At 34.3% G+C, this 204,171-nt stretch overlaps 17 protein-coding genes and 2 long non-coding RNA genes across 26 annotated transcripts in view; 9 read left to right on the top strand and 10 right to left on the bottom strand.

Annotated features, from left to right (window-relative positions):
* Positions 1-1,893, top strand: part of LOC122291577 (WD-40 repeat-containing protein MSI1) — a 3,327-nt gene extending 1,434 nt beyond the window's left edge. The window contains exons 3-6 of the mRNA XM_043099363.1: positions 1-116; positions 896-1,020; positions 1,176-1,271; positions 1,389-1,893. The exon at positions 1-116 is cut by the window's left edge and continues 37 nt beyond it. Of these exons, the coding sequence (XP_042955297.1) occupies positions 1-116; positions 896-1,020; positions 1,176-1,271; positions 1,389-1,614 (563 nt within the window). The 3' untranslated portion in view covers positions 1,615-1,893. The remainder of the gene's footprint in view (positions 117-895; positions 1,021-1,175; positions 1,272-1,388) is intronic.
* A 375-nt stretch (positions 1,894-2,268) lies between these two features.
* Positions 2,269-7,977, bottom strand: LOC122291578 (ent-kaurenoic acid oxidase 1-like). Its single transcript, XM_043099364.1, has 8 exons — positions 7,418-7,977; positions 3,905-4,382; positions 3,541-3,807; positions 3,295-3,384; positions 3,103-3,181; positions 2,858-2,964; positions 2,642-2,763; positions 2,269-2,521 (listed from the first exon to the last, which is right to left on the bottom strand). Exons 1-8 carry the CDS (start codon positions 7,648-7,650, stop codon positions 2,425-2,427), a joined length of 1,473 nt encoding a protein of 490 aa, XP_042955298.1. The 5' UTR covers positions 7,651-7,977; the 3' UTR covers positions 2,269-2,424.
* A 9,364-nt stretch (positions 7,978-17,341) lies between these two features.
* Positions 17,342-19,015, bottom strand: LOC122292985. Its single transcript, XR_006237083.1, has 3 exons — positions 18,167-19,015; positions 17,846-18,087; positions 17,342-17,693 (listed from the first exon to the last, which is right to left on the bottom strand). It is a non-coding gene; the product is annotated as an uncharacterized LOC122292985 (long non-coding RNA).
* Positions 19,016-20,600: 1,585 nt separating this feature from the next.
* LOC122292905 lies at positions 20,601-24,161 on the bottom strand. The gene is made up of 2 exons (XR_006237062.1): positions 23,971-24,161; positions 20,601-21,097 (listed from the first exon to the last, which is right to left on the bottom strand). It is a non-coding gene; the product is annotated as an uncharacterized LOC122292905 (long non-coding RNA).
* Positions 24,162-24,775: 614 nt separating this feature from the next.
* LOC122292860 (serine/threonine-protein kinase BSK2-like) lies at positions 24,776-32,772 on the bottom strand. The gene is made up of 10 exons (XM_043101405.1): positions 32,150-32,772; positions 31,825-32,048; positions 31,609-31,744; positions 29,463-29,596; positions 28,373-28,478; positions 27,600-27,685; positions 26,841-27,029; positions 26,556-26,714; positions 26,129-26,242; positions 24,776-25,252 (listed from the first exon to the last, which is right to left on the bottom strand). Exons 1-10 carry the CDS (start codon positions 32,229-32,231, stop codon positions 25,001-25,003), a joined length of 1,482 nt encoding a protein of 493 aa, XP_042957339.1. The 5' UTR covers positions 32,232-32,772; the 3' UTR covers positions 24,776-25,000.
* A 7,413-nt stretch (positions 32,773-40,185) lies between these two features.
* Positions 40,186-44,020, top strand: LOC122292967 (protein NRT1/ PTR FAMILY 7.3-like). The gene is made up of 5 exons (XM_043101555.1): positions 40,186-40,371; positions 41,107-41,233; positions 41,861-42,078; positions 42,273-42,835; positions 42,935-44,020. The coding sequence occupies exons 1-5, from the start codon at positions 40,342-40,344 to the stop codon at positions 43,809-43,811; spliced, it is 1,815 nt and encodes a 604-aa protein (XP_042957489.1). The 5' UTR covers positions 40,186-40,341; the 3' UTR covers positions 43,812-44,020.
* Positions 44,021-48,431: 4,411 nt separating this feature from the next.
* On the top strand, positions 48,432-53,682 carry LOC122291934 (protoheme IX farnesyltransferase, mitochondrial). The gene is made up of 7 exons (XM_043099996.1): positions 48,432-48,852; positions 50,556-50,685; positions 51,019-51,156; positions 51,273-51,406; positions 52,010-52,135; positions 52,621-52,724; positions 53,055-53,682. Exons 1-7 carry the CDS (start codon positions 48,518-48,520, stop codon positions 53,438-53,440), a joined length of 1,353 nt encoding a protein of 450 aa, XP_042955930.1. The 5' UTR covers positions 48,432-48,517; the 3' UTR covers positions 53,441-53,682.
* Positions 53,683-54,223: 541 nt separating this feature from the next.
* LOC122291935 (NADH dehydrogenase [ubiquinone] 1 alpha subcomplex assembly factor 3) lies at positions 54,224-57,028 on the top strand. 2 transcript variants are annotated; one of them, XM_043099997.1, is made up of 5 exons: positions 54,226-54,509; positions 54,723-54,839; positions 55,193-55,227; positions 55,657-55,757; positions 56,665-57,028. In XM_043099997.1, the coding sequence occupies exons 1-5, from the start codon at positions 54,331-54,333 to the stop codon at positions 56,749-56,751; spliced, it is 519 nt and encodes a 172-aa protein (XP_042955931.1). In that variant the 5' UTR covers positions 54,226-54,330; the 3' UTR covers positions 56,752-57,028. The 2 variants fall into 2 exon arrangements, with proteins under 2 accessions (XP_042955932.1, XP_042955931.1); XM_043099998.1 differs by lacking the exon at positions 55,657-55,757 and having other exon boundaries at positions 54,224-54,509.
* A 599-nt stretch (positions 57,029-57,627) lies between these two features.
* On the top strand, positions 57,628-69,293 carry LOC122292047 (ribose-phosphate pyrophosphokinase 1). Its single transcript, XM_043100222.1, has 9 exons — positions 57,628-58,017; positions 58,143-58,325; positions 64,268-64,516; positions 65,087-65,230; positions 65,770-65,937; positions 67,508-67,577; positions 68,218-68,299; positions 68,477-68,636; positions 68,951-69,293. Exons 1-9 carry the CDS (start codon positions 57,877-57,879, stop codon positions 68,987-68,989), a joined length of 1,236 nt encoding a protein of 411 aa, XP_042956156.1. The 5' UTR covers positions 57,628-57,876; the 3' UTR covers positions 68,990-69,293.
* A 621-nt stretch (positions 69,294-69,914) lies between these two features.
* LOC122292048 (protein PIN-LIKES 1-like) lies at positions 69,915-77,390 on the bottom strand. Of its 3 annotated transcripts, XR_006236838.1 has the most exons (5): positions 77,031-77,388; positions 71,199-71,298; positions 70,911-70,963; positions 70,710-70,764; positions 69,915-70,216 (listed from the first exon to the last, which is right to left on the bottom strand). XR_006236838.1 is itself a non-coding variant. In XM_043100224.1 (4 exons), exons 2-4 carry the CDS (start codon positions 71,264-71,266, stop codon positions 70,502-70,504), a joined length of 384 nt encoding a protein of 127 aa, XP_042956158.1. In that variant the 5' UTR covers positions 71,267-71,276; positions 77,031-77,390; the 3' UTR covers positions 69,915-70,501. The 3 variants fall into 3 exon arrangements, 2 of the variants coding, with proteins under 2 accessions (XP_042956158.1, XP_042956157.1); XM_043100224.1 differs by having other exon boundaries at positions 69,915-70,764; positions 71,199-71,276; positions 77,031-77,390; XM_043100223.1 differs by having other exon boundaries at positions 69,915-70,764; positions 77,031-77,390.
* Positions 77,391-77,739: 349 nt separating this feature from the next.
* Positions 77,740-80,369, bottom strand: LOC122291285 (sister chromatid cohesion protein DCC1). 2 transcript variants are annotated; one of them, XM_043098952.1, is made up of 4 exons: positions 80,161-80,369; positions 79,234-79,412; positions 78,244-79,170; positions 77,740-78,112 (listed from the first exon to the last, which is right to left on the bottom strand). In XM_043098952.1, the coding sequence occupies exons 2-4, from the start codon at positions 79,392-79,394 to the stop codon at positions 77,989-77,991; spliced, it is 1,212 nt and encodes a 403-aa protein (XP_042954886.1). In that variant the 5' UTR covers positions 79,395-79,412; positions 80,161-80,369; the 3' UTR covers positions 77,740-77,988. The 2 variants fall into 2 exon arrangements, with proteins under 2 accessions (XP_042954886.1, XP_042954887.1); XM_043098953.1 differs by having other exon boundaries at positions 77,740-78,141; positions 80,161-80,367.
* Positions 80,370-81,855: 1,486 nt separating this feature from the next.
* LOC122292440 (NAD-dependent malic enzyme 62 kDa isoform, mitochondrial) lies at positions 81,856-98,318 on the top strand. Its single transcript, XM_043100799.1, has 19 exons — positions 81,856-82,159; positions 82,507-82,603; positions 83,306-83,424; positions 84,208-84,375; positions 84,473-84,601; positions 85,649-85,709; positions 86,946-87,049; positions 87,174-87,257; positions 88,501-88,607; positions 93,092-93,203; positions 94,035-94,148; positions 94,611-94,676; positions 95,586-95,658; positions 95,770-95,856; positions 96,317-96,371; positions 96,450-96,521; positions 96,953-97,015; positions 97,122-97,236; positions 97,898-98,318. The coding sequence occupies exons 1-19, from the start codon at positions 81,974-81,976 to the stop codon at positions 97,970-97,972; spliced, it is 1,887 nt and encodes a 628-aa protein (XP_042956733.1). The 5' UTR covers positions 81,856-81,973; the 3' UTR covers positions 97,973-98,318.
* Positions 98,319-98,408: 90 nt separating this feature from the next.
* LOC122292441 (phragmoplastin DRP1E) lies at positions 98,409-105,317 on the top strand. Its single transcript, XM_043100800.1, has 16 exons — positions 98,409-98,548; positions 98,668-98,883; positions 99,178-99,241; positions 99,353-99,460; positions 100,394-100,495; positions 101,611-101,661; positions 101,737-101,798; positions 102,225-102,315; positions 102,408-102,472; positions 102,700-102,894; positions 103,026-103,145; positions 103,226-103,296; positions 103,768-103,993; positions 104,123-104,173; positions 104,295-104,663; positions 104,962-105,317. Exons 2-16 carry the CDS (start codon positions 98,740-98,742, stop codon positions 105,088-105,090), a joined length of 1,848 nt encoding a protein of 615 aa, XP_042956734.1. The 5' UTR covers positions 98,409-98,548; positions 98,668-98,739; the 3' UTR covers positions 105,091-105,317.
* Positions 105,318-106,239: 922 nt separating this feature from the next.
* On the bottom strand, positions 106,240-108,858 carry LOC122292442 (phosphatidylinositol N-acetylglucosaminyltransferase subunit P-like). Its single transcript, XM_043100801.1, has 5 exons — positions 108,564-108,858; positions 107,797-107,869; positions 107,243-107,361; positions 106,862-106,999; positions 106,240-106,441 (listed from the first exon to the last, which is right to left on the bottom strand). Exons 1-4 carry the CDS (start codon positions 108,748-108,750, stop codon positions 106,875-106,877), a joined length of 504 nt encoding a protein of 167 aa, XP_042956735.1. The 5' UTR covers positions 108,751-108,858; the 3' UTR covers positions 106,240-106,441; positions 106,862-106,874.
* Positions 108,859-114,046: 5,188 nt separating this feature from the next.
* On the top strand, positions 114,047-118,659 carry LOC122292443 (UMP-CMP kinase 3-like). 2 transcript variants are annotated; one of them, XM_043100803.1, is made up of 11 exons: positions 114,119-114,181; positions 114,943-114,982; positions 115,232-115,294; positions 115,560-115,611; positions 116,042-116,159; positions 116,821-116,977; positions 117,131-117,211; positions 117,346-117,453; positions 117,549-117,620; positions 117,708-117,756; positions 118,376-118,659. In XM_043100803.1, exons 3-10 carry the CDS (start codon positions 115,265-115,267, stop codon positions 117,714-117,716), a joined length of 627 nt encoding a protein of 208 aa, XP_042956737.1. In that variant the 5' UTR covers positions 114,119-114,181; positions 114,943-114,982; positions 115,232-115,264; the 3' UTR covers positions 117,717-117,756; positions 118,376-118,659. The 2 variants fall into 2 exon arrangements, with proteins under 2 accessions (XP_042956736.1, XP_042956737.1); XM_043100802.1 differs by lacking the exon at positions 114,943-114,982 and having other exon boundaries at positions 114,047-114,181.
* Positions 118,660-130,411: 11,752 nt separating this feature from the next.
* LOC122292154 lies at positions 130,412-132,547 on the bottom strand. Its single transcript, XM_043100378.1, has one exon. It carries the CDS (start codon positions 132,545-132,547, stop codon positions 130,412-130,414), a length of 2,136 nt encoding a protein of 711 aa, XP_042956312.1.
* Positions 132,548-137,012: 4,465 nt separating this feature from the next.
* LOC122291343 (auxin transporter-like protein 2) lies at positions 137,013-139,928 on the top strand. 3 transcript variants are annotated; one of them, XR_006236601.1, is made up of 5 exons: positions 137,013-137,160; positions 137,691-137,825; positions 138,373-138,868; positions 139,173-139,387; positions 139,482-139,928. XR_006236601.1 is itself a non-coding variant. In XM_043099030.1 (3 exons), the coding sequence occupies exons 2-3, from the start codon at positions 139,217-139,219 to the stop codon at positions 139,767-139,769; spliced, it is 459 nt and encodes a 152-aa protein (XP_042954964.1). In that variant the 5' UTR covers positions 137,044-137,825; positions 139,173-139,216; the 3' UTR covers positions 139,770-139,928. The 3 variants fall into 3 exon arrangements, 2 of the variants coding, with proteins under 2 accessions (XP_042954964.1, XP_042954965.1); XM_043099030.1 differs by lacking the exon at positions 138,373-138,868 and having other exon boundaries at positions 137,044-137,825; XM_043099031.1 differs by lacking the exons at positions 137,013-137,160; positions 137,691-137,825 and having other exon boundaries at positions 138,378-138,868.
* A 5,939-nt stretch (positions 139,929-145,867) lies between these two features.
* Positions 145,868-152,328, bottom strand: LOC122292858 (very-long-chain aldehyde decarbonylase CER1-like). Its single transcript, XM_043101402.1, has 10 exons — positions 152,172-152,328; positions 151,063-151,289; positions 150,759-150,994; positions 148,680-148,899; positions 148,034-148,409; positions 147,804-147,911; positions 147,246-147,446; positions 147,010-147,120; positions 146,720-146,893; positions 145,868-146,313 (listed from the first exon to the last, which is right to left on the bottom strand). Exons 1-10 carry the CDS (start codon positions 152,295-152,297, stop codon positions 146,131-146,133), a joined length of 1,962 nt encoding a protein of 653 aa, XP_042957336.1. The 5' UTR covers positions 152,298-152,328; the 3' UTR covers positions 145,868-146,130.
* A 19,831-nt stretch (positions 152,329-172,159) lies between these two features.
* On the bottom strand, positions 172,160-178,608 carry LOC122291387 (very-long-chain aldehyde decarbonylase CER1-like). The gene is made up of 11 exons (XM_043099080.1): positions 178,464-178,608; positions 176,796-176,900; positions 176,392-176,615; positions 175,293-175,525; positions 174,818-175,037; positions 174,300-174,681; positions 174,034-174,150; positions 173,537-173,737; positions 173,255-173,359; positions 172,896-173,072; positions 172,160-172,613 (listed from the first exon to the last, which is right to left on the bottom strand). The coding sequence occupies exons 2-11, from the start codon at positions 176,853-176,855 to the stop codon at positions 172,446-172,448; spliced, it is 1,887 nt and encodes a 628-aa protein (XP_042955014.1). The 5' UTR covers positions 176,856-176,900; positions 178,464-178,608; the 3' UTR covers positions 172,160-172,445.
* Positions 178,609-204,171: the final 25,563 nt, after the last annotated feature.

Consider the following 204,171-nt stretch of genomic DNA (forward strand, 5'->3'; position numbering starts at 1 on the left):
TGAGGCACGAATACTTATTTGGTTCCGTTGGTGATGATCAGCACCTGCTTATATGGGATCTCCGGACTCCATCGGTTAGCAAGCCTGTCCAATCCGTCATCGCTCATCAAAGTGAGGTAGGTGTTAATTCCATCTCTCTCTGGCACATGCATATGGGCAAATTGCTGTAGATGGTCTAAGTTTCTACACACTAGTTTACTATATTCCGGTGCTTCAAAGGCAAAACTGTGCCCCAGAAGATAGCAATATCAAAATGTCAGACATGGGTAGGTGACAAATGGGCGTATCATGTATGAGTAGGCTACATTAGGATTTTTTTTTTTTTTTATAAGTATATATATTTAGACATATATAAGCAGAAGCATGCATTGTTGATGTGATTAAGTCATTCTATGCGAAGGTCAAAACTTAAGTGTAGATCCATTACCTACCAGGCTACCTTACATAAATTTGAAGTATTCTTGGGACAACCATTTTTCCAGTCATCATTACTTGGATTTTATTTTTATTGCCCTTACTGTGCATAGAAATCCTGCCTGGTCAATGATATCTTTCTTGGTGCTGTGGATGATATGGAGAGTAGGAGAAGGTAATGCAAACTAGCGAGAGAAAACCTAATTCTCTTCATCCATGTCCTGCATTATTAATCTGTGTGATGGTGAAACTTTCTTTTATTTTTTTGGATGACATTGTTAATATTAGTTATTCCTCAATCCAGGTACACTTATCCCTCCTTTGTGCTTTTGATGCTTTCAGTGCTGAAAGACTGATATTTTGTCATGCTCAACTTATCCTTGGCTGTTGTCCAGAGAATATTTTTTGTTATCGATAAAAATATATATATTTTCTTTTTGGGTCTTTGAAAGTTTCTTCTTTTTTCATGTCATTGTGTCAGGTAAACTGCTTAGCTTTCAATCCCTCTAATGAATGGGTTGTTGCAACGGGGTCTACTGATAAAACCGTAAAGTTGTTTGATCTACGTAAGATCAGCACTGCGCTCCACACCTTTGATTGTCACAAGTAAGAATTCTCGTCTGGATTTGATAGAAATCTCTATATCATTTTTGCTTGAACTGTTTTTGATGTTTTTAGCACCTCTGGGTGTACTTGGTCATGTGTGGCTAATATCTCAAATCCGTTTTTTTTTTTTTTTTTTATGCTTTGATGTACAATAGGGAGGAAGTTTTCCAAGTTGGTTGGAATCCAAAAAATGAGACTATATTAGCTTCTTGTTGCCTTGGTAGGAGACTCATGGTGTGGGATCTTAGCAGGTATTTGCCAGACGAACTACCCAGTTTTTGTAAATAAGAACAAAGATATTGCCTATGAAATTGATCCTGTATAACCTACCCAATCTTTTCATTCTTCTTGGCATTCCTTTTTTGCAGGATTGATGAAGAACAAACGCCAGAGGACGCCGAAGATGGACCGCCAGAGTTACTCTTTATTCATGGTGGTCACACGAGTAAAATATCTGATTTTTCTTGGAACCCGTGTGAAGATTGGGTTATTGCTAGCGTAGCTGAGGATAACATACTTCAAATCTGGCAGATGGCAGAGAACATCTACCATGATGAAGATGATTTACCAGAAGAAACGACAAAGGCTGCTTAGTGTAATTTTATAGTGTTTTGGCATAGACAAGTAGCCGTAAAAAAGAATTATAGAAGGTGCAACTAGGTGTTTTCCATAGTTATTTGTATTTGTTTTCCAGTGTCCTCCTTGCGTCTCTGCAAGCTTTTGTGCTTGTGTTACTGACTCTTGTTACATTCACTCACGCACAGTTCCCATAATTATATCTGGAACTCTTTAGTTTATTTCAGATTTCACCAGTGGAGCTTCACACAGAATGTAGCCTCAAATCAGTGAATGTTAATCGAAGTTATCTGTAAATGTTTAAGGCTTTGTGGTTTATAGTTTCTTTAGTCTATGGGCACGTTTGAATGATTCTTTGCTAATAACGGCCTCAAAGCATGTTTGAATGATTCTTCCAGTTGATGTCAGACATTTTTCACACCCTGGCAGGAAGATTGCAGACAATATCTTGCTTTGCTCGAGAATTTGATAATTTCAAATGCTTGTGTTCGTATGGTAATGATATCATTTGATCTTACAAGAATCATTTGCTGTAGCCTAACAGCAATGCCATGAGAATGCTACGTACGTAGCCATGAAGTACGGTATGCATGGATGGGTTTTTTTCTTGATTCCCCTTCTGTCAAAGGAATTGGATGGAACCTAAGATCTGGTATCCAAAACACCACGATATAGCCTGTTAAAACTCTCATACCATTAGCATCAAGCTGGGACTTGAGGACAAAGATAGACTCGAAACAAAAATAAAATCTCTCTCGATTAAAATAACAAGAATATGCTGTTTTATTGTTGCTTCCACTTAAATCACTTTCTTTCTTCTTCTACAGATTAAGTGGAACACTTCTTGATTCTCGCCAAGCAATTATCAGTTGGCCTTGTGTGTGGTAAGTACCTCACTGGGCAGCCGGGGTTAAGCCGTTCCATCCTGTTGCACCAAGATTTGAACAAAAAAACAAAAATAGTACATATTAATTTGAAATGTTCTTGACATAGAAATCTCTGAGTAGCATAAAAGAAGAAGAAAAAAGGTTACAAGATAACTCACTGATAATGAAGGAGAAAATAGTGAAGGAAAATAGAGATCTCCAGCTTAGCAAGATCATTTCCAGGGCACAACCTGCTTCCTGCTCCAAAGGGAAGGAAGGTTCCTGCTTTGGGTGTAAAACCCTGCCCACAGGATAAAACAAATCGGCAAACTAATATCAGCAAAGACTTAAGCATATGTATCATGCAAGATGCAAAAGAAGTTGTTTTTACTCACATCCCATCTGGAAGGATTGAATTCCTTTGGATTCACGTAAATTTCAGGATCCAGGTGAACACTTCTGAACCAGACTAGGACTTTCCAACCTTTGGGAATGGTGTAACCTGAAAAGAACGAGTAGTTCTTGTTAAACATGTTTTTCCAGTTAAAACATCTAAATACGCATCTCTCTCTCTAAACCATCATAGCTTAGCCATATACGAGAAGTAAAAAGGAAGGAAAAATCCTGAGCATAGACTGACCTCCTATATTGACATCCATTTTCGCTTCTCGGAAAACCGTCAGCGAAAACGTTATCACACGAAGTGTTTCGTCGATCACCTACAATTATAAAATTATAAGGTGAAAAAGAGAGGAACAAAAAAAGTTATGCCAAATTGAGTTAGTGCAGGAAGCCGGCGAAGATGAATGTTAGCACATGGGTGTTAATGTACCTTTGACAGATACTCCATTTCTCGAAATTCTTTTAGCGTCAACCCTATCTGCGTTGGTGGCCTCTTTCTGACTATTTCCTCTTGCTCTGCCTGCAGTTGTTCGGAAACAGGATTCAATCACGTAAAGAACCACAAAAATTGAGACTCAACGAGTAAACGTGTGGCCAAGGTGGTCTGCATGTTCAAGGACTGACTTCAAGAACCAGATGTTAATGCTATTGATCAGCAATTGTTAAGTTTCAGTACCTTAGCTTTTTGAAGATATTCTGGGTGCTGTTCTAGGAAAATGGCAGCCCACATTGCAGTGTGTCCTGAAGACTCGTGACCTGCATTCAAGTACATCAACAGAACATCTATGATTTCTTCGTCGGTCAATTTCCTACCGTTTTCATCTTCCGCATCTAGCAAAGCATCCATCATATCTTTCTTCGCCGGCAAGACAACAGACTTCTTCCTTAGATTTCTTCTTTCATCAACGATAGATTGAAATGTAGCCACAAGATTCTTTCGAGCCTGAAATAATGATTATCAATTGTAATGTTTTTGGAGCCCTCGTGATCCTTTTTGGATTGATTTTCAACCCTTAAAAATGCAGCTATTACTCACTCACCTTGAGTGCTTTATGGTAAGCAAATCCTGGAAGATTAATTCCCATAGCTCTAACACCATAATTAAGTGTTGTATATTCCCTCTCCAAAGCCTCCATCACCGGCTCACTCTCTGAGCTAAGAAAAATGTGCATAATTATCCTAAAAGTAAGCTTCCGAAGCTCAGTTAGAAACTCAATTTCTCCCATTGTCGTCCACTTGTTCAAGGAAGATACGACATTTTCTTCGATATATTTAGCATACATGGACAATGCCTCGTTACCATTGACAGGAGCAGCTGTTAACCGCCGAAGACGCTTGTGTTCTTCGTAAGAAATCCCGATGAATGACTTCCTGCCAATGAGTTGCATGGTGGATCGAGGCCAGCCGGGCTTAAAGCAATCATCATCTGTCAAAACTCTTCTGCATGTTTCAGGTGCCGTAACTATGACACTTGGGCTCCCAAACATGAAGGCCTTGTATATCCCCGTGCGTCCAAATCTGCAGTTTTGTTACAAAAATACGTGGTTACTTATATCATGTACACCATTTATTTATTTTTGAACTTGAACATCTTAGGATGAACAAATAAAATGAGTCGAACAATATTCATTATTTATTTAATTTTATTCAAAATATTTATACGTACAATAATAAATAGTAATTTATGTACGTCTTTTGGATTAAGGTCCTATAAAATTCTTGTCCGAGCTTAATGTTGCACCTCAAACCTGTTCAAGAATCACATAAGACGATATAGAGATAATATTAAATGGTTCGGCAACTTGCCTACGTCCATTAGATCCAAATTCAATATGTTTGTATGAGATTAGAAACACTCAAAGTTTTCTCACATCTACTATCTCTGATTTTGCCCTCTGTTCTGGATTTCCCCAAAACCTATATTTCACCCACAGTCTTTTGCTTTGTTCGCTCACCTCAGTGAGGATCCCTTACGTTTTGCCTCTTCCTGATTGCTCACCTTAGTGAGCATGATTTTAATTTTCAACCAATGACCTCATTTTATAAGAGAAGCCATAGGGGACAAACACCCACAACTCTTGACCAAGAGGAAGATTCCAATAGTTTCTTTCGGTGCAGCAATTATGGTCAATGTTTGCTGCTAGAGAATTGGGGTGTCATAATATAGACAAGGGATTTTCGGTGGGTGGGTGACTACACATAAGGAGGTGATTGCATATAGGCATGCATACTTGGGGGGATTCCAACACTTAAGTGGATCTTCTAATTTAGTCCCTCCCTCCCACTTACTTGTACGATAATGATACACCTAATTACAATTACAAAGACCCAAGTTAAAGGGATTCAAATTTTGGTGCACAGTGTCCACAAGCATGCTGCTAAAAGGTGGGGCATAAAGAAATCTTCTAATCACATCTATCCATCTGAAACCCATAAAAAAAATATCAACCAATAATTCAAATTCAAATGGTTCCATTATGAGGGGCCAAATTCACCACCATCGGGCCTAAGTGCATGGCATCATCATCCAGGGTCCCATTAACATATCAAGAAGGATATAGATATAAATACAAAATAAGAGTAAAGTGAGGTTGAACTTTGAAGAAAGAAAATGAACCATTCTTTTTTCAGTTTACATGATATCCTTTTTCAGATCGTTTTAACTCTAGCTTGTTTAAGTGCTCAATTGACTCGTCCAATGCTCAATTGAGCACTAAAAACCAGTCAAGAGTGCAAAACTCTTTACTAGTTTGGCAGTAGTTGCTACTTATATATTGTTTTTATGTTGGGTTTACTTTTTCAATATGTCAATGATGCATTATATTTTCATATATCTTGTTGAATGGACAAACCATGATAGAAAAAGTCTCTTGACTTTATGATTCTATCAACTATATTATTTGTTTTTCCACTCTGAAATAGTATACCTGTTGACATTAAAAGAAAGGGAATCTTCTTTCTTTTCTTTTCTTTTCTTTCCTCTCTTATTTCTAGTGTTGCATGGAAAAAAAAAAAAAAGTTGTTTTGCTATTATTATTATTATTATTATTTTGTTTTATTTTATTTATTATTATTCAGAGAAAGTTAAGTTACCACACCCACCTAGAACTTCTGGCCAAAAACATCGAGAGCTTCCCCAATTGATGGGATATACGAATCAATTGAAGAGTTTATATCACTTCAAAAGAAATAATAATATTCTATGGAATCACATAGAGAAACCCCATTTTGCCACACAAGCAGTCAGAGAAAAAAACAAAATAAATAAATAAATAAATAAATAAAGCGGTAAGCAAATATAACAACAAATCACATGATTTTACAGATAGTAAAACAAAAAATAAATTAATTATCAAAGAATTAAATAAAGATAAAAGTAAAATGATTTTTCTTTTGGACAAGAAAGCAGTAAAGATTCTAACGGGGCAGAGGATGGATATTTCTAAAATTAATCTGATTCTCAACCACTAAATAAAAGCTAAAGAATGCTCTTCCCCAGTTTGTCCAAGCTCCCAAATTTCAATAAATATTATTCTAATAAAGGACGCATTGCAAGTGATGTATGAGAATATTGTAAGAAATTAGATCAAATCAATCATCGGAGTAAAATAATGCATAAATTATCAAAATTAAAAAAAATTAAAAAAAATCAAATATTATTAATAAATTATCCAAAATATATTTTTTTAAACATATATTTGAAGCTTATTTTGATGACATCAGCATTTAAAATGTGACAAATCTTAATTAATTGTATAAATATTTAATCTTATAAATATGATCATATTTTTTAAAAGAGTAATATTATTCTTCGTGAAAATATAGCATGAAAAACGTACTTTTGATCCTAAAATGTGTAGTTTTGAAGAAAATCTTTGGTTTATGTGAAAGGCCGCATTACAAGAAGAAGCTGTGCTCATCGGTGAGACAGAGCCACATGATGAAGCGGACCTCGGACGTCCTAAAGCTGATCGCTGCGAAAGGCAGCGGTTTTGATTTGACGGCCCAAAACCAAAACTTTGTCTTTTTGCATGCAAACGGACGGTGAAATTTGGAGCGTTTCGTCACGGATGATGGCTCTGCGCCGCATCATAGACTGATCCACGTCTTTAGAATTTGGAATTTATTTTTTTAATTTTAAAAGGGGAAAAAAAAAAAAAAAAAAACACCTGCGTTTAAGAGACAGTGAAAATGACAAAAATGGACCAGCTCTCCTCCACTCAGGGTGGGACGATTTGTTTTGGTGACTCCGTACGTACTCGCTCGCTACGCTACACACGAGACGACACGCAGTGCACACAGAAGGGGTAATTTGGTAAATAACTAGAAAATGCCAAACTAGTTACATCCGTTAAAATCACGAAAAGGCCCTTGTAAGTTTCCGGTTCTGAACACTTCTATGGATGTCACTGTAGCCTAGAGTTGGAACAATCCTTTGAACTCCCCATCGGCCTAAGCTTGCTCTGCTATCTTTAGCGCATACATACATACATACATATATATATATATGTAGAGAGAGAGAGAGAGAGAGAGAGAAGTGTTGGAAGAGTGACCTGGAAACAAAGGTGGAGATGAAGGAATCAGGATCGTTGGACTTGAAAGCTCGGAGGAAGGACCACATGTTGCCCAGAAAAGGCCAACCCAAATCACCTGGAGGAAGAGAGTACTGCTTTTCTCCCAATCGTCTTTCATGGAGCCACCAATTTGTGTTCTTGAGCAGCCATTTCAGAGCTACCCGAGCCCCCAATATGCACAACACCACGGTCCAGATGATACCCAACTCCATTAATATTAAGCGCAAGCAACCGCCCCCGTCTTTTGTTCTCGATTATATATCTCTCACAATATTACCGCAGATTTTCTGACCACTGTCATTCTATATCCCCCGCAACTTTATATGTATAATATATACTCTGCAACTAATTAATGTTAAGAGAGACAGACTAAAGAACCGAGTCTGTGAGAGAGAGAGAGAGAGAGAGAGAGAGGGTTAAGAAGTAAGAACATTAGTAGCTTAGGAGTAGAAAGGAGGGTTTGTGAATATGTCTTGGTATTTATAAGAGGGCTTGAATGGGGATAGAGAGAGAACTGGCCGGCATTTATCTGTGTTTTTTTGTCGCGTTGCAAATCGTTGTGAATCTCTAAAGCATATATATTGCAAGTCTCTCTGTTTTCTCTGTGCGCGCTAAGTGCTCATAATTTGATATATTTTTGTGCTGTCGTTATTCTAAAACCCATGTCCTCCTCACATACCAGGACAAACTGTTTTTTCAGACACGGCAAGGACACTTGCATTAACTAAAGCAAATATATCCATCTACTACTCTTTTTCCTGTCTCTGTTTTCTCACTCTGCCTTGCACCTATTTCATTGCAAACCATGAGAATTAGGTACCTCATCAGTTGCATCGAGGACCTCTCAATTTTGGTGAGTACTGGAAAATATTGTGTGCATCTGAAATAATATGTGACATCTGACAACCAAAAGGGATGCTTAATACTACCATGCCAACATAAACCAAGGTGCTCATGAGAAACTTCCAAAATAAAATAAAAAAATAAATCATTTTATTGAGAGATATCTTTACCCTCTTTCCTTTATTACAAATCAGGCCAAACTTGAACAATCATGCGATGGTAATGTTCTGTGTACTCAGGGGGTCATTAGCCATTCAAGGAAGAATTCTGCATAAAATTCACAACTTTGTGACCAAAATCTTTTGACTGTCCACACTGTTTAACAGGCATAAATTAGTCATGAAAATTCTTAAAGGAAAACTTTCTATATTAAGTAATAGATAAATGCTTTCCTTATAAAGAGATTCTATCAAAATAAACTCACAATCTAACATAATTTGATATAGTATATTAGGTTATAAAATTATTTATTATAAAATAAATATATTATATTATATAAATTCATATCAATTTATAAATTCTTTACTAATATGATAAGTCAAATCATATAAATGTCATCTCACCTTATAAAAAGATTATTCACTTTAATATCTAGGTATGACTAATATTTTACATTAATTGATCGAGTCAAATCATACCAGTTGAGATAGGATGGCAATGTGTCATGGCTATATGATTTACACGTAAAGGAACCATTTCTATATATGAAAAGGCTTTTGTATGGTGCCATCCTTGTCATTTACTGTTGTTGCAATACATTTTTACATTGAGTTCCATTAACTCAAATATCTTCCAAATGTTTCCCTTTGAGTAATGGACTTACTTAGCTTTTAGCTTTTGAGAGGTTTCAATGGTTTAGGAATTACAATGGGTGGAGCTAGCTAGGAATCTTTGGTTGGGCCAAGGGGACCGGAAGCTTTGTTTTGTTCAAAAATAACAAAAACTAAAAACAAAATTTTTTCAATTCACACAAGAATTGAAACTTTCTAAATAAATGCTCTCCAAATATCGAATAAAATTGATTAGAACGGCTGACAGATGATCAATAGTTAAACGACTGGCAGGTAATTATAGTTGAATCTGTAACAATTAATACTTTAAAACAAATGATTAAAACGACTGATAGATAATCAATAGTTGAATATGTAACAATTAATATTTTAAAACAAATGAATAATAAGAAGGAATAACAACAATATTAAGTCTATTACACTTTTGTTCGATCTAGATGAGATAATGAACAATCTCCAGCTGAGAAGTAGGGGTCGCAAGTCATCACACACGAGATTCTATAAACGTAAATCTGTTCCCCCAAAGTGACAACACAAAAATAGCATCATGGTAGTTCAGATCCTTCCCTGGATCATGTTTGTTCTGTTCCTGATGAGCTTGATTGACATGCTAGTTGATAGATTAGCCATAATTCAAGCTCTCCAATTACTTGATATATTGCCACAGAGAATATAGAAAGAGAATAATGATGCATGCATGACTATCTTTAGTCGCCACATGGCCAGATTGGCTTAATTTCTCGGTTTAAAATTCTGCAACGACCACTCGAAATTAGAAAATATTTTAACTATAAAAAAATTATATAAAAATAAATTTATAAATTAATATAATTTGATATAATATATCGTAAAATTATTTTTATTATAAAATAAACCTAATAAATTTCATAACATAACATCTATTATAAATTTATTATTATAAAAAAAATTTATATCTGTGACAATTTTCTTTAAAATTTAGTATTAATTAACTACTACTACTTCTACTTTGTGTACAGAACACTAGTCAAGAATTATTTTTTTAATTTTTATTCACTAAAAGTTAGTATCGGCTAATCTGTTAGAAAAATATTTAAGTTCAATTTGGCCTCTCAAATTTTTCATATCAAATTTAAAATTTTTATCTCATCATTATAATTTTTTTAAATTCTTATATAAAAAATAATAATTCAATTTTTTTTTAATTTTTTTTAATTTTAAAATAATAATAATATTTTACCCTAAAACTTAAAATTCTCGTCTTAAAAAAGTTAAGCGAGGCAGGTCAATCTTGCTCTTGATTTAGACGTAGTGCCCCCCACTAGACAGGATAACGAGGAATGTGATGGCTGGAAAAAGCAGATGATAATGTTATAGCTTAAAACAAAATCCACGTGTTTAGTTAATCAATGCTTGAAGACACTTTGAATTAAAAGCAAGCTAGCCAGGTGATTTGATTTTAGAGTAGCTCTACAGTCACACATGAGCGAACATGAGCGACCTATGGATTCTGACACGGTAAAACTCTTTTAATATTTTTAAATATTTAATCTTAAAAAGAATAACGTTATTCAAAAATATTTTTTTAATTATTAAATTAATAAATAATTCACTGTCAGGAGCCTCATGTAGGGGTTTAGCACTTCTCTTGATATTCTGGTATATCATGGATAATTCTTAATAATAATTTTTATAAATATTATAATTTTAATATTTATATAAAATTATATTAAATTTAATTAAGTCAAATAAATTAATTTTGAACATATTTAATTTACTTATATAAACAGTTTGAAACAGATCGTATTATGTCGTGTTAACTTATTTCATAATATTCACTAATGGGCCAAAACGGATTGACAAGACACGATCCGTTATGTTAATTGGTCGTGTTAGGATTTGAAATTTTGACATAATAGGGTTAATGGATCGGGTTAAGGTTGACGTATATAATATAATTTACATGTTTTAATACGACACGAACACGACCTATCAACACGATTTGACACTCCTATTTTACTGCCACACATGTGCGATCCTCTGGATTCTAACAGTGTAAAACTTTTTTAATATTTTTAAATTGTTGAACCCAAGGTTTCAAGTTTTGTGTAATTATATATCTACACATAGATTTTGATGATAACAAATGAATTCAAATAATAAAGGAGTTTCAAACTCAAGTTGTCTACACAATAGAGTCAAGCACATCAAGAAAACAAGCATGAATAAGAAGGGAATAAGTTCACATTAAAGTCATAGAGTAATGTTGTAAATCTCTTAAAAAATCGAAATTAGGATTAAGGCTCAAAATTAATATTTTATCATAAAGCATTAAAATACATTTTCCACATGTGCATGAATATTTTAAAAATTAAATTTGAAAATTTTGAAAGATGATTGATTGTCATCTTTCACATGTGCATACCTTGATTAAAGAGTTGAACTTTGAAAATATTAAAGATGATTGATTGTCATCTTTCACATGTGCATGTTTTATTTGAATAGTTTTTTTACTTATGCAAAAAGTAGATGATTTTGTTTGAAATTTTTGAAAAGTAAAGTGTGATCCTTTTGTCATATGCAAAAAGTAAAATATTAGGTTTGAATTTTTTGAAAAGTAAAGTGTGCTCCTTTTGTCATATGCCAAAAAGTAAAATATTAGGTTTGAAGTTTTTGAAAAATGAATGATGTTGTTTTTGACAATTGAAAAAGAAGAATCTTTTATTTGAATTTTTTGAAAAAGTGAATGATGTTGTCTTTGACATGTGGATCTTTTTAAATTTGAATATAAAGTCTCATATGCCTATAAATAGATCATTTGAGAGCTTCACATTCACAATATCCAGAGCATACAACATTCATTCAAAGCGTTCATTCTCTCTTTTCTAAGCATTAAGCCTTAATTCTTATTCATTTTAAGAGATATAGTTTGCATTGTATTATTCTTATTTCACTCATTGATGAGTGTTTTCTAATAACTTACCAACTATTAGCTCTTGTATCAGTAAAATGGTGTATAACCCGTATGCGTGTAGAAAGTGTTCTACATAGAGAATAGTTGAATCACCACGTGTAAGGTGATTGCAAGTGTAGAGGGTGTTCTAAACGGATCATTTGTAGTGGTGTTGTTCAAATGTGTAATAGGTTTCTATCTCTACCTGAAGGAGGTTGAATAGTGAATTTGGGGATCCTCAAGGGGTAGCTTGAGGCGAGGACGTGGGCAGTAGGGCCGAACCTCGTTAACATACTGAGTTTATTTCTCTCTTACCCTTATTCTTTATATTTATTACTGTTTCGTATTTTGTTTATATTTTATATTGTATATTTGATTTATAATTATTATTTTTTTAAATACAACTCAATTCACCTCCCTTTTTGTATTAGTCATCTGAGCAATATAAATATTTAATCTTTAAAAGAATTCACAACGTCATTAATTTTTTTAATTAATAAATAAATAAATAATCCACTGTCGGGAGCTTCATGTGTGGGTTTAACATTTCTATTGATTTTATGGTAAATCATGGATTATTCTTAATGATGGTAGAAATATATTTCTTAAAATCGAGAAAATGATATATATATATATATATATATATATATCTATATGTGCGCGCGCTGTAGATATTTGTGGACTTAATTATTTCTTCCATCGCAGCGAAATAATTGGCTTACATGAGATGTTAGGTAGCAAGGGATGGAGCAATACAAAGGTATTTCATCCCACAACTTGATTGGCCGGCAAGTTGCATCAATCGATCGTGTTGTTCAAGGGGCATCTACGTATCACATGTGCTTCATCATTGTGTTTCTTCCTTCAATCCTTAATTAATTAATTAAAGCTCGAATACCAAAACCAAAAGGTGTTCAAAAAACAGAATTACCAGAAAGTAAAAACTCTCCATCTCGTGTAATTTCATTAGAATTACATACTAATTGTAGAGTGGCTCGTCTTCCTTCTACGCTAGAAAACAATTGTTTTCTTTCCATGCGTGCCATGCTTTGCAATCAAATAGGCAAGCCCATAATCCTGGGTGTGAGAGACTCATTTGTCTACACAACTTGATGTTTGCCATGCTTTGTCCCCTTTGTGTCTACAAAACCCTATCCTTTGGTTATTATTACATTCTCTTGCAATGATAATTACATGGTCGCCAACGACACAGGCCAGAAAGTACACGTACATAATATGGTTTATGTATCGTACTCTTCACATATAGCTAGCAATGATGTGTAACTTTAAAGACATACTTTAACTATAAAAAAAGTTTAATAAGAATAAATTCACAAACTGATATGATTTTATATAATATGTTAGTATATAAAGTTATAAACTAAATCTAAAGTTTCAATTGAAATTATGTTAATTTATGAGTTTATTTTTATAAAATCTATTTGTGGATTTAATACTTCTTCATAACTTAATTTATAATGATGGGTTTTTACTGTCGCGTGAAGTTTAGTAATTCTTCATAATGAAATTAAGAAAAAAAATGAGAGAGAGATTTCCATTCAAGTTCCACTACATCTAATTTGCTAGGTAACGTGTAACATCTCAACAATAAGACACCTAAAAAGCATAGACAGTAATCAACCATAAACTTTGGGGAGGAAAAAAATAAAGTCTTGAAATTCCTAGAAGGGTGATGGGAGGTGAAAAGTAGAATGAAGGCAATTGGAAAGTATGTAACTGGCCATATCATATTATCTTCTTCCGATGCTTTGAACACATGATGACGAGATAGATTAACTAGTAGTGAAAATCCAACTCAGACAGTACTAGATATATATTAGAGATCAATATATATCATACCTTTGACATTTAGTTAGGCCTGTCACCATTTTCCACCTGCCCCATTAAAGAGAAGATTATGACATTTGTCCCCACAAATCCACCATTACTTATAATATACGTTGATGTTCTTACGCCATTGCTAGCTAGTCTTGTCTTAATGCTCAGAATCTTCTTATTTTCCTTTTGCTTTATTTTTTAGTAAGTTACAAATCCGGAATTGTTAAATAATATAAATAATTAAATCTATATCTTTTAAATTTTTAGAACAAGTGTTGATCATTTCACATGATATCAAAACAGAGATCTTGAACTCTATCCCATGTATTCATCTCTCGGCCTTGTTAGACTCTTTGAGTTTTCTAAAGCTGTAGTGATCGAATATCGACTTATGAATCTATCTTCAAACGCAGACAAGCCACATTAGACGAAAGTTGGATAAACCCAATGATGTTGTACTTCACAGAACATGTTCTAACATATTGGTCGCGTCTTATTGTCGAAAATCGACGTGATGAACAGTTGCATTAGTTTTTAGTTCTCATTTCCCAAAACCTTGGGGTGATTTTATCATTGAGATGGTTGCATTTGGATGGTCAAAATCAAAGAAATCGTATTTTATCGTGTTTTTTTTTTTTCACAACGCACGCGTAGGTTGCATCTATTTGTTTTTGTTGAAAGAAGAACTCCTCTGTATTTAACTCTTTCACATACTCTGCTTGCTTTACTCTGAGGCAAAGCCTCTCAATATATATACAAAGGTAAAACCGAATATTCTCTAGTAATATGACAGCTTTACAGCTAGAAATATTTGCTTGTTACAAAGGATGATTTGTACAAAGTAATCTGAGAGGCTCGTGCTGCTACTGTGTAAGTTGCATGTGACTTGTACTATCTATCGTTGAGTGCTATTACTCCTAATGCTGTTGTGTTTGCTGTATTGCCGTTGCATGCTGTTGTGCGTGTTGCTTGGAGTTATTTGCAACAGCTGCAGGTTGTGCATGGGTTGCATGTTGTTGTACGTAGCATGTATGGGATGCATGCTTTGTTCTAACAGCCCCGTTCAAGTTGAGCGGCAGTAAACGTAAGCGAAGACTTGAACACAGTGACTGAAACCTTGCAGCAGACAGCGGTTTGATTAAGGCATCTGCGAGTTGCTCTTTTCCTTAAATAAAAGCCATAGAAAGTGACTTATTAAGAACTCTATTTCGCATGAAGTGGAAGTCTATTTCCACATGCTTTGTTCGAGCGTAGAAGACAGATATGTTGCTCCCAAGTTATCACAGAATAAGGTTGGAGCAGTAGGAAGGTTTACTCCAAGATCACGGCATAAGTGTTGCACCCATATTATTTCTGCAGTGGTGTTGGCTATGGCTTTAAACTATGCTTCTGTGGAGGACCGGGCTAGTGTGGGCTGCTTTTTAGAGGACCATGAGATGAGATTAGCACCAGAAAAAATGCAATATGCACTATTGATTTCCTGTCATCAGGACACCCTGCCCAATCTGCATCCGAGAATGCAGCTATGTTCATGGAGGCGGATTTGCTTAAAAGTAGGCCAAGTTGAGAGGTATGCTTTAAATATCTAAGTATCATTTTTACTGCCTGCCAGTGAGGAACCCTTGGAGCGTGCATGTATTGGCATACCTTGCCTACTGCAAAAGTTAAATCTGGTCTTGTGAATGATAGGTACTGGAGAGAACCAACAGTGCTGCAATTTAATGTGGGATCTTCAAACAAATTTCCAGCATGAAGACTAAGCTTCTCAGATGTTGACATTGGTGTTTTAACAGGCTTAGTAGAGGCCATGTTGGTTCAAGCTAGCAAGTCTGCAATGTATTTGCTTTGTGTGAGAAGGAGTCCATCACTTGTGTAGTTTGCTTCAATGCCCAGAAAAAAATATATTTTGCCGAGGTCTTTGATGGAAATTCCAAACGTAATGCTTGAAGAAAAGTAGTGATAAGTGTCGTGCTTGAACCTGTGATTATTAAATCATCTACATAGACTAGAATATAAATGATAGCAGTTCCATCTATGTAAACAAATAAAGAGGAGTCGGCAGTGGATATTTTAAAACCGAGATCAACCAGTTTCTCACTCAATCAAGAGTACCAGGCCCTTGGTGACTGCTTAAGCCCATAAATAACCTTGTGTAGCTTGCACACATGAGTGGGGTACTGAGGGTGGATGAAGCCTTGAGGTTGTGACATGAAAACTGTTTCAGACAGGGGCCATGAAGAAACGCGTTTTGCACGTCATACTGTTGAACAGACCACCCTTTGTTCACGGCAAGGGCTAGAACAAATCGAATTGTTGTTGCTTTTACGATAGGGCTGAAGGTCTCATCATAGTCAAGACCTGGTTGTTGAAGAAATCCCTTAGCGACCAACCTTGCTTTCCATCGTTCGATGTTGCTGTCCGCAAGACGCTTAGTTCTGTAAACCCATTTGCATGAGATAATATTAACAACTTCAGAAGTAGGCACAAGAGTCCATGTATCATTTTCTAAGAGTGCGTTAAATTCATTTGACATGGCTTCTCTCCATTCTGAATATTTCTGGGCAACAGAGAAACAAGTAGGAGTTTCGGGAATGTAGGAAGCAAGAGATATGTGAGCATGTGGAGGTGGCCAACGAATGGTACCATCGGTAAACTGTCTGGGACCTGATGAACCACTTTGCGAGCAACTGACTACCGAACGAGTTTGTTGTAGAATACCAGGTTGCGTGGTCTGTGATGGAGGAAGATTTGGTGGAGAAGATGAAGTAGGAACTGGTCCTAGAATGGACTGAACTTGCTGAGATTGATCTGGAGCAGAGTGAAATAGAGGAAGAAATACGTATTTGGGTTCAGACCGTGAGTTGAGCTTGGAGATGTATGCAAAGGGAAAATTGTCTTCATCATGTTTTATATCCTTTGATATGTAAACACGCTTTGATGGAATGTGATAGCAAATGGACCCTCGATGAGCCGGGCTTAAGCCAAAATAAACACATTGTAAAGCCCTATAGTTGAATTTATGAGGATTAAATGGGCGAGTTAGAGGCCAACAAGCCGATCCAAATACTCATAGGGATGCAAAGTCAGGGTCAGTTTTGTAGAGAAGAAAAAAAGGAGATAAGTTGTTAAGAGAAGGGGATGGAAGCATGTTTATTAAGCGTATGGCATGTTGGAAAGCATAGGGCCAAAAAGTTAATGGAACAGAGGCATGAGCCAGTAAAGCTAGTCCTGAGTCTACAATGTGCCTATGCTTTCGTTCCACTATACCATTTTGGGTATGGGCATGAGGACACGAAACACGGTGAATTATTCCAGATTTAGAGAGTATTTCAGAAAAAGATCAAAATTCTCCTCCCAAGTCGGTTTGAAGTTGTTTAATCTTGGTATTGAATTGTAATTCAACATAAGCCTTAAATTTTGTAAAAATGGATAGCGCTTGAGACTTGTGTTGCATTGAAAACAACCATGTATGTATAGAATAATTGTCTACAAATGATATGTAAAAACGAAAACCCTCAACTGAAACATGGGGGGAAGGTCCCCATAAGTTACTAAAAACAAGATTAAATGGTTCAATAAACTTAGTGGTTCTGGTAGTAGCTGGTAGGCGATGATGTTTTGCCATAGCACAAGTATTAAAAAAATTTGTTGAAGACATTTCAGCAAAAGGAAGGTCATTGTTGCAGAGTATGGAGCGAACAATCTTGAGGGAGGGGTGGCCAAGACGTGAGTGCCAAAGTGGAACGGAAGAGAGAGAGCTGGAGTTAGCTTGAGGAAGCTGTGATGCGAAGGTATAAAGGTCGTTAGGTGCTGTTGTCCCTTGGAGCAATAAGGTTCCCGTTTTGCAATCCTTTACACAAAAATGGTCAAAGAAAAATTGAAAAAATACGTTATTATCTGAACAAAACTGTCGGACAGAGATAAGATTTTTGGTAAAAGAAGGAACACAAAGCATCTTGTTTAAAAGGAAATGAGATGAAGAGGAAGGAAAAAGAGCTGAACCAAAGTGCGAGATTGGTTGAGAAGAGCCATCACCGACATGAAGTTGGTCGAAACCATGGTATTCTGCAGACTGAAGGTTCAAGTTAGCAACGTCGCTCGTAATGTGATTTGTTGCCGCTGTATCAGGGTACCAAGCATCGTTTGAAGTGCAGTTAGATGAGCTGTAGTGAGCTGAGGCTGGAGCTACGGATGTGTAGGCTTGGTTGAATCGATAGACACACGTAAGAGCCATGTGGCCAATCCTGTTACACACTTAGCAAACTGGTTTAGAATCAGTTGTAAAGGAACCAATAGAGTGAGTACTTGTGAAACTAGAAGGACCTCAGCCACGGTTGCCTGAACGAGCTCCACGATTTCGACCATAGTTTTGACGGCTACGGCCACGACCTCGACTGAAGGCAAGGGAGAGAGTGGTAAAATTAGCTGATATTTCAGATGAGAAGTGTGAAATATTGGCAACGTGATGTTGTAGTCTAGCTTCGTGAGCTAGAAGAAGACTCAAGAGTGACTCTGTAGAAATAGGGTCAACTCGAGCTGATACAGATGAGACTAAGGCATCGTAGTCTAGTCCAAGTCCAGCTAAAAGGTAAGGTATAAAATCAGGGGAAGGTAAAGGGCGTCCAGCAGCTGCCATAGTGTCAACGAGAGATTTGGCTTTTTGAAAATAGGTTGATATTGAATCAGAACCTTTCTTAAGGGAAGCAAGCTGAAGTTGAGTTTGAATGAGACGGGCTTGGAAGGAAGAAGCATAAGCATATTCTAAGGATAGCCAAACCTCACAAGCAGAAACACAACCAACAACCTGAGGAATGATGGATTCGGAAAGAGAGGATATCAAAGCCGACATGACCAGCTAGTCTTGTTGAAACCATGTTTCATATTCTGGGTTTGATGAGGCATCGGGTAGTTGATGAGGTGGGGTTGGGCAAGAGCCATCAACATATTTAAAAAGGTGTTGGCCTCGTAGATAAGGTACAAGTTGAACTTTCCATAGTAGGAAGTTTTCAGGCGTAAGCTTCACTGAAAGAATGTGAGAGATGTTAGGTGAAGGTAAGGAAGGAAGGGAAGTGGGAGTGGAGAAAGAGGAGTGGGTGGTGAAGGAATCAGTCATAATGTAGTATGAAGAAGAGTTGGACGATGAGTCCTTAGGTATGCTCTGATACCATGTTGAAAGAAGAACTCATTTGTATTTAATTCTTTCACGTACTCTGCTTGCTTTACTCTGAGGCAAAGCCTCTCAATATATATAAAAAGGTAAAACCGAATATTCTCTAGTGCTAGGACAACTTTACAGCTAAGAAATGTTTGGTTGTTACAAAGGATGATTTGTACAAAGTAATCTGAGAGGCTCGTTCTGTTGCTATGTATGTTGCATGTGACTTGTACTATTTGTCGTTGATTGCTGCTGCTCCTGATGCTACTATGTTTGCTGTATTGTCGTTGCATGTTGTTGTGCATATTGTTTGGAGTTATTTGCAATAGCTGCAGTTTGCGCATGAGTTGCATGTTGTTGTACGTAGCATGTATGGGATGCATGCTTTGTTCTAACAGTTTTCAAATAATTTATCATTAAATTTTAAGGGGAATTCAAGGAGCAATAATTTTAGCTTCGGAAAACACTCCCACATGATATAAATTAAGAGGTTGTTTGAATAGTGAGGTGAGATAAGATGAGATGGTTTTAAATAAAATTCAAAAGTTGAATAAAATATTATTAGAATATTATTTTCTAATATTATTATTATTTTAAAAAATTGAATCGGGATTTAAAAAAAAATTAAATTATTTATTATATTTTATATAAAAATATAAAAAAAATTATAATAATAAAATAAGATAAATTAAAAATATTTCTCAATCTAAACACCCTCTATAATAAAAATCTAGTTGTAAATAATTATACGTATCAATACGTGCACTCATCTAATCTGATTGGTCAGAAAGTAAACTTAATTGAAAACAGTGCCAATCTAAATTTTGAATATGAAGTCATTAACATTAATACATAGATTAATACGCAATTTCACTTATACGTGACAAAACTTCCGTATAGTTTGCATCCTCACTTTCCCTGTATCTATGAAAAAGATTATCCGATGTAAACAGTCACGAATATCGTCGTGTATCGGTAATGGAGAAACTCATGATTCTTTTAGGAGGTTTAATAATGGAGAAACATTGAGGGAAGCACCACTTGCCGGCAAAACCGATAGTAAGTCAAGGGTAAATAGAATAACGTTGTTTAGAACAAAATTGAGTCGAGGTTGACTGGAAAAATGCTTTCTGCCTATTCTAGGTTGTGGATTGAAATCTTAGATCAATGCTTGCCGTCAACTAATTCAAAGATGTAGATCCATCCATCCACGTATAAACCATTTCCTTATCAATGCCATTTCCTTATCTCCACTTGTATAAACCATTGTTGTGCAAGTTTCTTTGCATACAATCTCGTCAAATGAACGACCTCATTGACCGAATGGACAGCCTCTGCTATTGACATCCCTCATTGCATCATTTCTCGTCCTTTATTTTTTTAACAAGATACAAAGCCAATCCCACTTGGGAGAGATAACTAATGTAATGCCCTGCTGCTGGCACCTGTCTTCTACAGCAGCAAATGACCCACAGCCTAGGGGGTGGAACTTGAAAGTACTCACCCCGAGAGGCATGAACACTAAAGGCCAAACATCAACACATATATTGCCACACACTCGATCAATTGGAAGAAGAAAAGTGTTAAAATGAAACAAGGAAATAGCAAGGAAGATGAGTACATGGTTTCACTATCATTTAGCCCAAATAAAGCTTCCTCACTCAAAACAGTGCAGAATTCTTTGAGAGGTTTATTTTGCAATAATGTCAACTTCCAGAAAGACATGTAAAGGCGCCTTGTATCCATTCACTTAATATTATGACAGTGCTACAGCACAACATAAAACAACTAGCCATAAAGATTGGACCTGCTGTCCAGGCTAGGCTAACCTTTGAGCTCGCTAGGCGTAACAGGTTGACTCCCAGAGTCGGGAGATTGTGTGTAGGAAATAGAAATCAGCTCAGACCTGTACTTTTCTTCTCTTTTGCTTTCAATCCCTCCAACAAGATTTTCACCATTCAATGTTTCAGACGGGAGTTTTGAATCAGGATCCTTGTCTGGAAGAGAATAAGAAATCGCAATAAGCGACTCTCGAGTCAGCTCCTCGGGAACCTCGTTGCCAGGTACCGTCTTATCCATAAAATGACAATCTGTTTGCTCTGCAGGCATTTGGTAACAATTAATGGACTATTAGAGAGATATCAGAGGAAAACATGCCATGAGAATAACATCGAGGGAACGAGATACTCAATTCAATCAGTAAAAATCCAATTTGGACCCGTACTGACCAACACCCCATCAGCTAAAGATAAGAGGACCCTTCATGCATCGAACTCCTTGAACTTCAACAGAATCTCTAAATACGCCCATTAACTAATTCAGCAAAGAAAAAAAGTTGATACTAAATATTGAATTATCCCTGTCTAGCATAACATAACACAGAAGTTGGAAAGAGACTAATAAGGAAAATAACTTCTACTATATATAATCAAAAGATTTGTATAATATTTTGCAAACCACTTGTCGCTGCATTCTACATTCTGCTACCATTCAACCAATATCATAAAAAACCAGTTCAAACATAATTTGTCCCATTTTTTAAAGGTAAAGTTTCACTAATCAGCTTTCATTGGCACTTTCTAGCAACCCATCCTTCCAGCATTTGTTTTCTAAACATATTGACCTAAATCTTTTTTGGTCTAACCATCCACAATGAAACACCATAATGCCAAGCGCCGTCACCCACACCAGTGCACCAACTGATCTTTGCGGATAAAGACTTGTGATACCCCATATGATAAGGATAAGGGTAGGTAGTGTATGAAATCCCACATTGCTTGGAAAGGAAAAGTTATTTCTCTTTGTAAGGTTCCAATGGGGCTCCAATTGTATCATTGACTATTTTTTTGGAGTATAGGCCATGTGATTTGGGCCTTTTATTGGGGTATTACAAATGATATCAGATCTATCTCAACCAGAAATGTGGGACTTGAATCATATCACCTATAGGCTACAATGGATTGGCCTGACGAGGATGTTAAGAATTTAAGAGGGTAGATTGTGATATCCCATATGATAAGGATAATGGTAGGTGATATATGGAATCTTATATTGCTTGGAAATGAGAAGTTCTTGCCCTTTATAATGTTCTAATGGGATTCCAATTGTATCATTGACTAGTCCTTTTAGAGTATAGGTCATGTGGTTTGGACCTTCCATTAGAATGTTACAAGGCTGAAGCATCATAACCAATTTTCTCCCAAATTGTTCCTCATCAAGGCCTACCCCAAACTTCTCATGAATGCATTAATTTCTATCCTTTGCTACTCATCCGTCCAAAGTTTCAGATTTTAACATGCTCATTTAACAGATATGTTGTCTCTTGGCAACCTAACAATATGCCCACGAAGTATCACGCAACATGATAAAGCACATATCTCATCCTTCATATTGTCAACTACACTCTAGAGCACACAAACCATGGAGAAATTTTCTCACTTGGATAATATTTAGCCTAGATAATGAATTTGACCATTCAAGGTCTCATGGTCATGAAAACCGAATGGAAGAAAGACGGTACTCTTTTTTTTTTTTTTTATAAGTATCATATTGGCCATAATAAAGAAAGACAGTACTCTCTTCCTCCAGATTATTTGGGTTGGCCTTTTCTGGGTAAAATGTGGTCCTTCCTCCAAGCTTTCAAGTCCAACAATCCTGATTCCTTCATCTCCAACTTTGTTTCCAGGTCACTCTTCCATCCCTTTTCTCTCTCTCTTAAATTTTGAGGTGAAAAGCGAGGCTGTAGATGTTCAGAACCTGAACTAGGAGTATACAATATAGACTGTGACTTCACAAAGTGAAACTTTAAAAGTTTCTGAATTCTTTGATACATTGACTTGGACTCTTGATCACTCAATATAGAATAAGCCCATCAGAAACTCCACCATAACTAACATAACAAAATATTGAGCATTATGCTGCACCAATATTATGAAGCAAAATCTAGTAGAAACGAGAAATCCATTCAAACATCAAGCAGCTGTGCAATCTACTGAGCTTCTTCCAACTCTCACCATTTTAACAAAATCTCTTGAGATGTGGAGGTGACTGCACGATAATTTTCTTGAATCTTTCCTTGTTTAAACCATCATTTCTAAATTAGTACCATAAAACGTCAATCTTTTTATTTTTATTTTCTTTTGATTGGTAACCAACTTACAAACTTACAGGAGCTAAGGGGCTTGAACCCATGAAAACAATCACCACCCTATGAAACTTTTCAGGGTTGGAGGTACCGTAAACCATGGGACCAAGCTAGTCTGCATCACCGACACAAAGATGACATTAAATCCATCACAGGCCTAGCTAGTTGTCCCTCCACTTTCAGTTCTACAAAGTAAATTAACTGTTGCTTCAAAGAGAAGCAGGAGATCCTCTCCCTTATAGCTCCTTAAACCTCCTCAAACTTCTACCACAACTGCCACTGATCTCTCCAATTTATCTGCCCAAGCCAAGGTCATTGGTCAATAATAAAAAGCCCAGAATCAGAGTCTTTACCTGATTAAGTAGCAAAAAACCTTAGATATTAGGAGATTATCCCTCGCCTATCCAACCGAAACAAAAAAAGAACCAAAACGAAACCTCTCCCCTTCTCACAGTTTAACATCGATTGTAAAAAAACCAGTCCTTGTTTCGAAAAGACCGCAAAAAACTTTGAGGAGCCATTAGATACCAATAATATACAATTAATTAGAATTTTCATACCTCAGCGTACAAGAGAGAGATTTCACGATTCAAACTAAACGAAGCATATAGCTTTAGTTTCATAAACATATTTAAAAGAAAGGACAAGGGCTTCCCTAGTCAATATCACCATAAGCGAATAAAATCGAACTCCTAGAAACGAGACTAAGAAGAGAAATCCTCGACAACCAAAGTTCAAGTTTCTCGAATCATCATATAGCAAGAAGATAATAAAAAAAACAAAACACCAAAAAAAAAGGAATTTCAAAGACGGAGAGAGAGAGATTACCGCGAGAGAAAGATGAGAAATGCGAAAATGAGCGTTGTTGTGGGTGTTTGTCCACGAATATTACTATATACTAGCTCGGGCTAAGGCTTTTTGCAGCGTGTTGCTTACTTCATTTTGTTAATTGGTCCTCTTTCCCTTTCAAAGCACAGAGTTGACAAACATAGAGCGGGGGGAAGATGTCTTCTGGAACCTGGATAGTGACGTGTATTTTAGTAAAAAGTTAAATAAAATATTATTTTTAATAATATTATTATTTTAATATTTAAAAAATTGATTTAAAATTTAAAAAAATTAAATTATTTTTTATATTTTGTGTAAAAAATTTAAAAAATTATAATAATAAAATGATAATATTTCTCAATCCAAACGACCTCCCACGAATACCATCCAGTAGCAAATATAATTAAATTCAATTAGACTCTAATGTTTTTCTCTTTTTTAGAAATATAAAAATAATGGTTCCAAAAGTAAGAATCCTGCAAACAAACTGGTTCTTTAATCCATTATTTATTCAAATTAAAAATACATCACATGAATCATATGTGCCTGGATATAATTTATTCAATGTGAAGAGTATGATTTCACTGTTACAGGTACCATAATAGAATAATGTATTGCTTAAAAATTATTGTCTAATTCTTTCAATAATACCTGCTTTTTTTTTAAACTAGAAATATTAAAAAAAAAAACTAGATATTTATAAAAACTAGATATTTATAAAAACTAGATATTTCTCTTTTTGTTGTTTGCTAAAAACTCTTAAAAAAAGAAGATATTTTCCAAGGTAGGTGATGTGGGATTTAAGTTCACTGCAAAGTCTCAAAATTACCTTGTATTATTGTTTTTAAAAAGCTTTATACATTTCTCTCTGTGAAACTAATCAAATGGAGGATGGTGGGTGTCAACTTAAAACAACTACTCTCACCATACATTAAAATTTGTTCTCACATGGATATGCTTGCCCAGCCGAATGCAAAATAATGGTATAAATGGGCAGATATATATGGACTTCCCCCACAACATGAAAATCCTAACTGCGCCAGCTGTTTTGCTTCTTTGCTTCGAAAGAGGCTCCATCATTAAGCATGTCCTGGGCATCGGTTTCCATTCCAAGCTTTGAGAGGGCAAGAGCTTGCATGTAGAAGGCAGTGGACCACTCGGGCAAGCACACCTGAGCTTGCATGGCATCTCTCAGGGCAAATTCTGGTTGGCCAATCATCAAGTACGAGACGGCTCGCCTCACAAAGACAGTTCCCGAAGGAACGGACATCATCGATACCAACTGCATATTTAAAATTATTAAGTTCTACAATATGCAATTGTGAGATAATGGAAGTCAGCTAAGAAGTATCTGAAACTCAAGATTCAAACACTACACTAGACTTGAAAATAATTTTTGGCAGACCAAGTAACGAGACAATATGCAATTACAGGGAAACTTCCCACATAACCAAATATAACAATCAACTTCAGGAAAGGCAATATATTCACGACTAACGCAAGATGCAAGCTGGTGAATATATTTCCAGTTAGTGTTGTGCCTAGTCAACTATCTATGGATCTCCTTATAGTGGTTTGGTTGTTTCATCAGATCCTTTTTTTTTTTTTTTTTCTTATGATCCATAGAGAAGAATTTTATTGATGAGTGAAGTAGGCATAGTCCAAACATACGGGACATCCTTCTATATTTATGAAATAAAGATAAGCTCATTGTCCCTGGAAAACAGAATCCCATCACTCATCTCATGTCATTAGTTATGCCCTAACCCGCGTGCTTGTTGCCATGAATACATCCAGGTAGCAACTCTCGGTAATATCATCCTGATGTACACTCTAGGGAGTTGAATCTCATAGCTAACAAGTTAGACCCTCCAAATTGAAACACTTTGCCATCTACTCAAGGGAGCATTTGTGGTACGACTGACCCTTGCAAAACTTAATGTAATCCACTCGGAACTGTTTCCATGCCATTAGAAAGTTGGAGGTTACTATGTCTATCCTCAACGATCCAATTCAAGGAAAATTGCTGAAAACTGGGTCATTCTTTTCTTAAGGTAGCTCAATCCTGAGAAAGTCAACTGTTTCTTCTTTCTAACTTTTTGTGAAGAGAATAAAACAAATGTTTTTTTGTATGGAAGTGAAAAATAAAACAAAATACCTTTGAATAATACTCAATAGCGTTTTTGAAATCTTTGTCTCTAAATGCAATATCCCCAAACTTCTTTGTGTTCAACATATCTTGCACTTGTTGTGTCCATTCTTGGAATGACAGCTGCACAAAGAGCATATGTAAAGAAAAACAGATCATTATGTAAGATCACTATTATCGCACACTGTAAACTAATAAGCAGAAGCATGACTTTAGACAAGTGGGTGTTCAAGGGTCTTTCGAGAGGATGTAGCAGCAAATAAAAAAGGTTACAGTAAGACATCAACGTTTTTTGACTTTCCTAAGAAGGGAAAAAAAATCTAATTTGATTATGCAAGGCTGCTATTAATTATTTTCTATAGTATCTTTTCTTTTCAAATCTGTCTTCCCCTATGTACAATTGTGGAGAGACGGTAAGGAAATGAAAGAAACTTACTTCATTTTCTGCTCCCTCTTCATCTTTATAACCTATTTTAAGCAAGATATCATGCACTGCAGTAATATCCATCCTGGCACAAGCCTTTCCAAGTGGGGAAAGCATGGTTGGCAGCACCACCGGCATTTTTGTTAGCCCCATCAGGACATGTGATGTAACCTAGGATTAGCACATAAAAAAGAAAACACGTCAGTGAGGATAAAGGATAATAAATAATCAAGCATTCTCGGAATGAGATAGCACACGAACTAACTCTTATGTCAATCTTCACACTCAGATTCTCACCTCTTTTTGCTTCAGTAGGGGCTCTACTGCCAAAAGAAGAAATTTGATATCAGGTCGATCTCTAGCCTCATATTGAAGACATTTTGAGGCTAGCTCAACCAACTCAGTTGCATCTTCTTGGGTGTATTGTCCTTCCAGGGATGAATCCAGCAATGACAACAAGTTTTTTCCTCTTATCAAATCCAATGCCTGGGAAAACAAATATAAAGTTGATGTGTTATTTAAACCTTGTTTCCATTGATATATTGTCCATTTAAGGATTAACCAAAGCTGCTTAACTTATTCAAAATTACAATCAGAGAGACTTAGAGATCACATGCATCATAATCATTAAAGGTAATGGTGTACCATTATGACCACAATGGACATCAAAGATTTGACAGTCATGTGCATGATCAATCTCTAAAAATAGAGTATATTAGAAAGATATTAGTGCAAACCACGGCAGAGAATCAAATTATATCTTTTGTCAGTACGTACTTAGAAAACAGAAACCAAGAAGTACGATATCCATCATTATTATTACTATGCTACTCCATTTTCATTTTCTTGAATTTTGGGCTTTTAGATTTTAGATATTAGCCTCTTACCAAATCCAGTTTAATAGTTCTTAAGAACAAGGTAGATACCATCACAAAGTACTCTTGATGAGGATCAATTACAATGCATATTAAGAGTAGATAATTGAACGACTGTCAAATAGCAGGCATGAAATGGAGGAGAACAGTCAAGATGATACATGTGACAAAATTCTCATACATGGTTTGGAGGGATATGCTTTCCACTCAAAAGGTCCAACAGAACAGTCCCATAACTGTAGATCACACTTTCTGGGATGACCCTGCCTGCAAAAAGTCAACATCATATATGCTTTCAACCATCAGCTTCAATTTGTAACTTATGACCACAAAGTGATGACTCCCAAACATCTGACACCAATCAACACTTTCGTACTTCGATCAAATCAATCAATCAATCCAGAGGCTCATCTCTTTCACTTGGGCCAATAACTAAGAGACAGTCCTCATTTTAGGATACTAACTAAACAGATGTGGTGAAGAGAAGAAGAAATCAAGGCATCCATGATACCCAATTTTTTTCCAAATCTTGGATTACAAAAAATTTTAACCACAAATTTGGTATGTTAAGGAGTAATATGGTCACTTTTTACAAATTATTTTCCCAACTGTCAAGAAATGCCAAAATGCATTTATCATTGCACAATGAATTAACCATCAGTGCCATTAAGTTTCCATTTGTAACAAATTCTCCAACAAAACATTAGTGAGTTTGTGGGACCTTCTGATCTTGTGGGTTCCACTAGAAAGGTTTCCAAATTGTCTCTAGTTGCAGCCTCCTTTAGATGACTTGACTGCTTTTTTGTGTTTGCTTTACTTTAATAAGAATTTCACATGGTTCCCTCTTTTTTCTGATTAGTAATTTTTCCCTAATTCAATGAAATAAATAAGTTAAAAAAGTCCTATAAGCAGACTTCAAATACCATAGAGGTGTGTAAAATCACATTGATGTACCTATCCGCAAAAACTCTGGTGGAGTATAAGCCAAGTTGGTGCTATAACTTTTTCCATCTCGGCTATTTTTCATAAGACCGAAGCTGGATAGTCTGGGGTCACCATCCTGACAAAAGAACAAAATTTGGTTTAAGGATAAGCTGGTAAGTTCACTTTTAACACCAAATACACAGCAAGTTTATGAAAACTCCAGCAAAAAAAAACCACAGAAAAAAAAAAAAAAACAATAACAAATCCGCCACAATATGAGAAAGGCAATCAATAATCTTTTGTATCAATAATGCAGATGTTTTTAATGTATCATGGCAATTCATCACTTTTTAAGTAGCTTATATTTTCACTTGCGTACAAGAGTATTTCCACTCTCTCCAACAATCATAATGAAAGTAAATATCAAAGATACTGAGAGATATGCACCATTTTTTTTCTGAGCAAACACTGTTTTGACTAGATATACAAAAGGGTCACCCTGTTTATCCCATTGGAGCTCTAAACAAGCCCCTAAAAGTGGTCAGTGCAGAAATCTTGTAACAATCAAAGCATCAAAGCAAATCCACCATCCTACATTTTTTTCTTCTTTCCAAAAATATTTAATCAACATCTCAATTTACATGAGAAATTCCTTACTTTTTACAATTGCTCCATCTCTATAATTTTCTGGAGGAATGAATCAAACTCCAACTTTGATGCATTATGAGTATATTGTTTGATAAAATTAGAAATATCAGGAATACAATAATTTCTTTTCTAAGTAGCATTCACTTCCGATACCGCCATCGTATAATAATTACAAGAAAAATAGATTTTTTTACCATATATTTGCTTCATTTTGATTATGTTAGCTGTTCCATCTTGCTAGAAAAACTACACAATTAACAGGCTTAGTTTACTCAAATGTAGTTTAAAAAACACACAAGTCGGATGCAGTTGTATTAAGCTAGGTATGTATTGATACAGTGCATATACCATCAAAGTGCCCAAGCGTCCACCAAACTCATGTATTTGTCATTAATTTCACAGCTATTGAAACCCTATTGTACTGTAGATGAGATCAATCTTCATTTTGAAATACTTGTTATCAAATGCTTACCTCATCAAAGAGAACTCTATATGCATTTAAGTCATGATAGATTTTTCGGTTTTCGGTATTGCAATGATCCAGTGCTTGTGCAATATGGTATGCAACTCTCACACGCATTTCCCAAGGCAATGGCTGTTTCTCCCCTACAGTAAAAAACAAATGTTTGGAAACTATCATAAGAAGAGGGAAAAGATAACACATGAAGCAATATATTAACCCCTAGAACAATCATCGATTATAAGGAAAGAGAACTTGAGCCTGCAGAAAGGACAGCAGTTGCCTACTTCAGACATGCAAACAAAATAAGCAAATGGCACACAAAAACTCTAGGCGTTCAGGTAAACGAAAATATGCACCCAGAAAATCATGCACATCATAATACTGAATAAATACATATATGCATCCGTGTATCATCTTACTGATAAAAAAGGAAATATGTATCAGTGTATCATCTTACAACAATTGTGGTATCTCATGCTGGTTTTTGCGTTAGATTTTAACATTTAGCCAGCCCCCTTAAAAAAGGCATTTCTATCATTGTTTTAAAAATCGTACCGTACCGGCCGGTACGGCCGGTATATTCCGTACCGGCCACCGGACCGGTACAGAAATTCTGTAATTTCGTACCGGTTCAAATACCGGCCGTACCGGCCGAGATTTCGGCCTGTACCGGCCCGTACCGGCCGGTATTTCGGTTTCGTTTTTTTTTTTTTTTTTTTTCATTTTTTCAAACTACAAATTTATTTTTTTACCCCCAATTTAGACTAAACTATTTATAATTTATATAGATATATGTATTTATGTATAATTTATTTATATATAAATTATTCTTTTGAAATATAATTAATATATATATATTTATATATATAATTTATTTATATATCGACTATCCCGAAACGGTACACGAAACGGTACCGGTACCGAAATATTTCGTTCCAGTGCCTTGACCGGTACGGCATCCGGTACGGTATTCAAAACATTGATTTCTATACCAAGTAAAAAATTAACAGAGCTAAAATTAGACCGTTCATGCATGCTTAGGCTTAAACCCACACAACATGCAGGGAAGCTACATCCATAAAAAAACATAACTTTTTATCTTTCATTAGTACAATCTACCATTAACTAAAAAAATTTACTTCCTCGGACCCCAGATTCTCATTTCTTAGCCTTTATAATGATTCAAATTGATTCTGATTCAGTTTTAAAACATAACTGTTATGGAATTGAATTTAGTGTGAAGTTGTTGGCACTAAATCTACATTTTTTTAACCCCTAGGGGTTGGCTCAAGTGGTAAGGAATCAGGATTGGGGGTATGCTCCCCCCAAGTCTAAGGTTCAAATCCCCTTGGGTGCAAACAATCTCTAGGGGCTATCGGAATGGAGGATTTTTTCCTTGAATTACCTAATGTGCAATTGCAGAAAACTCCTTGCCGAGGGCTTGTGCACCCCCAGGATTAGTTAAGACGCTGTTCCAGAACACCCGATACCAAAAAAAAAAAAAAACTACATTTTCTTTTGCTATAAGAGATAAGCATGCATGCAAATGGGAATGAGAAATGACCAAAATACCATAGGCTCCTAATAATACCCATGAACATACTGCCACGGAACTAAATGGCTTACATAATAGCTTACATAATTGGCACACGAAGCATGAATCCAGCAGATGCAAATGTTAAACACGGACCAACTGCATGCATTTGGCATACCAAGTTTAGGCCTAGTAATTGTTCTGCTAAAACATAAGGACTGCTAGCGTAAGCAAGCCACGCCACTCAACACATCAGTCGTGAAATAAATAGGGACTTTGAAGTAATGACTCATAGCAACATTCTACAGAAGTTGGAATTCTCAAACAATTCCCACACTATTTTTTACTGGGTGATATTGGAGGATCTCTTTATGGTTTTCTGAATATTATACTGGTTCTAGAACATTCTCTCTCTCAGTCGTAAATATTTGACGACTTACTTCCCATCAAAGATGCGAAAAGACTTTTGGTTTCATAAAATCTAATGTACTGTAGCAATTCTGAATTTGGTTTCATCCGTTTTTTCTTGAACTCGGGTTAATAGGTAACCAAAATACTTTTTTAACAGACAAAAAGATAGATACAAACTAAACACATATTCAAGTGAAGGATAATGCATACAGTGAAAGAGATGCTTGGAGAGAGTATCATTGGGCATGAACTCGGCCACCAATAGCCGCTCGTCTCCCTCAGCACAACATCCAATCAAATTTACCAGTCTCTTATGCCGAACCTTGCCAACCCCAGAAGCTTCTGCCTATAGCCAAAATTTTTAAACAAAAGTCGGAAACCCAAAGATAAATATCAGAGAGAAAACCCAGACACACGATTATCTACCACAAACTGGTGTGGGTCGGGCCAGGATAGCTTGGAGAAGCGCTTAATGGCGACCAGGCGGTTGTTACGAAGCTTCCCTCTGTAAACCACATTGGGAGCTTTCTCTCCGCTCTCCGAGACTATCAACTCGCTGCTGAACCCATTCGTCGCCGCTCGAAGCTCCGCCAGGCCGAACTCCTTGAATACCGGCACTGCGCCATCTTGCTCCATCTCCTCCCCATGACCTTAAACCCAGCAATAAGAAGAAGTGGTAAAAGGAGTAAATGGAAATGGGAATGTAAAAAGAAAAAGGAAAATTGTAAAAGCAAGAGAAGTGCAAAGTTACCTGGATCAGGGTTGGACTGAGGGAGGGGAGGGTCTTGCTCAGGGGAAGTGAGGATGGCGGTTTTGGACTGAAAGCAGCCCATGACTGTGCACTACATAGAGAAACGGAATCAAATGGAAGAGAATAAAGATGCAAGCATCCTTGTTAGGGAGTCTTTGGAAGAGCAAGACAAAAAAGACCAAAAACAGAGTATCTGATTCAAGTGGGAGTATGAAAGTTAGGGAGAAAAGTCAAGAGGGGGAAGGAAGTGGAGCGTAGTGGTGGGGTTGAGAATGTAGAAAGAGGGTAGACTTTCAGAGAAGTATGAGGAGGCGGCACATGATCAGCTGACGACCAGCACGTGAAAACAGCAAACCAGCGAGAGATTCAGAGATTCTGCATTGCATTTAAATTGAGCTTTTTGGCAATCTGCTTTCAGCTTCTTCTTCCCCTGAAAAGCTCTGGGCTGGTGTTTAATCAAAACTTGGAACAATGACAAAGCCAACAAAACAATGGCGATTGCCAAGCCTCGGATCGGATCACGGCCTGCAACAAACGATGAGATGTGATCTGAAAAATTGTCAGAAAATAGAAAAAGACAGGAGAGGGAAAAATACAGCAGAGGAAGTCTCTTTCATTCTATATTATATGCTAGAAAAATAAATAATTCTGAAAGTAGAATCGTACCGTGATATAATTTTAAAACATTCTAAAAAGACAATCCAATAATTTTGGTACTGACATTCACCCCAAGTAAATTTTTCTTTTAAGAATGGTTTCATTAAAAACTCAGTATAATCAAGTTAACTGTTTTAAAATACTCTTTTTTATTTAAAATTAAATTAAAATTATAATAACATATTTTTAAAATATCCTAAATTTTGAAAATAAGGACACGTTGACATGTTTAGATAATAAAACGAGATGAAATGAAAATTCTGTAAATAATAATAAAATAATTTATCAATAATAATAAAATTGTTTGAATTAAAATCTTATATTGAATTTTAAATAATGAGAGAGAGAAAATTAAAGAAAAATATTATAAAATTAAAACAATTTTTTCAGATAATTTTAATTTTAAAATCTTAAAAAGTTGTAATATTTTTTTGATTTTATTTTGGAGTTTGAAAAAGTTGTAATAATTAAGTAATTATTATATGAAAATTTTAAAAATTTAAAATAAATATTTACATTTGAGTATTATTTTAAAAAAATTATAAATTTTTTTTAAAAAAAATTCTAAAGTAAGATGAGATAAACATTTTTCAAAATAATCCTCGTATTTACCCTTATAAATCATTCTGAAAATACAGTAAAAATAAAATAGATGTGAATGAGGTAAGAGGGCCCAAGTTGAAACTATAAACCCAAATTTCATGAAGCCCTAAAGGTGGCGTGAGATTATAGTTGTGTGGCGCACCCCAATTAACTATGGGCCTAGACAGCAACCTATATGGGTCAACACTTATAATGTCCACTTAGGACAGTCAACACTAGTGAGTCCGATGCCAAAGGCCCAAAACCTACCGGCTCTATCCCATATTCCCAATAAACGTATACGCTTTGCTTTTGGAGGACAGTGTATAAGATGTTAATAATCAATCATCTTTTTGCATTGCCCATTTTTAACTGTAGTTTGTAAGAAATAGAGTGCGTAGCAAAAGTAGGATATGCATACTATCATATATATATTTGTCCGTGTGCATAGTAAATCATCACAGGTAGAGAGATTCATCTGAATTTTAAAAGAAATCTTTTTGAGTCGAAGGAGTGCACATGCTCTATTTAGATGCAGATTCATAATGGGCTAAGGAGGCTCTCATATTTATATTTTAAAAATTTTACACCACATACTATCCACGTAAAATAATTTGAATTTTAAAATTTAAATTTTATAAATACAATTATATCATGTGGATTGTGTGCGTTGCAAAAACTTTCAAATAGCAATACTCTTATTTATAATAGTAGTGTTAACACTCTTTTCGTAAAGGAATGTAACACTTAGGCTTGGTTTGGTTACCAAATACTAAACTATCTCATCTTATATAATCATGACAACTTTTCTAAATTTTCACATAAAATATACTATATAATTCAATTTTTTTAAATTTTAAAATAAAAATAATATTAAAAAATCATATTATAATAATATTTTATTTAATTTTAAACAAAACATCTCATCTCATATGAACTATGTAACTAAAGGAGGTCTAAGTATATTACATACTAAGTGACCTATCCTTTTATGAGTAGCGTCACCCATGATCAGGGTTGGCTCAATGGTAAGGCCATTTAGGCCATTGCCTAAGGCCTCCACCCTCGTAAGGCCTCCAAAATTAAAAATAATGTTTGTTTTCTTTTTGAAAAAAAAAAAAAAAACTATTTCATTAAATAAAATTTTAAATAACTTTAATATTTTTCAATGTGTATAAGGTCCCGTAATACTAAATTTAATATTTAATACAATGAATTATTTATATTTTAAATATTTTTTAAAATCTTGCTAAATTGAGGTATAAAATTTGAATTGAGATCTCATTTTAAGTTGTTGTATTAAATATAAATTCAAACAAACTTTATTTAAATATTTTAAATAAGATCTCATTTTATTGAAAATTTTGAAAATATTCCATTTAGTAATTTATATTTTATTGTATTATAATTATGAATAACTAATTTAAATTTTGCCTTAGATCTCAGACTCAGTTTGTATTGAGCCGCCTCTGCCCATGATAATCTTATATTAAATAAGTATCTTATAATATGTAGGCCACATTAATTGTTGATCTTTTTAAAGAGACATCTCCATGATTTCCATGATTAATTTGTTGCAGCAATTATTTTTCTTTTTTTCTTTTTTTTCTAGTCCACAAAATAGGCTCATCACCGCACGTACAATTTGTTTCTGCAATTGCTCTCTATCACTGATCGCTATAATCCCTCCTCCATGATATATACTAGCCGTGCTCCATTTTAGCATGTACGTGTAAATAGTATATATGTTACCTTTACTTAGACTAGTTGTATATTTCTATGTTTACTTCTCTGTACAGCTGTAATACGTAACTTACTCCTCTGTAATTGCTATTTAAGTGAAGTATCAGCCATTGCTTGATGCAAGGCTATTCATTCTAATTACACTTTTAATAGAAGAGATATTTCTTATATACTTAGGTACGTAACTATTTTTAATGGTATGGTATTCTCTAATACGTTAGTATAGTAACAATTACGTACCCATATAAATCTCGGAATTACTTAAAAACTAGCCTCTCAATTAAATGTTTGGTGCACAGATGATCGATCCCTTGTGGGGTTTCTAAAAACTAAACAGCCATAGTATATATATCCAACAACATTTTTCCCATGAAAACAAAATCTAGAGTTTTAGGGACGCAAGGTACTGTGAATACCATACTTTGCTATGCAAAATCTATTTAATTGGATAAAGAAAGAATTAGACGTTATAGTTTTCAAGAAAACAATGGATTTTCAAGAGTTTTGAGAGCTCACGGCTTCTTCAATTAAGATATTTGTTAACACAGTAATATAAGCAGCCTTGATGTTGATCGATCATTGCTTTGAAAAACAAACCCAATGCCAGATCAAAATTCAAAAGTCATACAGTGCTTATCTTTTTACACACCAAACACAACATGAAAAGTGTACGTGTCTGCAACTTGCACGGGCGACAGCAGGCCAGAAGATGATAAGCAAGGTTTTAAATAAGATAAATGTCTCTGCTTATTGAGTTTGTGCGTCACAGATCATCAGTATTGAAAGCGAAGTATAATAAGCAGCAATTGGACGTCAGCCGTGCGCAAATTGAATATGACCCATTGCATGCGTTTCACGTTTGATTGGCTCTTTTTTAGAAACGAACAAAAGAAAAAAGTAAATTTCGCCCCCTAAATAAGGTCTCTAGTCTTACCTACCTACAGCTTGGAACTTGGAAATTGGTAAAACAAAGTTTGACAGATTACACACAGCACGTTTTTCAACTCTAAACATCACGTACATTGACTATCTGCCCTCTTTAATTTGTCTCCTCCAAACAGGGAATCGACATGACTGATCGATCGTATCCAATTCAGTGTTTTTGTCATGGCCGGATATATATTTTAGGACTTTGTGTATACGATAGATCGGGATTACTACGACTTTTTTCAGGGCTTTTGTGTAAGGGACTAAGGGATTCTGGTGTATCTTTTAAAGCTTTATTAGTAACTTCTTATAATTATAAGAAGATCAGTGTTTACGTAATTATCGAAAGAGGAAAGAAAAAACAAAGTTGTGTGCATGTTTTGCATGCAGAGCGAGTTTGTTTGACATGCAAAGTTATATATGCATGCGGTGCCAAACCTAAGCAAGTTAAGCATCCAACGTCGCATCATGTCCAGCTTACACGTCAAGCAAATTATTAATTGATCATATATAGAAACTGAAAGCGGGAGTTTTTCTCCAACATAAGAAACCGATCCATCGACGCCCATCCCATTTTGTGGGCCAAGTAAGAGAGAGAGATCGCCCCTGTCATCATGTCTACAGTATCGTGCGTGCGTTAATGCCGTCAAGCAGGAAAATATAGAAGTCGACCGGTCAGAGAGGGTGCATAATCAATATATATAAATCAATTCCCAAATATTATATAGGCATTGGGTAATGATCAATCTCTTTGTGGCACGACAATTAGCAATAAAGTATGATCGTATATAGATCATTGAGTTTATATATATGACGCCAATAGTTATCTTCATGCGAATTGGTCAAGCTATCCGATTTGTTATATATCTACATGGACTCCGGCCAATGACTGGCCCGCTACAAGATGAGCAGTAGATACATCATGTACTTGAAAATTCAAGCTGCTAGATCTAAGAGTTTCCAAGACCAGCTTTCATTTCAGTCTTATGATGCGTAAATTTCACACGCTCCATTCAAAAATCCTGTTCTTATTAACCAAATCATTAATTCTAATCTAGTTTTGATCGTTAAAATGTGATCACATTATACTGATGGCCGGTGAGCTATATGTGTGTGTATATGTATATATATATATACATCACGGGAAATTTCAACTTGAAAAAACGCCTCTAGGATCAAGGAAAAAAGCATATCCATGGCCATGAGCTCCATGAAACTTAGGGTTCTTAATTAATATCCCCGGGCATTGAGATGCCCATTCATCATCTCTTAATTCGGTACTCGTGAATTACAAATAAACAAATTGGGTATTTTGTTTTCCACAAGACTTATCTTTCTAATTTCTTGTTTGTCTTTCTTAATAAGTGGCGAAAGCTATCACGCACCATTAATTCATATCATAATTTGAAACGTAAAACCATAAACTCCGTTTGTGATGCATGTTAATTCTGTGCGTTGACAAATGCAGATCTAGAATCTAGAGAGATATAGATCATCAGATCATATGGATGTTGATATATGCATAGTTCTTAATTAATTAATATGGATGTAGATATTTACCTAATTAATTGCCAATGGAATGGGACAGCTTGTGTTATTCGAATTAGTGCTTTCAGACTCAATTGTGTAAAGAAGTTGATTTTATTGGGCATGAATGCATAAGCCAAGAGATCATAAAATTAGGTTTGGTTTCGAAAGTTAATTAATCATCCATCATGTTCATCATGAACAATATATATAAATTTATTGGAGATAAGCGATCGAATTGAAAAGGTTGGTAAAATATTATTTGGAAAATAGCAATTTTAAAATTCGTAATGGCCGCATGGGTTTCTCATGGCTTATAGCAATAAAACAATTAAACACAAGAGTTTTGCTACATATAAGTACAGTTGCGCACTAATCTGTGTACCAATACTGATTTATTCATACTTAAAATTTAAATTAATACTGTTTTTAATAAAATCTATTTTTTGACCAATCACATCATATTGGTGTACAGATTAGTGCATAATTGTGCTTGCAATTATATTTTTCCTTAGATAAAGGAAACTGACCAGCTGACAGAGAAAGAGAAGTGATATACATCAATCATTATTTACTTTCACACCACATATTTATAGATTTTTTATAAAGTGTAGAATTATTTTTCATAAAATATATAAATATTTTTTATAAAATATATGGTGTATAGTGATTAATAGTGACTGATGAGAATAATTTTTAAGAAAAATGCTATTCCACTTGCCTGGAAATTGGACAAGAAATTAAAGAGACAATAGTGAAGGGACAAGTGGCTCTACTTGCTTTTGTATCTTTTGGTCCAAAGGGTGCATGGTGCAGTGTACTGACAAGTTTGACAGTTGAGTGTGCCCTCAATACAAATTTCACTCTTTTTTTTTTCTTCTTATTTTTATATATTTTTAACATATTTTCATATTTTTAAGAAATAAAAAAAATATATACTAATACACTAAAATCACTTCTTTAACTATTAAATAAAAAAATTAAATAATTAAAATGAAAAGACAAACTCACGTGTCATACTAACAACTAAACACAATATATATGCATAACGATTAGCAGATGGAAAGTTGTACAAAGACAGGCACCAAGAAGGAAGTAAAAGGACTTAGATAGAGGAAACTGACCAGCTGATAGAGAAAATGGCTATTCCACTTGCCCGCGAATTGGACAGGAAATTAAAGGACAATAGTGAAGGGTCAAGTGGATCTTCTTGGTTTTGCATCTTTTGGTCCAAAGGGTGCATGGTGCAGTGTACTGACCAGTTTGACAGTTGGGCGTGCCCTCGATACAAATTTCACTTTTTTATTTTATTATTATTTTTTTAATATATTTTTTTAACATTTTTTAACATTTTTAAGAAATAAAAAAAAATACATTAATATGCTAACAATCACCTCCTTAAGTATTAAATAAAAAAATAAAAAAATTAAATACTTAAGTAATCAAAATAAAAAGATAAACTCACGTGACATTCTAACATTTTCTTTAATCCAAATAGTAAATGTTCTAGATACAATGCATAGTCAGCTAAAGCATAATATCAAATTCGCTTAATGTCAATGTCGTTGATGCCTTTTCTTTTAAGCGATTTGAATTTATGCTTGCACTTATAAGCCTATGAGATAATATTGGAGATTGAAATGATATTTACAGATTCAAAAATGATATTTATAGTAAGTTTTGCGTATATTTTTTGAAAAAAAGTAAATAAATCTAAAACATATATAAAATAATAGATCCTATTTTTATAAAAATGAATATACAAAGATTATATATTCTATAACTGTATCTTGTATGGAAAATTATAGTATAACTACTCATATATATTTTTAATTATTTTTTCTTAACAGTTAAGGAAGTAAGTACTATTAATAAATTTATATATTTTTTATTTTTTTCTTAATGATTAATAATGTTTAAAAAATAATTAAAAATAAATAATAATAAAACTCATTTATACTAATCATGTATGTACATATTTAATAATCACCCTAGTATTCTTACTGCATTATCATAGATATTAGTAATCATAATTAATTCACATTTATCACGGGTAAGTTCCTAAGTTCAACTCTTAGGTCTGTCCAAACAATGATGATCGACGACTAGAATATTAATAATTCTTAGAAATTGATCATAACCTTTTACCTAGGCCATAAAGGGCTGCTGGCCACGACTAGATCTAGATATAGCTTCACCAAATAAAGCCAAAAAGAAATAAATTAAATAATGATAACATATGTTTTTATCAATATCCAAATGGATGCAATTACGTGACACCACTAAAGATACCTAAAAGAAAACAAAATAAATTGGAAAAAATCGCACAAATAAATAAAAAAAATGACAAAAAGTACGAGTAGTCCACCAAAGCGAAGACATTTCAAACATGTCAAAATCAAGACAGCTCAATCCCGACCAATCTGTTCAAGTGAAAAAGAGTAGTCCCCATTGTCACGACGATAGCTGCATGACTGTATACAACATCGTCACGTTTCTTTCTCACTGATCATTTTCTCCACTGAATATGGGCTAGGTACCTCGCATGAAATCCCTGCCGTCCGTTAAGTATTGCTTCTCTCTATATATACATATCTCACTCCCCACCTCTTTCCTCACACCCTTCCAACTTGATCAAAATCAATCTCTCCACTTTTCATTACCTCTATCCAGTTCTTTCTTTCTCATTCATTCTGATCTCTAGTTTTGCACTTTAATTTATATGAGTGATACTAGTACTTCGACAGAGTGCATCAATGGCTAATTGCTTCAATGCCTGCAAAAAGGTTAGTGGAATATAACATCATATAGACAATCTTCCATGAAAATGTATACGTAATGGTTTGCTTTGGGGATACTTTCCACGAAACATGCAGTATACCTTCCACGAAAATGTATACAAAGTTACACGCGCGAAACTGTTCATCTCTTTGTCCAATTCCATTAATCATTAATTTCTTGGATTAGCAAGCTTTTCATCAAATGGTATATATATATGTATGTATGTACGTACGCATCTATGTATGTATGTAGCAGAAACACTCAATGAGTTTTTTGGTTAAAAGTCTATTGTTTTGGCTAACTTTCTGATCATCATGATGATATTCACTGCTCATTCTTTGGGATTTACATCCAAGATTCCGTACATGTTGATGACATGATTATAGTTAGAAAAACAAGAAATTGTATTATTAAGCCAGGTATATATGCTGATGATCATTTTGGACGGGCTTGCACGTGGCATTAATACTCGAGTTGAGTAATTAATTAGCTTGCAAGAATATTAATAAATATAAACAAATATATTTCCTCGTTCCATTCTGGTAGCTAGGATGACATTCAATGCTCTAGCTTGCTTATCTTTGAGCGCGTTCAAGTTCATGTTTGTTCAAGATCATCATATTCGATCCTTGATCTTTGAATCTTTCTCTTTGTTTTGGTAGGAATGTTATTTGTGACTCAACATCATGATATATCACTAAAAGATGTTTTTTTTTTTTTTTTTCTGCTGGAACTTTCAGGGTGGCGGGGATAGAGAGGTGAAAAGGGGGCAAGAGATTTGTACACTTGATGGAACCGTTGATCGGCACGGCCGCCCAGCAGTCCGAAGGAGAACTGGTGCTTGGTTTGCTGGAATTTTGATCTTAGGTACGTAAATCTATTATACTAGAGCTAGAGCTAGAGCGCACTAACATATAATATTACATAGTTTTATTTGTGTATGGATAATGCATGACAAATTGGTAAAAGCAATGTTCAAACTTATCTGATTTCTTGTTAATCGGTGTCTTAACACGATATAATTGAAGTCTTTATGTTAAGGTTTATATTGATCACTTTGTAATTATTATTATTTTTTTAATTTGAAAAACGAAGCTTAAACGTGAGAAAATTCATTTCATCTAATCTTTCTTTTTCCCTCAATCAATTAATCATTAATTTTTATTAATAAAAAATACTCTAATATCACAAATTGATATGACTTGACGTAGATTGTCAAATTATAAAATTATTTTTATTATAAAATAAATAATGACTCACATAAAATCACGTTAATTTGAATAATTATTTTTGTGTAGTCCTTTCGTGGATATATCACTGCTCATAGCAGCATCACCATCGCATCCTTTGCCAAATAATTTTGCTTACCTGTTTAATCATTAACGGTAGGTATTTCTAACAACCGGTGAAAATTATAATATATAAATAAATATATATGTATATATATATATATCACTAATTGATATTTTGATTTATTGTTATAAAATGTCTCAGTGAATCAAGGGCTGGCTACGTTGGCATTCTTTGGGGTAGGAGTTAACTTGGTTCTGTTTTTGACGAGGGTGTTGGGTCAAGACAACGCTGAGGCAGCCAACAATGTTAGCAAATGGACAGGAACGGTTTACCTGTTCTCCCTTGTCGGTGCCTTCCTTAGTGACGCTTACTTGGGAAGGTACAAGAGTTGTGCCATCTTCCAATCCATCTTCGTCCTCGTAAGTTGCCACCATTTGATCATAAGCGATTTCTAAGAGAGTATAGATCTTCGAGCTGATTGGAATGAGAGTAAAGTGTAGAATTAAGATTTTAGCTCAAGATTTCTGCTTTGTTCTGAAAGTTCAGAGTTATGAGAATACTTAAATTAAATCATTTAATTATATTCTAAAGCTGGGTTCAAATTATATGGCAGGGCCTTGTATCACTGTCACTATCAACATACATATTCTTACTCGAGCCTAGAGGCTGTGGTAATGAACAATCTCCTTGTGGATCCCATTCAGGCTTCCATCTGGCTTTGTTCTACCTCTCCATATACCTAATTGCCCTCGGAAATGGAGGGTACCAACCTAACATAGCAACATTTGGGGCAGATCAGTTTGATGAAGAGGATCCTAATGAAGGGTACTCTAAAATATCCTTCTTTAGCTACTTCTACCTGGCTCTAAACCTGGGTTCTCTCTTTTCAAACACTGTTTTGGGCTATTTTGAGGATCAAGGAATGTGGGCACTTGGATTTTGGGCATCAGCTGCCTCTGCAGCTCTGGCACTGGTCTTGTTTCTATGTGGCACCCCAAGGTACAGGCATTTTAAACCTAAAGGCAATCCTCTCTCTAGGTGTTGCCAAGTGCTGGTCGCTGCCGCAAGAAAATGGAAAGTTGAGATGATGCCAAGTGGAGAAGGTTTGTTTGAGTTAGAAGTAAAGGAAGGCTCCCAGAACTGGGATAGAAAGATACTCCACACTCGAGGCTTCAAGTAAGTTCATATCCTTTCAAATTTTCCAGTGTTTCATCCTTGAATATCTTGAGCTTCGAGATAAAAATACTAAATGATATTTGTATTCATTCATATCAGATTCTTGGATAGAGCAGCAGTTATCACTTCAGAGGACTTCCACCAGATGGACAAGGAAGCTTACAATCCATGGTGTCTTTGCACTGTGACACAAGTTGAAGAGGTGAAATGCGTCTTAAGACTCCTCCCAATTTGGCTCTGCACGATTCTCTATTCGGTAGTTTTCACCCAAATGGCATCCCTATTTGTGGAACAAGGCGCTGCCATGAAAACCACCATTTCGAGCTTCCACGTTCCTCCAGCAAGCATGTCCAGCTTTGATATCCTCAGTGTAGCAGCTTTCATATTCATTTACAGGCGGGTTCTTGACCCTCTTTTTGCCGCCAGAAAGAACAATGCTAAAGGATTAACAGAGCTTCAGAGGATGGGAATTGGTCTTGTTATAGCCATTCTGGCAATGGTTGCAGCCGGGGTTGTAGAGTTGTTCAGGTTAAAGTATGCAAAAACAGACTGCACCAACTGTGAAGGCTCAAGTTCTTTGAGCATATTTTGGCAAATCCCTCAGTATGTACTTATAGGAGCATCTGAGGTTTTCATGTATGTTGGCCAGCTGGAATTCTTCAATGGTCAAGCTCCTGATGGATTAAAGAGCTTTGGAAGCGCTCTCTGCATGACATCCATATCACTAGGAAACTATGTGAGTAGTTTGCTTGTGACAGTTGTCATGAAAATCTCAACCAGAGATGATATGCCTGGTTGGATTCCTGGAAACCTTAACAAAGGACATGTAGACCTGTTCTTCTTCCTTTTAGCAGTTTTGACAACAGCTGATCTTGTGATCTACATTATATGCGCTAAGTGGTACAAGTACATCAAGTTTGAAGGAAAGAGTGGAGACAAGAATGCCAATGAGCAGGCTGAGTTTAGAGTGGTATAATTAAGCTATGGTAATTGCCAATGTTTTGGTGAATTCTGTGTAATAATCCAAGGAATAAAGTATTACTGTATATATAGGAGAGTGACTTTTGCGATGATACTAGAGAAATGCCTTGATTTTTCATTTCTCTTGGTTGAGCTCAGGGTGTTGTAAGAAGATGTAATATATTGTGCTCTTAAAAGAGAGATCTCTGTCCTTGCTTTTTTGCATTTTGGACTTCCCACTCTGTTTTCTGTCCTTATGGTAAAAACTTATTATATTATCAATCGAGAAATGATATTTGTAGTCGTGGTTGTGTAAGCGGCGTGCAGTCGCTTTGAAAAAAATGAATTAATATGGAACTCACATGAAAAAAAAAATTAACTTTTTAATCGTGGACTCTACTCTTTTTCAAAACGATTATGCGGCATTTACAATTTCACGACTGTATGCAGCATTGCTCTTATCAATCGGTAGATAGAGTGTACTATTCACATAATTTTAAATGATAAAATTTAAATTTTAAAATTTATCTTTCAAATTAAATAATGACATATAAATACTTTATTACGTATGCTTTAAGCATCGCTTGAGAATGGTTATTCCAAGTGCAAAAGTGTGTTGTATAATAATTAGGAATAAATTTCTAAATCGTCTCCTTAAGAAAAGTGTTTAAAAATCAAACTCGTGTAAAATGGTGGAAATATTTATAATGAGAAAATAAAAATTAAAAATAGTGGTATGTACAATGAATGAGATGAAGATTTTTAAAGTAACATAATACAACTAAAATGATAAGATAAAGAGATATGAAAAACGATTAAGGTTTTAAGGATCCATTTAATAATTTAGAATATTCTCTTCGATCAATCTACTTCAATTATACTAGAAAGTCAATTTTGTCTTAACTGAAAAATTTAACAATTAAGGCCAATAAAATTATTCACTAAAGATTAATCATGAACAATTGATGGTTAGAACATTCACAAATCCATTTAAATATCACAGAGATTTTTCAAGTATTCAATGTATTCAAAAATCACAATAAATCAAGATAAATATATAGATAATCAAAGTATCTAATAATAAAACTATTCAATCGATTAAACTCACAATATAAACTTTATTGTTGATTTAAAATAATGTCTAAATTATTAAACTTCACTTTTAATCTTAGTATAATATAAGAAAAGTAAATGATATCAAATTAAATAAGCATAAATTTAAATGCAATAAAAGTAATTAAAATCAAATTAAACATGTAAGAATTTAAATAAAATCTTAAAGTTATAAAAAAAAAATGACAACAAATTAAATAAAAGTTAAAATTAAAATAAACTAAAAAGAAAGGCTAAGGTGGAGGAGGAAGACTGAGTATCAACAGTTGGAAACTGCGCTGCCTAGCTCACTCTTTCTACCTGCATCCTCTCGAGAATTAAAAATAATAATATTAAAAATAAAGAAAAAAAATATCTCTAAAGAGCTGCAAAAAAATACTGATACTCAAAACTAAAAAAAAGAGTTTTACTATATATAAATACAGTCATATATTAATCTGTATATTAATACTGATTTATTCATACTTTAAATTTAAATTAACATTATTTTTAATAAAATTTATTTTTTAACTAATCACATCATATTAATACACAAATTAATATACAATAATTCTTGTAACTATATATTTTCCAAAAACAATCCTACTCTAGAGGTGTAACTCTTCTTTTTATAGTCATTTCGTGCACGGTGCACGCATCAGACCAAAAAGCAAGAAAATAAAAACACGGATCCTAGAGCTCCTGCAGGCGTGCTTTCCCCTGCAGTTTTGCTGTCTTTCCCGTTCCTGGGCTTGTCGTTTGCGTTGCTTTTCTTCCATCTGGCGCTCTGCAGTTGCAGCAAGTCCTTGGTAGCATTTAATCTCCTTCCGTAGCCTCCCCCTGCAGCAAGTTGTTGTTCTTGGCAACATGTCGTGCACTGCCTAGCTCTGCAACAAGGCGCCAACCGTTTGCTTCAGCATGAAGCCAAAACCACAAGTCAAAAAGTCTTTCATTCCTAATAGCTTAAACGATATTCATGCTTAGCCTTTGCCTTTGGTTTTTGGACTTTTTCCATTTTTATTTCACACGAGTTATAAATTTCAAAAGCTATTATGAAGTGGACCCGCATGCAATTAGCTTAAAAAGAAATAAAAAATACAAAATAAGATTAAAATATTAAAAATATATTATACATATAAAGAATTATTATCTAATTAAATTATAAGAAATAAAATTAAATATAAATCATAATATTAATCAATTTAAATTACAATTTAAATTTATGTCTATTAACTATTTTTTATCTAAAATTAATAATAAAATAATAAAAAAATTAAAAATATATTAATTTTTAAATATATCAAATATGTAATAATGCAGCTCAATCAAATGCCATATAAATACTTTATTATATATGCTTTAAGCACAGCTGAAAATTTCTATATCAAATATTGAATTTACATTCTTAGACAACATAATTAAAATTTTCTTGCACGTTTGAGCAATTATGAAGAGGAAAATAAAAGAAAGAGAGAGGGAAGGGAGCCTTGGCCAGCAAATTACCTACATTTTATGAAGTTGGATATTTTAGGCTAAAAAATTAACTAATTATGATGGAGATATCATCCAACTCTAAGTTGATGATTGAATATAGAGACTACAGAGATTGATTATTGACATAAAATTCATACCATTTAAAACTTTGATATTAAAAAGTTTTAAATCTTACGGATATATGACATAAATTTTGTGATATTTGCCGCTATTTACTACTTTTATTTGAATAATTTTATTAAAATTTTATTATATTATTTGTGCATATAACTCAGGATATGTGAGACAGTAACAAAAAGAGTAGTGTGTACATTCCACTTACAACCGTGTCAGGGAGAGTTTGTCACTATGTCAAGGGAATCCGACCTTTATCTTCTTTCTAAGTGTGGAGCGTGAACCACACGCGCCTCTATATCTAATGACGGTTCTTTGTCGGCAAATTAACGTTTCTACTTCTTTATGTTCATGCCTTTTCTAACCATGGATCAAGATAAAAATAGTTATAAAAATTCTATTCAGCCAGTCCAAATCAACAAAATACAGCACATAACAATTCATTACGATATGTAGTCATAATTTTATAATTTGTTTATTAGACTATACAAAAACCTCTTCAAACTGCTTTCTCTTGATAAGAAATTGGTAGGAGTCAAATTTTTTTTGCTCAAAATCCATCTTTTTTATTTCTCTTATGTTGCATGTGGACGTTTTGGAATGATTCTTAGATACTCTTACTCCATTAAATCTAGTATTTTATGACCATTTAATTTATTTATAAAATATTTGCTTAAAAAATGTATAATTTAATTTTAAAAAAATTTAAAATTTATTAGTTAAGCATACACTCTTTTTAGTACTTTTATTATGAATTATTCTATATACAACTGGCGCGCGAAACCTCTGTGAAACCGGATGCCACGTCAGTTGATATTTTATTTTATTTATTTAAAAAAGACAGAAAAATGGAGGGAAATAAAATAAAATAGATGACACAATGCTAAGCTGAGCGATTTGAAGGAGAGAGAAAACCAAAAACGCCCAGACCTCTGTTGGATCTCGTCTGGAGGTCGCCGGCGTGGAGAAAATTGGTTATTGTAGTCGCCTTTCCTTTTACTTGCTTTAGACATCTTGCGATTATAGCTACAAACTATAGCTTCTCAGCTATGGTGTAAACATCTTGCGATTTGGTTTCAACGCTAATAACAATAATAAATCAATAAGTTGCTCGACTGGTACAACCTCGAGTCAGCCACATAAATTTTCTCTGCTACCAAACACACTTGTATTGATTCAAAGCAGCTTTCTTTTCCTCTCCTACCGTTTTGTGTTCCTCTCCTTTTGTGCTGCAAGTATAAAAAGAAATGAGATGTGAAGCGGGACATTATTTTGTTCCTTTGTTCAAAGCTATCTAGATTTGGTTGAATTGTAGTTTAACTGAGACCAGGGAGGGAGGTAGGGAGATATTTCCAAAGAATGAATCATTATGGTTCTCAATTTGCGTGGATGAATAGTGAATTATTCAATTTTCTTTTACATCTAATATGGTTCCTTTTCATTTGGTCAGAGTAATTCCCTTAATGATTTCACCTCTTCACCGAACTCTACAAATATTTGCGCCTAGGTCCATTACGAGGCTCTTTGGCACGAGGCTAAAACATGGGTTTGTGGGTTCTTTCTTCAACTGGGAATGGTTTCGACTGGGATGGAAATCTACTTCTGACTTTCTGGGGAAGACGATGGGAATGAGGAAGATGGGAGGGTCTTGGAGGGAAAAGAAGGTAGAGAGTTTTCGAAACGCAGTAACACAATGACGAGGCAAGTTCGAATTTGAGTTAAAACAATGACAACGCCGTTTTGAAACGTGCCACGTAGGAGCCAGTTATGCGGGAGTTTCTCAGGTCGGTTATAAGTAGACTTTTTCTTATTCCATTAAATCTAGTATTTTATGACCATTTAATTTATTTATAAAATATTTGCTTAAAAAAATGTATAATTTAATTTTAAAAAAATTTAAAATTTATTAGTTAAGCATACACTCTTTTTAGTACTTTTATTATTAATCCTTGTTCTGGATCTCGAAGTCGCCGCCTCTCAGCAGCTCTCCCGAAAATTTGGTCTCTGCGACTTCCTACCACCATGTGGAGGAGCTCACGGAGCTTCTCATCCAAACTCCTCCTCCGCTCTTCCTCGCCAAATCCTCGCGATCCTGTCGCCTCATCTATCAATTCCACCTCATACGGGGTCGTTCGGACCCCGCACCTCTACTTATCCTCTATTCCCGCCTCCTCTTCTTCGGCCTCAGATTCCTTCAAACTAGGGTTTCCCCAACCCGATGGGGCCCGAGCCTTCTCGGCCTCGGCCGTAGATATCTCTTCTCTGGCCTCTGCACCGGGGTCTAGAGCCAGGCGAGTCGCCGGCCTAGCCAGCCATTACGCTCGCTGCTACTGGGAACTCTCCAAAGCTCGCCTCAGGTAACCATTTGAGACTCTACTTTTTTCCTGTTTCATATGATTTCACTGCGTTTGAATCTTCTTCTTGTCATGTATGTATTACTAGATTCATATTTTTAGGAGGAGGAAAAGGTAATTAGAGATAAGAGTATTCGAGCTTTATGGTGGTGTTTCTTCTTGGCTCTTCACGTGATAGTAATCTTGCTCTTAAAGTTTCATTTTTTGAAATTAGATGAAGATGAAGAGTCGGAATTGATGTAGTGGTTTCTAGGTGTTGAGGAGAGTTGATGTTAACGTGATTTCCCTATCCTCATTATGACTTCTTGGGAAATCTAGGTGTGATTATCTAAGCGTGAAGGATCTTTTGAAGAAGTCTAGCGCTTTATTTCTTGATGATCCTGCATCGAATTGGTATCAAAACCTGGGTTGTCTGGTTGTCTTGAGTGGTAAGAGCCTTGGTCTGGAGACATGCTTCCCTTAGGTTTAAGTTTGAATATAAACAATTTCTAGGAGCCACTTCCCCTCAGTGAAGAGCTGATGATTTACCTAAACGTGGGCACATTACACGGGTCTGGGGATTAACAGGGCAACAGACAATATTGCATTTGCAACTCCAAAACTCTTCATCATAAAAAGGAGGTATCAAAGCCCTCAATAACTCCGTCCTGCATCTTATCATTATGGTGCCCCGAATTCACAACTATTTCACAATTTACAGTCTGATTGGTGCATGGATTCTGAGAAGAAAATAAATTTGTCTATTTAGGAATACTAGCCAATATGGGGACTGGTAGTTAGGGCTTTGTAATAACTTTAATTTCACTTTAATTATGGTGCCCTGAATTCACAATTATTCCTTGATGTAGATTTTGATTGTATTGAATGATGTATGGTGTATACATGTGATACCCCATATGATAAGGATAAAAGTAGGTGATGAATGATATCCCACATTGCTTGGGAATGAGAAATTCTTGCTCTTTATAAGGTTCTAATAAGGCTCCAATTATATTATTGACTAGTCCTTTTGGAGTATAGGTCATGTGGTTTGGGCCTTCCATTGGAGCATTACAAATAGCATCAGAGCCTATCCTAACCAGAAATGTTGGACTTAAGCCATGCCACCTATAACGGACATGCTCGACGAAGACGTTGGAAATTTAAGAGGGGGAGATTGTGATATCCTATATAATAAGGATAAGGGTAGGTGGTGAAGGAGATCCCACATTACTTAGGAAGGAGATGTTTTTGCTCTTTATAACGTTCCAATGGAGTTCCAATTGTATTATTGACTGGTCCTTTTTGGAGTATAAGCCATGTGGTTTGGACCTTTCTTTGGGGCGTTACAATACATCCTAGTTGTTTCTCTTAAATCGCAATTTAATTTCACTTGTATACGTCCCATGTACTTGGGCTAGGCCTGTTCATTATCCATCAATACATTTTTTGTTTACTTAAAAAAAATTATAATTAAAGAATGCCACATTTGTAAGTCATGTAGTGGAAATGACACTGAATTAATGCTATGTTTTGGTTTTAAAATCTTTCCTTTTTATAATCTTGCTGGGCTTGTAGAAGCTGGCTACTAGGGCCCGACTCTACCCCCATGCCACAGATAGGTTCCAATATTTTTTTCTAGAACCAAGTAAGATCCCTACTAGACAGGCTTATAGGATTTCCTTATTTCATAGACTCTCGCTTGATATCTTCTATCTCCTTTCCAGCATGCTAGTGGTTGCGACTTCTGGGACTGGATTCGTTCTTGGGAGTGGAAGTGCCCTTGATTTTCTGGGACTTTGTTGGACTTGTGCTGGTACCATGATGGTTGCAGCATCTGCTAACTCCTTAAATCAGGTTCATTTTTACTTGCTTTTATTCTTTTTTAGCTAAAAGAAACTTTTTGGATCATGACATGGCACATTATAAAGCACAAACTTGCAAGTTTTTACATTTTTTGTAGTAGCCCTGATGGAATTATTTTCAACTAGTAGATCAGACATAAACCAATAGGTAATGTATCACCTTTTTAGTTGGTTGATAGTGTTTACGTTATTGATCTTGCATTGGTTAATCTTGTTATATTTGTTGACTGCTGAAAGCATATTCTAGTTTCAGTTTTCTTTTCACATACTGGCTAGTTTCAACTCTTTTTTCCCCCACTTATTTCAAATGAATTTATTGCCTTAGGTATTTGAAATAAACAATGATGCCAAAATGAAGAGAACAAGGCAAAGACCACTTCCTTCAGGGCGCATTACCATACCCCATGCCGTCACCTGGGCATCTTCCATCGGTGTAGCTGGCACTGCTTTATTGGCAGGCAAGGTGGGAATATCAATTCACTCATCCCCTTTCGTATGTGAAGTTTGGTATTTAAATTGTGAAATTTGTCTCTTTAACCTGTAATCTGAGGGACTGCTTCCATGACAAGGTTGTTGCAGGCTAATATGTTGGCAGCTGGGCTCGCAGCTTCAAATCTTGTCCTTTATGCATTTGTTTATACTCCCTTAAAGCAGATCCACCCAGTCAATACGTGGGTTGGGGCTGTTGTTGGTGCTATTCCACCACTTCTTGGGTAATAAGTCCCCTACATTTCTATGGGCTTTTATCTGCGCATTTTTCTAACTGAAAACAATAGTGAATTTTTTACTCTACACGATATGCATGAATGAACTCTAGCTTTATACGGTGAGTTGATATTAAACTTTTTATTTCTTACAAAATAATCATTTGCTTTGTCTTTACCCATCAAAAAAATTCCTTGCAAATTATGGAAATTTTTTTTTTTTGGATAAGTAGAATGAAATTTTATTGAACAAATGTAATAGGCAAAGCCTAAAAATTATGGAAATTCCTATGGTGATTATAATGATGGTGGATATTTGAAAGTGAGTTTAGATTTTATATATATGCAAATCATTAGTAAATTACTAGTCAGGAGGCTATTCTTGGACACCTGGTGCCAATAAAAAAAAAATAGTAAATTATCTCCTCTTATAAATAATTGTATGAGGTCAATTTGATTCAAATCAAGTGCTTTCATAGCCTGATCATGCTTAACGTGGCTGCTTACTTGAAGGTTTTCAATACAGTACTGAAAATTTTGCATGAAGGCCTACTTCAAAAGAAAAAAAAAGATGTGCATGCAGGCTTACGTGTTTGTGTGTTGGGTTCTCAGGTGGGTTGCAGCTTCTGGCCAGGTGTCATTGAATGGAATGATTCTTCCAGCTGCTCTCTACTTTTGGCAACTACCACATTTCATGGCCCTTGCTTACTTGTGCCGCAGTGATTATGCTGCTGGAGGGTATGTGCATTAAAGTTAACTCAACACTCATTCTGGTAGCTGGATCAATCCACCTTGTTACATTGAGAAATGGTTCTGTGTTGGAAGATACCTTTTTGTTCTTTGGCTATTTAATTGGTGGCTTAAGCCTCTTTCAGAGCATAGTACTATCTATTTATAATTGGGCTGAGTTGGATACATATATGAAGATTTGATGGGGTGACATTACCCAAAAAATTATATGCTAATTGTTGTCGATAATTTATCTCCAATACAAATTTTTTGGTTTATGAATGAAATACTTCACCCTAGTCGGGTGGGTGATTTCTCTCTATGTTGAGTTTGGGGTTGGGGTTTGGGTTTGGGGTGCCCATCTTGTTGATTGTCTATATATGTATGCGAAAAGTAGGTTCCTTGTGTACGAGACTACTCGTCTATGGGATTTCCATGCATTTCACTTGGCTTTTTACCGTGTAGTCATTATTTATCCTTGGATGCATATTCAGGTTTAGGATGTTCTCTCTTGCTGATGCTTCTGGTCGGAGAACTGCAGCGGTGGCTTTAAGGAACTCCCTATATCTGCTCCCTTTGGGTTACCTGGCATATGATTGTGAGTTCTAGTCTCCCAAAGTTTTTCTTTTTTCCTTTTACTAGGAATTCTTGCTTATCTTTTTAGTTGGGTTTAATGGTACGAACTTGATTGATTTATTTGCCCTTTAATTTTATTTTCTTCTTTCTATTTAGCTCTTTTAAATTTACTTTTTACCCCCCATTTTCATTCTTTTGGTGGGCAAAAAAGGAACCATGATGTTTTTTCACCTTAGTTTTGTCATCTCTTTGGGTTGAAGGTAATGCATTACTTGCAATTTTCCAATTACCAAGAAGCGATCTCTATCTTAAAGATCACACTTTCATTTACCTCACTGAATTTTCTCTGCAGTGGGCGTGACTTCTGGATGGTTTTGTCTTGAATCATCTATCCTCACTCTTGCAATAAGCTATGCGGCATTTTCATTCTACAGAGACCGTACTGCACAAAAAGCTAGGAGGATGTTTCATGCTAGCCTACTGTATCTTCCTGTATTCATGTCTGGACTCCTACTTCACCGTCTCCCCGATAACCAACAACTTGTCCAAGAAGACAATTCAATGGAGGTTGTTGAGCTTTCATCTTCCTTGGGAACTCTAGCAGAAGAAAGTGAAAATCTTGACCAGAGGAACCACGAGATGGGTTCCACCGGTGGCAAACAAGCACGCGCACCTGTAGCATATGCCTCTGTTGCACCGTTTCCTTTCTTGCCTGCTCCTTCGTACGCAGCTCCTTGATGTATTGTGCGTCTGGAATTTATTTTTCAATATGTAATAAGAAGGTTAGAAGGTTACCTGCTAAAATTGTCAGTTATATTTTTAAAAAATTTTCATTTTGGTAAATCCACAGTTCCAAATTGTTATGTTTTATACGTGCTTTGGTGTTGACACTTTCAACTTGGAAAGTTGAGCAAGAATTTTTTCCTGCTTGAAATAAAATCTAAAGAAAAATGCAGTGATTGACATTGCTTTTGTTTGAAGGATCTAACCTTCTATCTTTTCCTTTTTTTACCTTCTCGAGAGCTTGAGAGTTCAAATATTGATTGAGAATACCAAGGATTTTAGGGGCACAAAACACAATTACAATACAAGGAATGGTGTTAATGGTTTGTTATTTTTCCTTTGCTCTTATATCGCAACTCCTTTATAAACTTGTCCTAATGCTGCAATTGATTTGCAGGAAAGTGAGTTAAGGATATAAAGTTTATTTCCAAGAAAAATGAGACGTATAGAAGTGGAAAAGGAAAGTGGACCCAAGGTTAATAATACTTTATAGGGAAAGGTGCTTAAAAACTTTATTAAAAATATTTGAGAGGAAAACAGGTTAGTATAATCTTATTATAACGAGAAAAGTATTTTGTATGAAAAAATAATAAGAAAAATGCAGAAACGTCATTTAATGAATTTATTTTTATGAATTTTTTTTATGATTGTAACATCATATAAGATTTTCGGAATTTTTGAAAATTATTTTCTTCATTTATATTTTTCTTGGATTTAAATAGCCATGAGTTGGATAACTTCGGTTGGTTTGTTGGATCCGGGTCCTTACACTACGTCGAGTCGACCCGATATTGATATCAATCAAACCCGTCCAATCGTCGATCGAGACGATCAGAAACAGAGAGATGGTGGTCAGACAGAGAGCAGTGGTGGCAACACTCCCTAACCTCATTCGGAGCCTCCGAAAGGAATGTCCAAAGCCCACGAACCAAGCGGTGTTGCCGTCGTTGAGACGCGCTTTCTCTCTCTACGATCAGATCAATCTCATCGACAACGTCCCCGAAGACCAGCTTCGCTTTCAAAGGTACAACCTCCTTGGGCCTCCAAATTCTTCTCATCTCAATTCCACGTTTACATGGTTTCCATTAATTAAAAAAATTGATGTTGGATCGTTCCGTTGACGGTTTTTTCTTGTGAGAATACGATTTTTCCATTTGTTTTAGGAAGATTTTATTGCGATCTTTGGGTTCTGATTTGATTCGAAGGCATTAATTTGGATTATCTTGCTTAATCTTAGGTATACGGACACGGGTTTCACCGTAAATGGCGTGGATTATGAAGGCAGCTTGCTCTGTATTGGGAACTTGCTAATGTCTTGGGCCCCCAAGAAATTCTCAGAGATTACTCCAGATAGGTATGTCCTATAATTTTCCTCTTCTTTTAAAGTGAGTAGTTTTGCTCTATGTATTTTTTAGCTGCTTTGTAGTTTTATAGTTATTTATAGATGTTTTTGGGTGGCTGGAATGATATCTAAACTTCCACGATAATCTCGTGTAATATGTGCATGTCTGGTTACTTATCAAAAAAAAAAAAAATATATGTGCATGTCTGGTTCATTTTCTCTCATATTCTTTCAGTTCCCGCAAGTTTCCGCAAGTTTCTATCTGTATCAAGTCCTTACTTCAAATTTACTTTTAGCTAGAGGAAGAATACATAGGGTTGCTCGCTCCTATATCTGACATTTCATCTTTATATGCTGTGGTGCAGCTTATCTATCTTCCAAACTGTGCGGACTATACCCGGTGAGAATTGAAATTGCGGTATTGTCCTCTCATGTTGGCCCTTTATATTTAATACTCACTTGCACCTAACCCTGTGTAGTGACCCAATTGTTATTTGAGTCTTGGGCACCCTGGCAATGATCCATATTCTGCATGCTGAACGGTCATGTAATCTAGTGTCGTGAAGAATTGATTCATTGAATAATAATGAAATGGCAAAGTATAGGTATGTGTTATTGAAAAAAAGAATTCCAGACGTTCTTGTGGTAATGGCCAAAGATGGTCATCTCCCTGCATTTTTAATTTATGTCCGTAAGTATTTGAAAATAACCAGAATCACGATAGATAGATCATAGAGTAATTTCTGTTGTTTACAGGTACCTGTTGTTATTAGGTGCGAGCAATCTTCTGTTTATTTTTATTGACCGTCCACGTTATCACTTTTTCGAGAGATTTTGATACTTGGCTGTGGGAGGTACATTGAGCCTGTAGTTCCTGAACTTAGGAGCTTCATTCGGTCTACTGGCATGAAGTTGGAAGTCCTTGACTCGGTATATCAGTTTTTTTCAACTTATTTCTGGGCTTGGCTCCTTTCTCTCAGTTATACTTCTGTCTCACATGGTTGCTTCATATTGTCTGTAAATTCAGAAATGAATGGAGTGACAAATATAGGAAACTTTAGAGGCATAAACCAAGTTAAAAATTGTTGCCAGAATACTAGGCAATAAAACAGAGTAAGATCTGGAGTCTTGCAAAATTTTATCTTTTAAGGAACAACAGGGAAATTTTTCCTATTTGGGAAGCTTATAAATCGATTGATTACAAGTTGCTCGTGCTTTTACATGGCCCTGGCATTAGGGTCAAAGAGGGTGCTTCTGTACGTGCAACCCGTGACTAAGTTGAAGTTTTTAGCTTGTTAGGTAAATCTGAGAGGGCAAGCTTCTATATATAGTTGAAAAGGACATTTCAGGCCTTGTTCCTCACATTCACTGTCATTTGTGATAAAAGTAGTGGTTGCACAAGCACGTGTCACCGGGCCGTGATGTGAGCCCTTCAAGCTATGGTGTGCAAGGAATCAGCTACTTTAATAATGGACATCTGTAAATGCGTCAATTAGTAGGTATGGGAGAATTAATTTCAGATCCACAAGCAAAAATGACTGACACCCATTCATAGCAATTGAAGTGAAGGATTGTCTTTAACCGAATCTATCCTTTCTTGCCTTTTCACAGTAGCAAACATAATCGTCAAATGTGTTCTGTTTTTCTTGGATTAACAATTTTGTTTAAATATTACGTGGTTGAATGTTAAACTTGAACAGTAGTTCATGCCCTCCTTTTCCAGTTTTATTATCTATCCATTATGGTTGATCCTACCATTTCACGCTTAGAATTTTCAGCTGAAATCAACCAGTGGTATACATAGAATCTTTATGATCTTTATTGTCATTTGTTGCAGAGAAATGCTGCATCAACTTACAACATACTGAATGAGGAGGGTCGGATCGTGGCTGCTGCATTTCTCCCATATGGGGTTTCCTCTTGATGCCTAGATCCAGCTCGTGATGTTTGTTTTTTCATTTTCAGCTTATTTGGGATGCATTTGAGGGAAGATAACTTTTGTTTTATGTAAATGAGGTCGATTTGGAATGTTGATCTTTCTGCATCTCTTGAGTCATTTCCCCACTGGAAGTTTTGATTTTTGAAGGACTTCTGCTCAAGTTGGCCTCGAGCTTTAAACTTTAAAGCATTATCTTTGACATATTGTCTTGAATTTTCGGTGTAACTAATTGAATACACAACATTGGTTTATTTTTCTTGCAGACTGACTTTTCCATTATGTTGTATTTTGTAATCCAGACGTTAGGATTCAAATAGCATACGAGTTGGGCATACGTTTATTTTTGCTCCAAACAGACCTTCAAATGAATATTCTTTCCAGCAAATTTTGTTGTTTGTTTTTCTTTTAATCCATTATTGTACTAATTATCTCACAATTATCCATCCGGTCTCCAAAACGTATATACGTAAGTAGACCTAATTTTGATAATAGAATACATAAATTAGTAACTCAAGGATTTTGTTGTATTTATCGTTTATGGTATATTAATAACTAGTTCTAAAATATTCTCAATAAATTATAAATTATCCAAAAATATTTATTAATTTTAATTTTTATCTCAACTCATTATCTAAAATATATTTTACCAAAATAAAACTCGGCAAAATCGTGTTTTTTTCTAAGAAATTAGAAGATCTTGTAAATCTAGAAAATGATATGTGATAAATAATGGAAAACTCATAAATATCTGTAAGCTATTTGACAGAAAATAATGAGTTGGGTAAGAATGTAGTGAGTTAATTGGGAAAAAAAAAAACAAAACACCAAACCTATAATTATTATTTATTCCGGGGGTGGTTGTTCCCCGAGGCAGCACTTTAAATGGAAAAATATCACAAGAGAGTCGGAGGCAGAAAATGAATGGATGAGGCCCAACCTGAAATTCGTTAAACCCTGCTCTGCTCTGTTCTATTCTCGGAAATGAAGCAAATCATCTGAAGAAAATTTCAATTCTCGGAAATGAAGCAAGTTATCTGAAGAAAATTTCAAATTAACTAGCTTTTCTTTTGCTCTTTTTGAAGTTCGGAAGGATCGGAGAAAGGAAGAAACATGTCTTCCCTGTTTCAATCTGGCTCATCATCCATAGCTTCGTCGCTCACTTCTCGTTCTTCTCTACGCTCTCGGAGTTTGAGCTTGAATTTCTTCCCAAACAACTACAGCACTCGCATCCCAGCCTCCCAAAACTGCTTCGTAAGAATCGCTGCTTCTTTCTTGCTTTTCTCTAAATGCAGAGTCTTGGAATTGGTTTTTCTCATTTTCCTTTGTATTGGGAAATGATTTCCAGAGAATTGAGAATTCCCGTTATACTTTTTCAGAAGTGTAGTTTGGTGGAGCCTTTGAAGTATGAGAACGGGAGGCCCTGCATTCCAAGTCTTAGCAGTGAACTGCCAATTCCGAGTCGATTAGCTGCGAACACAGCCCGCTTGGAAGATGCGCCTGAAAAGAGTGAAACTCGGCTCCGGATATTCTCCGGCACGGCCAATCCCGCACTTTCTCAGGTCAACTTTGCGGTTCTGTAGCATAATCTCATTTCTTTTTGTAACATCATTGCAAGCGTTTTTTTTTTTCTTTTTAGTTTTTTCATCCTATCAGTAGGTGTATATATATACCTTCTTCCCAAAGCTGCATTGTGGGTTTTGCGTTACGATTCAATGTAGAATGGTTTAGGTTTAGGGCGATTGGGGATTGGTCCGTGAAAAATCAAAGGAAATAGATGCTGAACGAAAAACAGAGTAGCACGTTAAGTGCTCGACACAAGACTAGAGAGAATAACAGAATCTCTTTTCATTTCTCTTTCAGATATTTCCTTTCATTTCTTTACACAGTAATACCCATCCTTTTTATACACAATTTCTCATAACAGAATTTGATCATACAACTAATGGCACGGCTCATATTAATCAGCTTGTTACTATGGATTCTTCTAGAGCCTTGGACAGGTGGCCATCTTTTACTCGAGCTTTTTCCAAGTCTGATACTGGACTGCCTTCACAATTACTCTGTTTTGGTTTGCATAGCAGTGTAGTCTTATCACCCCCCCGCAAGTCAAGCGGCATTGGAGAAATGGTGAAGCTTGATCGAAGTAAGTTGAAGCGAGCTGTGGATAGTGGTTTAGTGAAGATATCGGCGAGCTGATCTTTGGTTGCAACAAAGGATACTTTCAAAGCTTTGGCAGCCACACGATCTTGCACAAAATGATAGTCAATCTCAACATGTTTAGTGCGTGAACGTAAAACAAGATTTACAGATAAGTAAGTGGCACCAAGATTATCACACCAAAGGGTTGGTGGATTGGGTAAGCAAATGCCAAGTTCACTAAGAAGTGATTGTAACCACAACAGTTCACAAGTTGTATTAGCGACTGCCTTATATTCGGCCTCAGTGGAGGACCGAGCTATGGTGGGTTGTTTCTTGAATCCCCAAGAAATGAGGTGAGAACCAAAGAAAATACAAAAGCCACCTATGGACTTGCGGTCATCAGGGCATCCGGCTCAGTCAGCATCAGAAAATGCACATAAAGAAAAGGTAGATGAGGCTGAAAAATGAAGGCCAAAATGTGAGGTGAGACGCAAATACCTCAAAATGCGTTTAACAGCTTGCGAATGGGTATGTCTTGGTTAGTGCATAAATTGACAAACCTTGTAAACTCAAATGAGATATTAGGACAACTGAATGAGAGGTACTGTAAACTTCCTACAACACTACGATAAAGATGGGGATCCTCAAAGAAGGTTCCATCCAACAATGTGAGCTTAGTGGAAGGGGACATGGGTGTGGAAACAGACTTAGAGTTATGCATATTGGTGTGCGCTTGAGCAAGTCTGAAACATACTTTGATTGAGACAAGAAAAGACCATTACTGTTACGATGAACCTCAATGCCCAAAAAATAATGAAGGGACCCCAAATCTTTTACTGGAAAATACGAACTCAAAACAGCAAGGAATTCTGAAATTAAGGATGAGCTAGAACCAGTTACTATAATATCATCGACATAAATTAAAACATATAGTGAAACAGGGGAATTATTGTAAATGAACAAAGATGAATCTAACTTAGAAGCATGAAAATCAAGAGAAAGTAATCTAGAACTTAATTTAGAGAACCAAGCCCTTGGAGCTTGTTTGAGTCCGTATATTGACTTACGCAGCTTGCAGACGTGGTTGGGAAAGTTGGGATTTACAAACCCTTGTGGTTGTTGCATGTATACAGCCTCCTCTAGGTCACCGTGTAGGAAGGCGTTTTGCACATCTAACTGATGTAGTGGCCAGCCGGAAGAAATGGCAATGGAAAGGAGTAGTCGGATTGTAATAGGTTTAACAACCGGACTGTAAGTTTCACTAAAATCAACACCAGCTTGCTGGTGAAATCCCTTGGCAACAAGGCGTGCCTTGCAACGCTCAAGGGACCCATCGGCTCGCCGTTTTGATTTTAGTACCCATTTGGAACCGAGAACGTTATGGGAAGAAGAAAATGGAACTAAGTCCTAGGTGTTGTTATGGAGAAGAGCTGCAAATTCAGAGGCAATGGCTGCATGCCACTCAGGATATTTTATGGCTTTAGTGAAGTTGGCGGGTTCCTCTAGAACTAGAAGAGGAACCGAACTGGTGAGATGGAGATAGGGTTTGGGTGGTGGATTTCGTGGCCAAGGAATGGTGCCATCTGTGTGGTGAATGAGTTTATGAATATTATGTTTGGAACGGGGGAGCATAGGATGGGTTGAAGAAGGAGGAGGTTGCAGTGAGGGTTGAGAGGAAGACGAAGGCTGCGGGTCATTAGAGTTTTTTGGAAGAGACGATGACCTAGTGTTTGTGGGTGGGGATTATGGATCGGGTGAAGTAATGATGGGAGCTATGGGGGCTGAGTCTGAGAGGGATGATGGGCTCAAATGAGATGATGAAGTGTTAGTGATGGGCTGAGAAGATGAGGGCCTAGTGGAAAGAGAGGAATCGGATAAGCATATGGACGAAGGTGATGTAAAGGAGGGCGTGATGTAGGGCCCAATCATTTGAGCTGGTGTTTTGACTGGTGGAGTTGAACACGGAAGCTGGGTTTGTTGGAATAGAAACACATATTCTTGAAAGTGAACATCTCGAGAGGTGTAAATTCAACCCGTGGGGAGATGGAGACATAAATAACCCTTGTGATTGGGGCTATGGCCTATGAAAACACATGGTTTTGAACGATAGTCCATTTTGTGATGATTATATGGTCTCAAGTTGGGCCAACATTGGCACCCAAAGGTTCGTAGAAAAGTATAATCGGGTGGATGAAGATATAATTTCTCAAAGGGAGATTTGTAAGTTAGAATTGGTGTAGGCATTCGATTTATGAGAAAAACTGAAGTTAAGAAGGCCTCAGCCCAATATTTTTGTGGAACCGATGCATGGGCCATTAGTGAAAGCCCAGTTTCGACAATGTGTCCATGTCATCTTTCAATTGTGCCATTTTGGGCATGGGAGTATGGGCAAGTTACTTGATGAACAATTCCAATGGTTTGGAAAATATTATGAAGAGGCCTAAACTCACCTCCTCCATTAGTTTGTACCGAAGCAATAGATAAGGAGAAATAATTATGAACTTAGTTAAGAAAGGCCATGAAAATTTTTTGGACATCAGATTTAGCTTGAAGAGGAAACAACGATATATATTTTGTATTGTCATCCACTATTGATAAGTAAAAACAACAACTATTAGAGGACAGCACAAGTGCCGGACCCCAAACATCCAAAAACAATAATTGAAAGGCCTACTAGACTTAGATGAAGAGGGGGATGAAGGAGAGAATGAGATTTGGCTTGAGGACAGCTTGTGCATGGTAGAAAACGGCTACTGGTTGTGGTGGGAAGCTTATATTTATTGATGGTAAGAGAGGTTGTACGAGGACTCGGATGACCCAGACGGGAGTGCCAAACTAGTGGTGAAGTGCTTTCACCGATCAATGCTTGAGGAGATGGATTGGTAGACAAGGTGGAAGGCATGGTTGGGACATCAGTAGGTAGCACGTACAACCCATCCTTAACGCTGCCCTGAAGGAGTTCCGCCTGGGTGTGCAAATCCTTCACAAGAAAGAAATGAGAGTGAAATTCAAAGAAGACAGAGTTGTCTATGCAAAACTGTCTGACCGAGAGTAAATTTCGTGTAATTGAAGGAACATGAAGTAATTTTTGTAAAAGAAAAGTATGAGAAGGTGAGTGAAGGTGAGCAGAACCAATATTTTGGATGGGAAGATTAGAACCATCTCCAATGCTGACTTGGTCAGACCCCTGATATGACGTTGCATCCAAGTTGAGATTAGCAAAATCTGCAGTGAAGTGATTTGTGGCTACTGTGTCCGGGAACCACATGCTAGTGCTGGGCGTAGATGGTGGATTCAAAGATGTAAAGTGTGCAGCAAGGGAAGCAGGGGGTGGTGTCTGAAAGGCCTGATCAAATCGGTGATAACAGACTGCTGCTGTATGTCCAGGTTTCTGACACACTTGGCAGACAGGACCACCACGGCCTCGTCCAGTGAAATGAGAAGTGGAGCCACCTCTATAAGTACCACTGCCACGCCTTCCACGAGAGAAGCCTCCACGACCACGATTGGAAGGATTAGTGGCAGGAGCCTATCGAGTAGTGATATTTGTTGCAAGAGGAGTACCTGCAAGAAGGGAGTTAGTCTGATGTGCAAGTCTGGATTCATGATTAAGAAGATAACTAAACACTTGTGGGGTGGAAAGGGGTTCAGGTCGAGTGGTGATGGAAGTAACCAAGGACTCATAGTCATTGCCAAGACCAGCAAGTAAGTAGGTGATAAACTCTAAGAAGGATAAGGGTTGGCCAGCTGCACCAAGATTTGCAGCAAGAGAAGTGGCTTTGTTGAAATATGTGGTGATAGAGTCCGACCCTTTTTTCATTGTTGCTAACTGATACTGAGCTTGAATGATGTGAGTGGAGCTTTGAGCAGAAAAGAGGGTATGGAGAGTAGTCCAGACCTCATGAGAGGTGGTACAATTTAGGACTTGGGCGAGTACAGAATTGGTGAGGGAAGCGTTGATCATGGAGATAAGGAGTTGGTCTTCTAAAACCCAAGCAGAGTGTTCTGGGTTAGGTGCATTGGCGATGGTGGGAGGGTGGGGTGGGTTGGACCCATCAACAAAGCCGAAAAGCTTGTGACCTTTGAGGAATGGCACAATTTGTGCCTTCCATAACAAATAGTTATCAATGGAGAGTTTAACGGTAACACAGTGAGTGGAGGAATTGATAAGAGTTGTGTTGAGGGAGGGAGGGAGGGAGGGAGGGAGGGAGAAGAGGGTGGGGAAACCGAAGAGGATGAGGAGGAATCGGCTATATGGATCGACGAGAGCTAGACGTTAGTCTTGTAATAGCTCTGGTACCATGAAAAATCAAAGGAAAAGATGCTGAACAAAAAACAGAGTATCACATTAAGTGCTTGACACAAGAGTAGAGAGAATAACAGAATCTCTTTTCATTTCTCTTTCAGATATTTCCTTTCATTTCTATACACAGTAATACCTATCCTTTTTATACACAATTTCTCATAACAGAATTTGATCATACAACTGATTGTACGGCTCATATTAATCAGTTTGTTACTACGGATTCTTCTAGAGCCTTGGACAGGTGGCCATCTTTTACTCGAGCTTTTTCCAAGTCTGATACTGGACTGCCTTCACAATTACTCTGTTTTGGTTTGCATAGCAGTGTAGTCTTATTACTCCGAAAGGTGTATCAGGAATATAATTATGAAAACGGGCACCATAAATTTTGCGATTGTTGTTGAATATTTCCATCATCATATAAAAATAAATACTGGACATCACTGAATGTTCGTTTGTGCACATCCACAGCTACTCTCTCTCTCTCTCTCTCTCTCTCTCTCTCTCTCTCTCTCTCTCTCTCTCTCTCTCTCTCTCTCCTTTGATGTCTTTGTCGTTATTTCTTTGATTACACGGGAACCATTAGCAACGTCATGACTGCAATAAATCAGATTATCACAATTCTATACTGTAGGATTGAATTCGCTGAATTGTAATTGCACAGTAACTAGTTGATTTTATTAAAATCAAACACCGTGAGAGTTAGGGGTGGAGATGTTGAGGAGAGATGACGTTTAAAGAAGCTTGCTGGTAATAGATGGTGGTGTTGCGTGAATATTATTTTTTGTAATAGATATTTTTTCTTTTTATTTTCGAATCTTTGGATTAGAGAGATAAATGAATGTTTGACCAATAAAGGAGACATCTAGCTGTCCTTCACCTGGAGGTGGGGAATATAGCAAATCCCCGTATTAAAGAATAAATCATTTGATGCTTTTGGATTTCTTTCCTCTATAATATGACATTTTATTGTTTAACTATTTTTTGAATTTTTTTTTGAATTATGATGTAGATATTTAGTATGTATCTATTCACGATGCATCTTTGTGAATTCGATAGGAAATAGCATGCTACATGGGTCTGGAGCTTGGAAAAATTAAGATAAAACGTTTTGCTGATGGTGAGATATATGTTCAGTTGCAAGAGAGTGTCAGAGGGTGTGATGTCTATCTTGTGCAACCCACATGTCCTCCTGCAAATGAAAATCTTATGGAGCTTCTGATAATGATCGATGCTTGTCGAAGGGCATCAGCTAAAAATATTACTGCAGTGATTCCATATTTCGGATATGCCAGGGCCGATAGAAAGGTGACTGAGTAATTAGCAAAGAATCTCAAAAGTGAACTCATCTAATTTTAGATCAAGTGTCATGTGGAAACATGCTTTTCTGTCTATCAATACTAGTTGAAATTGTTCACCCAGATGTCTGGATGAAGAACTATTGCTGTACACTGCTCATGGATCTGGTTTTGATAATCTTCTCCCTGTAGTAGATCAGGCCTTAGAATCATATAAATTTTATGGTATGGTTTCATGGCATTCATAACTTGCAGTTGGGTCCTGATTACATCACTTATCAGTGATTAATTCAATTGCTAGTGTATTTTTGCTTTTAAGTATCCATTTCCCGAATTATAATTTAATTAACATTGTGAAGTCTGAAGAAAAACTTGATCTGCTACCAAGTAGGAAATTGTAAAGAGCATAAATTGGTGAAAGAAGTGTTGTTACAAAAGAAGCATAAGATAATCATTAGCTTCTGAGTATGCATTTTGTGTAAGTTCTGCTGGAGCTGGTTGTAGTCAATGCTGATATTTAAAATTACTCTTTATTGAGTTCAAGTTTATTTTACACAATCTCCAAGTGTTGTCCTTTCAGACTCAAGGGCGTGAATCCATTGCGGCCAAACTAGTGGCTAATTTGATTACAGAAGCAGGTGCAAACCGTGTTCTTGCTTGTGATCTCCATTCAGGGCAGTCCATGGGCTATTTTGATATTCCGGTAGATCATGTATATGGTCAGGTAAGAAACCCATGCTACTTGCATTTCATCTATATATATTATACATAGACAAGGGTGCTTGAGTTTGAAAAGGATGTCCTGTCCCTGACACAGCTGCCCGAAGTCAAGTCCAATCAATATAAAGTTTGGCTTCAATGAAAAAGCCAAAAGAGAATATTTAGATCCCTTCTGCCATAAACGTCTTTACTTTACATTCAATTTAAATTCCCAAAAATGACCTCATAGAGTTTTTTTTTTAGAAGATCGTGAATCATTCAAGATAGTTGATTCTCAATATCAAAGAAAATTGACTTTGGCTTTTCAAGTTTCAGTTCTGTTAATAATTGGACCCTACTTGATTTTTTAGCATCCCAAGAGGGACTTCTTTTGTTTTTCTCGAGTGCCTTCCTTAATTATAAATTGAAGATACCTAAGTTCTTTGGCTCTCTCAACTGCATCAGTCTTTCTGCATACTTGCATGTGTGATCTATAGAAACGTTGTCAGGAACCTTAAAAGTTGTTTGATCAATTGTTATATTTGTTTCTTTGTGCATCTCCAGCCTGTTATACTTGATTACCTTGCCAGCAAGTCTATTTGCTTTGATGATCTAGTAGTGGTCTCACCAGATGTTGGTGGTGTTGCTAGAGCTCGTGCTTTTGCCAAAAAGTTATCTGATGCACCTCTTGCCATTGTAGATAAAAGGCGTCATGGCCACAACCTCGCAGAGGTAGGACCTACAGTAATTTAAATTTAGGGCTCATTTGGACACTTGATATATCTCATAATTCTATGAATAGTAGTGAAATGATTTGAGTTAGATGTTTTATTGGATTTTGGGAAAGGAAAGAGAGAAAGTTGGAATAAAAATATTATAAAGTTAAAAAATTGTTTGAATATAATATATATTTTGAAAATTAAAAAAGTTGTGTTCTTTTTTGTGTTTTGTTTGGAAGTTTGGGAAAGTTGTATTGGATTTTATGTTTGGATAATGATTAGGTAATGATTAGATGAAAATGTTGAAAATTTAAACTTGAAAAGTGTTTTTAGTTTGAGTGACGTTTGGGAAGGAATTATGAGAAGTTTTGAGAATATTTGAGAATATCTAAGTGTCCAAACGTGCCCTTACTTGATCTCTCTACTTCTTTTTAATCTCTTGTTGAAAAATCCTAAAGCTCATATGTTACATGTTGCCTCAATGAAATATGAGGTATGTTGGGGAAAAAAAAGTGTTCTTTCCTCTATGCAGTTTACCATGCCCTCATGTGTTTATCTGATTTAAATTTTAATGTAACTGTTACTGTTTAAGGTTTCCATTTTCAGTTCCAAATGTTACTCAGTGCTATGCTTTAAAAAAACAATTAGAATAAATTTAAGTTCAAATATCAATAAGATATCTACAATAGAACTTAATCGGCTTAGCTCTTAACAGGGTGTTTTCTCTTGTATACTTCTTGTATTTCTTTGGTAGTATCAATAAATTTTATTTTTACATTAAAAAAAATGTATCAATAAGAAATGAAAGAAAAATATTGTGAAATGGATTTGGCAAGAAATTTTATTTTTACATATAAAAAAATATATCAATAAGAAATGATGACATGGATGGTTGTAATTATTTTAGTAATTTTTGGACAATGCCCCCTCTGATTGGGCTTACTTGAGATCCATCCTTGTGCTTTTTTCTTTTTGTTGAAAAAAAAAAAAACCCGTGTGCTATGCTCAAGTGAGGAAGTTGGACCTCTGTTCTATAACTATATTTGTGTATAAGCTTCAATTGTGTTATTTTCTAACAATTGCATGTTGTATGATTATTTCATGCGCACATGCATATTTTTGTTGACTTTCTACATGTACCAAATTTTCTAGATCTGAACCAAAATGCTCCAGATTTCCAAGTCCACTTCTACTTTCGTGTTTACTGCAATGAGACACATCCCATTTCTTTAATGAAATAAACCATATATTCTTTTAAGGTCATTACCTTGAGAGGTGATCCTGCCAAAGGAGGGTCTTGGGTGGTAATTATGATTTAATGCAAAGAATAGTTGTTCTTATGAAAATTTTCTAGGTTATTCTCTTGTTTGATACCTTTCAAAACTTTTTGTATAGGTTAAGAATTATTAATGAGATTACATTATTTATCAAAAAATAATATTCATGGAAAGCTATGAGAGCACTGCCCAAATAAACAAAGAGCATACAGGAGATGCACCTAAAAATCAAAAGGAAAAAGGACGAGGACCATTCTGAACAGCCATCTTCAGATCCTGAAACATATGGTGAATGTCATCTTGCAGGTGATGAATCTCATAGGTGATGTGAAGGGAAAAGTAGCAGTAATGGTGGATGACATGATCGACACAGCCGGTGTGTCTTTATGCCCTCACTTCTGCCTTTATGAGTTAGAAAATGATCAATAAAAGTAATTAGATGTGGCAGTCTTAAAATTCTTGCTTGTTTTGGTAAAAATATTTTTCTAGAGAATCCCGCACCTGTATACTTAAATGACTTAGGTGGACATTCTTCAAAGAAATACTTTTTATCTCCCTCTCTCCTCCACTCTCTCTCTCTCTCTCTCTCTCTCTCTCTCCCCCCCCCCCCCCCCCCCCCCCAAAAAAAAAAAAAAAAAACCCGTCTCTCTCTGTCTCTGGGTGGGGTGCAGGGGGTGGAGTTGAGGATCAGAGCAAGAAGTATACAGACCATTAATGATTTTCATCTTGTTTACAAAATTTATGAAAACTGGAACAGTGTAGGGTGGTCAAAATAAGGTTGTGGGAGCAGAGGCATGATTATATCAGACACAACAATGACATATCGAACAGGGTGGCGATATTATAGTGATGTGGTGAAGACAATAATAGTAGTGGCATGCTAATAGTGATTATGATGGCAACACTGGCAGTGTATTTAGTTATCTGGAGATTGACCCGATTGCTCATATTTTCTTAAGTCTTAATTATTGTTGCTTTTCTTTGTTATCTGTGTAACTGTGTCTGGTGGGTTACAGGGACTATTTCCAAAGGTGCAGCTCTTTTGCACCAAGAGGGGGCCAGGGAAGTCTATGCATGCAGTACACATGCTGTTTTTAGGTATATGGATCTTTCTACATGAATATTCTCTTTTATTCATCCTGGCATATTGTAAAAGAAAATGTCCGCAGAAGAAGAAGAAACTATCAAATAGGAATTTAGGGAATTTGATAGATGCAATCAATACTTGTGTATGTTGTTAACATTCAATTTATTGCATTGTTTTTCCGTTTGCAGTCCTCCCGCAATTGAGAGGTTATCAAGTGGTTTGTTTCAAGAGGTGATCATAACAAATACGATTCCGGTGTTGGAGCAAAACTATTTTCCTCAGCTAACAATCTTATCAGTAGCAAACCTCCTTGGGGAAACCATATGGCGTGTTCATGATGACTGCTCTGTAAGTAGCATCTCTGTCTAAAATTAATGAGAACCAAAATACCCATAAATTTGAATTTTGAATTTATGAAAAGTTTGAAGTTTTAGAGTACACAAATTAGCCAAAACTAGAAAATAAAAGAATAAAGAAGGCAGGCAACCTGTATGTTGTTCCATGTCGTTGGATTTTCCGTGTGTGTTAATGGCTTAGTGCTCCCTCATTCTTTTCTAACTTGGATCATTTGAGGATATTAGTATTCGTACCTAAAAGAAGGTTTTTTAATGGTCTGATTTATAGTATTGAGAGTAATTTCATTGAGTTTTTCTGATTGTCAGGGTGGCTTTGAACCTTATTCCAGTTTGGGTATTGACTGATGATTTACGTGGTCTGCGCTCATTTCGCTGCGTTCGTTGCTGTTGCTAGCTGCCTTGTTACAAACACAAATTAATAGTGAACTCAAAATGTAATAGTGAGGGCACCTCTGCTTTTCAGCTTGTTTCTAAAGGTTTTAGTCGAGGTTTGTGGATAGGTTCTTTTTAATAGTTTGAATAAGTGTTTTAAATACCGTACCGTACGAGTACGGTCAGTATATTCTGTACTGGCCACTGGTCCGGTACAAATATTACACCTGTTTCGTATCGTCTCAAATACCGGCCAATATTTCGGCTTTTTTTTTTATTCTTTTTCAAACTACAAGTTCATTTTTTTATCCCAAATTTAGACCAGGCTATTTATAATATATATATATATATATATATAAACTATTATTTTAAAATATAATTTATATATATAATTTATTCATATATAGACTATTCTGAAATGATACACGAAATGGTATCGATACTGAAATATTTCATTTTAGTGCCTTGACTAGTACAGCCTCTGTTATGCAGTACGGTATTCCAAACTTTGGTTTGAATCCAACCTTTTGTTGGTTTTTCATGTATTCTGAGATTTGAATACTCCCAACTATTATTATTTTTTGAGAAAGTGGCAAAGTAGTAAGAATGCCTTATATTCAGATAATGATAATTGGATTACTGACGATCTCAAAGTTGCGAACTATCCCTGATTTTATTTTATTTATTTCCACTTTTAATTTTCGAGTTTCAGTGGATTTAGTGATGTTCAAATATCGCTGGCTCGGTTTTTTTATTTTTTGGATCAGCTTATACGGTGTTTAATACGTGATTCCTAGCCACCGGAGGAACTTTTGGGTCTGCAACTGGAGTCTAAAAAATGGGGGGGAAAAAAAAAACTTAAATCTATATCGGTGGCATGGTAAAATTTGTGCGAGGGTTGATAAATTAAGCAAATAATATCATTGGAGTATTTGGTTGTTGGTTTCGTTACAGGCAATAGTAAATAATGTTGGTACAGAGGAATGATAAAGGAATAGGTGGCTATCTGGATGTCGCCGTGCTTGCCTTCAATGATGATCGTTAGGCCATCAAAATAATGAAAAGAGCAACCGAATTAAGAAACAAGCCACATGAAGATGGTAGACCACAGCGTTTGAGAGAATGCCGCCACAATCTACGTCCATGGCATAATGAAAGAGCATTCCTTCTCTCCAGTCTCAAGCACTTGAGAAGTGGTACCTGCAATGTTCAGGATATAGCTTTAGTTATTAACATTTTGCATATACAACGCATTCTTGAGAAGGTTAAAGACAGGAATTTTTGTAGCAAACCATGGCCAGGAAGGGGCCATGGAACTTCACCGAATGAGACTCATCAATCAAATCCATATTGTTCCACGCATCATTTAGAATCTTAAGTAGGACTACAGATGAGTCGAGCCAAGTTTAGTTGAGTATTAAGGTGCTCAACACTTCAAACTGAACCATTTGAACTCGAGATGTTATAAAGTTGTCTGGATTTTTTCTATATGTTGCCAAGAAGCACTGGGTATAAAGGTTTCAAACAGGGGGCTTTCACATAGCCAAACAGAAACGAAAAACTAGTAAGCATATGCATACCTACAGCATACTGAAGCATTAGTGTAAACTGATATAATGGATCTGATCCCACCATGCCAAAATGGTTTGCATCCATAACAATAACAATACCCAGTGAAGGCAATAACACGTACCGAATTGCAATAATCCCTATGATCAGTGATGGAACTATTCCAGTACTTTTTAGACCTGTAAAATGAAAAAAAAAAAAAAAAAAATTCTATAAACGACTTTAATATTAGAAGCCTTTCAAGGGACATTAATGGGGGGATGATAACCTAGCCATGCCAACCCAAGGTACAAATAACAAATATTAGAACCGGTGTCAAAGTTACCTCCAAGAAGATTTGCTCCAATTATCAGTGTCATAGATGGTATTGCTGCTTCCCTGTAGAAGAGAAAAGAACTAGAAGGATTCAATGAAAATTTCTATCTAGATCATGGAAAAGTAAGCTGCATGGGAAGTGTAAACCAGACCAAATTGGGACTGTGTGTGTGTGGGTTTTAGGCAGTGTTAACTTCCTCGGAGAATTATATAAACTTGCACTACCAATGTTGACACATTATTTATGGCTATCTTCACAACAAGGAGGAACTATATGGCTAAGAGGTAGGATCCATACCCTAACAAACTCGTGGAACTGTAGACCTCACGAAGAGTAGCATCATCACCAATCATTGCCGCTCGCATGGAGAGACTACTGCGATGATAAACCCAATAGTCTATATAAGAAAAAATAAGCATATTAATTTTGAGCATATACACAAATGATTAAGAGATTACTTCGAAAAAAATAAAGTAATTATGTGGAGCATTCGAAATGACTGTGGCACTAGTTGATCGTTAGTCTCCATTAAGTGAAGGATTATATTCAAGTTTTGAAGAAACATTTTGGCATGAAGGTCTTTTCAACTCGAGGCCGAGATGGAGTAGATTGCCCTGATCGTCTAGTTTTCATATTTGAACTAACACCTTTAAAAATATTATGGAAGGAAAAGGGACAAACAGATCGTGACAGCTCAAAGACAGTTTTTGCTGAACAGAACAGGTACTCTTGAGCATACCGCTGCGATTATAGATGGTGCAAACAATTTATTACTCTCCACCAGCAGCGCCCATGCAAGCATATATCTACTCCAACTGCTTGTTTCTAAAATGCTATAAGACTAACTGTATTACACTTCGTTTACAACTGAATATTTATTTTGAATTGTTGCAAGTATAAAATTTTTGAATTAAAATAAAAATATTAATATTTTAATATATAATAACAGTTAAATTGTAATATAATTGACTGTGTATTGTTGTTTGTCATAAACATATAACCTTTTTTTATAATATTCTTTTACATAATTATATTTTAAATAACAAATTTTTTTGTAAAATAATTTAAAATAACATCATTTTATGTAAATATTTCATATAAAACGTAATGGAAAATGATATTATGTCCATTGAGTTTGTTCACTCAATTTAACCGTTTATATAATTTATTTTTTAATATTTTTTATCTAATAGTTAAAGAATTGATTATTAATATATTATTTTTTTCAAAATATTTAAATAAGTTTAAAAAATATTTAAAATAAAAAATAAATTGCAATTTACAATAAAGTATCAAGTGGCAAATAACTGGCAGTTTGGCATAATAGCACTAGCCAGAAAAATATTTTACACCTTTAGTAACTCTGTTGGTCCTGCATTTCCTTTTTATTAATGCTATTTATTATCTTAAATCGCATTATTTTTCATTATTTTATAATGTAGTATTAAATAATGAGAGATTATTTATTATATTTACTTATAAACTTGGATGATTGGAGAATGGAATGATGAAAAAATGACTATAAATAAATTTTTTATTCCTTCTTAGAGCAGTGGCATTGGTGTCTCCTTATGCAAATACAAAATCACATGATTTGGAGATTATCTTTGTCATTCAAGAAAAACTTTCACATTGAATTATGCATCTTTGAGTCAATTTTTTTTATTATCATTAATTTTTTCTTAAAATTATTATTATTATTATTATTTATTTTATATTTTGCAATTAAAACTCACTACATATGATTTACAAATATATGCCAAATGTGTAAAGAGTGAATAGTAAATCTATAAATATACATAAAAAGCAATAAAATAAAGGATGAAGAGTGAGTGAATAGCAGATCTATAAATATCTAATAATACTGTTTATAATAAGCTAAATATTTACATATGGCTAATCCAATGAAGTAGAAAAAGTGTACTTATTATGTAAATATATGTTTGCTTTTGCACATGCACACACCACTGTCAATGCTCTTAACCGAATGTGTGCATATAGAATTGCTACGTGATGGCTCTAATATAGATGGGCCTTTCAATTAAGTTGTCACTTCGTTGTAATGGAAAGGATAGGCAATGGCTATCTGGTTCAATTATTGTGAGCAGAGGATTTAATACAGAGCATAAGCTGATGTCACAAGAATTTGGCATTGCATTATTATGTAGAAAAATGCTAAAGTCAGTCGACATGCATAATCGCCGCCAAACCGGTGCTTATATGGAAAATAAAATGCGGCGTTTTGTATCTCTCTCCCTTCAAAGACCCAGTCCCAACTCTCCCCCTCCCTGCATCCATTCGACCCCATACCACTTGTAAGGACCTCTTGTGTGGCCCAACTAAAAATCGGCCACCATGCCTTGACAAGCCGCGAAGGACTTATGGTTGATGCCCTGACACAACTATAGACAAGGCGGGACAGCCCCACAACAACCCACAAGCATGCCACGATCCTTGCCATGGCACGCCCAAGACGCCCCACAAGGCTGGTGAGCAAGCCAGCCGCATGCACAGCACGCAGCCCATGCGCAGGGCCACCAGCACGCACAGCGTGCAAGCCATGGGCCACCAGCATGCACGGCAAGCCAGCTAAGGTCATGCCATGACACAGCCAGCCAGCCCAGCGTGCCTGACCAGCATGCACAGGCCATGCCCATAGCGCACAACCAGCATGCGAAGGCCAGGCGCACGCTCAGCCACGGGCCAAACCATGTACACGCCCAGCGCCCAGCACGCAAGCACAGCCCAGGGCCATGTTAAGCCATGTAGCACGCAGCCCTACCTAGGCCAGGCCAGCATGCACGCATGGACCCAGACCAAGCCAGGTAGCTCCCCTGCACGGCACTTGCACCTGCCCAGGCCCACACCAGGGCCATGCAACCCGCACACCTCCAGCCAGGCCAACCAAGCCCCGACCATGCCAAGCAGCACCTGGACCATGCCATCAACACCACGCCAGCCAGGCCAACCAAGTCATGCCGCACAACACAATGACCTTGCCACCATAGGCCATTACGGATCCAACATGCCAAGGGCCACATGGAGCCCATCAAAGACCTTGTTTATTTAATTTCTTTTATTTATTTATTTTCTTTTATTTTATACTTTGTCTATAAATATGGCACTTAGCCATTGTAGAAAGGACTTTGGACCTTTTGGACTTATGATTCTCGAACTTTAGGGGGAAACTCTTGAAGATGGAACCTTTGGCTTGTGCCATTGGTGGGTTCTTGAAGAACCCTTCGGTGCTTTGCACTTGGACTCATGGGGTGCAATCTGTGAATCCCCTTGAGAGAAAAAACACTTCATGTAAGTCATGAATTAAAGTGGTTCACACTATTCTTTCATCTTTTGGATTCAATCCATAAATCCCAAAAGGTAGAAACACTTCTTGCAATTCGTGAATGGAAGTGGTTCAAGTTATCCTTTCATTTGTGTTATCCTTTCCTTTGTGTTATTCTTTTATTTATGTTGTTCTATTGTCATCTTTCTTTATCCTTCATTTTCATTTTCGTGTATGCCATTGTTCTTCATGTTCTTGCCATGTTCATAACTTTTCTCGAGTTTTCTCATCGTCTAAACACTCACGAACAACCCCTACACATATTCACGGCCACACCAAGCTGTCCACACCATGCTCATCTAACCATGACTCACCTATTGCCCTCAAAACCGTAGCCACCACACTTCCAAACCCTAGCCCCTACTTGCCATCCAACCCATCTCTCATTTCCCCCCAAACCCTAGTTGCCACCCAAAAGTGGTCATTGCCTTTCCCCCTAGCTAAGTTGCCTTTAACCATTTCAGGAAACCCTAGCTACCCCTCTCACCAACGGATCCCTTAGTCCATGAACCCTAGCTGTCCCTTCCATTTCCCATTTCCTAGGTTTACACATTTTCCCTTCCCAAGGCCAATTTCCCACATCCCAATCGGGCTAACTTAGGTTAGTAACCCTAACCACAACCCGAAAAAGGGTGCCTAGTCAACTTGCCTTTCCAAAAGGCAAGTTGTCTCTAACCATTTCGGGAAAACCCAGCCCCACACTCAAATCTCACACCCGTCCATCCCATTAGTCCCATCTACTCAGCACCCTCCCCAAGAACTAGCCCAAACCGTGCCTAGACAACTTGTCTTTCCAAAAGGCAAGCTGTCCACATTCCATTTTGGGAAAACCCAACCCCACAATCAAACCTCACATCCGTCCATCACCTTAGTCCCATCTACCCATTTTGCCTTTTCACTAGTCTAGAAGCCTTTGACCCTTCGGGAAACCCCACCATCCCACCACACACGTGTCCCCTTAGCCTCTCAACACTAAACCTACGCATCATTAAACCCAAGCCCCACTTGCCGTCCAACATAGCTCCCATTTGCACAAACCCTAGTCCACTTACCAAAAAGGGTCACTAGACAACCTTACTTTACCTTAGGCAAAGTTCTCTCCACCCATTTCGGGAAACCCTAGCCGTCCACTAAAAGAGCACCCTAGACACCCTCATTTCACTCTAACTAAAGTTGCCCTCCTCACAAATAAGGAAACCCTAATCACCCCCACTCTCACCCATGGAACCCTAACCCATCCAACCCTAGCCACCACCTAAGAGAGTAACTCCCGCCTCTTGCCTTTCCACTAACCAAATTGCCCTTCACCATTCGGGAAACCCACCACTCACGTGAACCTTTAAGCCCTTAACCCTAGACACCCAACACCACACGGATTACCCTTGCCACATCACCTAGCCCCCACTAAAGAGGCATGCTAGACAACTTATTTTCCTTCTTGGTAAGTTGTACCCTCCCAAACAAAGAAACCCTAGATGCCCCTCACACCACACAGATCCCTTCACTACTTAACCCTAACCAGCACTCAAGAGGCATGCTAGACGCCCTACTTTCCTTGTTGGTAAGTTGCACCCTCCTAAACATAGAAATCCTAGTTGCCCCCAATACCCCACGGACATACCATTGCCACTTAACCCTAGCTGCCCACCAATGAAGTATCCTAGACATCCTTATTTCCCTCTTGACAAGTTAACCCCTTCCACATATGGAAACCCTAGACTCTCCACCACATGACTAACAGTCACTAGCCAACCAACCCTTGACTCTTCACCCTTCACGTGTTGCCCTAGCCATCCTAATCCGAGCCATCATCATCCTTCCATCCTTAGCCCAAACCACTCAGCCATACACCCAAGAACCACCATATCCATGCCAACTTGTGCTTCCATGCACTACATGCATCCTTTCACTTAGGTTGTCCCTTACACCACCATAATCGCCCCTTCTATCACTTAAACATCAAAACTTCATCAACCTAAGACCCTCAATGGCTGTGCAAGCTCAAGGCCAAGTAAGTTAGCTAAACTCATTCGGTCACCATCACCACAAGGCAAGCTTGGACCAGACCGAGGTCCCTAACACCACTCTCCCCCTCCCCTCCTTCGAACTCTCCCTCCCTTCAAAGACCCAGTCCCAATTCTCCCTCACCCTGAATCCCTTCAAACCCCAGAGCAAACTCTCCCCCTCCTCGAATCCCTTTGTACTCTCCCTCTCTTTCAACTCTCCCTCCATTTGTAATTTTTTTTTCATACTTTGGATGCGATGTATGTATTCAAACTCATGTTAGTTAATTTTCACGTTGCACTATTTTTTCACCCTCTGCATTTCTTGAAGTGGATTTAATTACGAGCTAATTGGGAATTAAGTTCAAACATATTGCATGTGTAGGCTATTCAAAAGCGCCATGAAATCGAAAATGGATAAACTTCAAGATGAAAACAAAGCCATGAGGGAGCAACTAAATAAAGCTTGTTGCTCCAACTGCGGCACTACCACCACAAGCCGAGATGCATCAGTGACTATGGAGGAACAACAGCTAAGAATCAGAAATGCCAAACTCATGGCCGAGGTTTGAAAAAATCAAACACTTACAAGAAAAAAAAAAAAAGAAGAAGTTGTTTTTCAATTATTTGATATGCACAGACCACTCTACTTTTAATTAGCACAAAACTTCTACAATAAATAGATATAGATTTCATCAAATGCCTCCATTTTGTCAATATTGTTCCTAAAACAAGAACTCCCAATAAATCATGAAACAGAAGCAAGTAAAAAAAGTGTTTTACCATAATCAAATGTCTAAGAAGCTACCCACGAAGATGACCCAATAGATATCACCCGAGCCAACAAATGTTGAAGTGGTCATCAAAATCACGACAAAAATTTGCCTTCGAAATCAGGCCAAAGATCTTGCTTTTTCATCTATCCAAGATGATGACCCTTCCACACGAAGAAGAAGACCACTTGAAGATCCAGTTCAGTGGCTACTTACGGACTCATCCACTTGAAGAGAGAGCACAGATCCACTTGAAGACTTGAAGATCACAAAGCCAAAGACGAGCTCAAGAAGAGGACCGCTAAAGGGAGAGCACCACCGCCAGACCCAGTTGCACACACAGAAAAGCGTGGCTCTAGTCTTTCTATTTTCACTATTTATATATATATGTATATAGTAGCTGACATGGCACGATCGACTCCCCGCAATTACAATCTAGCGACTATACCCCGCAATTACAATCTAGCGACTATACCCATAGCAACTGTATCATGTACTAAACGATGTGAAAATAAGATTGGCAATCCGATTCAATCATATGCTAGTTAGGACTGTCACTGCATAAATGTGGCATAATTATTCTTAAAAAATTAAATAAATATGATATTTATATTAAAAAATTAATTTCTTAATAGTAAACTTCAGTATTTTTCAAAATGATTATAAGGTATTTGTATACTTAATGACTGTATATAGCATAGAGCATTACTTTTTAAATATACATAAATGGCTCCCTATATCATTTATATTTAATGATCATTTGTCTTTGTTTGGCCCCAACACAACGGTTAATTCAACGAAACATAACAGTTGATTCAAATAGTTCTTGCAACTGCGATATATATGACAATTACGCAGCGCAGAAACTAAACAGGAACCTACTGAATAAGAAAATTCAGAAAGCTCAACCTTGAATCACTTGAGATAAATCAAGTTTTACTTCCAACTCCATTTTTCTTTCAAGCCAATCAAACAATGGAGGACACCCAAAAATACCAATCGAAGAAGCATGTCCAAACTATCTTGCACTGAAAACAGGTTCTGCATCCAAGGTCGGTTGTGTTCTTCGAGTGTATTTGAGAAGCAAACCTTCTGAAGAAAGACCAGGTACTTTCAGATCCCTGGACGAGAAATTTATACGAGGAAAATAAAACTACTTGCGAATAAAACCAAGAGTATATTGAGAGGGAAAGGATGACAAGAAAAGTAAAACAAACTTGAACCTGATGTATGGCTGTAAATCCTTCCATTCCCATTTTGGCCGCTCTCTGAAAAGGATGGAGAAACGCTCAGCAGGTGAAGATGGCAGAGAAGAGACACTAAAGGCACGAACCCATGTCTCAACACCAAGCCTCTCCGTCAAAACTTCACCTTCCAACATGTCGAAACTTGCTCGCATCCCTTCTGGAATCTTCTGCATCCACTTCACCATGAAAGTATCCATTTTCCTCTTCCCTTCTTTCAGAATTTCTCTTGCAAAATGTACGCATACCCGCTTCTCATCCAACCTCCACACACGTTTGTCCACATTCTCATCCACGTTAGTACCATATACGTGCAAACAATGGCGTGCAAGTTTTTGAGGGAACCCATCTGATTCCAGCATACTCACTACTTCATCCTCATTAAGTAAATCAAGTGACCAATCATTTAGTACCGAATCGTGTAAGAGCATGCTCAGAATCGTGTCCATGTACTTATCATCAACAATTCTCCAATAACCATCGATCTCTACCGCTGAAAGAGCCTTTAACGCCGACCTCAATTCCTCATCACTAGCTTGAACCTGTTCAACGAGATCATCCCATTTATACAGTCCTGTATAACTTTTCTCTGTCTCTTCTAAATCCTCCATTTCAATGTCCTCCCCAAATCTATAAGGATTCACAGAGAGAAGCAACTTAAGCTTGTCAACTCTTGGAGCAACTTCAACAAGCTCCATGTTACCAGGTGCAACTTTGATGACAGACGCAACGACTTGTTGATCATGATCTTTCCCAATGCAATCCAAAGAATTTTCACAAAATTCTGATTGATCAGAAGGGGGTATAAGGAATACCGAATTGGAAGTCCCAACAAACTTCACTGCATAAGTTTTTGACTTGGTGCAAAGAACTGCATCTTCATCAGGTTGTCCTCTTAAGGTTATCCTGGAAAATGACACCTTAGATTAGATTAAATTTATGAGAAGTTTGAAATCAGGAGTAGCTTACCTTTGTTGGAGGACCTCTGGGAGAAGTTTCTCATCAAGCTCAAGGAGGATCAGATCATCGTGAGGACCAAACAAAGGGTGATAGGCAATAGAAATTGAAGAGCTGGGTGGTTGATTTAGAATTGCTTCTGCTCCACTGCAACCTAGCTGCGGTTGTTCCATCTCTGCCTCTCTTTCTCGCTTAGGATTTGTGATAACAAAGTGAGAATGGATTTATGTTAAAATATGCTCCACAAATACTCAAATGCAAACAATATCTCCCGCTCAATTTAATCTTCTTTTAATATATCTTATTACACCATGCTCCACAAATTTGTATCGAACACGCATGCAATGAGATGAAAGACAGGCCTGGAAAAATGTCTAACAGTCATGGTCATAATTGGCCCAAGTAGTATACCAAGATATGGGATGAACATTCAAAAGAGACCACCATCAATCCTATTGATAAGCAGATGCCAACAAGCATATACACGATCACTATAAGGATCCGCTTCGGATTTAGAGGCCTTGTACATATTTCAGGCCTAAATCGAACAAATCCTCACGTTATGATCACAATAAATTCCTGTTACACAACAATTGACGCTTTTTTTAAAATAATAAATAAATGTCGAAATTTGAAACCAACCAAGTAAAAGTTGGCCAGTTTCTCTTTGTATCTTGGTTTTCCCACGGTTTCCCCGCAACCAAACAGCACGTTGACAGATAGGCGAATTAGGAAGGAAGAAAATATGAAAGGGCAATTCACATGTTCAACCAGGAGAAAAATCTCGAAGAAATTAAAATCTAGTGGTTACCTGACAAGTAAAATTAAAATCTAGCGGTTACCTGACAAGTATTTTCAGTTTTTTCAATGAATGATTTCACACAAAAAGAAAAAGAAAACCTGAATCAAAGGAGATAATAAGAAAAAGTTTGAACTTACATTTTGAAAAAGTTGGCCCAGTTTTATCGGTTCAGAGCTTTGCCGGACAACGTCGCTGCTTAATATGCTTCAGATGTTAGGGTCTCAGACGTTGTGAGGACATAGAAAGGAGAAGCTCCGCTCTCCATAGGTTCAAAAACTCCATAGCTTTGGTAGCTCTGTTTTGTATTTTGTATTTTTTCTTCTTCTTTTCCTCCTTTTTGGCGGTTCTTGTAATTCTTATTCCCGCCACTGGATAGAACTAGGGCTGGAGTGGCAAAACGGGCGGGTACGTAGGCCCAAATGCAGTCCATTTAGTTTGGGTCGGACTAAACCCACTGATCTCCCAACCCAACAATGTCCGCGTAACACCTCATATTCAAGCTGCTGAATTTTTTAGGTCAGTTTTAAATGAGGCTGCCCCATTTATCGTCACCATGTTTTTTTCCCGACAAACAATTGTATTGAACAGTGTAGGATTACCGATTAGCGATTCAGAATCCAGATAATTATATAAAGTAATTATAAACAATAACAATCATTATGCCAATGGCGTTATCCAAATGAATGGACCACTTTTCTCAGGAAAAAAAAAAAGGACCACCATTGGCCCATTCATTATTAAAAACGGAAAGAATGGGCTAGTAGTATTTAATGCATCACCGGCCAGGAAACAGTTCTTTGACTTGTTTAATATTTTTAAGATAATATTACATACAGTTTTAATATATAAATCGTTTCTAAAATTGAAATTTATTATTAAAAATATATTTTTTTTATGAATTTTAAATTTATTTTTAAAAACTTATACATCCGTAACTATTAACTAAAGATATTATTTTTGAAAGGACAAGGTCTTCTCGCGTAAGGTAAGGTGTGATTGTGTTTACGCTTCGCATGCTTTTCACGCACCGTTGCACCTTGGGACACTTTCTGCCACCATGCGGGGCAGTTTAGGAGTCTGCGGTATCCAATCTTTCATATCTAACCAATCTTGTCTCTTCAGATGTGATGCGTGCAAGGCACGTGCCGCTACTGTTGGTACCGCCAGCTTATCAGAGATTTGACACAGTTTTCAAATACTATATTATGTTTCTATTTTTCCTAACTAAAGATTAAATAAAAATTGATGTGATAGTTCCTCTAGTCAGTCCAGACTAATACGTTGCAGTATAATCCTCTTCATTGCAGCTTCTAGCTGCAGTTTTATAATCTATTTATAAGACTATTTAAAAACTGTCACCAAGCAGTTTTCCCTTAATGAGAATTGGGTGGGAGCCATTTGTTTAGTTTCGATCACCCCTTTTATTTTATTTTTTTATGTTGTAATGTGTGTTGGTTTTGGAAAGACTGTAGGGGACTACCACCCCATCAAACTTGTATCTTGTTTCTTTTAATTTATATGTTCTACTTTCTAAGAAAAAAAAAAAAAAAAGAAGGCAAGGTGTGATTGTAAAGACTCCACGTCTCCGAGTAGTGCTCATTCTTTTTTTAAATATTTTTTTAAAAATAAAAAAATTTACTACATTATAAAAAAATATTTACTTAATTATTAAGTTTAAAAAAAAAAAAAAAAAAAAAAAAAAAACCAAAGATATCGAGACACAAATTCGGGACCACAGTGAATTGAAGTATTTCTTAATCACAAAAATTATATAAAATCATTTACATTTACCGTGGCAAATTGGCAACAGCTAAATTATAGTTACTCCTTGTGGCAATGATCCAGCGATTCTAGTTTATAGTCAGTCTTGCCTCCCTCTCGTTTACATTACATGCGCCTTCTGTTACTATTGCTCCGACTCGAACTTCCAAAAGCTTGAGGTACTCAAGAATGTCCAACTTTTCCCATCAGATCAGAGCGGCCTCCGCCCTGATCAACCGTCTAAAACATCCAAGAGAATTTAGTCGTATTCCGATGCTGATGCGTTCCAGATCCTTCACTACGATCGAGGGCGATCGTCCAACCATTGTGCACAAGCGCAGCCTCGACATTCTCCACGATCCTTGGTTCAACAAAGTATACATACTGCACTTAACAAATCTCCGCTTTTATTCAACCTGAATTTCTTATTGCTAGTTCTTCGTGGTTCTGGATAAGATTGAGTTTGATTTTGCCATTTCCAAATTCAATGTGATTATTTATTTATTTATTATCGTAGTTAAGTGAACTTGATTTGGTTCTAGTTAGTGAGTTTATTGCTAGATTTCGATTCAGATAGCTGAGTTTTTTTTCCAACCTAGCCAATGTTTTGTGTGTGTGTCTGTGGAGGCGCGCGCGCTTATATATGTATGCACGGTTTTTCTTCGATTGCTCCGGTTTTTAAGCTACAGCAACTCATGTTCGTAAATACAATCATCAATTAGGGAACATCATTTTCCATGACGGAACGGGATCGTCTAGATCTTCGGGGACTTCTACCTCCAAGTGTCATGTCGTCTGAGCAGCAAATAGAACGCTTCAGTAAGTAATTATTCTTTATTTTTCTTTTTTTTCCTTCATGTCTCAGGCCCTCCTGCTAAATTTTTGTCTATTCTTAGTAGAGTTTCTCTGCCAATTCCTGCTGATTGAGAGCCTTTATAAGCAGTCGATCATAAAATTCAGGAAGCAATTATGTGTTTTCATTGTTATTGTTTGTGATATGATGGAGATGCTTGCAAATTGATGAAGAAAAAAAGTTAGGGTTTATGGCTGGCGTTTCTAATAATTACAATCTTTCCTGATGAGTGAAGTTGATTCTATTAATATAAAAACAAAGTCTGCAGACAAAAAATCAGAACGGGTAAATTTTCTATACAATTACAGAGTGTGTATTATTTGTCTCCTCAGAATGATGATCAAGTATACAATGAGTCTCAAAAAGCTTGCAAACTCATATGCGGTGTCATGGGCTGCTTGGCTGCTTAATTAGATTAATAGTGGGGTAAAACTGGTGAAAAATGAGAGATCTTGCTTTTTACAATATGGTGAAAATATTTGGTGCATGCCATGTCGTAAGCTCTCTAGAATATAATATTTTCTTTCATATGTTTAATCATATATAACATTCACTCCACAGATTCAGAATGCTCCTATAAAGTTAAATATCTATAAATCTACTTTCCATTTTCATGCCAGCTTTCATTTCTTTCAGCAATATTATTAGTAGTATTTGTTGATCAACAGTGGTTGACCTGAAGAGGCTTGAAGTGCATGCAAGAGATGGACCATCTGATCCAAATGCTCTGGCAAAATGGCGGATACTTAACCGCTTGCATGATAGAAATGAGACTATGTACTACAAGGTTGGTTGACAATCTTATTCTTATATATTAATTCTACATTATTTGTCATTTAAAATTAGGATTTAACTCTTTCCTTAATTAGGTGATCATCTGAAATAGTTGCTAAATTTTATATTTGGCTTTTTAATAATTGCACCCAAGTAATGAGGAAGTAATATGCTGATTTCAAGTCTAAAATTTAGAATATTGACCTTTTAATATGATATAGTGTAGAAAACTCCATGTTGCATTTAGGATGTCGGGGAACTAAATTCATATAATTTATTTGAGCAATTCCCACCTCTCCATATTTTACCTATCAAAAAAAAAAATTCTAGGTTCTTTTTCAGTCGGGTTGCAATCCAGTTTCCATTCAGTTGCAAAACTTTATGAATAGTCCCTTTTGCTGTAACTGTGTCCCCTTCCTCACGATGTCTTTCTGTCCTCAACTCAGTGTAGGCCACAGAAGGATGTCAAGATGCTTGGACCTTGTTTTTATATTACTCTTATTCATAATTGATTTCCTTCTCATGGATGTTGGAATGGTTGAACTCAAATTTTCTTGAAGGGATTGATTAATATTTCAAGCTTCCATTTTGATAGGGAGAGTGTGAAAAAGAAAATCAATATAATGAGATTCGAGGAAGATGAGGAATATTTAATGTCCAACATTATCATTTGACATTAATTTTGCATTATTATGCAATTCTTGCCGATTTGGGTAGTCAAAAACATTCTATACAGCTAAGCTTATGGATCTCATTTTTAACAATTCAAATCATTTCATATTTCTGAAATTGACAGGTTTTGATCGCCAATATTGAGGAATATGCACCTATAGTGTATACCCCAACTGTAGGTCTGGTTTGCCAGAATTACAGTGGTTTGTTTCGAAGGCCAAGGGGAATGTATTTCAGTGCAGAGGATCGTGGAGAAATGATGTCTATGGTTTATAATTGGCCAGCTGATCAGGTCTCTCTGTTTATGATATAAAGTATCAAAAGATATATTTTTCCTTTTATTTTTTCTAGTTTACCATTGAGTTCTTATTAAAAATCTTGATTTGCAGGTTGATATGATTGTTGTCACAGATGGAAGCAGAATACTGGGTCTAGGAGACCTTGGAGTTCAGGGAATTGGAATTGCGATTGGGAAGCTGGATCTCTATGTTGCTGCAGCAGGGATAAACCCTCAAAGGGTATTTCTTCCTTCATGCAGCATATATTCCTGTTTCAAATTTTTTACGCATTTATACCAATCTACACAAGAAAAAAAAAAAAAAAAAAATTAGATACTTGAGTACGAATGTGAGTGATATTGTCATATTGCGTAAGTTTTTCTTGTCCTCTTACATGAATAGAATGGTGACAACCCCTACATGGTCCCCACCATAGCTAAGGGGAGTGATGACAAGTTTATTTCCGCCCTACAACTCAAGAAGGGTGTGAGACTCTTCAAAAAACTGTCTCGATGATGGAGTATGTATAGAGTAAGCAGTCACTTCAGTGATGGAAGTGTCAAGATAGTATTTTTAACCAAAGTAATAATATAGTTTGACAAATCTGGTCTTTGCTGCTGAATAGTTGGAGATGACTCCTATCTAGTGGAAAGAGTTTAAGTTTAGTCAGAAGCACTTGTAGCCTGAGTTCTTCTTGTTCTAATTTATCAAGTTTTATAATGGAGCAGCAGTTTATTTATAACACTTACACATGCGTGAGATCGCACACACACAGGGGGTGCAGCAGTTGGTCTAGTGCTTTGTCAGGGGAGGTGTTCCGGTTTAGATAAAGTTGTTTCAGTGGCATCGCCAAGCTGTGAAGTTACATCAGAATTATCATTGGTTTCCAAATACTTGAATCTGATGGAAGTTAAGATTTTTTCGCAGTATTATGTGATAATTTCAGATCAGCCTTGTGATGGTGCTATTTATCCGTTATAGAAAATACTACTGTTATCTTGAGGGAAGTTTGAAGCATAGTTCCTAATGATTGTGTACAGCTGGATCATAATACTTATATTTCTGATTACAAGTCGTTAAAAGTTTTGTTTATTTTTCAGTGCTGAGATCATTTTCTATTTTCTTTCCATAATTGGGCTAATGTATTTTCTCATATACATTCTTGACCTATATTCTCTGTTTGATTCTTTAACGGTGTTGAACCAAACTCTTCCTTAATCCCAACTAATTGATTTCCTACTGATATTATAGATTTTGTTTTTCAATTTTTTGGATTACATTGCACAGGTACTTCCTGTCATGATTGATGTTGGAACTAACAATGAGAAGCTGCTCAAAGACCCGTTGTGTACGTCTTTCTTTGTTCATTTGTGGTAATAATTTTGTAGATGCACCATATTTTTTTCTTTTTCATAGAAACACATTCATTATGAATCACGTAAACTTTAAGCTACAACAATAAAAGAGAGTTTCTGTACTTATTTCTTGAAAAATGCACGCCCCCATTTTTGAAGAAAAAAACAGTTTTTATTCCTCTATTTCAGTTCAACTGCATGTATGCCAATGATGGTTATATTGACCTGTTTGAGGTTGCATTATGATTAGATACCATGCTACATCTGCAGTGTAGGTTGTCGATGTAAAAATGATAAAAATTGCAAGTTATCACTTGTCACATATACGCAGATCCACACAAAGTCACATGCACCACACCACACCACACCACACCAAAATTTCATTGAGACAGGGATGGAGCGCATCAAGGTGTGAGCAGAACACTCATAAACTTGAGAAAAGACCATGTTGTGAAAATTTTGAAAGTGAGCGAACAGTCATATGTGCACTAAGGAAACCAATGTCCATTAAGAATTTGGATGATTTAAAGTGGTAAACCATCATTAATGGAGAGAAAAGTAACATGGGATAGTTTATATGGGAGGTGATAATAGAAAACGAATCTAACCAGGTGGTTTCTAATTAATTAAGTATATTAAAAAAAAAAAAGGAAATAGTAGAAAACCTCGTAAGAAACTTGTACTCAATGTTCATTGGAACAAATCAAGCTGCTCAAAATGTTGGCGTACATAAACACAATTTTAATACACTGTCATATGTGAGGTCTGATGATCTGTGGTAGATTGAAGGCCATGATCCCTACAATAAAGCTCATCCATGTATTTTTGGTTCAAAATTTAAACTACTTTGATCTTAATGCTGTCACCTTAATATTAGCATTGATGGGCTGATCTCCTATCTCTCACGTGAGACCTATGCTACCGCATCATATTGATTCTCAATGTTGCTCTTCATGCATCAGACCATGCATGTTTTAGTTATGTCTATGGCTCTTCTACCTTGTTTTGTATTCTATGTTAATTACACCTTGCTTCTGCCTATATTCCTTTTTATTTGATAATTCCAAATTCATCTAAAAAATCTTTGATTTTGACATCAATGAATTCACTTGCATTCCCCACCCTGGGTTTTGCCTTTTTTTTTTTTTTTTCTTTTCTTTTTCTTTTTAATCATCTACATGTATGCATAAGTTCCTTATAAAAAAGATTGATTTATTATTTATTATCAGATTTGGGTTTGCAAGAGCATCGTCTTGATGGTGATGAGTATGTGGCTGTCATCGATGAATTCATGAATGCAGTGTTTACTCGTTGGCCAAATGTGATTGTACAGGTAATTTGCGTTTTGAATGTGCTTATATAATCACCAGCATCTGGACTGCATGAGGACACTTTTAAATTACACAAAAAAAATTGAGAGAGCGAGTCAGACAAAACAAAACTTTGGGTTTGTGCAGTTTGAAGATTTTCAAAGCAAGTGGGCCTTTAAGTTGTTGCAGCGTTATAGAAGTACTTACAGAATGTTTAATGACGATGTCCAGGTATTTGAATTTGTTGGTTATTCTAATATCAAAGTGCTTCTTATTAATTGTTTTTCAGTAATATCTGCCTCTGTAATTTAGGTTGTATTTAGGTAGTAAGGTGATCTCAAATATTTTGTGAATAGTAATGAAAAAGTAATAATAAAATATTGAATAATAATGAATAGTAGTACTGTTTATCTTTTTAGCACGCAGATTCATCATGGCTCAATGAATAGTAGTACAAAGTAGGTTAAAAGTAATAATGAAATAGTGAATAGTTACCCAAACGGAGCCTTAATCTTTTCTCAACACACTCCAATGTTCTGAGTAATGCTATAATTGATATTGTAATTTCCAGTCTTAATTTTAGTATATATGTCCTGAAGATGATTCTTAGCTCACTACAATTCTTAGAAACTGTTCAATCTAGAAGGCGGCCCTTTTTGTCTTCTGTGGACGATTAAAGAGAGGGAGAAATAATTGCACTTCATAGGCATTGGGTTGAAATTCTTATTTCCAGCACTTTGTAAGTGGCGTCTGCCCTTGGCAATCTTTCTTCTGCCTTTGTAGATTTCATTGACTATATTTGTTTGCAAGTCTTTAGCTGACTCCTTTTGTTTCCTGTATACTAAGGTTTCTTGTCTTACTGATAAATTTTCTTATTACTTGTAACAAAATGGACAGGGCTAATTCGTGTTTTTATATGTAAGCAAGAATTTTATTGATGAGAAGGGTAGGCATAGCCCAAGTACACGGGACATATACAAGAGCGACACTTGGGCATGATTATCAAGTGATACAAGAAAGTAATGGATATTCAGACCATTAAAATCTATGTGAATCGACCAGTGGAGTAAAGTGTTAAAAAAATTCTAAGCTCATCCATTGTTTGTTATAGTGATTTTTTTATCAATTGTTTTAAACAACGGAATGAATCTGTAGTATACTTTTTAAGACCTTGGGGCTTGAACCTTTTTCTGTATAGCTTTTGTGGATGTTTAATTGTATTACTTCAATTATTAAGGAGTATGTGATTTTAAAAATTACCTAATTTAAATATATGAGATATAGTACACATTCCATGCCAATTTCTATTTGTTCCTACTCCATAGCTTGTATTTGGTGTTTTCATTTGTTTACTTCCTGTGTACTTGGGTTATGCCCAACTACTTACATTAATAAAACCTTTTTTTACTTATAAAAAAAATTAAGAATATAACTGGTTGTCACTGGCATGGTTTGATTTCAATTCACCTTACAGGGAACAGCAGGAGTTGCAATTGCTGGACTGTTAGGAGCTGTTAGAGGACAAGGAAAGCCAATGATAGACTTTCCAAAACAAAAGATTGTTGTTGCTGGTGCTGGAAGGTTAGACGTTTCTTTTATTTAGAGAAGAATGTGTGTGTGTCAGATGGTTCTTGGTAACTGTTTGGAAGTTTAGAATCTGTCTATTGAAGAATTACACTCAGATAAGAGGGAAAAAAAATTAGTTTTGTTTTACTCGTTAAAAAAAGAAGACTAGTCAAAGTTCATGCTTTATGGTATGAAAGTCTGGCTGGGGAAAGACATGCACAAAAAGTGCATTGGAGGAATTTGACTTGGAGCAACAGTATAGAAGCTGGGGATATCAACAACTACACAGAAGGCAATTGATATCTAATTAATATAAACATGAAAGTCTAAGTCAGTGGTAAAAGATTGCATAATGGGAGAAAGTTAGCTGAGATACTAGGCAATGTTTCCCCTACTTTGTATACTATTTATTGGCTATATTTGTTTGTAATACTTTATTGAATCCCTTTCTTCTGTATACTTGCTGCCCACATAAGTTTCTCCTTTCATTTATAAGATTTTCATATTAACTGCACCAGTAACTAGTGAGGCTCGGCATTACTAGTGACTATCAACATTGAAGATATAAGAACTTACATGATGGCTAGTGACTTAAACATGAATAGCTCCACATTGAGCACGATTGTTAAAATGCATTGTTTTTCCGATGCCATATAGGATGGGATGATCTCATAACGTGTTGGGCTTTTTAGATTGCCTTCTCCATTTATTTCATGGGCAATGAAAGACCCACCATCTATCCCATACAAAAAGTATAATTTTCTCTTGTAGTATACTCCACGTGTACCTGGACTATGTCTTTGCATTTTTAATAAAATCTTTGATTAATTATGAAATATTGAAGGTTAGAAAATGCTCTGTTAATGTAGTATTGATTTTGTTTGTACTTCTTTTGTTTGCATGCTTCTGACTATCAACATTTTGGTGGGGTTTTATTTGATTGCATAAATTACTATGAATTTCCCCGAAGTGGGAAATTCATTATCCGGAGGTATGGCAAAAAAGATTGCCACGCTTATGCTCGGACCATTGGCCTATAATGTTGGACAGCGGGGGGATTCAAAGAAGGCATCAGCACTTTAAGTTCGAAAACATGTGTCTGAAATCGGAATGTTTCGTGCATAGGGTCAGACATTGGTGGTCATCTTATCAGATACAGGGTACCCCTAGCTTTATCTTTGTTGGAAAATTGAAGGCCCTGAAGCAAGACTTAAAACGGTGGAATATGCAATCCTTTGGTAACATCTGGGAACTCAAGAAAGCCAAGCAAACTGAGATTCACGTACTAGAAAGGGTCCAGGAATCTAGGCCTTTGAATCAGGAGGAAGTGGCTCAAAAGTTAGTTTTGGTTTTAGATCTCGAGAGGATCATCCTTATGGAAGAAATCTCATGGAGACAGAAGTCGAGAGTGTTATGGCTGAAAGAAGGGGATCGGAGCACTAAGTTCTTTCATAGGGTTGCTAATTCCCACAGAAGATCTAATAATATTGAGATGCTGAAGATTGACGGGGTAGAATGCAAGGATGAGCAAGTGATTAACAATCATGTGGTTGGTTTTTTTGAACAGCTTCTTTCCGAGCAGGAGGTTTGGAGGCCTAAGTTAGAGGGGCTGAATTTTGACACCGTTGTGTTGTTGGCTGCAAATCGTCTAGAGAGGCCGTTCGAGGAGGGGGAGGTGCTAGAAATGGTTAGGAAAATGGCTATAGACACCGGGCCCGGATGGTTTCTCTTTGGGGTTCTTCCAAACATGTTAGTAGGTGCTAAAGGAGGATCTAATGAAGGTGTTCCAGGAGTTCTACTCGTTTGGAAAGTTTGAGAAATGTTTAAACGCCACTTTTCTTGCTTTGGTACCGAAAAGAGCGGGAGTGGAGGAGGTCAAGGATTTTCGAGTCATAAGCTTAGTTAATGGGGTTTACAAGATCCTATCTAAGGTACTTGCGAATCGTCTTAGCGAGACAGTGGGAAAGATCATCTCAAAACCTCAAAATGCCTTTGTAAAGGACAGACAAATTTTAGATGTAGTTCTCATTGCAAACGAATGTTTGGACAGTAGATTGAAAGCGGGCTTTCCAGGGATTATTTGCAAGTTAGACATGGAAAAGGCGTATGACCATGTTAACTGGGACTTTCTCATAGATCTTTTGGGAAAGTGTGGTTTTGGGGTGAGATGGCGATCCTGGATCTGTTGGTGTATCTCTACGGCGAAATTTTCAGTTCTAATAAACGGAAGTCCAACGGGTTTCTTCAATAGCACAAGAGGTCTGAGACAAGGGGATCCATTGTCCCCATTACTCTTTGTCATTGTGATGGAGGCCTTGAGTAGAATGATCTCAGTCCTGACTGCAAATGGAAGAATGAATGGGTATTCGATTGGTCCCTTGGGAGAGGGTAATATTAATATTTCTCATTTATTGTTTGCAGACGACACTCTTATTTTTTGCGAGGCGGTCCAAAGCCAGGTTCGAGTTTTGAAGGCACTGCTACTCTGCTTTGAGGTGGTCTCAGGGTTGAAAGTGAATATGGAAAAATCATAGATGGTGCATATCGGAAGCGTCCCGCAGTTAAGACACTTGGCCAATACTCTAGGCTACAAGATCGCCTCACTCCCTATGAATTACTTGGGCCTTTCTCTGGGGGCTCCTTCGAGAGCGGTTGCTCTTTGGGATATAGTGATTGAGAGAATAGAGCGGCGTCTGGCAGGATGGAAGCGAATGTATTTATCTAAAGGGGGTAGAACTACTCTCATCAAGAGTACTTTATCCAATCTCCCGACTTGCTGCTTGTCCTTATTTCCTATTCTAGCAGGGGTGGCACTTCGTATTGAAAAGCTTTAAAGGGATTTTTTGTGGGGTGGAGTGGGCGAGGAGGTCAAGTTTCACCTTGTTAGGCGGGAACAAGTATGTAGGCCTCTAGAGAACGGTGGACTGGGCATAAGAAACTTGAGAACTTTTAATCGAGCATTACTTGGTAAGTGGCTATGGCTCTTCCATAGAGAACCAGAAGCACTTTGGAAGTTGGTGATCGAGAGTAAGTACGGTATTTTATGGGGCGGATGGTGTACTAAGGAAGTCAGAGGGGCGAATGGTGTGGCGTTGTGGAAACATATCAGGCAAGGTTGGGGGGTCTTCTCTTGGCACACCAGTTTCCATTTAGGAGAGGGGAACAGAATCAAGTTTTGGCTCGACACATGGTGCGGTAATTTGTGCGCTCAAGGAACTCTTTCCAACTTTGTTCAGGGTTGCAAGCGCCAAAACGGCTTCGGTGGCAGAGGTCATGGTGGTAGTAGGGGATCAAATCCAATGAAACATCAATTTCAGTAGGGCGGCACAAGATTGGGAAATGGACAGTTTTGAAGCCTTCCTAAGTTTGTTGTACTCAATCAGACCAAGCAACCAGCCCTTAGATTTATTGTGGTGGATACCTTCAGGCAAAGGTATGTATATGGTACACGCGTTCTACGAGTCCCTAACACAAACGCATCACTCTCAATTTCCATGGAAAAGATTGTGGAAACACAAGGCACCCCTCAAAGCTGCCTTCTTTGTCTGGTTAGCTGCCCTGGGGAAGATTCTCACAACAGACAATCTGAGAAAACGAAGGGTGATCATTGTAGATTGGTGTTGCATGTGCAGAAATGGGGGAGAATCTGTGGATGATCTTCTACTACATTGCGAGGTAGCCAGAGGGTTGTGGAACGAGGTTTTTAGCAGACTAGACTTGGGTTGGGTTATGCCGGAGGCTGTAGTGGCAACACTAGCTAGCTGGACGGACCTAAGGGGTAACAACCAGATTAAGGCTTTATGGAAGATGATTCCGATCTGCATCATGTGGTGCATATGGCAGGAGCGCAATGCACGGATGTTTGAGGACAAAGAGAGATTGATGGAGGAGCTTAAAGTTTTCTTTTTTAGAACTCTTTGTACTTGGGCCGTTGCCATTAACTTTAATGGCCAAGATTTACATGATTTCCTTATTTCTTTAGTTCCTACGTAGTAACGAGGCTTTTGCCTATTCTTTTATTAATATACTTCTTACTTTTCTCAAAAAAAAAATTACTATGAATTGTTCTTTTGTTATTACTTAATACTTCAAAATCAAATGGATGATGAGAATTGGTTTCTTGGGTGTGATTGTTCCTTCAACAGATCTAATAATGGGTCTCCTCTTCTGTCAATGGCCGATGGATTCTGGGTTATGTTTCTTGATATTTTTTAACATTTTAGTTGGACAATGTTCCTTCATTTTTCTGGTTTGTGATTTTAATTTTTTTGGTGCTTGTTTTTCTTGCTTCTCCCCTCATACTTATCTATAATGTTGCAACCTGCTGATTTTTGTTTGGCATGCCTGGCCTGTTCAGACTTCAGTTATGCCAGTGCTTCGTGAGGATTTATTCATTTGCAAATTTCTGATGTTTCTGTGATCAAGATTAAAACACCTGCATGATTAACCCAAAATACCAACTTTGATGGTTTTTTTGCTTCTCTCTTTTACTGTTACAGTGCAGGAATAGGGGTCCTTAATTCTGCAAGGAAAACTATGGCACGGATGTTAGGAAATAATGAATCAGCTTTTGAGAGTGCTCGGAGTCAATTCTGGGTAGTTGATGCCAAGGTCAGTAATCATACTCCCAGACTCTGTTATCTGCTAGTGTGCTATGAGGTGTTGAGTCCAATCTTGTTAGCTGATTCAGTTACATAGAGCCATGGAAATTGAGCCAGTCAATCTGGATAGACATAATATCTGCAACTTGGAGGCCTTCACTGAACAGTACTGCAGGGTCCTAATAAATGTTAGAAGATGTGATAATTTATAAACAATGGCTAAAGTCATGTTACTTTTATATTCTTAAGAACCAGAGTTCAACAGATAATAAAAAAAATTTGAATGCTTGTTATTCGATACAACTTATGGCATATTAAGAACTTTTTTCAGAAGATTGCAAAAAATGATCATATGGTAAACATATGCAGCCGATAACCTATAATAAAAAAACATGTAGCTGATTATACATAAATTCATGTTAAACAAGACATGGAAACTGAAACAGTTTCCCGGCTTGAATAGACCATGCCTGCTGCAGTTTTAACTAAACTTTGCCCTGCCGTGTGTGCTTCCTATTTGTTCATAGCCAATGATGCCATCCATCATATACTATGAAGGTCTCCTACTAGATTTGTTCTATTGTATCTCATCATTGTTATTACAAAAGAAAAAAAAAATCTAGTTTTGAAGGTATCAATATATCATAGTGTTGTTTGTGATACCAACCTTTGTTTCTATAGCCCTATGATGGCAATGAGGCTTTCTTTCTTGAAATGTTGGTCTTTGTATTAATGCTGGATGCAGTTTTCCTGGATACATTCTATGTATTCATGTTGCACATTGGAGGAGATCTTTTCTCATTGGGTTGATATGAAAATAAATCGTGTTTTATCATGTCAGGGCCTGATCACAGAAGAACGGGAAAATATTGATCCAGATGCACTTCCATTTGCAAGGAAGGTCAAAGAAATTCAACGTCAGGGCTTAAGAGAAGGCGCAAGTCTTGTGGAAGTGGTTTGTGAAATTTTCAGTTAATTTCAGAATTCATTGTTTTAGATGTTATCACGCACGAGTATTTTCATCCATGAGAGTTCCTGTAGCTACTAAATGTGTCAATGGTAGAGGAGCAATCACTTTTTTCCCCTTAATTGATTTTTATCTATTTTGTTCAACTTATTACACAAATCAAAGGATATGAGAGAATTATATAACAATGAAATTGTGTCTTTTCCAAGTTTTATTGAATAAAAAATTGCGATTAGTTTTAAATATGATAACTTATTATCAAAAACAGTTCCCATTCTTCTATTAATAAGTTTTGCTGTTAATACGAAGTTTGATACACATGTAAATTAAAAGAAAGACGACCTTATTAAATTCAGAATGTTGTCTGACTCTGCGATAGTTGAAACTGTCTGGTTTATCATTGTTTAAAGCTGTACCCATCATATCTTCACTGATCTTTCGCATAATCAGGTGCGGGAAGTGAAGCCCGATGTCCTCCTTGGATTGTCTGCAGTTGGGGGCTTGTTCTCAAAAGAGGTATTCAGAAAGGATTTACATAATTCATCAATGAAATTTTTTGTCCTGCTTTGAATTAGACTCTTGGTCAGAAAAATGTGAACTATTTTTTTTATAGGTAATCAAGAAATTTTATTCATAGGAAAATGAGACATAACCCCAAGTACATGGGACGTATACTTGAGAAGTACCTAACTAGGGTTTACAACCAAAACTAGAAAATCATGGACATTAAGTCCATTAAAATCAATGACCCCTGCCCATAAGAAAAGGTTTTAAAGAAGGAAACTTTAAGCTCATTCATTGTGTTCGTGCGATCCTCAAAGCTCCTATCATTTCTCTTCCACCAAATGCACCAACACATAATTTTAAAAAAGAATTAACCATAATCTAAAAACTGAACGAGGAGCAATAGTTTTATGAAGAAATAAGCTGGAATATTCAAATGAGTTGAATATATATATATATATATATATATATATTTTTGATAATTAAAATGAGTTAAAATTAATCTCCTTTGAATGACCCAACAATCTGTGAGTTACTGAACATAAATTCAGTACCTGTTGAACTTTTAAAGGAAAAATGTTAATGCTTTAAAAAATTCTAAATAGTTTATTGAGTACAAAGGTTACTCGGCAATTAAGAAGTACAATGGTTACTCAGCAAAGTGTTTTGTTAAGATTGGTGTGAGATTGGGAAGGCAGAATTGTTTTTTCATTCTTTTAGCTCTTGTAGTCTTTCAAGTTGGGAGGTGGGATGTGGATAGAATCCAGTGAATCCCTTCCATGGAAAGGATATGTCCAGGATCTCTGTTTATTGCATCTATGTAAATGGAATTATTTTTTTGCAAGTACCTTATCTAGTTTTACCAACTCCTCTGCCAGCTGGTTTTTCTGTGTAATTGATATGATGCAGTTACAATTTTAGGTATTAGAGGCCCTTAAAGGTTCAACATCAACAAGGCCAGCCATTTTTGCAATGTCAAACCCTACCAAAAATGGTATAGTTCTTTCATTTTTGTTCCTTAAAGTAGATGTAAATTGTATGGTAAAGTAAACCAGTTTTGTTTAAAACTTCGACCTTCACTTCTTTTTCTTCCTTTTTTTGACAGCTGAATGCACTGCTGAAGAAGCATTTTCAATTGTGGGTGACAATATTATATTTGCAAGTGGAAGCCCATTCAATGACGTGGATCTTGGTATGTATTAGGACCATTATATTGATTGTCTGAATATTCAAGAGCTAAGACCATTCCAATGCTCTTTTTCGTCATGCATATACTAAACCAACACGTGGATCAATGGTTATACAATGGTGGTCATTATGAACTAATTGTTCACTTTTTCGCCATCGATTCAATCAATTTATATAGTCTAATTTCAAAGTCTCTCCATGAAGTTCAAATTGTTAAAACAGTGAGATCACATTGTTGTCAGTAGAAGTGTGGAACCTGTAACTAAGGCATGGCTTGTTGTTTTAGAACATACAAGTAAAATGCAATGATTGTTACTCATGAAACTATGAAATTCACTGGTCACTTCTTAGATGCAGGAAGTGTCTGTCTTCCCTGCTGATTTTGACACAGGAGTTTCCAATGGAAAGTCTGTTCAACATATGTTATATGATATAAGAACACTAACTGCCTTTGACTTACACAGGGAATGGTCATATTGGCCACTGCAACCAGGGAAACAACATGTACCTCTTTCCAGGGTTAGTTTCATTAAAGTAAATGCAATCTAAGTTCCACTAATGTAAGTTTTCATGTTATTAATTTGTCTGTTGATGCAGCATTGGACTTGGTGCTCTTCTATCTGGCTCCAGGATCATTTCTGATGGCATGTTACAGGCTGCAGCAGAGTGGTACTTATCACATCTCCTTTCTGAACTGATTTCTATTTTTATACATCTTGAGAATTACGGACCATCAAAACCCATCCAATCCCTGCCTGCAGTCCCCCAAAATGTCCTTTAAGGAAATGAAAAAACAATAGTAAATGTTGCCATTATGTTATTGATTTTTGGATTTTGGAACTGCAAAGCACTTGCAGGATTCAAACGTAGTAGTCTCAATTCATGATTATTAATTTGTGTGCCTTAACCACCAGATTTTGTAGCCAAATGGTATCTCTCCCCCTTTATATAAGGTGGAGGTCCTGTGGGAGGGTAAGGATTTGGGTTAGGTGAGGGGAGATAACCGGTAGAATTATTCGATTTTGTAGATTGTTTTCTCCAGTGTAAAATAATCTATTTTAGCAACTGACTTTGTTTATTCTCTAAATCAAAATCGACAGCCTAGCAGCATATATGACTGAAGAGCAGGTTCTCGACGGGGTTATTTACCCTTCAACATCTAGGTGCATTATCTGGCTTGTTCCTTCCATGTTCTGTTCACTTTTTGGCCATGAAGCAGTTTCCACCAAATCTTTGTGCATATATTAACCGACTTCATTGAGGTTGCAGAATACGGGATATAACAAAGGAGGTAGCTGCAGCTGTGGTAAAGGAGGCTATTGAAGAGGATCTAGCAGAAGGATACCGTGAAATGGATGCCCGAGAACTACAAAAACTCAGTCAAGTATGTTTTCTGCTAGTCAGAAATCAACTTTTTTAATTACAACTTATCTGATACTTGTTGATGACATGTACTCGAATTACCATGTAACTGATTGAAGTCTGAGTTTTCCTTGTATGAGTGCACATATAGATTTCTTGCTTTCTAGCTAGGATATCAATTTAGAATCGATTGAAAGAATTGAAAAAAACACATTGTCTGCAACATGGGGCAAATAAAGAAGGTATAATCATTAATGGGATGCTTTTTGTTTCAGTCATATCTTGGAGTGTCTAATCAATTTGTCTCGTTAATATATATATATATATATATATATATATATTCAATATTTGGCATTAGGATTTCGTAGAAAGTCGAAATTTCAAAGGAGGTATCCCACAAAAATACGATTCCCTCAAAAATGCTATTCAAACATGCGCATCAATGTTCTTGAAATCTAGCAGTTCCAATAACCGTAAACCAATGTGAAATGTGGAAATGCCGGTAGTTTTTGTGGGCTTTTTTAAGTATAGCGGCAGGTTTGAATGTAGAAAAGGTTGGAAATTTGGGTTTTGGTAGAGAAGAACAAGAAAAAGTGACGTGATTATTATTATTATTAGAACTTTGATATGTGGCTGTAAAATATTGGCGGTGGTTATTTAACTTAAAACATCTGTGATTGCAGGAAGAGATTGTAAATTTTGTGAAGCACAACATGTGGAGTCCAGAGTACCCGACATTGGTTTACAAGGACAATTAACCAGCTACCCAACCGTCGATAACATGCAGAAGGCAAAATAACAGCATATTCATATGTACTATGTATTATATTTATATGTGAGTTTAGCCTGTATGTAAATAAAATAGCAGCAGTATGCTCTTTGACCTTGTGGGTTGTGCGCGTGCACGCAGGGTTTTCAATCGTGTTGTTAAAGCAAACAAGCCAGATCTTCTCATTGAATACTTACCAAAGATCTCCCCAACAAGATAATATCAAAGCTTCATTTCCGAACACAAACTGTTTGCCTCAGTGTTCGACTTGGAGTTTTTGGCACTCGAATACTATAATTAGTATAGAGTAATCAATTATATTACTTTTTTTTTTAGTCTTTTATCAATTTTTTCTTACATTTTAATTCCCAAGCAGATTTGACTTTTTATTTTATTTTATTTTTTTAAAGTTATTCCAATGAGGAAACAAATCTTACACATACGGTGAGGGATAAAATTCTTTCTTATGACACATCAGTCAGGTGGTCCTCAGCTGGATTCAAATTTGAAAAACTTCAAAACGCTTCCGTTCCCATAAAAAGTTGGGGGCCCACCAATCCTAACGGTGCGCTCTGTGTGCAAGAAAAAAAAAACCTTACCTTTCTCTGTCCGACCCTGCTTCTTTCTTGGTCTCTCTGCGTCCAATTCAAGTCTAATACTTTCCTTTCTGCTTCTTGGCTGTAGTACTGGGAGTCTGAGATTCCGGGGTTTCTACTGATACTCGACCTTCTCGATTTCGTCGCACTTTTGTGATAGATGACGACCATGGAGAGCTTGATCGGTTTGGTTAACAGGATCCAGAGGGCCTGCACCATGCTCGGTGACTATGGTGGCGGAGACAACAACGCTTTCTCTTCTCTCTGGGAGGCTCTTCCCTCCGTTGCCGTCGTCGGTGGCCAGGTCCTGTTCTCCATGCTTCCTTTTATTTTCCTAACTACTCATGCTGCTTCTTTGTCCAATAAAACAAAAACACATTGGTTTTCATTTTAAATTTCAAAAGAGAGACAATGAGAGTATTTTCTTCTAGAGAAAATTTAGGAGAGATTTTGTACACGGACAAAGTGATTTTTCTTGAGAAAGCAAGAAAAAAGTGCGCTTTTGTTTCCTAGATATAAATGAGTCTTATAATGAAGAATGAGTGATTTTTTCGGTTTAATTTGGCCTGATTTAGTTTCTTGTTTGAAATGAGAGCAGAGTTCTGGAAAATCATCGGTATTGGAGAGCATTGTCGGGCGTGATTTTCTTCCAAGAGGATCAGGTGAACCTTTTGGTTTCACTTCGGTTGGAATATTGAAAGCATTTTTTGTCTACCTCATTTTTCCTTAGACAACAGTAATCATTTGTGGAGTTTGAATTTGGATTATTGCAGGGATCGTCACGAGGCGGCCATTGGTCTTGCAGCTTCATAAGACGGAGGACGGATCGCAGGAGTACGCGGAGTTCCTTCACCTCGTTAGGAGGAAATTCACTGATTTTTGTATGTATAGCTTCTCGTCTTAGTTGGTTACCTGTATTGCATATCGCGCTCTGTCAACAAAATCACTAACTTCTTTCTTTAGTTTCTCCACATAAGCTACAAAAGGTTAATCCACCAAGTTTTTTCTGTTGAAGACCCTTCACATGGTTTTCAATTTTATGTTTAAAAGAAATGAGGAAGGACGATATTACTTTCTGAAATATAGTAGAGGCGATTTATAGTGATCCAGAGTTGTCATGGATCACAACTATATCACAAATTTTGTGAGGTGATAATTGGTATTAGTACCTCCACGAGATTTAACTAGAAAAATTAACCAATAAATAACAGTTATCTAGCTGCTATCAAAGATAGCTGTCTACTTTATCCATTAGTATCCGAAAAGGGGTTGGGCACCTACTTATTACTGGGATAAAAGCCTTCTCAACCAGTAAACTAGGATATAAGCTAGAATGTACCTGGGAATATGGTTATCTTTGGGGAATATTTTAGACTCTTATCAAACACATAATTATTAAATACAAAAAAGGAAGTTCCTTTACACCTTTCTGTTGGTTAAGCTGGAGGCGGAAAAAAAAGAGAAGAGGACAAATACTCCCCCATCTTTAGGTTGCTGAGGTTACCTTGGTAGATCTAGCTTTTGAATAGTTTTCATAATTTGGTCCAATGGTATGTGACTGACTAGTATAAATTTTTAGGTGGTAATCTTCCATGTGGTTAGAGAGGCCCTCTTTGATACATTAAGAAAAGATGTTCATGGGGGACAGAAAGACTGTCATAGTAACTTAGACCACCATGTGCTGGATGATTTAATCTATTAAGATATATGATTTTGTAAGGATTTCTAGAATTATTAACCATTTGGTTGCCTATTTAACTTTACCGTTGTCTTTTAACGTTATAACTGATATTTAGGCTTCTGAATCTATACAGCCCTGGTTCGCAAGGAAATTCAGGATGAGACTGATAGAATAACTGGGAAGACGAAACAGATATCTCCTGTTCCTATCCATCTGAGTATCTACTCTCCAAATGGTGTGTTTCCAATTTTACTTTGTTGTTGAGTTTCTTAAACACTTGTCATTTGGGTACCATGGAGTGTTACCTTCAAAATCCCTATATGTGTGTGCTGTATACTGTATGTACTTTTTGCAGTTCATTCTAGGTAGTAAGAATACTCAGTTCTTGACATGCTGCTAGCAGATTTTTTTATTTTTTATTTCCAATTGGAAAACCTTTTCTAATATGACTTTCTTTTGATCATATGCACACAGTTTTAAAGATATTTTAAACTGAACATAAGTGATAATGTGACATTAACCTTTTCCTCTAACACTTCAAAAGACAATGCAATATGTACCAATGTATACACATCTCCTCATGTGCATTGTACCAATGTATATACATCTCATGCATTAGAAACTATTGCATGCATTTTACTTGGGAAGAACATTCAGTCTGCTTAAACTCAATGCGGTAGTTTGATTCTTTGAAGTGCCGACTTCACTATTTGACTTCTCTTTGGTTGATTTGATAGTGCAAAAAAATCTTTTTTGCAAGTTTACTTTGGCATTGTGGCATACCACATTTACTGTGGGTTGTTTTGAAAACAAAAGGAAAAGAAGTAAGAAATAGATAGACAAGAAGTTGGTTTCTCTGGGCATCCGAGCCATGAGAATGAATATTTAACATTAAAGATTTTGAATCGGTTTATTTGCAAGGAATATTTATAATGTCTAAAGATTTTTTTTTTTTATGAGTAAGAAAATTTTCTTTTGACAAGAACATTTATAATGTCTAAAGAATTGGCAACACTGAATTTTAAAATTTTTTTTATTGATGAATCATTTCAATTGATCTATTGAGAATTTTGTGAAATATGCCCTAATGTAATTTTGAATTATTTTTACACTATTTCTTCTTTCTGATGTATTGTACTTTGTAATTTCATACGGCATGAGTTGGAATGTAGAGATCATTCCATTCTCTGTATTGCAATGTTTTTTTTATTTTTTCTTCTTTCTGACGTGTTGTACATTGTGATTTCATGTCATGGAGTTGGAATATATAGTTGAGATCATTCCATACTCTCTATTGCAATGTTTCTTTCTATTTTCTGACACTTTCTCTTTCTTTTTTCGATTGGGCAGTGGTCAACTTAACCCTGATTGATCTACCTGGTTTGACAAAAGTTGCTGTAGGTATGTAATGTGCCTAATCACACTTCTGTTTACTGTAATTGTAGTATACAACTAAGTCTTTCTAATTTTGAACAGAGGGACAACCGGAAAGTATTGTTCAAGATATTGAAAGCATGGTTCGAACTTATGTTGAGAAGGTAATAAGACTTTTTCTTGTTAAAATGGTACATTTTTGCATAATGCATGTTAGAGCACTTCATTTTGGTGAGATCCATGGTATTTACTATTTCACTGAAACAGTTAATATACTTATGATTCTTTTAATTAGCCAAGACAAGTTTTTGGATCCTTTTTTGTTTGTTTCTAGTTACTAGACCGGTATTACAGTTTCTTTTAAGTGCACATTTTTATGGTTTTCTAAATAGACTGTCCTTTTTTGTTATCTTGCATCTTTTTCCTTGTCTTGAATCATGCCTTTTTTCCATCCTCTATCGTCTCCAGTTGTTTTGTCCTGTCATATTTGGTTATTCTGTGGGCATTTTACATGTTGCATATGTTTTCATCTGAAAATTCTAATGTGTTACATTATTTTTGTTTAATTGATGACCATGAACTTTTTGTAGCCTAATTGTATCATTCTAGCAATATCTCCTGCCAATCAAGATATTGCAACGTCAGATGCTATCAAACTTGCTAGGGAAGTCGATCCCACTGGTATACCCTTTTTGCTGCTTTTTGCAGATCTTTTTACTTTTTCTCTTTGTTTAGCCTTTCCTAATGTGTCCCCCGGTTTCTTAATTGTACAGGTGACCAGACATTTGGTGTGTTGACTAAGCTGGATTTGATGGACAAAGGAACTAATGCACTGGATGTAAGATCTGTGTGTGTGTGTGTTTTAAGGCACCCATCTTTTAATCAATTCATTAGGATCTGGTCTAGCTCTGCATTTAATTGTTAACATTTTAAATTGAATTTAAGTAGTTGGGGTTAACACGTTGTTGAGTAGAATTGCAATCAAAGAAAATAGTTTTTCAGGGGATATTTTTTTCCTCTGTTGACAATTTTACTTGCTTGGCCTTATACATTGTTTCCCCTCAGGTTCTTGAAGGAAGATCTTATCGACTTCAACGTCCTTGGGTTGGAATTGTGAACCGTTCACAGGCTGACATCAATAAAAATGTTGACATGATAGTTGCAAGGCGCAAGGAACGTGAGTACTTTGCAACCAGTCCCGACTATGGGCATTTGGCCAGTAAAATGGGCTCAGAGTATCTTGCAAAACTCCTCTCAAAGGTTTATTTTGTGTGTCTTCATTGAATATTAAGACAATTATATTTGTCTTATAAAATATATATATATATATATATATATTTGGACAATTATTTTCGTAGGCTTATCAATTGATTTTGTGATCTTGTTTTTAGCACTTGGAGTCTGTAATTAGGGCTCGTATTCCAAGTATAACATCTTTAATAAACAAAAGCATTGATGAACTTGAGTCAGAGATGGATCATCTTGGTCAACCTATTGCTGTTGATGCTGGGGTAAGTGGCAGGAAGCTGTTGTAATTTTTTGTTAACAAGATGCTGCTTTTTCTTATCTGAACCCATATGTGATGGTATAGGCTCAATTGTACACTATCTTGGAAATGTGTCGTGCATTTGACCAGATTTTTAAGGAGCATTTGGAAGGAGGGTAAGAACCCAAGGTCCCAAAGTCTTGATATTTCTTGTCTGACATTGCCAATGGTTGGAGTGGATGTAATCATGTTGTTGATCTCATTGTGTACTCTGAACTCTTTTGAGAGAGATTATGGTGAAATAATTTCGACATATTCTTTATTCACAGTAAAAGGTGCCAATTTTGTTTGAAACAAGTTTACATGTCAATGGTGGGTGACACCATTCATGTCTGTTGATACTTTTGCTGGTTGCTGAAGCCTTTACTCATAGCCAAGCTATACCGTGATCAATACACTGACCCGTTTGAGCTTTTCAAATGATTTCTTAACTAGATGTTAAATAGATCAAGTATGACAATTTTCAGTCAAATGACATTCCTTTTGTTACATTTTTATCAGCATTGGCTAGATCTGCTACTGTCTTAATTTTAATTGCATTCTTCTAGTATATTATTTTTATTTTGAAATTCTTTTTACTAATTTAGGCGGCCCGGAGGTGATCGGATTTATGGAGTTTTTGACAACCAGCTTCCTGCTGCTTTAAGGAAGCTTCCATTTGATAGGCACCTTTCTCCTCATAATGTAAGGAAAGTGGTTTCAGAAGCAGATGGTTATCAGCCACACTTGATTGCCCCTGAGCAAGGTTACCGGCGCCTAATTGATGGGGCACTTAATTATTTTAGAGGCCCAGCTGAAGCTTCTGTGGATGCTGTAAGTTGTCTTGTTATTTACAGATGTTCATTATCAAGTTCCTGCTGGAGCGCCTTGCCAATTGTTGCAGTAGTCTGTTGAAATCTAATTTGGAGAATTTTCACGACTGACCTAGCTACTGCAATGTAGGTTCACTTTGTTTTGAAAGAACTTGTGAGAAAGTCAATAGGAGAAACTCAGGTGAAACTCAGGGAAATGACTGGCAGTTATTTACTTCAATAAGTGCTGATATTCTTTTAATGAGTATTTTTTTTATAAGTTTTAATGAGGAGTATTTATATTGATGTTTGTGGCTATATAGGAGTTAAGGCGCTTTCCAACTCTTCAAGCTGAAATAGCTGCTGCTTCTTATGAGGCCCTGGAAAGGTTTCGTGAAGATGGTAGGAAGACAGTTGTTCGATTGGTGGACATGGAATCTTCATATTTGACCGTGGACTTCTTTAGAAGACTCCCCCAAGAAGTGGAGAAAGGAGGAAACCCAGCTGCTTCAACCACAGACCGTTACGCAGAGGGTCACTTTAGGAGAATAGGCTCAAATGTGTCATCTTACGTGGGCATGGTGTCAGAGACACTTAAGATCACGATTCCTAAGGCTGTGGTTTTCTGTCAAGTTAGGGAGGCCAAACAGTCATTGCTAAATCACTTTTACATACAAATAGGGAAGAAAGAGGTACTCTCTCTCTCTCTCTCAAGCACACATGTAATCCTATATTCTAACACCCTATGAGGTGTTATATTATGTGTTAGTTTGGAGGGTCATTGATGCATTATAGTACCATTTTTTCGATGTTCTGAACATTTAATTGGATTGTGAGGAAAAAAAACTTGTTATTAACTCTTTTCATCAATTGTCAAGTTGTATTCTGAAGCGTTGATAACATCTGTTACTTGTATGTCTATATATATATATTTCATTGAGTAATTTAAATTGGAAAACCTCTAAAAATTGGGTTTGGCAACTATTTCAGGGTAAGCAGCTTTCACTATTGTTGGATGAAGACCCTGCATTGATGGAGAGGAGGCAACAGTGTGCGAAAAGGCTTGAATTATACAAGGCAGCAAGGGACGAGATTGATTCGGTATCATGGGCTCGCTGAGATGTATTGTTGTTCGGGGAGGCCTTGTATTATAGTTATCGATACAGAGGATCAGGTTCTTACTGAATTTGTTTACTTATATGTCTCTGAGGCCCATCTGTCTTAATTATTGTATTTCGTCGTGCTATTTTTGCATACCAGTGAATCAGTGATGTATTGTAAACGTGATTTATATTTTGCTTCCTTGTGGTAACATATTAGAGTGACGTAGATAAGTTTCTTTTACAGTTTTTTCTTTTCAGTTTTTACGCCCCATCAAACCACAACCCCCCCCCCCCCCCCCCCCCCCCCCCAAAAAAAAAAACCCAAAAAAAAACAAAGACAATGCAGTGGAATATGGATCGAACTGATCATTCTTTGCCCGATTAGGTCGGATATTCAAAGCTGGCTGTGTCTTTTCTATGCCAAGTTGACTACCGTTCCAGATTTTGAAGGCATTTGCCAAGTTATTGGGATGTCAAAGGCTGCTGGCGGAAAAATGACGGAAAGGAAAAAGGAGCAGAGGTATTCCTCTGCCTTATCCCCAGTTGCGGTTGTCCAAGGGCCAAATTCCAACTTATTCCGAATTGGAAAATTCTTCTTATCATCCTCACACTTCACACACCACACTTATTTTAATTTTTTTTTCATTTTTTCTATAATAAATATATAATGTGTAGATGATAAATAATATAATTTAATTAGTTTAATAAGAATAAAATAAAATAAAAAATAAATAAAAAATAAAAAATATTATTTTAATATATAAAATTTGTGGTGTGGAATGATGTGTAGCATTTTCGGACTGAATTTATTTGTTGGTACGAAACCAAACCAATACTTTTGGGCTAAAGTGGTGTCAGAGGTACAGATGAAAAAGGAGTTATTTATTCAAACAAAATAACGCAGAACCGATTAATTTGACTGTGATGCCCAATCGCCGGTTCGGTTTGGAACCAAGAAATTCTCATCTCAATCTTAAAATTTTCATCTCATTATTATAACTTTTCTAAATCTCTATATATAATATAATAAATAATTTAACTTTTTTTTAATTTTTTCAAATCCTAAAATAATAATAATATTAAAATATAATATTTATTTTAATATTTTATCTTAAAATTTAAAATTCTCATCACACATACCAAACAGAACCGAATGAGGAAAATATGGAATGAAAACATAACTACTATTAATGCCACTTATTTCACACTGTACAAGTATTTCAAGTTGTTAGTATCGTTATTACTTTTTCTCCAATTTTTCCAATGCTGTCCACTTGGGTCATCGAAATCCAAGAGGCTCCCCCTTCCGTCAATTGCTTTTTCAGGCATCCTGGCTGTTACCCCCAGCTTTCATCCAGAAACAATTCCTTCCAAAAGCCAAAACAATATTAGTCACATGTCAATGCCTATCTATATAATGCTGGTGTATATGAAAAGCCAGACAATTCTGGGAGCAAAACCTGAAGCACAAAGGTGTTTATTTCGCATATCAAGAATTGTCTCAATTTTGAAGTTAACATCACCAACCTTCCATGGTGGTTTGACTCAACCAATACAGTAGAATGCTATCTTAGAAATGATCAGTGCTAGAAATTACAAAACTATCCTGATATTATCTTTTTCAACAATGATTGATTAAGGGCTACTAGACACTGCAATGTCAGTATAGCAGGATGATGATGTCGTAGTGCAGTTTCTAACATTTTCCTTCCCTTCATTAATTTACTCAGCGAAGAATAGCACCCATTGCTTGATCAAATAGCAATAAACATGCAGAAAAGCCATACCTAGTTTGAATTGTCAATTTACATTGTTAAACATGAGATCATTAATTTTGTTGATGCCAATATCAGATATGGGCTCAATTGGTCGATCATCTCCATCCATTGAAGTAAAAAAGCTCGATGGTTCTCTACTGAATTCATCTGCAGAAGGGGGAGCAGGTTAACGTAGACTTGAAAAGAACACGCATTTCCAAAAACTAAGAAAAGAAAAATTAAAATAAATAGAAGCAAAGAGGGCTAACACAATTCTATTATTGCCTTCATAATACTCATATAATAAGAGAATAAAAGTCAATGGTATTGATTGAAAACAAAGACCAAACTTCCTAAACCTCAAGAGATCTTCAAATATATTACTGATAATGAAGGCTAGTTGAGGCTTACCAAACATCGTGTTTAAGGAACTTGGGTAAGGAGTCGACATAAAGTTAAGACCAACATAAAATCCCAATGCCAATACGATTGTCATCATAACATAAACTGGCCCTGCCAATGCCCAATACCTGAGAGAGAGAGAGAGAGAGAGAGAGAGAGAGGATAAAGTTGATCTCACAAAAGTATAAATAAATTCATTCACCAAGCTGATGAAGAGACTATTGTGCAAGTAATTACTTCAAAAAATTTACTTACTAAAATAATATCTTAAATTCAGACTGTTCTCACTCAAAACGCTTTTCAGATGTTAGGTTTGTCAAGTCCAAATTCACCAGATGTCACCAAGTTTCCCAAATCATTTTTGTTTCTTGTTAGAACTTCTGAAAAAAGAGCCATTCCAGCACTATTGTTTTCATTTCAAATTTGATAAAAAAAAATTCAGGTATGATCGAGATGACCATATACGACTAAGCTCTACTGATTTAGGTTTCCTCAATGGGAAAGGTGCATATAAGATTTTCTACCCTAAGAAAACGTAGCACAGAAACCAATCTTAAATATACCTGCTAGGATAGTAGAAGATTCCGATGTAATGTAGCCAAGCCTCTGGAACATATGCCCATGCCAAGAAAATAACTGCCCCCAGCAATAGAGTTGTATGAGATTCCACAGCAATGTCCAGGAAAAATAAAAAATAAAACAACCAGTAGGCCGGCATTATAAAACAACAGAACAAGACTTTTGATAGAGAAAAGAACAATGCAGTGACTGCAGTCTTTGCAGTCAGATTAGATGTCCTTTTTATATATATAGAAAAGAACAATGCAGCAGCTGTCACAGTGTGTTTCTGGTAATAAATATGCATTTCCCGTTTGTCGGCATGACAACAAGGTCAATCCAATTTCAGAAATAGCATCAGATTCATTGATTGAGAACATTTTGAAGTATCTCTGAGACATATGCCAGAAACATTTTAGCATGAAATGCCTTAACCGAGCCCGGTAATTGTAACAAACCAAGAAAAGCCCAAACCCGTCCCCCCGTCCGGCTCCCGACTCAGTCACACTAAACAGAAGCATTTGCACAAGGTATGAAAATTATATATTAATGGACAATTTTTGCCAAATGACCAAAAGGAATTACCGAATCAACTTGTAACATGATAAAAATGAGGCTCATAAAAAGAATAATAACAGTCTATCTTCCCTACAAGTAAATTAACATTGGAAAGCCGTTGTAAAGGTGCAATAACCAGAGCAAATAGAATAACTGGGCGTCTCAACTCAACCAAGTCTAAACATAAATTAAAAGCATGATATATGAAGTGAACCTGTAGCCACAACGGTAGTTATGGAGCCTACGAATCCATAAACTTCTGATGGCTTCGGACCATGTTCACCAGACACTCCAAATCCAGGAGCCTTCTCATCCGCATCCAGAGAGGAAACAGTAACCCTCCTCTTCTTTGACAGACTGTGAGTTCTTCTAGGACTACTTACAGAATGAGGATCTTCCATGGCTTGCAATTTGAAGAAGCTAGCAGTCCAGCACACTTGAGGCGCACCTTATTGAATGTCAAAATTCTACGCTGGAAGCAAAGACACACAGATACTGTGGAGACCATAAACAACGATCGGAGGGAGACCGGAGAGAACTGTACCATGAATCGGCCAAGGGTTGACGATGGGAGACGCTTTACTGAGAGGAAGGATAGAGCGAGGAGGGTTCGCTTCCTCAGCGTGGACGCCTTTTGCGTCGACTACCGGGTTTTGTTAAAGCGAAAAGACACGATGCCAAAACAAATATCGTCTTCAGATGGTGGCATTTTAAAGAATTTTCTTATCGGAATAATTCTAGTTGGAACTTTTTATGCCGTATGCCAGGCAGGAATGCTACACAATATTTTATACTATACATTTTATATATTAAAATATATTTTTATTTTTTTATTTTTTATTTCATTTTATTCTTATTAAATTAATTAAATTATTTAATTTATTATCCACACATTACATATTTATTATAGAAAAAATAAAAAAAATTAAAATAAATATAATATGTGAAGTGTGAGAATAATAAGAAAAATTTTCCTATACTAAGCAGTGTGAGGCGTACACTACTTGAGGTAAAATATATATATCAAAATAAGCAATATGTTTTAATATTTAATCTAAAATATAAAAGAACTAAGACTGAAAATAAATGTTGATTGAGCTCTAGCTCAATTGGAATGTTTGTTTTCTTTTTCAATAAACTAAGAGAGTGCAATAAATTCATCCTTGCTTAGCTGAAGAAAGATTGTAGTATCCGTTGGAATCCTTGAATGATCTCAACTCATTTTAACCGGATTCTATTTTAAATCTATCCAAGCATTTAAACACAAAATTTCTAAATTATAAATATCACTTAATTTAAAATCTCTTTATACATTAAATATATAATTTTTTTTAACTTAATACTTTTTTACTATGTGAGATTATAATTTTTTTTAATTTTTAATAAATATATTTAAATTTAATTTAATATATAAATTTATTTTAAATAAATTTTATAAAATTTATTTCATAATCTTAACTCACTATTATTTATAAAAAATTTAACTTGCTCGACATCGAAACGGGCCGCTGTAAAATTAGGTATCCACTCCCGTCTTATGGTTGAACGGGCAGGGGGCGAGATAAATCTGCATCTAAATAGTTTTTAAAACATTAAAAATATTCTCATCCATTGTGAAATTAAAGAGACAAGCCCGTATAAGCCACAGTTAACAATCCTTCTGGCCTGGGTATCCCATTTCTTGTCCTCTTCTTTCCGTATAATCCATTCTCTTGCTTCCTTTTCTTTTTTTGTCTTTTACGCCTGATTCAATTATTGCCTTGAAATCTATACCTTTTGGCCTTTTTATTAACATATTTTATATAGTTAATATAGAAAATCACTTTTATTACAACTATGTTTCTCGTAACAATAATTTTATTTAAAGTTTTTTTACACAGTACACGTTTACATCACATAATTTAATTTATAAAATAAAATTTATATATTATATAAATAGTATGTGATGTAAAGACTTTCATATAATATTATTTTTTAATTTAATTCAAAAATGCATCATAGAGACCCACACCCGAAAGGAGTCCCAAGGATCTAGGAAGCCCAACCGATTCATATTTTATTATAATAATAATATTTGGACTTCCACGATTAAGGTCAGCTACCTATAAAGTTTAGGAATTAGTATTTTTAGTACCGTACCGTATTCATTAGTACATTTCGTACCGATCATAGGCCAGTACAGATAAGGTCATTGTTTCATACCGGCTGAAATACTGACTGTACCAACCGGTATCGGCCGTATCGGCCTATATTTTGACTTATACTGACCGGTATTTTAATATTTGGGCCTTCATGTTTTGTTTTTCATTTTTTTAAATTATAATTTCATTTTTTGACTCACAATTCATATCAAACTATTTATAATTTATATATATATAATTTATTCATATATAGATTATTATTTTGAAATATAATTTATATATATTTACATATATAATTTATTTATATATCGACTATTTCGAAACGGTACACGAAACGGTATTGATATCAAAATATTTCGTTTCAGTACCTTGACCGATACGACATCTAGTACGATATTCAAAACATTGTTAGAAACCATCCAAAGTCACAAGGAAACTCAAAAGGTAGTTTGTTTGGCCGTTGCAATTTCGCTAACTCCTAATTACTTGTAGGACTGTTCATATGGGTCGGGTTTTACCCGGATAACCGGGTTTCCGGTTATGGTTTTCCGGGCCGAAAACCTCATTCCTAAACCCGGGTGAATCCGGGCCGGGTACCGGGTTTAAAATCCGGAACCCGGGTTTTAAACCCGGTACCCATGTTTCTTCAAAATTTCTAACCTAAAACCCATATCATGTTTCTTCAAAACGCCTAAACCTAAAAACGCCATAGCCGACTTCTATCTCACCCTCTCGCACGCTCTCTCTCTCTCTCTCTCTCTCTCTCTCTCTCTCTCTCTCTCTCTCTCTCTCTCTCTCTCTCTCTCTCTCTCTCTCTCTCTCTCTCTCTCTCTCTCTCTCTCTCTCTCTCTCTCTCTCTCTCTCTCTCTCACACCCACACCGAAACCGTAGCCTCCTCTGCCAATCGAAGTTCCATTCCGTCGTCTTCAGCCTTGTGCACCAATCGAAGTCAGTTTGGGTTATTACATGAACTTGGTTTGGGTTTGATAACTCTCTCTCTCTCTCGAACTCGATCTGTAAGTAATGCCTTTGAACAACTCTTATGTGGGTATGAAATATATATTGTTATTTTGCTAGATCTAGGTATTTTTCATTATTTTGTTAAGCATGGGGGTTTTTTTTTTTTTAAGTTTGAGGATTTACGTTTTGTTTATTCTATTTCTCATGATTTGCTGTTAATAGCCATATAAATGAATGGTCAGAGACCTTCAACCTGTTATGTTTCTTTGAGGTATTTGTGCCTTCGTCCATAGATCTGTGCCTTCGTCCAGATCTGTGTCCCTACATCATGGTAAATTTCTATATTTCACATTTACTCACTCTGTTAAGTTTAACATTTGAGATTTAATCACACTGCGTCTAGATTTGGATGTTTGGATTTGACCATAGATCTTTTAACAGATTTGAATATTTGAATATTTGGATGTTTGGATTTAACCATAGATTTGGGTATTTTTTGTTACGTTGTTAAATATGGGTATAATGCATATGCTGTTATTTGGATATATCTGGGTTTTTTTTGTTATTATGATAAACATGGGTATAAAGTATATCATCTTGCAATGTTGTTCAGGAACTAGACTTTAGTAAAAAAAATCCCTTGCAATTTTTGCTGTTTATGTTCCCCCTCCCCACTCCCTTTTCATCTAATGGAATTCATCAGACATTTTTCTAGTTTTCCTCTGCTTCAAACTACCCTAAATTTACTTGGAAAGTCTTACCGTTTAGCGTTGCTTGTGAGTTTAACTTGTGAAGTAGCATTGAAATGCATGGTGAAATGAGTGTGTGAGAGAGGTTGTTTAGCTTCTAGTTGTATTACTTCTCATTTATTGTTTTGCTAAATCTATTATGTTGTTTTCTAACCTGACTTTTGATGTTGGAAGTCATTTTCTACATCATTTTGGGCTTATTCTATGACTACTGATGGTGTGCCGGATCATTTTCTTTGAAACTAATCCACAATATATTGTGAAATGCTTGAATGATTTCTAGCCTACCTAGCTCAATTAGGTATTGTTGGATACTTGAAAATATGAAGGCTAATCCATCAAACTGTTACTTTAATATCTTTTAAAATGGTGTTTGAAGCATCGTCTATTTGTATAAATTAGGCATCCATGCCCTGCTTACATGTTGCAAGGGTCTAAGGTGAATGGTTTAATACCATTCATTGAATTCAAGATGATTGGGAGAGCCCTTGATTTTTTTTTAGCTTATTATGGAATTGGTTGATATATCTAGAATGGTAGGATATTTCTTTGTGTGGATTGCTACATCTGCACTGGCAGTTCTTAAAAAAGATGGCCCTACCTAGCACTACCTTCCTCTTTGCATTTTGGTTTTTGCATTCATGGTTTCAATTGAATTTTCTTGTAATTTCTCTCTTTCTTTTGAAGTATGGTTTCAAATTCTAATTTAGCCAATCCCTTCAAATTCTAATTTGGCTTATCCTTGTCTCTTGTCACATTGATGGATTCTGATAACTACTTTGTTAAGAGTAATTTTATCATCAGATATGGTTATAATGGCAATAACATCTGGTTATGAGTTTCTAATGCCCTTACAGTCTAACAACAGCTTATTCTTATTTTTCAGCAAATAGTTATCCATGTCTTCTTGATGGGTGAAGTATGATGGTCAGGGAAGAACTAGGTACTGCGGTATACCATGCCAATATTGTGTTTGATAAGTATTTTTATGGGTTAGATCTGATTTCTCGTTAGGGAAAGAGGAAGAGGGTTGGGAGAGCTTTTGGGGTGTTTGAGGCAATCTTTCAAACAGGGGAGGGGGAAAAAACTAAGCAATCCAAATGATGATTTTTAACTTTTGAACAGATTTTTTCTTTCCATGACTTGTGCTAATATATTAGTTTCATTCTATTTTGTATTTTGCAGGATCATTTTCAGGTCAATCACTTTGAAGTTGCTATTTGGTGTGGAAATTAAATCGCTGATTTTGTATTTCATATATTGTAATTTAGTATTTTGTAATGTAATGTATAAATAACAAATAATATAATATGCAGTGGATTGTATTGTAATGCATGCATACTTGCATAGATGAATATTGAAATTTTTTTTTTTTTTGGTTTTACATGCATTTTTATTGTGAGGAAAATTAAGTGGAACTTTAATATAGGAGTTGATGATATTTTTCAACCTTTAAAGTGCACAATCAAATTTATTCTTTTGTTTTTTATAAAAAAAAAAAATCAGAGCTATATGGGAAAAATTAGGCTTTTTTATGTAGGTTTGTTACAAAAAAAAAAAAAAAACCGAAAACGGGTTCAATTCGGAACCCGGAATCTGAGTTTGTCAAAATCCGGATGCATCCGGGTTCCGGCCCGTTTATGACCCAGGCTAACCCGGTCCGAGTTCTGACCCGCATTTGAAATCCGGATTCAGGTTTGGGTTTACCCGAATTCCCGGGTTGGAACCCGGATGAACAGGCCTAATTACTTATATTTCTCACTTTTAAATACCTATTTTTCTTATAAAAAAAAGTATTTTTCGAAATATTCATTTAAATAATATTAAATATTATAAATTCCTAATTTATTTATTTGTAAGCATCTCTCTGCGCGGAGTCTTCATTTGCATCCCCCGGTCTCCCCTCCTCTCCTCTCCTCTCCTACTACTACTACCTATCAGATCTCTCTTTTCTCTTTCTCCATCTTGTTCTCTCTCTAAAGGTAAGCTATCGTGTGTCTTTCTTTCGTTTTGATCTGTTTAAACTCTGCAACATTCAGTTAATTCGAGCGCTTACTTTCGGTTGAGTTTCTGATCTTGTTTTTTCCGTAATGATTTTGAGTTTTCTGCCTTGATCTTCGGTTTATATCCAGTTTTGTTTCGGAGAAAACATGGGGAAAATAATGGAACTCTAAAAGTTTTCAAGATGTATGCTTTGTTCGCTCCTAGGTTGCTAAAAAATAGAGCATTCCGGTTTACCAATGCTGGATCTGTGGAGGTTTTGAATGATTGCTGGTTTCTAATGAAACGATCTGGTCTCTTATAACTTGGAAGATCGGGATTATTCACGAATCATGTGGATAAAAATGGATTTCTTCTTACTATTTTGGATATTCTCTTTTTGGCAGAGAATAACAATGAAGCCCGCTAATATCTGATAATCTCTTAATTGTAACTCGTTTCTCAACGTTAAATATACTTTGGCTTTATAGATCTGAGACACACAATATTAGTTTATCCGCTTGTGTGCTTTAAACTCTTGCATTTGGATTGGATGTGGAGTGGAAGCTTAGTAGCTCCACTACAGCTAATATGACACTCAAGGATTCCTATCCTATGAATTCTCTAATAGCCAGAGGTACCGTTATGGAATTTTGAAAAAATCATTATTAAACACACATCCCCTCTGGATTAATAGGGTCCAAAACATTAAGGACCTCTCCCCATGTATTAGCTAAAAATACTTTTGTTGTAAATTGAACAGGCAGTGAGAGATTTGTGGCTGGCCATTTGTATATTTAAATGTAAGTTTTATCATACTTTGAAAATTCAATGATAGAAACACGCGTGTATGCACTAACATGCATGGTACTTTTATAGGCATATTCAGGAGTAAGCATTTGTATTGGTTTATGCATACATACATGAATTATGGAAAAGAAGAGAGAATTTGTCATTGATTGTGACCTGTACAACTGTAATATTGCTGATCAAAATAGATATATTTATCTTGTTGTTTTTGTTTATGTGATTGTAACTTTGGTTTTATGCAGATTGTATATTAAAAAACAATTTAGTGGGTTTTCATGGAAACCGTTCTTGAAGCTGCAACCAAGGTATATATGGATTTTGTAAATTCTGGTAGTTATGGGAATTTCTTTTGGAATTTGGGTTAACCAATTCTAATGGAGCATCTGTGAAGTTTGACCTGTGTTCCTACAACCAATTAGAGTTTTCAAAATTGAGGAAACGATAATCAATTAGTGTGCTTAGTCTCATGGATGCGGGAATATGGCTTCTCTTATGAGTGATTTTTTTTTTCCTGGTATGGGGATATATCTTGTTTTGATGATATCGCATAACAAGTTTATTTCACTGCAGGAGGTTAATGGAACTGTAGCTGAGAAGAAGCCTACAGTTATTTTTGTTTTAGGTTTGTCCCTTTCTCAAAATGTTTAATTATTGATCTTTCCTACATTTAATTGTACTCTATATGCTTCTGCATGCGTCAGATTCAAAGAAGAATATCAAAATTTAATTAAATCTGTACTTGGACAAACCCAGGAAGTGCCATTTGATCCAGAGTTTGTTGTATTTGTATATTTATGTCTATGAATGTAGTTGTATAAATATAAAGGTAAAGGATCAAAGGCATCCACGGCCACCCTGGGCAGGGTTTTAGTTCCTCTCAAATGATGTGCTAGCTGTAATATTTCAATAAGTTTGTTATTTTACCGTATTTGTTTATTCTGTCTATGTGTTAGTGTTACTAATTATCTCAACCAGTCATCTTCTTTCCATTTCTTCAGCAGAATTCTTGTAGACCTTCCTAAGTTGATTTCTTGATTCTTTTGATTTGCCAGGTGGCCCAGGCAGTGGAAAAGGTACCCAATGTGCAAATATTGTTCAACACTTTGGTTATACTCATCTCAGTGCTGGTGATCTTCTCCGAGCAGAAATCAAATCTGGTTCTGAAAATGGGTACAATTTATATGAATTACTATCTCTTTTATTTTTTATTTTTGGAAGTAATCAAATATGATATTAAATAGCACGAAAGTTGTAGTCCAAGTACACAGGAGGCATGCAAGAGGAACACCTAATCAGAAATAGAACCAAAGAGAACTATTTTAAACTATCGACATTAGATTTGTTGTCCCTGATAGAACAAAAGAGAACTACTTTAAACTATAAAGAAAGATAAAACGACCTTTATAGCAAGCATCAATCTAGGCATGTGGTTTTACAATGTGATATCTTTACCTTTAAAACTTGCATACTACTGAGAATCATAGTCTGGAAATGATCTATTACTTTCACACAGCTACCTTACCCTGTAGGACTCATGGTTGGGAAGGGGCTCTCCATATAAATCCACTCCATTGACATCCCCATTTCTACGTTTGTCCTGTGGGTTTGTCCACATGCTTTATTGGATTCAATAAGCCCTTGGTGTTGCACACGGATATTATTATTGGATGCTTGTTCGTGTACTGCTCCAAATGTCTTTTTAATTTTGTTGTCATTTTTTGCTCGTTTTCCTATTGTTCTGCTTAGTATTCTGATGTGGATGCTGGATGTTTTATAATGTAACATATTTTTTCTGTACACGTTAGTAGTTAATACATCTTATGATTTACAGCACCATGATTCAGAACATGATTAACGAAGGAAAGATTGTTCCCTCAGAGGTAACCATTAAGCTTCTCCAACGAGCAATAGCAGAAAGTGGTAATGACAAATTTCTTATTGATGGTTTTCCCCGTAATGAGGAAAATCGAGCAGCATTTGAGGATGTTGTAAGTCAAATTTTTTTCTTTTATAGTTTGATCCTTCTCATTTTCTGTTTCTGTTTGGGTAGCTCTCTCTAAATCATGTAGTTGATATTTGTATGAAGCTAATTTTTCATTATGCCTTCTCTTTAAGTGCTGTTATATGTGATGATTATGCAGACAAAAATTGAGCCAGCTTTTGTCCTGTTCTTTCATTGTTCTGAAGAAGAGATGGAGAGGCGACTTTTGAGTAGGAACCAGGTTAGACAATTGTGCTCTCTTTATGTTTGTAATATCCTTCATCTGTTTAATTCTATCTTTCCTATGTTCTTTTCTTAGTCTTAGTTATGTATTTTTATTTCCCTGTTCTTATCCTTTTTTTCTGGGTAATGAAGGGAAGGGAAGACGATAACATTGAAACAATTAGGAAGCGGTTTAAGGTTTTCTTAGAGTCTAGTCTCCCTGTGATTGAGCATTATAACTCAAGGGAAAAAGTTCGGAAGGTAGTCTTTTATTGTTGTTCTGACTTCGACATTTTTAATTTTTGGAACTTTTATGAGCATTTATCCTGATACACATTTTGTGCCCTCATCCACAGATTGATGCTGCAAGGCCTATTGAAGAGGTTTTTGAGTCTGTTAAAGCTGTTTTTACCTCAAAAGATGAGAAGGTACACCATAGCCGTGCTTGGTTTAATAAACAGATCCTGTTTCAGGTTGACTTTTTTCTTCTTATTGATACTGTGTGGCGTTTGCAGGCTGTTTGACTACTGCTTTCATATGGAATCTCAGACTATATCTGGCGAGGTAAACTGACCTTTTAAGAATTCTATACATTTATATATGAAAAACATCATGCTGTAAAAATTCCATGGTCACCTCAAAGGTTGAACCAAACTTGGTTCATTTTGCGCCTTGTTGACTTCATAAGAATTTGGGATCTGCCACCGAAATTAGAAGTTGATTATAGTTTTGAAGGCTATTTTTTTTATAATCTATGATAACGAATACACATTAAGCATCGACTCCAATTATGGTTTTCTTCTTCTAGGTATGTCAGGATTGAAAAGGCTTCGTATCTGACTCAAATCAAGATTTTTTTCCCTCGTCCTTGTCTTTTTTTTTTTTTATATTTTATTTCCATAGTCCTGTGAACTAGAGTAGATTCAGCAGTCGGTTCAATTTTAAGTAGCTTCACCTTTTTAAATCTTGTGAAGAGGGTGACGAAAACTTTGGGCAAAATAAATTTCTAGTTCTTTAATTGAGTTTTAACACAATGTGGGGACATATATATGCTTAGGGCCCTGACATATGAAGCCATACACGCATGCACATAGGTCCAAACTTGAACATTTTAATGTGAATTTAATGCAACCGAGTGTGCAGCTGCTGCTGATTACTTACAAAATCGAAATTCTTCTTTCAGGCACTATATTATTGACTACGAATGATTGTACTCTGAAGGATGATACATATCTCTCTCCCATTTGTTACTTTATTTTTGTTACGTCATTTGTTACTTATTATAGAAGGTTCTAGTTTATGCTATTGGGTATATACCTCCATATTTCTTCTACCATGACTATATCTTAATAACAAGTTCAATAGTAATTCTAATAGCAATAAAGGCTTCTTTCTTGTGTGTCCAACCATGATTTCCTCTCTTCACCCCTGGTTGGATCATGCATGCAAAGGAGTAGAGTTTATAAAGATTTGAAGTGTCCGACTATTATTTTATCTCTTCACCCTTTGCTAAGAATTCTTCAAAAACAGCTTGATTTTGGTTATAATTATTGGGTTTGATGCCACAAGGAGAATTTGTATCCAGGTTTGTTGCCAAGAAATGGCACCAGGTATAACACATGCACAATACAATTTAACCTCAATTATTTAAACCACCACCCTGCTGTTATTATTTATCCTTCGGGGGAAAAAATGGACAAACTACCATAGGAGACATCGAAAGTGTTCTTCGCTTGGTATGGATGGACAGGGTAACGGACATTTCCTTAAATGCATCAGTACGTTACACATTTGGGGGATGATCTGTCACCTTAAACATGTTCGAGGCCAACTTATACGTTACTCAAATGAAAAAGATTCACTTTTAAAAAGTAATTGTTAAATTTAGATTTACATCTTTTGAATATGAGTCACTTCGATTCTACACGGATCTGCATGTTGCAGACCATTCAGCTTTTATTTCAAAACGACATGCCATTCATTGTCTCAAGAATTTCAACAAACACCAAAGCCACATCAATCATAATTTTTTTAGTCGGCATTCAATCCTGCATAATAGCAGCTTCCCCTTCTAAATTCAACACAAACTATTGTCTATACCGCAACGAATAAAATTGGACCATATGTAACTATTCTATACGTACACGTTCAAACTGGTTTTGTCGGCACGATCCATTCGGCTACTACAAAAGCTTAAGAACTATTTTAAATGGGGAAAAGGTTCAAGCTTTCTTCTCCGCTATCAAGGAGATCTGTTCGTTAAAATAACTAACTGAGTTTTGACTTGAAAGGTATTCGGTTTATGCGTATACACCAAGAACTAATATATATGAGAACGCGGTTTTCGATTCTAGCAAAACTACAGAAATGGTTCGTCAAAAGGGGCTCTTGGTAAGTAGAACTATGAAGCAAATAAATCTAAATGGAGGAAAAAAGAGATTGGCGACAATTGCATGCCTTTTTTTGAGTGTCGGGAAATGTGGACTTGGAGGAAATTGCGAGCTCGGGAAAGGAAGATGACCAAGAATGCGAAGAACTAAGGTGGAAGAAGAAGAAGAAACGACGATGAGGATGACGACGCAATACTTTTTATGCATTCCATCTTAAGCCTGAAAGCTCTGTTGACCTCTTAGATTTCCGCCATAGAATTCTTCCTCCATTTAAGCCGGGCGGCTTGGGCAGCCTTCTCGTCGAAAGGGTAGGAAACAAATCTTTAGTGTATATGTATTCTCATTCTAATTCTGCTAAATAATTACTGAGAAATTCTATTATGCCGCTCTATTGTTCCCGCTCCACCGCTTATCTATTAATAATTAATAAAGTAATTTTTAATGTATTGATATATATATACATACTAGTAAAGCAGTACGTGCAATGCACGTGTGCCCAATCGATATTTTTCTTAAGTGTAACAATTTAAAAATTTTTCAATTTAACTATAAATAGACAGAATTTTATCTATATTTTAACAATTTTCTTCCTCTTCATAATAAACATATAAACAACAAAATATTACACTACACAGATATAAACAACAAAATGAGTTATGGATTTATTTTTCTATCTAGGTGTCATTTGATAAGTAAGTGTCGGTTAGAAGTTAATGAGAAATGAGGGATTCTCCATCACTGACATGAAATTCAGAAGCTGTTTCGCTATGTACTTTTGCTCTTCTGGGAACACTAAAGCATATCAATAATTTGTAGAAGCAGATAATAGCACAAATTGATTAGGAAATGTGTTGATTACATATAACATAGCAAATTACTTCATTTTAGTACACTGCAGGTAGAATTCCATGCATATTATGCAGTAGTCATCAGTTCATCTTTAATTATGTTATTACTACAATAAATGGCAAAAGTTCAAAATGTCCTAAAATAAAGAACAAAAGAAATAAGTACATCTTATTCAGTATACTGAAGCAATTGAGGTTATTCATGTGAATCAACATGTTTAACAGGAGAGCAGCAACACTGTCATGATTGTTGATATATTGATCCACTGGAATTTTTCCAAATAACAAGCAAAGATTTTACAAGTGAATTGTAATTAAAAAATTTGTAAAATGACAAGTTTCAATTGGGATTTAGAGAACATTCATGGAGGAGATGAATAAAATTATTAGATCTAAAATACCATCTCTTAAATACAATTAGTATTTCAGATTCATATTACGGTTTTGTAAGAAATTGTGCATTATTAAAGGAAAAATAAAATGGAACACATAGAAGATCTAACAGAAGATAGAAATACAAATATGAATATTTGTGAAGTATTATTTTATTATGTCGAAGCAAAATTACAGAAATTTGAGGCTTTTCGCCTCAATCTTTAAACGCTCTTGCTCTTCAAAAATCTGCATGCCTTTCCTATCTAAAGGAGTAGCCACTCGAAAAGAAGATTTAAGCAAAGATTTTAAATCTCTGTTATCTCGCTTTAGTGCTTCCATCTTCATGTTGGACTCCATAAGAAGCCGCTGAAGAATAGCAATATTCTCGTGGAGTTTGTCAACCCCACCAGTCCTGGATTGTAGTCGCTGAGAATATGCGACAATGGCTGATGAGTATCGGGTACCGAGACTCACAAGCTCGTAGATAAGTTCATTATCTGACTTATTAGTCAGATCATTATTAGATTGCATAATAGCACCTACAGAAGAAGCAGAAACAACTGGTGAACGAGGTGCAGAGTACCTCATGTAGTGGTAATGAGAAGATTGCTGAGCCATTGCAAAGTGAGAAAGCAGAAAGAGATTGCAGAGTAAGAATGCAGACTAATTTCAGAAAAGTGAAGAAGATGAGATGCGAAAGAAGATGAACTGAATAATTCTTTTATAGAGAAAATTATGACGACTCATCTCTTGTGAAGTATTTCTCTACAACAGACAAGAGCAATGTAGTATCATAGCTGCGGTGCCTGACATCTACAGAATAGCAAAGTAGTGTCATAGTTATGCGGCGCCTGATAACTACAGAAGAGCAACATAGTATCATAGCTGCGGCGCCTGACAACTACAGAAGAGCAACGTAGTATCATAGCTGCGGCGCCTGACAGCTATAGAAGACCTGTAAAAATTCTACGGATCAGAGTTGTCTGGTCTAAAACAAAGGGCCACCGTTTTTGTTGAAAAAAACAGAGAGAGAGACAGAGGTTAACGGCTTAATTTTGATGAATTCTCTACTAACTATGTCATTTAGAAGAATATTTAAAGTATATCGCTTATGTTTTTCTAAGGCAATCGAGAGCTTACCACTGAAATCGAAGATCTCAGACATGGGTACGGCTGAAAAAACCCAGGAGGTCGAATCCGCACCGTTTTCCACCAGAAAACCTTCCAAAGAAAACAAAAAAGAGAAACCCAAAGAAGACAACGGCCAAAATCTCTTTGTACAGAGTTTTAGGCCAGGAGTTCATGAGAGTAACAAAACTACCAAGACATGAAAACCCTATGAGATAGGGCAAAAAAAAGTAGAGAAAAGAAGTGAGAGGAAAGAGAAAGTGAGGAGCGAAATGATAGAAGTCGGGGTGGCTCAATGGGGAATACTTTTATGAGTTTTGTTATATGCAAGCACAGTCGCGTACTAATCTGTGTACCAATACTGATTCATTCATACTTCAAATTTAAATTAACATTGTTTTCAATAAAATCTACTTTTTGATCAATCACATCACATTGGTGTACAGATCAGTACATAATTGTGTTTACAACTATATTTTTCCTACTTTTATTTCGTTAGAGGAATGTGGGAAGTTTGTGTACGTGACAATACACACAAGAGAAACCCACATGCAATATTTTTGTGCTGAGAAGTGAATTCTGTCCCACCAAATGAAAACCAGCCGTCCTTAAAACGGTTTTCGGTTTTTTTTTTTTTGTGAATTACGACTTGTTTGGATGCTCAACTAAGTCTGTCTTCGACCCGTTACATTGTTAGATTAACTGCTCTACTCGCAACACTATGAACATGATATAACATCATATTTAATACATTATGCTACCCGTTTATTATATTTTCTGAAATTGTCTATCTTTATTTTTTAAAACTAACAAATATAATAGTACTTAACTGTATTTTTTTTAGTTTTTTAATAGTAGTATATTTCCCTCAGAAAAAAAAAAAAAAAAAAAAAAAACAAAGCTCGTGACCGGAGCAAAACATGTGATCACTTAAATAAGATGGCCTGGGGCATATGAAAAGTCTTATGGTTTTTTGTGGCGTTGGTTCTCTAAATCCTAATTGAAGCTTGTCATTTTACAAATTTTTTAGTTACAATTCACTTGTAAAATCTTTGCTTGTTATTTGGAAAAATTTCAGTGGATTAAGATATCAACAATCATGACAGTGTTGTTGGTCTCCTTCTAAACAGGTTGATTCACATGAATAATCTCAGTTGCTTCAGTATACTGAATGAGATGTACTTATTTCTTTTGTTTTTTATTTTAAGACATTTTGAACTTTTGCCATTTATTGTAGTAATAACATAATTGAAGATGAACTGATGACTACTGCATAATATGCATGGAATTGTACCTGCAGTGTACTAAAATGAAGTAATTTGCTATGTTATATGTAATCAACACATTTCCTAATCAATTTGTGCTATTATCTACTTCTACAAATTATTGATATGTTTTAGTGCTCTCAGAATAGCAAAAACTTCATTTTAGCAGATGAAACAATAAACTTCATTTTAGTCTCACATGCAACAATAAAAGGAAGCTCAAGGGTGCCAAATTACATGGATGAAAAAGAATCGAGCTAAATGATTTTTTCCACCGAAATGATGTCAGGGATTACGTATATTAAAATTTTTTTTATCAATAGTGATAGTGCACTGGATAACTGATATTAAACGTGTGGATTCGAATTGTCATTGGAAAGTAGATGACAAATCCTTATTCAATGTTGGTCCCGCCTTGTCCTCCATAATCAAAGCAAACATATCTTCCTTCTTGTGGGTTGCTTACTTTTTATTATTATTTTATACTATTATATATTTTTTTAAGTTGTTAGGGCTAATTTGGACTATTTTAAAGGGAGAATGGACAAAACAGAAATAGTCCCGCCTTGTCCTCCGTAATCAAAGCAAACATATCTTCCTTCTTGTGGGTTCCTTACTTTTTTTTATTATTTTATACTATTATATATATTTTTAAATTGTTAGGGCTAATTTGGACTATTTTAAAGGGAGAATGGCCAAAACAGAAATAAAAACAAACTCCCCGTAATTTTGGAATAAAGTTAAAGGTAAAATTAGAAATAAAAATATTAGACGAAAATATTGTAGCTCAAGCTATTGGCATTTATTAATATAAAGATATTATATGGAAACAAAGTCCTCAAGTGAGGAAGGGTTAGTTGAATGGCAGTGGGCACGTGAGTAGTTGGTTCCCATAATGGGTATCATAAACTAAATCAAGTCTTGAACCCCATCATCTATCGATAATCGAGTTGGCATGCATGGAGATTCTCCAGCGTTATTCACGTGTGATCGCTCTATTTATTTTGTATAATTTTTTATAATTAGCATCTAATCAACTACTATATATATCATTTACATCACTGTCTCTTTATTTCGTACTCCTCCATGTGCATTTTTCTTCATTTATATACCTTTTTTTTTTGGGTAAATGATGCATGCATTGACCAAGTCAAGCTAGATGGATGCACTTCAACAACTACCCTTATAATTATGTATCTCAATACCGACTATTTTCTCTAGGTAGCTGCTGCATGATGATGGCGATGGATTTGTTTTCAGAAGCTAGCATGCAGGGGATGATCCTGATTATATATCATAATTAACCAAATAGAATAATGAAAATGTAAGGCTAGCTGGCTTACTAAAATCACATTAATATAGTATATAAAAAATACGTAAAAATAACTACACATAAAAATTTTAGTAATATATTATATTCTTTTTATATTCATTTTTCAAGAGTGATTAGGTTGATATGATCAAAACTCATATAGATTTGGTGAACAAGGTATTATTCATGGTGGAGGTAACTTTGGTGCAAAACAAAGGAAGGGAAGGGAATCGATCTTTTACATGTGCTTATAATGATTATCTTAGGTTGAATATTGAGATAATTATAAAGTTTTGTGCATATATAAAACTCTCAACATGATCTCTCTATTTAGTACCTAAAGTATATGTTACTAATCAGAATATATGCACGTAAACAAGTGATGATTATAGTCATAGAAGTGCACCATGACGATAGCCTCGGATCGCTTTTATATATATGTGAATTTCTTCATCTCTATGAAATTTTTAGTAACTCTTTAAAACTTTTTCCCAATGAAGAAAGATATATATGATAGTATTTGGTTTGGACAGAAAGTGGGCAAGTTGAGTGGAGTAGGTCGATCCATGATTAGAGCAGAGTCGCGATCAAGTCGACATCTAACCTAACATTGGTGAAGCCCCATACAGAAACAATTCAACTTGGTGCAAAAATCAATATTTGTGTATTTCCGTAGGACAAGACCTTCATAAAATTATTAAAAGAATTTTAAGCGGTGGACTTCAGACGGCAAAATAGTATTTCTCTTATATATGCATGCTTCTTTTGATTTCGTTTGTTTGGCATCTAGTTAGCTGCCAACACCATTGATCTATATAATATTCTAATATAATATTTCTTGTCATCATGGTGCAAATATATCCTCATCTTTTTGAAGAATAAAATGGAGGAGGAGTTATACTATCTTGGACCCAAAACATTTTTTTTCTTTTTTAGTTTTGAGAGAAGCCAAATTAAAGCATGCACCCAAGACCTTACAAAATGGATACATAGAATTAATTACAAAATATTCAACTTGATCTATCTTTGATTTCCTCAATTCCTCTATCTACAGATATATATACATGATACATATAATTATACTTTGGGGGACAGAGGAGTTGCTACACACGGACCCTCAAAACCAATAATTGGAAGATACGTGAGAGCTCTTGTACGGTTATACCAATCATCAAACTTTAAGGTGATCTCAGGTGTCCAATATTAAGGCTATTTAATTTTGAAAACAATGAAGTATTATTCATGTTTTATATTATTCATATTTTATGATAAAACTACAAGTATTAAAATGAACAGAGTGTGTCAGTATATTTTTATGAGCTTGCGAATTGAGTACCAACTGTTGACTGGAAAAGTACTCCATGGTCCAACCCAGCTCACTCCCGTATGATATGAGCTGAGACAGACAAAGAGAGTGAGGAATTAATCAGAGACCCTTTCAGAGGCGCAAATCAAGGAATTAAGAAGCCAACGCAACATGAAAGAACTACTACTGTATCTTGCTATCATGACTCAGCAACTGGCCTGTGCTGATCATTGCATGTCATAATCGATTATTCAAATCAGCATATATACTCACCCTTTTTCCACCACCTAGATCGATCATTCAAAGCCAAGATACCCTACCTCACCTGAAACCAACACATAATGAATGAAAATTAACATTTTTCTTAATAAATTAAATAAATAAATGAAACCATATACCCCACCAAAAGGTAGAGTACTGAGATTATCCATCCAAAAGACCAAAGTCAAGTTTGCTCCAAGGAAAGGAAATTAAAAAAAAAAAAAAAAAAAAAAACAAAAACAAACCAAAGCGCTCCCAAGCGGGGATTCACACTCATGACTTCCCTCGTCTATCATGTCTTGTCTCTTTTAACCTTTCTTCAATTGATCTTGAATTGTATTTTATGAAAAACAAACGCGAGATCAAAGTTCAGACACTATGATTCCAGCATGTTTCAGTCAACCCAGCACGCTCTCGAGCAATACATCTCATGAAATGCCTCAGAACCTCATAACCTGCATATTCCAAACTCAGCTCTGCAGCTCTCCAACTCATCTCACACTCATATGGTCCAAAATCCTCCTCTCATTCCCTCACCATCCACGCCACCGACTTTTTCTCCATCACCGTTTCTCTCCACCCATCAAACCACGGGTCAGAAATCCGACGCGAGAGACCGTGCTTCACTGACGGAGGCGATGGTGTCTCTGTTTTGCTTTGCTAGAGGCGAGAATGTGGCGGTGAAGAGGAATAAGTGAAGAGAGAGAGAGAGAGAGAGAGAGAGAGAGAGAGAGAGAGAGAGAGAGAGAGAGAGAGAGAGAGAGAGAGAGAGAGAGAGAGAGAGAGAGGGGTTTGTGAGAAATGGGTGTGCCCAGTCGATATTTTTCTTAAGTGTAACAATTTAAAAATTTTTCAATTTAGCTATAAATAGACAGAATTTTATCTATATTTTAACAATTTTCTTCCTCTTCATAATAAACATTATATATATTGTTTGCAAAATATTCATTGCTATAATACAGCACTTTAATAAACATAACTACAACTATACATGAGTACCCTGTACTTATATATTACAATAGTCAAAAGTTTCATAAGAGAAGTCTGGAAACTCATTCTGCTGTTCCTGGGACGTTATTAACAGATAATACAGTAAGTTTGTTTTGGCGTAACCTCCCAGATTCATTCATCTGCGCGCCCAAGACTATGATCCACTCATTATTTTCAATGTTGTTTGCAATGTTTTCAATATAAGGCAGATGTTCATGTAACAATGAAAAAACATATAAAAAAATAATGTATCAAAATTTTTAAACGTATTTAAATGTATAAATTTTACCTCGTCTGTACGGTCTATAAGATCAACAGCTGTGCATCCCAAAATTTCCTCTGCCAAAGATCCAAAAATAACAACGGGTGTCGATGTGGTATCATCATACACATCTAAATAAACTCGACACCTGACAGCAATAAATAAATTATCATTCGTTGATATCAGCAAATAAAATGTTCTAACTACCATGTAAAAATTTTTAATTTCAAAATATGAGGAAAATGTTTACCTTGCCCGTGCAATTGCTGCATTCTTGCAACTATAACATATGAAGTTTTCACCGAGGTCATAGCCAGTTGCCTTGTTACAATTCTCGCATGATACGTAGTGGAATGACTGGTGAAAATCAACCATTCTAAATTTGCCTCTAACCAAATATGTGGACCTCTGCATTAAGACAAAATAACTATGTGCACTAATCAACATCTAAACAATACCGTATAGAAGGATTCGAAATTCACCCTTATTACATAAATTAAATCCAACAAACAATCAACATTTCAAATTGAAGCATATGCACAGTTCTGAATCCACAGCACACAATTTACAAATTGCCATCCTCCATCTCCATTTCATTCCAACCAACCTCCAATCTCCATGTCCCAAAAACTTAGAATAAAATTAAACAATTCCAAAGAGTGAAAAAATGAATTGTATTCTTTAAAATAAGAAATTTGGCTTTAAAAAAAAAAAAAAAAATATACCGCCATTACTGGAGCAGATATCAGTTTTTCTGCGATTTCAGATACTTTTATGATTGGATTGGTAGAACTACTTGAAGCTGATCCAAAACTATTTCCAATGATTTCTTCCAGCAATTTTTCATTTTGTGCTGCCCTGAAAATTTGAATTAGTAAATAAAGTTAAACATCAATAGAAACAAAGAAAGATTTACAATGAAAAAAATCACATTAAATTTATAGTGTATTTAAATAAGTTATTTACCATGTACGTAATGCAACAGAAGATGAAAGAAGGGGTTCAACAATAAAGACACTCGTCGGTCTTGATGACAGCGATAGACCTATATTATAAACATGAATGAATAAATATACAAGTATAAGATGTACAATTAACAACAATGTTAATATTAACAGGAAGTACCATTATAAGAAGAAACTTTGATCCGTGTTCCTAAAATAATTGGCTTTGCCAGAATAAGGTCAGAAATTTCGCGGCATTCGTCATGAACAAAGCGATTCCACATTGTTAAACGCAGGAGTTTTAGACTATTAGAAATGATAAATGGTGTTAAATTCATCATAATAAAACAATTATAATATATTAATCTAAAAATTTTACCAATGTGAGACAATATACGTTCATACACTGGATCAATCAAGTATATCTCTTGGATCAACAATTTTCCATGGTTCGTATTCACTTCATTTGGCGGGTTCATATGAATTGCAAGTGCCAAAATATCTAGTTTAGGAAAAAAGAAATTGTTACTTTGCAGTTAGAGGGAACTATATAAAAATATCGACATTTATATAGTAGTTACCTATTTCAGCATCTGTGTCTATGTGTACGCCAAGTTCATTCAAAGGAACAAGGTTATATTCTGGCGGTCTAAGTGTTGGCTCGTCTTCTTCGATCTCTTCAACAATGGTCTTGGAGTTTATTGTCCATTAAAACTGATATGGTCCTCTTTGATGCCTTGGATCCATTGTTTTTACCAAAGCATTTGCGATATAGTATGATTGGTAGATATACAGTGTATCATTACGTAGATCGATGTCTTTCCCAAAGATCACTGCCTGCACGCGATTTCCCTGTAAGAAAACAATGAATAAATTTAATTGTTTAATTTTGAACCATACACAAAATAATGATAAGTAATGAAGAGTAATATTTTAATACCTCAGAATCTAAAAGTACCAAATTTTGGTATTTTGTTGCTGAATTTTGCGCCGTACGTTTTGGTCACTTTTCTGTAACGATCATTTTGATTTTCCAATATCTTGTGGCTGGAGTAATGTCCCTAACAGATGTATATACGGTTCACATGTTCACTGTAATTAAAAATTAGATGAAAAACAAATGTGAATATATAACAAAAAAATTTATAGAATTATAAAATGAAAAAAAAAACAGTATATGAATAATAATAACATAAAAGAATTGGAACACTCACATGATATTACAAAAGACATCAAAGTAATTAGAACACTTGCATGATATTATAATGAATTTGTTAATCTTAAAAAATTTCTATATACAATGTTTTTTGTATAATTTGTTTCATAAACAGCACTTCTCGTTGGTCTTATGAGCATTTTGACCGAATCAGCAGTCTTAGCTCTTGAAAGTGCAACATATAACTGTCCATGAGAAAAGACAGGTTCTGGTAAGTATATTCCGACAGAATTTAACGTTTGTCCCTGTGATTTATTTACTGTTATTGCAAAACTTAACCTAACAAGAAATTGTGTCCTCTTAAATGGGAAGCCGTTATTTTCAGTTGTTTCTGGTAAAAATGCAATTCTAGGTATAAAAACTCTTTTACCACTGTGGTGACCAGATGAAATTCGTGCATCGATCAGATTACGACTAAAATTGCAACAAGTTAATCGTGTTCCATTGCAAAGACCTTCTGAAGGATTAATATTTCTAACTAACATAATAGGACAATTTCTTTTAAGTAACAATTCATGTGGTGGCAATCCGTTCGGTGTCAATGTATTTAAAAAATCTTCCATAATACCTTGTTCAGATACATCAATTGTTTCATCAAAACTATAATATCGTACAACGTCGCCAGGGAATTTGTTAATGAGAATAGTATTTATTTCATCAACTGACCGATTTTTTGGAGTTAATACAGCTTGATTTGACATTTCTATTAAATTGTCTGGATAGTTAGAAATATTTCCAAAAACAGCATTTAATAAAGAATTTAGAGAGTCAAGATCATTGGTATAGGGAATGGTCATTTCTTTGGGAATTTCGATATTTTCGTCAATAGTTATGGGTGCGTTACCATTGCTAACTTCAATTAAATAATGCGAGAAATCTGGATCTAATCTGGCTCTCATATTTTTTGTTAATTTTATTTTTTTTAAATAGACCATAAATAAGAAGAAGCTAAGCTTGAATCAATCTGTTGTTCTTTTGTGCTATTACGAATCACAGGTAATACTTGTCGAAAGTCTCCACCAAAAACAATAACTTTCCCACCAAAAGGGAGATCTGTATCATTAATATCTTGCAACATTTTATCTAATGCTTCTATTAAATGTTTTGTAGACATGGGTGCTTCATCCCATATAATTAATTTTGCAAGTCGTAATAATTTAGCAAGATTTTCCTGTTTACTCACATTACATGTGCTGCTTTTATCTGCATTTAATGGAATCTTAAATCTTGAATGTGTTGTTCGTCCTCCAGGTAAGATGGAGGCAGCAACACCGGATGACGCAGTTGCAAGTGCTATCATATTTTTCGATCTAATTTCTGCTAGAAGTGCTCTGTATAGAAAAGTTTTACCGGTACCAGCAGGGCCATTAACGAAAAAAGCACCAGCTTTATTTGATACTAATGTATGCAATATCAAATCATACGCATTTTTTTGTTCAGAATTTAGGACTTGTGATGCAAGTAAATCTTCAGTTGGAATTGTGACTACTCGTTCGTCGTCAATTTCTCTATTTGTAAATTCATCTTGACCGTAAAATATATCGGCAGGAACAAAACGATACATATTTATATCTTTTCCCATAGATTTTAGTGTGGAAGCAATATCTTGTAGAACCATCTTCCTAACAACTGTTGATGACACGTTTCTTATAAGAAAATCTGTAGACATTTCTTTTTCAAATCGCTCCCAAAGTTCTTTTGGGTTCGTAGGATTGCAATACACCAAAATTGTTGAGAAAAGATGTCTTAAACTACTTGGTATCTGATATAGACAAGCTTTTTCTAAACAATCTTCTAAGCTACTATCTTTGTTTAACAAACCATGAGAAGTAGCTGCTTCACGATACGTCGGTAGTACAACACCATTAACTGTTCTTAATTTCTCAAATGACGTTGCTCCTCTGATATGATTCAATAACATCCGTAGATAATATCTTTCACCTTCAAATAGATTGGCTGTAACAATTCGGCCTATAACAGTTTTTTTTTTCCTCGGAGTCCAAATTCTACATTGTGAATCCCAAACAAATTTTTCAGGAAATTCTCTATACAACAATTTTCGTGCATTCTCGTCAATTTGGTTTCTATAAAAGAATTCTGTCAACATCGATTTTTTGGATGTATACGAGTTTAACACATTGTTTAGATCTTCGTGTGCACGAAAAGACACCAAATGTTGATCTTCTAGGTGTAGGTGCAAACTATAAACTGATGGATACATTTCGTTAAGCGTGAAACCGTATATTCTCCACATTGCTTCAGGTGGAGTAATCCATCTTCCCGATTGAAATTGTTCGATTTCGTCAATTTGTTGGTTATTTTCTTTGCTAATGATATTGAAAGCAACACGATCATGTCCTTTATAAATATACTTGTATAGATATTTAACAGCTTTAACTGTACAACAAATCTCAACGTTAATATGACAATTATATTTGGAAACAAGATACGGATTGTATGGAACAACCCACCGATTGTCTAAATCTTTTCCTCTAATTCTAGCAATGACTCCATTGTTAGAACGTTTGTATGAAGGAAAACAATCAGTTTCAACAGTTGTATTAGCTGTAAATTCTTTGGGGTATCGATTCTTACAGATGCCGTCTTTGTCCATACATATGTTGGCTGGATTTAATATTCCGCAAGGACCATGCATCATGTGTCTAAGGACAACTTTATATAAATGTAAATTTCTCGTTTTGTTAGGTATTTCTGCTGAAACAATTTCGTCAAAAGTTTCAGGTGCATAAATTCTCCAGTCTTTCTGAAGTATAATTAAGAAATGAACATGTGGTAGACCTCTTTTTTGATATTCGATGGTATAAACATATGCTGCAACCTTACCAAAAATTTCTCGCTTAAACAGATCAATCTTCAATTCTTCTAATTTTGCTCTAAAGATTCTTGCAATTAAATCAGGGCATTTCTGAACTTCTTCATGTGGATTTAGTTGTTCTAAGATTTCTTCCCAATTTGGATTACATGTCATGGTTAGAAATATATCAGGTCTGCCAAAACGTTGAACTAATGCCATTGCTTCCATATATCTCTTCCGCATATCTCTTGGACCTCCAATAAAAGATGAAGGTAGAATAATCTATTTTCCAATATTGGATGCGCAAGTTTCTCCAACTGAAAGACTATCTACAATACCTTGATACACATCTGATCTAATCTCATGTTGTTTCGAGCGAAAATAATCTAGTCTTGACGTTTCAATTTTAATGTACATATCGACAACAAATTGTTGCAGCAAACGACCAGATAGTAACAAAATCGACATGTACATATCTCTTATTTGTAATTTGAAACAATAATATTCACGACATGAAACCGTTGGTACTTTCTTCTTATTCTTCAAAACTGAAAATATGATAAAATATAGTTTAGAAAATTTAGATGAAACTAAAATACATAATTAAATTTACATAAATTTTTTATTACCTTGGCCTTCTTTTCGAAGAAATTCTTCCGCGCTATTTGAATGTTCAATAAAGTGTGATTCTAATGCCTGGGCATTTAACGATATCGTTCCTCTTTCTACTTTTTTGATTCCCTGGTGCCAACCCGAGTCACCGAAAGGAAACAATAATGGGTATTGTAATGGATCATAACATCCAAAATAATACTGAACAATATGACTGCCTCCTGCTTTGTTAAAAACAATAATGTCTCGACCTTTTTGTTCTGTACAGTTGTCAGTTTCTGTCCATATAGCTGCTACTTGCGATACCGACGGAGCATTGTAAACACTTTGGTCTAAATCAATATCTGATCTTATACGAATTGTATGATTTTCAAGACTTGAAATGTTGCTGAGGGTTCTAAAGAAGCGACAATATGGATTAACCTCAAGTATATCTATTAATCGAGCAATGATAGAAGGATCTAATCTTTCTGCGTCATGAATACGATTTTCTAACTCGTGCTCTGTATCGAAGAAATATAGTTGTAAATATGAAGGATGCCCATCTTCAGGAACTAAATCCTCAATATAATGATACATTTGTCCCTGAACTCTAAACATGTAGATTCCTTTGTTTTGTCTGCATAATTCTTTATCAAATATAACTCCAAATGATGTGAAAGCGAATTTATTATTGTACGTGCGTGCATATGTACAAAACTTTTTAGACTCGACTGAATTAGAAGTGAATAATTGATAAAGCTCATCTGAAAATTGATTACGGCTCAACGCTATTGTCCCATCAGCGCAACAAAAGCCGTTTGGTTCATGGTAAAATTTTCTTGCTCCACAATATTGGCACGAAAGCACAAAGGGTAAGTGGTTTGCCTCCAAAATGTCAGTTTGTAATATTCGTCTGAAAGAAGTACCAACTGATAAAGTTTTCTGAACACTGCCAGAGTTGCAAGTTTCTATTCTAGATAGAGTAGATGCGGTCCTATGTATAATGTTACCAGAAGTGTTAATATTTGACGAAGATCCGATTTCTGTTGTACAAATAATTTCATCATCGTTTGAATTATAAGATACATTACGTTGAAATCTTGTTTCTGTTTGTTTTTTCTTACTTCTGCATTGTTTCAGTTCAGAATACCTCTGCCGCTTTTTTTGACGTAGTTCTTCTTTCTTCTCCTCTGATTGAGCAGCGTACCAATTTTTTTTTCCAACACCATTTCCAGATTCTTCAAAATTTATTTTTAAAGAATTTTAGATACAAATTAGTGAAGATACAATTTATGAAATTTTAATGTTCTATGTAATAAGATCGGCTTACAGTTAGCATTCTTATAACGAATAACAACTTTTGTAGGAATTTGACAGACTAAGAAGACATAAATAACAACTTGTCAAACACGCAGACATACAAAACAGAGAAATGAATATCCAAGGAAAGGAAAAAAAAAAAAAACAAGCTTGCAATTATGTATCTCTAAAGCATAAAGAAATATTATATATAAATAATAGCATATGATTAACATTCATATCAAACCAAATATTAAATAACAATCTTATTGATTTGTAAAATAACATAGACAAATGAATTCATAAAATAATACAAAATAAATAGAGGAACATTTATTTATATGGATAATAACAAAACATACCTGGAGATAGAGGACAAATGAAAGATCAGTAGAAAATGAGGAGATCACGACCCAGCAAATCGAGGAGCACAAAGACAACGACACATGCAACAACTTTGCTGTAAATGAATATATTATAAAACATCACACAACCACTCTGATAATATATTATTATTTATTAAATAAGACTATATTAACATATCAAAAATTAATCTGTTAATAACGCACCTCTGTTTTGTAGGCATGATCATCACGTTTATTAATTTGTTAACTTTAGGAACTTTTTTTTGTATAAGTTTTTTAGTGTTTTTTTATTTTTAAGTCAAAAAGTTAATTAGGATGGTCCAATAATCAAAAGCAATCGGATGATCATCATGTTTCTCGTTTATAATTAATTAATAATATATAAATGAGATAGAGGTAGTACTCATGTTCGATGTGGTGAGATCATTTTCCATATACAAATTATGTGCAGCCAGCATGCATGGTTGGGTGATTATATATATATATATATATATATATATATGTACAAGGATCTATTTTGGAAAGCATTAGGAATTAAACACGTGTACATGAACTGCTTTTCTTGCTTATTATAAAAACATTCAAAAAGTAGGAAAACGGTGCGGAAAAGGCTAATCAAACATGAAAAGAAAAAAGAGTCTAGTAGCCTTTATTTTTATCTTTCGCAGAGACTATCATATCGCATGGATATCTACAAAATGATTAGAATAATAAGGCTTAAACATAAAAGAGAAGTATTCTAAATATAAAGAGATTATATAAAAATAAAAATATGCTATACATCAATTACTATTCACTCCACATCTCATATTATGTAGCTTTATTTTATTTTATTTTATTTTTTCTTTCTAATGTCAGGCTTATCACCAATTCATCTTTCTCATCAAACTCTCTCTCTTCGACTTGTCTCTCATCGAATCCCCTCTCTCTCAAGTTCTCTCTCACCGAACCTCCATCCCCTCTCTCTCACCAAGTCATCTCTCTCTCTCTATCTCCTTGATTTCAACTTTGGGTTGGTTTGATTTTTACTTTTTTTTAATCAAATTTTCTACACACAAGACATTGAGAGGTAGATAAAGTTCACTACAAGAAAAACGAATTTTTGTAACTAAAATGATTGTTCAATAAAAAATGTACTATTCTTTTTCGTCAAAAATAGTCATTTTAATCACAAAATTTGTTTCTCATGTAGTGGTTAGGGGAGGGTTTCGTTGGAGCAATCGCGTTACGTTTCGTGAGAAAAATCACAAAGAAGAAGGGCAAATGAAGGGGAGGTTTGGTGGGGAGGTTTGGGGGCCAGGAGTCAGATAGAACCGATTTGTCACGTAGGGTATAAGGTGTGAGGTGGTAAACCGGCTTATGGGTAAATTATTTCTAAAAATAAATTTATAAATTAATATGATTTTATCTATTAATATATTAAAACTAATTTACGATAAAAGTATTAATTTTTTAATTTAATATATCACGTTATGATTTTATAAATTTATTTTTATTATGATTTTATAAATTTATTTTTGTGTAATTTTTTTTATAACTAAAATATTTTTCCATAGAAAAATCTAAAGTTGGATAAAGTTATTACGAAGTTGAAAACTGAAAACAACAACTTTACAGTTCATCTATGATCAATATCATTAGGACCCAACCCTAAGTGCGGCTTACTGTAATTAATTCTGAAGGCATTTGGCCTCTTCCCCCTCGGTCCCACTACATGAGGATCAAAAGACCGGAATTATGGCTAGGTACGTAGGCTGCTAGCAAATTAGCAATAGACGGCCGCCACGAGGCCTTTATTGTAGATTATATAGGCAATCTATAGTACTACCCCCCTCCTCCACTGTACGTATTATTAGTAATCTTTCATCAAACACCTTCACACACCTTCACATGGCCCAAATGCAGCTAGCAGTAGTACTACGTATACCCGACAGTTGGCATGGTTTCAGAATAAGAGATCACTTATCTCACGGAATCATGCTTTGAGATGCATGTAATAATGTCAAAGCAAAAGAAAACATGGAGCTCAATAGATGGATTATGTCCCACCCATATATTGACTTTGTTGTAAAAATATGACCCACACGTACGCGACATGAGTCATGACCCATAAATATTTTGATTATTCTCTATAATCTAGTATTATATTCAAAATTCTAAGACAAGTTTGTTCCTAAATCAGTCGCTTAATTAGCGTGCGATATTATTTAACTTATTTCCAACTCATGATGAGGTTTGAAAACTGTGATATGGTAAATGCATATTTGTACGGTCTTTTGAATTTATTTCAAAGAAAGTGTACGTGTCCAACGTCCATATCCAATCCTACAGCATGGGTAGGCGAAAAGTATGAGTAGCTTTGCTTGGTCCCTACCTCCGTTCAATAATCACATCAGGGCTGGAAAAAGTGAGTGTATAAAGTAAAAGTAATAGCCGTTGAAAGGGGATTGGGGGGCTATAAAAAGGAATGTCCATGGCAGTATTGGGTCCTTACTGATGAGAACAACGTCCCAGTCACTTTGATCTACAAGCTGCTTTCCTCACCAAACGGAGACCCAGGAATCGAATCGGAATTTGGGAATTCAGGGCATTTGGCTGGTTTCGTCTCTCTCACCCTTTATCTTCTCTCTCTTTTAAAGTGGACAGTGGGGAGAATTTCAAAGGCGAAAGGGGAAAAAAAATGCAAAAACATAGTACTATTATATTAGTGTATTAAACGTTTTGGGTTTTGTTTATATATAAATTATGCAGTATAAAATCTAAGAACAGTACTTAGTAGTAAGATTAACAGCTAACATGAGTAGTAGATTATGTCAGATCGAGCCCTAGCTATGTGGGAGATTGAGATATAGAACTGGAAAAAAATTGGAGATAGAACTTGTAGAATACCAAGATGCAAACACACAAGATTATTGTTTGGTTTAGAACTTTTAAATGACATAAGATAACTCTACTTTGATGAATTATGCATAAAATATCCCAAGATCGTTTTATACAAATCTGGTTCTGTTTTAGTACTATATATATATATATATATATCTCTTCTTTTTAACAAATCGTTGCTTTATTGTGTGCTTTTGTGACCTAAAATTAACTGATATAAGTTTCTAAACTCCTCCTGGCTGCAGGTAAGTGATCATCATTTTGCCTAATCAAGAAACTCCAAAAGATCAAGTTTTGATCACCTCAAGAATCCTAGCTTGGAGTTCACTTTAGGGAGACCCGACTGGCACAGCAATGAACACGACTAATTTCAATTAATGGTATGGCCATAAATATTGTTTTAGTATTCCAAGATAAGGAAATAGGGGCAGGAAAGAGCACTAATATATAATATTAATATAGGTACTACAGTTAGTCATGAGCCACTAAGAAAAATCATGATCTCTCTATAAGTTTTTTTTTTTTTTTTTTTCTTTTTTTGGGGGTGGGGTTTATGATCTTCTTCTGTAACTTGCTTTCAAGTCTGTACATACTTCTTGTGCTAAAAGCTGCTCATGGTTGTGAGGTAATGTGAATCAGTAAATTTCATGAATGAAGGTGCAAAAAGCAGACGAAAAGAAAAGAAAAAAGAAGGAAGGAATCAGTTATAATGGTGCATTATATGGCTTTTATTCTCTCATCTTTTTCAATGCCCTCCTCTCTATCTCTTCAATCTGTGGGGTCATTTCAAGTGATAAGTATGTGAAATCTTGACTTCTATGGTACCTCTTTTGTTTCTTATGGTCATTAAGAGATTCATGTCTGATTTGAAGTTTCATTTTTGGACCAAGAATATTAGTATATATTTATAATAAGATATATATATAGGTTTGAATAGGAGCGAAAAGGGTCTTTTTCTTCAACTTCTGCAAGCTCCTTCGAAACAGCTGCTGCGGAGATTTTTATTTTTTCTTTCCTGCTTTTGAGGTCTCTCTCGCCGTCTTTGGGGGTTCGGCACTGCCTTTTCTCTGTGCAAATTGGTGGCGCATTAAAAGCGGGGCTTTTACTGAGCTAATATTGGTTTTAAAGGGACGCGGAGAGACATTTGTAGCTTGAGATTTTGCCCATTATTTGGACGCAGTTAAGGCTCTTCCCCACCTGCTAAATCTTGGGATGAAGAATACTTGACACTCTGTTTTCTCAACCGTACTGGCCTCCCTCTACTCGTGCGCTCTTTCTCAGTCTTTCTCTCTCTAAAGCCACTAATTTGTCATTCTGAAAACAAGGAAAAGGTGATATTACTGTCATTTTGTGTGGAAGACAGATCTGCGGTTGCTTCAATGTTTTCGCGAAAGAGACCTCTCGAAGAAGGAAGTTGAAAGTGGTATTGAGTTCGCGTTTTATTTTTTGGTTCTCTCTTTAGTCTTGTTCGTGAAAAACATGTTACGACTCTGCCCCTTTTGTTTCCAAGCTTCGTAATTTGCTTCTTTCTTTTTGTTTCTGTTCTCCTTTCTCCTCCATCTTTTTTTGGACTTTGTGTGGAAGCTTATGTTTTTTTTTTCCCCCCTTTTTTTAAGAGCTCAAGGAATTTTCTGTTAGTCGGATCTGGGGTCTTATTGGCTTTCGTTTTCTGGGACTGCGTTTGATTGTAGATTTTTGTCTCATTAAGTGTCTTTTATATGTTTCAGATCTACCGGGATTTAGACGTTGCCTTTGGAGAAAAACGGAGACAATGTTGCCTCAGAAGCAAGCAGAGGAAGCAATAGTTCCCAACATTAGTGAGACAGAACACGAGGGCAAGGATGAAGAGAAGGTGGAAGAACATTCCGTGTTCAGTGTCAAGAACTTTCTCTGGCATGGTGGTTCTGTCTGGGACACATGGTTCAGCTGCGCTTCCAATCAAGTAAAACCAATTACGAAAACCATAAAGAAACACTGATTTTAGCCTATTCCTTTCAAACGAATTAATAAATTTTGGTTCTCTTCTTTCACAACAGGTTGCGCAAGTGCTATTAACACTTCCTTACTCTTTCTCTCAACTGGGAATACTATCAGGAATCTTGCTTCAGGTATTCTATGGAATAATGAGAAGCTGGACGGCTTATCTGATTAGCGTACTCTATGTAGAGTACAGAAGCCGAAAGGAGAAGGAAAACGTCAGCTTCAAGAACCATGTGATACAGGTTGGTTCTGCTTCTCAGAATCACCAGCATGGTCATAAAATATTCTTCCAACTAATATCACTCCTTTTATTATATATAGATCAGATCGATCACCTTTCATGATCATTTTGGTGTTAAAAACTCGATCTCACCTCTTATAAATAATTTCTTCTATATATATTTATTTATTTTCTGACGTCATAAACAATATTTACTTGTTCATTATCATGTACTTAATTTCAAGTGATATATATATTCAAGTAATTGCTAACAAGTTTTACCTGTTGGGGATAATTATTATTATTATTTGTCAATAAATAAATAATTAAGCTAGGGTAGCCAGTACTCATTAATTTTGTTGACTTTAGTAACTGTGAATAAGAATTTCTAATGACCAAGTATATAACTTATATATGATGACTTTAATTAGGTTAGTGGTTACCATAGAAAGACTAACTTTTGTTGACTTTTATCTCTACCATTCATATTATATATAGTTGCTTGTAATATATGTTTATTATTAACCAGCTTCTTGTATATGGAGAGGGGGATCGAGATGATCGCTCAGCTACGAAAATTATAGTAAGGAATATCAGATCAATAAATGAAGATAAGAAAATAACACATGGAATGAAAAAATACCATGAAAATGGAACTTATAAAAAGCATAGCTCGATATCACATATCAAAATTCTTGAATAAAATATTTTTCAAAATTAATTTGCCATTCAAAGCAAGGATCCACAAAAAAATTATAAGTAGAGACCAGCAAAAAGAGATATAATATATATATATATATATATAAAAGCACTTACAGGTCTTGAAATGAACAATAGAGAGTCTTTTATATATTTAGATCTCTTGATGAGAACAATTCATGTTTAGACACAAAAGGCATTGTAAGTTTAAATTGTATTATATATATATACACAGGCAGATTATGTGTAGGCAGATTTTCCTTACCATGAAGAAAGAAATAAAACTAAGGAAATACATACCTTCTGAAACAAAAACCGAATCAGCAATACGAGACGAAGTGAACACAAATGAGCCATGAAGACCGTTTTAAGGTGCCTATTGTCCTCAATCATCCAGACGTCCTATCACGCTGCAAAACTACTGTTGCATGATGTCTGCTCAATTACTTGACACCATTGTTTTCAAATTAGTCCTAACAATTTAAAAAAATATATAATAGTATAAAATAATAAAAAAAAGTAAGGAACCCACAAGAAGGAAGATATGTTTGCTTTGATTACGGAGGACAAGGCGGGACCAACATTGAATAAGGATTTGTCATCTACTTTCCAATGACAATTCGAATCCACACGTCTAATATCAGTTATCCAGTGCACTATCACTATTGATAAAAAAATTTTTAATATACGTAATCCCTGACATCACTTCGGTGGAAAAAATCATTTAGCTCGATTTTTGCACCAAGTTCAGATGAATTGTTTCTGTATGGGGCTCCACCAATGTTTGGTTAATTATATAAAATTAAAGAAGTACAGTAGTACCAAATGAATCCACTAACCCATGACTCGATATCATTAAGCTTTGTTGATATATTTTTTTTTTTTTATGCCCAACGTACCCTTAGTTATATTGCTATGACCCACACAATAATTAACAAAAAGAGGATTATTATAGAGTGAATCATCGATCATGTCAAGATCATTTAGTTTTGCACCATGATGACAAGAAATATTATATTAGAATATTATATAGATCAATGGTGTTGGTAGCTGGCTAGATGCCTAACAAACAAAATCAAAAGAAACATGCATATATAAGAGAAATACTATTTTGCCATCTGAAGTCCACCGCTTAAAATTTTTTTAATAATTTTATGAAGGTCTTGTCCTACGGAAATACACAAACATTGATTTTTGCACCAAGTTCAGATGAATTGTTTCTGTATGGGGCTCCACCAATGTTTGGTTAGATGTCGACTTGATCGCGACTCTGCTCTAATCATGGATCCACCTACTCCACTCAACTTGCCCACTTTCCATCCAAACCAAATACTATCATATATACAAATCACCGTAATTGTCAAATAAAGCTAAGGGCAAAATTGGAAATAAAAATATTAGACGAAAAAGACTGTAGCTCAAGCTATTGGCATTTATTAATATTAAGATATATTTTTAAAATATATATATATATATATATAAAAAGAACTAATAAATAAAAAATCTTAAAATGTGCTAGCGATAAGGAGTAGCACTGCTCATAATTAATTGATAAAACTAAAGATTTACTCTCTTCTTCTTCTTCTTTTATCATTAAAGTATGATTCTTGAAATCCGATGGAGGTTAATGTAATTGTCCCGAGAATAATGAAGGCAACCTAAAAAATAAAACTAACGAGGAATGGAGAAGCTTAGGTCCAAATAGTCTGATCAGATCGCAACGAAGTCCTTGGAGCCCTGGACTCTGCCTGTGCTTCCAAGACCAAAAGAGCTTAGACTTCTTCGGATGATCTTTCTTCCCAAACAGACCCCAAAACTGAGTTTGGATAATAAAACTATCTCAACTCATCTCATATTATCATTATAATTTTTATAAATTCTCACACAAAATATAATAAGCAATTCAAAATTTTTAAATTCTAAAACAATAATAATATTAAAAAAATAATATTTTATTCAACTTTCATATAAAATCATCTCATTTCATCTTATCTCACTATCTAAACCCCACCTTAAAAAAGGACTCCAAGAAGCATCCCTTTCAACTATTTGCAATCATCATTATGGACTTCATTCAAAGAGGAAGAATTATATAGTCCATAATCATACGAATCTCTCTCTCAAGACATCAAACAATCAATTGATTCAGATTTATCAACCCTATAAGCATGCGTGGGAAGAAAAACAAAAAAAATCAAATGGAAGCATGGAAGCCACCACTTCAAAATCAAAGAAATTTCTTCTTCTTTGCCTCAGTCAGAAACTCTTTCTCAGCAATCTTAACAAAGAAATATTAGAGATCAAGACATCAAAAATCCAAACCATAAATCTCATGATAGCTGAAGCTCCAGCAACCCTCTTAGCTAGCTTCCTAAATGGCATCTCAGCTCCAACAAAGCCTAACGGTTCTAGAGGGTGATGCTCAAATAGCCATTGAAAGTAAAGACTCCTCTCCAAACTGGTAAATCATGCCGATTATTGATTATATTTAAAAAAATCTTTCGACATCATAAAGAGTGGAAAATAGCAAAAATCAATCGATATCAAAATTAATGTGCACACTTGGTGGTGCAACGAGTAGTAACTAATATAGTTTTTGGCTGCATACACCAAGATAATCTTCCTAGATGCATTTTGTATTGTGATAGTAGAAAGGATCCATCTGGAACCTTTTGATGTATTTCATACCTTTTATTATAATATTAAGCATGCTTGATTTTAATTTGAAAAAAAAAAAAAGAACCATCTGGGAGAAGCTTCCATAGACATTATATGCTGATTTATTTATTAGCCGCCTTAATTTTATTTATTTATTTTTATATATAGTGAGCCTTCGTTGTATATGTATGTTGCATTGTTGATTCTTCTATAAAATGTGAAGCTCGTTGATATTTTACTCAATTTTCTTTTTTACGCATTTCAATTAGAAAAGCGTTCGAGTGATTGCTCGTTTAATTGTCTTAGCTTGAGCATGGTTCTACCATCTGTCAATTACACACAGGTTTTAACCACATAACTTAGAGCTTATGCAACCAAAACCTCTACAATACGTCAAAATACCAGAGAGTCGATAAACATAGCTGAAGCAACATTATCTACGGAAAGATTTGAGGCATTAACAGTCGTGCAAGTCGGGGCAGCTCAAACAAACAAGTATTTCAAAGCCGGCCATGCCATGCCATGGGTCCCACTTTTCTGGTTGATTTGTTTGTTGGTTGGTGAGCGTTCACATAACATGAGTCATGAAGTACGTTACAATTTTTTTGTATAAAATCTTCTTTTATTTATTTTGGTAAAGGAATCCACCCCACATTTATTGTGACGTCAAATTGAGAAATATTTTAATTAAAAAAAATCTTATAAAAATAATTTTATAAATTAACGTAATTTGATGTGATATATTAAATTATAAAATTATTTTTATTATAAAATAAATTTAATGTATCCTATAAAATTATATTAATTTTAAAAATTTTCTTTTATAAAATCTTTTTACTAAATAATAACCTTGCGGTTAGATCAGACTCACTCTTCGAATGAAATCGACAGTCGAATACTAAGATAACATTATCGAGTAGAAACTCGAGGATAACCTCTTGGATTCCATGGTATGTCCATATATAGACACTCCGCGCCTCACCTCCCTTACAAACTATCCACGAAATTACCACTTTGACTAGATGATGATTAGAATGAAACCTCTGCAATCAGGACAAAATGAGTGGTGATAACATCAAAAGGGAAATTTAGATCCCCTACAATCTCCTGTCGGGATTGAGGATTACCTGGGTGGGGGCCGGATATGTGAGTAGCTGCTCCGATCATTGCCTACGGGTTGGGGGTAAGGGATTGTAGGATCTCCACTCTGTCATCTACATGTTTGATCATAAGAGGAAGACACCCTTAGAATTCCACATGCTCATGGCTGACGCAGATAGTAATATTATAAATAAATAAATTGGGATTCCCCCTTTGTACGTACCCTCACGATTTCTTATAAGTTACTATAGAATAATATGTTAAACTTTACGACCCAATTCCTGCAAGCTTAAAATAACATACGCATCGTCTTCATCTTCCACGTTAGAGAGAGAGAGATCAGGAGAGGGGGCATTGAAAGTTTGGTGAAAACCCGTGGAAGATTACATGGAATTGATGGTCAAAACAGCAAACTCCATGGTCACCTGCATAACATGTTGCAGGAACAGCATAGCGATCGTTCTCATCCTCTGCACCATCCTAATTATTTTCTGCCACAATCATCACCTGATCTCTACGTTCACCTTCCACCACAATCCCATTCCCAGCAACAAGGACTTCTTATATTGTGTGGTGTGCCTTAACGAGGTAATGGACGGGGAAAGGTTCCGGAAATTGCCCAAATGCAACCACTGCTTCCATGTCAACTGCATCGATGTCTGGTTCCAGTCCCATTCTACGTGCCCGCTCTGCAGAAATCAGATCTGTAGTGTTAATCCTCATCAGCAGATCAAACACGGTTTCCTCCATCAGTTTCTTTCAATTTTGAACTTTTTCCTTGGCAAAACATGAAAACCTGATCTCAACCTTGGCGTTTCCTTGGTTTTGGGTGAATAGGTTTCAATATCCTAAAATAAGCTTATACTAGAATTCATATTAAATTAAGCCAGAAAGACAAACACAAAATAAATTTGTCCGTGTAAATATTTCGAGTAATGCTAGTCGTCATCCTAATTCTCATCATCCTTCCATCATCCTATGATATGACATTAAATGATTGGAGATTATTTATTATATTTTATTTATGAACCTATCATCTAATGCTACATCATAGGATGATGAAGTGATGATGGGAATTAAGATGATGAATAGATTTTTCTAAATATTTCATACAGCATGCGATGCTTACTTTATAATGATAAGAGCTAGCCACTTTACGAACTGTCTTTCTCATTCATTTTGTTCGGACTTCGTTAGACTATAGATCATTATTTGACAATTGCATGCATCCAGACATCTTTGAATTTATATTATATATTCTGTGTCAAGAATTATTAGTCTAATTGAGTTGTACAACAAAGTAGTATTAAGTACTCTAGTTGAGAATTAGACCAAAAGTCACAAAATTATTGAGTTTCTGATCATTAGATAAAAGCGGAAACCCACAGTACTGGATCATCAAGCAAATTTCACAAAAAGTTGATCGAACCTTCAGTTTAGGTTTTGTTTTGAATATTTCAATATATACATGACAAAGTGAAGAACAATACTGCTTTGATCACCTTTATATATATTGAATTGTGAACGAGGCTCCTAGCATTTGAATGAGCCTATGAATTGAGGAAGGCCTAAACAACAAGTCCTCTGTACTGCTTCTCGGAGCTCTCCGAGGCTGAAAATTAACCCTCCCACGTTGTAATGTAGTTAATTTGGTCGAGACAAATTTTTCTGTAGTACCCACAATATTCTAAAGCCAGTTTAATCGTATAAAGTGCATTAAATAGCATAACATATATTGGTCTATAATCCATATGACGACGATAATGAAATTAAGCAGCTTGCATACATTAAATAGCATAAGATATATTGGTCTATAATCCATATGATGACGATAATGAAATTAAGCAGCTTGCATACATTAAATAGCATCCATTCATGGAAATCAAATAGTATTTGGACTGCGACGGGAACAGGAAATTGAAGATTCATGACATCCTGTCGGCCAAGATATCTTTCTCAAAGTTGAAAATTGTGTACCCCCTCATTAATGTATCGTGTGCATAGATAAATGTAAACTTTTTAGTAAGCTAGTAGTGCTTATTGGATTGAGTTTGAAATATCAAAGGTTGAAATCCATGTCGAAGACTTGCTTCCCAAACTTTCTCAATGCTGCAAACTTTGTTACCGCATTCATGCTCATTCCATCCTTCTAATGCGTGCACAATAGCAGCTACACGCCATGCACTCATCACCCTTCTTGGCAGCCAATTCTGTCATAGAAATGAAAATACAAATAAACTCAAGAAAATAAAAGGAAGACACACACAAGTAATTGGGATTTTAAATGGTGAGTGCATTGCATTTGAAAGAATGAAGCCTGTTCGAATTATAAAGGTTTTATGACTTGTATGCATTGATATATATATATATAAATATATATAGATCATTTGGGGGTTTCTGCAAATAAATATTATGTTTTTGGCTCCTTTTCCTGGTTCGTTTCTCCTGAAAAATAGTAGTACTAGCAATCTATATATACATTCAAAAAGGAAGCAATCTATATCTATATCTATATATACCATTATATGCATGCATCATGAGATAGATGTTACTAAGGAACTGGTGCCAAGTGAATTATTGTGTTTTCTAATAATATCTTTTCCATTCTCTGCTAACCTCACAAGAGTGCAAATTCTCTAGAGATCTTGGAGTCACCATTGCTGGTGTGCTGTGGTAGGAACAGTCTTTGCGCAAATTTTTTGGTGGGAATTGTGAGAAGGGAATAAATAATGTCCCATTCGACGCCTTCAGCTGTTCTTCTTCTTCCAATCCATCTCCCACTAACCAAGTCTACAAGAATTCAAGATGATTTTACTTTTTGCAGGTTTTTCAGAGTAGCTATATATTGTCAAATGACTAGAAATATGAATGATAGTGATAAAAACAGGGAAAATTCCTAGATTTACCATCTGATGATCATGATCAGCATAACTTTTTGAAAATACCAAATTACTTTCAAACTTTGTGTTGAACGATTTTTTGAGCTTCAGATACTCATCCTCACGTAATGTAACCACCTGAAGTCGTGTTAAAAGATAAAACAGAATATGATTTTCAGTGAGGAGATTTACCACTCTCAAAATCATGTGACCCAACATAAATTTTTCATTGAATCCACACCATGATCACAGGGTAAACTTACCCGGATTCCCTTCTGGCATAAAGTAAAGGCCAGAGTATAAGCAACCTTGGTGAGTTTGCCTCTAAGAACCACTTCGGTTGTTCCTTTGGGAATGCTGTTTAGCACAACAGCAACTGCCAGGCTACTCCCATCCACCACCTTGACGTTTAGCTGAGGGTGCTTCTTAATGTAAACCTCACCATATCTATTAAGCTCCTCTCCCTGCTTCGAATCAAGGCAAAAAATGACGAGCAAAAAAAAATTGACGGTTTGGTTTAGCTTTAGAGTTCTCCACAAATTGAAATGGCCATATAATGATGACTATCCTTAGTGATATGGTTCTTGTTTGCAAGCTGATTAATTGACTTGTCAAATACATCATTGATGTGAAACTTCACCTCAGCTAGCATAAAAAATTAAGAAGTCCTAACTTTACAAGAAGATCTTAAACTTGCAAACTGTTGTAGTTGAATGTCATAGGGCATCAAAACCCCGTGCGGACTCTTCAAAAAACAAATGTTATCTACCTAAACAAATCCACCAGCTTTTATATATAGCATTATTCAAAGTAATACTTGCCTGATTCAAGAGGCCTAGGCTTAAAACTTTAGCACCTCTTTCCTCTGCTTCCAATATGGCTTCCTCAATTAAATTATTGATAGACTCCTTTTGCCATTCCAGAAAGTACTGCAACACATGACCAATTATAAGCAATAAAGAAGACATAAATCACATATACATCTATCAGGGTATGTTCGTAAAACTTGAAGCAGATTGAATCAGAAGGGGAAAAAAAAAATCATTCTTACTTGCAGGCTGTATTTTGGTATGACCCAAGTCTGTAGTCTGAGTTTATCAAAACGGTGCCTCTCGACTACGAAGGTACGGCCATATAACCAAGTTAACATCATGGACCACCATGTCACCGGCCAAATCAACCACAGGTACCACTTTGAGGTGAAAGGCCTCGAGGCAAACGAGGCAAACCCCAGGCGGAGATGATAAATGGACTCCGGCGTGGTTAGATGCATTAGATGCACTACTTCCGGCGACTCTGCTTCCCTTTTCAGTGAAGTTTCGTATAGTGTGTCGGAGGACTTGTCCATGGTACCATAGAGGTAATCGTAGAATGGCATGAAAAGCGAGTAATTTGTGCGAAACTGTGTATGATGCAGGGAGTGAAACCTGTGCATGCGTACAAAAAAAAACCCTTCGTCTAATTAAACACAATTTACGCTTTTAATGCTCGATCGGTACCTACAGGATAATGACTTTTTTCATCATTTAAATTGGTCTCAAAAAATACAAAACACGTCCCAAACAAATAATTACGATGCATTTTATATTTTTTTCAACGAATTTAATTAACGTAAAAATTCATTTTTTTTATATTTAATTAATTAAAATGAAAAATGCATTAGGCGGGGGTACAAGAGATGATGAAGCCAGACTTACGAGGGGGTGTACATGAGGAACTTGAGCGGGGGAAAGAGGGAGAAGAGAGACTTAGGAATGAGTTCGAAGTTGCAGTGACCCAGGTTGTTCATGAAATCAATATATGTGATATAACCCGCGATGGATGCTATTGAAGCAGTCCTGCTAATCAATGCCGTCACCATTGGTATTGCAAACAGCATATGGTACACTATGTGTTCGGCAAACGGATGAATGACAGCTGCCATAAATTAGGAAATTATTACTGACCAATTAATTAATTAAATATTGTCAATATATAACATTAACAGATAAATTAAAATAATAACAACATGCTGTAATATTCTTGATCTCAACTTATACATAAAAATTTTAGATGATTTATTTATACATGAAAAATAAATAAAGAAAAAGATGCATGGATTGTTTGATTAATTGGTTTTAGGAGTCAGGTACACACAAGCAGTACGCAATAATTAGTTGCTAATCCTCAAGTCTTTAACCTTTTGCCGTAAGGGTGGGTGGCAGTGCCCGCACCCCGCCCCGTCCACCCAGCCCTACAGGAAAAAATTTCTATTATATATATAGTAATATTATTAAGTATAATTTTTATTTAATTAATACCATGTACAAGTTATAAAGTAGCTTAACCTCTATATAGGATGTGTCAAGGTAATACAAGAATCCTATATCACTTAAGTAATACTCTTGTAATGCATTGGCATCCTATACAAGAATCCGTCCCAACCGCCATGCATGGTGCGGGAAGGATCGATCCCCACCCCGCATATAGGCAGGTATCATCCCTACCTTTTGAGAATTTTTTTTTTTTTTACAATATTATTTGATATTGTATATAATTTATTTATTTATTTTTCTGATATTCTACAAAAGCTGAAATCGGAAGCATTTATTGTATCATTTTTTTCTGTTTTTATTGTTTAGATCATTTCTCTCTTTTCGCAGAGCAAAATTAAAGAGTAGTGTATGCGCGCGCTAACCATTTTACAAAAATTCCCTAATTAGCGCTAACCATTTTACAAAAATTCCCTAATTACTCTTACACCAACCGATAGTTTTTAACCCATGCATGTATAAGATAACCAAAAAACATAGATCTAGAAATACTAAAATTAAAAATTCTGAGAATTTTGAAATAAGTTATAGATCATCTCTTATAGTTAGAAAAACTGAATCATCATGATCAATCTGTATATATAATTAATTGTGTGAGTATTTACAATTTTCCTTTCATGCATGCATTGAATAAAGAAAAAATCAGATAATTAGTATATATGAATTAATCTTATTGTTTTTACGTATATATGGTTCTACCTTGAAAATGAGCCTTCATTTGTTTTCCTATATAGGGAGTTTTTTTTATTTAAATAGGCTGTATGGAACGAAATTGTTGATTTTCTCAGTGACCGAATAGTCTATAGACTACAAGATTAGAGACAAGAGAGAGTAAAATAAATAAATAAATAAGTAAAAGAAAATAAATATGGAACGAACCTGCAGCCTGCAGGAATGGGAATTGGGAGGGGAAAAGTAAAACAAATGAAAAAAAATATATATATATATATATATATATATGAAAGGAAAAAGAAATTAGTAAAAGCATTTTTATTTTAGGAATGAAAAAATATGTGCATCAGCCTCTTTCCATTTCCAAAAACGTTGGTAGTTGACTCTAGTATAGTAGTTGCTACATCCTCGGATGTAGCCCGACGATCTACCGAGTAGGTAAAAAAAAAAAAATTATCATTATTTTATTTGTTTTTATTATTTTTTTGGTGTTTTTTAATTTTTTTTACAATATTATTAAAAAATATTAAGTAAAAATAAAAAATACACTGTTAAAAAAAATGCTTGGAACCCATTATCGGGATCCCAACCTATATTTCTCTAGTATTAAATACATACTTGAAGGATTGCATCCATGCATACATTAAGGACAGCCGCCGTACTTAGAATTTATAAAATATCTTACACCCAGTCAAATTAAGCATTTCTCGACCTATAAAAATTTTGAAAAGGAGAGGATGGAGTTGATATCTTACTGCAAGTAGTAGTAGTAGTGGTGGTAAGGGTACATACAAGTAATAGGCTGGGTGACAATGGAGGAATGGTGATGAGAATGGTAGCGAGAGTAAAGGAAATGGTGGTGGAGTGCTCTGTGAAACCAGTAGTAGAGAAACTCAACGGGACCAGCATGCAGCAGAATCGTCAATATTACTCCATCTGTCCTCCACACAGGCAAGTGTGAGGGGTCTAATGTCTTGCTTTTATACGCTAGGTACAGCAGTATTCCATAGAACAATATTTGATCATCCCTGCAATTTAATTAATTAATTAATTGAGACCAATTAATTAAATATAATATATATTATTAATTACAGACCAACTGCTTTCTCTGTCGACTTGATCGAATTCGAGGCCCTTGTCGACGATGGAGCGGTTGCCAGCTTTAGCAGTCCAGTAACGAGAGAGGCTAATCCATATCTGGTTGTGAAGCATCCTCCATAGTAGGAGAGGGAATATGAGGAAGTAGGAAAGGTCCCTTTCGCTCTTCTCCATGCTTACAAATAAGTATGTTCCATTAATAGCCCAAGGAGCCAGGATCAGGTACTGATCATCACCATCAACATTAATAAATTAATCAAAAATTAATAAATTAAGCAGCAATAATGAATTAGCTAGCTGTCGATCGATCGATCCGTGAAATAATGATAATTAAGATTAATATATATGAAGATTACTCTTACTTACTCAAACAAATTACATAAAAATAATTTTATAAATTAACGTAATTTTATCTAATCGATCTGTTAGATTTATTTTTTAATAAAAGTAACTTTATAATCTAACGAACTATATCAAGCTATATTAATTTATAAGATTATTTTTGTATAATCTCTTAATTTATGGTTAGAATATTTCCCATATATATAATATATAATAGTGCATACTTATAAAAAGTTAAATTTATTTCAACCTATTTTATATATTTTAATCTAATAAGTTAAACTTATCAACCAAAAAAATGTTAAATTCATCTTAATAAAACTCACAAAATATTATTATTTACTACTCAACTTTTTTCATCTCATTGTACAAACAAATCATTTTGAGTTCGACCGAGCATACAACGTGATCTTTTTGTTGTTTTTGCCTTTTGGACTCATCCTGAGTGCTATGACGGGAAAAAAACTGGAAATATAATTGGAAAAATATGAACTTTTGAAGGAAAAGTACTACTGATCATGAAACATTTGTAATCCTTATGCACTTATAGCTAGTACCGATGATCACATGATAATAATCCTACTTATTATCGTCTTCGGCCGATTCTTCGTACACGAGCTTCATCAGGGATATTGGAATAAAAACCAACACGCAATTAATTTACAAACTGCGCCATAGAGGTGCATGCATGTGGGCTTACATATCTGTCTGTGTGTGAATCTGTGTGTGAGACAGAGAGAGAGAGAGAGAAGCTAAGGACAGTACCTTAAAGCTTCCAAGCGGCGTCCATGGCCAATTGGTGAGAACTCCTGGTTTAGAAGCCATACTTTCTTCACTACTATCTTTGCCTTGGAATCTGCTTCTTCTAATTAAGTCCTCACACACACACATATATAGAGTACTATCGTACGTAACTACTTTAAACTCCTCTATATATATATATATAAGAAAAATGTTAGTTTATATGCCGCTTGAATTTACCTCTCACTATGATCGCTTTTGTATTGATCTTTTTTTTTTTAAATTTCCTTATTTAATGATTAAAGAAATGACTTTTAATATCTTGATATATTTTTTATTTTTAAAAAATATTTAAATATGTTAAAAAATATGAAATAAAAAATAAAATAAAATAAAAAAATAAATTTGTGCTAGTTAGGCAACATGCCCAGTAATCATTGCTGGCAGCAGCCTATCATCATTATTTTATATATATATAATCGGTTCTGAACTAATTATATTTTTGACTAGTTGTCTAGTACTCAAGCAGGTAGTCAAAAATGTACTTTTCAATATCCATCTCCATCAATAAGTTTTAAGGATATCTCCCTCATTTCATAATTAATCAACTAATACTATTTATCGCCAGCTACAAGTATCATGAAACCAACCGGCCGACCAAAATTAGACGAACCAACCATATGGTCATGTTTTATTGCACGGCACGTGTTAATTAATCGGTCATATCTCTAATTCATGATGTTTTTTTTTCCTCTAAGTTAGGAAAGAATATGCATGTAAAAGTACATGTCATTTGTTATTGAGTTCTGGTATGAGTCGTAAGAAGCCGGCCCTTGATCCCACAGGGCCACATGCAGAGCCGACCTCTCAGGTAGCTTATATCTATTCAATGCAAAATTCAGAAGCATTTACAGTTCTCAACCTCTTTTGCTGGCCCTCATTGATTGGTCCTGCATGACTCATCGATTTATAGGACATATTTTCACGTCTTTTTTTGACTTTTGGTCCTTCAGCCCAACTGTTACAAGCTGTAAAATACGACTTCTCATGTACTGACTCAGATGGAGCATTCCCAGACATCCATCTATATTAATTCCTTATAAATGCAATGTGATAGATGCAAAATAGTAAATCAAATGTAAATTAATGCATTTCAATCGAGGTATAGCTAGTCGATCTCCACGTACTAGTATTTGTAGACTAGGACCCACTACAACAAAAATAGGTTTTAGTGACAGATAAAACTGTCACAAAAAATGAAAAAAATGTCACGAAATACATTTAGTGACAGTTTCTGACAGTCACCACCACTGTCACGTAATGTGCATCACAGATTACATTTGATGACAGTTTACTGTACAAGCGTCACTAAAAATATTTTTAGTGACGATTGGGGATGTGCCGTTTGAAATAACGTTTGAACGTATCATTTTCTGTGACGGTTAGAATATGTCACAAAAAATTACGTTCGAACGTAATATTTTACATTCCAACGTAAAAAAGACGAGCTGACATCTAAACGAGAAAAGGTAACGTTTGTTGATTATAGTTTGGACGTATAATGTAAACGTTCGAACGTTTATACGTGCGAACGTTACGCTCGAATCTCGAATCCAATGAAAATGAAATAATGTCCGAACGTTTATATCATAACGTTCGGACGTTAATTCTAATGTTAAGAGAGTAGCGTTCGAACGTAAATTGTACGTTCGGATGTTTGGAACGTTAATCTTTTTTTACATTCGAATGTTTTTTTAACTTGGGTTTAAACTTTCGAACGTTTTGTTACTAGTTTGTATAGTTACGTTCGAACGTATTTTTGAACGTGTAATACTGTTGAAACGTATTTTATTTACATTCGAACGTACATATCAGAAAAGCTAAACTCATCCACTTAATAAACAAACCAATTGTTTCATATTACAGTACATATTTCACAACCAACATTGTTTGAAACTGTTTTCAAATTAGATGTTAAAAACATAATACACAAATAAAATTCATTTCTTTTTCTTTCCTCGCCCAGCACGATTCTATTGCAATGACATAACACACTCCATTTGCAGCATCATCTCCTGCTGCACTTGCTCTTGGACCTCACTACGGATTCTTTCCTCCTGATCTCTTTGTTGGTCCTGCAAACGCGTCTCTAAATGAGACTGTCGCTCTAAGAGGGACTCTAACTCTTGCTGTCTAGACCTCATATACTCATTCTCGTGTCGTGCAGCTTCTAAATCTTTGGTAAGATTATTAATTTGTGATGTCGATGAGGGTGAGGAAGATGAACCGGACTGCTTGAAAAATTGTCCCAAACCTCTTGCCATATTAGAGTTGGGCCTAAACACCTGTGTTAAAATGTCCAAGTCACTAGGAGAGGATTCCCCAGAAGCTGACTGCATCTCCATCCTTTTTTCCTGCAGTTTGAAAGATCAAAACACACAATAAGTAACATATTAAAAGAAATACAAAAAAAAAATAATAATAATCACATGTGCAATAATTTATTTAACAAAAGGAACACCGCTTACATAATTAATTGCAGCTGCAAGATCCATTCACTCACTATGCTCATTAGTGTGAGCAGCAGCATAGACATAAACGAGGGAAAAGTTTTTAGGATCATCACGTTTCTAAGAAAACGACATTAACAATTTGAAAAAGACTGTGTTAGTACTTATATAAAAGAATAATAAGAAAAAATATGAATTATTGCGTTTATTAATTACCATTTTTTTAGCAAGACGATGGAATGATCTTGAACCAGTACGATGGTAAATAGTTAGAGCAAATCTATTATTTGCATTTGTAGAACTTAAGTGCTACAAAAATAATTCCCACCGTTAATTGTAATATATGTATATACATATAATATAAATAACAAATATAAATGTAAATAATTATAGAAAATAAATCTAGAATACCTGATATTCTCGAGAAGTAAACAGATCACAACACTTTATCCAATCGTCTAATTTCATCTGCTGAAAAGGGCACTGTGCAGCCTCTTCAAACGTCTCAAACTTCTTGAAGTGGTCGTGACATCGTCCATTGTGATGTCGAAATAATGTAGCCATTAACTCATTCACAGCTTTCAAATCCTCGCTACGACCAAAGTCGAGGTCAAATTCATCCTAATTATAAATTAATTACGTTAAAAATATGATAAACTAATGTAGGTGAAAAAAATGATATAATAAGTAAACTCACCAGCACACGACTCCGAATGTGTTCCTTAATCTCATTCGGCACATCTCTCCAAGAGCGCACATAAAATGGAGCGTAAGCTCGAACTACTGTGCCAATATAGGAGGAAAACGCTGCTGCACTATCATTCACTCCTCCAGTGGAATTATCAGGAATTGTGATTTTCAATTTACCATGCCTTCGATTTTTCTCAAGTGAGATGCCGCGTGTATAGCCACGACCGCGACGAGCAGATACATCAACTAATAGATGATAGTATAATTTTGAAGGTTATATATATTATTTATTGAAACAAACCTCTTGATTATATATAATATTAACATAAACATTCCTTACCGGTAGGTGTCGACTATACATCGCTCTCTGTAATGTTAACTTCATCTTCGGAAACGGACTCCTCAGGTGGGGAGTCCTCAATGGGTTCAGGACTTTGACTCGATGGAGGAGGCACATTTCTCCTTTATCTTTTTGGTGGCATATTTGGAAATGATTATATATAACAAAAAAATTTTATTATTAAATAAGTAATTATTATAATTACTTATCTATTTCTTATTAATCCTTTTTTAATACTATACATTACATGATAATTATTATTAGGGATTGATACTAATAACACTATACTATATATTATTAGATAAAATATTTATTATTATTGAGCTATTAGATTTTTAAGAATTATTATTTAATAATAATTATATATTAATAATTGTTAATATATAATATAAATACTTATTTATATTATAATTTTAGTAATACGAATTTTTATATATACTATATATTATGCCTTATAATTGACACTTAGTAATATATCTAATTTATTATATTAGTTATTTAACTAATTATATAGATAATAGTTTTAATCGTAATATTATAATTTATAATTATCGTTATTATAAATTATATACTATTTATTTTTATCGAAATTGTTATATATATTCTTTAATCACAACATATTACTAAAATAGACACATAAATTTACAAATAATTATTATTCAAAAACATACACTATACTAAAACATTATCACATTAAGAATAAACATATTCAATAACAATAATTTTTCATTTTAATTCATCCAAACAACACAATCCATATCACAAATTAAATCCACAATAAAATGTAACAATAGAGTTTAGTATATATACCTTGTGTTTTAAAGAAATTTCTCTTCAAAAATCACAACTTTTCAACAATTCACAACAAATGATCCTTCAAAAAATACACAATACTAATTAGTTAAATATATATAAAAAAATTATTGATAATTATCATGTAAATTACAAATAAAAAATGAGAAATTTTTTTTACCTTAATGCTTAAAACTATACCTTTGCAAACTCTCTCTCACTATAACCCTCCACTTTTTCTCTCCCTCCCTCTAAAACTCTCTGTCTCTCCAAAAGTTTCCACTTCTCAGCTCTCTCTCTCTCTAAAACTCTCTCTGTCTCTCACTCTAACACGCACGAAGGAAAGCAGTAATGAATCTGTTTTCCTGTGCGTGAAAATTTTATATTCTACTTGTTATGCAATTTAATGAACGTCCGAACGTTTCATTTTCCTTGCGAACGTTTACGCAGTAACGTTCGAACGTATAATTATCCCGCCAAGCAATTATACAGTAAGTTCGCACGTATGATTCTCCATCCTACGTATTCATCTATAACATTCGAACGTTTATATAGTACGTTAGAACGTACTGTTTAAATTTGGTTTCAGCGGGAAATTTTCCTCCGAATTTATTATAACGTCCGAAGGTTTCACATGAAGGTTCGAACGTAAATATTATTATTTACATATTAGAATTTAGTATATTCCTCATAATATATTTATATATTAAATTATAAATTATACAATATTAATTAATATATAATTTGTACCAATTATAATATATATAACATAAGTATTATATAAGAACGTACTATATATATTATAACTTTATATTAACTAATAATGTAAAATATATATTATATTTATAACTATAATATAATAAGTATATTATATATTATAGTTATAACAAGTATATTATAATATATTATATAGGAAAAATTGTATATTATCATAGTATAATAGTACTTTAATATAGTATATCTAATAACTATATTAAAGAAACTAGATTATTGCTCAATAATGGAAAGATATCACGTATATAGAAGTAGGCAAGCTGCAATAGAAGAATTAGAAGATCACTGTAACTTCTTAAGATCTAAAATTAAAAGTTTAAGAAATCACCTAAGTATTCTTGCTTTATAAAAAAAAAAAAAAAAAAAAAAAAAAAGTAAAAATTCGTTGGTATAGAATTTTATCAACGATAACCTACGTAAAAGAAAATAGAGTATATTGAGAATCTTGTGATGGTAAGCCATGAAAATCCGTTGGTCAGCCCAATCTTGCCAATGAGGCTTTAAGGGTGGTCCCGGTGGTGTTCCCTCAAGATCTTAATCTACTTATTTCTCTTTTATATAGGAAATCTTTGCATAAAAATTCTATTTCAATGAATTCTTTATTCAAACCTGAAACATCTACGGTTAACACACCTTTAGAAACTGAAAATGTAAATCAAGAAGATTATAACATTATAGACATAGAAAGAAATTTACAAGATTGGACAATTCTTAATGTACCTAAAAACCAAATATATAAATATTCAACTTTTTCTTCAAAATTATCATTCCTTACAAATTATACAATTAAAACAGTAGAAAAGACTATTAGCCTAAATAATGATTATGAATCATTACAACTATTAACAAGCACTTAGACCTTTATGTGAATCATTATTCAAGAGATTAAAAAAGAATCCACCTCCATAGACAGAGGAACATACAAATATTATAAAACAAATAAAGGCTCATGTTAAGAAATTACCATTCTTAGGACTCCCATCACCTGATGCCTTTAAAATTGTTGAAACAGATGTCTCTGATCTTGGTTATGGAGGAATTTTGAAACAAAAATTATCAGATGAAAAAGAATAGATTACTCGATTCCATTCAGGATGCTGGAATCTTGCTCAAAAGAATTACAGTACTATTAAAAAAGAAATTTTAGCTATTGTATTATGCATTTCTAAATTTCAAGATGATCTTTTGAATCAAAAGTTTTTACTTAGAATTAATTGTAAATCAGCCAAGGAAGTTTTAGTAAAAGATGTTAAAAACTTGGCTGCTAAACAAATTTTTGCAAGATGGCAAGCTATTTTAAGTATTTTTTATTTTGATATTGAGCATATTAAAGGAGATTCTAATTCTCTTCCTGATTTTCTATCCCGAGAATTATTACAGGGAAAATCATGTCTTCCTCAAAGTCCAGAGTGAAATCCAAATCCTCCTATGCCAAATCACCTTCTCCTCCTTATCCTTCACCTTGTCCTTCCGTCATACCAAAACCCTATACAGTACTAGGGACATTACCACAAAACATTAGGCCATCTTATAATCCATTTTCACCATTATCCTCTTCAAAATTACCCACATACTCAAAAGCTGTTTCTTCCACTAGTTCTTCTCCTTCTCAAATATTAATCCCCCACCTTTATCTCAGCCCTCTGTAACTCCTATTATCTTCAAATCCCATTGGCATCCAGTCTTTCCTATTGAATCAGAATTACAGCATTTATCTGAACCTCAAAAATTACTTGGCGCTTTTCTATTACCAGATTGGCATTATGCTCCCCAGAACATTACCAAGACTCAGAACTTTTATGAATTTATTTTAGTAGACACTGATTTTATTATTATCTCTGAAATCCCCTGCTCTCTACAATCTCAACCTTCTCCACCTGCAACTCCGATCATTGCATTCCACAAAGTTACTATTAAACAGGTTCTTACCTTAGAACAGTGGGGAAAAAGCCCGTACTTGACGAGAAGATTTTCTCAGCCATATGATCCTCCTTATTTCGATTACTACGATTATCAACAAGCATGGAACAAAACGTTCTTACGACAGAACAAGAATTTGCGCCATTCCTGGTTTCTCTATTTTGATAAATTACAGGAAATTAAGACTCTACCGCGATGGTTCCTATTATGGTGGGATCAATTTGGATCAGAATCTCTCATTCTTCCTCCACCTCTCTAAGAGAGTCTTCAGGCTTTCACATTACAGAACGATTGCCCACCTTCATTATCACACTGTTCACCACTTCTCCTTTTCTTTCTTAAAACTAAATTAAATTGGATCATGAAGTGGAAATATGTCATCAAACCTCATCCTTCTCTCAAAAATATTATGTTCTTGGCCCGCCAAGTCTCTATAAAATGGTGGGAAAAGTATAATTATGATCATGTTGTAAAAATGTTCTCAAAAACTACCAAGGCTCCTGAGGTTCTTGTTTAGAGAAGCAGATTCTAAGCTCAATTAGCAACAATTACCAATAAAAAAGATTTGAAAAAATTAGCAGAAGCAATGTCACAAGTATCAGACAGTGATGAAGAAGAAGACCATCAAGTCAGATTATCTCCAGCACAGCAGACAACATCATCGCCACTACAGCAGGCCTCTCCATCCCAACAGGCCTCTCATTCTCATGACAACTCACCATATTATTGCTCACAGATGATGGATTCTCAATATCCGTATGAATTGGAACTGGCAAATTATGACCCTCAGATTATGTAATTCCAAAAGATTATCGTCCTTTTCTTCCATTATCAGAACACTGTTTAAGATGCTCGTCACTGTTCAAGATGCCCGTCAGTCAAGAATCATCCAGCTGTCTAGTTACTGTTTAGCCGCCCATGTTTAATAAATGTAGCCGCTTATTTACTGTGTATGAGTCACTGTACATGTCAGTAATATTATTGTAAGGTACTGTTTTGGAGTCTATAAATAGGCAGTTTGTAAGTGAGGAAAGGCATTCAGAAATTCTCATCTGAAGCCAATCCTAGTCCCTTTCTTTCGTCACTCTCAAAAACCTCTCTCTTGTAAACTCCTTTCCATGTCTCCTGCCTTTCAATCTTTTGAGAATTAATCTCCTTGTAAGTATTATGTTTTCAATAAAGTTGAGTTTATCTTATTTTACTCTTTACTTTTATTCATGCCTTTATTTTCTGCACTTCATGCATTTGTTTATTATTATTTATTCTACTATCTGTTAATATATATATTATATTAGCTATTATATATATCCTGGTTATAGTATACTATACATATACTTTATATACATATATATCATACTATACATATACTTTATATGTTAATATAGTATATATTATATACTATATATTACTATATAGTACATACTATAGTATTATATAGATACTATAGTATATTAACTATAGTATTGGTTATATAAATAACTCTATATACTACTATAAAATATATACTATATATATTAACATATTAAATAGTATATAATATATATATATATTAATATTATTACAATAATATATAAAATAATATTATATAATATATAATATATATTATATAATATATCATATTATATAGTAATATATAGATAATATAATATATATTATATTAATATATTAAATAATATATAATATAATATATAGTGTAAAAAACGTGCGAATGTTATAATTCAAACGTTCGGACGTATTGATTAACGTCCGAACGTATAAGTTATACGTTCGCATGTTAATATAACTTCCGAACGTATAAGTTATACGTTCACACGTATGATTCTCAGTCCGAACGTATAATACATAACATTCGCATGTAGATTAAATGTTCGAACGTTAATTAATGAACGTTCGAACGTTAACTGTATATAAAGTCAGGCCCGACGGTTTCCAGGCCATTTCTCGCACTAAAACTCTCACTCTCTGTTCCTCTCCGCCAAGCACGCCGCCGCAACCGTCGTCATACGCCACCGCAACTGTCACTAAAAGGTAATGTGCCCTCTCCCTCTTCTATTTAGTACCATTTTAATCGGTGGGTTTCAAAAATTCGAAACCCACCGTAGGCCGGTTATTGTGCACTCATTTCCGGCCACCATTCGCCGTAAATTGATAAAATAGGACCATAGAAACATTCCTCACTGTTAGTCGATGCTTATTTTGGTTGTTTGTGGCTTCGAAACATGCGTTTCAAACCTTTCGATAATGGCTAAGTCGACTCAGCGATTCCGTGTCGTAACGTTTCGGACGTCACGACACAACTTCCGAACGTGTGACTTTTAGTATTCTTTACGTTCGCACGTTAAATTGTAACGTGCGAACGTTTTTATCCAACGCTTTAACAGAACGTTAGATAAAACGTTTGAACATAAACCGTTGGTCTTTTTCGGCTAGTATGAACATCCGAACGTATGACGGTTCAAATTCATTACGTTCGAACGTTTATATCATACGTTCGGACGTAATAAACTCATTCGTACGTTGTTATCGAATGTTTGAATGATACGTTCGATAAAACATCTGAACGTATCATCTTTGTAAATTTGCACGTGACAGTTTTAATTTTAACGTGCGATCGTAATTTCAATAACGTTCAAACGTTTCCTATTAAAATATTTTTATATTGTTTCTTTTTATTATTATTATTTTAGATATTGAAAAAGTGAAATTATTTAAAAATTTTACTGTCAAAATAATGTAAATTTGTAAGGATGATATTATAATTTTCTGTATAATCCATATATGTCATAATACGTATGTATCTGTGATTCTAATCATTTTTTTTTAAATATTATAACTTATATATTTTTTTAATTTTCAAGATATGGCTCAGTATATGACGACAAGGAAGCGAGGGAAGGATGGAGGCAATCCGGACATTGCTCGACTGGGGACACGAACTGTTATGGAGGAATGAGAAATCCTCATTAATGAGTTTAATGAGCTCAGCTGGGAGCAGAAGACGCTGAGAGACGTCTTCGTCACCAGAGGCTGTGGCCTCATATGCACATTGAGCGGAAAGATTTACCCCTAAATGGTTCAAGAGTTTTACATTGGGATGGCCACCATGCCTAACGATGCATCATCCCATACTCTCAGTGTACGCGGTGTACAGTTTTAGTTCTCGACGGATGTTATCGTCGTCCAGATTCCGTGTATACTGCCTGAGTCGACAGCTGCTGACGCTGGTGACACAGCAGCTTTATTTTCCCCGGGCATATTCGAGGCAAATCCAGCCGCTTCTGCTTCATCTTCGAGCCCTGTTGAGTTGATGCCCAGTCGTGAAGAAGATTAACCCGAGGGCGATCCTATTGCTGTTGAGGTTGGTGATGATGAGCAGGACCAGGATTTCTACATCCTCACTGGCACGGACCGTATGAAGCTCGATAGGCCGAACTCCTTCAGCCAGAATCAGCTACTGCCTTTCTTTCGCATGTTGCATATTTTTGTTGCAACAAATGTAGACCCGGTGGCACATAAGAGCACATTCAGTTGGGCTCATGCACAGTTCCTGATTTACTTGGCACGTGGTGAGCCCATTGACTTGCCCCTTGTTATATTTGAGCGGATCCGTTACGAGGCCAGCATCGTTACCACGGATAATCTCCCGTACGGAGTCATCATCAGCCGCTTATTACTAGCCCGGGGAGTACCACTCCAGGCGGAGGAGATGATGATAAACCAGATGAGCCCATCGACATAACCACACACCGCCGGAGCATTGGACAGGGGAGAGGCTCAGCTCGGCATCAGTCTGGTTCTACGCCAGATCTTATTCCCCCAACTGAGTCTGGGGCCAATGTTGCTCGCCCGTCGGCAAGTACTAGTCAGTAGCAGGGAGTTACATCTGCTGGGGATGTGCGACCTGCTTGGGTTGATGCAGTGATGACAGATATGTAGGCGCATATAGATCGACAGATCGATAGACAGATTGCGCATATAGATCAGGCTGTCGCACATCTTGTACATCATGTAGATGTGCTAAACAATAAGGTTGAGACATTGACTGAGGAGTTTCGATCTTTTGTAAACCAGCAGTTCTGAAAGTGATTTGTAAAAATTTATCATTTTTTATTTTTTATTTTCGACATATGTAATAGACACAAATATTTAATGTATATATTGTGTAGCTTAATTTCTACTCTTAATTTTTTTTAATATAACGTTACTCAACCTTACTATTAAAAATATATATATTATGGTTAATTTATGCAAATTAACATATAACGTTCGAACCTTATCACTTTAACGTTCGAATATTGGCGCTAATATATTAACGTTCGCACGTAAGTAGTTTAAACGTTCGAACGTTCGCACTAAAATTTTTACGTGCTCACGTCAATATACATAACATTCAAACGTTATTGTGACGTACGAACGTATTATGTGAAACGTCCGAACGTTTTAAAATTCTTGCCCAACATTTAGTGACAGTTCTCACAAACTGTTACAGTAAATACGTTTTAGTCACAGTTTGGAAACCGTCACTATTTATAATATGTCACTAAAAGCCATATTTGTTATAGTGACGTTGAAGTTGAACCGCACGTTCAATATCTCTCTATATATATACATACTAGTAGAAAAAACGTCCCTTGGATGTTTGTCTAGTGGGGGCATAATTTATATGGAAGTTTGCCTATTGGAGGCAAAATATACACGTAAAACTTTCTTATAAAAGTAAATAACAGAATAAAAAAAAAATACAATAATTATATTGAAACAATTTTATATATGGAAAATTAGAACACAAGAAGTTATCTCCTATAATAATAATAAATTGTGACATCCCAAAGACACGAATGTGATCCCAAAGCCGGACATATAACCTTCATTGCTAAATCAATACAAAATGATGAAAAAATGTATTCATTACAATACAAATAAAGGTTTTGATATTAAAGTTATAATAACTTAAAACATAAGAAATTACTTTATTTTAGACAAACCTTCATGCATACTATACAAATAATTATCAATTTATATTTAATTATATTTTTAAAGTAATTAGTAATAAATATAAAGTAATATTTAATTATATTTTTACTTATTACTTTAAAAATACAATAATGGAAAGTTCTATTTTATTAGTGATTTTGTGCCTAGATACTGTAGCAACGGATTCGCACTCTATATATATAGTATATATATATCTTGTTTTTTGTTTTAATTCTTTGTTTCTCTCTCTGTCTCCCTTCTTTACTTTTATTTTCTTTTCACTAGCCCTATCATGCATTGTTAATTTATTTCTTGCTATTTGTTTGGCGCCTCCGACGATATTGCGCAGTTCAATATTTTGTTGTTCTTAGCTAATTAAAATGCTCATTGAAAACACGCCCTTAACTAACAATGAGTTAAGTGGACAGAGAGAGAGATCTCCCCCAAACCGCATCAGTCATCTCTATATCAAAAATGCCAAAATCCCACGCGTCGATCAATTAACCATTTGGCAAAACTCACCCAACGTACGTTCATTATATATGTATGAGAGAGAGAGAGAGAGAGAGATCTCCCCGAAACCTCATCAGTCATCTCTACACCAAAAATGCCAAAATCCCACGCATCGATCAATTATCCATTTGGCAAAACTCACCCAACGTCCGTTCATTATATATGTATGACTTCGATCTCCAAAACCTCTCCGGCCGTCCTTCTGTCACCTTCTCCAAAGTCCAAACAAATATTATTCTTTCTCCCATTTTTTTTCCTTCTCTTTTTTCTTTCTTAGCTTGCTCTTATTTTCCGCCCTCAATGCGTGACAGAATAAATTAATGACCAACCAAAATTGACGACCAACCAAAATTGATAACGAGACCAACCATAATTAATAACTAGTACTAGTCGTGCGATATTGATCTACGTACTAGTTTTTCCTATTTTTTTGTTTATATTAACGACCAACCATAATTGAACACGTACAGGCCATGCTAGGTTGCTAGCGGACATTAATATTAATAAAATTTAAAGATTAATAGTTGATCAGATCAAGGTGGTCCGCGATACCATTATTTCAAGTAGCTTGATAGTTACAATACTTAGGTAACTAGGCGCTGTCTATGGCCGGGACGACTATGTAGCTAATCTAATGGTTTCATTCGTTTTCCGCGCGCTACAAATCTAGCCCAAATTAATTAAATCGGTAATGTTACCTACAGTAGTAGAATTGTAAACGTCGTACAATTATTTTAAAAAAGAATAAGGTCTACGATTAAAAAGTTAATTTTTTTTTATATAGGTCTCATATTAATTCATTTTTTTTAAAATGACTGTACGTCGTTTGTATAATTACAACTATAAATATTATTTTTCTAATTAAATTTACAGCTTTTTCTTTTTTAAAAAGAAGAAGAAGAAAAACGTTTACCTTTTAATTACCACAAGATCATTAACGTATATTGATTTGATATGGCATTCATGTTTTGATTCTTGAAGATGTATACATACAAGAAAATAATTTGTACTATGCAAATTTCATACAGTTATATACAGTACGTTTCACATTTTTTAAAGGATTTTAAGAAGAAAAATTTTGCTTATTATTTTCTACTACACCACTCACTTATATTATATAATTTCTTATTTTTACTCATCTAATTAAACACAACTCAAAATGTTATTATGTAAGGAAAAATTTAGTTATAAACATAATTATATATTAATATATATTAATTTAATATGATTGATTAAAAAATAAATTTTGTTAAAAATAGTATTAATCTAAATTTTAAATAAAAAATTAATATTAATATATAGATTAATACATAATTTTATTTATACGTAATAAAATTCTTTGTAACCATATTAAGTATTACTTTTATATATATATAAAAAAAATATAGTTACAATTATAATTATGTACTAATTTATATATCAATGTGATATAATTAGTTAAAAAGTAGATTTTATTAAAAATAATGTTAATTTAAATTTTAAGTATGAATAAATCAATATTAATATATAAATTAGTGATTGATTATATTTATATATATAGCAAAACTCATATATATATATATATATATATGTGTGTGTATATAGACAGAGAAAGCAGCGGTACACCCACCGCATGAGACGGTCTCGGTAATAGTAAAAAGAATTTGTTTTCTTTTATTTTTTTATTCATTTTTTCTTATACTTAAATATTTAAAATAAAAAATTTATAATATCATTAAAAAAACACTTCATTAATTAACCGAAAAAAATAAAAAAATCCGGACGCAGTGAGACCCAACTGTTAAGAGTAGCATTCAATGTTGAAAGACAAAAACGTCCTGCCATTTTCAAGTACCAAGGACACAGCAGCTTGGCTCAGTAATCAACACGTAGGCCGAGGAAATTGGGAAATAAATGAGACGCATGTACGGAATGAAACCTTATAATAAAGCTAACTTGCCGAACCATTAGTGCCAATATTTAATATACAGACATAGTACTTTTAATTAGAAGAAATCTAGATCATGCATGGGACAAATCGGTAATTAAATCCTAGTCCCCCACTACCTACGTGCGACTTCTGAGGTGATCTCTGACCTACCCAAAAACAAAAAATGTTTCATAATATCCATAGCAGACCGATGCAACATGATGATGACATATCATGAAAGCTAATTACTTCAACCATGTGCGTCGGTTACCGCCACCGGCCCTCCATTTCAACAATCAATTTGCGGTCATGTACCTAGAAGGCCACATTGCTAGGTGAGTTTTCCTATATGTATTCGTATTTTTTATACACTTGATTACTAATGTAATTAATTAAAATAATTATTTTATATTAAAATAAGTAATAATGTCTATCACATTAGTAAAATTTCGTAAAAGTGATTGAATATAAAATTTTATTACTAGCTGGTTAGAAAATTAATAAGGATGTCAGTAAATATTACAAAAATCGGATATTTGTGATTAATATTTTATAATTAAAAAGATTATTTCAGACGAAAATGTACTCATTTTCATTAAAAATAGTGATTTTGGTTACAAAATATTATTTACAAATATTCATTTTTCTTATAGAGAAATATATATATATAAAAATCCTGTTTTTAATTCTTTAAATATATATTATTGGCTCAATCTTTTTTCATTTTATAATAATTAATATAGGTTTTATATATGCATATATGCCTACATGAATGATCATTTGTAATTACCTTCACAGATATTGGGAACAATTTTTAAACCATATCAAAATCTTTTACTGGAATTTAATTTAGAGATATAATTTTCTAATGCATGCAGCCCCGATTATTCAAATCCAATACATTGTTATAAGTTCTTTACCAAGTGAACTATTTATATTGATTTTAATGAGCTTCAATTCACGTAATCGATCTAATTAATAAGATTTAATTTTTTACTTGTTCTTTTAGAATTCTAATCTATATTTGACTACGTTTTTTTATTTTTAGAAAATCTTTGCACAAAATATATATTAGCGTGTACCAAACATTAAAGGGATGTACGTGTATGTACGATTAAGGATGGTAATCCATGACATGACTCATTAATCTAATAAGAATACGACACGATAATAACGAATATAAATTTAATCTTTTAACATATTTGAATCAAAATAAGTCAGTCCGTTAAGCACAATTATATTAACAAATTAATAATGAATCAATCTATTTTGACACGTTATAATCCATTATTATCCGTTAAAAAAGTTAAAGTTATAATTATATTTTTATACTTAAAAAAATATTTTTAGAATTTTAATTTTTATATTTTTATTATTTAAATTATAATTTTAAACTTTTAGTTAATTTCATAATTTTTATATATATTATGATTTTAATATTTATATAAAATTATACTAAATTATATTAAAATTATATTAAATTTAATCAGATCAAATCATTTAATTTTAAATCTACTCAATTCATATATATAAACTGGTTAAAAGGATAGGACTCGTTATATTAATGAGTGATAGTAATATTTGATACTTTAACTCAATAAGTTTAGCGATTTGAATTTTATTTTATTTTTTATTTTTTATGGGAAGAAGCGATTTGAATTTAAATTTATCTATATAATATAATATACGTATATCAAGACATAAATGCGATCTGAGACACTCTATAGACGATGAAATATTTAACATTATAGAATTACCCTGACAATTAAGGGTGTTGGGTACTCACGTTGTATGGATCATGGGGCTGCAAACGAATCGAATCAAGTCGAATTCGAGCAGGGGTCAAGAGCTCGTTTAGCATATATATCCGCTCGAATTCGACTCGACCTTGAAAAATATTGAAAATTTCTGATCGAGCTCGGCTCGTATAAAATAAATAATGATCGAACTCGACTCGAACTAGAGTACAAAAAATATACGAGTTTATACGAGCTCGGTTAAAATCTGATTCACAATTTTATTTTATTTTTAGTTGGCTGAAGCACAAATGAGATTTTTTTTTTTTTTTTTATAAATAAATGAGATTATTTCTTTTAATCAATTTTAACTAGATATCAATGTAACATTGATTCATTGTTACTTTCCAATACATATGGCATCAAGAATGCCTAATACATTAAAGTCATTTAAAAAATTAAATAATTAAACTATTAATTTAATATTAAATATTCGATTATCATTGATATAATATTAAATATGCCAAAATAATTAAAATATGATTAGTTAGAAAAGTGTCGCAATTAATTAGAGTTATTTATTTTTATAAAAATTTTATATTTGATTCAATAATTCTTTTATGAACTAGATAAATTATTATTATAAAATAATAAAACATCTTACTTATACATAAACTTAAAATAGCAACATATATTATTTTTTTATATATATTACTTATACAAAATATAAAAAATAATATACATAACATATAAAATATATATAATAAAAAAATACATATAAGTATATATGTAAATATATATATAAATATTATAAATATTATGACGAATTCAAAACGAATCGAATCAAATTTATATAAATATTATTTACGAATCTAAACTGAATCGAGTCGAAATTATATAAATTTTATTTATTTAATATTCGAATTAATATTAATATTTACGAACAAATTATTTATTAAATAAATCGAGGTGGAATCGAATTTATACGAATCCATCACGAATTATTCGCTCCGGCGACAAAAACTATTGCTTTTCGACTTTTCCCAATAAGTAGTACTACAGTATATAAATTCGCTCCTCGGAAATAGAGTTATCTATTAGACGGCGCAGAGATCAGATCGTGATTACGAAAACGAAACATGACAATTAGTACTTTATATATATACACGGACACAGGATCATCGTGCCAATCACTTTTATTTAATTAGGCAAAATGATTATTTTTAGAAAAATAATATATATTTTATAAAAAAATTATTTCAATTAATAATTTAAGATATAGAAAAAAAATATAAATTTTAATTAATATTTGGACGTAATGTAAATGTTATTTTTTTGATATTTTAAATTCTTAATATAATTTTATGTATAATTCATATACTAAGTGAAAAGTTTTAAATAAATCATGTGTTAGTAATTAGGTCTACAGATACATAATAATATATTTTTTTTTCTCAATTAAAACCACAATAAAAAAATAAAAATTCATTTAAAAATTTTTATTAACAGTTAATAAAATAAAGAAATCGATAGCTTTTGTGGCGATGCATGTAGATGATCATTTTCCTTTGAACTGATAATTCTTCCTTATAACTTTATAGGATGCTGCTACATACTGTACCGCCTAGTGTTTATTGTTGGACGTGATCTTACTATAAATTATATATTTATTTTTTAAAATATTTTTTAAACATATTTAAATATTTTAAAATATATATCAATATATTAATAATTAGCTCTTTAATTATAAAGTTAAAAAAAAAAAGGGATCAAAATGAGGCTTGGGCAAAACTGAGGAATATATTATCATTTTTTAATTTTAATTATAAAAAAATAAATATTTGTGACTGACTATTTGTAAAGAAAATAAATTTATTTTGACAAATTGGAACATGAATGGCGTGATATTAATGTGGACATAAACAGTGCAGTACAATTTTGACGTAAACATACATAAACAAAGCGTGAACATGAACAGTATAATTCTGGCATGAATAGTGAGTGAGTAGCATTAATTGTTAAAGAGAAAAAAACGTCCTGCCATTTTCAAGTACCAAGGACACAGCAGCTTGGTTCAATAATCAACACCTAGGTCGAGTAAAGTAGGAAATAAATGAGACGCATATACGGAATGAAAGCTTATAATAAACCTAATTTACCGAACCATTAGTGCCAATATATAATATTAGAATAATTTTTCATCTCATTTCAAATATAAAATTTTTATTTTTTTATTATTATTATTTTATATAAAATCTAATAAATAATTTAATTTTTTTAAATCTCAAAATAATAATAAAATATATTTTATCTTAAAATTTAAAATTTTTAAGTACTAAAATCCCATCTGGTCAATATTTCTTACCCTAGCTACGTCGATAATATATATATAGACATAGTACTTATAATTAGAGAACGTCTAGATCATGCATGGGACAAATCGATCATTAATTAAATCCTAGTCTCCAACTACCTACGCTCGACTTCTGAGGTGATCTCTGACCTACCCAAAAACAAAAAACGTTTCATAATATCCATGGCAGACCGATACAATATGATGAGGACATATCATGAAAACTAATTACTTCAACCATGTGCGTCGGTTAACGCCACCGGCCCTCCATTTCAACGATCAATTTGCGGTCATGTACGTAGAAGGCCATATTGGTAGCTGAGTTCTGCTGCATGTATTCGTATTTTTTATACACTTGATTACTAATGTAATTAATTAAAATAATTATTTTATATTAAAAAAAATAATAATATCAATCACATTAATAAAATTAGTAAAATCCTGTAAAAGTGATTGAATATAAAATTTTTATTACTATCTAGTTAGGAAATTAATAAGGATGTCAATAAATACTATAAGAAAAATGAATATTTATGATTAATATTTTATAACCAAAATAATTATTTCAGACGAAAATATACTTATTTTTGTCGGAAATATTAATCACCATTTTAGACAAGAGTGATTAATTAAAATAATTATTTTACCAAGTGAAATATTTATATTGATTTTAATGAGCTTCAATTCACGTAATCGATCTAATTAATAAGATTTAATTTTTTTACTTGTTCTTTTAGATCAATGCTAATCTATATATATATTTGACTACTTTTTTTTTTTTTTTTTTAAATCTTTGCACAAAATATATATTAGCGTGTACCGAGCATTAAGGGGACGTAGGTGTAGATGGAACTAACATTATACAACCCTGACAAGGATCATGTTGCGTATATACTCACCTTATATAGATCGTGATCATAAGCAAGGCGACAAATAATATTGCTTTTCCTTCCTAATTTAATTTACAACTAAGTACTGCTACTGGATATAAATTCGTCCTCGGAAATAAAGCTATTAATTAGACGGCGCAGAGATCACATGGGATATTATATAGAGATAAAAAGTTTCAAAGCAAGAAAATTATTTATTTACATGTAAGTAGCTTTTTTATTTCTTCTTTTCTTTTTTTAATTTTCATTTAGAATATTGGAACTATTTTAATAAGCATTTTGAGATTTCTTTTGTTACTGCATGTTTTCACATAGTAATTAATGTAATTCCAATATATATATATATTTTGTTCCGATCAATTCACGTATATTGAAAAATAAAATATCAGCTAGCATATCTTTTTTTTTCTTTTTCTAGTCATTAGTTAGCACATCTTGATCACACGATTTTTGTGCTTATAAATTAATTCATACGCTTTGCATGCATGTCTTTTAATTAACAATTAATAATTGTAGTATTAGAAGATCAAGAGAAAAAAATGTTAAAGTAAAACCAAATTTTTTTATTAATTTAAAAGTAAAAGCAATTCAAGGACATGAATGTAACTATATCATAAAAATAAGAAAATTATTATTTATTACTGTTGACGTGGGATAGACACCTATTGTAATTAAATAAATATTCAAGACCATACTTCAACAACATGAATATTTAATATTGTGTCCGTATATCCGGCCCTTCTTTTAGACATCATATATAATTACTAGCATTGAAACACAAATCTTTCGATCACCTACGTACCTACGGATAGATCGATCGATCATCTTAATGATCCCCTTATTATATATTTATCCCTTTTAATTTGATTAACTGATCATTAAGCATGATGAAACTAGCTAGGCGGGCGTCGTCAGAGATTGGAATCCGTGTCGAAGACATGCTTCCCATACTTCCTGGATGTTGAACATGGTCATTTTACCACACTCGTGCGCATTCCACCCTTCCAATGCATGCAATATCCCAGCAATACGCCAAGCACTCATCGCTCTTCTTGGCAGCCAATTCTGTTGCGTACGTACATAGAGAGAGAGAGAGATTAACATATATGAAATGTGTCCATCGAACAGCCAAAATAGGTTAAATATTATTGACATTGTCTCTGCACAGGCACGCGATAATCTTATATATATATATATATATATATATATATATGTATTGAAATAAAAGCATCGATCGATCCAATTAGCAAATTCATGACTGTTAATATCCTAATTATTATATGTGTAGTAAATTAATTAAATTAAGATCAAGAAATTTGTGAGCCACGAATTATAATTGCAGCTTACCTCACAAGAGTGCATGTTCTCGAAAGATGTGGGGGCGATCATTGCCGGTGTGCTGTGGTAGAAACAATCTTTCCGCAGTTTCTTGGGTGGGAACTGAGAAAAAGGAATGAATAATGTTCCTTTCGATGCTTTCAGTTGTTCGTCTTCGGCCCATCCATCTCCCACCAACCATGTCACCTGTACTTTTCAATGTATGTTGATTAATTAATAAAATTTACTGACATGCGCGCAGTTATAAAAGCACCTTCGGGGAAAATGCTTAATTAACACGACGGCCAGGGTTAGCCACTCTCGCTAGATATATAGCAATCATGCATGCAATTATATATACATATAATTAAAATGGTCGCAAACTTTACCTTCTGATCAGCAAAACCTGTTGATAGGACCAAGTTACTTTTTAACTCGGAGGCCGTGAGCCTTTGTTTAAGCTTATCATATTCATCCTCATATAATACTGCCACCTGAGCAAATAAGATTATATTAACTGTTAATTGTTAGCTAGCTAGCAGATATGAAAACTTCAACAGCTAGCTGCAGATATTTTTTCGAGTAATTATCGAGTTTTTCAAGAACGCGAGTAACCCTTCATGAGAGTACGTCATCTATGAACTTAATTAATAGCTATTACAACGTCGCACCTGGATTCCATTTTCACATAGACCTTCGGCAATGGCATAAGCAACCTTAGTAAGATTGCCCCTAAGCATCACTTGCGTTGTTCCCTTTGGAATGCTGTTTAGTACCACAGCCACAGCTAAGCTACTTCCATCCACCAGCTTTATTTTCAACTGAGGAAATTTTTGGACGTAAAGCTCACCATTCGCATTAAGTTCCTCCCCCTGAAAATTTATATATATAAAATCTCATTACTTTAAGGTGATCAGCACTCGTGGTAGAAACTAATTAAGAAGCTCATGAGGATAAACTTTTTAAAATGCTGCATATGGTCATGAGTCATGAGGTTCTAAGTTCTTTGAAAGGGAGTTGAAACATCAAGTTAATTCTCGATTATACCGTGCACTAGAAATTGAAGGTGTAAGGGAGAGGATTGTTATGTCCTCCTCGTGGTGTAATGTTGAATTACAGGACCAAAAAACAAATTAAAACAACATATTAGATAGCTGGATTTACTTGCCTGGTTCTGAAGACCTAGACTTAGCACTTTCACTCCTCTCAATTCAGCATCTAGTATGGCTTCTTCAATCAAGCTATTGAGGAGCCTGGCAACCTCTCTTTGGCGTTGTGATTTATACTGCAGATTTTTTTAAAACAGGAATAACTACAAGCTGAAGTGAATTGTACATCAAAACAACAGGTATCAATAAAAGTTTCTCACTGATTTTCTTAACGATGATAGGAAATATTCTCAAAATATTTTCATACCCAAATTAAATTTCTTACTTGTTTATGGTATCTTGGTACCACCCAAGAGTGCAATTTGAGGTTTTTGAAGGTGTTCCTCTCTAGAACAAAAGCATGGCCACGGATCCAATTCATAATCACAGACCAAATTAATAATGTCAATGGCCACAACAACCTCAAGTACCATTGAAACGAGTGGGGCCTGGAGGCCAAGGAGGCAAATCCTAGCCGTAGATGATAGATGGAGTCGGGCGTCGTGAGATGCGTTAGATGTACGACATCGGGTGACTCTTCAGGTCTTTTGAGGGAAACTTCATATAGAGCATCGGTGGATTTGTCCATGGTACCGTAGATGTAATCATATATGGGCATGAAAAGTGAGTAATTGGTGCGGTATTTGGTATGATGCAAAGAATGAAACCTGTCGATCGAGTAGTCCAAGCAAAAGTGGTGGAGTCAGGACCTAATTAGACTGGAACAGGAGGAGTTCTATATATATATAATATGTGATTAAAGTTGATATGGTGAGGGTTTGAGACAGAGTAAGTAATACTTACGAGGGAGTGTACATGAGGTATTTGAGCGGGGGAAAGAGGGAGAAGACCCAATTTGGAACGAGCTCGAAGTTGCAGTGGCCCATGTTGTTCATGAAATCGATATAAAGGATGTAACCAAAACCGGATGCGATAGAGGCCGTTCCGGTGAACGCTGTTGTAAACAATGGTATTCCAAAGAGCATGAAATATACCGTGTGTTCCGCAAACGGATGAGTGACAGCTGCCAGATGCATGGAGCTAGGTAATTAACTAGTTGAAGTTTAGAATTATTAATCATATAGTTGAATATCGATCATATATGCATGCTAACTAGCTCAACGTGCCAAGATCAATTAGTAATAAAGGTCAACTGATCATGACTAATAATTAATAAGCTTAGCTTTTGGAGCGACGTTAAGGTGAAAAACAATTAGCATATATATTCAGTGTCAAGAATTAGTCTATATATATAAATATATATATATATATATCTTACAGGTAATAGGCTCGGTGACAATGGAGGAATGATGGTGGGAGTGGTAACGAGAGTAAAGGTAGTGGTGGTGCAGCATTCTGTGAAACCAGTAGTAGAGGAACTCCACCGGACCAGCATGCAGCAGACACGTGATAGCCACACCCTTTGTTCCCCACACTGGTAGCTTATGAAGCAGGGTAATTTTCATGTAGGCAACGTAAAATAGAACTCCGGTTAACAATATCTGGTCATCCCTGCAATATATATTAATTCAGAATAATTATTATAAAAAAAAATTTAAAAAAATTAAAATAAAAAACCATGTCCCAACATTGATCAGTATTACTAATGCTGTAAGTGATCTGTAAGTACTAGATCTTGTACTGTAAGTAGATATAATTACAAATAGAGTTAACAATAAGTAAAACTTAAGAGTACTAATGATATCGGGCACAATTTTTTTATATTGATCTATTTTATACTCATGTTTTAAATTAATATGATGTTTCTGTAAAATAATGTTACTTGTTTCATAAATTATTTTATATAAATGCATGTAGTTTAAAACATAATTATATAAAAAGTAATACTACATATGGTTGTGGAGCGTGCAAATATCGTGTAGTTGCTTTGAAAAATAATAGAGTTTACTGTTAAAAAAAATTATGTAGATCTCGAATTTATTCATTTTTTTAAGAATGATTGTATGGCTCACGACTGTAACTATCATTTTTCTTATACAAATTATTATACCTATCATTTTCCAAACTTTAAACTAATACTGCAAGCTCATTATGCATGTACTGGATGTACTTGTCGCATTGTATCTATATATATATATATATACGTGGATCAAATTCTGCTAGGTAACTACTATATATGCATTGTAGAAAACGTTAATTAATTAGAGTACAATAATTATCTCAAATTATATAATTGAGAATGTCACGTTAATATGTGACTTTTAGAAGTATAAATAATAGAAAATATGACAAGAAAATTCTGATCTGCAATGTAATTAAGGATCCGTAAGATCAATCATTTCACTTATGGATGCAGCTCCTGATTCAGAGAGAGCGAGAGAGAGAGAGAGAGAGAGGGAGAGAGAGTTTGTACTGACCAGTTGCATTCTCGATCAACCTGCTCGAATTCAATACATTTATCCACAATCCTGTTATTGCCTTTGGCGGTTCGGTAACGAGAGAGAGAAATCCATATCAGATTATGAAGCATCCTCACCAAAAGAAATGGAAATATGAGGAAGTAGAATAAGTCTCTCTCGCTTTCTCCCTTCACTATGAACTGGTATGTGCTATGAACAACCCATGGAGCCAAAATCACGTACTTAATTCACGTACGTACCGGGATACAAATGCATGCCAAAAAGAGAGTTTAGAAATTAATAATTATATAAATTAAAAGAGCAAATATATATATATATATAATATAATATATGCTAACTTGGTCGACTAGTAATTATATATATATACATATAGTTTTATAGTACAATTAATTCAGATGTACCTTGAATGGGCCAAGAGGCTTCCATGGCCAGTTAGTGAGGATCCCCGGTTTGGTAGCCATATTTAATTATGTGCAGTCACTGTTGGTGCAATGTTTGTGGTGTACCTGCATAGACATGATGCCTTTAGATTTTTTAAACATTTCATAGGATATAATAATAAAAAAATGCTTTAATATAAAAGAATCATGCCACGGAGAAGCCTCTTGGCTGAAGCACACCGCAGTACGACTTGCTGATCTTTGTAACAGAAATGCTAGATATATGGTACTTCTGGGCAGAGTAGTTCTTGCAGTTATGGGTACCCAGAGGTGAGGGCCGGGGTTATTTGTAACAGAAACGCTAGATCTTCTTGTAGTGTTGATTTTATTTTCTTTCGTCAATGTTAAATACAGTTGTAAAATTATAAACGCCGCACAATCATTTTGAAAAGAGTGAAGTTTACGATTTAAAAGTTAATATTTTTTTCATGTAAGTTCCATATTAATTCATTTTTTTCAAAACAACTACACGTCGTTTATGCAATCACAACTACAAATATCATTTCTCATTTTTTTTTACTTCTCGCAAAACCATTTTAATGGAATGGAAGGCTGAAGGAGCTGAAGAGAAAGTTTTAATGGAGGCCAAAATCGACATTTCACTCATGATAATATGGCATTTATGCGGTGTGCAGCCAAAGGCTTCTAGCTAGTTTTTTTTGTTTTTTTTTGTTTTCCTGAATTTATTTGATATAATACTTTAAATTATAAAATTATTTATATTATATATATAAATAATATATCTGATATAATATATAATATTTTTCTCTCTTTTTTTTAAATAATATCTTTTTAAATTTAATAAAAAAATTTAAAAATTTATTTAAAAATATCTACGTAACTATAAATTAAATAAAATAAAAATTGGAAATCGGTGGCGGTGGCCACCGTATGTGTAGACAACAATTCCTATTCATAAATGTCATGACAGAGATTCGTGAATATAGTCAGTTTCTCGACATTTTTTTTTTTTTATATATTTATATATATATATATTTGTCATATAAATGTCATCAGAGAGATTTAAAGTTTCTGTTTTTTGTCGCATGCTATATATTTTGAGCGCATTCTGAACTAGCAAAAGTTTTGAACTTCACCCCGGAACTTTCAAAACTTTTCAATTTGCATGCTTAATTATAATTTAACCGTTCGTTAAAATAAAGTAAAAAAAGCGGGCGCATGCACAATATATAGTTTATCAAAAATCTATCAGTAGACTACCGTCAGTAATGACCGTGGGACGTCTCAACTAGCACAAAGTTAGATTTTTATCTTTTTTGTCTTTTTTATTTTTTAATATAAAAAAATCTATCCATCATCCATAGATATACAAGTAAAATATAATAAATAATATTAAGTCATCTAATGTCATAGAATGATTTGATGATCATGAAAATTAATATAATGAGTAGTATTACTCATTTTTTATAATTTTTAATATTTTTAAATAATAAAAAAATATACTAATATATTAAAAATAACTTTCTTAATCATTAAATAAAAAAATTAAATATACGAGCGATCAAAATGAATAAACAATATATATATATATATAGATAATCTGATCAATATATATAGATATATATGGACAGAGAGAGAGAGATAGAGAGATATGAGAGCTAAAAGCACCTTAGAGCTGCTTCCAAGGGGAGTTTATCTGATATGTTGGTGTGAGGTCTGGGCTGCATGCAGGTTAATTAGAAGCCACATACATTCTTCACTACTAATTTCTTTGCCTTGCAATCTGCTATATCTGTGCTTTGCATTCAACTAGCTGCCCTCATTTATAGACGCGCTATTGTATACTAATCGTACACGTAGCTCCTTAATTTAAAGCTAGCTAGGTATAGTCATAGATCATCTTTTATTTCTATACATGATACATTGTACCATTTGCAAGTTTTGGGGATATTATTTTTCATTAATTAATATTTCATATAAGAAAACGTTATTTATATTTATAATTTTTATTTATATAATAACATATGATCAGTTATTAATGTACTCAAGATTATAAAATTTACAATTCAAGCTTCGAATTAAAAAAAAAAAATTACTCAACATGTATATATAATATATATTATGCGTAATACTGTAAATACTTATATCACTGCTCTCCACATGTAGTAGCGTCCCATATTAGAAAGCCTAGCAGAGTCGACGGCCTCATATACATCTATATATACCATTCAAAACTATAAAATACAATCTCGTAAGCATTTATTATTCCCAACCACCTTTTGCTTTTTCTCATAATTCATTTGTGTATGACCCATCGCTTTGTCTGCAATACGTTCGATCTGTTGCGTTGTGAAATTGCGTCCGGCTAGAATCACCAAGAGTGGTGATCTCCACATGTGGATTTTACAACTTATATGAGAAGTGTAAAATGTAATTTTTTATGTTGTATTTTTTAAAATTATTTTTTAAATCCCTTTAAATATTTTATAAAAAAATACAAATTCATTTAAAAAATTTTATTAACAGTTTAAAAAAATAAAGAAATCGATAGCTTCAGTGAAGATGCATGTAGATGATCATTTTCCTTTGAACTGATAGTTCTTCCTTATAACTTTATAGGATGCTGCTACATACTGTACCGCCTAGTGTTTATTGTTGGACGTGATCTTAATATAAATTATATATTTATTTTTTTAAATATTTTTTGAACATATTTAAATATTTTAAAATATATATCAATATATTAATAATTAGCTCTTTAACTATAAAGTAAAAAGGGGGGGGGGGGGGGGGGGGCGTCAAAATGAGGCCGGAAGCAAAACAGGGGAATATATTATCATTTTTCAACTTTAATTATAACAAAAACGAATAATTGTGACCGATTATTTGTAAAGAAAATAAACTCACTTTGACAAATTAAAATAATTATTTTTATATAAAATAATTTTATTATATAATTTATATATATTTAGAAGAAAATACTTTTGGAAACATCAAAGGCGTGATATTAATGTCCTATTAAGGGCATATCATGTAAGTAAAATTAGGCCCGGTTTGGTTAGTCAATACAGATAAAAATATCTCATCCAGAATTATACATTATAATAGTTTTGGCTACCTAAACACAATATTATTTTATCTTTGAAGTTTTGAAAATATATACAGAAAATAACTAGTAAAAATTGACATAAATAATATGTAAATAGTGCAATTGTGATTTAAATATACATACGCAAAACGTGAATATGAACACTATACAATTTATAAACAGTATATAAATAATATACAATTCGGATATTGATCTATAATAGGACAAATATCTTTTTTTAATCTCAAAAATTAAAAATTATTTCATCTTATTAACCATATATTTTTTTATAAATTATTTTGTCTTATCTTAATTTAAAAACTTGTATTACTATTAAAAATATATCATTCCATTTTGTCTCATTGAAGTGCTTATCCAAAAGAGTCATATTTGAAGAAAAAAATCTACACAATTTATTATTCACACAACTTTTATATATCACATTTTTTTTAAATTTTATTATTTTTTCTTTTATCAAATATTTAATATATAAATAATAAATAAAAGAATTGAATTAATTTAAAAAAAATAAATTGAAAAAAAGATTAAATTTTTTTTTAAAAAATAATGCATGAAAGTTGAAAAATTGTGCAACATTGCTCTGTTTCAAGTCTCTACTTTCAAGATTTCACAACTTTTTTACTGCCCAGTCAAAACACAACAGCCCGCCCCTCACATTTCGTGCGTCCCTCTCCCCCAATTTTGTCTGCCCTTAATTCACTCCCCATTATTCACCCTAGCTAGCCTGCAGCCCCGCCTCCTGCAGGCGCCGATCGATGCAGTCAGTTCCAGCCTGTGATCGCATGCCACATTTTCACCTCATAGTTTTGCCGGCATGATCTTGTGTCAAATAGATATTTTAAGATGAACAAAAGTAAATCCGACGGATTACATTAAAATAAATTAAGTAATTTCACAAATTTTGAAAATATCACATTAAGGTTTATCAACTTTTGAGATTAGTTTTATATAATTTTTTTAACTAACATATTTTTTAAAGAGAAAATGTTTATCTAGATATATAGATCTCGCACGTACTTTTTTAAAAAAGAGATATCTCTTGAATCTATAAAAAAATTTAATTTTTAAATAATTAATTCTATTTTTTTAAAATACATAAAATTTCCAACAACTTGTCAAATTATCATTTCCAACAACTTGTCAAATTATCATGTTTGGGTTGATAATGATACATTTACAACATTTTTATAATATTTTTTACAATTAATCAATACGATTGCTTCACTTCATTAAAATAAGAATAATATTACATATAATTATAAAATATATAAATACTGTATAATTATTTTAAAAAAGAGTAAAATTTATAATTAAAAAATTAATTTTTTAATATAAATTTTATATTAATTTATTTAAAAAAAAAAGACTGTATAGCATTTACATAATCATAATTATAAATATTATTTCTCTTAAAATTATTCTGATTTGAAGTAACCACCGTCCATCACTTTTCATCTTGCTTATTTAATGCTCTCGTCGCTAGTAGCTTGTTGCATGTCTTCGTGTTGTTGCCACTAATTAAGAATTGACATTAATGCATGTTGCCGCTAAGAATAGACATTGCACCCAAAGATAAAAGACGGAGAGAGACGATGAAAAGGAAATTAAAACACTGGAGAAAATAAAAACCCTAAACTGCCTACGCCCTGGCTGCACCAAAAAATCAAAGACTACTGTTACATCCCTCGAAGAATGTAGCCGAATACCTACCGAAAAAGGTAAATTTTTTATATTTTTTAAAAAAATTTAAAATATTATAAAAAAATACTTTCTTAATCACCAAATAAAAAATTAAAAAAAAATCCACACAATTTTGGTCTCAATTCCTCAAACGTTTTAAAAAGAATTTTACTATATATAAATAAAGTCACATATTAATCTATATGTTAATATTAATTCATTTATATTTAAAATTTAAATTTGTTGTCCAAATGACTAACACAAGAGGGGGTGAATTGAATTGTATTAAAAAAAAAATTATAAATCAAATATATAATATAAAATATAAACAAAATATGAAATAATAATAAATATAAAGAGTAAGGGTAAGAGAGAAGCAAACTCAGTATGTTAACGAGGTTCAGCCCCACTATCTATGTCCTCGCCTCAAGCTACCCCTTGAGGATTCCCAAATTCACTATTCAACCTCCTTCAGGTGGAGATAGAAACCTATTACACCTTTGAATAATACCGCTACAAAAGATCCGTGTAGAACACCCTGTACACTTGCAATCACCTTACAAGTGGTGATTCAACTATTTCCCGTATAGAATACTTTCTACACGTACAAGGGTTATATACACATTTTTTCTGATACAAAAACTGATAGTGGGTAGGTTATCAGAAAACACTCATCAATGAGTGAAATAAGAACAATACAGAACAAACTATATCTCTCAAAATGAATAAGGATTAAGGCTCAATGCTTAGAGAAGAGAGAATGAAAGCTTTGAATAAATGTTGTATGCTCTGGATATTGTAAATGTGAATCTCTCAAATGATCTATTTATAGGCATATGAGACTTCATATTCAAATTTAAAAAGATTCACATGTCAAAGACAACATCATTCACTTTTTCAAAAAATTCAAATAAAAGGTTCTTCTTTTTCAATTGTCAAAGACAACATCATTCACTTTTTTAAAAAATCAAACCTAATCTTTTACTTTTGGCATATGACAAAATGAGCACACTTTCCTTTTCAAAAAATTCAAACCTAATCTTTTACTTTTTGCATATGACAAAATGAGCACACTTTACTTTTCAAAATTTTCAAACAAAATCATCTACCTTTTATATAAGTCCAAAAAAAAGTATCAATTACTTTTGAAAATATTCAAATAAAACATGCACATGTGAAAGATGACAATCAATCATCTTTAATATTTTCAAAGTTCAACCCTTTAATCAAAGCATGCACATGCAAAAGATGACAATCAATCATCTTTCAAAATTTTCAAATTTAATTTTCAAAAATATTCATGCATATGTGGAAAATGTATTTTAATGCTTTATGATAAAATATTAATTTTGAGCATTAATCCTAATTTCGAATTTTGAAGAGATTTACAACATTATTCTATAATTTTAATGTGAACTTGTTCCCTTCTTGCTCATGCTTGTTTCCTTGATGTACTTGACTCTATTGTGTAGACAACTTAAACTTAAGGTTCTGCTTGGTAAGTGAGATGAAAATTTTGAGTTTAAAATAAAATATTAAAATATTATATTTTAATATTATTATTGTTTTGAGATTTGAAAAAGTTAAGAAAAAATTAAATTATTTATTATATTTTGTATAGGGATTTGAGAAAGTTGTAATGATGAGATGAGAATTTTGAATTTGAGATAAAAATTTCTATCTACCAAACAGAACCTTAAGACTTTTTTATTATTTGAATTCATTTGTTATCATTAAAATCCATGTGTAAATATATAATTACACAAAATTTGAAATCTTAGGTTCAACAAAATTAATATTATTTTTAATAAAATTTATTTTTTAATTAATCATAATAAATTAATAATTATATTAATACACCATCATTCTTACAACTCATTTTTTCTTCCGAAAATCAAAATGTGCTCACTGTACAAAGAGACAGAAAAGACAAAGTACAGAAAATACGTATTACACACGAAGAACGAGAAAATTAGAGTTAACAGCAATGGATGGACCCGTAAAAGGACATCTAACCTTGAAATCGAGGCTTGTGAGATCTCAACAAGAAAGTAACTCGTTTTCTTTTAAATAAATATGCCTCCATAAAGGCCTCATACGAAGATGGGTGGTTGAAAGTAGGGTTGGGAAGTGGGGCCCACCCCCGGTGGGCTAGCGGATTTCCCATCTGTCAGGTGCAGGGTAGGGGTGGCCCCGCTCGCATCTAGCGCATCCCGCGAGGGCGGGGCTGGGATGAGTGTGGCTTTTATCCAGTAAATACTCCGCCCTGCTCCCCATATATATATATATATATATAATATTTTTATATATAATATGTTAATTAAAAAGAAAAACTCAGGCGTTTGTTTGCATTACGACTTTGTGTGTATCTGACCTAACATTGCCATGGTTTGCACAATTTGTCTCTCAAACTATTTTTTGTATTTATAGTTTTATATAATATTTAGTGTCTAATTATTTTGCTTATATGTTTTTTAGCTTGTGTATTCTTAATATACATATGCAGAATCATAATCTAAGGACCCAATGATCTATGCTCATCTTCATCGCAATGATCCAATCTCATCTTGATTAGTACTTTCAATATTTTGTATTTCAAATTTTTGTTTCCTGCTTATAACTTTATAATTCTAATTTATTATATTTTTAACCTATTAATATTGTAGGTTTTATAATCTCGATTTTCACAGTCGACACAACTCAATGAACTCATCGCCACCCATCACCCCAAATTGATAAAATTTGAAATGTTATGATTTTTTTAATTAACAATTAATTGTAATGTTCCTACAATAGTTAATAGTACAATTTGTAATATTTAATATTTTTAGATGAGTTTGAAATATTTTAATAGTTTATTAGTTCTCTTAATTTGTAATGTTGTAATAGCTTAGTGCCTTAGTGATGATTATTAGTTAATACTTAATAGAATTAGTTGAAACTTAGCATATAGTTAATAGTTTCTATCCATACAATTTAATTTTTGTTTTCATTTTTAAAATATATTTATTTTGTAGTTAAATTATGGGCTCAAAATAACTTAAAAACATGTTTAAATATGTTTATGGACCATTTTAAACCCATAAATTGAACTGGGCCAAATGACTAGGGGGCAGACGGATGGAAGTCCACCCCTACACCCAGTGTAGTGGATGGGGTATCCCGCCTTCGCATGGACGGGGGGATTGAGGGGAAAAAATCTCCAACTCCGCCCATGTAGTTGGGAGGGAATTTTTTTATTTATTTTTTACTCGTTCAAGCTGCATGCGAAAGTAATTTTGAATTGCACGAATGGAATGAAGCGTCATCACCATGTGATTTGTTAATTTCAATCCTGATCTCCGGCCTGCTTTGATAAAAAAGATAGAGAAACAAAATGATAACTATTAATGTTTTGGTTTAGGTTTGTTTTTAAAATGGATCATAATGTCCTATATATGCTGATCAATGTCCATATAGAGAGACATATATATGGTTTCATTAATAATAATATTTAAAAATCTAGATATACCACATGTACAAATATTATCAAACTAATAAAACGAAGATCAACTAACAAAAAACTTTAATTTGGTAACGAAATGTATATAGAAACCTATTTAATTGAAATGTTTTATAAATATTAAAACCAGTTTATAATAAATACCAGCTAACTAAAATCATGTATCCACTATTAAAAATTTATAAATGATATTTACAATTGTAAAGTACATAAATATCTCGTAAATTTTTTTAAAAAAATAAATAAATACGAAACTTATAAAAATAATTAATTAATTTTTTAATAATAAATCATACTTTTTTTAAAAAAATAATTATCTAATATTTATATATTTTATAATTATACATAATATTACTCTAAAATATTGTTCCTAAATGCAAAATCTTTGTATTTTCGAAAGCACAACTTGTAATTAATTCCGGTAATTAAACGACTCATGCAGTTGCCTTCAACCACAGTGATTCGGCCGGCCAGAAGCTTTAAACCCTCACAAAATAATTACTTTTTCCGCTTCAAACAGAACGATCAAATTACTCCTTCAGCAGTGATCTATATAGGCGGACCTGCCATGCACCATTAATTAGTAGTCCTCGATACACAGTTCCGTACGTCTCAATAGCGCCGAAAGAGATACCTATCGATCGGCCAGACACGCTAGCTAGGCAAGCTGTAAAGCGGTTTGACAACTTATGTCAGTAGTACTGCAGCCCCATTTACAGACAGAACGTGCATGGCTTTAATGCATGCATGGATGGAACATTACAGAACTAGTACTAGTCACCAAGATGTTAGGTATTACGTTGGGAGAAATTTGTTAGGTAATAGGTTGGGAGATCAAGGTCCTAATCAAATCTCAAGTTGGGTAAACGAAAGATCATGGATAAAAATAAGTCAAATATGACGACGTAAATTGGTTTGACATATAATATATATAATATATATGTATGTATATGTGATTCTGGCATGTGATTATAATTTCTAGTTGATCATATCACATAATGATCCATTCTTTAAATTATCATAATTTAGTTATTTAAAACGTTAAAATAATTGAGATTTAGGCCGGATTTGGTCATCCAATACAAATTAAAACATTTTATATAAAATTTTACTGTACAGTAATTTTAACTATTTAAACGTAATATTTTATTTCTTAAATTTTAAAAATATCTACTAATTTACAGTAAATAAACAAAATAAAAAATTAAAAACTGATATGAATAATGTTTGAACAGTATATAAATAATATAAAATTGATATAAACAGTATACAATTCTGCAGGTGCTTAATAAAACAATAAGACTTATACTTTTTTTAAATCTTAAAAATTAAAAATTATTTCATCCATGTTGTAAAATAATATTGTTGTAAAATAAATTATATGACCACCTTGAATTAGCCATCAAATGCATAGTGCATAGTGCATAGTACTAGTATAGTAAGTTGGCCGACATATGCATAGTGTATAGTGCTAGCATAGTATTAGCATAGTGAGTTGGCCGACATATGCATAGTGCTAGCATAGTAAGCTAGCATAGTCCCATTTGTACGCCTATATATATCGTTGAATTCTTTAAGAAATTCATAAGTTTCAAAACTTCTCTGAACTCTATCTCTCTCTCTCCTTTCGATAGTTTTATAACACGTTATCAGCACGAAAGCTCTGACGATTTTGAAGCTAGTAGTCCTCTACTTCAAGTAAGTCTTTCAATATATTTTTGTAGTTTTCAAAATGAATATGAAATATTAAACATACTTATGTTCCTGATTTATATATGTAGAAAATGTTAAATCTTACAAAATTAGAATTCGTTGCTCTTGACATTTCTGAAAAAAATTATTTATCTTGGATCCTTGATGCTGAGATCCATCTGGATGCAATGAACCTGGGAGATACAATTAAAGAAGGAAATCAAGGATTCCTGCAGGACCGTGCTAAGACAATGATTTTCCTTCGGCACCATCTTCATAAGGAATTAAAAACTGAGTATCTAACGGTGAAAGATCTACTTATTTTGTGGAATGATTTAAGGGAGAGATATGAACACCAAAAAACTGTAATCCTCCCAAAAGCTCGTCATGATTGGATGCACCTGAAGTTACAAGACTTCAAAAGTGTTAGTGAGTATAACTCTGCACTCTTTAAAATTAGCTCGCTATTGAAATTATGTGATGAAAAAGTCACTGATGATGACTTGTTAGATAAGACATATACGACTTTTCATGCCTCGAATGTGCTCCTGCAGCAGTAGTATCGAGAGCGAAAGTTCAAGAAATATTCTGAACTTATATCTTGTCTTCTATTAGCTTAGCAAAATAATGAGTTTTTATTAAGGAATCACCAGTCACGTCCTACTGGTTCTATATCATTCCTTAAAATGAATGGTACTAGATTTACATCATTCCCAGAAGCGAATGGTGCCCCTTTTCAAAGAAAAAGGGGGCGTGGACGTGGTAAGAAAAACTATAGAAGTGGAGGTCCTAGAAGTGACCACACTAAAAGGGAAAATAATAGATATATACCGTACCACCAGAAGTGGTTCAACTCAGAGAAGGGCAAAGGTCCTCAAAATAAATTTTTAAAGAAATATGAAGATGAATGCCATAGATGTGGTATGACTGGACATTGGTCTCGTACCTGTCGTACAGCTAAGCACTTGGTTGACTTATACCAATCTTCTATAAAAGAAAAAATAAAGAAATTTGAAACAAATTTTGCTGAACCATCATATGATTTAGATTCTATAGATGGAGAAGATATTACAAGTCTTGATGTTTCTGATTTCTTTGAGGATTTTAGTGGTAGAGTTAATCATGGAAGTGTTCCTTTTTAATTAATGTATTTCCTTCATATTATTGTAAAATATTTTTATTCTGCAATGTTTTGTTGTAATGAAAGTTTTATATATTTTGTAGAATCATGAGTCTTATTGATGAACTTTCTATCTCCGAGATGAATAATAAAGATGTATGTCTGGCTGACAGTGCTACAACTCACACAATTCTTAAGGATAAAAAATATTTTCAAAATCTAACATTGAGTAAAACTTATGTTCATACCATTTCCGGTTCATCGAATCTAATTGAAGATTCCGGAAGAGCTTATATTGTGTTGCCTAATGGCACCAAATTTTGTATTGATGATATTCTATTTTCTCCACAATCCAGAAGAAATTTATTGAGTTTTAAAGATATACGTCGTAATGGTTGTCATATGGAAACCATTAACGAAGACAAGAAAGAGCATCTTCTCATTACTAAAATAATTTCGAGCCAGAAGCTCGTATTAGAAAAACTGTCTGCCCTCTCATCTAGATTGTATTATACAGAAATGAGAACAATTGAATCACATATTGTAATGCACCAGAAGTGCATTGATCCCAAAATATTTATGACTTGGCATGATCGCCTTGGACATCCGGGATCAATAATGATGAGACGAATAATTGATAATTCATATGGGCATCCCCTAAAGAATCAGAAGATTATCTTACCCAATGAATATCCATGCTCTGCATGTTCTCAAGGTAAATTGATTATCAAACCATCTATCTCAAAGGTTGTTTTTGAATCTCCATCTTTTTTACAAAGGATTCATGGAGATATATGTGGGCCTATTCAACCATCAAGTGGACCGTTCAGATATTTTATGGTTTTAATTGATGCATCAAGTCGATGGTCACATGTTTGTCTACTTTCCACTAGAAATGCTGCATTTGCTAAACTTCTTACACAAATTATTAAGCTACGAGCACAATTCCCTGACTATCCAATTAAAACTATTCGATTGGATAATGCAGGAGAATTTACATCTCAAGCTTTTGATAATTATTGTATGTCAATAGGAATAGATGTTGAACATCCAGTTGCCCACACACACACTCAAAATGGTTTATCTGAATCATTGATTAAAAGGCTTCAGCTAATCGCTAGACCTTTACTCATGAAATCAAATCTTCCTATTTCTGCTTGGGGACATGCTATAATTCATGCAGCATCATTAATTCGAGTTAGACCATTAGCATATCACAAATATTCACCATTACAGCTTGCATTTGGTCAGCAACCAAATATTTCTCATCTTCGTATTTTTGGATGTACTGTATATGTTCCAATTGCACCTCCACAACATACAAAAATGGGCCCTCAACGTAGACTTGGGATATATGTTGGGTTTGATTCTCCATCTATTATCAGATACCTTGAGCCTCTTACAGGGGATATGTTTAAGGCACGTTTTGAGGATTGTCATTTTGACGAATCCATTTTTCCAACATTGGGTAATGAGAAGTCGGTGCCTGAAGCACGACAGAAAATTACTTGAAAAAATAAAGCTCTTTCCCAATTTGATCATCGTACAAAAGAATGTAATCTAGAGGTTCAAAAGATTATTCATTTGCAAAGTGTTGCAAACCAATTACCGGATGTATTTACTGACATTAAAGGTGTGGTAAAATCATATATTTCTGCTATTAATGTTCCAGCAAGGATTACAGTCCCTGAAGGACAAGTTGCCAAAATAGTAATAGGCGAGTCTAAGATACGCCTGAAGCGTGGACGGCCTATTGGTGCTAAGGATAAAATTCCTCGGAAGAGGAAAATACAAAATGAATTTGGTACTCCTGAAGAGTTCATACCAACACAGGCCATAAGAGTAATTGATGCTCCTGAAGAGAGTAAGTCTCCTGAGAAAGAATTTCCTGAAGAGGTATTTCATGAAATGTCTTCCATTGAAGAGGGACAGGTATCTGAAAATAACGAGATCTCAATACATTTCATGAGTACAGGAGAAATTTTGAATAGAAATAAAACTGTTGTCGACAACATATTTTCATATAAAATGGCTCTTGACATTACCAGAAGTAATGAAGAAATTGAGCCAAGAACTGTCGAAGAATGTCGACGTAGAGATGACTGGCCAAAATGGAAATCAGCTATTGAAGCTGAATTAAACTCGCTAGCAAAGCGAGAGGTCTTTGGACCAATTATACAAACACCAAAGGGTGTAATGCTCGTTGGATATAAATGGGTATTTATACGTAAGCGTAATGAAAGCAATGAAATTGTGCGATATAAAGCATGACTTGTTGCACAAGGTTTCCTGCAGAAACCGGAGATTAATTATGAGGAAACATACTCTCCTGTTATGGATGCAATCACATTCAGATATTTGATCAGTTTGGCAGTTATAAAAAGATTGAATATGCAATTGATGGATGTGGTCACTGCATATTTATATGGATCATTAGATTATGACATATATATGAAAATCCCTGAAGGATATAAAATGCCTGAAGCTTCTAATCTGAGTACATCCAGAAGTATGTATTCTATTAAGTTTCAAAGATCTTTATATGGGTTAAAGTAATCCGGACGCATGTGGTATAAACGCCTTAGCGAATATCTATTGAAAGAAGGATTTGAGAATAATCTAATATGCCCATGTGTTTTTATTAAGAAATCAGACTCTGGATTTGTTATTATTGCGGTTTATGTTGATGATCTAAATCTTGTTGGAACTCCTGAAGAGATCAGAAGAACCGCTACATATTTAAAGAATGAATTTGAAATGAAAGATCTTGCCAAAACGAAATTTTGTCTCGGCCTACAGCTCAAGCATTTGCCAAATGGAATTCTCATTCATCAGTCAAATTATACAGAGAAAGTCTTGAAACACTTTTACATGAACAAAGCTCATCCCCTGAGTACTCCACTGGTTGTTCGATCACTTGATGTGCCGAAGGATCCATTTCGTCCTTGTGAAGACAATGAAGAAATTCTTGATTCTGAAATACCTTATCTCAGTGCAATTGGAGCCCTGATGTATCTTGCAAATTGCACTCGGCCTGATATTGCATTTTCAGTTAATTTACTTGCAAGATATAGTTCCGCACCAACTCGAAGACATTGGAATGGCATTAAACATATCTTTCGATACCTTCGAGGTACGGTTGATATGAGATTATTTTATCAACATGGTTCAAGTCCACAATTAGTTGGATATGCAGATGCAGGTTATCTTTCAGATCCACACAGAGGTAGATCTCAAACTGGATATGTATTTACTTATGGAAATTCTGCTATATCATGGAGATCTGTCAAACAAACACTATCTGCTACCTCTTCAAATCACTCAGAGATCATTGCAATTCATGAAGCAAGTCGAGAATATATTTGGTTAAGATCAATGATCCAACATATTCAAGAAAAGTGTGGTCTTCCAGTGATTAATGATAGTCCAACAACTTTATACGAAGATAATGCTGCTTGTATTACTCAAATTAGATGAGGATATATCAAAGGTGATAGAACCAAACATATTTCACCTAAATTCTTTTATACTCATGAACTTCAAGAGAAAGGTGAAATTAAAATCAAGCAGATACGATCAAGTGATAATCTGGCAGATTTATTCACAAAAGCATTACCAACTGCAACATTTAAGAAGATTGTGCAGAACATTGGAATGCGGAGACTTGAAGGCCTTTTATCATGCACTTTTCAGTGGGAGTAATGTCTTGAAGACTTATACTGATTGTACTCTTTTTCCTTCGCTAAGGTTTTTTCCCATTGGGTTTTCCTTTGCAAGGTTTTAATGAGGCAATCTTAAAGCATTTTACGGTACACATGAATATTGTACTCTTTTTCCTTCGCCATTGATTTTTTTTCCACAAGGTTTTTCCTTGACAAGGTTTTAATGAGGCATATTCATTATATGTGGTCATCCAAAGGGGGAGTGTTGTAAAATAACATTGTTGTAAAATAAATTATATGACCACCTTGAACTAGCCATCAAATGCATAGTACATAGTGTTAGCATAGTGAGTCGGCCGACATATGCATAGTGCATAGTGCTAGCATAGTACTAGCATAGTGAGTTGGCCGACATATGCATAGTGCACAATGCTAGCATAGTGCTAGCATAGTAAGCTAGCATAGTCCCCTTTGTACGCCTATATATATCGTTGAATTCTTTAAGAAATTCATAAGTTTCATAACTTCTCTGAACTCTATCTCTCTCTTCTTTTGATAGTTTTATAACAATCCAATCATTTTAACTAAATAATTTTATTAATATTTAAAATAACTTATTTCATATAAAAATAAGGTATTAATTTACATTTATATATATATATATCAGCCTTTGAAAGACGACGCAACATTAATCACACGATGATCCCAAGTACTACTGGAGAATAATAGAGTCGTGGTCACTTAGTTCGTTTGAGCCATAATCGGTACGTATTTTATCAAAGTAACGTCACAAAATGTCCTAGCACGCACTCGTCCTACGTTATTAGATCACAAACTGTCCTGTCCTCGTCTTACGTTATTAGTACGTTATTACATCACAAACGGTCCTGTCCTACTACTTGTCTATCGTTTTCATCGTCTTCTATTTTTCTCATTTTTCTTTTATGAAAAATAGAAAAATTCTTTTTATCATCTTCACACTTCAGATATTATACTTATTTTAATTTTTTTTATTTTTTCTATAATAAATATGTAGTGTGTGGATGATAAATAAAATAATTCAATTAATTTAATAAGAATAAAATGAAATAAAAAATAAAAAAAAATAAAAAATAATATTTTAATATATAAAGTATGTGATGTGGGATGATGTGTAGCATTCCTCTGAAAAATAATAAGATTATTACTATTTTATTACTTATTTACTATTTATTTTATATTTAATTTTTTTAATTTTTAATTTTACTTAATAGTTAAAGAAGTGACTATTAGTAAAATTATATATTTTTTAAATTTTTCTTAATTGCTAAGGAGGTTAAAAAAATACTTTAAAAAATAATAAAAATATAAAAAATTTCCAATACTTTATAAGTAATAAATAGGTAGCGATAGAATAGTAAGTCTATCACTACCTTTCTTTAATACCACCTATTCCTTACTTCCACTTCTTTTCAGTGAATACTTTTGTAAGTTATTTTAAGAAAGTTTATTTTGAATAAACGATTATATTTCTAATTGCATTCATTATTTCTACGTACATTCATATTCTTTTCATTATTAATTCCATTTGGTTCTAGTTATCTGATCCTTCTTTTATTTCAATTTGATTCTAGTGATCTAGTCTTGCCTTCATTTTCAAATGTTGTTTACATGCACTATCACTCAAGTTATCAAGTTTTTCAGTCATCTGGTCCTCACTTTACTACTTTCATACTCTAATTATTGCTTTTATAATTCTGCATTCTGTTTTGTATGAGTGCCATCTTCATCTGGCTACTGTTAGGTGTCTTATTTCTATTATTCTTATCCACTATGCTATCTTCCACTACATATCTTCGTGCTTATTTAATCTTCTTCAAATCCTGTTTCTGTTGGTGCTACCTTCATTGTAATTGACTTCTAAGAACCGTGTTTGTAAGGCTCGTTTTTGCTAGAGAGAGGGTGTAGGGCATGAGTGGGTAGACGACTGTTCCTGGATCTTTGTTACGAAATGCACTAGGGAAATGATTGAAGATAGGATTGGTAAGTATTAAGTTTAGTTTTGGTTAATTTCATAATGAATAGGATGTTTAGATCTAATTCATCTAGTAATTCTAGATCTAGTATTCCTCCTAATATCATTAATGTGGAAGACTTTTCTATTGAAAAAACTACTAATTTTGATTTTAATAAAAGGAGTATTCCAAAGATTGATGCTAAATTTATTTACAAAACCAATTGGGTTCAGTCTGCTTTTAAGGCTAGTTTAATGTTAAAACTATTGAATAAACCTATGTTATTTTAAAAGCCCATGAAAAATGTTGTCTATTTAACAAAAAATTGATTCAAGATTTTCTGGTAAAAAGTTACAAATTCTTACATATTGGTTTTGTTCAAGTTTCTGTTAAACTTCTACGAAGAAAGGAATCAATGCTTTGATACTTCTTTATTTGAGATATGCTAAATTCAAGAAATTTGAAACTAGTATACTCGGTATGATTCAATCTTCTCTATTTAGTGGTCTTGTTCCCTTTGATTATTTTCCTGATTTAACTCTTATGTTGGATGATCTTAATATTCTTAAAACTTTGACTTTAAATATTTTGACATCTAGGTATAATATGGAAAAAGGCAACAAACCTTTTGCCATAGTTTACCGTACTTATTATAGGATTTTAAAAACTAATTTAAACCCTAAGGTTATTTTAAAAACTTCAGGAAATAAAAATCTATTAATTCAGAATTCTACTCCTAATGTTAACATTCAAGTTCTAAGAATGATTCATGAGAAATACATTTATCTTTCTGATGAATGGACTTAGGAGCATGAAGTACCTCCTACTAGGATTATTACTGATGAACTTTATCTTGATTATATTCAGCAATATTTAGATGGTACTGTTAAATTAGTTTTGATTTTAATCCTGATTTGAAACTGAAAGGAGTTTCTACCTCATCTCAAGTTACTTTTGCTTATTACACTACAAAGAATACTTACGTATCTAAAATTGAAGTCATAAAGGAAGAAACTAAAGAAGTTGTTTTATCTTTATCTCCAGCAGCTTCAAATATGGTTGCACTTATTCATCACAACCAACTTAATGGAGTTTTTGAAATTGATTTAGTTGCTTTCTTAGTATACTACTCTTTCTAAATCTAAAAAATTATGTGCTAAAAAGAAATGGAAATAAAAAACGAATGTTTTACAAAAGCATGTACTTTTATTTGATTTCCTTAAAAATTATTATGTTTCTAAACATAGTTTAAATGTTGTTAAAACTAATTTTGTTAAGGAAGAATGAAAATTTGTGGTTAAATCCAGTTACCCTCATTTTGAGACAATTATTATTTCTCATTGGGTACAAGATGTAAAGGCTTCTCCCCTTCTAATACCCAGTAGTAATCCTAATACTGTTATATCTGGAGAGACAAAAAAGATTATTGAATGAAATAATTTTATTAATAAAACTTTCCATATTATAGGCCAGCAATTGGACCGTATTGAAGAAAAAGTAGAAAATCCTGTTTCTACTACAATTTCAAAAACTATTAAAAAACTTTTGATTATTTTACTAGAGAATAGGCAGGGTCTCAAGAAATCAGTCAACACTCTTGATAAAATTAATCAAATGTTTGTTGATTTAAAGAAACAACAACCCCCTACCAATGCTTTAAATAACAATGAAAAGGAAGTTGTTTCTAGGTTTTCTACCGAAGAATCATATGATAGTGATTTTTCTACTATTAAAGATTTTATTTTCCTTGAAAAGAAATTTCAAGATAATGAATTAAGAAAACTTGAAATTGTCAGATTTTCTTCAAAAAAGCCCAATCCAATGAGTTTAGCAAAGAATTGGTTTTTTAGACCAACACCAACTCCTAAAGATTTACAGTTTGAAGAAAAACGTTTTAAAAAACAGTTTTTTTGTTCTTTTGACAAAATTTATGAATAGAATGTTGACGAATTATATAAACAAGAAATCTTCAATACCATAAATAAGATATCTATGGTTGTAAATGCTTATGTTAACAACAATCTCAGTTAAACTGAGACAATTGAATTATTAACTACTAGATTTTCTGGTATGCTTCGATCTTGGTGGGATAAACATCTCCTAACTAAAGCAAAATAAATCATTCTAAATGATGTTAAGCATGATGATGATGGTTTACCTTTTTTTGATGAAATCATAAGAAGGGGAATCATTGATGGTGTTAATATTTTGATTTATACTATTGTCAAACATTCCATTGAATACCCCCTCTAATATTACTAATCGTATTAGTGATTATTTAAATAATTTGTAATGCCATTAAATTCTGATTATAGATATTGTCAAGATGTTTTCATGTCTAAAGTAATGATTGGAGACGATAGTCATAAGCTTTATTGGAAAGAAAAATTCATGGAATGATTACTTTGTTTATTCGCTCTTAAAGTTAAGGATGAATTTAATGATATCATTTAAAAGCTTGGTATTAATATGTGCAATGATAAAAAAAAATTACTTCGTTAACATATGAAGAATAATAAGAAAGCCAAATACAAAATGAGAAATTTTTGTGAACAATTTATCCTTCCTCCTATTACTCCATCGAGACAAAAGCACAAGTATTCTAGTAAGTTTGCTAAACCTCAAGATAAGAAAAATTGTTATGATTTTTACAAAAAAATCTTTTAATTTCTATAAGAAAAAACCTTTTAGTAAGAAAAAGAGTTTTCAAACTCGTTCAGAAGGAAAATGTTTTAATTGTGTCAAGTCTGAACATTTTGCTAATAAATGTACCAAAAAGTCCAATAAATTTAAAAACAAGCTTAATCAGTTAAACGTTAATGTTGAGAAAAACGCTATATGCAGTCGACGTGTGCAGTCGGCACATAGTCGCCTGACAGGTTGGTCTACTTTTTTCTTTTTTCACACCCTCTCTCTCCCCTTCTTTTTCCCCAGCAGACGGCCTACTCTCTCTCTCTCTCTCTCTCTCTCTCTCTCTCTCTCTCTCTCTCTCTCCTAGCTCTTTTATCTTTATTTTTTAATTGCACTTTGTCGGTGGATTGTGAAGTAGTCAAGTAACTCCACACAACAGTACAGATTTCTTAATCGGAATCATCTATCTCTGCCTCTCTCGGACCTTAATCCAAGCCTTCTGCATATTTCTGAAAATTTCTAGAGAGTTCAAGGAGATTGCCTGGAATATCAGGATTGAAGCAGAGAAACCAAACTAAGATACGAAGTTTGTTCAGTGAAGAGAACAACAGAGAGATAGACAACGACGAGATGGACAAAATTAAGATACGAAGTTTGTTCTTGGTAACTATTTTAGTCTATGTTCTTCTTGGGCATTGATGAATATGGTTGTGATGTTCAAACACTATTATGAGTGTTTTATTTTCCAAATTAGGACCGATTTGTTGCTGGCACTGATACGACTTCAGCCACACTAGAATGGGCAATGGTAGAGCTACTCCACAACCCAGAGATAATCGCGTTTCACAGTAGGGTTCAGATAATTTAGCCACCTTAATCTGCAGCTCTTCTCGTACCTCTGTAAACCTGCAAACCATGAAGAGAAAAGAAAAAAATCAACAAAACAACCAAGCAAGAAGACCCACACGAAGAAGAAGAAGACTCACATGAAAATCTTACCAGTTTGCACCAATTTTTTCGACAAGGACTGATCAACCCAGTTTGGAAATAGACGACGCCGAAGATAAAGATGATTGGATCTGCCACACGAATGCTTCAATATTTTGTCTGTTTGAAGAAGAAGCCAAGACCCACGTTTCAGATTTCTCTTTCCTTCTCTCTCTCTCTCTCTCTCTCTCTCTCTCTCTCTCTCTCTAATGTAATTGCTAAATTGTGCCACGTCAGATACTGACTGCCTACCGTTTGCACGGGCCGACTGCCCCTAGAAGAACTGTAATGTTAATGATCAAGAAGATTTGTTTTCACGTTTTAGAAAAAATAAAAATTGTTTGCATCATCCGACATTAATGAATTCAGTTCTAGTGATTCAAAATATCACTAAAAAACTAAATCATTTGATTCTCCAAATATTAAATTTGGTTGTAATGATTATTGTTACAAACCTTTGGATAAAACAATCGATATTTTAACCAAAATCAAAGAACAAGAAAAGAAAATATTTTATTAAGTTTAATTTCTCAAATTACAAATATCAAGCTTGGAGAAGAATATCTCCATAAGCTTAAGAAAACGATAGTTCATTAAGAACCTGAAACCTCTAAAAAAAAAAAATTAGTTTTAAAGAAACTTTAGAAAGATTTAAAAAGAAAAAATCTAAAAAAATTTCTATTACTGATTTACAACGAGAAGTTGTTTTTATTAAAAAGGAAATTGTTGAACTAAAAAATGATATCAACAATCTCAAATATGAAAATGATTCATTTAAAGAAGAATTATTGTGTTTAAAGATTGACAAACAATTCGATCTAGATATTTCTTATGATAATGAGCAATTAAATAATTTGGATTTGAGTCAAAATGAAGAAAAAAATTTCTCCTTTTGATAATCAAATTTGTCTTATTCATCATTTCCTAAGCAGTTTTCCAAAATTACTATTATTATTTGTCATGAATTTAAATTTATTGTGATTGCTATAATTGATTCCGAATCGAATATAAATTGTATCCAGAAATGAATAATACCTAATAAGTATTATGAAAAATTTACTGAAAGATTATTCTCCGTAAACGGATCTAAGATAAAGATTAAGTATGATGATCATGAGCTTTACTAGTATTTATCATTCCCACACACTATACTTATTTTTATTTTTTTATTTTTAAGTTTGTTTTTTATTTTATTCTTCTTAAACAAATTGAATTTATCTACTCATCATTTATACACTATACATTTAGTAAGAGAAAAAAAAAATTATGTGTGGTGTGTGGTGTGAGGATGATGATTAGAATTTTTCATACATATAAGAGATATATATATATATAGGTTATATTGTCCGGAATGGTTAAAATGATCTCTCGTGATCACAAGTCTTACTTCAGACGACCTCCGATGATAACATCAGCCACTCGATCAATGCTTAATTTGTCTAAACAATTAAGGACATCTAAACCCCATGTTTGAGTTCTTCCATTCCATTCTACTTGTACTGATTATTGTTGGAAGACCAGAAAATCTTCCAAAGTATAGGCCCATTTGATTGAGCGATACATAAAATCTTCCGAAGTATCGATTTGTAAAGAGTATGAGGCTTGAGGGCTTCAGGCCCCTTCCGTGTCCGTATTCCCACCTGTAGTTCACAGAAATCTCATTTTGGGTTCAACTTGGTAGGCGTGAGCCCGTTTGATCAGGGCCTCTTATTGGGCCACTATTCAATATTAACAATCCATTTCGTCCAACTGTATACATTTTACTCACCTCTCAAAATATTAAAAATAATAATATTATATATACTTACAATTTTACGGATAAAATTTATTTTATTTTATCAGTTCTTTTTATATTAAAATTTTGAATTTAACGTTTCATATTTTTCAACATATTAATAACTAATATGTAGAAAAATAAATTCTTTTATAAATTTTTTTAAATACGTTTAATATTTAGAAACTCTAAAAGAATAGGATATTTTAAGTATGTTGATTCGGTAAATACGACATTGGATTCGATATGGTATAATTATCGTCATCAATTGCGATTAAATACTATAATTCTCGACATATTAGACCACATCTAGTGGAAATTCAACTCCTAATTACTCATATTAAGGTTCCCTTCCATAAATAATAATATTTTAAATGACTATAATTATTTAATTTTTTTTTTTAATCTTCTGACCTTCACACCAGCATAAATCAGCGGTTAATAATAATTAAGAAATTCCAAGTCCAGAAGCAAAATTTAATAATATGAGAAACTAAAAGAAATTAATAATAACAGTTCTAATATTCATAGCTAGACGACAAGTTCATTTTTAATTACCAGTTTTAAAATAATAAATTGATTTTTTTTCCTTTTTTATTGGGTAGGACGACTTCGGAGACTTTCTAGAAGTATAAAAAATCATACTTAGTATTCAATCATCTAAACCGTACATTTTTCTATGCACATTTACAGAATTATCAACGGATATACATCATATATGAGCCACCTTTGGATTAAAATATCAAGTTTTAATTAAGTTATAGGGAGCTCTATATTTAATTATTTGTTAAGAAGTACTTTGCCCACAAAAAGGTAACACAAAAATAAATTTTTAAAATGACGTGATTTGATGTGATACGTCATATTATAAGTTATTTTTATCATAAAGTGAATCTACATATCATCATATAAAATTACATTAGTTTGTAATTTTATTTTTACATAATATTTTTATGTATTGTCTCATCTTATTAGGTTAGATTTGGATAGTGAATTGAGATGAGATGATTTAAGATAAAAATTGAAAGTTGAATAAACTATTATTAGAATATTATTATTATTATTTTGAAATTTGAAAATATTGAATTATTTATTATATTTTGTTTGAGAATTTATAAAAATTATAATGATAAGATAAAATAAAATGAGACGGGTGAAGAGCTCCTCTCAATCCAAACAGAACTTGGTGTCTCTTTTGTTAAGCAATAGTAGGGGGTTAAGTACAGAGATCAAAATCTCAATGACAAACACATCAGATCAAAGTGTTGAATTTCATTATGGTGATCAGTCCAATTGAATAATGGAACGGAATAATTCGGTACCGGTACATTTCGGTGTATTATTTTAGAATAGTCGATATATAGATAAATTATATATATTGATGAATTATATTCTAAAATAATATCAATATAAGTCTTAAAAATATATATTTGAAAAACTCAATAATATTTCTACATTGTAATTAGTTCTCAATCACACTGTTAAAAAAATCAATGAAAAAGAAACTACAAAAAAATCACATATCTTCATAAAAAAAAAAAAATATATATATATATATATATATATATATATATATATATATATATATATAGAGTGCATATACGTTGCCATGGCCCCTTCTGGCAATTCATTGTCTCTTATTACCTTGAAAAGATTATCAGGTCTAATTGCCTCTCTCGCCCATGTATTTTACTTCAATTCATGCATCAACATTTCTCAACTATTTATTTATTTTCGATTTGATTTTAAGAGCTTCTATTAACTTATTTGTATGGAAAAAGGTGCATATATCTGTGATGAAAAGAGTTGAGGCTTTTACAAGTTTTTCATTTTCTTTTTAGAATATTTTTCAAATTCCCATTTAGTCCAATTCCCAATTGGAATAAGTATTATAGTCTAAACATGGAATAGGTCGGAACAGCCAAAATTTGAGCCGAAACGAAACAGTCCATCCCACCTTGCCCATTCCTGTTATGGCACGAAAAATTCTAGCTATTCCAACCAGAATGGAACGGTTTTTAAAACCTTACTACAAATCCCTAAAGCAAAGTCTAAAATGGGTAATAGCCAGTAGAACGGTCCAAATTGTCAACTACAATTAAATAACATCAACATTGATGATATAGACGGCCAAAGTTTTTTTTTCTTCTAAGCAATAAAACTTCATTAAAATAAAAGATGATATAATTTAGAGAGGATGTGATTCCCCAACAAAACATCTTAAAACAACAACAATACAAACGAGGTGGAAAAAAGAACATAAAAGAAGAAAAAAAAAAAAAGAGTTTTGAGACCAATTTCTTAGTCTCTACCCAGGTCCTATAAAGAGAGTACCGTTTTAAAAGACGTTTTAAAAATAAGCTACTGCTGGAGGCGATGCAAGGGGAATCATTGTAGTTAAAAGTCTAGAGATATATGTTGGTGAGGTTCTTAATCTTTTTCACAAGATTATCGGTTAGGGAAAGTAATAATCTAGATAGACTAGCATTGAAATGGTAGATATGTAGTAATGAAATAGCTAATCTGTGCTGAGTGGCGCGTGAAGACCACGTGCTAGTAGAATTGAGATGGGGTTAAGCTGATCTGAATGATTGGAAGGTGAAGAGTCTGGTACAGTGCATGTAATCGGTAGAACTGTTGAAATGCGGCAGCGCTTGAAGGCTACGCCTAGAAACAAGCCGCACCCTTTTTTTCTTTATAAACGGTGCTTTCACAGTATGGCCAAATTTGAAAGTACCGTTTTTCCTTATAAACAGTCGAAGAATTATAAAATAAACAAAACAAAAGAGGGAGACAGATAAAAAAGTGCATTAGCCATTAATTTGGGTAGAATGGGCCATTTGTTGATCAATATTTGGTCAGGCTGGATCGGACATGTCTCAGTTGTCCAAGAGTACGTAATACAGAGAACCTCCCTTGCCAGTTGCTGAACATATTTTTGTCCGGACCAAATGATATGAAATGTCATTTCATGATTCTACCTAATGATAAGTCGACACATCCATCAATATTCTCAAGAGCCCTCCAAAACATCTCATAAAATTGGTATGATATTTTGGTTATTGTCTTGGGAAGGATGTGTTTCCTTTTCTATTTTTATCAAATCTGTAGTTTGATAAGTTTCATTTTCGTGGGTGAAGGGGACAGGACACAACCCCATTATTCTTTGTCAGTTGTTTTTTTATATATTGCTATACTTTTTTTTATGGGGTTCGGACTAGGTTTAAGCTTGATCTGTCATGAACCCCTACATTTGCTCTTAACATTGCAAGATTATTCAGACTTGATTAGGGTTCCATTTTCGTGGAAATATTTACATTAATTATTGTTAAATGAAAAGTAATGTTAACTATAAAACAATATTTAACTTCAGCACACTAAATCTGAAAAATATAAGATCCATTATTAAAAATTAAATTTGTTTATAAGAATCTGAAATTTTTCACTTTTTTCATATGGGACCTGCAATAATTTCATATCTTAAGACTGTACAAAGTATTATTTTTAAATGCATCATAATTTTCATTCTATATTTTGTGTCAATCACAAGTTTTGAAGTCTATTTTAATGCTAATTATATATTCAAAAGTAACTTTTGAACGAATTATCTAAAATAGAATCACAGTGAATAGAAGATATAAAAATAGTTCAAGTTCGAGTCACATAGTTTGAATGAGTTGTATGCGTAACGTGACATATTTAGTTAAGCTAACTTATTGCAATTTGAACAATTAAAAAGAAAAACAAGAAGACGTAGGCTAAGTTACTAACAAATGTTGTAATATGTTTATGTTGTGTGTGAGTTTCACTTGCCACCGTGTCGGGGGAAGCTTCCTACCGTCACACACAACACCGTTGGGATTAGTGGCATCAAATCTTTGTGTTCCGACCTTCCACTCCTTTCTAGGTGTGGTCCTACATGTGGTAGTGGTGGCCCATCGCCAGCGATTCGTTTAAGTTTTTTATTGCTTTCCTATATTCTCTCTTTCCTAACTAAAGATTGAGCGAAAGTGGATATGAAAGTTTCTTCCAACTAGTCTAAATCAACACGTTGCAGGACACAATCCTTTATTGCGGCTTCTAGTTGTAGCTTTATAATCTGTTCAATAGACTATTTAAAAATCATCACCAAATAGTTTTCCTTTGTCAGAAATGGGTAAGAGCCATTCTTTCGGCTCCAGAACCTGCATTTTCTTTTTCTTTTGTGTTGTAATATGTTGGTTTTGAAAAAATTGTAAGGAACTCCCATCCTAAATTTATATCTTGTAACGGTTATTTTATCTATAAATGTCATATTTTGACGGAAGAGGGGGAACAAAAAAACAAATGTACTTTTTGTTTATCCCTGACCGTTAATCATAGAATATTCCAACTTCCAATGTTCATCGTACCATAATATCCATCAGCCCATATTGTAATGCGTAGGCCCCCGAGCTTGCATTGCGTGGCGTCTACAACAACTACTGTTAAGGGTGGTGCCACCACATGGCATGGCCAACAACTTGCAACTTACCCCCAGCCCAAATTACATTTCGAATATTGATGTTGAGAAATGATTTTTGTAATTTTTGGCAATCTCAAGATATGTGAATAGTAATATTTTGTAAATTTCATTAATATGTATTTAAATATAAATAAATTAAAGTATAAGTTTAAATATATAAAATAGGTTAAGATAAGTTTTAACTTTTTTATTGAAAGTTGGAAAAATAGTGAGTTCTATCAATAATTAATTGTAAATGAGTTGAGCTCACTCTAACAACCATACACAATCTTAAAATTTACAAATTCGGCATACCATCCTTTTGAAAAGATAGACAGATAAAAAAAATTTATATTTTAATAATAAATCATTCTTTTTTTTTTTTTAATAAAATGGGTAAAAAGAAACTCTTGATGAAAAATTGTGTTTGGCATAAATCTGATGATTCACTTTGCTAATTTAATCTCCTCCTGGTACCAAACCTTTAGCCTCGAACAATATTTTTATTTTCTTGATCGTGCAGCTTAATTAATTACAAGTATTTAGAGTGAGTATAAATGAATTACCCATTCTAAATATGGTTTGACTTGTTAAAAACTCGCAAGCCTATTCAAGAAGAGCTGCCCACAATTCATTCTACACAATTTTTTTTTTTAAAAAAAAAATGATATTTGCAAGCATAGTCATAGAATGTATAAGTGATTTATATTATTATTTAATTTTAAAAAAATAAGTAAATATG

This window comes from Carya illinoinensis, chromosome 13 (assembly GCF_018687715.1).
Source record: "Carya illinoinensis cultivar Pawnee chromosome 13, C.illinoinensisPawnee_v1, whole genome shotgun sequence".
Classification (NCBI taxonomy): Eukaryota; Viridiplantae; Streptophyta; class Magnoliopsida; order Fagales; family Juglandaceae; genus Carya; species Carya illinoinensis.

What these genes read in the sequence shown, in the direction of transcription:
- LOC122292443 (XM_043100802.1), top strand. Translation starts at nt 115,265, where the DNA reads ATGGAAACCGTTCTTGAAGCTGCAACCAAG. An exon ending in AAATCTGGTTCTGAAAATGG is followed by an intron (nt 116,160 to 116,820) that starts GTACAATTTATA and finishes TATGATTTACAG; the next exon opens with CACCATGATTCAGAACATGA. An exon ending in GAGCAGCATTTGAGGATGTT is followed by an intron (nt 116,978 to 117,130) that starts GTAAGTCAAATT and finishes ATGATTATGCAG; the next exon opens with ACAAAAATTGAGCCAGCTTT.
- LOC122292154 (XM_043100378.1), bottom strand. Translation starts at nt 132,547, where the DNA reads ATGCGGAAGAGATATATGGAAGCAATGGCATTAGTTCAACGTTTTGGC.
- LOC122292967 (XM_043101555.1), top strand. Translation starts at nt 40,342, where the DNA reads ATGGCTAATTGCTTCAATGCCTGCAAAAAG. An exon ending in GCTTCAATGCCTGCAAAAAG is followed by an intron (nt 40,372 to 41,106) that starts GTTAGTGGAATA and finishes TGGAACTTTCAG; the next exon opens with GGTGGCGGGGATAGAGAGGT. An exon ending in CTCCACACTCGAGGCTTCAA is followed by an intron (nt 42,836 to 42,934) that starts GTAAGTTCATAT and finishes CATTCATATCAG; the next exon opens with ATTCTTGGATAGAGCAGCAG.
- LOC122292858 (XM_043101402.1), bottom strand. Translation starts at nt 152,297, where the DNA reads ATGTGTGTGTGTGAGGACTTAATTAGAAGAAGCAGATTCCAAGGCAAA. An exon ending in TACCAAAATACAGCCTGCAA is followed by an intron (nt 147,912 to 148,033) that starts GTAAGAATGATT and finishes CATGTGTTGCAG; the next exon opens with TACTTTCTGGAATGGCAAAA. An exon ending in CTGATCATGATCATCAGATG is followed by an intron (nt 146,894 to 147,009) that starts GTAAATCTAGGA and finishes GAATTCTTGTAG; the next exon opens with ACTTGGTTAGTGGGAGATGG.
- LOC122292440 (XM_043100799.1), top strand. Translation starts at nt 81,974, where the DNA reads ATGTCCAACTTTTCCCATCAGATCAGAGCGGCCTCCGCCCTGATCAAC. An exon ending in GCAGCAAATAGAACGCTTCA is followed by an intron (nt 82,604 to 83,305) that starts GTAAGTAATTAT and finishes GTTGATCAACAG; the next exon opens with TGGTTGACCTGAAGAGGCTT. An exon ending in AACATGTACCTCTTTCCAGG is followed by an intron (nt 96,372 to 96,449) that starts GTTAGTTTCATT and finishes CTGTTGATGCAG; the next exon opens with CATTGGACTTGGTGCTCTTC.
- LOC122291935 (XM_043099997.1), top strand. Translation starts at nt 54,331, where the DNA reads ATGGTGGTCAGACAGAGAGCAGTGGTGGCAACACTCCCTAACCTCATT. An exon ending in TCAGAGATTACTCCAGATAG is followed by an intron (nt 54,840 to 55,192) that starts GTATGTCCTATA and finishes GCTGTGGTGCAG; the next exon opens with CTTATCTATCTTCCAAACTG. An exon ending in AGTTGGAAGTCCTTGACTCG is followed by an intron (nt 55,758 to 56,664) that starts GTATATCAGTTT and finishes CATTTGTTGCAG; the next exon opens with AGAAATGCTGCATCAACTTA.
- LOC122291578 (XM_043099364.1), bottom strand. Translation starts at nt 7,650, where the DNA reads ATGGAGTTGGGTATCATCTGGACCGTGGTGTTGTGCATATTGGGGGCT. An exon ending in TCAATCCTTCCAGATGGGAT is followed by an intron (nt 2,764 to 2,857) that starts GTGAGTAAAAAC and finishes TCCTGTGGGCAG; the next exon opens with GGTTTTACACCCAAAGCAGG. An exon ending in TATTTTCTCCTTCATTATCA is followed by an intron (nt 2,522 to 2,641) that starts GTGAGTTATCTT and finishes TTGGTGCAACAG; the next exon opens with GATGGAACGGCTTAACCCCG.
- LOC122292442 (XM_043100801.1), bottom strand. Translation starts at nt 108,750, where the DNA reads ATGGAAGATCCTCATTCTGTAAGTAGTCCTAGAAGAACTCACAGTCTG. An exon ending in AACTACCGTTGTGGCTACAG is followed by an intron (nt 107,870 to 108,563) that starts GTTCACTTCATA and finishes TGCTGGGGGCAG; the next exon opens with TTATTTTCTTGGCATGGGCA. An exon ending in ATCTTCTACTATCCTAGCAG is followed by an intron (nt 107,362 to 107,796) that starts GTATATTTAAGA and finishes TCTCTCTCTCAG; the next exon opens with GTATTGGGCATTGGCAGGGC.
- LOC122292860 (XM_043101405.1), bottom strand. Translation starts at nt 32,231, where the DNA reads ATGGGCTGCTTTCAGTCCAAAACCGCCATCCTCACTTCCCCTGAGCAA. An exon ending in ACCAGAGTTTTTGCGGATAG is followed by an intron (nt 27,686 to 28,372) that starts GTACATCAATGT and finishes GACTTTTTGCAG; the next exon opens with GCAGGGTCATCCCAGAAAGT. An exon ending in CTATTGAGTATTATTCAAAG is followed by an intron (nt 25,253 to 26,128) that starts GTATTTTGTTTT and finishes TTAAATATGCAG; the next exon opens with TTGGTATCGATGATGTCCGT.
- LOC122291387 (XM_043099080.1), bottom strand. Translation starts at nt 176,855, where the DNA reads ATGGCTACCAAACCGGGGATCCTCACTAACTGGCCATGGAAGCCTCTT. An exon ending in AGCCTCTTGGCCCATTCAAG is followed by an intron (nt 176,616 to 176,795) that starts GTACATCTGAAT and finishes ACGTGAATTAAG; the next exon opens with TACGTGATTTTGGCTCCATG. An exon ending in TACCTCATGTACACTCCCTC is followed by an intron (nt 174,682 to 174,817) that starts GTAAGTATTACT and finishes CTCGATCGACAG; the next exon opens with GTTTCATTCTTTGCATCATA.
- LOC122292047 (XM_043100222.1), top strand. Translation starts at nt 57,877, where the DNA reads ATGTCTTCCCTGTTTCAATCTGGCTCATCATCCATAGCTTCGTCGCTC. An exon ending in ATGGCCACAACCTCGCAGAG is followed by an intron (nt 65,938 to 67,507) that starts GTAGGACCTACA and finishes GTCATCTTGCAG; the next exon opens with GTGATGAATCTCATAGGTGA. An exon ending in AGTACACATGCTGTTTTTAG is followed by an intron (nt 68,300 to 68,476) that starts GTATATGGATCT and finishes TTCCGTTTGCAG; the next exon opens with TCCTCCCGCAATTGAGAGGT.
- LOC122292048 (XM_043100224.1), bottom strand. Translation starts at nt 71,266, where the DNA reads ATGCGAGCGGCAATGATTGGTGATGATGCTACTCTTCGTGAGGTCTAC. An exon ending in AGTTCCACGAGTTTGTTAGG is followed by an intron (nt 70,964 to 71,198) that starts GTATGGATCCTA and finishes TCTCTTCTACAG; the next exon opens with GGAAGCAGCAATACCATCTA. An exon ending in TGGAGCAAATCTTCTTGGAG is followed by an intron (nt 70,765 to 70,910) that starts GTAACTTTGACA and finishes TTCATTTTACAG; the next exon opens with GTCTAAAAAGTACTGGAATA.
- LOC122291285 (XM_043098952.1), bottom strand. Translation starts at nt 79,394, where the DNA reads ATGGAACAACCGCAGCTAGGTTGCAGTGGAGCAGAAGCAATTCTAAAT. An exon ending in CCAGAGGTCCTCCAACAAAG is followed by an intron (nt 79,171 to 79,233) that starts GTAAGCTACTCC and finishes GTCATTTTCCAG; the next exon opens with GATAACCTTAAGAGGACAAC. An exon ending in GATTTACAGCCATACATCAG is followed by an intron (nt 78,113 to 78,243) that starts GTTCAAGTTTGT and finishes GTCTTTCTTCAG; the next exon opens with AAGGTTTGCTTCTCAAATAC.
- LOC122291934 (XM_043099996.1), top strand. Translation starts at nt 48,518, where the DNA reads ATGTGGAGGAGCTCACGGAGCTTCTCATCCAAACTCCTCCTCCGCTCT. An exon ending in CTCTCCAAAGCTCGCCTCAG is followed by an intron (nt 48,853 to 50,555) that starts GTAACCATTTGA and finishes TCTCCTTTCCAG; the next exon opens with CATGCTAGTGGTTGCGACTT. An exon ending in CTGCTTTATTGGCAGGCAAG is followed by an intron (nt 51,157 to 51,272) that starts GTGGGAATATCA and finishes AGGTTGTTGCAG; the next exon opens with GCTAATATGTTGGCAGCTGG.
- LOC122292441 (XM_043100800.1), top strand. Translation starts at nt 98,740, where the DNA reads ATGACGACCATGGAGAGCTTGATCGGTTTGGTTAACAGGATCCAGAGG. An exon ending in GAGTATCTACTCTCCAAATG is followed by an intron (nt 100,496 to 101,610) that starts GTGTGTTTCCAA and finishes TCGATTGGGCAG; the next exon opens with TGGTCAACTTAACCCTGATT. An exon ending in TTTGACAAAAGTTGCTGTAG is followed by an intron (nt 101,662 to 101,736) that starts GTATGTAATGTG and finishes AATTTTGAACAG; the next exon opens with AGGGACAACCGGAAAGTATT.
- LOC122291343 (XM_043099030.1), top strand. Translation starts at nt 139,217, where the DNA reads ATGTTGCCTCAGAAGCAAGCAGAGGAAGCAATAGTTCCCAACATTAGT. An exon ending in TCAGCTGCGCTTCCAATCAA is followed by an intron (nt 139,388 to 139,481) that starts GTAAAACCAATT and finishes CTTTCACAACAG; the next exon opens with GTTGCGCAAGTGCTATTAAC.